Source organism: Oryx dammah, unplaced genomic scaffold (genome assembly GCF_014754425.2).
Source record: "Oryx dammah isolate SB20612 unplaced genomic scaffold, SCBI_Odam_1.1 HiC_scaffold_26, whole genome shotgun sequence".
NCBI lineage: Eukaryota > Metazoa > Chordata > Mammalia > Artiodactyla > Bovidae > Oryx > Oryx dammah.
Window position 1 is genome coordinate 30,910,233 of NW_024070210.1, and position 267,710 is coordinate 31,177,942.

At 40.4% G+C, this 267,710-nt stretch overlaps 5 protein-coding genes, 1 long non-coding RNA gene and 2 pseudogenes across 11 annotated transcripts in view; 6 read left to right on the forward strand and 2 right to left on the reverse strand.

Moving 5' to 3' along the window:
- Positions 1–110,881, forward strand: part of RTN1 (reticulon 1) — a 257,808-nt gene extending 146,927 nt beyond the window's left edge. The window contains exons 1-7 of one of the 2 annotated variants that reach the window (XM_040226345.1): positions 73,526–73,845; positions 96,151–96,358; positions 98,887–99,025; positions 100,449–100,518; positions 101,247–101,293; positions 101,378–101,436; positions 110,082–110,881. In XM_040226345.1, coding sequence (XP_040082279.1) covers positions 73,785–73,845; positions 96,151–96,358; positions 98,887–99,025; positions 100,449–100,518; positions 101,247–101,293; positions 101,378–101,436; positions 110,082–110,124 — 627 coding nt within the window. In that variant the 5' untranslated portion in view covers positions 73,526–73,784 and the 3' untranslated portion in view covers positions 110,125–110,881. Of the gene's footprint in view, positions 1–73,525; positions 73,846–96,150; positions 96,359–98,886; positions 99,026–100,448; positions 100,519–101,246; positions 101,294–101,377; positions 101,437–110,081 lie in introns of those variants that run through there. The other variant, XM_040226343.1, reaches the window with a different exon arrangement.
- LOC120852879 lies at positions 1,776–2,527 on the reverse strand (annotated as a pseudogene).
- LOC120852883 lies at positions 49,143–63,371 on the forward strand. The gene is made up of 2 exons (XR_005718675.1): positions 49,143–49,177; positions 63,087–63,371. It is a non-coding gene; the product is annotated as an uncharacterized LOC120852883 (long non-coding RNA).
- Positions 110,882–121,112: 10,231 nt separating the features above from the next.
- CCDC175 (coiled-coil domain containing 175) lies at positions 121,113–200,570 on the forward strand. The gene is made up of 20 exons (XM_040226356.1): positions 121,113–121,290; positions 123,221–123,306; positions 125,100–125,211; positions 129,746–129,881; positions 133,435–133,663; positions 147,323–147,445; positions 150,971–151,080; positions 157,214–157,295; positions 164,499–164,635; positions 167,031–167,141; positions 168,226–168,297; positions 169,346–169,481; positions 170,014–170,145; positions 175,471–175,609; positions 178,691–178,770; positions 184,287–184,439; positions 187,427–187,529; positions 190,656–190,699; positions 192,139–192,301; positions 200,286–200,570. Exons 1-20 carry the CDS (start codon positions 121,113–121,115, stop codon positions 200,369–200,371), a joined length of 2,412 nt encoding a protein of 803 aa, XP_040082290.1. The 3' UTR covers positions 200,372–200,570.
- Positions 153,443–154,875, forward strand: LOC120852875 (annotated as a pseudogene).
- A 458-nt stretch (positions 200,571–201,028) lies between the features above and the next one.
- Positions 201,029–220,430, reverse strand: LOC120852877 (JNK1/MAPK8 associated membrane protein). Of its 5 annotated transcripts, none has more exons than XM_040226348.1 (7): positions 220,308–220,430; positions 217,868–217,959; positions 217,176–217,330; positions 210,916–211,122; positions 208,640–208,821; positions 202,993–203,069; positions 201,029–202,038 (listed from the first exon to the last, which is right to left on the reverse strand). In XM_040226348.1, exons 1-7 carry the CDS (start codon positions 220,309–220,311, stop codon positions 201,820–201,822), a joined length of 936 nt encoding a protein of 311 aa, XP_040082282.1. In that variant the 5' UTR covers positions 220,312–220,430; the 3' UTR covers positions 201,029–201,819. The 5 variants fall into 5 exon arrangements, with proteins under 5 accessions (XP_040082282.1, XP_040082283.1, XP_040082284.1 ...); XM_040226349.1 differs by having other exon boundaries at positions 217,868–217,941; positions 220,308–220,391; XM_040226350.1 differs by having other exon boundaries at positions 220,160–220,384.
- A 21-nt stretch (positions 220,431–220,451) lies between these two features.
- Positions 220,452–234,805, forward strand: L3HYPDH (trans-L-3-hydroxyproline dehydratase). Its single transcript, XM_040226347.1, has 5 exons — positions 220,452–221,098; positions 224,818–224,987; positions 227,420–227,542; positions 227,629–227,766; positions 230,434–234,805. The coding sequence occupies exons 1-5, from the start codon at positions 220,591–220,593 to the stop codon at positions 230,557–230,559; spliced, it is 1,065 nt and encodes a 354-aa protein (XP_040082281.1). The 5' UTR covers positions 220,452–220,590; the 3' UTR covers positions 230,560–234,805.
- Positions 234,806–236,906: 2,101 nt separating this feature from the next.
- On the forward strand, positions 236,907–240,045 carry GPR135 (G protein-coupled receptor 135). Its single transcript, XM_040226346.1, has one exon. It carries the CDS (start codon positions 236,907–236,909, stop codon positions 238,407–238,409), a length of 1,503 nt encoding a protein of 500 aa, XP_040082280.1. The 3' UTR covers positions 238,410–240,045.
- Positions 240,046–267,710: the final 27,665 nt, after the last annotated feature.

Here is a 267,710-nt window from a genome sequence, read left to right on the forward strand (position 1 = left end):
GAGAGAGTGAGGGGCACTCGGCTGTTTCCATCCCTTCCTGTGCCCTGGGAGGCAGGCCTCTGCACCTTCTCTCTGCAGGCACCAGCTGCAGCAGCTGGAGCTTGCAGGGCTTAGCCCTCTGTAGCAGGGAAAAGCTTATCTCCTTAGGGGAGTGATTTGCAAGAAGACTCCCAGATGGAGGTCTTCTCAAAAAGACCTAGCATTTATGATGCTTATTATTACTTTTCATTATTATTAATATACTAGATATTGCTTCTGTCCTAAAATATTTTGGAGAGAACCAGAATAAGTGTGACCCATTTACTTTTCTTCCTGTAATTATTTTTTTTTTAAAGTTAGTATACTTTAGTCCCATATTTATTTGCTTCCATGAAACTGAGTTAGTAAAATATGCCATAAAGATTCTTGGACAGGATCTTTCTTTCACAATGCAGGTTTCATAATTGGCCCAAAGACTTATGTCCCTAATATTACAGCCGCTTCCCCCATGCCAGCTTTCAACAAGATGGACCAGAAACTGCTGGATAAAGTCTGGCTTCTGTGAGGATGTATGCAGTGTAAATATTTAGATGGAGACATTGAACCTTCCATTTTAGGAAGGTCTATTCAAAGCTATTAAGTTACTTTTATGAGATGCTGCCCAGTGATAGAAGGTATTCTCCTGGTTTAGCAGCACAGAATGAGGCTGCCAATAGGCAGTTCACGTTATTGTTTTTTCCTTCTGAAACAGTCACAAGGTTAGCATTGTCCCAGATTGCATATTGATTTGCTTTTTAAATAGTGGCTTCAGGACCCTGGGAAGGTTTCCTTCTCAATCTTGAAGAGATTTGCTCCAAATCTTGGTGACCCAGCACTTAAACTATTTCTAGGGACAAGATATTTTTGACACTTCACCTACAGGATGTATATATAGATCCAAAATTGTTGTTGTAATATTTTGATGCCAAGTCCTTCGGGCACAATGAACCCAACTCCCTAGTAAATTTTGCCTGGGTACAGAGTGGGGCATCATTTCAGTTCAGTCATTCAGTCATGTCCAGCTCTTTGCGACCCCATGGACTGCAGCACACCAGGCCTCCCTGTCCATCATGAACTCCCGGAGTTTACACAGACCCATGTTCATTGAGTTGGTGATGCCATCCAACCATCTCATCCTCTGTCATCCCCTTCTCCTCCTGCCTTCCGTCTTTCCCAGCATCAGGGTCTTTTCAAATGAGTCAATTCTTTGCATCAGGTGGCCAAAGTATTGGAGCTTCAGCTTCAGCATCAGTCCTTCCAGTGAAGATTCAGGACTGATTTCCAACCAGGATGGACTGCTTGGATCTCATTGCAGTCCAAGGGACTCTCAAGAGTTTCCTCTAAAACCAGAGTTCAAATGCATCAGTTCTTCGATGCTCAGCTTTCTTTATAGTCCAACTCACATCCATACATGACTACTAGAAAAACCACAACTTTGACTATACGGACCTTTGTTGGCAAAATAATGTCTCGCTTTTTTTTTTAGATATTTGAAATACAACTTTATTCTGATTCTAAACGAAAAGGAATGGGAATGACAGTAACAAACAAGACCCCACCTCTCAATATTGTCATGTGACTGTAGCAGTCTTATATTTGAAACTCAAGGAGGAAACAACTGTGTTCCAAACCACCTAAATATGCAGGTCCAAAATATGAAAGTAATTTTTTTTAACTGCCACATTCACTCCAAACCCCATCCATCTCCTTCAGCACCCAAAGATTAAGCACATGCCCTGCTTAGCTGTATAATAAAGTGGCAAACACGCTGTACCACTGACATCACAGGACAGTTGCCTATAAAACTAGACTTCTGCCGCTGGGCCCCAGCTTCACTTTCTCACAGGTCATCATCTTTATCTGGGAGAGCAGTTGTCTGAGCAACCTCTCAATCGTGCTCATACTGTGCTGCCAAGTCTGGGTCCATGACCACCTCTGGCGGGGCAAGAGCAGGCATGGTGACAAACTCCAAGTTAGAGTCTCCAATCCATTTTCTAGCAAGCCAGAGGAAGGGCTTTTCAGAGCTGCAGTTACTTTTGGCAGAAATGTCATAGTTCTGAAGATTCTTTCGGTGGAAGACAATTGACTTTGCCTTAACCTTTCTGTCCTTAATATCCACTTTGTTGCCACACAACACAATTGGGATGTTCTCACACACTCATACCAATTCCCTATGCTGGTTAGGCACATTCTTGTAAGTAACTCTCAGTGTTACATCAAACATAATAATAACACACTGAGTTTGTATATAATAGCCATCTCTCAGTCCACCAAATTTCTCCTGACCAGCTGTATCCCATACATTGAACTTAATAGGTCCTCTGTTGGTATGGAACACAAGAGGATGGACCTCAACACCCAAAGTAACTACATACTTCTCAAATTCACCAGTCAGATGATGCTTCATCAGTCAGATTATTTTTCCATTACCACCATCACCAACCAATAAAAGTTTGAACTGAACTTGGGGTTCTCCTTGGGCAGCCATCAACATGTTACTTCCAGAAGCATCTCTGCACCCGTCTGACTGAGCTGTCTCTGCTTTTTAATATGCTGTCGAGGTTGGTCTTAACTTTTCTTCCAAAGAGCAAGTGTCTTTAATTTCACGGCTGCAATCACCATCTGCAGTGATTTTGGAGCCCCCCAAAATAAAGTCTGTCACTGAGTGGGGCATAGATAAGCCCTTAAGATGCATCCAAGTCCAGCTTGCCTGTAGAGATAAGAGTTCACAGATGGCATATGTTCTGGTGCCTCTGAGAAATAATGACCCTATTTAGATGGTGATCCTGATTCTCTATCTAGTCCCTTTATCTTTCACATAAATCATCTTTGCTTACCGATGCAGTCATGGAGATTGGAGACTAAAATCCATGTACCTCTAATTCTCAGCATCAAGACTCCAGAGGATTCTCTACTCCTTTCAAATGCTAACTTCACTTTCCTCTAAATCTGGGTGGGGCACTCACAGTTACGGTCTCTGCTTCTGAATCCTGCCTTTGTAACCTCACAAAACATTGCTGTAATACAGATAACATAAATTTTACCCAAGGTTATGCCAGCGCCACCAGAGGAAGACCTTATCAATTCAGTTCTTTCTTCCTTCCTTTGCTTCAGTCAATATGGTGTACTGCCTGTCTGACCCAGGCAATATAGTGATGACCAAGGCAGATATGACTCCACCAATTGGCAGGGCTTCATTTGGGTGGGTGAGGGGTGACATTAAATAGAAATCAACAGAATGATGTGTTCTCGTGAGAGAGTACTTGGTGGTAGTGGAACTTGCATCAGAAGGTCAGAGTGGAGGAAACTAAGCAATCAACTATGGCAAGACATCATTTTGAAACATTCTGGACAATAGACAGTGCAAAAGCTACAGGCAAGAAAGTTCTGGGAGCATTCTAGAAACTGAAAAAAAAATGTCTCCATAGTTAGAGTTGTTTTGTTGTTGTCGCTGGTTTCCCTGGTGGGTCAGTGGTAAAGAATCTGCCTGCAGTGCGGCAATATAGGTTCAGTCCCTAGGTTGGGAAGGTCCGTGGAGAAGGAGATGGCAACCCACTCCGGTATTCTTGCCTGGGAAATCCAATGAACAAAGGAGCCTGGAGGATATAGCCCATGGGGTCTCAAAAGAGTTGGACTTGATTTAGTGACTAAACAACAGCAACAAGATTGGCAGTGCCATTTCATGCCCAGACCACAGTGCAGAGTTTGGTCTTTATCACAATATGACAGGGAGAGGGAGGTAGCAATGAAAATGAAGAGGAATGGCTGAATTTGAAGTTTATTTTGAAGATTGGCTTAATTGGACTTACTGATACAGTGGATTGGTATTTGGGGTGACTTTATTCCCACATCTCTCAAATTATATTTCAGTTTTTGTCACCATAATGATTATAAATAGATGCAAAAATATTTATAATAGGAAAAATACCCCAAACCTCAATGCAGTTTCTTTACTCACTGAAGCCAATTTTGTTATGTCTACTATGGGAAAATCATCCATTTGGGTAGTGCTGGCTCTGAAATATTCTCTCCCAGGTTGAGCTGTATATCAAGTATATTTTTATGGCCAAGCATTGGGGGGTATAATAGTTATTAACGTGTTTTGGTGACAGTGATGTTTGAGTGGCTGAGACCGGAGCTGGAATAAGGGTCAAATATGGTACCTATGGAAGTTAAATAGGACATAGAGTGAGGTAGGCAGGGATAGGGGACAGCAAGTTGGTTCTTTAAAAAGAGTTAGATATAATTTTGGCGAGGGCCAGGAACTCACAAAAGCTTCAGAAAGTCTAATGTGAAATTCTAAATATGGATCAAAATTATACTAATAAGCAAAGATGGTAGCCTGCCAGAGAGCAGAGGATAAAGTCAGAGAAAAGGTAGTTTAAGACAAACACTCAAACTGGGGTCTGAAGTGGGAACAAGTGTATCACTGGCCTTAGTTAACTTCAGCTCAAGCCTGCAATTGATTATTGTTATTTGTGATTACTCGGTGCTTCCTGAGTCAACCTTATCTCTTTAATGGTCCTTTTGGGTTTTAAATGACCTAGGGGTCCTCTTCTGCTAGGGAAAGCCTTGGTCCAGGACTCTTTCTCTCTTCTCGTGGAAACTGAGGGCATGTGGCAGGGAGAGTGTATTAGGGACTCAGTGGAGACATTTGTTTTTCTAGACAGTGTTTCTCAAAGTGCAGTTGGGGACCATTGACATCATAAACTGTTTGATAAAATACAGATTCCTAGGCTCACCTCCAGGATCTCCTAAGAATGGGCTGAGGAATCTGCTTCATTAAGTGGCTCCCCAGTAAATCCTAGGCACACTGGAATTTGAGAACTATTGTTCCAGGGACTGTGTTGAGGCTGATCTCTCAAAGCCCTCAGAGTTATCTTTGTCAGGTTTTTTTCTCTAAGTGTCCCATCTTTTTCAGGGCCTGGGCCAGAATCCTGCCAGGCAGGTTTTCTGATTGAGCTTGCTGCTGCTGCTGCTGCTGCTGCTAAGTCGCTTCAGTTGTGTCCGACTCTGTGCGACCCCATAGACGGCACCCCACCAGGTTCCTCCATCCCTGAGATTCTCCAGGCAAGAACACTGGAGTGGGTTGCCATTTCCTTCTCCAATGCATGAAAATGAAAAGTGAAAGTGAAGTCTCTCAGTCGTGTCCAACTCTTCGCAACCCCATGGACTGCAGCCTACCAGGCTCCTCTGCCCATGGGATTTTCCAGGCAAGAGTACTGGAGTAGGGTGCCATTGCCTTCTCTTGACTGAGCTTAGGTGTTTTTAAATGGTTTTTATGTAGGATTTAGAATGAAATTTGTACTGTTAACTCTGAGACTTCCACCTCCTTATAGGAGAAGCGGAGGGGGGATAGTGTGAGCACAACCTGGACTTACAGGCTTATTCTGGAGGTGCTACTGCTATCTCTCCACCCCACAGAGACTCCAGAACAAAGACCTGCAAAGGGTGGGCAGGGACACAGCTAGCTAACCATTCATGTTCCCAGTAGTTTGGGGCCTTCTGGTGATTTTGGAGGGAGAGCAATGAGCAGTCCTGAGAAGAGATCTTAGTTCCCTCCCCAGGAATTAAACCTGGGTGGCCTGGATGAAAACCAACAGTCCTAACCACTAGACCACCAGGGATCAGAGGCTGGAAGCAAAGTGGCCCTGGCTCTTGCCACTATTTGAAAGCAAGAATGTTTCAAGGAGGCAAACACTAAACGCGGGTACAACGTTTATTATTAGAGACACAGCACAGTGTATGAAAAAGCACTCGGGAAAACAGTTTATCCAATTCAGATGCAGGGCAGAGATACACACCCAGAGAGAAAGAGTACGGACACTGAGGAGCTCAGGAAGTCAGACACTAGGCAGAGACCCACACCTGGAGAGGAATGTGGATGTCCTGAGTGAGGAGAACCGCAGGACAGAGGAACGTAAATCACTTATACAGGAAAGCCCTTCCACGTCTTTGTTTCCCTTTGGCCCATTATCTTGTTTCTTCACACTGCTGGTCCATGGACCCTCCCCAAGATGCGTGTGCAACTTTTTGCTAAGATGGATCCCACCGCAGAGGCCTATGAGCGCATGTCCACGTTTATTATGGGGTGGGATCCCCTCCCTTTTCAACCCCCCAAGAAGCCTTCTGCACTTGTGCAGACAGGGAAGTCTTCCTTGACCTCAGGAGTGGGTACCTTTTCTCTTTGCTTTAGCAGAGTTCAGCTTTTATCACTAGCTTTGTCCTTGGAGGGTCTGGGTGAGAACAAAGCTTGAATTTTACTCCACTTGACAGATACCAGGTGTCCAGCCCAGAGGCCCACTGTCTCCTACCTCACTGGGCCAGAGGAGTCCTCCAAATGGCCTCTGTCCATAGCTTAGAAAATTCATGGGAGAGGGAGAAAGCCTGAGGCAGGTTGAACTGTATGCTTCCAGTGACAAATGAAGTAGCAAGCTTAATCTTCTTACACAAGATCAAAAATTTCACTATCACTGATAAATAATTCAGCTCAAACCTGCATACTCTGGTAAATAGAGCATTCTGATTTAACTCTTCCCTTCTGGCTGGTACCTCTTTTACAACTCAGCTGAACACTGAAATCTTGGGAGATTTCTCTAAAAGCAAAGCACTTACAAAAGCAGAATATGTGTTCCAAAGCTATCTTTTTTTATTTTTATTTTTTGCTTTCAAATTCACTTTTGTTTACCTCCCCCTAACATCTGTAGGAAATTCGATGCTATATCTAAAAACGCAGGAAAAAAAAACAAGTAAAGCAGAGAAGAGTGGCTTTCATATTGATTTTCCCCACTCACTGTTAATGTCTGTTGCCATCCAGTGGTTGTGATGAAAATATCCAACCTCTACTTTTTAATCTCATCTGAAGCCACTAGGATTTGAAATTATACATTTCAAATTTATAAAGTTTCTGGGTTAGGATGTAAGAAAATGTATCTTTCAGTGATTCTACAGTGTCCATGTGACTGCACCGTTTGTATAGGGATTGATCATTTAAATTGTCATCCATATTTTCCTTGAAATAAGCACAAGGACAGAGGTCCAGAAAAATTCCTAAAAGGGTAACCTGGTTTGTACCAGAATTAATTTTAAGTTAGCCATTTTGCCTGTGCCAAAAAATATAATATCATATAGGATTCATGAATCAAAGTTTCATATTAACTGGAGTTTTTTGATCAACACCCTCCTTTTATATTGAAGTCAGGATTTGAGGTACAATCAGTTGTTCTTGGTAATATTGCAGGGGTAAAAGAACCAAAATTTGAGATAAGGTCTCCTGACTCTGATCCAGTGCCCTTTTCCAACTAAATTGATTTCCAGGTAGTTGACTTGTTTGTAAGTAAACCTAAATGCTCCTCTATGTGAAGTGGCTTTATAATTTGGAGATTAAGATTTAATATCTTAAACATATAGTGCTATAAATAGTCTTATAATGGTGCATGAAGCACAGTTAGATCAAGTGGTAGTATGGTCAATGATGTGGAAATTCAGTCCAATCACCTGGAGAGGATTTAATTTTTTTTTTTTAATTTTTAAATTTTAGGTTAGCCAAGTGATGGTCAAATCACTTTACATAGAGTCACAGTTTTCTCAAATGTTAGACATAAATAAAATCATAAATAACTTGGTTCTAAATAATTTTGATATAAGTAGAATGGCCTCGTTGTTGATGTGTCCTTTTTATTTTCTCTCTCTTCCCTTTGTTGGGGTCCACATTTTAAAGCCCTATCTTATTCTGAAACCAGAATCTTAAAATTTTGAGATTTTATTTATCCCACAAATCTGTGCTCTACTTACAAAGCCAAAAGTCCTGGCTTTCATTTTGACTTCTAAACCCCTAGTTCCTGTGTAGACCACATCTTTCCCTCAGATCCTGTTCAGTTCAGTTCAGTCGCTCAGTCATGTCTGACTCTTTGCAACCCCATGGACTGCAGCATGTCAGACCTTCCTGTCCATCACCAGCTCCCAGAGTTTACTCAAACTCATATCCATTGAGTCGGTGATGCCATCCAACCATCTCATCCTCTGTCATCCCCTTCTCCTCACGCCTTCAGGATCAGGGTCTTTTCCAAAAAGTTAATTCTTCGCATCAGGTGGCCAAAGTATTGGAGTTTCAGCTTCAGCATCAGTACAGGAAAGACTAATGCCCTGGAGACTGATGGCAATGTCCTTTTTGAAAAAGATACTTTCAGATTTCAGCTATACTGTTCATCTGTCAAATCTGGAAATTTGCCTCTAAGATGAGGCATAAGATCGTTCACTTGAACTGTAAGTTTTATCTCCCTTTTGTATATTTGTTCTTGTGATTTATATAATGCTCATTTTGTAATGGGTAAAGATGGATCACTTTCCACCAAATTGATACTTCCTCTTCAATAGTTTGCTTTCCTGGAGGCTCAGCTGGTAAAGAATCCACCTACAATACAGGAGACACTGGTTCCATTCCTGGGTTGGGATGATTCCCTGGAGAAGGGAACAACTACCCACTCCAGTATTCTGGCTTGGAAAATTACATGGAATGTATAGTCCATGGGGTCTCAAAGAGTCAGACCCGACTAAGTGACCTTCACTTTCACTTCACTTCCATAGTGTAGCGTCATTGCTGGGTAAGACTGTTTAGTCAGCCACTGCATTTTCTAGCCCTCTTTGCATGTAGATGAAGCTAAACACCTGATTGTTATCAGTGGAATGTGAGATGTGGGTCACATCTGGGGCAAGGTGGCTAAGATGTAGTTGTGCCTTTTCTTCCTTCAGGCTGTGAGGGATGACAAAAGGGAAGGAGCCTGGGCCTCTGAATGACTGCTTGGAGGGAAGCTGCCTGCTAATGAACACACATATTGCTGTATTAAGTTAGCCCCAAAACAGATTTCTCCCATGGTAAGGGTTATTTGTTACCATAGCCTGCCTCATCTTGACTAGTATGGTAACTCATGATGTAAAGGTGAGGTTAAGAAAGAAGATCTACAGTTAGAATATATGTTGGACCATATGTTCCACAGTTGTATAATTTTTATGTTTTGCCTCCCCTTCTCTCTACCTTTCTCCTTTGTACTCTCCTTTGCTGATGCTAGTTGATCCTACTGTTAGAAATGCTGGTGAGGTAACTCTGAGCAAATTAGAAAATGACACTCTTGTCCTCAAGATGTTCTGTTGCTACTTATCTAAATATTGTCATAAAAACTGGACAAATCTTTAATAACCACAAGGTGAATAGTTCATGTTCTCTGGAGTTCTGAAAAGCAAGAAGCAGCCCTGCTGGTGACCCTCAGGTCCACTAGAACCGAAGCATAGAGAGTTTCTGTGAGATAGAACACTGGGAGAACTGAAGAAGTCCCACTGATAGGGCTAGCCCAAGGCAGGATCTTGGGGCCCTCTACCTCCCACATCTGCTGTATCCCTGACCTGTAGCTGCTCGAGACCCCCACTTTGGAACCCAGTGCTCCTGACATCACCTGCTTCCCTTTCAGAAATGCATTTTCTGTATCCTACTTCCCTGGGGTCCCTGATACTCTCCATTTCCTAGAGTGCACTATATAGAAGTAATTTAACAAACCAATTCTTTTTTGTGCGTGTGTTAGCAAGCTACTGTGTGATCCCTTCTATGTAACAGATCTGAAGGAATGAACCACCCGAGGGTAGAGCTGGTCCACTCTAGAGAGTAGTTTTCTCACTCCAAGACTCTGTTCTCAGTTTACTAAGTGTTCTGAAACACAAATGTATCTGAATCTGATATAAACCGGAATGCCCATTTCCAGTTTACCTGGAGATCAGGAGAATTCCACCCCAACGTGGAGATAAGCTCATTGTTGCCTGGTGAGCATAGAATTGGGGCAAGAAGAGTAGATTGTTTCATTGAAAATTTCCACCATGCTTTGGCAGCCTGTGAACTGTTCTGTTCTCTAAGCACCTGGGTCCTTAACTAGAATCGGAGCAACTATTCCCTGAGCCCATGCCTAAAGTGTTTCCCGTCTGGTGGCCCCTTATCTAGAGTACCTTTCTCCAAACTCTGTATTGTTTTGACTGCATATCATGAACCAGCTGGGTTTGGATCCTAGTTCTACCATTTGTTACTAGCTGTGTGATTTTCGGCAGTTACCCTGTCTGCACTTAGATTTTTTCACTTGTTCTAAGTGGAGAATAGTACCAGCATCACAGGATTCTTGTGATAATTAATTTAGATGATTTAAGTTATTACCCTCTCATTTTATTACTATTTAAATATTTATGTTAATAATAACCATACAGTGAGTGGAACTTTGGAAGAATCTAGTCCATCAGCACAAAAATTCTTTCATAATATTTCAAATATCTTACAGGTTATCTCTATATGCTGCAGTTTGATTGGCTGTTTTCCAGTGATTAATATGAAGTTGACTTGATCTCACGAATAAGCTCGTTCCTAAGCATACTGTTGGATGGGTTGTCCATAGGGAGGTTTCTTAAAGCCAATAGACCCAATTGATCATCTTTTTGAGTAGTTTTTTTCCCCAAGATACATATGCTTAGGCCCTTCTCTAAATATCCCAGAGTATAACCTTTGAGTGTTACATATGTAGATGAGTACTTTCAATATCCCTTGGGTGATGTAAGATGTCTATCCAGGGTTCACTGCCACTGAGTTAACTCTATCCATGGTGTATGGGCTCCCAATAGTCTCATTTGTTGTCTCTCCCTAGGCTCCAGTGTTCTCTAGTTTGTTTGAGTTAGGCCATACTTCAGTAAGGAACTCTCAAATCTCAATGGCTTATCTCAACAGATGTTTATTTCTAGCTCATATAAAATTTATGCTCATTGATGGGAGCTCTTTTTTTATCCAGTTACAAAGGGATCCAAGCTGCCTCCCTCCCATGCCACTGAATATCAACATACAGCTTCCCAGGTTTCCACGCCAGGGGAAGAGAGAGCTGGAGGGGCACATTAGCTCTTCCAAGCTTCCTCCTGGAAATGAAACATGTCACTTTTGCTTATGGTCCCTTGGCCAGAATTAGTCATGTGACTCTCCCCTGATACATGGGACACTGTGGAAACTGGATGAGCATCAGTCTTTATCACAGACCTCTAGTATAATTCTCTCTTACTATAGATCTTCATAGTACTTACCATTACCCAGTATATTAAATATGCATTTTTATTGTTTATTCCTTGTTCTTACCAAATAGATCTTAAACTCTTTGAGATTACATACTTTCTTTCAGTGCTCTATTTCCAGTGCCTACAATGGCACCTGATAAGTTTATAGAGACTCAATAAATATTTGGTGACTAAATGAGCAGTGACTCTAGACACACAGATGAAGCCCCAGAAGTGTATTATGGGATTTTATTGTATGTCAGTATGTTTTATAGATTGTGCTCTTTTCTAAGAGCTCATTTAAATGTTATTGAATCCAGCGAAAGATTAAAGAATAATAGGCTAATTGAGAAGAGAACATTGCTTGTGAATCCCCACTGTTACTCATAAAGGGCGTCTACCTCTTGGCTGCGCTCTCCTAGAGTGATCAGCCCAGGAAAGGGCAAATGGAGTCAGCAAAGAAAGACACTTTCTGAGGTTCCGCTGACAAAGCCAATAATAGATTTGAGTTGACAAAGCAGAAGATGACATCACTGTAGGTCACTGTTCAGCTTTTCTTTGCTGAGCCTATGGAATTTGTGCAAGACTAGTCTATTGAAACTTTATAACCCTCATAAAATAGAAAAACTTTCTGCAGTAAATGCTTCTTGTTGTTTTGAATACAGCACAACCCAATTAAAAATAAGGTTTGTTATTAAAGTTGTATTACATAGTGATTAAGGCATGAGCTCTGGAATCAGACAGCTTTGGGTTTGAACCCTAGTCTACCACTTGCTGGCTTAAAACTTCTGAGGCTTCATCTGTAAAATATGGCTAGTAATTCCTACTCTCTTGAATTGTAATGAAATGTAACTTGAATACATTGAAACTGTTTTTAAGGAGCTTAGGCTAGTAGAAGACCTGGCACATTGTAAATGGAAGCAATTATCATCACATTTCATGATTTGATCACGTTTTCTGTACAGGCAGGCTGCCATCGTAATGGTGGTTATGAAGGGTAAGGCAGCACAGATGGGCTCCCCTTGGTAGATCACCCCTGGCCTTCCGTGGCTGGCTGTATGGCAGGCCTCCAGATCATAGCCACAGTAGCCTGGCCATGCACCTGAGCTCCATCAGCATCTTGCCCTCCTTCTGTGCACTCAGCGTTTCTGTTATCCAGAACGGGGAAGATCCAAGTGGACTGCTTCACTACCATTCGATGCTCTCCTGTCACACCTCACCTCATCAATATTTAGCTTAAGCTCCCAGCTCTGGTCCAATCAGATTTCTCTCAACACAGAATGACCAGGGCAGTAGCAGCTTAAACAGAAATAACTGTTAAGACTATTTTCCATTATAGGGCTTCCCTATAGCTCAAATGGTAGAGAATCTGCCTGCAATGCAAGAGACCAGGGTTCAATCCCTGGGTTGGGAAGTTCCTCTGGAGAAAGGAATGGCAATCCACTCCAGTATTCTTGCCTGGAGAATTCCATGGACAGACAAGCCTGACAGGTTGCAGTCCATGGGGTTGCAGAGTTGGACACGACTGAGCAACTAGCACACGCACACAATGAATACACGTACCCCTGAATTCATGGCAGACTTGGAATATTGCAGATGCCTCTTCCTCCTTTCTCAAAGCATGACTCTAAAGATTCACCCCTCTGATTTGTTTTTATGGGAAACTACCTTCTGAACAATCAGATTCTTTAGGAATATTTGAAGTAACATTGGGGGCAAGGTTTAGCCGCCTTCTCACAATTATAAATGTGAAATCTCCCCTTTAGAGTTAGACAGACAAATCCTTGAGGGTTTCTTATATAAAATGCTCCAGATGATGGCCATTTCTCTCAAAACTCACTTCTATTTTTTTGTTACATGCTTTCAGTTATCCTCAGTGGGGAGGAAACTTTGACATTCTTCGACTCCAGGGCAGTCTTTTGTCTGCCTGGTCCCCTAGAAGCAGGCAGACTGGCATCAGGCAGGGGCAGGATTTGTGCAGTATTTCTGTCCCCATCTAGGGAGGGTTCTTACAACATCTTGCTTACTTGGTAAATTTTGCTTCATCTTCTTTGTCCAACATTTTCATGCTTTTAAAAATAATTGTTCATTAGCCCATTCCAGAAATCCACACAGGGTATTTCAGTGTGGATTTAATAATATTTAAGCACTGACAAAGTGTTTAAAATAGTATGTATTTTAATCATTCTTTAAAGGAGACAAGATTAGGGTTGACCCTTCAAATACTTAATTCTTACCTATGATTTGAATGAGCACTCATGCTTCTATTTTTTTCAAGATATTTAAAATAGATTATTATAGAAAACTTCATAGATACATTGGAGAGAATAGTATAATGAATTTCCAAATATAGAGCTACAAAATTTAACAGTACCATTTTTATCATGTTTCACATAATTTTGGGGGGAGCATTTGGAAATTAAGTCACAGCCACCAATAAGTTTCCTCTCCTAAATACTTCAGTGTACTCTCTAAAACTAGGAACGTTTCTTATGTAACCACAGGACCACTGTTACATCTAATGCCCAGTTCATATTTAAATTTCTTTAAGAATGCTCTACATTGTTTCAGTTGGTCACTTTTAATTAGCCAATGAACAAATATCCCTCTTCTATTTTTCAACTCTACTAACTGTAATAAGAAGATGAAACGGTGGAAACTTCCCTTGGTTAGTGTTTTATATGATGATTAGATATATTTTCTTTTTTCCCAATATTTAATATGAAAATTTTCAAGCATACAGATTAATAATACAGAACAATTGAAAGACTTCTTCAGCGCATACCTGTTTACATGGTCCTATTTTAAATTCTTTCCCTACCTTTTTATTGGGACTTGGTAGTCTTTATACCTCAGATTCAGTGAGAAAGTGAGTATTCTGTGGCTCCCTTTTAGGGGGAAGCCTTACATAATATTTGTAAAGCAGATGAATAATATGCTGATTACTTTGCATGGTTTATAAATCTTGAGGGTATCTTCTTCTCCAACTGGGTAGCCCATGCCAACCTATAAATATCCTTAAGCCTGGCTTTCAGTTGGCAGCATTTTTCTGGGGCATCCCCAGAGAGCCAGGTGCTGTGCTGTTGACAGCGGCATCACCGTTGTGGGTTAAGTGAGGAAAGAACAAGCCGCCCCATCTAGTAATGAAGCCATTGGAACAGGCAGCGTGTTTATACCTTACGCAGGGTCAGTTGTACTTCAACAGTATCCAAAAATATCACGGAAAGGTACTTAGAAAAGAGGGAAACAAATCTGGTTTTCTAAGCGTCTCTCTGCGTTGCTGCGGTTGCTATGGAGATCAGAGAAGCAGATTTTCACGGCTTTACCACACTGAGCTTGCTTTTGAACAGATTCATGAGACTTGTGAGCTTTTTTCTCTCCTATTCTAGGTGGTTTTGTTAGACATAACCTTGCCGGAATAATATTAACATACCGCTTGTGTGAAAGCACATTAGATGCTAATGCTTGGAGTTGTTTTTAGCAGAACAGTTTAACAATACCAGATTCATTTTTCATCTGCATGTTTTTAAATAGACTCATTCTCCTAATCAGCGTTAACATAGAGCTCAGCTTGGAGCATAAGGAAATGTTAGTTTAATATTTTAGTGCCATCTGCTGTAAGTTTCATGGCATTCTACCCCATCTGGTTTATTTGCAGCTATTCCTTCCCTCCTTTTTTTTAGTCTTAGTAGAACGCAGCAAATCTTTTTCCAAATCTTTTGTAATATTTGGCCCTGTTCCTTCCTACTGATCACTGGCTGAGGCTTTCGTCAGAGGAATATGTTCCCTTGGCTCTGGGTGTTCATTTCCTGAAGACTTCAGTTTCGATTTAGTGGGATATGTACATGCATGCTTTCAAATATGTGTGATAATTATCAAGCAGTTAACATTCCTAGACCTCTTTGCTTTATCTCAAATGATAGTCTGACTGTTGATGAGTGAATATTTGTAAATTCAGCAGCATCACTAGGTAAATAATTAATGAAAGCCTATTAACATGCCAGGCTTTTTCCTAGGCACAGTGGGGGTCAGGGGGAGAGTGGCAGACAAAGCAGATGCCCTGCTCCCGTGGAGTTCACTTAGTGGGGGAGTCTAACAATATACAAGGAAACACATATTATGGTATCACATATTATAGTATAGTGGCAAGTGCTGTGAATTAAAAAATAAAGCAGGCTAAGGGAAGCTGCTTTAAATAGGATGGTCAAAGATAGATGACAGAATTAAAATATTGCAATGAACACCTCTAACCTTAAGGTCACTAACAAGGACAACAAATGTGCCCTTCAACCCTGTGCCTTGAGGCTCTTGTTAAAGTCAACTTATTGTTAATCAGTTATCTTTTAACATTAAGCAGAAACATTACACAGATGAAAAATCTGTCCTTTAAGAGCTAGACAGTTAGACAGTCCTGTTAGACAGTTAAACTGTCCTGTTAGACAGTTTGTGCTGTTGCTCTGGAACTTGGTGGACCTAGGATTTGATTTAGGTGAGCTGTAATTCAGCATGTGATTAGAGCTCCCATATGTGTCTAATTCTCTGCAAGGTTCTGTGGGGGGACACCTGAGGACTTTAAGTCAGAACCTACTCTCCAGAAGTTGCTTTTAAGTGAATATTCCACTAACCCTCAACCCATCCAGGGGTTAGAATAAATACAAATGGAAACGTAAATAATAGCACCAGGTACCATTATGATTAATTCTCACTACAAATGCTGTCAGTTTTAAGTTCAATCATATTGGGTGTCAGAGGAGGGGAAAGTGTGAAGATGTCCAGTGCATTTCTCTGTACGTACCCTCTTTAAAGATCAGTTTGCACCAAAACATTGAGCACATGGAGATTGCTAATATTCCTGTCATTAGAAACGAAGGGTTTTCTGAATTATGTAATTAGAGCTATGAACAACCAATGTGGATTCCGGTGTATGTATTCTATGTGTTTGGTCACATATGTTAATCTACTAACACGTTCAAGTGCACATTCATTCATTCAAGAATCAAATCTCTGGCACCTACTGCATAGTTGCGATGAGGCTGTGTCTGGACAAAGATAATAAGATAACAGTCTTTGCCCTTGAGGCATTTGTGAGGACAGACAAATACACAAATTAATGCAATAGTGTTATAGGTGTAATAAAAGCCATACCTTTCCTAGCTCTCTCTATGTTACTGATTTACACTGCCATGATTGAGATGTTGTATGAGTACTCTGACCTTACTGGCCTGATTTTCCAACATCTTAAAAAATCTGGGGCACAGAAAAGTATTAGTAGAATAATGATTCCTATCCCTTTCTTACCTTGAGGAGAAAGATTAAATTGTCCTAAAGTGATGACATATTTGTTTTGGCTTACTGTGAAATGTGCCACATAAATAGAATCATTGATTCAATAGCTTGAATACCATCACTAGATGCTATAGTGATAGTATACCAGTGGGAGTTGAACAAATGGTAAAAATGTATTTTCTCTCTGTTTTTCTGTTTATACAGTGTACTTGAAGTCACTGGATAACTTCAGAGACTCATTAGCCTTCTGTATAATTAGATAAAAATGCTTACCACAGTAGAGGCTGATCCCAGGGTAGCTGCAAAGTGAGGTGGGCTGGTGCTGTGTTCATTCCTAAGGATGCACAGCTCCTCCGCCCTGTGCCTGGGAGCTTGTGGTAGGCTGCATGAAAGCAAAAGTAAAATTGATTTTGGGAACAGGGGGAAGCTGTTGAATGTCTAATTTATCCTCCACTCTTTGGGATGCTTTTAATAAGCTTTTTTCTGTGTATAAAGGAGAATTTAAAGTCCATTCTATTACCCTTACCGTATATAAAATTTTCATCCAGTTGAGTACTACTTTTCAAAGCCAAGAAAGTGTTTGTTGGACTAACTGAAAACTATAAATGCTGCTTTTTGCTGAGTGTTTATATTGATGGTCCAGCTTTCTGATTACTCACTTCTCCTCCCCTACCCCAATCCAATATGCTCAGTTGGCATCAAAATAGTATTTTTATGGTCTTTGGTGCAACCTTTGTGAGAGGTGGATTTTCCTCCTGGTCTTTGTGTCAGGGAAAGTCAGTAGTAGCAGCAACTGCAGAAGGTCAAACTCCAGGAATAACACTGGCTCTTTCCAGATGCTTTTCTCTTCTCTCTTCCCTCTCACTAATTGGCAGCTTGATTTTTTCTATAAGTTCCTTTAAGCTTCCCAGGTGGTGTGGTGATACAAAGAATTCGCCTGTTAATGCAGGAGATGTGGAGACCCAATCCCTGGGTCTAGAAGATTGCCTGGAGTAGGAAATGGCAACCCTCTCCCGTATTCTTGCCTGGAAAATTCCATGGGGTTGCAAAAAGTAGCACACAACTCAGCACACACACATAATTTCCTTTACTTCTGTGCTGTCTACATAGGACAATTCTGAATTTAAAAAAGAAAAACCTGGCCATCACTTTATTCTGTTGTAGGGCCATCCTGTCAATGGAAACAGGACTAGTGTGTAGATGCTATTGACTCGAGGCCTTTGGAGTTCTAAAAGCTGACTTTTAGGTGCCAGCAGGTTTTCAAAGGTCTGACTATTTCTTCCCCTGATGGCAGACCATATTGTGCTCACTGCTTTTTCATTCCATCTTCACAAAGGCATAAGGAGTAGTTTGCTGAGTGGGAACACTGTTAAATATTGGATGGGATTTTTGAGCAATGTTGTTTAAGCTCAATAGATCTCTGAACCTCACAGAAACTTAACTATTTGAGGGTTGTTCATAAAAGGATTAGAATTCTTGAATTTTTATGATGGGACCATGATATGGTCTGAATATTTGTGTTCCTCTCCAAAATAAATTCCTATGTTGAAATACCAATTCCCAAAGATTATGAGGTGAAGTTTTTGAGAAATGCTTATGAAACCATTGCCTATCCAAAGTCAGGAAGATTTACTCTTGTGGTTTCTTCTAAGAGTTTTATATTTTTGGCTCTTACATTTAAGTCTTTGATGCATTTTGAGTTAATTTTTCATTTAGTGTGAGATAGGAGTCTGACTTCATTCTTTTGTATGTGGATATCCAGTGGAGGTGATGAAATTCCAACTGAACTATTTCAAATCCTAAAAGATTATGTGTGAAAGTACTTCACTCAATATGCAAGCAAATTTGGAAAACTCACTAGTGGCCACAGGACTGGAGAAGGTCAGATTTTGTTCCAATCCGAAAGAGAGACCAAAGAATGTTCAAACTGCCATACAGTTGTGCTCATTTCACATGCTAGCAAGGTCGTGCTCAAAATCCTTCAAGCTAGACTTAATAGTACATGAACCGAGAACTTCCAGATATACAAGCTAGATTTAGAAAAGGCAGAGGAACCAGAGATCAAATTGACAGAATTCACTGAATCACAGAAAAAACAAGGGAATTTTTTTTAAAAAAACTACTTTTGCTTCATTGACTATGCTAAAGCCTTTTACTATGTGGATCACAGCAAACTGTGGAAAATTCTTCAAGAGATGGGAATACCAGACCACGTTACCTGCCTCCTGAGAAACCTATATACAGGACAAGAAGCAACAGAACTGGACATAGAACAACAGGCTGGTTCAAGATAGGGAAAGGAGTACGTCAAGGCTGTACTGTATGTTTTCACCCTGCTTATTTAACTTGTATACAAAGTACATCATGCGAAATGCTGGGCTAGATGACTCAGAAGCTGGAATCAAGGTTGCTGGGAGAAATATTAACAACCTCAGATATGCAGATGATACCACTCTAATGGCAGAAAGTGAAGAAAAACTAAAGAGCCTCTTGATGATGGTGAAAGAGGAGAGTGAAAAAGCTGTCTTAAAGCTCAACATTTAAAAAATGAAAATCATGTCATCCGGTCCCATTACTTCATGACAAATAGACGGGGGAAAAGTGGAAACAGTGATAGATTTTCTTTTGGAGGGTTCCAAAATCACTGTGGATGGTGACTGCAGCCATGAAATTAAAAGACACTTGCTCCTTGTAAGAAAAACTATGACCAACCTAGACAGCATATTAAAAAGCAGAGACATTACTTTGCCAACAAAGATCCTTCTGGTCAAAGCTATGGTTTTTCCAGTAGTCATGTACGGTTGTGAGAGTTGGACCATAAAGAAGGCTGAGTGCCGAAGAATTGATGTTTTCAAATTGTGCTGGAGAAGACTCTTGAGAGTCCCTTGGACAGCAAGGAGATCAAACTAGTCAATCTTAAAGGAAATCAACTCTGAATATTCATTGGAAGGACTGATGCTGAAGTGGAAGCTACAATACTTTGGCCACTTGATGCAAAGAGCCAACTCATTGGAAAAGACCCTAATGCTGGGAAAGATTGAGGACAGGAGGAGAAGTGGACAGCAGAGGATTAAAAAGTTGGGTAGCATCACTGACTTAATCAATAGACATGAGTTTGGGCAAACTCTGGGATATAGTGAAGGAGAGGGAAGCCTGGCTTGCTGCTGTTCATAGGGTTGCAAAGAGTCGGACACAACTTACTGACTGAACAACAGCATCCAGTTGTTCAGGAATCATTTGTTAAAAAGATAGTTTTTCTTTGAAACGTCTTATCCTTGTCAGAAAACAATTGAAAACTTCCCTGGTGGTACAGTGGGTAAGAATCTGCCTGCCAATGCAGAGGACATGGGTTTAATTCCTGGCCCAGGAAAATTCCGTATACCACGGAACAACCAAGTCCATGCACCGCAACTACTGAGGTTGCATGCTATAACTACTGAAGACCATGTACCTAGAGCCTGGGCTCCTCAGCAAGAGATGCCACCGCAGTGAAAAGCCCAAGGACTGCAACTAAGACTAGCCCCTACTCACCTCACTAGGCAGAGCCTGCTTACAGCAACGAAGATCCAGTGCAACTAAAAATAAATTAAAAAATTATTTAAAAAGAACAATTGACCATAAATGTGGGATTTTATTTCTAGATTATCAGTTATATCCCATTGATCTATATTTCTAGCCTTATGCTAGTACCATACTATTTTGATTAATGTAGCTCTGTATAGGGCTTCCCTGGTGGCTCAGATGGTAAAAAATCTGCCTGCAAAGTAGGAGACCTGGATTTGATCCCTGGGTTGGGAAGATCTCTGGGAGGAGAGCATGGCAACCCACTCCAGTATTCTTGCCTGGAGAATCTCCATGAACAGAGGAGGCTGGTGGGCTACAGTCCATGGGGTCTCAAAGAGTTGGATATGACTGAGCCACAAGGCATTACACAGCTCTGTATAAGTGAAATCTAGAAGTGTAAGCCCTCTAACCTTTTCTTTTTCAATATTGGTTAGCTGTTCTGGGTCCTTTGCATTTCCATATGAGTTTTAGAGTCAACTGAAAAGCAGAAATTGATAAAGGTTGCTTGGATTTTGATAGGGATCCCTTGATAGGGATTGTGTTGAATTTGTAGTTTGGGGAATATTGCCATGTTAACAGTATTAAGACTTTTAATTCATGAACATGGGCTATCTTTCCATTTAATTATAATGGAAAATAATTGTTAACAATTTAAGAATTTAATTTCAACAATCATCAATAATTTAACAATTTAGTTTCAACAATTAAATTGTTTTGTAATTATCTTTGCATAAATCTTGCACTTATTTTATTAATTTTATCCTTAATTACTTTATTCTTTTGATGCTTAGTATAGCACCACTCATTAGTTTTTAAATATAATTTTCTTGAAACACAGCATACTGAATTGCTTACATATTGTCTTTGGCTTTTTTGCTACAAGGGCAGAGAGGAGAGGTTGCCACTGAGACCTTGTGACCCACAAAGTCTGAAGTATGTACTCTTTGGTCCTTTACAGAAGAAGTTTGCTAATCTTTGTCTTAGAATATAATTCAGTTTTGGAAAATGCCACTTCTCTTCTTTTTCTCCCTCAGAGATGCTATGTGGTAAAATGGAAGAAAACTCAGAGTTATTTTATTTAATGTTATATGTGTGTGCGTGTGCTCAGTCGCTCATACAAATTATATTAGATGGGATGAGCTGTGGAGTTAGTGAGAGCTGGGTCCAGTACTGAGCCATCACTTTCTATTTGGTCTCTCTGAAATTCTGTCTCTCCTTCTTGAAATTTTAGTATGCTTTTCTTAAGAGGGCAGAAAGTGACTTACTGATGTCATATGTTATAGCATATGTCAAGCGCTGGGCCCAGAACCCTATAAACCGCTACCCTTTTGTCCGTTTTCATTTCCAGTGATTGGAAGTTAAATTCTTGTGTGTGTGTCTGTGTGTGTACTCAGGTCGCCCAGTTGTGTCTGACTCTTTGCAATCCCATGAACTGTAGCCTGCCAGGCTCCTCTGTCCACAGGATTATCCAGGCAAGTATACTGGGAGAGGTTGCCATTTCCTCCTCTAAGCAGTCTTCCCAACCCTGGAATTGAACCTGCCTCTCTTGCATCTCCTGCATTGGCAGACAGATTCTTTACCACTGTGCCACCTGGGAAGCCCATTAAATTCTTACCAGGAGATATAAGCTAAAAGTTGCTTTCTCCTTATTTCCCTCACTAAGTTCTTAATATCAACTTGCTGGATGCACCTTTATTACTTATTAAGCCATTTTATTCTTTTTCATAAAAACTTAAGTGCAGAAAAATATGCTGCTTACTCAATATTTAGGTGATTTTGGAACAAGTTTTGTTTTCCACTTAAGAAAAAGATGTTACCTCCATTTCTTAGGTAATGACATTCTAACCGGGTTCATACACATATAGAACACTTTTATATTAGCCACAGTGAGATTGAAAACATAGCTCTTTCAGACGTATCGCCTGTGGTGTCTATTTTGTTGATATCAATGACAACAGGCTTCCAGCTGGAGACGATTCAAATGGGTTTCCACTTGCTCCTTTATTTGTATCGACTCTAGAAAAACACTGACTGTACCAAAACGGATAAAAATATTACTCAGCAACTCTGGTTGTACAGGTATTAATAAAATAGACTACCACTCAACACTAAAAGTTTCAGAATGCTCCAGAAGCAAGGTTATCTGGAAACAATGTTTATCTGAGAAACACATCTTAAATCTAGTGCTTACAGAAAGATAGAGGACTTTCTTGGTCACAATATATTTTTAGCTTGATTCTTAATGCTTTACAAAAAGTAGGTGTTGTAATCTATAAATAAAATGACAGACTATTATGACTCCTCATTCTTTCAGTGGGATGTAATACTAGAAATTATCACTGTTGAGATGACGTTATCTTTTTCTGGAACCTCCATTTTTTTAAACTCGAATGATCAAAGATCTCAGAATCAGAGAATTTCTGGGTTGGAGGGATCTAAAAGTTTATGATTCTTAGTGACAGGAAACTCACTGCTTCCAAGCTTACTTTCCATCTTTAGTCAGTTCTTATTAATATATTTACCTCATATGTTGATGATATTTATTGTGGTTGGAACTTTGGGTAGAAGTACTAGGCCTTACGTTTTATTCCTGCTAAACATGATCTTGTTAGGTTAACCCCATTTTTTCAGTCTGTCAAGATTTGAGAATATTGTCTCACTCAGTGCCGAAGAATTGATGCTTTTGAACTGTGGTGTTGGAGAAGACTCTTGAGAGTCCCTTGGACTGCAAGGAGATCCAACCAGTCCATCCTAAAGGAAATCAGTCCTGAATATTCATTGGAGGGACTGATACTGAAGCTGAAACTCCAATGCTTTGGCCACATGATCCGAAGAACTGTCTCATTGGAAAAGACCCTGATGCTGGGAAAGATTGAAGGTGAAAGGAGAAGGGGATGACAGAGAACTAGATGGTTGGATGGCATCACCGACTCAATGGACATGAGTTTGAATAAACTCCAGGAGTTGGTGATAGACAGGGAGCCTGGCAAGCTGCAGGCCATGGGGTCGCAAACAGTCAGACATGACTGAGCGACTGAACTGAACTGAACTGAACTGAGCTTTCACTCAGTGCATCTGCCATCTCTGCCAATTTTTACATTATCTGTAGGTATGATCCCTCGCTTCCTACTTAACATGGATGGAAGGTTTGGGAGCCCAAATTCTATGATGGGCTATTAGAATATTTTTCAGATTTAAGTTCAGTTCTGTAGGCATTTATTCAGCATTTGCTTGGTAATAAACAGTACTCTCAGTTGAGAACTCAATGATAAGCAAGATAGGATGGTTCATGCGTGTGTACTCTGGCACTCAGTCATGTCTGACTCTGCGACCCAGTCAACTGCAGCCCACCAGGCTCTTTTGTCCATGGAATTTTCTAGGCAAGAATACTGGAATGGGCTGCCATTTCCTTCTCCAGGAAATCTTCCCAATCCAGGGATCAAATCCACGTCTCCTGCATTGGCAGGCAGATTCTTTACCTCTGAGCCACCTGGGAAGCCTGATAGGATGGTAGTCTCAAGAAAATCATCACTCTATACAGAGGGAAAGACATCTATACAGATAACCACAGTGTACAGTAATGAATAGAATAAAAAAAGATATGAACATGGAACACAGAGGAGAAGCCAGTAATTACATGGGGAAATTAATGACATGTGCCAAGATGAGATGATATTTGAGCCAGTCTTGAAAGAGGATGAGGTGTTTTTGAGAGGAAGGAAAGAGGAGAGTCTGATTGCTGTTCATTAGTGAGGATTTATTCACAGCAAAACAAAATGTTGTTTTTCTGAGAACTCTTCCCCTGGGGAACAAGTAGAGCAGAAAAAATGAGATTCTACCACGTAACCTAACGTAACCAACGTAACCTAAACTCAAGATTATCCAGTGGTTACTTCATAGCATTACAGCAGTCATATTCTTTGAGAATAAGCAGTTTCATTTAAAAAGTTTCTAGGTCGTGTATTTCCTGCTCTTTGCCTATTGAGGTTGATGAAGAAGGTCTTACTGATGTAATGTTTCTTAGACTTAGGATCTAGGAGCCTGGAATAGGAAATCCTGAAAAATTGTTTCTTCATCATCTATCCTTATTGATCTGAATCTCTGCTTTGTGACAGACCCATTCATCTTGGAGGAATGACTCTTGTCTAGATTACATCCTTTGACTGTTAGGTTATAGTAGCTTCCAGCTTCTTCAGTGAGTATTTAGGACCCCTGAGAATCACAGGGAGGTTTCATACCTTTGTAGAAATTCAGAAATTTGTTGCTGAGAGCATGTGAATTTGTCACTAGCCCTTCTGGCCCTGATCCCAGGATCAGTTCATGTAGCTGAGGTCAACTGCATTTTCCATTAATTCAGCAAGAGATTTTCTCCTTTAAAAAAATGAAACAGAATTACAATAGCCTTTCTTCTTTCACAGCAAGACCTAAGAATACACATACACACACAACTTGTCCTTTTATTAAGTTATGCTATTGACCTTTTAAGTGATATCTTGGCCCTGGGAATGAGCCATCTGAAGACACCACAGTAATTCTGCTGTGGGCCAAGTCATTCATTTATTTGGAAGTGACCATGCATTTAGCAATGCTCCTGAAGCTTTAAAAGCAAAGTCATTCTACCTGCGGCCTCAGCATAAAGGCACATGACCTTGTCCTCTGCCAGGCAGGTAAATGCAGGTATTAAATTGCTGTTGACAGTGGAAAAGTTGAGAAGTTTAAAACTTAGCTAAATTGTTGGAAACTTCGCTGAATACCTGCTCTGACATCAACTTCATCGGCTAAATCTGCCTATACCTCCAGGTAAACCAAGAATAAAACGAGAGCCCTAAGAAGTAAAATTTTTAAACTGCATTAAATTTCTAGTAGCTTGCTATTCTTTGTAGCTTTTATCATCATTTTAAATTGCAGATTTATTCCTGTATTCATTCATTAATGAGTATATCCCTGATAGAGTGTAAGCTCTAGAAGGGCGTAAACAATGTTTTGTTTGTCATTGTTTATATGTTTACCACCTAGCACAATGTCTTCCTTGACCGGAAGGAACTTGAGATCCAGTAGAAGAAAAGTCACAGTACCTAGTTGCTTCTTCTGCCTTTGCCTTCTGAATCCATAATCTGGTATCCTTGTTGGTTCTGCATACATCAGCCTGGAGCTGAATGTTCCTGGAGAGTAAGTAGTACCCCTAGTGAAGGTTGTTAAGACAAAGTAAAAGCTGAGAAGACTCTTCCTTGGTGATCCCTTTCCTCCTTGTCATCTCCTACTCAAAGGCAAAAGGGAAGAACATTTATAGACAACATGTCTAGGATGAGAAATAGTGGACGTAACTCACATGTATTTTCAATCAAACTCTTCTTTGTCAGTTAAACAATTAATAGGGAATTGCACTGTGCGTACAATCATTCTTTTTACTCATTCAATAAACATTATTAAATGTCTATTATTTACAAGCCTTGCACTAGGTTCCAAATGAAAATAATGAGTAAATAAAATTATGAAAAACATATTATCATTTCCTTTCAGGGGGTTCCTTCCTAGGCCGGGGGATAGTGTATTGGTGGCTATCAAACTGGAAGGTTGACCAGGGTGGCTCAAAGAATTTATCTGCTTGAAGGAAGTGTCAATGGTAGCAACTGAGAGTGCCTCTGGGTTCCATTTCACCACTATTTGGTCACCCTTTGGTTCTTCCACATAAAGAAAGCTTAAGATTACCACTCCCCCACCACCACCCCCATGTCATCATTCTAATGTGTGGCCAATACATATAAGATTTTGGGCCAAGTCAACAGATCATTTGAATATTTTTATAGGCTCAATCTGTAAAGTGTTAGAATTTTTCTGTCATTGATAGGTAAGTGGATAGATAGATTCTATACAGTTAAATAGAACCTGTGCTGAAATAATGAAATGTAGGAATCAATAAAGTCAGAAAAGTAAAAGATCATTCTTAATTTATGCGGACAAAGCAGATGGTAAATTCTTTTGTCACTCCCTAAATCCATGAATTCTCTAACTTCCTCTAGTTTATAACAAATAAATCCCAGAGCTCAGTGGTTTACAACAAGAAATAGTTTTTCTTCTGCACGTTATATCACGATTTGGCTCTGCTTCAAGGCTATGGTTTCTCCAGTAGTCATGTATGGATGTGAGAGTTGGACTGTATAGAAAGCTGAGTGCCAAAGAATTGATACTTTTGAACTGTGATGTTGAGAAGACTCTTGAGAGTCCCTTGGACTGCAAGGAGATCCAGCCAGTCCATCCCAAAAGAGATCAGTCCTGGGTGTTCATTGGAAGGACTGATGTTGAAGCTGAAACTCAAATACTTTGGCCACCTGATGCGAAGAGCTGACTCGCTTGAAAAGACCCTGATGCTGGGAAAGACTGAGGGCAGGAGGAGAAGGGGATGACAGAGGATGAGATGGGTAGATGGCATCACCGACTCAATGAACATGGGTTTGGGTGAACTCTGGGAGTTGGTGATGGACAGGAAGGCCTGGTGTGCTGCGGTTCATGGGGTCGCAAAGAGTCGGACATGACTGAGCGACTGAACTGAACTGAACTGAAACTTTGGTGGGCTCAGCTCCATGGGCTTTTCCATTTTGGAACCCAGGTGAAAGGAGACATGCTGTTCTCCTGGTGCAAGGATGAGTGAAGCAAGAGGGCCCCGGCCCAGCCACACTCCACATGAAGCTTCTGCTCAGATGTGGAAGATGAACGTTCTCTCACACACCATTAGCTGAAGTATGCCATATCACCAAGTCTGAAGTCAGTGGTTGGATAAGCAAGACGAAAGAAAGGAGAAACAAATAATGTACTGAACAAATAATTACAGACTATGAATCAGCATTAAAACTGTAGTCAGACTCCTTAGACTTTCTGGCATTCAGCTACATTGCTATAAAAAATAATGTTCTGTTTTTAAAATAACTGAAATTAAAAACCTTTTAGTTCAATGTATACTGGGAGATTTGTGAGGCTTTAACTTATATATAGTGCTAAACATGAAACCTTAAAAGAAACAACATTACTGTATCAGATCCTTTTGATGCACATGGCAAAACTTTTGGGTTAAGTTCTTTCATAGTTACTTGGACTGATCATTTTTTAACAAAGCAGAACCCTTCTGATGGGCCTTTGGGAAAAAACTAGGATGACCACCAAAGAACCCTCCCAAGATATAATATGCAATTTAAGTGGATACATAAGCTGGCTAGTGTCACTGTTGCCCTAAATGAGTAAAAATGGAAGGATCTAAGAAACTATTTGTGTTTTAAGCATTATATGAATAATGTTAACATCAGTGACCATTGTTGACATTAGAAAAAAATACTTTCTTGAAATGTATAATTAAGGAATTTAATAAGTTTAAGTTAACATCAATCAAATTTCTGACTATGATGAATATTATCTAAAAAATGCAAAAATGTCCCATTTCAAACTAAACGTTACAGAGGTCATCTGTAGGTCATTTCAACCAATGCGGCAATATTAATAATACAGTCATTTCAAATGAAGGATTTAATTCAAGGTCTAAGAAAATATATTGCTTCTAATAGTTTAATTAGACTATTCCATATTATTTAAGGTATTTTTAATATACTGTTGCTGTGTCAGAATGACCAAATTAATCCGATCAGGCCTGAAGACATAAGATCCTTTCTAATAAACAATGATAAATGTTGACTGAGTCTACGACTTTCAAAGAGCATACAAATGGATTTAATATGTCTGTGAGAGTGAACAAGCTAAATCTTTTTTTAATCTGGTAACCTCAGTTTCTGCTTAGGCACATAAAATGATTGGCTATTGGTATATTGCAGTGGTTTTCTATTCATGATAAATGTAGGGAACGCACTCCTCAAATGCAGAAATACAGATTAATCATGTTCTTTAATATGATCATATGGATACTTATCAATCAGTGACAGACCCCTCTCTGAGTCTGTGTTTTTTGATTTTGCCTCTTCTTTCTGCTGACTCACTCCCATTCCCTTGTCCTTCTCATCATCCATTCTAAAGGGACTAATATATATCCTTGGGTTTGTGTGTATAAACTAGATGTCTGGTATAAGTGTTTTGAAATTTTAAAAGTGATACTGTGCTACAATTCTCATTTTGTTTCTTATATATTCTATTTTAACTATGTTACATGTGCAACTAGTTAATTTCTTCCAGCTATTGCATCATACCTCATTGTGTACTTCCATCAGAGTTCACTTCTGCATTCATTCCTTACTCCCTGATGATGGACTCCTAGGTGGCTTCTAATCCCCCACTGCCATTCATACACGGCACTAATGTAAGTATCCCGCCTGTGTCTTCTTGTAGACCTATGGCAGAATTTCTACAGTCTATATGTACTATGAAGGGATTGCTACTTCATTCAGTATTTGCATATCTCAGTTTATACTGTTCCTGGGGTTCTCAAGGCAAGAATACTGAAATGGTTTGCCATTCCCTTCTACAGAAGAACTAAAGAAGCCTCTTGGTGAAAGTGCAAGAGGAGAGTGAAAAAGTTGGCTTAAAACTCAGCATTCAAAAAACTAAGATCATGGCATCCAGTCCCATCACTTCGTGGCAAATAGATGGGGAAACAATGGAAACAGTGACAGGCTATTTTCCTTATGCTCCAAAACCACTGCAGATGGTGATTGCAGCCATGAAATTCAGCTCAGTTAAGGTATCATTTGGAGAAGGAAATGGCAACCCACTCCAGTGTTCTTGCCTGGAGAATCCCAGGGACGGGGGAGCCTAGTGGGCTGCTGTCTATGGAGTTGCACAGAGTCGGACACGACTGAAGTGACTTAGCAGCAAGGTATCATTGAACTGAAACTCATTGAATTTCATTGAATTCATTCAATTGAATTCCTTGAATTCATTCAGTTGAATTCAATGAGTATCACTGAACTGAAATTCAATTCAGTTCAGATATCAGCCATGATACCTCAGTTCAGTTCAATTCAGTTCAGTCACTCAGTCACGTCCAACTCTTTGTGACCCAATGGATTGCAGCACACCAGGCTTCCCTGTCCATCACCAACTCCCAGAGCTTGTTCAGACTCATGTCCATTGAGTCAGTGATGCCATCCAACCATCTCATCCTCTGTCATCCCCTTCTCCTCCTGCCTTCAATCTTTCCCAGCATCAGGGTCTTTCCAAATGAGTTGGCTATCACTTCAGGTGGCCAAAGTATTGGAGGCTCAGCTTCATCATCAGTCCTTCCAGATGTTCAGGACTGATTTCCTTTAGGATGGACTGGTTTGATCTCCTTGCAGTCCAAGGGACTCTTAAGAGTCTTCTCCAACACCACAATTCAAAAGCATCAATTGTTTGGCACTCAGTCTTTTTTTGTGGTCCAATTCTCACATCCATACATGACTACTAGAAAACCATATCTTTGACTACTCAGGCATGGAAGGTTTTATTTCCTCTTCATCTCCCCTCTATTCTTGCTAACATTTGGTATTATCTGAATTTCTAATTCTGATGAATCTGGCAGAAATAAAAGGCTCTTTCTTTTTCTTAATTACAAGTGTGGTTGAGCATCTCTTTATGTACTTGTTAGCTGTTCAGGCTTCCTTATATGTGAATTGGCTAGTTATATTTGATTTTCCATCTTTTTCTTATTTATTCTCTTATTGGTTTAGACCTTCCTCTAGTTTATCACCTATTCGTTAACTCTATTGTGTAGTTTGTTGAGCAAAAGTTCTTATTTTAATGTAGTCAAATTTTCAGATTTTTCACCTTGTGGTTTCTGCTTTTTGGTTAAAACACATTTTCAAGGCATGAAGTTATTTTATTGCAGTATCTTTTACTATCTAGATTTACATTTAATTACTTAATCCGTTTGTAGTTTACCTTTGAAGATACTATGAGTTAAGAATCTAGCATTCTGTACTTCATGTGTAATGAGTTGGTTTTCTCAGCAGAATTTATTGGACAGTTTATCCTGCTTCTCAGAGCCCATGCTACTACCTTTATCATATATCAAGTTTAAATCTGTGGTTCTGTTCATGAACTCTTGATTCTCTTCCATTGGTTTAATTTTCCATTCTTGTGTCAAAGCATTTGTTTTATGGCTATTATAGTTGACTTAGTTTTGATGGTTCTTTATGCTTACATATAAGTTTTATAATAAATTTTTTAGGTTGTTCTAAAATCATACTGGAATTTTTAGTAGAATTGAATTGAACTCATGTATTCAACTAGGAGAAAATTGACACTTTATAATCTTAAGTTTTTCATTCATGCACAGAATATGTACCTCCACTTACTTGAGTCTTTTGTTTATTTATTGGATTTTCAATGGAGTCTAAGATTTTTCTACATAATTATCTTGTACCTTTTAGGCTAATTCCAGTATTTTCCATTGCTGTTGTAAATTCAACAGTGTATTTTATGTTGGCTATTGTTGGTATAGAGGAATGCTCTGTGTGTATACCTGTGTGTGTGTGTATGTGCACGCGTGTGTGTGTGTGTTGGTTACTCAGTCATGTCCGACTCTTTGCCACCCCATGGACAGCCCACCTGGCTCCTCTGTCCTTGGGGTGCTTCAGGCAAGAATACTGGAGTGGGTTGCCATATATACATATATATTTTATGTCTGCCACATTTGCCAAACTCACATGCTAGTTCCATATCAAGTCTGTTGAATCTTTTGGAATTTCTATATAGATGACCAAAATTGTCTTATGCTTAATCATACAAGGAATACATTTAAACTTTCTCTATTAAGTATGATATTTGTAATTTGTTTTCTACATACAGTTATAATCAAGGAAATTTCCTTTGATTCCTACTTCTTCAATATTTTTTAGTCATAAATAGGAATTTAACTTTAAATTTTTTATCCACATCTACTAAGATAGTCGTGATATTTCTCTTTCGGTCAATTAATGTAGTACATTTAAATTGATAGATTTTCTAAAGTTAAACAGTCTTACATTCCTAAAATAAACTCTGGTTTGATTACTCTTTTATATAGCATTTTAATATCTGTTGGTTAGCTAATATTTATAAATTTGATATTCATGTCAATATTAGCAATTGCTAACACTTGCAGGGGTCCCCAATCTCCAGGTTGTGGACTGGTACCTCCTATAAGATCAGTGGTGGCATTAGATTAGAAATAAAATACACTATAAATGCAATGTCCTTGAATCATCCTGAAAACACTGTCCCCACACACAGCCATGGTCCACGAAAAACTCCTCTTCCTTGAAACCAGTCCCTAGTGCCAAAAACATTAGGATCTCTGACTTATAGAATATTTACTGTAGGATATTTATAGCATATTTACTTATAGGATTTTTATAGGATATTTATTATATATAGGATATTTACTTATTTATAGTATATTTCATACCAGGCACTGACCAAGGACTTTGACACACTCACAGCTTACAACATATATACTAATTCTCGTCATTCTCATTTTACTGATGGAGGGACTAAGACACGAGGAAGTCAAGTAACATTTCCGAGGCCACACAGCTAGTCAATGGTGAAGCTGCAGTTGGAACTCAGAGAGCCTGACCCTGGAATCCCTGTACCTCCATGCGGTGCTTTACCGCCTCTCATAAGTGACTGGAGCCTGCAGTCGTTTTTCTTGTACTGCCCTCACTCATCCCATTTTGGAATCAAGATTATACTTGCAACATAAAATTATGTGGATAGTTTTCCCTCTTTGCTTCTGGAACAACTTGCATGAAATAAGCATCATCTAATCTTTGAAAGTATGATAGAAATGAAATGTAAAGCCACCTGGAATCTATGAGTTTCTTTTATGGAGGAAGTCTTTGATTACTATTTCAGTTTCTTTGAAGACTATTGTTTAGTGTGAAATTTTGTCTCCTTTTTGTACTAATTTTTACTGTATTTCCCCCAAATATATGCATTTTATTCTAGTTTCCATATAATTGATACATAGTTTCCCATAGTATTATTTTGTAATCTCTGTTTGTAGCTATTTCTTCTTTGTCATGTTACATTTTATTTATTTTCTTCTTTCTCCTTTTCTTGATCAATCCAGTCTGTTTTACTAATCTTTTCAAATAAGCAGATTTTGGTTTTTCATCTTTCCCATTTTTGTTATTTTCTTCTCTATTTATTGATTTATTTTCATATTGTTTCCTTCTCACGTAATTTCTTTGGATTTCTTTCTATTGCTCTTCTAACACTTGAGTTGAAAAATACAACTCATTTATTTTTAGTGTCTTATTTTCTGATTAATATATTTAAAACTCTCACAAATTTTGACATGTTTTTCACTGTCATTCAGATATAATTTTTTATAGTTTCCCTATGATTTTTAATGTTATTACATTTGGTTAATCTTGAATGTCTATAATGTTGATTTTTTGAGATTTATTAAGGTTTTCATTGTGCCCTGGCAGGTAGTTTATTTTTGCAAATGTTTCATGTATGCTTAAAGAAAACAAAATATCTATTCTGTGTCTCATATAAAGTTCTCTATTAGTTTGAGCTAAATTGTGATATTTAAATCTTGTAAAATTTTGTTAATATTTTGTGTGCTTGATCTATGACCTTCTGTTCAGGGTTCATTATTCTATGCAGCTTTGATTTTCCATTAATCGTTTTACCCCATAGTTTGATGTTATGTTTCATTTCTTTGGAGATTCTAGCTTGGGCCCCTCATGGTATTCCTAGAGAGTGGCAAAGAGAGTGTTCTTCAGAGTAGAAGGTCTCTGGTGTTATGGTCTGGGCTTGGTGTTCCCTCCTGCCCCACCAGCTCACCACTGACCGCCTCTACCCATCATTCAACCAAAGCACCGCCAAATACCTTACCTTTCTGGGAGCCTCTCTGTCTCTTCACCCTAGAGGGTGGGGGAATGCTCCAGCAGCCACCCTGAGAGTGGGTGTTGCTGTTTTTCTGCCTCCAGTGATCTACCCCAGGGCAGGAAGGGCAGAAGAAAACTAGGAAGCTCTGTTCCAGTCTTTCCCCTGTGGTCGCCTGTCCTCTCACTCTGGACTGCTATCTGCTGTGCACACTGGGACCCAAACACTACTCTCCTTGAAAGGATTCCTCAGTCTGTATATGAGTTTCCAAGATCCATTACTCCTTTTTCTTTCTGTGGCATCTCCAGCATTGGGTTTGGGAGAGAGAAAAGGAGCTAGTATAAGTTCACAATCTTGTTAGCCTTTGTGTTATGTAACCAGTAATTTGCATATCTAACTATAATTTGGTTCATAATGTTGAGAACTTGGCAGTGAATACTGAATATTGTAGAAGGTAGAAGAATATAACAGATTTTTCTTTTCAACCTGAAGTTTTGAGACTCTAAGTCACCATATGGCAAATTCTCAGTTTTGTAATTGATGTACTTTAATATTTTTGCACCATGCAAATCTTCAGAATTATTTTCAGAAGCTTGCAAATAATGTTTCTTGAAAAAGATATTTAGTTATCCTTTGTCATATGAAGTATCTTGTGATTCAATTCCAACTCTCAAGTGTGCTGTATATAAGTTAGTACACACACAGTCACATATGTTATTTTTCCTTCCGTTCTTATGGTGTTTGCTAATCTTTTATGTCCACTGAGGGTGATTTTTCCCTCCTTCCCACTTGAGCTACGGCTCTCCCTGTTTCCAGATAGGTAATTTAATTGTCGTTCTAGCATTACCTTTGTTGAGAGTTGACTATGATCAATAATTTATTGAAATAAAAAATAAATCCTGATTTAAAAAACAAAATAGTGACTGGCCAACTGAGGAATAAGAGCTGAATAACAAGACACCTGAATGAAGAATGCAAATGCAGGTGAAGGCCCTATGCTGAAAGATGGTATTTAGAATGAAAGTAAGATTTTGTAACCAAATGGACCATTTGCTTTGAGATGCATCTCCTTTAAACTAAACTGAGATGTGCACAAAAGTGAAGGAACTAAAAAGTCAGTCTGGTTCTGAGCATCTTCTGAATGCATCAGAAATCATCTTTGGGTGTGTATTGTGAAGCAAACTGATTTCCTTTTTTAGCAGAACTTGCCTATTGTAGTACAGACTAGCCTTCCTTGGATTTGCAGGGATCTTTTATTCCATGCATTTTTCTATTGTAGCATTGTCTGAATGCATTATTAGCAAAAGTAAGGCACAGGGAGAAAATAGCTTTGGGCAGCAGCATCCGTATCAAATTGGGCTACTAGAGTTAAAGCATACTTTGTGCAAAAAGAGTTAAAACCAGGATCCATAGTCAATTAAATGAACATAGAAATGTGCATTAATAGTCTAGTAAATGGGTATTGTACTAACTGTTCTCTTTACCTAGCATTTTCCTCTATTCCTGATTTTTCTATGACTGTTTCTATCTTTTTATTCTGTTCTCAGCCTATATGACATCTCCTCAGAGAGGACTGCTGTGACCATTAAATCTAAAGTAGCCACTGGGTTAGTTGCTTGTACATTATTCTATTTTACTTCTTCCTCTAAAGTAGATTTACTAAACTCTGGGGGAGCCAGAGTGTCCTAGTTATGTAATACACGAAGGTCCTGCCTCTCTACGTTAAAAAAGACATTTTACAAAGGACACCCTGATTTTCAGATAGTGGCAGAATCCTAGTCTAAAGACAATTTTATAATCCTTAAATATTAATGATGGGAAGAAATTTAGAAAATCCCTATTAGCCCTCTTCTATTTAAAAATGAGGAGAACCAATACAAAGATGTTAAGTGAGTTTCCAAATAACTCCAACTGAGTTATAGCAAAGGCAGGAACAGTTATGTATTAATAAAATAGTGGTTACATTTTCTGAGGAAAGTTTGGTGATGGGGTTAAACTTTTACCAGGCTTTAGAAGACATCCCGGAAAAGGCAATGGCATCCCACTCAGGTACTCTTGCCTGGCAAATCCCATGGACAGAGGAGCCTGGTAGGCTGCAGTCCATGGGGTCGCTAAGAGTCGGACACAACTGAGCGACTTCACTTTGACTTTTCACTTTTATGCATTGGAGAAGGAAATGGCAGCCCACTCCAGTGTTCTTGCCTGGAGAATCTCAGGGACAGGGGAGCCTGGTGGGCTGCCGTCTCTGGGGTCGCACAGAGTTGGACACGACTGAAGTGACTTAGCAGCAGCAGAAGAAGACATCCAGAATGATTTGAGGGACTCTCAGTCTAAGACAACAGAGCAAGCAATTGTGTCCACCTTCTTCCCATTTTTCCACTGAGATGACAGAAAATATTTTTAAAATTATACATTTATATAAAGCATTGGAAAATATGAACTAGAACTCAGTGGACAAGAAGTTTTAAAGAATTTCTGAAAAACAGAAAGCAGATCAGATTGGATTGGCAAAGAAATTGCAGAGGAAACCATAATCCAGACACCAGCTCTTGGTGCAGTTCATCCCAAGAAAACTCAGAAAGGCCCCCAGCTTAACAGATAGCGCAGTGATGGGGGCTGGGGAACCTTTCCGTGTGTGTAAGCATGAGTGAGACAGCAGGGCTCCCAACTGTAGGACTGGGAGGGCTTGAGACCTTTGGCTAAAGCTAGAGAACACTTTCTGATTTTTTATTGGGAGAATGGCATTAAAATTAATTTATTTCTTTTAATTGGAGGGTAATTACTTTACAATATCATGGTGGTTTTGGCTATACACTTTCTAAGGAAAGCACTCCTTCCTGCTAGGGAAGGCACCTTAAAAGAGAACTCTGGTTTCTGGGAGAAGAAACTCCAGACCTCCACAAAAGATATAGAGGCAGAAGAAAAGAGAGGATAGGCATTTCTTTCCAGAAACACAAAACACTTCCTTTCCCAAATGGTAGCCCTCTTGCTCTGGTAATTGAGAGCTCTGGGTGTATGAGCTTGTTTTCCTGCACACATACCTAACAGCAGTGCTTCTTAACCAGACTGCACATTAAAATACCTGAGGAGCTTTAAAAAAATACTAATGCCTAAGCCCCACTGCTAATTTAATTGGCCTGAGACAGGGCCTGGATATCTGCATTGTTAAAAATATCTTTTATGATGCTAAGATGTACTTAAGGTTGAGAATTATTTCCTTACTGGAGAATCTTACCTATTATCAATGGGAAAACGTGTCTATCAGTAGTGTATAAGTTATCTTATCAATTGTGTCCTTCATTCATAGGTAAGAATCACAATCAAGATCACCAGATTTTAGTGAATTTAAAATTTCACATGTGACACCTCAATAAAGCTGTTTTTAAAAAGATAAAAAGGGAAAGAAGTCACTAATGAGAATGTTCAGGACACACCACCCTAACGTATGGTATCATGGCATGCTGAATATTTCAAACTGAAAGGATTTGAGAAATGGCATGTATAGGAAGGACTTTCTGACTTTCCCCTGAAGCCAGTCATAAGACCCTAATGTGAGAGGTACCTTATCCATACCTAGAGGTGAGGAGCATCTTTATCTTCAGAGACAAAGGGACACAGAGAGAAATCTGAATGAATAGGCCTTGCTAAGTGACCCTCAGTTTATACTTACTTCGTACTCTTTTCCATATCATATCTTTCCATGACTTTCCACTCTTTATCAAACCTAATATAAAAATAATCAGGTTTAACCATTTCTTTGAGTCTTCATTTCCTTATGAAGACTTCCTGTAATGTATAACTTAGATTAAATAAGTTTGTATGCTTTTCTCCTGTCTTTGTTTAATTTTCAAGCCCAGCCAGACACTTTAAAAAGGTTGAAGAAATCTTTTTCCTCCCCTCCACCAGATTTTGAGAAAAACCAACAACATAAAAGGAAACCAAGACTGGAAACAAATTTTTAAAAGACAGTTACTCATTTTAAAAAGACAAATGAGTAACTGGCCAAAAGGAAATAGAGATAAAGAAAATGGGTGGAAGGGGTGAAAGACTCTTTTAAAAACTCTAATTAGTATCCTTACAGGGATTAGAGAAAAGTACTTTAACCACAAAATGAAAACAATCTCTGTGAGTGAAGGACAAAGGAGAATGTGTTCCTTGAAATTATGAATATGATGTTTAAAAATCCAGTGGATTAACTTGAACAGTAGAATGATAGATAAGGCTAAAGACCAACCAGATGATCTGAATTTGAGATCAAAGAACTCTCCCAGAGAGTAAAACAAAACACTTAAAATCACCAACAGTGTAAAAGACCTGGAGCCTACGTAAGGAAGCCCATCATCTAATCAGAGTTTCAGAACAATGGAAAGGAGGAAGTAATAATAACCAAAATACTAATAATAACAGAAAAAGAACATTTCCTTGAGCTTTAGAAAGATATGAATCTTCAAGCTGAAAATCTCTACCTAGTATGGGGAGAATGGAAGGAGATGCATAGCTAGACATAATCTGATGAAATTTCAGAACTGTAAGGATAAAGATACTTTTTAATATTCCAGAGTGGGGAGATTGAAGGAACAATAGAGAATGAAGAATAAAGAATGAAGGAATGAAAATCAGTCAGATATTCTGTTTCTTATCAGCAGCACTGTACACGAGAAGACAGGAACGGTAATTTCAGATTTGTGTGGAGGAATGATATTGAGTCTAGACTTCTACACTCACTCACCCAAACTATTATTCATGTAAAACAGCAAAATCAAGATATTTTCTGGCTTGCAGACTTTGAAGGTTTTTCCGTTCAAATAACTCAGATGACCATTATATCTACTCCTGTGGGCAAGAATCCCTTAGAGGAAATGGAGTAGCCATCATAGTTAAACTAAAGAGTTGAAAATGCACACTTGGATGTGATCTCAAAAGAGACACAGATGTATAGAACAGTCTTTTGGACCCTGTGGGAAAAGGCGAGGGTAGGATGATTTGAAAGAATAGCATTGAAACATGTATATTATCATATGTGAAACAGATCACCAGTCCAGGTTTGATGCATGAGACAGGGTGCTCAGGGCTGGTGCACTGGGATGATCCAGAGGGATGGGATGGAGAGGGAGGTGGGAGGGGGGTTCAGGATGGAGAACACATGTACACCCATGGCTGATTCATATCAATGTACGACAAAAACACTACAATATTGTAAAGTAATTAGCCTCCAATGAAATAAAATTTAAAAAAAGGAATGATCTCTGTTTCCAAGACAAACTATTCAATATCACAGTAATCCAAGTCTGTGCCCCGATCAGTAATGCTGAAAAAGCTGAAGTTGAATGGTTCTACAAGACCTTTTAGAACTAACACCCAAAAAGATGTCCTTTTCATTATAGGGGACTGGAAAGCAAAAGTAGGAAGTCAAGAGATACCTGGAGTAACAGGCAAATTTGGCCTTGGAATACAGAATGAAGCAGAGCAAAGGCTAACAGAGTTTGGCCAAGAGAATTCACTGGTCATAGCAAACACCCTCTTCCAACAACACAAGAGAAGACTACAAATGAACATCACCAGATGGTCAACACTGAAATCAGATTGATTATATTCTTTGCAGCCAAAGATGGAGAAGCTCTATAGTGTCAGCAAAAACAAGAGAGGGAGCTGACTGTGGCTCAGATCATGAACTCCTTATTGCCAAATTCAGACTGAAATTGAAAAACGTAGGGAAAACCACTAGACCATTCAGGTATGGCCTAAATCAAATCCCTTACAACTATACAGTGAAAGTGACAAGTGGATTCAAGGGATTAGATCTGAGAGACAGAGGTCCTGAAGAACTATGGTTGGAGGTTTGTGACACTGTATAGAAGGCAGTGATCAAGACCATCCCCAAGAAAAAGAAATGCAAAAAGGCAACATGGTTGTCTGAGGAGGCCTTACAAGTAGCTGAGAAAAGAAGAGAGCAAAAGGAAAAGGAGAACAGGAAAGATATACCCATTTCAATGCAGAGTTCCAAAGAACGGCAAGGAGAGATAAGAAAGCCTTCCTCAGTGATCACTGCAAAGAAATAGAGGAAAACAATAGAATGGGAAAAACTAGAGATCTCTTCAAGAAAATTAGAGATACCAAGGGAACTCTCAGTGCAAAGATGGCACAGTAAAGGACAGGAATGGTATGGATCTAACAGAAGCAGAAGATATTAAGAAGAGGTGGGAAGAATACATAGAATAACTATATAAAAAAGATCTTCACGACCCAGATAGTCATGATGGTGTGATCACTCACTCTAGAGCCAGACATCCTGGAATGTGAAGTCAAGTGGGCCTTAGGAAGCATCACTACGAACAAAGCTAGTGGAGGTGATGGAATCCCAGTTGAGCTATTTCAAATCCTAAAAGATGATTCTTTGAAAGTGCAGCACTCAATATGTCAGCAAATTTGGAACACTCAGCAGTGGCCACAGGACTGGAAAAGGTCACTTTTCATTCCAATCCCAAAGAAAGAAAATGCCAAAGAATGCTCAAACTGCCACACAATTGCAGTCATCTCACGTGCTAGCAAAGTAATGCTCAAAGTTCTTCAAGCCAGGCTTCAACAGTACATGAACTGTGAACTTCCAAATGTTCAAGCTGGATTTAGAAAAGGCAGAGTAACCAGAGATCAAATTGCCAATATCCACTGAATCATTGAAAAAGCAAGAGTTCCAGAAAAGCATCTACTTCTTCTTTACTGACTGTGCCAAAGCCTTTGACTGTTGAATCACACAAACTGTGAAAAATTCTTCAAGAGATGGGAATACCAGACCACCTGACCTGCCTTCTGAGAAATCTATATGCAGGTCAAGAAGCAATAGTTAGAACTGGACATGGAACAACAGACTGGTTCCAAGTCAGGTAAGGAGTACATCAAGGCTATATATTGTCACCCTGCTTATTTAACTTATATGCAGAGTACCTCATGAGAAATGCTGGACTGAATGAAGCACAAGCTGGAATCAAGATTGCTGGGAGAAATATCAATAACCTCAGATATGCAGATGACACCACCCTTATGGCAGAAAGCAAATAACTAAAGAGCCTCTTTATGCAAGTGAAAGAGAGTGAAGAAGTTGGCTTAAGACTCAACATTCAGAAAACTATGATCATGGCATCTGGTTCCATCATTTCATGGCAAATACATGGGGAAACAGTGGAAACAGTGAGAGACTTTATTTTGGGGGGCTCCAAAATCACTGCAGATGGTGACTGTAGCCATGAAATTAAAAGATGCTTGCTCCTAGGAAGAAAAGTTATGACCAACCTAGACAGCATATTAAAAAGTGGAGACATTACTTTGCCAACAAAGGTCCATCTAGTCAAAGCTATGGTTTTTCCAGTAGTCATGTATGGATGTGAGAAATAAAGCTGAACGCTTGAAGAATTGATGCTTTTGAATTGTGGTGTTGGAGAAGACTCTTGAGAGTCTCTTCTTGGACTGCAAGGAGATCCAATCAGTCCATCCTGAAGGAGATCAGTCCTGAATATTCACTGGAAGGACTGATGCTGAAGCTGAAACTCCAATACTTTGGCCACCTGGTGTGAAGAACTGACTCATTTGAAAAGACCCTGATGCTGGGAAAGATTGAAGGCAGGAGGAGAAGGGGATAACAGAGGATGAGATGGTTGGATAGCATCACTGACTCAATGAACATGCTGCTGCTGCTGCTAAGTCGCTTCAGTCGTTGTTCGACTCTGTACAACCCCATAGCAGCCCACCAGACTCTCCCATCCCTGGGATTCTCCAGGTAAGAACACTGAAGTGGGTTGCCATTTCCTTCTCCAATGCATGAAAGTGAAAAGTGAAAATGAAGATGCTCAGTCGTGCCTGACTCTTAGCGACCCCATGGACCAAAGCCTACCAGGCTCCTCTGTCCATGGAATTTTCCAGGCAAGAGTACTGGAGTGGGTTGCCATTGCCTTCTCACCAGTGGACATGAGTCTGAGTAAATTCCAGGAGTTGGTAGTGTGCAGGGAGGCCTGGTGTGCTGCAGTCCATGTGGTCACAAAGAGTCGGACAGGACTGAGTGACTGAACTGAACTGATCTGAACTGAACCCCATGTTAAAAAAACATTCTCAAAGAGAAAACCTTGATAAAGTAAAAGTAAATTCAAGGAAGTGGATGGTGCAAAATATAGGGAAGAGTGGTAGCTGAATATGAACTATAAAAGCAAAGAAAGTTGAAAAGTTAGTAGAAAATGTACTGAATTCTTAACAATTAAAGCTTTTTCCTGTTGAGCAGTGGGAAGTTTCGTGACATGGATCACATGCCCTTTCTTTGAATCTAAATACATCACTTACTTCTATATAAATATTATTTAAATTGTTTTAAAACAATAACTATATATATATACCATAAATTTTGTTATCTACTCCATGGATAAGGCAGAGAAATTCCTAATTATAGCTCTTTAAAAGAATGTACATTTTATAAACCTTGGTATCTGAAATAAGTGAAAAATCTGTAACTGGAAAGGAAATGAGTAGTAATGAAAGTACATCAAGTTTTTAAACTTTTTGTAACAGATACCACCTTTAATTAATAAATCAAGAAATAGTTGCAAAAAAGTTAATTTAAATAAATCATGGTAATGACTATAAGTAAAAAAGCCAGAAACTAAGTAAGAAGAACTGGTTGGAATGAGGAAGACTTTAAATTGTTAAAAAAAATAAAGCTTTGTTATAATTAAAACTCAAAGTCTTTCTCAGTTGTATAATTATACAATTGCAAACTAAATATTCATGCTATGTATCTTAGTTGATTCATTACAAAGCTTTAAATTCAGAAGTTTTCTGATTCTGTGAAGGTCAATTACTAAAATTATTACTTTTGAGAAACTAGCTCAAAGCACAGCACTTGATAATAAGGATTACACAAAGGCTATCAAAGCCCTAGGGTACTATTCATAGTAAAAGAGTTGGCTTTGAGAAGAATTGAAAATCAAAAAAGAACAAATTAGATGGGTCATCTGTTCTCTTTCATGGCATACAAAAGCCAAAAACACTTTTCTTACTATTAAGGTCAACTACCTGAAACCAAAGAGATTAAGGAAATAAAGAGTAATTCTAAAGCAAGAGAAAGGAGCCCTTCAAGGAACCAGTTATTGAGCTAGAGTATCTAATCTTTCAGGAAGTAGAAATGAATAAACAGATTTGAAACTTGGCTCACCTGGTTTGAGGAACAAAAGAAGTTTTCACAAGTTGTGGTTAGACCCATCATTTGCAACATTCATTCCTACAGTGAATGGGTCTTAGGAGAATATATCAGTACATCATAGTGTTTGGGACCTGACCAAAGACATCCTCTAACCATGCTTCTTTCAATTTCCAAAAGAAAGTTAAGAAAGAGGGAGAGAAGTCCTAGTCTTAAATGCTTAATAAATTGACAGATAAAGATTTATATTGAATCTGAAAAAAAAAAAGTGTTAGTCACTCAGTCATGTTTGACTCTGTGACGCCGGACTGTAACCTGTCAGTCTCTTCTGTCCATGGAATTCTCCAGGCAAGAATACTGGAATGGGTAGCCATTGCCTTCTCCAGGGAAACTTCCTGACCCAAGGATCAAACCCAGGTCTCCTGCACTGCAGGCAGATTCTTTACCATCTGAGCCATCAAGGAAGCCCTATATTGAATCTACATAATTTGAAATCTGAAAGATATATTTTCTATCTCAACCATATTATAACTGTGCAGTTTTTCACTTCCCCTATCCAAGGATAATTTGGAAACACTTAGATTTTAAAAAGTTATAGTGTTAACTTATGAAAATTAATACCATCTTGTACATTTTAAAACTGATTAATGTATTTATTCAGTGAAAGAAAGCAAAAGATGGATGCCAATTAGCAATTTTTAATAGAAATAGAACATAGAATTGAGTTTGGAATAAGCCTCAGTGTAAAACCCAGAGAATGCCTTTGTAAGAGAGAATGGAGTTGACAGATTCATACATCAACCACAGAGTGAATGTCAGATATTTTGTTTGACTTTTTAAATATTAATCAAGAACCAAAATGTTACTTCTCTAGCTATAAAGCTATAAATCAAATTTCTACTCTTTTCTCTTGCCTGTATCTCTAAATGCTGAATAAAACCACAAGATTTCTATCAGGCAAATTAGTGCAGCATGGATTAGAAATCACAGTTTCTAGAAGTGGGCTTCAGTAGAACTAAATGTGCCCTCCTATGTCACTTTAATTATGGATTATTAACTCAGAAATTATCCACTCATATCTCAAAGCATCTTTAAAGACTCTTGAGCTGTGTACTGTCTGAATGCAGTTGACTTTGCTCCATGGAAACATAGAGTTGTGTTTTTCTCTAATGTAGAGTATCAAGCACTACTCATTGGAAACTATGAGTTACTTTAACAATTGTAAAATTTCATCATTCAAAACACTGTAGTCAAAACAGTGCTGTTTCAGTTGGTTTAAAAGTGAAAATGAAAAGTGAAGTCGCTCAGTCATGTCCGACTCTTTGCGACCCATGGACTGTAACCCACCAAGCTTCTCCGTCCTTGGGATTCTCCAGGCAAGAATACTGGAGTGGGTTGCCATTATACATACTTATTAAGTACCTACCTTTGCCAAGTTCTGAGAATACAAAGATGATTATGATCCACTCCATACCCTCCAGCAGTTCAGGGCAGAGGAGGTACAAATAAGCAAGGCAATAAAAATGTTGGGATTCCCTCTATAGAAATATCTATACATGTCTGTACGTCAGCAACAGAACAGTGAATGGCATAATATTGGATGCATAGTAGATTTTGGTTGAATAAATAAAATATCATGACAATATACAAAGAAATTGTGATGCCTCAGAAGGGAAATAAGAAGCACTGAACCGTAAACTGAGTTTTGGAAAATGTGTAACTTGCATAGAGATGAAATAGATGAAAGGATCCTAGTTGAAGAGAAGAGTATGTGGAAAGTCCCAAAGGGAGAAAATAGCATGTGGGTTCAAAGAACCAGATTAGCAGTTTTGCTGGATTGCTGGATGTCATTGGTGAAGGCATGAGAGATGAAGTTGGGCAGGTGGGAATGTGCCTGAAAAGATAGGGCATGCTAAGCAGACTTCTCTCTTCTTAAAGAGAAGTGCCATGATCCAGTTTACATTTTAGAAAGATTTCTCCATGAGGATAGATTGGTAACCAAGAGCATAGTTAGATCATAACAAAAATCCCAGAGGGATGAGGGTTTAAAACAAGCGGATGGACTTGAGAGATTTGGAAAGTAGAAATAAAGGTGTGAGAGTGGACACAAAGAGGAAAAGAACAAGGAATCTGAGGCGATCCTTGTGTTCTGATTTGATTGATTGTGTGAACAGGAGTGCTGGTTACCAGAACTCCTACCAGAGGAGAAGGTGATACAGGAAGGATGGGTTCATAGATACTTATGAGACCCTCATATGTACAAATTAAGAATTGTTCCTTGCCCATAGTTAGTATTTGATGAATGGGTACATGTAGAATTCAGCAAAATGATTCATGTGTGTGTGTGTGTTCTTTTTCAGATTCTTTTCCATTATAAGTTATTACAAGATACTGAATATAGTTCCCTGTGTTATATAGTAGGTCCTTATTATTTGTCTGTTGTATGCTGAGTAGTGTTTATCTGTTAATCCCAAACTTCTAATTTATCCTTTATTGTCCCTTTTCTTGGGCTTCCCTGGTGGCTCAGAACCTGCTTGCAATGCAGGAGACCCAAGTTCTATCCCTGGGTGGAGAAGATCCCTGGAGAAGGGAATGGCAGCCCACTCCGGTATTGTTGCCTGGAGAATTCCATGGACTGAGAAGCCTGGCAGGCTACAATCCATGAGGTCACAAAGAATCAGACACAACTGAGCTACTAACACAACAACAATATCCCTTTTCTTAACCTTTATGCAAAAGAATCTTAAAATGCAGTTCAAAGCACAAAACAGTCTGTATGTTTTGCTTGGTCTTGAAGCTTGGAAATGTTTCTCTAAATGAAAAAAAAAAAGAAAGAAATGTTTCTCTAACGGGTATGGAGGGGTAGAGGGTTTATTTTTATGAAATTACTAAGTATTTAGCAAGAGTTAATTTGTTTTAGAGGGGTTTATGGCTTCTTTTGAAAAAGAGAAAAAAACAAAATGGGAAGTCTCCCATTTATTTATTCAGGAGCAAAGCTTTTAGGATGCAGTAGCCAAAAGCTATATTACTAACTTGATTGTTCCAAGAGGAGTGCTGCTCAGCTGCCATGGTGATAGGTACCATGGAAATAGACACACTTTGTCAGATGTATTGTAAATGCTTTGGGGTATGAGGGCAGCGGTTGCAGCAAACATGTTATTGTGTTACATTTTGGAGGTTGTACAATGTAAGAGGCTTATGTAGAGTCTGCTGGTAAGTGTGACCTGGATTTAAAAGAAGCATTCTTTAAAAAAAAAAAAAAAAATAATGAACAAATACAAATTGCAACCTATTAGACCTAAAATGAAATGAGAGCAATTTGCAAGGCTCACAGCCATCTTTTATGAGAAAAGGCAGGTCGGTGTGGAAGCTTCAGAAAATTACATGATATTCCAAAGAGCTGTAAACTTTGAAGTGTCTGTGGCAGTAAGTGATAGGCAGCATGTGGATAATTTAAATCCATAAATATTCCTCAGACTTTAGCTAAGCAGTTCAGCTTTTCTTCATTGGCCATGGAGCATTAGTTTTCATTAACAATAATGTGAAGTTATTAACAGTGATTACTAGTATTAATATCCATTTTGTGTCCTGCTTTTTTTTTTTTTTTTTGCTTTTCAGCCTCCTTTAACAACCCTAAAGGTACAAGTGACTGGTACCATAAGCACGTCCATCCCGTAATGGGGGAAATTAAGGCATAGAGAAGAAATAAAGACCTCCTAGTCTCAAGTGACAGACAGAGTTGGAGTTTGAACTGAGGAAAGCTAGAGTCCCAACCATCAACTTATTTACAAACATCTCAAGAGTGGAAAACAAAACCTAAGTCAAAGGGTGTGTGGGCTATCATCATGGCCGTTTAATAGGTAATGTGGCTTAGCAGTGAGCACTGTACTGCTGTTTCATTTTGGAGCAGCTACACAACCCTCACACTTAAGAAGGAAATCCAGGATACTTCCCCGATTCATACCCAGGCCACACTTACAATTATACTAGCTTGTGTTACTCGATACAGTTGAGTGAGGGATGCTGTTGGCCTTTTTCTACTAGGTTCTTCCCTGTCCTCAGTCCTTCCCAAATACATTATAACTCACAATCCAGTCTTTCACTTTCCAAATCCTAGGACACAGGATCCAAATGCTGTTCTTTACTTTTCAAATACATTATTAGACTCAAGAACAAATAGATTTAGAAATTAAAACTTTAGATCCATGGTTATCGTTCTTAAACCTATACATTCAGAAGAAGAACCTGGGGAGCACGTTAAAAAAAGTGCAGATTCCCTGACCCCCATTCTGACTCAGGAGGCCATGTTTTAACAAGCTCTTGTGATGCTTCTGAAACAGGTGGTTTGCATATTGCCCTTTGAGACACCAAGAAGCAGCTTGTCAGTCTGGTAGAGCCTCATCCATACCTGTGGTCCTAAGCCTAATGGAAGCAGTGGGAAGGTTATGGAGGTGGCGGTAGTGAGAAGGGATTTCTGGGCCTCTGCGCCTGGGAGCCCAGCAAGGAGTCTTCTGCCCTTGAGGTCCCAGCATACGCGGTAGCCCAGACTGGATTCGTCTATGTATGAGAAAAAACACAACAAACTTTGGGTCTTCACAGAGGAAGAAGCATGGGAAAGAAAAACAGATGCCACATGGTGATCTATAATCTGAGTAATTGGTTCCTGAGTCGGTGAGAGGATAAGAGTTGAAATCAATTTTCTTCTCTCAGATATTGAACACCCGAAGATAAATTAAACAAAGACCAGGCCCCAGCCTTTTAGAGAAATGAAACGTTTTTTAACGTGTTGGTGCTTCTTTCTTACTGTTAGGAAGGCCTGGCCAGGGTAGCTGAAATAATGGAGCTGGGCAACTTGAACATTAAAATGCAGTCCTTGAATAAAACTTTGGAGAAAAGACCCCTTTTCTCATTCCCTGTGTACCTCCACCACAGTCCTTAAGCTTTGGCAGCCTTTCAAATCCTCTCTGAGCCCACAGCAGGACTTGTAGCCTTGGCTTGTTTTCTGGGACTTATATGATACCCTTGTTTTCTTCTTGGGAATTCAAGCAAAGCTCTCTATCTCGGGCTGAAGCAGTGGTAGTCATTGTTGTAAATAGCTTGGACTAATTTATCTTTCTAAAATGCTTAGAATAGCATTCAGATGCCAAGATATTTGGATTGGGGAAAAGAATGTTATTTTTATAAGAAATACTATTTTAGGGAATTGTTCTAACATTAAAAGACAGGAGTGGGCCATATGGTTTGTCAGGAAATATCCTTGCAAAGCTAAAATCCGTGTTACTGCCCACATGAGTAGGGTAGTTAGCCATTTTCCCACTTTCTCTTAAATCAGATCATGATTCCTGAGTTATAGCCATCTTTCAAAACTAGAAGGATGTATGAACTTGGCCAAGTGCTTTGAACTGAGTCAAGGGAAAGCTAACACAGGCCTCATTGGTTTCCATCTACCTATGGAAGCCAAGTCTATATCTTCCTTGGGCTGAGTAATTATGACCATTTGTATCTCCTTCCACAGGGCCAGATTGTTTGATAGTTTCATTTTAGTGATTAAAAACTCCAGTGATAATGTCAGCCAATTGTTTCATTTTCTTTCACATCATGCTCTAGCCACTTAATGAAGTATTTGACCCCTTGAGCTACATTTCAAACTATAAATCTCTCCTCATGCCTCCTAAAAAAAAAATGAGTTTTTTTTAAGTTTATTTATTTACTGTTTTTATCCCCAAATGATAACCACCATTTCCTCCATGACCAGAGTGATGAGGTACTACCAACCCTGGAAAAAGATATCTTGAATAACCTTCAAGGAAAATCAAATGAAGAGAGCCTTTGGCTCTTTAGATGTTCAAAATATGAGAAAAATCAACCTGATGTTTTTTAAATTCAGAACGTGGCAACTATGAGTACATCAAATCAGCATAACTTAAATATTGGCATCTCTAGGTGTGTTCTTTATAGAAGGACTCAAAAGACTGGGACTCTGGGGAAAGGGGCCAGGAAGCACAACAGAAGGAAGAAAGACCAAGACCTAAAGACAAGCTGGAGGTATCAGCCAGCCCCTACTCTCAGAGACACACAGATGAGGGCAGTGGGGTAAGGAACATGTGTAGATTGGTGGGGTCTGCCTTCCTAAATAAGGTACGGTGAATATGGTGAGTCTGTTCCTGTCATCTGAATTCATAATGCCTTTTCAGTGTTCATCTTACTTCTTAGAGAATAAGCGTTTCTGAACTGCATTGCTTTTTAGCCTATGTTTCATGCATTTAAGAGCTTGCAGTCCACTGGGTATTTTTAGTGCTTAAGAATGACCTGAGAAACCTGTTAAACTGCAAATTTGTGGGTTCCATCCCTATCAGTTCTGATTTGGTTAATCAGGGATGGATCCAGAAATTTTCCATTTTAGTGAACATACTAGTTGATTTTAAAGCTAGTCAACAGGGCTACACTGCCATACCATTTGCTACTTTTTATCTTCCTCTTTCACAGTCCTGCCTCCTTTCTTACCTTCTTCCAACACACACCACACTTGTGCATGTGTCCTTTGCCCTCAGAATTCTTTTTCAGTCATCGATTATCTAGATACTCACTTAAGCTTCGGCTCCTCTCTTGGGTTTCTCACAGAATCTCATTGTTTCTTTGCGTCAAACTGTGACTTCTTTATCAGGCCATAAACCTACTGATCATTGATTGAAGTTGTTTCCTTATTGCTGCCACTGCAATTATAAATGACGATGATATTCTCAAGGTCATTTATATACCACAAAAAAATAAACAGTGTTTGCTTTATGCACAGAACCTTCTGAGGACCTGGTGTATAATGCATTGACTCATTAATCTGTACAGTCCATGTGCAAAAACTAGATAGAACTACTCCTTCCACTTTCCAGTTGAACGCAACAGGTCAGAAGTACACATTCCAGTGTCATTTTTTTCTATTACTCTTGACTTAGAAAATTCATGTAGTGGATATTTATAGACTACCATAGTCAAGCATTATGCTAGGTGCTAATGATACAGTGATGATCCTGCCCTCATGAATCTTACAGTCTAGTTGAGAAGCAGAGAGGAAGACAAAGGGAATTATGAGCACATATATGGTGGTACCTAATGCAGTATTAAGGGCTTCCCAGAAGAAAGCGATGGCACCCCACTCCAGTGTTCTTGCCTGGGGAATCCCAGGGATGGGGGAGCCTGGTAGGCTGCTGTCTCTGGGGTCGCACAGAGTCAGGCACGACTGAAGCGACTCAGCAGCAGCAGCAGCAGCAGCAGGTGGTGCTATTGGTACAGAACCCACTTGCCTGTGCAGGAGATGTAAGACACACGGGTTCGATCCCTGAATCAGGAAGATATCCTGGAGAGGGGCTTGGCAACCCAGGTGTGTGTATCTGGAGAGTGCTATGGACAGAGGAACCTGGAGGGCTACAAGTCCATAGGGTCACAAAGAGTAGGACATGACTGAAGCAACTTAGTATGCATGCTTGGAACCCAATATTGAATAGAGGGGCAGGGCTATCAAGGAGACTGAAAGTTAAATTGGACTAAAGGTTGAATATGTTGACACTAGATCATGTCCTTGATGGTTGGTTTCATTTAAAACAAAATTCTAAAATTTATTTTCTTGTGGTTTTATCTTAATTATAAAATTTCAATAGAAAATAGGTTATAAAAATAAACCAGGATGTTGGAATTGGACCCTTCTGACTTTAAATCTGAGCTCCACCCCTTAAATGTTGTATGACTCTGGACAAATTAGTTTATCTTTTCAAATCTTAGAGTTCTAATGTATGAAGTAGAATTAATGATCCCTAAACCACTGGTGGCACAGAGGTTAAAGTGTCTGCCTGCAATGTGGGAGACCTGGGTTCGATCCCTGGGTCGGGAAGATCCCCTGGAGAAGGAAATGGCAACCCACTCCAGTATTCTTGCCTGGAGAATCCCATGGATGGAGGAGCTTGGTGGGCTACAGTCCACGGGTAGCAAAGAGTCGGACACGACTGAGCGACTTCACTTTCACTTTCAAACCACACGCTAGCAAAGTAATGCTCAAAATTCTCCAAGGCAGGCTTCAACAATAAATGAACCAAGAAATTCCAGATGTTCAAGCTGGATTTAGAAAAGGCAGAGGAACCAGAGATCAAATTGCCAACATCATTGAACCATAGAAACAGCAAGAGAGTTCCAGCAAAACATCTACTTCTGCTTTATTGACTACGCCAAAGCCTTTGACTGTGTGGATCACAACAAACTGTGGAAAATTCTTAAAGAGATGGGAATACCAGACCACCTGACCTGCCTTCTGAGAAATCTGTATGCAGGTCAAGAAGCAACAGTTACGACTGCACATGGAACAACAGACTGGTTCCAAATCAGAAAAGGAGTAAGTCAAGGCTGCATATTGTCACCCTGCTTATTTAACTTCTATGCAGAGTACATCATGCAAAATGCCTGGCTGGATGAAGCACAAGCTGGAATCAGAATTGCCAGGAGAAGTATCAATAACCTCAGATATGCAGATGACACCACCCTTATGGCAGAAAGTGAAGAAGAACTAAAGAGCCTCTTGATGAAAGTGAGTGAGGAGAGTGAGAGAGTTGGCTTAAAACTCAACATTCAGAAAACTAAGATCATGGCATCTGGTTCCATCACTTCATGGCAAATAGATGGGGAAACAATGAAAACAGTGAGAGACTTAGTTTGGGGGGGCTCCAAAATCACTGCAGATGGTGACTGCAGCCATGAAATTAAAAGACATTTGTTCCTTGGAAGAAAAGCTATGACCAACCTAGACAGAATATTAAAAAGCAGAGATATTACTTTGCCAACAAAGGTCCATCTAGTCAAAGCTATGGTTTTCCCAGTAGTCATATATGGATGTGAGAGTTGGACTATAAAGAAAGCTGAGCACTGAAGAACTGATGCTTTTGAAGGGTGGTGTTGGAGAAGACTCTTGAGAGTCCCTTGAACTGCAGGGAGATCAAACCAGTCAATCCTAAATGAAATCAGTCCTGAATGTTCATTGGAAGGACTGATGCTGAAGCTGAAACTCCAATACTTTGGCCACCTGATGTGAAGAACTGACTCATTTGAAAAGACCCTGATGCTGGAAAGGATTGAAGGCAGGAGAAGAAGGGGACAACAGAGGATGAAATGGCTGGATGGCATTACTGATTCAATGAACATGAGTTTCAGCAAGCTCTAGGAGTTCGTTATAGACAGGAAAGCCTAGTATGCTGCAGTCCATGGGGTCACAAAGAGTTAGACATGACTGAGCAACTGAACTGAACTGAACTGATAGACTTCTTTCAGCATGGAAAGAACGTTTTTCAGTATGAAAGATGAAAATCTTTCAATATGTTGAATACTACACAAACATATGTACATACTCTCACACACTCCCTATATGCTTGGGTTTTCTTTGATGTGGTTTGTTAAATCATTTGGTAGTAATCCCCCTGTAAAAAGAATTTTTTAGGGACTGGCAATTTTTAGCTGTCATTAAAGTATCTCTTCATCTCTCCTGGTCTATGCTCCTTAGTCTATAACTAGAAACCAAGCATTTGAAAGAAACTGTGATCTCATCTGCGTTGCAATTACTTCATCATTACATTTCTGTCTTCTAAGTTTTGATGACCCATCTGTGCCTTACTCATCGTCATTTTCCAGCATTTGTACATGACTGGAACACTGAGCACTCAAAATCTATGGCTCAGACAGTAAAGAATCTGCCTGCAACGCAGGAGATCTGGGTTCGATCCCGGGTTCAGATAGATCCCCTAGAGAAGCGAATGGCTACTCACTTCAGTATTCTTGCCTGGAGAATTCCTTGGACAGAGGAGCCTGGTGGGCTACAGTCCATGGGGTCACAAAGAGTGAGACATAACTGAGCGAGTAACTCTTTCACTTTGGCTTTGAACTTCCTGGTTGGACAAAAAAGTCAAAGCAAAAAGACACTCTTTGTATTAATTCATTCAGCAAATTATCTGTTAGATAATTATCACTACCTAATATAATATAATTTATTTGAGAAGTGTTACACACACCATGATATTAATTTGGAAAATAATTTGTCACATAGTGTGTCCTCTTTGTGGATTATATGAAGCTCAAAACATCATAGCAGGAAGAAAATAATTTTTGGAGTACAGCATTGTTTTAAAGTAACATCCTTTAAGGTCCTGCCCTTGGTTTATTCAAAATTGCATTTTGCTTTCCTCTAAGGAATGACTTTGTGTTAAGGTGCTCTGAAAGTGAAAGTGTTAGTTGCTCAGTCATGTCCAACTCTTTGCAACTCCATGGACTCAGGTGTTCTAATTTCACCCTCTTCCGAATTCCCCCTATCTGCTGGCAGTTGACCGTAAGCACTGGCCTATTTACATATGTGTGGCGAGAAGTGGTATCCTCCTTCTGCTGATGAAGCTGAGCTCAGGGAAGTCAAACAGGCTGAAGTAGTCAGACTAGTAAATGGCAGAGACAGAACTCTTTCCACTGCCATTGCTGCATCTTGACCAGAGTAGATTCATATCTGAAGCCCAGGGAGAAAATGAGCCTGACTTTAGAGACTGTGAAAGTCGGTCAGTCGTGTTCGACTCTTCGTGACCCCACAGAGTATACAGTCCTTGAAATTCTCCAGGCCAGTGTTCTGGAATGGGTAGCCTTTCTCTTCTCCAGGGGATCTTCCCAATCCAGGGATCAAACCCAGGTCTCCCGCATTGCAGGTGGATTCTTTACCAGCTGAGCCACAAAATTAGAGGTTGCCAAGATTCATGCCTCCAGCTAATCCCTGCAGCATCAGGCTGTGTGGTATCTGCTTCAGGAAGAAGAAAGGCAGGAGCTAGATGTCAATATCTGAGCTTTCTTGGTTTCATTTTGTGGGCAGAACAAAATGTTAAACACATATTATCCTCCCCTTTCACTGAATTCTAAGCCAAAGTCCAGCTCCAGACACACTGGGGAAGCTCAAAACTGCCCCTTACCTTGAGATTGGCCTTTTCAGCTTCAGAAACTTTAGACCCATTGTTTTACCCAGCCCCTGGCCTCTCCGGTGCAGACAGTATGTGGCTATTAGGAAATGTCAGTATGTAGTACAGTATCCTGACATGGCTGGCATTCTGAAGCCAGGCAGACCTGGGTCTGTACCTGACTGCTGTGTATGGCTTCTGGGGATGGAGTCAAGTTCCCTAATCTGAGTCATACTTCCCCTCTGGTGGAATGGATGTATTAGCAGCCCTTCTTCATAAATCTGTGGTGAGGATCAAATGAGAGAATCCGTGTGAAACACTTAGCCCCAGTGTCTATCACTTGTATATGTTAATAAATGTGTGCTCTGATATGGCTTTTATTCTTGTAAGTGTGGAGTGTTTTTCTCTACTTTTTGGTTCATGTCTGAGTCACATATAATCTTCATTCCATGTTATCTGACAATTGCAAATGAAGGAATAAGGAGGACTTTTTTCATAAATTCCTGGTGGTTTATCTTAAACTAATGGAATTTTAAATGGGAAGTTAAGAATTCTTCTCCACAAATCTGGTAATACTGTATGAAGAAGGATGTTTAAATAGGGAAGACTTGGACATTTTCTCCTTTCCTTCTCACAAGTTTGATTCTACGACATGTATCTTTGCAAGACAAACATTTCTTTAAAAACTTAAATAACAACCTTACCTCCTCCCACGTACTCTTCTGTCAACTCCCAAACAGCCATCATACACTTCTGTAGAGTCCACCACCTTGAAGACGATAGGATGGAGTGGTGTGTGCTCATTGTCATAGTAATGAAGGCACTGCTATTCACTCTGTTTTGTGGTCTAGGTTAGAAAGTACTCAAGGAATGGTGTGCAAGCATAACCTGCTCAGTTTGTCTTTATTTTCATGGTAATTGCTTAAGAAGACTTGATTAATAATCACATTAATAGGAACATTCTAAGGAAACCACTACTTGATTATATAGCAAAACATCTTCTGAAATGTCTTCAAATACACATCCAAAATGTGCTAGACATTTATGATAATGGGATGTTGTTTACCTTTTTTGTGTATGATAGCTTAGTATGTAAACACTTGTTTAGGATATTGTTACTGTTTAGTTGCTAGATTGTGTCTAACTCTTTTGTGACCCCATGAACTGTAGGCTCCTCTGACCACAGGATTTTTGAGGCTAGAATACTGGAGTGGGTTGCTATTTCCTCCTCCAGGGGATCTTCCTGACCCAGGGATCAAACCCACATCTCTTTCATTGGCAGGTGAGCCACCCAGGAAGCATACACTAGCACATATCTTTTTTATCTTCTAGCAAATGAACAGGCTGAAAGATGGCTGTACGCCTACTCTTACAGAGGTATTGAAACACATTGCTGAAGGAGATTGGGCCAAACACGCCAGAGTTCTTTTCACTTCAAGTTTAACATCAGATGTCAGTTTTGCTGAATTATCTTTAAGTAACTATCTCTAACCTTTAAGACTTTTAAAAACCATCCATACCTGGAACACTAGAGTAAAAGAAAAATAAGAATATAATTTGAGCACAGCTCTATCATTATTTTATACCCAAAGAGTAAGTCTGTGCTAAGAACACTGAAGTTGAATCAAGAAGTGGCCCTAACTCTGTTGCTGAGACCAGGAGTCCTGTGAGCAGACACATCCGTCTAGATCTCCAGTTAACCAACTTCAAAAGCATTCCTACAGGGTCAATGGACAACAACTGGGTTGTTCTAAGTGTCTTTTAATACTCACCTCACGTGAGTTTTTAGCCTGGGACTTGCTGTCACCATTATTATGAAGGAATGAATGTCTTCCTGGCCTCTGAGACTTCTAGAGTCACTGCAACACAGACAATATCTTACACATTAAGAAAAAAAAAAAAGAGGTTACTCTCTCCATTTGTCTCACCCGCTCCTTCCCTCACCTGTGTCCACAGTCTGTTCCCTATGTCAGCATCTCCACCGCTGCCCTCTCACTACCATCATAACCAGGAATGTTCTAATTCATTCTCTTTATTGTGCATGATAAGTTGCTTCAGTTATGTCCAACTCTTTGTGGCCTTATGGACTGTAGCCCGCCAGGCTCCTGTCTATGGGATTCTCCAGGCAAGAATCCTGGAGTAGGTTGCCATGTCCTCCTCCAGGGGATCTTCTCAACCCAGGGATCAAACCCTCGTATCTACATCTCCTGCATTGCCAGGCAGGTTCTTTATCACTAGCACCGCCTGGGAAGCCCATTCTCTTTATTCCTGTTGATTAATTCGATACAGGCTGGTGCTGAGGTTTAGTTGGGGCATGTGGAATTTGAATCTGTGCTGAGACATGAACTGGCAATCTTACATACACAGGGAAAGAAATGGCTGAGGTGAAAGATCTAACATAACAACATCTTTGCTTTATTTTGTTTTTGTAAAGGAACATTCTGATTTTTCCAGGCAAATACTGATGCCCAAATTTACTCTAAGGAAACGGTCAAGGCCTGAAAGGGAAATCTGGAGCATGCTAGATGAGGTTGTGACAGAGAAGAGTGCATGTACTGAACACACTAAAATGTGGTTGGCCCGCTGTGGTAGATGCCAGTCATTTTAAACCCTCTTCTCTCATGTTCTCCTACTACTATGGAGCCTATAAAAACATCTAGTGGCATATAGCTATATGACACGCACATATAATTTTTCCAGAATGCCTTGCACTTAGGGGAAAATATACAAGCTGTTTGAGTGCCTGGCTCTTTTTTTTTTTTTTTGGTCAATATAGCTATTACTACCTTCCTGCTATTTTATCTCCCCCTCTTAGACTTAATAGCATGAACTAAATGCAGCTGATTTCACAAAGCAATTGAAGGGATGAAGAGAAATACAAATTATTAAAAATGTACCAGACATGGGGTGGGAGGTGGGAGGGAGGTTCAAGGGTAGAGGACCTGTGTATACCTATGACTGATTCATGTTGATGTATGGCAGAAGGCAACACAATATTGTAAAGCAATTATCCTTTAATTAAAAATAAATTTTAAAAAGAAGTTAAATAATTACTTAATTACTAAGTTAGCTAAGAGTGGAGAGGTGTTCATATTCTAAGAAGCATATTCTTCCAGTCTTAGTGTTTTTATTCCTTTGAGTTCCTATGGTTGTGAGCCTTAGAATTTTGCTGTTTCTGTCCTAACACATTTCTCCACAAGAGCTGACTATTTTTCTCCTTTGTGTGCTTACTTTTTTCCTAATACAAGGCCTCCTCTGAAATTCCAAACCTAAATAGTGAGACTGGTTTTGTGAATTCAGTTTGCTTCTTGCTGAGGAAAAAAATTTAGTGCTGCTTCAGCAGCTTCCTTCAACACACTTTCAGATTAGTATTTATTTTTATTTTTTTCTAGGTATGTTAGGAGTGGTTTACAAAATTGCAACCGTTTGCACAAATTTAGTCCTGTGCTGTAAATGTTTAATGAGATCATTATTTTGAATCCAATTTCTGGTCCTTGTTCACTATTGCATGTTCAGCAGAGGAATTTTTTTTTTTTTAATCTACCTGCAATGCAGGAGGCACAGTAGAGCTGGGTTCGATCCCTGGGTCAGGAAGCTCCCCCAAAGAAGGAAATGGCAACCCACTCCAGTATTCTGGCTTGGAAAATCCCATGGACAAAGAGCCTAATGGGCTATAGTCCATAGGGTCACAAAGAGTCAAATATGACAGCATGCACGGGGGACTTTATGTTGCTGCTGCTGCTGCTAAGTCGCTTCAGTCGTGTCCGACTCTGTGTGACCCCATAGACGGCAGCCCACCAGGCTCCCCCATCCCTGGGATCCTCCAGGCAAGAGTACTGGAGTGGGTTGCCATTTCCTTCTCCAATGCATGACAGTGAAAAGTGAAAGTGAAATCGCTCAGTCGTCTGACTCTTTGCGACCCCATGGACTGCAGCCTAGCAGGCTCCTCCGCCCATGGGATCTTCCAGGCAAGAGTACTGGAGTGGGGTGCTACTGCCTTCTCTGAGACTTTATGTTAATAAGGCACTATTGCAGAATCAGCAGTAGGTCCCTTTGTGATGATTTATTGAGAATGTTTCTTTTTACCTTGAATGTATAAGGCAGATTTTTGCAATACCAAACCATTCATTTAGTTATTCTATTTGCTGTGGCTTTCTGTCAAAGTGGTCAATAATGACCTTCAAAGAAAATATCTAAGTCATTAATGGTGAGAGGAATAAGTAGAAAATGGAAACATAATGTAGTGTTGCTCTTCACTGATAAAAAGAATCTGTAAAATGAAGAAGGGAACCAGGAAAATGTACAACAGCACTAACTCTGTCAGTGAGTGTATCCATAGGAATGCTTTGGGCTGCAGTGACAGAAAATCCAACTAGCATCAGTGTGAACTGTAAGGACATTGACTGCTTACTTAATAGAAGGTTTAGAAGTAGGAGATTCCAGAGACACAAGTGGCTCAACGGCCTACAATGTCAGGGCACCGGGCTCGCTACAGTTATCATGGCCTTCTCATGACCTCAGGATGGCTTCAGTAGTTCCAAGCTTCGTGGCCTCACAGTAAGTGGGGGCAATCAGAGTTACAAAAGAGTTTACTCTGCTTTTCATCAAGGGAAAAAACCTTTCAGAGGAGCCCTCCAATAGACTTCTCTTTATATCTCATTGGCTAAAACCTGACTATATTGCCACCCCTATGGTTAAGGCAATCTGGAAAGAGTATATGTGCGTGTCATATAGTTATATGCCACTAGATGTTTTTATAGGCTCCATAGTAATAGGAGAACATGAGAGAGGAGGGTTTAAAATGACTGGCATCTACCAGGGTGGGCCAACCGCATTTTAGTGTGTTCAGTACATGCACTCTTCTCTGTCACAATCTCATCTAGCATGCTCCAGATTTCCCTTTCAGGCCTTGTCCGTTTCCTTAGAGTAAATTTGGGCATCAGTATTTGCCTGGAAAAATCAGAATATTCTTTTACAAAAACAAAATAAAGCAAAGATGCTATTATATTAGATATTTCACCTCAGCCATTTCTTTCCCTGTATATGCAAGATTACCAGTTCATGTCTCAGCACAGATTCAAAGTCCACAGGCCAAAACTAAATCTCAGCATCAGCCTGTATTGATTAATCAGCAGAATAAAAGGGAATGGGCTTCCCAAGTGGTGCTAGTGGTAAAGAACCCACCTGGCAGTGCAGGAGATATAGAAACTAGGGTTCAGTCCCTAAGTGGAGGGGATCCCCTGGAGGAGGACATGGCAACCTACTCCAGGATTCTTGCCTGGAGAATCCCATAGACAGAGGAGCCTGGTGGGCTACAGTCCATACGGTTGCAAAGATTAGGACATGACTGAAGCAACTTATCATGCACAGTAAAGAGAATAAATTAGGACACTCCTGGTTATGATGGTAGTGAGAAGAAGGAGGTTCTGGAAGACCCTAATGTCTGTGATTGGCAGTTTTATTTTAAAAGTAATTAATGGAACTTCTGGCATAGATCTGTTTCTGCCCACTCACTTCCTCTAAGCACAATTAAAAACGCTGGAAATAATGCAAGAGACAACCAAAGGAGAATTCTAAAGGGTGGTAAGGAGGCAAACTAGTTTGGAACCCTAGGACTGGAAGAACAATGCAGAGCCAGAGCATCTTATATTCCCCTCTCAACAGAAGACCACTCATACGTAGTGTTATCTGATCCTCAACTTGGCAATAGAAGGAAGCACAGGTAGGTTCATTTCTCCCTCAGATCCAGTGGGACTTTTTCTGAAAACACCAGGCTAGTCTAGCAAAGCTGGCAAAGTAAGGTCAATCAGCTCTGCCAATAATAAGCATCTAGGGGAAACACTCTCCTTCCCTTCCAAGCCAGAAGCTCCCCATCTCTACCAAGAGAAACTGAGGCAGGTAGGCAGAGCTAGCAAGAGGTGTCCAGCTGCAGCAAGCGGCCTAGTTCTGGAAGCCTCATTGCAGTGTAGGATTGAGATTTTTCTCCCATGCCAGCAGATACCAGGGCAGCTGGGAGGCACCATTTGGGGGATCCCATCAGACCACTTCCCTACTGAGAGACACTGGTTGGCACAGTCTGGTAAAACCTCCTCTGCTGTCTTTGGCAGGACCAGCAGATACCAATGGGAGACCCAGTGGCAGCAGAAAAACAAAATAGACCGAAACAGTCTGCACAGGTTCTAAAAGTTAGACTGACTTTAGAGCTATAGTTAACAAAACTTGATCAAGGCTCAAGACCCACATGCTGAACCTAAACAAGAGTACCTGCCTACTAAAATAAAAGACTTAAATAGGAAACAAAGTCTCCTGATAAATACACCAAATGCCTAGGATACAACAGAATATCATCCATCATACCAAGAATGAAGATAATCACAGTTTAAGAAAAAACAACTAACTGATGCCAATGCCAATATAAATCATATGCTGGAATTGTCTGGGAAGGATTTTAAAGCAAACATCATAAAAATGCTTCAACAAGCAATTACAAATGCTCTTGAAACAAAACGAAAATAGAAAATCTTAGCAAAGAAATAGAATTCATAAAATAACCAAACAGAAGTGCTAGTACTAAAAAAATTATAGAAAAATTTCAAAAATTAGTGGATAGCTCAATGCTAGAGTGGAGGTGACCTAGAATAGAATCAGTGACTCTGAAGACAGAACAGTTAGAGTTCACCTTGTCTGAACAATGAAAAGAAAATATACTGGAATAAATCATATGAACAGAGCCTTAGGGACCAGCTGAGAAATAACAAAAGATCCATGGTTTGTATTATCAGAGTCCCAAAAAGAGAGGAAAAGGAGGGAGGCTGAAAGAACATTTGAAAAACTCATGGCTGAAAACTAACCGTACTTAACAAAATACCAGCCTCGAGATTCAAGAAGCTGAGCAAACTTCCAAAAGGATAAACCCTCCAAATATATGTCAACACATCATAATTAAACTTTTGAAAACTGAATACAAAACCTTGAAAACAATTAGAGCAAAATGGCATATCAATATGGGAACAGCAATTCAAATGACAGCAAATTTCTCACCTAAAATCATGGAAGTCATAAGTGGTACAATAATTTTATTTTAAACTGCTGCAAGAAAATTGTCAACTATAAATTCTGTATCCAGTTAAACTATGCTTCAGAAATAAAGGGAAAATAAAGACATTCCACCCTGGAGAAGGGAATGGCAACTGACTCTAATATTCTTGCATGGAGAGTTCCTTGGACAGAGGAGCCTGGCAGGCTACGTGGTCCATGGGGTTGCAAAGAGTCTGACACAATTGACCGAGACACACACACACACACACACAGGCATTCCAGATAAAGAAGAAAGCCCTAAATCCTCTGTGCTCTGCAGATTCATCTCTCTTACCTCACCCCTGGCAACCACATTGTCTCCACGGTTTTGCTTTTTCCAGAATGTCATAGGTGTGCATGCATGCTAAGTCATTTCAGTTGTGTCTGACTCCTTGCAACCCTATGGATTGTAGCCCACCAGGCTCCTCTGTTCATGGGGATTCTCCAGGCAAGAATACTGGAGTGGGTTGCCATGCCCTCCTCCAGGAGATCTTGCTGATCCAGGGATCAAACCCACATCTCTTATGTCTCCTACTTTGGCAGGCAGGTTCTTTACCGTTAGCGCCACTTGGGAAGTCCAGAATGTCATATTCTTGGACTCATATAGCATGCAGCCTTTTCAGATCACCTTCTTTCCCTTAGTGGTGTGCATTCAAGTCTCCCCTTCGTCTTTTCGTGGCTTGATAGCTTTTTAGTACTGAATAATATTTTGTTTTCTGAATGTACCACAGTTTATATTTATCCATTCACCTATTGAAGGTCATCTTGGTTACTTTCAAGTTTTGGCAACTTGCTACAAACATCTGTGTGCTGGTTTTTGTATGGAGACAAGTTTTAAATTCCTTTGGGTAAATACCAAGAAGCACAATTGCTGTATCATATGAAAAGAATGTGTTTCATTTTGTAAGAAACTGCCAAACTGTCTTAAAAGTAGCTGCAGCATTTTGTATTCCCACCAGCAGTGAACAAGAGTTCCATGGTTTCACATCCTTCCCAGCATTTGATATTGTCACTGTTCTGGATTTTGGCTATTCTATTAGGTATACAGTGATGACATAAAAGTTTAATATTCTATGTTACTGGTTTCTTAATCAGGTTATTATTTCTCAAGTTACAATCAACATAAAAGTGAATGTCAGTCTCCTCAGCTGCATTTAATTTTATTGTTGGGGGTTGATTTTGTGACTTTCATGTGTTTGTTATTTAAAAACTTCCCTCTTTCAAATTACATGTGTTCTTTCACTGATGCTTTCTTCTAGTTTGTGGCTTTTCTTTTTACTTTGTTTACATGTGGATTAGGTGTCTTGTTTTGCTCTAAGCATAAAATGTCTTATATGTGCTAAGAAAAAATAAAACTGAGAATCATGCTAATTCTTGTGAGTCAGCCATTGACTGACCTTCATCTTTGGCAAATTTGTTCAGTTTCATAATTGGTTTTGGGAAAGATAATTTGCCAGCTTCTTTACTCCACAGTTGCCAGAAATTATGTGGTATATATCCTTTTTCAATTTGCATTTTTTAACTCAGTATTCTATTTTCAGAGTTATGTGTGCTAATTCATGAAATCCTCATTCATTAGTTGTATGAATAAAGCACAGTTCATACAGTGAAATTCAGTCAGTTGCACTGCTAGTATTACAGGCATCACTGTAGTAAACAACATTTTTCATATCTTCTTGTGCCCAAGTTTGAGATTTTTTTTCCAGAGTAGGTACCTAGAAGTGGAATTGTTAGATCATAAGGAATGGATATCAACTTTACTAAAAGTAGCCAAATTGTTCTAATGATCTAGCATTATATGTGTTGCTTCTTCTACATCTTTACCAACACTTAATAATATCAAACATTTAATTTTTTTCTAGTTTCATAAATGTAAATATTTCACAGTGGTCTTTTAGTTCCCTAACTAGTAGAAATCCACACTGTTACTGTGTTTGTTGACTCAAAAGTATTTCCAGTTATACAAATTGCTTGTTGTACTTTTTCCTATTTTCCTGTTAAATTTCTCTAAGCATGAATTTGGAGAAGTTCTTTCACTGATGCCTTCTTCTAGTTTGTGGTTTTTCTTTTCACTTTATTTATATTTTCAGCTGTCATACTTGAGGGCTTTAAAGGTGATCACAATTTTCCTTTTAAATTTGTAACATTTCTACCTTACACTGATATGGTAAAGCTATATTCTTTTATTTTTTCTTAAAAATATTTTCAAAGTAAGTCTTTAAATCATGTTTTTTACATATATAGTGAGTTAGGAATTTTGTTTTGTCTTTTTCCAGATGGCTAGCCAGTTAGTCCACTACCTTTTATTGAATAACTATTCCTTTACCCCTGAATTAAATCACCATATAAAATGAATTAATACCTATAGAGTACTGAAAAAATTTTCAAACTATTTTATAGGTAGCAGTGACAACAGTAGTAATACTTATACTGCTTTATCAAAATTTTACATATAATGTGTACACTTCTAGGTTTTCTAGTTAGTTCCATGGGTCTATTTAACTATTGCTTACCAATATTTTTAATTATAATATTTATACAAGTCTTGATACCTAGAAGAGGATAATTTTTTTTCCTTTTTGTCTTCTTTCTCTTCCCCTTTTTCCTTTATCCTTTTCTCTTCAAAATTGTGCTGTTTCAAGCCTTTCCTTCTTCCACATGCATTTTAGGATTTGTGTGTTCAGCACTATAAAAAAATTTATTGGAGTTTTGATTGAAATTGTTTTGAATTTACAAAATCATTTTAAGAAGTTCTATCTCTGCAACAGTGGGTCTTCCTAGCATGGAATATCTTTGTATTTAAGATTCCTTTATATCCTTAAAATTTTTTTTAATTATTTTTCTTTGTATGTTTCTACAGAACTATATGTATACCTAATAACCTTTTACATCTGTTACTTTTATGATAGGTAACCTAAATATGTTATTTTCCAAGTGACTGCTATTTTACAGGGACACAGTTTTTGTATATTGAACTTTTGTTCAGCAGTACACCATGACAGCTCACTTCCTGATTGAAATGATGTGATAAACCTAGCTTCTTAACAAAGACGATAATGCCTTTTTATGGGAAAGCAACATAAGCTGTCAGTCTTTATGGTTCGTGTGTACACAGTGTCCATTATACTATAAAAAATTGCTAGACGTGTAAGAACTAAGAATATGTAACTGATAAACAAAAAAGAAGATAATAGAAGCAGACCCTCTGGTGATCTGGATATTGGAATTAAAGTTTTTAATGACTATTATGAATATATGAAACAAGATGGAGACTTTAAATAGAGAAATGGAATTTATAAAAACAAAATCAAGTAAATTTCCTAAAACTAGAAATTAAAATTCTGAAATTAAAACTTAATTGGCTACATTTTATAGGTCTTTGGATGTAGAAGAAGACAATTAGTGAACTCAGAGAGCTCAATAAGAAATATTCAAAATGTATCACAACAAACTGTGGAAAATTCTTCAAGAGACAGGAATACCAGACCACCTGACCTGCCTCCTGAGAAATCTGTATGGAGGTCAAGAAGCAACAGTTAAAACTGGACATGGAACAACAGACTGGTTCCAAATCAGGAAAGGAGTACGTCAAGGTTCCATATTGTCACCCTGTTTATTTAACTTATATGCAGATTACATCATGTGAAATGCCAGGCTGGATAAAGCACAAGCTGGAATCAAGATTGCCAGGAGAAATAAGAGTAACCTCAGATATGCAGATGATACCACCCTTGTGGTAGAAAGCGAAGAAGAGCCTCTTGATGAAAGTGAAAGAGGAAAGTGAAAAAGCTGACTTAAAACTCAGCATTCAGAAAACTAAGATCATAGCATCTGGTCCCATCACTTCATGGCAAATAAATGGGGAAACAATGGAAAGAGTGAGAGACTTTATTTTGGGGGGCTCCAATATCACTGCAGATGGTGACTGCATCCATGAAATTTAAAAGATGCTTGCTCCTTGGTAGAAAAGCTGTGACCAACCTAGACAACATATTAAAAAGCAGAGACATTGCTGACAAAGGTCCATCTAGTCAAAGCTATGGTTTTTCCATTAGTCATGTATGGATGTAAGAGTTGGAGCATAAAAAAGTTGAGTGCTGAAGAACTGATGCTTTTGAAGTGTGGTGTTGGAGAAGACTCTAGAGAGTCCCTTGGACTGCAAAATCAAACCAGTCAATCCTAAAGGAAATCAGTCCTGAATGTTCATTGGAAGCTGAAACTGAAACTCCAGTACTTTGGCCACCTGATGCGAAGAACTAACTCATTGGCAAAGACTCTAATGCTGGGAAAGATTAAAGGCAAGAGGAGAAGGGGTCGACAGAGGATAAGATGGTTGGATGGCATCACTGACTTGATGGACGTGAGTTTGAGCAAGCTCCAGGAGTTAGTGATGGACAGGGAATCCTGGTGTGCTGCCGTCCATGGGGTTGCAGAGTTGGACACGACTGAGTGACTGAACTGAACTGAACACAACTATCAATGTGAAAATAAACAATAAGGATAGTTAGAACAATCCTCAAAATCCTCAAAATTACAATAATTACAATCAGTGGACCAAAGAAAAAACTCTCAATCCCAATTGGAAAACATTTTGAACAATAATATTGACACAATGTATCAAAACTTGCAGGATGCAACTGTAGTGTTTAGAGGGTATTTAATACTTTTCAATGAAGTATTAGAAAAGAAGAAAGACTGACAATAATCTAAGCTTTCATTTTAAGGAGCTAATAAAGGAAGTCAAAGCTATGGTTTTTCCAGTAGTCCCATACAGATGTAGGGGTTGAACCATAAAGAAGACTGATTGCCAAAGAATTAATGCTTTCAAACTCTGGTCTGAAGAAGACTCTTGAGAGTCCCTTAGACAGCAAAGAGATCAAACCAGTCAATCCTAAAGGAAATCAACCCTGAATATTCATCAGAAGGACTGATGCTGAAGCTGAGGATACAATCCTTTGGCCACCTGATGAGAAGAACCAGCTCACTGGAAAAGACTCTGTTGTTGGAAACGATTGAAGGCAAAAGGAGAAGGAGATGACAGAGGATTAGATGGTTGGATGGCATTACTGACTCAGTGGACATGAGTTGAGCAAACTCTAGGAGATAGTAAAAGACCAGGATGCTTGGCATGCTGCAGTCCATGGGGTTGGTCGCAAAGTTGGACATAGTTTAGCGAATGAACAACAATAAATGAAGAGCAAGTGAAAGTAAAGTAAGATAATGATTATAATAAGAGAATAAAAGAGAGTATATATACAACAGAGAAAAGGCAATAGAGTAAAATTTTATTCTTTAAAACTAATTCATTATATTGAAAAATCTCCCACAAAATGATCAAGAGAGAAAAAGCTTAAAATATCATAAATGAGAAAGGAAACATGACTATGACTCCTCCAGATTATTAAAAAATTTAAAAATGATATTATGAGTAACATGCCAATAAATTTGACAATATATTTTAAATGGATAAATTAATCTGACCAAAAAACTGACCAAAATTGTTATAAGCAGAAATTTAAAAATCCGAATAATCCTACACTATTAAAGAAATCTGTAATTAAAGATCATCTCACAAATAAAACTCCAGGTCCAAATGGGTTCCCTGGTGAATTCTTACAAACATTCCAAAATGAAATAATGCCATCTTACATAAACTCCTTTGGAAAATATTAGAGGATTAACACTTTCCAACTCTTTCGTGTCGCCAGTTTAACCCTGATGCAAAAACTTAAGAAAATATTATAAGAGAAGAAAGAAGAGGACAATATCCCTCATGAATATAGATAATAAAATTCTGCACAAAATATTAACAAATTGAATCCAAATTAGAGCAACAATATATAAAAAGAATGTCACATCAGGGCTACATGAAGTTTATTCTAGGAATGCAAGTTTGCTCTAACACTCAAAATTCAATCCATGTAATGTATATATTAATAAAATTAAGGGAAAGCCCATGTGATCATCTCACTAGGCTCAGTAAAAGCATTTGATAAAATTCAGTATCTATGCATGACAAAAATTCTCAGAAAATTGGTACCAGAGGGAATTTTCTTATTCTGATAATGGATAGCTAAAAAGTTCACAGCTTGCATCATGTTTAATGGTGGAATTTTGAGCACATTTTCCCCCTTAATTCAAAAAAACAGACAGGATAGTCCTTGTTAACCACCTCTACTAAACATTATTCTAGAAGTCCTAGCCAATGCAGTAAGTTAAGGTAAAGAAATGAAATGTAAAGATTGGAAAGGAAGAGATAAAGCCATCTTTATTCAGAGAAGATATTCTTATGTATGAATAAAATTCAAAAGAATCTACAAATCAAATTAATAAGTAAATCTAGCAAGGTCACTATTATAAAAATTAATTAATCTGGTATAGCTCTTCCTCTTCCTACTTAGAACATTTCTGTGTCAGTATGTTTTAGGACTTTTTTTTGAAAACATCCTTTGGCTAGATCTTTTTCATCCATCATGAGAGCTTTCATCTTTTTTTATTTGGCATTATTTAGATATATTTAGAAGCATTTTAATACTTTATTTTGTGCTTTCAATTTGCTAGTTATTTTCTTTGCTTCTCATTTTTCCTTTGCCTAATTTCTGTTTGATTGAATTAATTACCTTGCTTGTAAATTTTATTCTTGTAGAAGTTATGTATTTAATTATTTTCTTTTAGTGGAGACCATTAAATATTTAGCATATAAATATGACATTTCATAGTCTAAATACCTCTATCCTCCTCCTGAACAATACTAGGATCTTAGAATGCACTTGCTCTTATCACTGCTTTCTACCTATGTTCTATTTTGTCCACTGTTTTACTTTCATCTTTCATTTATAACCCTTTCATTAAGTTAGCCATTACTGATCTTTATGCTCAGCATTCTTTCATGCATGTCACTTTTACCTTTTAACTGAATTTAGATTCAGTTTTATTCTTTCTGGAGTACTGTTTTTGGTATATTTTTCTGCAGAGTCTGCCATTAGGAAATTCTCTCATTTCTTATTTTTTGAAAATGCCTGTATTAGTCTTTCTTTGTATATAATTCTAGATGATGGTTATTCTCCTTCACCACTTTGAGAATATTATTTCATTGTCTATTCTAGCTTCTATTAATGAAAAGATTGCTGTTCATCTCATTTGTCTTTTATTTCTATCTGCTTTTAAAATTTCTCCTTTGTTTTGATGCCCTGTGATTTCACTGTGATGTGAGTCAAGGTATGGATTTCTTGCTTGTCTTGCTTAGGGCTAGAATTTATGTCTTTTGTCAATTCTGGATAACTGGATAACCATGAGGGTGTGGCCACTCATCTAGAGCCAGACATCCTGGGCTGTGAAGTCAAGTGGGCCTTAGGAAACACTACTATGAACAAAGCTAGTGGAGATGATGGAATTCCAGCTGAGCTATTTCAGATCCCAAAACATGATGCTGTTAAAGTGCTGCACTCAATGTGCCAGCAAATTTGGAAAACTCAGTAAATAGCCAAAGGACTGGAAAAGGTCAGTTTTCATTCCAATCCCAAAGAAGGGCAATGCCAAAGAATGTTCTAACTACCACACAATTGTGGTCATTTCATATGCTAGCTAGATTATCAGAGAGGGCAGTGTCAACCCACTCTAGTATTCCTGCCTGGCAAATCCCGTGGACGGAGGAGCCTGGTAGGCTGCAGTCCATGGGGTCGCGAAGAGTCAGATATGACTGAGCAACTTCCCTTTTACTTTTCACTTTCATGCGTTGGAGAAGGAAATGGCAACCCACTTCAGTGTTCTTGCCTGGAGAATCCCAGGGATGGGGCAGCCTGGTGTGCTGCTGTCTATGGGGTTGCACAGAGTCGGACATGACTGAAGCGATTTACCAGCAGCAAGATTTTACTAAAAATCCTTCAAGCTAGGCTTCAGCAATATGTGAACCAAGAACTTCCAGATGTACAAGCTAGATTTAGAAAAGGAAGAGGAACCATAGTTCAAATTGCCAACATCCATTGGATCATAGAAAAAGCAAGAGAATTTCAGAAAAACATCTGCTTTGATGACTATGCTAAAGCCTGTGACTGTGTGAATCAACAAACTGTGGACAAAAGAGATGGGAATAACAGGTCACTTTACCTGCCTCCTGAAAACCTATATGCAGGTCAAGAAGTAACAGAACTGGACATGGAACAATGGACTGGTTCAAAATTGGGAAGGGAGTATGACAAGGCTATATATTGTCACCCTGCTTATTAAACTGCTGTGCAGAGTACATCTTGTGAAATGCCAGGCTGGATGAATCACAAGCTGAAATCAAGATTGCTGAAAGAAATATCAACAACCTCAGATATGCAGATGATACCTCCCTAATGGCAGAGGTGAAAAGGAACTTAAGAGCCTCTTAAAGAGAGTGAAAGAAGAGAGTGAGAAGTCTGGCTTGAAAATCAACATTTGAAAAACTAAGATCATGGCATCTGGTCCCATCACTTCATGGCAAATAGGACAGGAAAAAGTGGAAACAGTGACAGACTTTATTTTCTTGGGCTCCAAAATCACTGCAGACAGTGACTGCAGCCATTAAATTAAAAGACACTTGCTCCTTGGAAGGAAAGCTATGACAAACCTGAGCAGGATATTTAAACACAAAGACATCACATTGCCAACAAAGGTCCATATAGTCAAAGGTATGATTTTTCTAGTAGTCATGTATGGATGTGAGAATTGGACCATAAAAAAAGTTGAGTGCCGAACAATTGATGCTTTTGAATTGTGGTGTTGGAGACTCTTGAGAGTCCCTTGGATTACAAGGAGATCAAACCAATTCTAAAGGAAACCAACCCTGAATACCCTAAATATTCATTGGAAGGACTGATGCTGACATTAAAGCTCCAGTACGGTGGCCACCTAATGAGAAGGGCTGACTCATTGGAAAAGATCTTGATGCTGGAAATGATTGAAGGCAAAAGGAGCAGGAGGCAACAGAGAATAAGATGGTTAGATAGCATCACCGATTCAATGGACATGAATTTGAGCAAACTCCAGGAGATAGTAAAGGACAAGGAAGTCTAGTGTGCTGCAGTTTATGATGTTGCAAAGAGTCAGACATGACTTAGTGACTGCACAGCAACAGTCGATTCTGGAAACTTCTCAGCCAAATTTGGATAAATTATGCCACTTCCCATGTTACTCCTCTGCTTAAAATCCTGCTGGGTCTCCCTCATCTATTGACAGTATTACTACTCAGGGCTGTCACAGTCTGGCCTCTACACATTTCTGAAATTAAGTTTCCACTTCTGTCTTCCAGGAAAGCCTATCACTCAAACTGCTGATACATTTCTTACTCATAACTTAGCTTAATTGTCACCTATTCTCTGAAGCCTTTCCTGAAACCTCTGCTCCTAAGAACTCTGCGTACCCCTGGTTTCCTGTTCACACAATCCACTGATTGCATTTATCTATTTATATGTAAATTTCCCCCCCCAATAAACTCAAGTCCCAGTGGGCAGTTCCCTTTGTATTTACAGAGACAGGCACTTAGTGTGGGCTTGATAAACAGTTGTAGATTGAATGAATGAATGAATAAAGAAAATGAAAGTAAATACTGTCTACCTCATAGGGATCTTGTAACAACTAAATATCAGTGCATACCACAAGATAAAGCACCTGGAAAATAACAACTGCTAATCTCTTGTTTGAATTGAAGACAATTCATGCAGTGTTTTGGTACAGTGGGTTATGTACCAAATTGGTTTTTCCTTTAAATTTCCTTATTCCATATGGCATAGAACAGAGTTCTCAGTGTTCTTTGATTATAATCAAGTATTTTTTTGGTTTTGTGCCTTTTCTTCCAATTGCTGTACTTCTGAGCCTAAAAAAACCAGGGAGTTCTATGAGAATGCTTGATATAGTTTACTAGCTGTTACATTCTGTTCTGAAAATTGAGTTCATCTGTGAATACTCTTCTCCCATACATGTTAGTGGCTTTCTCCTTCCTTCCATTAGGTGTCTACTCTAATTTTACCACGAGTTAGGCCTTCACAGAGTCTCATTATAAAATAGCAAATGTCCACCCACATCCTTTTCTATCCTCTTTTACCTGCTTTATTTTCCCCAGTACACTCCTCCACAAGTGAAATATATACAGTATCTACCTCTTTTATTATTTTCTGCTCCTCCCATACACACTGGCGTATAACTCCTTAAGGGCAGGAACTTTGCTTTATGCTTAGAGCAGTATCTAGAATATAGTAGGTGCTTGGTATGTATTCCTTAAATAAGTGTATCAATGCAGGTGCCGTTGAGTCTCATCAGTATAAATCCTGATGCTATAGTAGACAAACACCATACGACCACTCTGGACATGGTAGCCTTCAACATTCATCTAAATCTGGGATGAGATTACAAAACTTGGCTCCTTTGCTTTTCCCTATAACAGACTAATGCACGATTTCATCCTGAAAACTAAAGAAATCACTTCCCTTCCTGGCAGTACCTAAAGCGAGCTCTAAGCTGGCTGCATACAAAGCCCGTCTGTTCTCTCCTGGTTTAAAGACAGAGGCAGTTCCTGCCCACTTTCAGCAAGCTTTATTTTGCTTTCTGTTTTCTTTCACTGCTAAAGGACAATTTACATATCTTTTCTACCCATTATATCGTTTTGACCTTGCCAAGAGCTTTCAATTAATACTTTGTGAGCACTTGTGCAAAGAAAGCACCCATTTGCGATGTCTATGGGAAACAAATTTCTTATTACTTCATAGAAACAAACGTCTAAATGTGTAATTCATCTGTATATTATGCGAGAGGTTCAGAGATGATAAATGACTGGTTGAAAGCCACAGAACTGAAGTTTGTAACACAAGTAGATCTAACACCCACATCCCTTGTCAAGTTTGTGCTCTTCTGCCTGATTTTCCTTTAATACGATTATTTATGCTTCTCCTAAGCACCTGGGCATTAATAGAAAACCCTCAATTCTTACTAGTGTGTATCTCTCTCTGTGACATCAGACATCTTACCTCCTCAATCTTCAGCTGTCAAACTGTTGTATTGATTTTTCGGGTGCCATCAAGCTTCTCTTTCCAGATTTAGCATGATTGAAAAGAATGTGGTCTTTCAGCTAAGCTGACATTCCAAGGTCAGCTTTGTGGCCAGTGAAAACTCATGGCCTAAGGATTCTGACACAGCTACCTGACACCTGAGGGAGAGCTTGCCTCTGCCTACTCGTCCTTGCTAGGGACATGCTGCCCCCACCTTGCTGCTCAGTACTGACTGTCAGAGCCCACACTGGCTCCAGTAATGTGACTGTGAACACTCACTGCTCAAGATACCTGGGGCACCTTCTGTGTTAAGGCTAATGCCTGGGACGATCACTGGACAGGCAGTGCCTCCTAGTGGCCAAGGCTCCAAAGGTTTCCAGCTGAAAAGCGGCCAGGACAGCAACAACCCACCTAGCGACCCTTTCTCTCTCCTTCTGAGTCTTGTCCCTACCTTTTTTCAGTGTGTCCAGATCCACATCATGCAATGAGAATTCATCATCAGGTCCCAGTCTTTTCAGTATTTTGCTGACTGAATTCCCAATCATGACCATGATGGTGAAAAAATTGTGGGAGGACAGTAGGAAGTATAAATATAACAAAGTCACTAACACCTGCAGAGCAAGTCAGTTTGAAAAGTGCTTTGTAATCATGTGGTCACTGTTCCTCCTTCTCATCAGCCAAATGGGAGCTCTGACAACCCCACTCTTATAGGAGACTTACAATGCCCAGAAGTGCCGAATCATCCTGCTGAAGTCATTCTTCTTAAACTTCCTTAAGAATAATTCCAGATGTGTTACAGAGATATGCAGAGGCTTAGCTGGTCTCTCTGGAAGCTTTTATTCTAAAAGGAACATGCATGATTCTAAGGATCATATTTTAAAGTGTATATGCTTCATAAAATGAAAGGTAAATCATTTCCAGAAGCGTAACCTTGAGATTAGGTCCTTAGGCTCTTGCTGGCACAGCATGTACAGATGCATATTTGGGTCTGGGAAGGAATGTATCTGAGAGCTGCAGAGGAGTTATGGAGGCTCCACTTCTCCATGAGGGAGAGAAATTCTATACAATGGATAAGGCCATGCTACAACAAATGGAAGTGGGAACTCTTCCTTCTATAACCCCTTTGGTCTCCAAGGCATCTTTGTCCTCATGCTATGTCTTGTCTCCTCGAGGGTCCCTTCTACCAGGACTTCCCCCAGAAAATGCCTAAATTCCAGTCATTTCTCTGTGCTATTTCTACCTTTTCCTTATCAAAACATACCTATCCCCTGTCCATTCTCTCAACTGCCTTGGAAAGTAATCTGATAAAGCATTTCATGCTAAAATTTGAATAGTAGGTCACCACCCATTGCTGACAAAAGTCTGTATGGTCAAAGCTATGGTTTTTCCAGTATTCATGAACAGATGTGAGAGTTGGACCATGAAGAAGGCTGAGCAAAAACAATTCATGCTTTTGAACTGTGGAGTTGGAGAAGACTCTTGAGAGTCTCTTGGACAGCAAGGAGATCAAAGCAGTCAATCCTAAAGGAAATCAGTCCTGAATATTCATTGGAAGGACTGGTGCTGAAGCTGAAGCTCCAATACTTTGGCCACCTGATGCGAAGAGCTGACTCATTGGAAAAGATCCTGATGCTGGGAAAGATTGAAGGCAGGAGGAGAAGGGGGTAACAGAAGATGAGATCGTTGAATGGCATCACTGATTCATTGGCATAAGTTTGAGCAAACACTGGGAGATAGTGAAGGACAGGGAAGCCTGGTGTGCAGCAGTGCATGGGGTCACAAAGAGTCAGACAAAACTGAGTAACTGAACAACGACACATTGTTCTGCTCCTCCCACTGACATTCACATTTTAAGTGGGGACACCTGAAGCCCTTGAATCACTGGGCTTGGAAATCAACTTTATCTCCTGAATTAAACACACCACTCACATCCATCATCCCCTAACACTCAATCCCAAATATGATGTTGTTGAGGAACAGGCCCTTTGCTTCCTGAGCTCTCTTTGGATGTCCCCACAACTGACCACTCTTGGTGTGTCTCTATAGTGACTAATTACTCCGTGTGCCAGAGTCCAGAGGCTTTGATCCCGACCTACTGGCACCACATTCAGATATTGTCGAAAATTCATTCAACCCACAAACAGAGCTGAGAAGAGACACTAAACCTTCAGGGTTTCTTTGCAATGATTGCGGCTTGCCAGGGAAGGTTTCGGAGAGCCATGGGTTTTCCAAAAGAGGGAAAGAATCTGGCAATTGTCTGGAAGATGTCAAGCAATTAGTGTGGCCAGAATGTAAAGAACTGGAGGCTGGGTGGGGGGAGGTGAATGAGCGTTGGACACTAAGGGGATATGATGCTGATAGCCTGAGGTTTGTACTGCCATCATCAAGTTCTTCGGTTTTTAAGACATTTCTAGAAAATGCACCATGCCAGTAAGACCCAGAAACAGCCCGCGTGTTCTGCTGTCATTCCTACCCTTGGCTCTTTCTCCTCCTTCTCTCAAACCTCCCACCCCTGGTCAGCTTTTCCGCCTCCCGGGTGCGACTGGTTTTAAACATCTCCAGGGCAGCGAGCCTCTGCTCTGAAGTCTAGCGGCACCCGCATCTTCCGCATCACCGGGCGCGCAGGCTGATCCGCACCGCGCGGCGCTGATTCGCTGCCGCGGAGACTGCAGCGCCCGCGACGCGCCCGCCCCTCGCGGTGCACGCCGGCTGGTGCAGCCTCAGTCTGTCTGCAGCCGCGGCCACCGGGAGCAGCGCTGCAGCCGGGGCACCGACGCCTGAGTGCCCGCTCAGCGCCCCCGAGGATAGCAACGGCGAGCCCTCAAAGCGCGCACGATGCAGGCCACCGCCGATTCCACCAAGATGGATTGTGTTTGGAGCAACTGGAAAAGTCAGGGTATTCTCTTTATTTCAGTAGTGCATGCCTGCGGCGCTCACGGGAACCCGGGACCCGGAATCAGCCATTGTGCATCATTTCACCTGTGGGACCTATGCATGCTTTATACCCAAGAGCTTTCTGTTGGGGGGAGTAAACTTGTTATGTCAAAAATCAGAGTGAACGGTGTTTGGTTTTTTGTTTTTGTTTTTTACTTTTCCCATCTTAAAAAAAAAAAAAATCCCCCACCCCCACCCCTTTGTTTTCTTGTTGTCAGGCTACTGTTTTAAATGCATCTTTTGCCTCCTCCTGGAGCTCTTTTGAGTTCCGCTCAACGTCAAGTACTTGTTTAATCTCTTCTTATTCCCGGAGTTAAAATGCTTTCTTATTGTTCCATGTATCCCAGTGCATTTAATTTGTGCCTAAAGATTGAAATCTAGTAGAACCGTTAACTGAGTGGGTTCTAGTGCATCCTTTTAAGAGGGACACACCCATTTTAGGGTTATTATTTGTGGTCACACAAAGGAAACTGGAAATGCAGAATAGCTCTCAAAATCCTGAAAATATTATGGCGTAGACACATATTAGGATGATTCAGTTTGAAATATTTCGGGTTTTTTGTCTGTCATTGGGGTAACTTGTAACTACTGTTCATTAATAATGGGTATATCTGGAACAAATGGAGGGAAATTAAAAAACAGTGCCAGTTGCTCTCTGATATAACAGATTTATTTTGAAACAGTCCATATTAGCACTGGGTGTGGCCACCCTCTAGCCTCGCTTGGATTGCTTTTCAGCCATTTTTATTCAGCCTCATACTTCACACATCTCCATCTCGCCTTTGTTACATTAAGATTCTCTCTTTCACCTTGCTCAGTTTGAGATTACTAGGAGAAAGGGAGACTTTGCAAGAATGAATTATGTGTTGTAAACTTGGGTGTTTGTTATATGAAGTGTCTTTTAATGTTTAACAAATGGTTCTGAAGAAGGTGCGTTTGACTTAACCTGCAGGGTTGCAGCATCCCTCAGGGGACCAAGAATACTCTGGAGCAGAAACTGATTTTTTTTAAAAAGGCACCTTTCTCTTGTCATATTGTATCACAAAAAGAATGGGATGTCTTAATACCCCATAGAGTTTTTCTTTGGTAAATTTTTTAAGCAAAGAAAAAGTAAACATGAACCTCAGAATTAAGAGCATATTTTCTCTGCCTCTTATTTGTTAGTTGGGTGGCAGAGACATAAAATGCAACAGTCTAGTTCAAATTATTTGGATCTATTGGAAATACAACTGTCAAAAGTGAATAAATGGACCTAATAAATTTAAAAGCCAGGAAATAAATGTATGGCCATCCAGGGGCATCATTTTAGAGAATGATGATAACTACATGACCTGGCATATGTCTTATACAGAAGACAGCTGTGAAAATTCTTGGTAACATTTCATTCTTGCTACATGTTTAGACTCATCCAGTTTATTCCAAATACACACTCAATGGATAACTATGGCTTGATAGAATACCAAGTTTAGTTGGATATAAAGTTGGTTTTTAAGATTATTCTTACGGATTTCCTCTATTCTTACCAAAAGTAGGTAGCAGAAGTGTCAAATTTTCTAATATGTGTAAGATCTAAGACACTGTTTCATCATAATCCTATGTGTTTGCCTCTGTTGACATTTTCACTGGGGGGTTAAAAATATGGACATTTATAATCAGAAAACAACACAAAATGCTTTAATTTGTCCATTAAAGACTGTCATTTTCATTTGCAGTGTACAGCTGTTTATGAAGATTAATGCAGGATCGTTGAGGGTCTTTTATACTCTGTGACCTTTGGTAATCTTCAGTACCATTGATTTCCTTTTGTCAGATAGAACAAAGCCATTATCCTGAAAATTGACTGATAACTGGGTGGGTGGGTTTATAGGCATAAAGGAGAAATTATAAGTAAATTATTCCTGTTTCTCCCCACTAGGAGAACTTTCATCTAAATTAAAATCTACAATAAGATTCTTGTTTAGTATTTTAAGTATATCTTTTAGTTCTCTAATTATAAAAAAAATGCTGTTCTTAACACCGGCTGCATATTAATATCACCTGGGAAGCTTTAAAAAACACAAAGGATGCCTGTACCCCACCCCTAAAGGTTCCGATTCCATTAAGCCAAGCATCAGTATTTTTCAAAAGCTCTCAAATGAGTTTAACACATAATCGGGGTTGAAACCACTCAGGTGCAATAATTCTTAGCCTAATCCATAGCCCAGCAGAGCAAGGTCTAGTATACAAATGATGAAATGGGTATGATACAAGAGCAGCTGTGAATGTAGTTAAAAGAAGTCAGTATAACATTGGGGATAATGTCCTCCAGAAATAGTGAGAAGTGAAGGTTTTGCTTGGAAAAGGGAATAAAGGGAGCCCCCAGGCTTCCTCCATATTATTAAACAATTCCACAAAGAAATTGTAGTTCCTTAGGTATGTCAGAAAGACTCTACTGAAACTAATATAATGTGTCCTAAAAACTATAGTATACATGCAAAAGGAAGCTTATGTTTATTTTATTAATATATATGATTTTAGCTGTAGACAAGAATGTTTAAAGAGAGACTAAAGTCCACATTATACTACATTACACAGATTCTGCTTCCATTAAGAAAATGATACTCATACCCAATTTGTTGATAAACCAAAGCCCAATCTGCTCAGTGAAGATGAAATAAGAAAATAACCTAATAAAACTTGGCAATATACCTGGGATTCTTCAGATTACTAGTTATTACTGTTAAATATTAACATTTACTGGGCACTTTTACTACTTTACTTGTATCATTGCAGTTAATCTTCATGAATCCTATGATGTGTGAGTTTTATTATTATCCCATTTTAGAAGTGATGAACTGAGGCTTCTTGCCAACGCACACAGCTGGTAATGCCAGAGGCCAGATTCAAGCCGAGGCTGTCTGACTCCAAAGCCCTTTGATTCTTCTACTCTACCATCTGCCTCCAAAGTAGATGGCTTCTTCCTGAATGGCTTTTCTAAAAATGTTAAGAATTATCTAGGTAGTAGGGGGGTGTTAAAAACCCCTCCCGTTTACATACCTTTCATTTTGCCAAACGTCTTCTCATTTGAGCTTTTCAGTTTACTCTTGAACTACATGAGGCTCAAAGAGGTTATGTGACTTGCCCAAAGTTTTTCATTAAGTGGCAAGTGGGGTAGTGAAAAGGTGACTGTAGCCGAAAATCCTGAACTCTTCCCATCTCACATACTGCCTCTTTCACTAATGCTGAGTTTCAGAAACTGAACTCTCCTTTACCCCTTCCAAGATATTTTCACACAGCTTATCTCTTTAAAGACAAAGCAATATTGAGCAGTTGATTTTGCTCAATTTACACCATTGTTGTCATTATCATCATCATGAGCTCATCATTAAAAATTCTCCATCATTATTATCCATGTGTTGGTCATTGTCCTAAACTCTTGTTACAGATCTTAATCCCATATCTTTCTGAGATTATTGTTTTACTCTCACTTCCCTGGTGGCTCAAACAGTAAAGAATCTGCCTGCAATGCAGGAAACCCGGGTTTGATCCCTGGGTCGGGAAGATCCTCTGGAGAAAGGAATGGCTACCCACTCCAGTATTCTTGCCTGGAGAATTCCATGGACAAAAGAGCCTGGCAGGCTACAGTCCGTGGGGTCTCAAAGAGTCGGACACAACTGAGCAACTAACACAATAACATTTTATAGAGGAGGAAATGGGATTTTAAGATTGAGATGGCTAGTAATTTGTCCTAGGACTTAATGAGTCCCAAATGCAGAGCAGTCTGCTCTTTGACCACTCTACTATACTACCTGAATCCAACTGATACTGTGGCGGGGGACCACTCATTCATATCATTTCACTTGTACTCTAAAGATTGCCTTTTTTTGTTTCCCAAGTATCACTGCTTTTGACAGTTTCATGGGCAGGACACTTGGCAATGTGGGAAGTTGAGACTAATAGCTCCCACTTACTGTAGGTGGCAGCATTTTGTACTTACTGATCTCCCTAAAATATTGTAAAATATTGAAGGGTGAAATACCTTCCAGAGAATATAATCTCACATATTTCTCATTTTGTTAGACAATAAAGTATTTTGAAAACTATATGCTGACCTTTAGTTCTCTGTGAAAACAGTGTTGAGTGTAGTCTGTTCTCAAGGGTGCTAGTTCAGAATGACCACGCCTCCCCAAATACAGAAAAAATGTCTGTTTTAGCCATAGGAATTGAATTGTATGCTTGTATTTTGAAAATGGCATTTAATAAAGCCAATTTTACATATAGATATAAAGATAGACCAGTCCCATCATTCAGCATTTTACTTAGGTTCGGTATTATTAGAACACTTGTGCAAACCTTACAGCATAAATAATTTCATCTACAAACTCCCTCTCTCAGATTCTAAAGAGATCTAATGGGAAAACTTTCTTAGCTGATGATCTAGGGATTTGTTTTTAATGAAAAAAAACTCATTATACAGATAATATACCAAACATAGGTAGTTATTACTTCACTGAAAAATAAAATTCTCCTTTTTCACAATGTATTATCATTTTCAAGAGAATTTTTTAAAGGAATATTTCAAAATTTGGGGAGAAAATAGTGGCTTTTTTGGTTTTCTAAAAATAATACATGTGCATTATGAAAATTTCCATTTCAACAAAGAGAGTTTCAAATGAAAGCCACAAATCACCCAAAGTCCTTCCATCTAGAGTTGATTAATGTTAATATTTGTTGAATATCTTCCAATATCTATATACCATATAAAATGAATCTAGAGGTAGAGAACAAAAGCAGTTTTTATTAAACAAGATTGTACATATCTTAAAAAGAATCTGAAATAATTTAATGGAAGAAACCAACATGAAAGAATTGCTCAACTTCAAATACGTGTTTCTTTGTGTTATGAGCTATTCCTTACTAAAATTAAGAAAAAAACTATGATAAGCATCAATGGCGTAGACTCATTTTTTAATTACATGTTTTGGCTTTAGACTGTATAGATGGACTCTGCAGTGATTTTTTTTTTAAAAGGAAGATCCACCCTGGGTAAGAAAGGTTGACAAAAATTCCAGTCTAAATCTACATCTTTAAATCTATGGTTTTTCTCATATTTCCATGAATTAATATTTCTTTCATTAAAAAATAATAATATTCCTGATACTTCATCACTAAAGCATTATGATTAGTATACATCAATAGGGGTTGTGGATGAAATCTTCTGTCATCATCAGCAGGCCCTTCCTTCATTTTTAAAAAGTTTCTCTCCTTGCCTCCTTCCCTCCTACTATTTTCTTATAGTATTTGAAATGATGTTCTTTACTCAGTTCTTTTTCATCTTTAGAAAAATTAATACATTCAGGAACAGAAATCTGTGAAGTAATTGACCTATTTTAAGTTCACTTAAAATAGAATTCTAAAATCCACAGAAAGCTAATTAAATTTGCATCACCACTAAATTTCCCATCCTTCTCAACCTGTTCTCTAAGTTGTGTGCATACTTGACCATGTGTTAATATTTACATTTGTCACTTTTCCAGTTCCATGACTACCTTATAATTAAGCTCACAATTTGAAAACTAAGAACTTGACATTAATAATTTTAAAAAACCCATCTTCTGCCTATATTATGGATAATAACAATACCTATATTAAAACATGACATTGTATTGTATTCTAACTTCATAGAATATATTTCAAATAAAATAAGATTGTTAGGAGTTTTAGAACATAGAAGTATAGAGTTCTATTTCCCCCAAATGTTTGAGCTATGAAGTTAAATCTGAGCAATTATCTTATTGTTTCACAAGAGAAAATCCTCAAGTTCTTCCTTATTTCTTATATTGACAAAGGCAGAAAATAATTCAAGCCTTACTTACAGGTTCTTTGACCAAACTGGTGTTTAATGTTTAGAATGTATTACATGCATGTTTAGTTGCTCAGTCGTATCCAGCTCTGCTTCCCTGTGGACTGTAGGCTGCTAGGGTACTCTGCCCATGGAATTTCCAGGTAAGAATACTGGAATGAGTTACCATTTCCCCCTCCAGGAGACCTTCCCAACCCAGGGACTGAACCCGGGTCCCTGCATGTCCTATGCAGGCAGGTGGATTCTTTACCACTGAGCCACCTGGGAAGCCCCAGAACTTATTACAGTTAGACCCATTTCACAGTGGGCATAGTTCAAGTGTAGTCATATCTTAAGTTCGGCCTTCAGAATCATTTCACCAAACTGCAGACCAAATCTAGTGGTAATGGGGGTCAGGAATGCATAATGTTTTATTGAATAGAACAAAAGTACAGTGAGAGATTATTCCTTTCCCTTGTCATATCTTTTCAGTTCAAGAAGTATTTTAGCCATTATAGTCTTTGTCAAGTTTTTAAAATATATTCTTTTTTTTTAAAAAAGAACCAACAGCAGTCTTCCTCCATGGTTCTCTTCTATTCTGATACAATGATGGATTTTAATAAAGGTATGGCTCAGACTAAAGATTTTGTGACTAATTATGACTGATGACAAACCAACCAATGAACCGTTTTGTATTTTGATCAAGTCAGAAAGCTTATTAAAGAAAGAAAAAGCACACAAAGACATTCATTATTCAATCTCCTGAAAATTTTTCTGTGTGCCTCCCTCTACTACCATGTCCCCAAGGCCTATCTTTCTCTCCACGTGACCATAAATCTTCCTTTCATCCCAAATGAGCCCATTAGCTGGAGGTTTAGCAGGAGGGGCTGACCCCCTCATCTTAAATACTGGCCCTACTGTTTCATTTCCTGGACAGGCCTACTCTACCAGGGTGACAGTGGCCTGAGCAGCACTGTGTTAACTTTACAGCGTGGAATGCGACCCTCGTGGCTAGAACTCGCAAACAGGAGCCACATTCAGCCGCTAAGTCCAGGAAAATGGTAAATCTTACGTGAACATCAGAGTAGTTTACATTATCAGTCTAATCTGAAGGGTAGTTGTTAGAAGAATGTGTTTGCTTTTGTGTCGCATAGAAGAAAAGTCCCAGAGATTGTTGCTAGCTGTGCCTTTGGCAGTAAAATCCTTCACTTCCCATTGTTCTGCCAAAGCTGATTAGAGTATATCACCTGTGTGGGTTAAATGCTGTGCTCTTTTACTGTCTGTATGGAGCACCAGGCTTAATGTATCCTTCCTTTCAAAACATCCACTGAATTACTTAACTGTCTACGGATAATGTTGGCATTTTTCTCCTGACAGTCATTTTGACTGCATTTAAAAGATGTGAAGGAAGAACCTAGAAAATGAAATCACTGCAGGAATCTTATCTGCAAAAATCTTTTAGCAATTTCCCCTCTGAATGCAGGGCTCCTGTATTACCTTTTTAAATTTTACCTTATGTAGAAGACTGTTTCATGGCAAATGGAACTCACAGACTAGTTGACCAGACAGTGTCATCTTTGAGGCTCTCTGTGTATGTTTAAAGTATTTTCTTACATCTATTTCCATTATGTTTCTCTAGTTTAATGGCAAAATTAGGGAATAAAGTAGGAAAAGTTATTAATGTTTCTTCTTGTTAACAAAAATCAGAGTAATGGGCTTTTTAAAAGATATTTTTATTTTTATCATTAGGTTTTTTTGGGTCACTCCATATGGCCTTCAGGATCTTAGTTCCCCAACAAAGGTTCAAACATCATGCCCGCTGCAGTGGATGTGTGGAGTCCCAACCACAGGACCACCAAGGAAGTCCCATAATCGCTGCTTTAGACACTGAGTTGTAAAGAACTGAGATTTTTTTTAGCCTTGTAATCCTTTCCACAAGGTGGTCAATTATTGGAAGCTTGCTAAAAAGTAAATATAAAAGTCAGGTGAAAGTGAAAGTTAGTCGCATAGTTGTATCCAACTCTGTGATCCAGTAGACTGTAGCCTGCCCAGCTCCTCTGTCAGTGGGATTCTCCAGGCAAGAGTACTGGAGTGGGTTGCGATTGCCTTCTCGAGGGGATCTTCCTGACCCAGGGATCGAACCTGGGTCTCCTGCATTGCAGGCAGATTCTTTACCAACTGAGCCACTATATCATTTTTCAACAGTTCTTTTCTTGAAATGCTGATGTCATTTGTGAACAGGAATCTCACACATTTTCTGACCTTGCCTTTTAAAAAGTAGCACTAACTTGTTACATAGCAAGTGGTGCAGTGCTACCTGAAATCTTTTCTAGACCAAGATGAAATATAAATAAATACATTTAAGAATATGGTGCAATAATGCAGATAATTGTGCACAATTTATTGCCATTTATATTATCTACATTTTGCCTTATAAATAGAATATGAATAGCTGCACCACCGTCTTTTCAGTTCATACATTTTTAATATACTTTCTGAATACTGGCATCACTATTAGATCATTTAATTTTACATTTAAATGTTTTACATTTAAAATAAGGTGCCAGTCCAAAAAACTGCCGCAAAAAGGCTTTCTCCCTAGAAATTCGACATTGAATTTTATTTCCATTTAGCTATTCATTCAAACCTTGGATCACTTCTGTTTTTTTGTTCTTTTCTTGCCCAGATTATGGAAATAAGGGTAGCACTGATTTCAGCATTTGAGATTAGGATTCTTCAAATCCTCCAGTACACCCCTGACTGAATTAGTTCTAAGTCAGCTTCAGGCAGGCTGCAGTGTGAGCTCCCACCTGTGGTTTGGGGACCAAGATGAATTCACTGAGCCCTGTCTGTTTATTAGATTGATAGAAGGCACTGATCTCCCATTTCATTTCATTGCTCCTTGGTATTTAGCAAAGTGATTTTTATAATTGGCAAAGCAGTACAATAATTTACCTGTCTTAGTGAATGTACACTTAGCTATTTAAACTCTCATCTAGCCTTCTTGTATTAGGAGGATATTGAAGGAAGAGACAAGCTATTTATTACGGTATCCAAAGGCTACGTGTGATCATTTGCTGCAATTACAGAGATGCTTATTTTTTTCTTACTTGGACTCTAAGGAAACTTTATTCAAATACTGATTTTTCTGGACCAGGTACTATAAAGCTTCCTACACAAGTTTGCATAACTCTAAGCAAAATTAAAATGTGAAAAATTGGCATTTGTACAGCAACTTTGGAACATAAAAATTCTCTTCTGTGATCACACTTCATCACTTCCTACCCTTCCCACTGAATCCTCAGAACTTCAGGCTATTTGCTGGCTTTCCCGACACACACAGCCCTTGTTGCTCTCCCAGCCCAGAAGTTCCCAAAGATCTTCACTGCTCGTCATTCCCAGCCTGAGCCCAAGGTGGTTCATTTCACTTCTGTCCTCTTGGATCTTTGACTCCTCCAGCCATGCCCCTGTGCCAGCTCACAAATCTGGTCCAGCCCCATCATCCACAGATCAGAGTGCTCAGCCTCTAACCCTGTTGACTGGATCCACAGAGATCCTTGACTCTAACCAAACCCTCTTACTTCCTGGAAGTTCTTTATTAATTTGTTTTTGAGTCCTTACTGTATTTTTCTAGGTCAGTTCTGTCCGATAGAAATATAATGTGAGCCACACATGTTATTAAAATTTTTCTAGTAGTCACATTAAAAAGCAAAAAGGAACAGGAAAAATCAATTTTGATAATACACTGTATTTACCCTGGCATACCTAGAATATAAACTTTTCAACAACAAAAGATCACTATAAAAATGATTAATGAGATATTTTTTATGTCTTTTTTTATACTGTCTGAAATCTGACATGTACTTTACACTTGCAATGTACTTTAATTGAGACTAGCCACATAAAGTATTCAGTAACTACTATGGCTCATCACTGCTGTATTGAACAGTGCAGGTCTGGACCTCTCCCAATCTCTTTAAGCCCTGCTTCTGTCCTCCTCAGTCTCAAGAGGACCTCAGGACTCATTTTCCAGAGAAGAGCTGAGTAAATCCACCGTGAGCCACTTGATGATGCTCTCTCTCCTCCTCAGTATATCTGTAGCCACGCCCGTCCTTTAACGAAATGTCCCTCCATCTCTATCCAGCCTTTCATGCTTCTTCCTTCTTTGAGAAGAAAATGCAGTGACAGAGTCCATCCTTTCCCTGCCTTTTCTTTCACTTTGCTCGAACAAATATCTCCTCGTTCCAGGATCTCATCTCTCCCCTTTCCGCTAACATTCCCAAGTTTACTTACCCTTGAAATTTGCTTATTGCTGCTCCCTGAACTACCATTCTCTTTACCATCTTCTCTACCACTTTGAACTTCCCTCCACTGACTCAACCCTTTGTGACAGAGCTTCCATCCTCACTCTGTGCCAGTTATGGGTGACTTCCTAGGCTCCAAAACCAGGGGTCCTTTCTCATTTCCTTCATTGCACTTATAACATCCCACACTGTAGCCTACCCCTTTCTTCTGGAAGTTTCCTTCTTCTCGACTGCCATAACCAACACTCTTGAGGGACCCTTTCTAATACCTAGACAGGACTTCTTTTTTTTTTTTTTTTAATTTATTTAAGTGGAGGCTAATTGCTTTACAATATTGAGGTGGCTCTTGCCATACACTGACATGAATCAGCCATGTGTGCACGTGTTCCCCATCCTGAACCCCCCTCCCACCGCCCTCCCCATCCCATCCCTCAAGGTCGTCCCAGTGCACCAGCCCTGAGCACCCTAGACAGGACTTCTTTCACAGCTTTATTCAATCCTTTGAGTAAAGAATGAATTATAGGTCATCGTCTATTGTACCCCTTATTCTCTCCTTTCTTGGAGGCTTCCTCTACTCTCATGGCTTGAATCATCATTTCCACTCAGAATACATCCAAATGTAAATATTCAGCCTTCTTATCTAAGAAGGACTTTCCTGGGGGCTCAGACGGCAAAGCATCTGCCTACAATGCAGGAGAACCAGGTTCAAGCACTGGGTCAGGGAGATCCCCTGGAGAAGAACATGGCAACCCATTCCAGTACTCTTGCCTGGAAAATCCCATGGCTGGAGGAGCCTGGCAGACTACAGTCCATGGAGTCGCAAAGAGTTGGACACGACTGAGCAACTTCACTTTCTTTCTTCTTTCTTATCTAAATGTCAGCCCAGCACTTCCACTTGTCTGCTCTGCATATCCATCTGAATATCACATGGATATTAATGTCCATTTTAGCTCAGGGCTACTGTGACAAACTTATAAAAAGAAATCATTTTATTTCCAAGCCTCTAAAAAATTACTGTGTTGTATGTGATTGTCAGCATCATCTCATTTGTGATCCCTGTCCCATCTCTGCCCCAGGCTGTGTCAAAATGCCCTGCTTGATGTCATTACAGCGGAACCTGGAGATATGAAGACAAGTGTCAGCTTTTTGCCAAACCAGTTTCCCCTAAGATTTCCTATTTTTGTCACTGATACTAATCATTCTATCACCCAGCTTTGAAATGTTGCTTTCCCCCTTAATTAGTTCTTCCTCCTTTCTCCCACAGCTAATCAGTCACCATTCTTGTCAACTAATCCTTCATAATATTTCCCTTTATTCACCCCATCTCCTTAACAAACTGTTCACCATGTTCCAAACCATCCCCCATCCTCTTTCATCAATCCCAGTACTGTCCCTCTCTTGAACTCGGCTTTTGCCACTGCTGACAACACAGGATATATTGGCACTGAGGCAGCATTTTTAAAAAAATGTTCAGTCTTCCCAGCTAGATCTTAAGTTCCTTAAAAGCAGGAACAGAATGTTATGGTCTCTTCATGCCTGTGCTTACTAAATAACAGATGGGAGTAACTGTATACTGTTGACAATGACTTTATTTCCCTTAAAGAGAAAAATCACTATAAATATCTAGTGCTGGAAGCAGATTTAAATATAATCAAGTGGTCTCAAATTAATTTAGCATACTTTGGGGGACAGTTAACTTCCAACCACATAACAGAACAGAGGCAACTGTTCTGAGAAACACATCAAACTTAGGGTTTGATCTTGCTTCTCCTATTAACTAGTTAGTACGTGGTTGTTGTTTAGTTACTAAGTCGTGTCCTCTTCTTTGTGATTCAGTGGTCTGTAATCTGCCAGGTCCCTCTGTCCATGGGATTTCCCAGGCGAGAATACTGCAGTGGGTTGCTATTTCCTGTTGTGCCCAGAGTCCGAGTCCCCAAAACTGAGAGAATAAGATGTCCACAGCAATGCAAAAGCATAAAGGGGTTTATTACAAGCTCGAGCCCGGGCCTAGGTTTCATCCAGCACAGTGGAATCTGACAAAGGCCCTGAGCTCTGAATCACATATACTTTTATACAGACGGTTCTTTGTTTCTGTAACAGCATAGCTGATTGGTTAAACCATACGCGCGCGGGGGACTTTTAAACCTCGCATCCCTATCTGGATTGGCTCGGGTCTGGCGCAGGCCAGGGCTATGGGGATTTTTTCTGATTGGTCGAGCTACACTGCCTGCGGGAGTTCCCAGAGCCTCAGCTTTTCTCCGGCCTAGCCTCCCCCTGAGTCTGTCCCGTTTGGTCCTAACATTCCCCCCTGTCTTTTTATCCTTGAGAGGAATCTTCCTCTCTATTCTGAGGCACTGCCTGCTATTGTTGCCTCAGTGCCATTACCTGAACGGTATTGACATGGTCTTTTACAAAGGCAACAAGCTTAGTTATTATGCATGGACCAAAAGTAAGTATTAATAGCAGCACTATTAGAGGGCCCATCAGGGTGGAAATTAGCGTTATTAACCACAGGGACTATTGGAACCAGGACTCAAATTAATCTTGAGACAATTTTTTTTTTTTTTTTAAACACAGCACATAGGCTCCCTGAGAGACTTCATACTCAAGATATTTTTTGGGAATTGGGGCGGAGGTCTCTTTCTTCTGTAATTTCTTTTTGCTGTGCATGGGCGTAGGCCTGCCTAGCAGAGCAGAAGTCTCTCTACCTGATCTAAGTTGGGGTTTTTACATCTGAAACCAGCTTTTACCCTTATAGTTGCAGCAATTTAGTTGGCCCCTCTCAGAGATGAAATAGACAAGGGCCAAACATGAAACCTAACAGGATGGTCATCTCTGGTCCCCGGAAACAGAAGGCAACATTTGGGGTGAGGGTTACAGGGTTTGTGACCCCTTCTGATGGGTTGGTGGTGAGGCAACAGAGCAGTGCTCCAAGAATCCTGTGTTTAGTCTGAAGTTACCATCTTTTACCTGGGTCGGGGCTCAAAGACATGGTTATGCATATTTCTTTGAGTAGGAACCAGGACTCTGTCTGGAGGCTGTACCAACCTTTGATAGTTTTTGTTTTTGTATCCCCTCCCTTCCCTGATTAGCAATTGTTTGAATCTATGCTTTGGAATTCAGGGAAGGCCAAGGAGGCTGAACAAAGTTTATATCCTACAGATAAGAAATGGAGAACACAGAGCAGATCTGTATTCCAGAACCCCACAGAGTCCCGCTCAGTTTTAATTTTAGGGAACTAGGCAACAATGACTATGATAACTTTCTGTCAAAATGGGGCATAGGACTGCCCCAGCTTGGAGTATAGGCACTGAATCGGAAGTATTCTGAGTTTCAAGTTGTAGATCTGAGTCTTGTATGATTAAAATCCTAATCTCATTTCTTTTAATAGCCAAAGCAGATTTTACCATTAATGACGTCTGTGTTTTTCTAGATATGAGAAGATGCAAGAATTGGGACTCATAAAATCTTTTTCTGAAAAAAATTTAACTATCTGATGGCCTGTTTTGCCAGTTTTTCGCAGAGCACAGAGTGCCTCATTTCTGATTTTTACCCTGAACTCCTTTCAGGGGCGTTGAAAGTCAGCAGTTGCAGCGGCCATGATTTAATCTTTATAGATGCAGATGGCGAGTGTCAGTCTTCAGTTGGCAGAGCCCTTTTTGCTCATAAACTTGACCACGATTATGAGAGGGGCACTGCATGACCATTTTATCCCACGGTGTTGAGAGTGTCCATTTTCAGGTAAACAGGCCACTCAATGTGCTGTTACTGGACTAGGCCATGAAACAGTATCTAAAATTCTCTGGACCACCTGTCTTACTAGCTTTTTGGTCCAGGAAAATATTCCTTTTTGTTGCTTCTTGCCATATCTAGAGTTACACTGTTACCATCATCGATCTCATATGGGACTATATATTATTATTAGAGGCCTCACACACACATTTGACAGTGTAAGAAACAGCAATTTTGTAAAACAGGGGAAATACAAATAACATAGCCAGCAGTATTAGTAAAGTCACAAGTAAGACTTATGTTAAGAACTTCCATTAGATGTAGCCCAGTATATCTTCAGGTCATCTGACTTAGTCTGCCCTGTAGAATCTTTATCTTCCAGGGAAATTACATGTTGGCACCATCTATAAGGCACATAGCCCAGTTTTTTTAGTGTTATTAGACTGATTATCTTTAGTATGATTTAATTTTTTTTTTAAAGTAAATTTTCTCAGGGCCAACCAGTTAAAGTCTGGTAATAGAGAAATTTACCAAGGTAACCCAGAACTAGACATGGGTAATTGGTCACAAACCCAACAATTGGATTGATTTTTAAAACTAGCATAGGATCAGGCCTATGATAGAAAAGCATTTGACTTATATGCAAAGGTCTAAGAAGTCAAGAAAACATAAAATTACGTCTTTTTCCAGTCCTGGTTGCAGGTCATGAGGCATCTGATCTTCATCCAAAGATAGATTATTGAGATAAGCTTCAGAAACAAACTTAGGGTGTTCTTTAAGAATTTAATTAAATTTTACATTAACATCACATAACAGCAAAGAACTATCTAAGAGATGAGTCTTACTAGATGCAGACCTCCATTAACAAACTGGTATTTAACATTTTGAAATATCTTTTTCTCCTTAAAGTTACCCTTATTTTTATTAAATATAACCAAATTAAGGCTAGTTTGTTAGCGAAATAAGTCTGTTCTCCCTGATTTTGGTCTGATGATTTTTATAACCATAATTGATTATAGGCTTTTATTTTGCTGAAACATTTATAGAGTCTCAGACTGAACTTTTAAAATAAAACAGGGCTGGGAAACTCACACCAAAGGCTTACCACAGATTTTGCCTAACAAATCTAGGTGAATTTTTCCCTTTTTAAGGTCTCAAAAATTTTTTTGAGACTTTTGTATCTGTGAGATAACCTTCCTAACTCATTTGATAAACTTACTTGAAACCTAAGAACTTCCAATTTTTAGAGGAGTCAGAAAATATAATTGTTTTGTTTATAACATTTAATTTTACCAAAGTATTGTCATAATTAGTTTGAGAGGAAGATTTTCTCTACTTTCTGAAAACATACGATTTAAACCCATGATGTTCCAGATAGAAACCATAAAAGTTATAAGCATATTCACTGGTTCATTTAGTCTCTTTGCTAATTTTTGTGAAGTCATCAGGTTTTCTATTAAAATACCAGGACATATCAGAATGTTAAAAACTCCATAATTTTTAGGATAACTGTATTAGTAACTTTACCTTACATTATAATATGAGCAGATTTATTACTCATTTGATAATCTTTTTATGTAATTTAACCAACCAAATAAACACAGTTTAATATCTCTCTTTGGGATGCTTCAGGGGCCCTCTGAAGCACCCCAAGGTTAGCTAGAAGCCAAAAGTGCTTCATAGAATGATTTAGGAAGTTTTGTCAACAAATATCAGAAAGCTTTTGAGCACTCAGTCAGATGGGACTATAGGTCACTGTGAAACAACAGCTATTCACTCAGCCAAAGTAACAATATGGGATTTCAGAGGCAAATACAGAACAGACCATTTAAGAGGCAAATGAACTTAGATCTATTGTCAAATGCAGTTTAACATCTGAAGAAAGTGTGTCTTTTTAACAAAGAGAAAAGCCAAATTCAAGTTTTTGCGCCAGCTTATTTTTAGTCATTAACAGTCCCAAATTTCTTTAGCTTTTTTTGTAAGAGGAAACTAATGTTTAGTAATAAATGTTTTAAAATTTTACTCTATTTGGAAGTGAGCTAGCTAGTCAGTGAACTTCTATCACTTAGTTTAGCACAACCCAATTTAAGTTACCCCAATTTGGACAGACTATTTTAGACAGACATTTTTAAAGCATAATTATTCTTAATAGAGTTTATCTAAAAGCTCATATCTCATTTATATATATATATATATTTTTTTTTTTTCCAGTGTCAGGAGTTAGAGATGGTCTAGATAAGTGTTTTTAAGAGCCCTGGTCTCAAGGCACAGTGAAAGACAATAAAGTTCTAACAAATGGCGGCAGGTCTAAACCACATGGTGGCCAGACAAAGCAAAATGGCCATCAAAAATCACTACACAGAGCACAGAGTTAAAACACACATATATAAACCCGGCAGTCCTCATCAAAGTGAAAGTGAAGTCGCTCAGTCATATCATACTGTTTGTGACCTGCGGACTGTAGCCCACCAAGCCTTTCCATAACATCAAAGATTTTAAGGGAGGAAAGGAAGCCAGGTTGAAAGAAGAAGGGGGAGGAGGCGGGAGAGGGGGCAAAAAGGGGTGGCCTTACAGACGTCTCCTGCCACCTACAGATACCCAGGCCTTACGCGACTTTTCCCTGGGCTTTCAGAGAAGGGAGGACTGGAACTCGGCCCTACCAGAAATCAGAACCAGAATTTGAGTTCTCTGCCAAGAGGAAGTGATAAGTCTCCAATCCTCAACTCAGGCTGAGGGCCCTTCGACCAGATTTTTGCGTCTAGGACCAGGGAACTAGAAAAAAAAGAGAAGGATAGGAAGGGTTAAGGAGAGGAGACAGAGAGGGAAGGGGAGGGAGATCAATAAAGTCTCTTGTTTCTTACCGGTCGGGGCACTCTGGCCAGTTGTCCGCGTCAGGAAGAGACCAGGGACAAAAGGGTCCCAGTTGCGGCCGCTGGGTCTGGTCCATTGGCAGGCAAGCTGGCCCCTGAGTACCCGGAGTGGTCAGGATGTCAGTCTCGGTGAAGAAGAATCCCACCAGAGTCCCCATTTGTTGCAGGAAGAGGGACCCCTTCCAGGGCCCGAAACTGGGCTCTTGCCTAACACTCGGAAATGAATTGTCCGAGGAGACATATGTGCTGACAAAGCAAGAGATTTTATTGGGAAAGGGCACCCGGGTGGAGAGCAGCAGGGTAAGGAAACCCAGGAGAACTGCTCTGCCGCGTGGCTCGCAATGTACAGGCGGTGTCTCCTTTAAACCTTTCCCGAACTCTTCCGGTTGGTGGAGGCTTAAAACAACTCATGCAAATAGTTACTATGGTGCCTGGCCAGGGTGGGGCGGTTTCAATCAGTGTGCTTCTCCTAACAATTTCCCTTATAAGATGGGGTATATAGCGGCGCCGTTGGTTCAGGCTCCTTGAGATTCTTGGGGTTTTTTTTCTTACATGTGTCGCCAACACCTGAGGGGTAGAAAATCCCTGTTGAGGCAAAAAGGTTTTACCCAAGGAGGGGGGGCTTGGTCAGGGTGTCCGATCCGCGGTCGGAAGACGATATCTCGGACTTGGTGTACAGTTCCCAAGTCAAAGGTGCCTTCTGAGGGCCAGCCTACATGGAAGGTCAGCCATTCTGTGCTGCAAAAAAGTTATTAGTTTGTTCTTCTTCACCAGCACCGATAGATCCTGTGCTCTAGACTTAAAATCAGAAAAATGGTCAGTCATAAGGGACAACGGAGTGGAAGTCTCTTGCCCCATGATTACAGGATAGAACACAGGAGACAAAACGAACACACAGAGAGCAGTGACAACGCCGGCACACACAAAGATGCGACAAACAGAGGAGAGACAAACCTCGGCCGAGAGCAGTACTAGGTCTTCCTGGGCCCCCTGAACCCTCCTATCCCTCTAGGTTATCTTACCAACAAGGCGTTCACAGAGCCAGCCGCCTTCCCAGCACGATGCCGGGCCTCGGCCTTACGCTGGCTAAGACGACTAATTTGCCCCTGATTAAGCCTGACAAGAGCTCTCTTCTCACCAGAGCCAGCTGCCTTCCAGCGCGTAAGCTGGGCCTCGGTCTTACACTGGCTAACCAGACTTAACACCGGTGTTCAGATAGCTTTCCTCCAAGTGAGGAAACCCCTTCTACCGGGAGAGTGCTATTCTTCCCAGTTAAAGGGATCCCGGACGAGCCCCCAAATGTTGTGCCCAGAGTCCGAGTCCCCAAAACTGAGAGAATAAGATGTCCACAGCAATGCAAAAGCATAAAGGGGTTTATTACAAGCTCGAGCCCGGGCCTAGGTTTCATCCAGCACAGTGGAATCTGACAAAGGCCCTGAGCTCTGAATCACATATACTTTTATACAGACGGTTCTTTGTTTCTGTAACAGCATAGCTGATTGGTTAAACCATACGCGCGCGGGGGACTTTTAAACCTCGCATCCCTATCTGGATTGGCTCGGGTCTGGCGCAGGCCGGGGCTATGGGGATTTTTTCTGATTGGTCGAGCTACACTGCCTGCGGGAGTTCCCAGAGCCTCAGCTTTTCTCCGGCCTAGCCTCCCCCTGAGTCTGTCCCGTTTGGTCCTAACATTTCCTTCCCCAGGGGATCTTCCCCACTCAGGGATTGAACCTGAGTCTCCTGTACCAGCAGGCAGACTCTACTGCCGAGACACCAGGGAAGCCCCAACTAGTCAGTATATGAGTTTCTTTAGTTCCCTCACCTATTCTACGCCTGTTTAATGGAGTTTATCGTGAGGTTTAAATGAAGTAATATGTGAAAGTGCTTTGAATATTTCAGAATCTGTGTAAATAGAGAATCATGTCATAAAGTACCCAGAATCAACTTCCCACGGATGTTTTAAGAGAAACTTTTGTTAACCTCCCAGTTAGAAACCTCCAGCAATTTTAAAAGTTGGTTGAAGGACCTGTTGTGTAATTACCCTACACCAAACTAATGTTACTTCATGCCAAGTCACTTCAGTAGTGTCCGACTCTGCGACCCTATGGACTGTAGCCTGCTGGGCTCCTCTGTCCATGGGATTCTCCAAGCAAGAATACTGAAATGGGTTGCCATTTATTCCTCCAGGGATCTTCCCCACTCAGGGATCAAACCGGGTCTCTTATGTCTCCTGCACTGGCCCGCGGATTCTTTATCCGTAGCGCCACCTGGGAAGCCCAGTTACTTAGTTAACAGTTGGTGTTCTCTGCCACGGCTGCTTCTAGTAGTCCCTACCTGGTGCCTGCCATTCTCAGGCTGTTTGAACAGGGGTCCAGAGAGTCGGAAGGCTTTTCTAGAGGCCACCATCATTTTTAGCAGGTGTTATGCAGTTCATTAAGTGGAAATTCACTTGAAAAAGCAAATTCTATCTCCTCTTTGCCCGAAAACTACCTGCAGGGTCCCCAGTGCCCCTTCACATCACCTCAGGGGGGGGGCGAGCCCACCACCCCTAGCACTGTGTGCTCCCGTAGCACAGATCATGCTGTCTTATAATGTGTTTGCCTCTAAATCTGTCTGCCATGGAAATCGGTGGGCATCGTAAAACAGAAGATTACCATTTATTTATTTACATGTAAGTTTTCTTTTTTTAAACAGTTTATTTATTTTGATACCCCTGTACCTATCACAAAGCATGGCACTTAGTTCTTGCTCAATAAATACTGAATAAAAACAAATGTGGAAGCGGTAACACTGCTGGTAATGGTGATGTGTTAGTCTCCTTTTTGGTCTCCTTCCCCTTTCCTGAACTTAGCATGTAAACAATAGGAGCTCCTAGCTCCCTGGGGGCTAGACTTAGACTCCTAGGCTTATCTCAGCCACTCAAACTGGGGGAGCTGGGCTTCTTTGGAGATTTCCTTCTTCTCCCATTTTTGTCATCCACCCTCAGGGGCGCAGGGGTTTCCTGTGTCATATCTTCAAAAAGATCCTTCTTCTCTGCCCAAAAAGGATTATAATTTCGGTGCTCTGTTCTCAACAGCTGTTCTGAAATGTAAATCATTCAGTGAACTCATTCAGGTTTTTTGTTAATGACATATCCCCTTCTAGGTCTTTGCATTAAAAAAAAATAAAGACAACAAATACTTTGAAGATTAAAAGGATTACTCCAAATAAATGAATTTCTAATAGTGAAATGTCAGTGTGACTGGGGCTGGGGATTGGGGCTGGGGAAAGAGAGAGAGACTTTGGAGCAGCAGTGCTTCCACTTTGTCCAAGAAACTGATCTGTAGAGCTGGCACCACTCAAAATGGGGGGGGGGAATCTTTGTTTCACCCCAAAACATGCTCGTGATCTTCTCTCCTTCCTACACTGCAGAAGTGTTCTAGGAGGAAGGGAACATATTTTTTTCCCTAACAATATGGCTGAATATTGTAATCTTTGTGAGTTAATGTCATTGGTAGACCAAGCAGTGATGAGTGGGGGATAGATAGGGGTGAGTGACAGATCAGTTCAGGAGTAAATTCTCTCTCCAGCTTCAGGCTACTGGAGTGTCCTCAGCCTGTTATAAAAGATCCCCCCTCCCACTTTAAGCCCTTGATCTGATGTACTCTCCATCCAGCCTGAGTTAGTCTGGTGCAAGGGTTGACACTTTGCAACATTCCTTGTATCCTCTCCACAGCGTGGGGTTGTCACTAGGCTGTGTGACCTTTCCAGTACTGTCTCTCAGCTAGCTATGTACCAGAGTATGATGGGAGCAGTTCCCTGCTTTCTTCAATCTAGTCACCTTCGTTTTCCGTTGAGCTGATGACTAGTGCCTTAAACCTGGTGCCTCCACTTACGCTGCAAATGAAACTGGTAGTGTAAGCAATGGCCACTTTCATTTCGTTGTAGGGTGGGAATTTCATGTCTTATTTTCTTTTTCTGAGAATTTGTGTAATATTCTATAAAAACTATTTTTGTGTGTGTGTGACAACATGGATAGACCTTGAGGGCCTTATGCTAAAAGAGATAAGTCACACAGAGACAAGCACTGTAGGATCCCACTTACATGTGGAATCTGAAGAAGCTGAATTCATAGAAACAGAATAGAATGGTGGTTACTGGAGTCAGGGGGAAGGGGAATTAGGGAGATGTTGATCAAAGGGTATAAACCTGCAACTAGTAGATAAAGGAGTCTGATGGATCTAATGCACAACAAAGTAAATATAGTCAACAATACTGCATTACATAATTCAAAGATGCTGGGTCTTACATGTTCTTACCAGAAAAAAAGAAATAACTAGGTGATGTGACAGAGGTGTTAACTGATGCTATGTCATTGTTGTTCAGTTGCTCAGTCGTGACTCTTTGCTACCTCATGGACTGTGGCACGCCAGGCTTCCCTACCCTTCACTATCTCTCAGAGTTTGCTCAAACTCATGTTCATTGAGTCAATGATGCCATCCAACCATCTCATCCTCTGTTGTCCCCTTCTCCTCCTGCCTTCAGTTGCTATACTGCAATATATAAATATATCCCATCAGTATGTTGTACACCTTAAACTCACAAAATGTTATGTCAATTGTATCTCCCCCAAAAAAGAAACCATATGTTACTTGCCTAATTGGAGGACAAATTTGCATACATTCTTGAGCAAGTCTTCTATGCTTTTTTCATAATCTAGTGACTGAAATATTCAAAATATTTCCATTTTGCATCATATTTGAAGCACCATGGCTTTATTCTTTTGAATTAATTTTTTGTTTCTAAGTTGAAAGAGAGAAATAACTGAATGATAGGTACAATGTAGATTTTAAAATTTATATTCCAGGTTTTTAAGTCACAAGAATCTAAGTGAACAAATCATACGAAACAAAACCGTTTGACCCAAATGTCAGCTCCGGGGATTCTTGAGATAGCTACTAACTACTAATGTTTAGTTTTACTCATTTTAGAGGTAGACCATATCTCTATTCAGAAGCCTTTGGCATTGCCTGGAGTCTCCCAGACCAGCTGACAGGCTTCTGAGGCTCCACTTCTGTTTTCATTCTTAGTGCCTCCTCTCATCAGCAGGAACATGTCTATGACTGACATGCTCGTCTCCGGGCCACTATTGAGACATTGAGTTGTAAGCAGGGCATCAAGATGCATGCCATCAATGCCATCCAAAGAAAGAGAACAGATACTTCAGAGTGCTCTGAATTTTCAGTCTTGTTTCAGAGGCACATAACTGATGCCCACAGTTGTAACCCACTGAGATTTGCTCATGGAGATACTGTCACTGGAGGTTCAACAGCCTTTTCTTATCTGTGAATTTACTAACTGACCTCAGGGATGGAAAGATGCTTCCAAAGCCAAACAGGAGGATGGGAAGTGCTCTAGGAGTGGTGCTCTGTGTGCTCACCTGTGTTTAGGAATCCAGGACAACCTGTAGCGCCCGCGGCTTTGTGGAACGAGCCGGCAGCTCCCTGAAGGCGCTGCTGCTGTTGGGTGCTCTGTGTGAATGTACGTGTCTCCTCCCACAGCTATTGACCTGCTATACTGGAGGGACATCAAGCAGACGGGGATAGTGTTTGGGAGCTTCCTGCTGCTGCTCTTCTCCCTGACACAGTTCAGCGTTGTGAGCGTCGTGGCCTACCTGGCCCTCGCTGCGCTCTCAGCCACCATCAGTTTCCGCATCTACAAGTCTGTTTTACAAGCTGTGCAGAAAACCGACGAGGGTCACCCTTTCAAGTGAGTGCCCAACCCGACCAGCCCTTGCCCCACCTCTCACGTGGCTCTTTCCTCGGCCTCTATTTCACCGCCTGTGCACTTTGGGTCCTGCTTCTTTTGACCTTTAACAGGCCTCTTAGAGTCTCCTTTAACGCTGTCTTTTAATATCAAATATTTCTGTTAAATTTCTAAAGCAGACTCGTCCCTAGTCTAATGCTTACTGCTTTATTGAGCTTTTTAAAACTTTAATCACTTCTAATTAAATGTTAAATATTTATCTTCAATATACCTTTCTATAATTTATATAATATAAATCCTTGTGGGCGAATTTATGAAATGTGAAAACATTTAATTTATATTTGATATTATTTTTGTATTTAATTACTTCTCATAGTAATCATAATTCACTTATATGCAAACAGTGTTTTATGATTTAAAGTGTTTCAACAATTATTCTCCCAACTCTGTGATGAAGGCAGAACATTGTAATCCCTTTTCACAGATGGAAAAACAGAGGTTCTAAAAAGTAAAGTAAACCTTGCTCAAAGTAAATAGCACAGAACCAGGACCAAAGTGTTCAGATTTTTATTTCTGTGCTCTTTTCAGAAGTTTAATGTCAAAGGGCCAAGTTCTGTGGGATGTAAAGTTCATCCCTCAGAATCTGTATAGTATTATGTACTCACAATTGAATAGTATTATGTACCCTCTTCTGTATTTTAATACAGGGGAAATCTGACTCGAATGAGCACTGAGGAGGAGGATTTCTTTAAGGCAGTGTATTAAGTGGATATATGAAATGTGGCAGAGGGAGATATTAGCACTGCCAGCTGCATGCTCCCCAACTCCACCCCAGTTTACTCGAGATTCTAGCTTGTAAGCCCTGGGCATTTTAGCACTGACCGTCAGAGTCATACCCTCACCTGCTGCAGGCCCCGCTGCAGCTGTCCTCACCTCCTATAACCGAGGGATATTTCTGCATCCTGGAGATATAGATACTGCTGCATAATGGCTTCTGAGCCAACCTCAGTGATTCCCTGGGGATGCCTCTGAATCCTCCCTGGCTCAGCCTCATCAGCCAGCTGAATCAAGGTCTCAGGGCACCAGGCTCTTAAAAGAAGGAAAAGATGCCAGGGCCGTGCTGACAAAAGGCAAAATGCCGTGTTTCACACGTCACTTTCTAGCCTCGGGTTCCTGTGCTCATTGTCAAACACAGTTACAGTCTGATCATCCTCACCCTTGGGATGTATTTGGCCTTCTTCTAATGCAGAGTTAATGGGTCTCTGAGCTATAACTTGGTTGCCTTCCCAAAGGTGGGAAGAATAGAAAAGTGGAGTGTCATCTTACCGGGGTGAATACTATGCCTACTTCAGTGACCCTCGCCTGTGACCAGTATCCACACCTTTAGAGTCCTGTCCTGCTCCAGCCTCTACCCTAAGCCGTACAAGAGAGGTTGGCTTCTCCCACGTTCTTGGATCCAGGACTGTCAAGTTACACTGGGGATTTACCTCTCACTTGACTTATTTCTTCTGTAACTACCCAGTTGTAGGACCAAGAGTCAAACTGTTATTAGCTCAACTACTTTATCTTCCATTAGGAGACACATTTAAAACCTAAACGTTCCTTTGGCTTAATTGTTTCTATCAATAAAAGGAATATCTAACTCAGAGTACATTTTGAATCAAAACATATCAGCTAGACAAATCCGCTTTTCTGATTATTTTTCTAAAAAGCCAAACATAAAAATTCTCAATCCTCAGAGTTAGGTGAGCACTGTTAGAACTCTAGAAGTAGACAACATGGCAGAGAGAAGGAAGGAGAAAGAGAGGATAGGTCTCGTTGGTGGCCGGGGCGGGGGGGCGGGGGCGGGTGGGGAGCATGGTGGGTATGGTCAAAGCAGGAGGATCAATCGATTTTTATAGATTTGTAGAGCCTGGTTTATCTACCCAAGAGTTCAAATTAACCCTTTGAACAAATGGAAAATGCAGTTATTAAAAATACCACTCTTACTAGAACCAGTGAGCATTTTAATATGTCCCAGGTCACTTGTGTTTTCAGAGCTCTCTAGAATAAAACCTAAAAGTACTTTCCAGAATCTAAATATGAAATCTTAGAGATTTGATGAGAAATAATAATTGGCAGCTAAGATTTTGAGATCTCTCAATTATTTAAAAAGACAATTCATCTTCATGCAGCCGAGAAGAAATAAGAACTTTTCACAATTGCCCAGTGAGCTAGATATACCGAGAATTCAGCAAGTGAACTAATTTGGGACTGACTTTTCTCTGCTCCTAGCCTCTGAATTATCAGCTCACACTATCGTGTTGCCTATGAGAGACAGAAGCAGCCACATTACCCCACTGAGTGCCGTGACTCCTGTGTTCCCCAGTGTACTAACTGTGGGTGTGGGTGTGGGTGTGTTGCCCTGCAGCCTTCTGACTGGTGTAAATCCTTCAGGATGACCTGAATGTGGTCCTCAGGGTTGGAGAAGGGAAACAGCTGTTTCAAGATTCCCTCTGATGGAGTCCTCTGTGGGGATGCTCTGTTGACAGGGCCTACTTGGAGCTTGAGATCACCCTGTCTCAGGAGCAGATTCAGAAGTACACAGACTGCCTGCAATTCTACGTGAACAACACACTCAAAGAACTGAGGAGGCTCTTCCTTGTCCAGGACCTGGTGGATTCCTTAAAAGTATGAGTGCTTAAGCCATTTCATTTGACAGTCTTGATTTTTGTTTTCCCTAAAGGTACACATAATGTTATAAACTTCCACATGATGGAGAATAAAATAAGTGCGAATTATATTCTAGGGAATGTCCAGCTGTACAGTACCAGGGAGCTCATCCAGTCTAATGTCATCGTTTTACAGATGCTGAAACTATGGTTCAAAGAGGTTAAGACACTTGCCTGAGGTTGCCCAGTGAGTCACTGACAGAGCTGAGATCAAATCCAGGTTACATAGCTTCTAGTTTTGTACTACTTACAGTACCCCAGGCTACTTCTTGTTCCCATTTTCAATTCCTCAATTTCCTAAAATTATTTTAAAAATAAACATCTAGTTTAGGGAATGTGAAAAATACACATGCTTTTTCTTAGAAAGAAACACTGTACTCTGCTAATAATAAGACCTATGGGCTGTGAGAATGAGCCCCTGAAGTGTAGAGGAGGGGTACCTGGGTGTTATTCCTGGTTCCATCATTGAACTCACTGGGCTTCTTGGAACAAACTGCTAGGACCACCACATGGCTTATAGGGAAAACCAAAGTCAATCAGTCATACTCAACAGGGCCATAAGCAGAAGGGTGGGAACCCAGGCAAGGATTCTGCCAGTTCTCCATTCTCCCAGGGCACCGGGAGGGATCTGTACCTTGGGCTGCTCCTTAATGAGGAAGAAAGAGCAGAAGGAAAGTGAGTGATGAGTCCTTGATGCTCAAGGTGCTTTACTGGAATAACATCTTGGCAAATATTAACTTAAAAAAGAGAGCAGGGAGATTAAAATTACTTAACCTTAGCGGTGTTAAGGTAACGTGTCTACTTAAATGTGTAATGTGAAAACTGTGGGCTAGAATAGGGATCAGCAAACCTTATCTATTATATAAAGGGCCACGTGATAAATATTTTAGGCTTTGTGGGCTACAGTCTTTGTTGTAGCTACTCAACTTTGTCACTATAGTAGAAGAGCAGCCGAAGACAATATATAAATGAATAACTGTGGCTGTGTGCTAACATTGTTTATGAATACTGAGCACTGAATTTTGTATCATTTTCACGTTATACAAAATGTTATTTTTGTTTTAACTTTATTCGACCGTGCAAAATTCATTCTTCACTTGTGGGCCTATACGAAAACAGGTCGAGGCCAGTTTGCTGACCCCTGCCCTAGTTTATTATTTCACTGAGTCCCTCAGATCTTACAAGGAGATCCACAGGGTTCTGAGACAAGTAAAGACTGGATCCTCTTTCAGTAATTCTATGACAAGCTTTAACTGCTCTTATACTTCCTGTTGAAACCATGATGTCCTTTGCCTCAAATTTTAATCTAAACAAATCAATGAAATGAGACTCTTTTCTGTCATAATGGGTTTAGAAGCTCTGAACATCATGTCATTTGTTAGTTTGCAGTCCTGATGTGGCTCCTGACTTATGTTGGCGCTCTCTTCAATGGCCTGACTCTGCTGCTCATGGGTAAGGACAGACAAGTGTGTTCTGCCTCCCCTCACATACTCCGTGTGAGCATCTCCCTAGGCTGTGAGCTTGCTTAGATGGGTTCCTAGCAACAAATTCCAGATTTTCTGAGTGCAGAGCATTTCCCTGACCATCATAGTTCAATTAAAGAGCACAATATATCAATATATTACACAGTAAAAATGAATTTCTTAAAGTTTTTTCTTTTTCTTCAACCATAACTGGTTTTATCTGGCTTCAAATATATATCTGCTTCAATGGTGTTATGTATAGCAGATCATTTTTATCTTAGGAGGTCATTCTCTCATTCCAGAATTAATGACTTAATATTTGTGAAGGTCTCAGCATTTTTTGGTTTTCCTTATGAACTAGCCCTGCAATCCTTTAGCTAGAATGCTGGCTACTGCAAATAATGTCATTATATCACATAAAGTGAAAGTGAAGTCACTCAGTCGTGTCCGACTCTTTGCGACCCCGTGGACGTAACCCACCAGGCTCCTCTGTCCATGGGATTCTCCAGGCAAGAATACTGGAGTGGGTTGCCATTGCCTTCTCCAGGGGATCTTCCCAACCCAGGGATCGAACCCAGGTCTCCTGTATTGCAGGCAGACGCTTTAACCTCTGAGCCACCAGGGAAGCATTATATCACATAACTATAAAAATGTATCTATGAGATTGTTCCTACTTATAACTCTCAATTTTAATACTATATTTGTTTTTCATCCCAGCTGTGGTTTCAATGTTTACTCTACCTGTAGTGTATGTTAAGCACCAGGTAAGTTCTATGTGATGTCAAACATTCACGTTAAGTTTTGACCTTGTGAGCTGTGGATGCGCTGATGATTTCTTCTCTTTGTAGGCACAGATTGACCAATATCTGGGACTTGTGAGGACTCACATAAATGCTGTTGTGGCAAAGTAAGTTGCACAGTGCAATTTATAAAAAGGAGAGACTGCCTTAGGCAGGCACTTGACTGGATTAGATAGGAGTAATAAAAGGATAATAAAGTAATAGACTGATTTTTGATCATTCACTTCTTTGAGTCATATACCCCTACCAAATATATTATTTCAGAAATAAAGTATAAATTTTAAAACTTCCAGTTAAATAAAACTTTCAGTGGTTTATTTCAGGTATCATGAAATGAATTTTAATAAATGAATGATATTAATGTCTGTCTGGGGACTGGCTCATGTCCAAGAATAAGATGGACTGGAGCAAGGAAAGAAGCCTGATTCAGAAAAGTAAAATTAAATTTTAGTAGATTAATCAAAATAAAAATGTTAGCATTTTCAATTTTTAAATAATAAATATCACTAAGTTTTAAACCATTGAAATTATTTTTAAAACAAAACATTTTTTAATCTTGAGAACTTTTATTACCTTTTAGATTACAACATTTAAATTCAATAAGTGTGTGTGTTTGCCTATTTTATTAATGCCATTGCTTTTTAAACCTAAGTCTTAAATAGACTCTACTTTATGGCTACTTTATATATTAGGAGATAATGATTCCAGTTATAAAAGTATTTACAGTTAATATAGTCATTAACTTAGTAGTTTTCCCTAATTCTTAAATTAGTGTTTTTAGATATATCTTCATCTAAAATGAAGTTTTTCTGTTGTTATTATTACTCAAGATTTTGTTTTAATCAAAAGCTGACCTCAGCTTTGACTACAAATACACATCCAAAAAATACTAGAGTTTCTCTCTAGGAATCCTAGAATCATGTGGCTAGACCTAGATGATAGTAAGAATTAAATGCAAGTATTTTAGAGTGTCAAAGATATACAGAGCAAAACAAATAAGAAAAAAGCAAGCACTTTAAAGTTCCTCTGCTATTTGATTTGTGTCATCAGTTACAGTTCTCTCCTGAAGTTTATAAAGATTTTTGTTTTTATTATGTATTGTTTATATTCTTCCTCTTCAGTTCGTGGTGAATTTGGATTCAGACATTTCAAAATGCCTGAAATTATCAGCTTAACACATATGCAATGAATACCTAGTAAAAATCAGCATATTGAAGACAAATATTTATTACTTTGTATTAGGAAATGACAGCATGGTATAACATGAGATTTGGTATTTGCAAACCTGGGGAACCTGTTAAAAATATGAATTCCCAGATTCTACAACAAACTTATGGAAATAAAATTCCTGGGATAAGGGACCCATAATCTATATTTTAATGAACTTCCTAGGTGTATTTAACTTCTGGCAGTTAGAACTATGTTCAGGAATGACAGCAAAGAACACCAGAATAGGAGCTTAGAAACTGGAAGACAGAAGTTCTAGGCCTCAGCTGTTTAGCACTTAATTTGAAGATCTTGAACAAACCGCATCTCTTAATTTTTTATTGATTAGTTGCTTGCTTAAAAAAGACATTATTTTCGAGGCATTTCATTAACAGATACAGAGAGTATAAAGATGAATAAGATGATCCCACTAGCAGAGCTCTTAGCCTATGGGTACAGACAAAACTGTAAAGAAATAACCATAAGACGATATAAGAATGACAGTAGAATTTTGTAAAATATTACGGTGAGAGAGATACAGAAACTACTGTTCTTACCTGGGAGATAATGGAAAGCCACTAAAAAAAGGGCTCTCGCTAGCATGGCTGGGTTCTATGGAGGACTTCTGTCTGTGTCCTCACATGGCAGAAGTAGATGGAAACTCTCTGGGTTCTCTTTTATAGGGCACTAATCCCATTCATGAAGGCTCCATTCTCATGACCTAATCACCTTCCGAAAGCCCCGCCTCCTAATACTAACATATTGGGGGTTAGGTTTCAGTATATAAATTTGGTGGTGTTGGGTGATGGGGTGCAGCAGGATATAAACATTCAGTCTATAGCAGCCCTGAAGGATGGTAAACACTCATCAGGGGGATGCTGAGGTTTGGAAAGACACTGCAAGAAGAAATAACACAGGTAGAGGCAGAAGTATGAAAATGTAGGTCAGGGTCAGGGAGCAGTGAGTCAACCAGTGTGTCTAAAGCTTAAATGAATGAAAAGATGAGCTAGAAAGGGCCTAGAAAGAGAAGCTGGGGCCAAGTATAGAATACTCTAAGGAGTTAGGACTCAACAGGACATAGCCTGCCCTTGATGTTCCTATGCAGGAGATTTGTGTTTTGCACAGATTACTATGGCAGTCTAGTGGGAGCAGAATTGGAAAGTGAGATGTGGTAATTAGCAAGGAAGCTGTTTGAATTCAAACAAAAGTGGTAGGGATGTAAGCCTGTTAAAATAGAAGCAAAGGAGAGATGGCAGAAACTAAAATGTATGAACATATGTATACAATATGGTTGGCTAAATTAAAATTGGAAATCAACGCTCTGAACAGGAATAGAAAGGAAGCTAAGGACAAAAAGAGAAACTGAGTGGGGCTTCCCTGGTGGTCCAGTAGCTAAGGCTTCATGCTTGCAGTGCAGGGGTCTAGGTTCAATTCCTGGTCAGGGAACTAGATCCCACGTGCTACAACTAAAGATCCCCTGTGCTGTAATGAAGATTGAAGATCATGCATGCCACAACCAAGAACCTAGTGCAGCCAAATAAATAAATATGAATAAAATATTTTTAAAAAATTAAAAAAGAGAGAAACTGGATAAGTTATGTAGTTAAACAGCAGTTCTCCAAGAGAATCTGTTTGGCTTGACACTAAATTTTGAAGGATATTTCTTAATGGAGTCTTACCTCTAAGATTTCTTCAACCTCTGAAATTCTGATTACATGTTAGAATAATTCCACCAAAAGAACTCACACCATTTTAGTGAAACCGTTAAAAACAGGAACTTTGGAATCAGATAGACTAACTTGAGTCCATTTCTGGCATTTTTTAGCTATATGAATTAATTATAAATGTTATTTGACTCCCTGAGTTTGTTTCCTTATCTATACATTGGAAAGATAATGTCTGTAAAGTATTCTTGGACATAGGGAGGACTCAATAAATATTCAACGATCATAATCATGATCATCCTACTCCCACTGCTTAGAGATCAGTTCATGGTGAGTGTGGAGGACTGTCCCAGACTAGGCAGGAAACCTTGGTGCCCCTCCCACGCCTATACTGAATGAATGATACCAGGTCATTTAACCTCCCTGTGTCTCAGTTTTCCAGCTCTAAAATGGGGGTACGTGCATGCTAAGTCGCTTCATTCGTGTCCAGTTCCTTGCAACCCCATGGACTATATAGCCCACCAGGCTCCTCTGTCCATGGGATTCTCTTGGCAACGATACTGGAATGGGTTGCCATGCCCTCCTCCAGGGGATCTGCCCGACCCAGGCATCAAACCCGAGTCTCTTGCATCTTCTGCCTTGGCAAGTGGGTTCTTTACCACTAGTGCCACCTGGGGAGCCCCTAACTGGGGATAATAACACCTAACAACACTTTCTTAGTATTTCATTGAGGTACTTGAAAAGTCTTCTTGGTGTCCTTGAGGAGAAAATGGAGATGTACAGTCCAGATTATAGCACAATTGGTAGAGTTCCAGAATGTTGAAATAGTAGACCCTATGGATGTTCATTAGTCCACCGAAAATCCATCCAGGGCGAGGTGTAGTAATGTGACACAGGCCTCTGCCCTCGACTCCATGACTTTCCATACCAGTGCTTCACATGACTTTGTGAAGACAAATCAGATATGCTCATCAGAGTTCTAGGTGACACATAGCTTGGAGCAAAAGCCCATTCAGAAGACAGTAAGCTCAAGATTCAGAATGAATTAAGTGATCTTGAGTAATGTAGAATGTGGAACTGAAGTTAATAAAATGAAATTGACAGGGAAAGCAAAGTCCTATATTTAGATTTTTTTAAGTCAACTTTTGCAAATATCGGATGGGAAGAGGGGCAGATGTGATAGAGTACAACAGTAGTGTGTGTAAAAAATACCTGGGGGGTGAGTGATAAATAGATTAATTGATCATAGCCAAATATGAATCAGTAATGTACTGAGGCATATTTTTTTTAATCTATGCAAGTTTAGATGTTATTAATAGAAGTATATGTCAAAATCAAAAGAGGCTATAGTTGTTTCATATCCCATATTGGCATTCCATAGATGTGTTAAATTTCAGAGTTGAACACTTTAAGAGTTGCAATTATACACTGAAGTCATGTCCGTAAGATGACTGGGTATTGAAGTATTGGAAATATGACAGTAATGTGAGTGACAACCAAACTTTACTGGAGATGATTATTCTGGAAAAGAGATAACTTTAAAAGAACACATTGGAGGTCTAACATTGTAAGAGAAGTAATCATTCTCTTTTTCTCTAAAGAGCCGTGAATGGAAAGGCCAGAAGTTCTGAGATTTGAATGAAACATGAGGGGAAACAGTACCAATTAGAGTTGTTCAACAATGAAGCCATTTGCCCTGTGAAACAGTAAACTCACTGACACCCATTCAAGTATTCACATAAAAGTTAGTTGACCACTGTCACAGATATGGTTTAAAGGACTTCTGCAATGGGAGAAAAGTAGAATTAGTTAACACTTAGTCCACTGTGATATTCTAAAAGCATTTCAAAACTAATACATATATGTTATACTTTGGAGACGACCAGACCTAAGGTGTCTCTATTGAAATGTTTCACATTCTCTGCTGCGTTATCAGTTTCTGCCTCCTCTGGCTCATTTCCACAATCATAATCTCTCCAGTCTTTCTGTCCTTGCTGTCTCTGTTGCTTCTCTCCCCACCTCACTGCAGGCAGGCCTGCACCCTGAGCACTTAAGTTGCTCTTTGTCAGGGTCCTAGTGACCTTCGTATTGCTAAATCCTGCAGTCTTCACTCCATCCTCAACCTTTTCAACCTCTCAGACACTCTTTATGATTACTGCCATCTTTGTTGAGCACTCTCCTTGACTCTTGGCACTGCTTGAGTCTCAGCTGCTTTCTCACAGTGTCTTCTCTTGGCTCTTCCTTCTCTGGTTCACCCTTCATCCCTAGTGGCCTCAAAGATTATCTCTATGTCAAGGACTCCAAAATGTGTGTCTCCACAAGCTTGGGTTTTTTAAAATTCCACTTTACAAATATAGAATATGAGGAGGAGGAGGTGCAGATGAGATAGGATACAACAGTAGTATGTATAAAAAATACTTGGAGGTTTTCATTGGTTAATTTGTCACAGCCAAATATGAGTCAGTTATGTGCTTGAGACATTTTTTTAAAAAATCGATGCAAGTCACAGTCAGTTCAGTCGCTCAGTTGTGTCTGACTCTTTGCGACCCCATGAACCACAGCATGCCAGGCCTCCCTGTCCATCACCAACTGCCAGAGTCTACCCAAACCCATGTCCATTGAGTCAGTGATGCCATGCAACCATCTCATCCTCTATCATCCCCTTCTCCTCCTGCCCTCAATCTTTCCCAGCATCAGGGTCTTTTCAAATGAGTCAGCTCTTCGTATCAGGTGGCCAAAGTATTAGAGTTTCAGCTTCAACATCAGTCCTTTCAATAAATATTCAGGACTGATTTCCTTTAGGATGGACTGGTTGGATCTCCTTGAAGTCCAAGGGACTCTCAAGAGTCTTCTCTGATACCACAGTTCAAAAGCATCAGTTCTTCAGTGCTCAGCCTTTATGGTCCCAACTCTCACATCCATACATGACTACTGGAAAAACCATAGCTTTGACTAGATGGACCTTTGTTGGCAAAATAATATCTCTGCTTTTTAATATGCTGTCTAGGTTTGTCATAGCTTTTCTTCCAAGGAGCAAGCGTCTTTTATTTTCATGGCTGCAGTCACCATCTGCAGTGATTTTGGAGCCCCCCAAAATAAAGTCTCTCACTGTTTCCATTGTTTCCCCATCTATTTGCCATGAAGTGATGGGACCAGATGCCATAATCTTAGTTTTCTGAATGTTGAGTTTTAAGCCAGCTTTTTCACTCTCCTCTTTCATGTTCATCAAGCTCCTTAATTCCTCTTTGCATTCTGTCATAAGGTGGTGAGGTTATTGATATTTCTCCTGGAAATCTTGATTCCAGTTTGTGCTTCATCCAGCCTGGCATTTTGCATGATGTACTCTGCATATAAGTTAAATAAGCAGAGTGACAATATACAGCCTTCACGTACTCCCTTCCCAATTTGGAACCAGTCCATTGTTCCATGTCCGGTTCTAATTGTTGCTTCTTGACCTGCATATAGATTTCTCAGGAGGCAGGTCAGGTGGTCTGGTATTCCCATCTCATGAAGAATTTTCCACAGTTTGTTGTGATCCACATAGTCAAAGTCTTTGGTATAGTCAATAAAGCAGAAGTAGATGTTTTTCTGGAACTCTCTTGCTTTTTCAATGATCCAGAGAATTTTGGCAATTTAATCTCTGGTTCCTCTGCATTTTCTGAATCCAGCTTGAACATTTGGAATTTCTTGGTACATGTACCGTTGAAGCCTCACTTGGAGAATTTTGAGCATTACCTTGCTAATGTGTGAGATGAGTGTAACTGTGCAGTAGTTTGAACATTCTTTGGCATTGCCTTTCTTTGGGATTGAAATGAAAACTGACCTTTTCCAGTCCTGTGGCCACTGCTGAGTTTTCCAAATTTGCTGGCTGACTGAGGGCAGCATTTTAACAGCATCATCTTTTAGGATTTGAAATAACTCAACTGGAATTCCATTACCTCCATTAGCTTTGTTCATAGTTATGCTTCCTAAGGCCCAGTTAACTTCACATTCATCTGCTTACCTGATGTTATCTCTCGAATGTCCCATAGGCATTTCAGATTCAGCATGGCCAAACAGATCTTGCAGTTTCAGCCTAGAATTTATTTTTACTTCAGTTGTCATAACATCTTTGTAAATGGCATTATTATTCACCTGGTTGCTCAGGCCCCAAACCAAAGCATCTTCCTTGATTACTGTCAACCTTTCCCCTGCCCACACATTCAACCCATCAGCTTGGAAGGTGGGTCCTGTCTGCTCCATCCCCTCACTGGATACCCAGAGTGTGCACTTTACTCCACTGGCAAGGCTTCATTCCATATAACCCAGGCCATTGCCATTCAGCCCCTAGACTGCTACAGTTGTCCTCCATCCATTATTGCTCTGTTTCCCCACTTTTTTTTTCACATAACCACCATCATGATCTTCTTTGATCACATCATTCCTTTGCCTACAATTCATCAGTGGCTTCCCAGCCACAGAATAGAATCTAAATTCCTTTTACCACCTGCAAGTTTCAACACCATCTGGTTACCTCCTGCCTCTCAGACCTTCCTGCCTCACTCCCCAAGCACACTGGTCTCATCCTTGCCTCCTAAGCTTGTCCTCACTTTTTGGCCTCTGTACTCCCTGCTTCCTCTTCCTGAAACACTTCAACCCAGTGACCCCTTCTTATCCTGCAGACATCTGTTTCTCACATTAGGGGACTTAAAGTAAGCGTCTCCCACCTAATGGAAATCAACCCTGAATATTCATTGGAAGGACTGATGCTGAAGCTGAAGCTCCAATAGTTTGGCCCTCTGACGTGAAGAACCGACTCATTGGAAAAGACCCTGATGCTGGGAAAGATTGAAGGCAGCCGGAGAAGAGGGCAACAGAGGATGAGATGGTTGGATGGCATCACCAACTCAATGGTCATGAGTTTAAGCAAACTCTGGGAAATGGTGAAACAGAGGGAAGCCTGGTGTCCTGCAGTCCATGGGGTTGCAGAGTCAGACATGACTGAGTGACTGAACAACATCTCTCAGCTATCACCACTGCCCCCTCATTGCCTATCATTCCATCTTGTTTGGGCTTTTTTTAATAGCATTTGTCACAACATGTACTTCTCTTATTTGTCTACTTGTTTATTTCTGGCTCCTCAGCCCCTAGGAGAGTGAAAGCTCCATGAGAGCAGAGCCTTCTCCCTTCTGTTCACTGAATTCCAGTATCTGGAAGGGTGCCTGGCACAGAGGAAGGTCTCAGTCAAACTCTGCATGGGGAGTTCATTAAACTTTGATTTAATGACACAAAATGCTTCCAGTATAAACCTACCTAAAATAATACTGCCATTCTGCGAGAATCACAGAATTTTAGGGGCATTAGAAATATCTAATTTGCACCCGGTCAATGCTCTAGGACCAGGAAGGCTCATTAGCTGCCAGATGGCACACAGCTAATTAGTAGAGAGCTGAAACTAGGACTCAGTTTTCTTCATTCCAGTTCTAGCAGTTTATGCTGAGGGTGACCATATGTTTCTTCACCTGGAACCCTCCCTGTTCATGCGTGTTGTCCTGGTATAGTTAATAACAGCACTGTCTTTCTCTTTCAGAAGTGTCCCAGACTGATAAATGGTCACCTACGTATATCACAGCTTCTATAATTCTGAAATAAATCAGCATCTTTGTCTACCTAAAAAGTTATAATTTAAGAAATATGGCTTCCTGGGGTCATTCATTATCTAATTATACTTCCTTATTGCATAGAAATGCATTTATAGATACTCATAAATAAAAATTATGCTTTTTTTGAATATTAAGCTATTTGGTCACTTAGCTAATTAAAGCAACAACACATAGTGATGTCATAAGATTATTTCATTAATAATACTTGTGATTTACCACCATCTGATATTGTCTTTTTAGGATTCAGGCTAAAATCCCAGGCGCTAAAAGGCACACTGAGTAAGTGGATGCCCCACCGGGGACTGAACACCAAGAGGAATGTCTGAAGTGGTAACAGCTCTGTCTTACATGTTACTGCAAATTGATTGTTTCTCCCCCCCAGTACCATAATCTTAGAGACAAACTTTAAAACAGCTGTTTTTAGGCTGTTTCTGTACCCTTAGGATATTTGAGTCACTTGTGTCAAGCACTAAAGTATAGCGAAAAGTGTATTTAGATGTGGTTTTTAATTTTGTGTTGCTAAAAAAAAAAAAGCGCATGATGGTGAGAACCCAAGTTATCTTTCCCTTCGTCGGTGTTCTTCTCTCTGCAATGCTTCTGTAGCTTCTCATGTTCCCTGTGGCTAGGCCTTCCTGCCCAGTGCACTGATGCAATAGTGGAAATCGCTTCTATGTCCTTGGGTTGTTGGTTGGATTAATCTTTAATAACAATATATAGACTTGTAAACCGATGTTTAAGTGTTTTTCCAACACACACACAACATAAAAATAAAAACAAGTCGACCGCACTTAGAGTAATCAGTTTTGTAGAACTTAAAATAATTAAATAAATGAATAAACCCAAAACAAACACGCAGTACTTTTGTTGTGTGAGACTGATGGGCTGATTTACATGTATGGTAACTAAAAAGTACCAGCATGTTAACTTTATTACAATTTGTATTACTTTCTCTGTAGTTCCTAATGGACTTAACTATGGATTCTGGATATTTGCACTTATGTACTTGATACTGAATGCATAAATAAATGTTACTAAATGTAGAAACTTCTCCCTCTCTTCTCGTGATCGCACCAGAAAACTCAGTGCTCTAAGAAATAGCATCTGTGGATGTGCCGGACAGGCTGAGACCAAGTACTCGCTTTGCTCCTATTTCCAGAATCCACATAGTCCAACTCCAGCCTAGTATATGGCTCATTTGGGTTATTGATAGAAATCACTGGAGACTGGTAAAACTGGAAAACATTCTTCATATTGTACTTGGTGGGACTTATGTAGATAATTTAAAATAGTTTTTTTAAAAACTTGAATGTGATATAAATCCTCCCATAAACTTCTTATAATAACATGTAACACAATACTGGCATAAAACAATTATAATTGCTATGAACTCACTGTTTTGGTAATTGTTTATTGAGCATCTACTGTACTTGCTACTGAGTGCCTAGCGCTCAGAACAGGGTGGTGAGTAAGAGAGACAATGAGTCCTGCCCTCACCAAGCTGAGTCTTTGGGGTTATTTACTACTCTTTACAGAAGTCCATTCGCCTGTGTTATGTCACCGTTAAAGTCAAAGTCAAAGATGCTGGAGGGTAGAAGGAAGGATGAAAGTAGTAGTAGTGGGAGAAATAAAAATGGGAGAAAAAAGGATCGTTACTTACAAAAAGCTGCCTTTAAGCAGTTTTGGACTTGCATTCAATAAGCACTCATGGAGTTACACTTCTGTGCAAAATATTGTGACGACCACACAGTCAATTAACTGGACCCTGCCAGCAGCCAAGACTGGGGGAGATGGGAGGAGGTTATATGGAAATGCTCACTAAGTAAAAAGCAGCTGAAATAACAGCTGCAATATAAAACTAGAGCAAACAGAGAAGGATTCTCAGAGATGGACTTTGGGGCTGGGTTCTGATCTGGCTTTTTCCAGAGGGAGACGGTTGGTTCATCACAGTACGAAGAAAGAACATGGACTAAGGTGCTGAGACATGGGGGGGGGGGCACATGCAAAGAACAGTGAGTAATACGCTGTAAGGTGCTTGAGTGGGCATGTAGTGCCAGGTAAGGCTGAAAGGGTGGGCTGAACCCATGCTAAAAAGAAACTTGAATGTTAAGGAGTTTGTGTTCTGTTTCTTAGATCTCAGAGAGTCAGATAGACACAGTGAGGGTGCATGATACTGGAGATTAGAAGAATATAGGAGATAATTGTGATATAACTGACAGGTGATGAATGGCAAAGCTTCTACTAAGGCAATGACAATAACAATAGAAAGGATATATTCACCTGTCTCTGATCCTCTGTATCAGCCCAACATGCCTGGCACCCACTGTGCACAGAGGAGCCACTCAGAGAGATGATATGGAGGGGGATGGGACTGGAGATGGTGACTGATTACATGTGGAAGTTCAAGACCAAGGCTAACCCTGAAAGTAAGTGCCTCCTTAAATTCTGCACCCTAGGCAGCTTGCCTGCATTACCCTAGCCCCAGCTCTGTTAAAGACTAGCTGATCAGGAGAGTGGAATACCATTTATCAGGTTAGAAAGCCCAGAAGAGCTCATCTGGGGAAGGAAAATAATAAACTTGGTTTGAGGCCTGCTTTTTTATGGTTACTAGATATAGGAGAGGAGTGTGTGTGTGTGTGTGTGTGTGTGTGTGTGTGTGTGTGTGTGTGTTTCAGTGTCCAACCTCTGGGATAAAGTTTCTTCTAAACAGCTTTATTGTGTCAAATTAACCTTCAGAGTCTGCATTTGCAGTATTCTCCTGCCTCCTGAGAGCCCAGAATTCCTTTCATAAGCAGCTGCTTATTCAGAGGATCGAATGAGGAATTCTGTTTGCTAGCAGTGGTGAAGAACGTTTCCTGAGGAAACTCCAGGCTGACAAAATGATAGGTATGGACGTAGGATTTAACAGATGGACAACACAGGACACAATGATCCTGCTTTATGAATATCAATACCAAATGATATTGGAGATAATGGAAATAATGTGAGGACCCAACGACCAGGTAACAAGCAGACCAAGAATAGAGCCCTCAGGGGCCCAGAGTGAGTGAGGTTATCCTGAAAGCTGTGAACAATAGAAAATTCCTAGAGCCTAAACACAAGTTAAGCAAGAATTAGGTGAGTAGGGGAAGAAGCCATGGTGTTTTATAGATCATTTCAGGAAAAAAGGAAGTAGGATAGCTCATATTTTTTCTGCTCTTTCCCCATCTATATCAGTTTCCTAGTATTACCCTAACAAAGTACCAACACCTGGGTGGCTTAAAATGACAGAAATGTATTGTGTCACAGTTCTGAAGGCTACAGGTCCGAAACCACGATGCTGGCAGGGCCGCACTCTTCTCTGATGGCTCTAGGAGAGGATTCTCCCTTGCCTCTCTAGCTTCTGGTGGTTGCCAACAGTCCACGGTATTCCCTGGCTTGTAGATGCACTACCCCAGACCCAAGGCCATCTTCTCACTGAGTATCTTCACATCACCTTCCCTCTGTGCCCAAATCTCCCCTTTCTATTAGGATACCCAGTCACATGGATTAGGGGCCCCTCGTGACCTCATTTTAACTTCATTGCTCTGTAAAGATCCTATTTGCAAATAAGCTAACATTTTGAGATATTGGGGTTTGGTACTTCAACATAGGTTTTGTTGGGGACACAATTCAACTCATAGGCCTCCCTGAGCATGATAGTGGCCCTTAGAACACTGTGAAGGCTTTTCCTTCTGGGCAGAGCCCAGACCTGTTTCCCCAGTTGATTCTCACTATAGGGCATTACTACTGAGAAGTAGTAGAACAGCTCCTCCCTTACCTGGGTGTCCCTGAGTGTAGCTGGGTGCTGAGCCTTACTTCACTACCATGGAGTTCCAGCAGCTGTCCCATTGTCACTGACTAGGGCAACTTCAGGCACCCGAACTTTAGCACTCTCTTCTGGAGAAGGGAATGGCTACCCACTCCAATATTCCTGCCTGGAAAATTCCATGGACAGAGGAGCCTGGCGGGCTATAGACCACAGGGTTGCAAATAGTCAGACATGACCAAGCAACTAACACTTTCACTAATTTTTTTTTTTCTTTTCTAAGTATGGGAAGTAGGTGGGGGATACAGGAGCTCCCACAGCAGTTTGGTATCAGCTAGTGTGGTTGTGGTTAAGGTGCAATAAACAAGTTCTGTAGATCTGGGCAAAGAGTCAGTTTGCCTTCACACTCCAGCCTTCTTATCTAGTGCTTTATATTGGCAGCAATCTCAAGCTCCTCACTATGAATTTTTCTTTAGTTCAGTACATTCGACATTACAGAATTAATTTGGTGGGCCACATTTTCTTTGGTGAGTAAATTGAGATGAATTATTTTGTATCCTGTGTGTACCAGTTACCTTTTAAAAGAATTCTTCTGGAATTAGTTCTCTCTGGTTGCTCCCCAATATGCTGAAGGGAGTTTTTCAAGTAGAAATGCAAGGACACTCTAAGACAACATGAGAAAAGTATATAAAAATCTAAGTAAGCATGAGCAATCCTCTGCTGCTACCTTTCTAAAAGAGGATACCACCTGAAACATCAGTGACTTAGGTTAATAATAGTAATTTTAAAAATAAGACATTCTTGTTAAATATGGCATTGGTTGTTTCTGGCCCAATTTAATTTCTGACTACTCTGCAGATGCTCACTTGAAAAACTCCGAGTGCCATAATTGATAATGATATTCTGCTGCTGCTGCTGCTGCTAAGTCACTCAGTCATGTCAAACTCTCTGTGACCCCATGGACTGTAGCCCACCAGGCTCCTTTGTCCATGGGATTCCTGGGGCAAGAATACTGGAGTGGGTTGCCATTTCCTTCTCCACAGAATCTTCCCAACCTAGGGATCGAACCTGCGTATCCTGCTTGGCAAGCATGTTCTTTACCAGTGAGTCACCTGGGAAGCCCTTACCCTAGCCCCAGCCCCCTGCCCTGGTTACAGAGCCACAGCACAACTCTAGCACAACAAATACTGCCCTAGTTCTGGAGTCAGAAGGACGGCTTTGCTATTGTCCAACTTTAAGGGCCTAACCCAAGGTTATCTCCAAGGTCACTGAAGCTTTCATCTTAGTGTGATTTCCTGAAAAATAGGGTAATCATTATAATCACCCCAAAGAGTTATGATAAAGATTAAATAAGGCACAGAAACAGTTACAAAATATTTAGTTTCTCAAACTACATACTGCTTTGCAGGTGTGCTTCAAAACCTACTCTTCTTTCTCTACCTTCAAGGCCATTTTCTTAAAAACAGGGGCCATATCTTGTGCATGAAAGTGAAAAAGTGAAAGTTGCTCAGTTGTGTCTGACTCTTGGCAACCCCATGGACTATACATCTATGGAATTCTCCAGGCCAAAATACTGGAGTGGGTAGCCCTTCCCTTCTCCAGGGGATCTTCCCAACCCAGGGATCGAACCCAGGTCTCCTGCATTGCAGGCAGATTGCGTACCAGCTGAGCCACAAAGGAAGCCCAAGAATCCTGGAGTGGGTAGCCTGTCCCTTCTACAGCCGCTCTTCCCGACCCAGGAATTGAACTGGGGTCTCCTGCATTGCAGGTGAATTCTTTACCAATTTAGTCAAAGCACTAACTAGAGTGTGTGGTATAAACGCTCATTACTTGCTGGCCGGAGTCATCAGAGAAACTGAACTTATAGGGAAAACAGAGAAAAAGGAAGATCTCAGGAGAGTAGACAGCTGACTTCTCTGGATTCTTACCCCTCTCTCTCCCCTTCCTCCTTTTATTTCTCTTCCCTCTTTTGCCTTGTCTCTCTCTGACCTCTTTTTTCTTCCACTAAGAGACTAATTAGAGAAGCCTGGCTCCTTCTCACCACTCGTGTCTCCCTTCCCCAAAGAGGCCTTCCCTGGTGCCACCTATGGGTTTCTTTATATAAGTTCATTGCCCCCCTCGATGCCCAGAACACAGCATGCACATCCCAAACATGTAAACCAATGAGTCCGATGCCAACAAGTGCAGCCACACCTTTCTCTGGTAACCTGACAGGCATCTTTCTCTGCAGAGCCTTAGAATCCTCCCTAACTGAGCACTCCAGGCAGTCACTCATATCAAGCAGAAATAACATGGATATAAAGCCAATTCCCCATCTCTGGGACAGCAATTGTTGATTTAATTGCAGTAATTGTCACTAAGGGTTGAATGACCAAGAGGTTTAAGGAAGGCAAGGGTTGTGAAAGGACATTAACATTTGTATTTCAGAAGAAATGTTTCTTATCTTCCATTTAGTAGAAATAAAAGATGGGAAATAGCATGTACTTTGTGCTAAGCGCATTGTTATTTACTTAAGCTTCATAATCCCAGGATGTAAAATTCAATTTTACAGATGAAGAATGGAGATTAAGAGGTAAACTACCTAAACCAATCTAAAACCACCAGCAAATGATGCAATGAGTATTTGACTCAAATCTATTTAGCCCCAAGAAATTGCTGATGATGGATAAAAACAAGTATTCAAGAGACAAACTTGAAAAGGAGGGCCCTTATAAAGTGTTGTTACAAACAGTGACATGGTCTGCCCTTCCTTGGAGGTGCTCTGCTATCCTTGTTTGGCATAACTTCATCAGGGACACTAATCCCATCTGTTTGCTTCTCTAACCATCTGGCATTACCTAGGGGACACGGTCTTCCTGCCATTTCACCACAAATGACTGTGTGATAGAATTGCTATAGCTGAGAATTGCAGCCTGACCACAAGACAGGTACTTTAGAAGCTGTGCAAAGCCCAAGGGTTATGGAATCTTTGCCTAACGTGCAAGCGTCTTGCAGACTAGGCATAAAGCCAATACAAAGCCAATATGAAGGCTTAAATGGGGGAAATCTTACTGGTACCAATGAGCAAAGATCAAGCCCCACTTTCTATTCAATGCTAAAAGCTTCACTGGTTCCTTTACCAGCCCTAGGAAAGGCCCACCCAGCCAGCTGTTTGGACCTAATGTTGGGGTTAGTTTGGAGAATGTACGTGTGTCTGACCTTCCTTGGGTAACTGTCCAGCTGTTCTGAAGCCTCTTCTCTCCTGCCACCTCCACAGAAGCTAGAAATTCAGATACCCCTTGTCCTAACCTCCCTTTGATGGGCAGCCTTGTGATCTAGTGTTGGCCATTGAGACATAAAAGGAAGTGTGTAGGACTCTGGCCAGATTTCCTTCCCCGATGGAAGAGGGGGGCTTCCACAGGTGGACCCTTTCCACTCCTTCCCACTTTGTACAAGGGCATGACGTCTGGGGTTGCAGTAGCCATCTGTGACCATAACGCAATAAGCCTGAAGGTGAAACACAACATGCAAAAAGGTGGCAGGGCATTAAGATAAATCCTACTGATCAACCATGATGGGCAGACAGGGCCGTGTGCCTATATTGTTGTTATTCAGTCGCTAAGTTGTGTCCAGCTCTTTGCAACCCCATGGACTGCAGCATGCCAGGCTTCCCTGACCTTCTCATCTCCTGGAGCTTGCTCAAACTCATGTCCATCGAGTTGGTGATGCCATCCAATCATCTCATCCTCTGTTGTCCCTTTCTCCTGCCTTCAATCTTTGCCAGCATCAGGCTTTTTTCATTGAGTTAGTTCTTCACATCAGGTAGCCAAAGTATTGGGGTTTCAGCTTCAGCATCAGTCCTTTCAATGAATATTCAGGACTGATTTCCTTTAGGAGTGACTGGTTTGATCTCCTTGATGTCCAAGGGACTCTCAAGAGTCTTCTGCAACACCACAGATCAAAAGCATCAATTCTTTGGCACTGAGCCTTCTTTATGGCCCAACTCTCACAACTGTCCATGACTACTGGGAAAACCATAACTTTGACTATATGGACCTAATATGGGCACACCCCCTTTCATGGATCACAGCCTTATCGTGGCAAAGGGCTTGCATAATTCAGTGAAGCTATGAGCCATGCTGTACAGGGCCATCCAAAATGGACAGGTCATCGTGAAGAGTTCTGACAAAACATGGCCCACTGGAGGAGGGACTGCAAACCACTCCAGTATTCTTGCCACAAGAACCCCATGGACTGTATGTACCCACATTAGTCCCTGTATTTGTTATCATTAGGGTCAGAGTGAGGAAGACAGACTCTATTTTCTTGAATTTTTACTCCTCAAGAGGATTTGAGCATAGTCCAGTATTGAACCATCGGAGATCCTTAAATTCTGAGCAGAGCAAAGCATTGAAACATGCAACCCCTTCCTATACATGAGATGGTTAACCAAGACTGGGACCTTGACCTGGTTTAACCCAGGGTCTAGAAACACAACCAAGAAGTTGAGGTTTTCCCTAGAGGTACCAGATTTATGCAGAGGCAGGAACAAGAGCGTGTCATCATCAAATACCATATAAACCTCAAATTCTGTAGGAACTGCAAATATACCTGAATACAGGATCATCAACACTCCTGTGCAAATTAGGGGTCAAACTCATGCAGCAGTTGGATTCTCCTCCTGACCCTGTCAGCAACAGGGGAAGCAGAAGCAAACCTGCTTAACATAACTAAAAAAATAAATGTCAGCATGGGACTGGGGTATTCTAATATGCTGTTCTGCTCCTGAGTTAAAGTCTGCCTGAAAAATATTGACTGGAAGAGAGAAGTGTCTGTTTATGTCAACAGAGAAAAACAGGAGAGAAGTAGGGCCTGACTTCTGGCCCGGTGAACACCATCTGTGGCTACTGAAGGATAAGAATGCTTCTTTATGCTCTCAACTATTTTAAGCTCATGTATTTTCTTTTTTTTTTTAATTTTTATTTTTACTTTATTTTACTTTACAATACTGTATTGGTTTTGCCATACATTGACATGAATCCGCCACAAGTGTACATGAGTTCCCAAACATGAACCCCCCTCCCACCTCCCACCCTGTATCATCTCTCTGGATCATCCCTGTGCACCAGCCCCAAGCATCCTGTATCCTGCATTGAACATAGACTGGCGATTCGTTACTTACATGATAGTATACATGTTTCAATGCCATTCTCCCAAATCATCCCACCCTCTCCCTCTCCCTCAGAGTCCAAAAGTCCACTCTACACATCTGTGTCTCTTTTGCTGTCTCACATACAGGGTCATCATTACCATCTTTCTAAATTCCATATATATGTGTTAGTATACTATATTGGTGTTTTTCTTTCTGGCTTAGTTCACTCTGTATAATCGGCTCCAGTTTCGTCCATCTCATTAAAACTGATTCAAATGTATTCTTTTTCATGGCTGAGTAATACTCCGTTGTGTATATGTACCACAGCTTTCTTATCCATTCATCTGCTGATGGACATCTAGGTTGTTTCCATGTCCTGGCTATTATAAACAGTGCTGTGATGAACATTGGGGTACACGTGTCTCTTTCAATTCTGGTTTCCTTGGTGTGTATGCCCAGTGGAAGAAATGGACAAATTCTTAGAAAAGTACAACTTTCCAAAACTGAACCAGGAAGAAATAGAAAATCTTAACAGACCCATCACAAGCATGGAAATTGAAACTGTAATCAGAAATCTTCCAGCAAACAAAAGCCCAGGTCCAGATGGCTTCACAGCTGAATTCTACCAAAAATTTCAAGACAAGCTAACACCTGTCCTACTCAAACTCTTCCAGAAAATTGCAGAGGAAGGTAAACTTCCAAACTCATTCTATGAGGCCACCATCACCCTAATACCAAAACCTGACAAAGATGTATTTTCTTTTTTAAAAAGTTTAAAAAAAAAAAAAAACACTTTACTGTCTTTTGTAATTACAAAACTATGCAATGCCCCCCCTCAGGGATTGGCCTCACTCACAGACAGTGGAGAACAATGTGATCCAAAAGAAGCGATGAGTAGGAAGAATATTCTGGTGACAGCAAAATGTTGGCTTAGGGTGGTCCGGTCAGGATAATTCAAGCAGAGGAATTTACCACAGGAAATTTGCTACAAGGGCTATAGAAACCAAAGGGAAGGAACATAAAGGAGATCCCAGAGACCAGAAAGCTGCCACGAATCTGGTCCACGCCCACATGCTTGCACTGACTGATAAGCAGCTGGAGACTGCTAGAGGCACTGATCCCACTCCTGCCGCCTCGGGAGCCACCTAGGCTGCTGGGACACAGTCGACTGCGGTGGCCTGAAACTGCCACTCCAGGGGATGAGTAGAGTGGCTTCTCTGCCAGCTAATCTCCCAGCAGTGTCTGCAAGCAGCCAACAAGTGTGTTTGAGGAATGTGGTTTCTAGACATCCTCCCCCTGACATGCAGAGAAAAACACAGAAGGGCAGGGATAGATCTGAATGTCAAATCTTGCAGAAGGGACCCAGAAGGGAGGCCAGGATGTGGCTCTCCATGGAGGAAGGAGGCCTGGATTCTGGAGCTAGCTCTGCTGTTGATGTGCTGTGCCCTCTCCAAGGCAGTATAGCACAATGATCCAGGACATACATGTACTCTGTGACCTCATATGCAAAGTGGGGAAAAACACCCACCCCAAAGGATGGTTATGAGGGTTAAGTAGGATACTGTAAGTAAAGTAGGACAAGGCCTGCAAGATAGTTCCATTCTTTCACTATGATTTCAATTTCAATCTGTAAAGAAAAGTGAAGAAGGAGGGGGTTAAATCATCTTTGCTACTCTCTAACCAGCCAGAGGAAAGAGGAACCAACAGTTACTCTCTCTCTGAGCCTGATGCAGGGCTGGATTTTAGAGACACAGAGAAAAATTAATAATATCCCTGCTCACAGTTTGATGAGAAAGCAGAAGAAATTCACTGATTCAAGGTAAAATGTGCTCAGGGTAGAAGGGTCTCCAGGGAAGGGTCTTGAAGACCCTACAGTGATGGGTTTTGTAGCATAACAGAAAGATTTACACAGGCTCCACTTTAAACTCAAAATGATTCTCTTGTGACCCTGGGCAATTCACTTAGTCATCCCTGCCTCAGTTTCTTTGTCTGTTTAAGTGGAGATTATAAAAGAACTCTTCTTACATAGCCGTTGTGAACATTAAGGGAGCTGTACATAAAGCTCCTCCCTTGAGTACCTAGCACTGAAATGCGCTCAAACGTGATCAGATTCCCCCCGGTCTGTGAGAAGGGCACAAGTGTTCAGCTACAAGGCCTAAACTAGAGAAATGGAAATGCAAAGAGGAAATGACGGCTAAAGAGGGTCTCATAGCTACGAGATCCCTTAATTATTGTGGATAAAGTTAGAGAAATTGGCTAGGCACCCACCCTAGGTGAGAGCCACGAGCTGGCGCACTGCCTCAGCGTCCTCGTTGCCCGTGGCAACCGGCAGTCCTTGCCTCCGGCCTGGTCGAAAATGCGCAAGAGCAGTAAGATGGCTCTGAGCTCCTGGTCCCTGGAGCTGGGGTTAGGCAGCCAGAAGGCGCTGCCGGTGGCCGCCGTCTCCACTGGCCCCTCCCTGGAATTATGCACCTTCCCCTCCACGCTGGGCTCCTCGGTCGCGACCGACGCTCTTGAGCAGCTCCTTGTTGTGGGTGAGCGGCCCGTGGGCTCCCGGAGGGACATCTTCTCGGAAGTGGTGCTTAGAAAGCATGAAGCGGAAACCCTAGAGGGAACCTTCTCCAGCTTGTTGTGGGAGAGATGGGCGACAGAGTGGGACCCAAGGCTCAGTTCACACTAGTAGCTGGTGAAAATCCCAGACAAATCCTGAACTCCCAGGCTATTGCCATTTCCTTGTAACTAGAATGCCCAACTGCATTTAGGCTATGTATTTAATTTCAGTTTGTCTCTTTCTTGCTTTTTCTTGACAAGTTAACTTTCTCCAACACTTAGTCATGGCAAACTGGAAAATTTAACAGGTAAATCAGAAAGCGAGTGTTCAAGAAGCCCCTGTTGCCTTAGGCAAGGAACTGTGCATTAGGCACAAATACTTCTTCTGCTAACAATTTCTGGACCGTCAGAAAATTTGTCATAGGAGAAAGCTTCATTATGCTTTCTTGCCCTAAGTGTGAGTTATAAAATATGTAGCTATCCAGTCCATTTACAAGTGGGAACATGCTTGTACTCATTCATCCCATAGAAGAATTGAAAGGAGATAATGAAGCACAGGAAGTCTGGTGGGCTGCAGTCCATGGGATCACAAAGATTCAGACATGACTTAGCAACTGAACAACAGCAAGCCAAGCATGCCTGTCCCTCCCTAACACACACTTGCTTGGAACCTCAGGAACTGATTTTCACTCAGTTTGAGAACTTAGTCCATTAAGAGAATCCAAGTTCCCTGGAACGGAGGGCAGAAAATAGCATTTCTTCTGGGGGGTGAGGATGGCCACTCAGGGCATGGACTCTGGAGTCACACCCTTTGTGTCTGAATCCAGACTCAATCAGTGATAGGCTCTGTCACCTAAAGCACATCACATAACCTCAAGTCTTAGATCTCTCACTTGTGAAATGGGAAGCATCACGGAGTTATAACAATCAATTTAGATTATACAAACGTGAAAAATTAAGCTTATTAAACTCATGCTGCACATGAGGATGCAGCCCTGGAATCTGTTTAGACAGAATTTGTATAATGCAATGGTGACAGAACCAAGGTGAGTGGAGTTTCCTCTGTTGTCTCTCTTCTTCCTTTTTTTCTTTTCCTTCTTCTCTGTCTGCATGTATCTTGTCTTCCTTACTTTTGCAAACATTTTCCAAACCTCTCTTCTCGTGTGTTTTCATCTTACAGTATGTGAGAGAAAGGTGGTATCTTTTATATGGCAATGAATGAAAGGGGTTAAAAACTCTTATCTAACTCACACCTACCAGTTTCACAAATATTTACTCTCACCCCATGATCAAAATACTGGCACAGAAGTGAAAATGACATGATGGATTTTTAAAGAATAAAGTGTTTTTTTGTAAAATATTACATTTAGGATATATGTGTACTTGTATGTCTATATATATATACACACATGAGGAGAGCATGCAACCCACTCCAGTACTCTTGCCTGGAGAATCCCCATGGATGGAGGAGCCTGGCGGGCTACAGTCCATGGAGTCACAAAGAGTGACTGAAGCGACTCAGTAGCAGCAGCAGCATATATATACATACAAATATATATATGAAGACTTTCTTAAGCCCACATTATGGGCATGTTATATTTATCCCTTTTGTAAAATATTTATTGAATTATTGAATTTTTTGTCCTATACTATACAGATTCCTTCTTTCTACCATGAATTATACAAAGGTGGAAACTTAAGAGGAGGTTGGCCTCAAGAAACATGAAGTATATCCCTAAATTTGTACACTGTAAAATAAGAAATAAGTACAAAAGAGATTCATATTATTTACTATAAAAATTAAGAGTTAGAAGATGTAATTTTCAACTGATTAAGCATTTGAGCTAGACCTTTAAGGGTTAAATAGCATTTGGATAGATAAGTAAGAGATCTTAATTTTCTGATTTTTTTTAGAGCAATCACTGCAAAGTGACTATTTTAAATGCAATGAAGAAGCTAAGAACTTTCTTAAGGACGTTGCTATCGCTGTTAAGAAATTGGTATTGTATTACCTATAAGAGCTACTTTTTCAGTCTTCCATTTATTTCTTCATCAAACTTTAATTTAGCACCAACTCTGTTCAACGTACTTCAGTAGATGAATAAGGAAAATATTTGCCCTGAATGAAAATTTCTCTCAGTTTACTAACATTTGCAGCAGTGTGGATCAGCCGTGGATTGCTGCCAGGTTTCCCAGGCAGAGCACTGAGTTAAGGACCTGTGCTATGCAGGAGGGCAAGACTGCTCAAGAGAAGAGACCCTGGTGATAACAGAGCTCAGTTAAGAGTGAGTCACGTGCCATCAATATGGGAACATTGCTTAAAACCAGCAAACAACCTCTGGGATAAACTGCATGCATAGTGCCAATTTTCCCAAGTCTCTATAAGCAATTCCTCACAAAACTGGTGAAAGATTATTCCGGACTTACTCCATTAACATAGACAGTGCTTTTCAATGAAAGTAAACAGGTTCTCTTTCAGTTATGCTAACTGGGCCCCATCAAAGTAATATTTAAAGACTTTTCTTTTGAAGTATCACAACCATGTCTCTCTATTGGCTCTGGCCCTGAATGATATTTCAGAAAGGCGACATCCCATTTGATTTAAAAATATTGAGTAAGAATCTCCTACATATCAAATATCTTAAAATGTAGAATTATGGCTGTAAAATAAATGAGTCGAGTCTACAGATTGCTGAAAAGAGTTAATCTCGTTACTTTGTATTTTTATGAAATTATATGTAGTTGTACATGTATACTACAGAATTAGATTTTATAATCCCAGTAAATTAAGTACATATATGTAAACACTGAGAGTTTGTGTGGTACTGCGTTGTGATCGTGTGGAAATCTTTTCCTCATTTTGTTCTTTTATTAAAAAGTTATGTCTTTCCCCAGGATTTGAAAGGTTCAAAGTATTTATTTTGGCTTATTAAAGTATTTAGCATGTCTCCATATACCATATGAGCTGTGAAATCCCTTAAATAGAGATAAATCCTCTCATTTTTTACGGTAACATTTTCACTATTATAAAAGCATTGTGTGTTTACTCTGGAAAAGTTAGGGAAAAATAGACAAGCAAAAGGAAGAAAGTATAATAAAACATCATGATCCCACCCTAAAATAATCATAATTAACTCTTTGATGGATGTCTTTCCTACTTTCAGGATATAGGTGATGCCTGTATTGAATTTTATTTTTTACCAGAAAAATGATCATACTAAATATACAGTTAGGCAACCTGCTTTTTATTATTTATAAAATATAATGGCAATTTTTCAGATCATAAAGAACTATATCCACTACTACCATTTATTTGAAAGTTTATCTTTTTTTCACTATCAGATTATCAGTTTTTTTTTTTAATGTTTTTCCTTTTTTAAAAATAGTCCCACATATATATCCCCACCTGACTATTTGTTTGGATTTTTAGGTAGATATAAGAAAACTATCATTCTTTTATATCTAAGCATGCTTTTATAGTCATGTTCCAGTTTATTAAGGAGAATTTTCTCAATGTCACTCTTTTTTAGGAGTCTTTCCTAAAAAAGAACACACACATAGCAAAAAAATAATTTCTGAGTAGAAGAAATTAAAAGATAAATGAAGAAAGATACCTTAAAATCTGATTGGAGAACAATTATTTCCCACTTTCTACTCCAAATAAAAATGACAGCAAAAGATGTTTACTGAAAAGCAAATTTTGATGTCTGAAAACATTTGTGGGCATTGTTTAGGAAATCAATCTCATTATTTTAATATCTTAACTTTTTAAATATGTAATTTACATTTTCAGGAAGAAATGAGAAAGTCCACAATAGATCTTCTGGAAATTGAAAGCATGGAACTCAGCAGATTATATTTTGTATTGGAAACTCTTCCCACTAGTGTTAGCAGAGAACTGGAAGGTACTTTGAGTTTATTAACTATAGAAATTTAGTTTATCTTGTACTTATAACAAGATGAGTTGAATAGTTATTCCATATCAAAAAATAGCCAGAAATAGTATACAAGACACATACAGTGAGATCTATAATATGTTTCCCCTTTAAGTGAAATAACATATATGACTTGAATTTATATAATTATTATAAATAGACTAAAGACAATATTTGTCCTTTTGTGACTGGCTTATTTCACTTGGCATATCTTTAAGGGTAATTCATGTTGTAGCATATGCCAGAGTTTCTTTTACAGATGAACAATATTCCATTGTATGTATATACCATGGTTTGTTTATCCATTCATCCATCAATAGACCCTTGCATTATTTCCATTTTTTAGCTATTGAAAATTATGTAGTTACAAAATAATAACAATTATAATAGTAAATAACAGTGCTGTTACAAATGGGTGTTTGTTTATATCCATTGTATCAGGTGTGCAAATATCTATTCAAGTCTCTCCTTCCAACTCTTTGGGTAGAAATGTAGAGGGAAATTGCTGGATTGTATGGTAATACAGTAATTTTGTGTTTAGTTTTCCAAGAAGCTGTCATATTGTTTTCCACAATGACTGCACCATTTTACCTTCATTTGCACAATGCAAAAGCATTCCAATTTTTCTACATTCTTGTCAGCACTTGCTATTTTCTGTTTTTGTTTTGTTTTAAATAACAGCCACCCTACTGGATAAGAATTGCTGTCTCTTGTGGTCTTGATTTGCACTTCCCTAATGATTAGTGTGAAGAAGGCAGTGGCACCCCACTCCAGTACTCTTGCCTGGAAAATCCCATGGACGGAGGAGCCTGGTAGGCTGCAGTCCATGGGGTCGCTGAGAGTCGGACACGGCTGAGCGGCTTCAATTTCACTCTTCACTTTCATGCATTGGAGAAGGAAATGGCAACCCACTCCATTGTTCTTGCCTTGAGAATCCCAGGGACGGGGGAGCCTGTTGGGCTGTTGTCTATGGGGTCGCACAGAGTCGGACACGACTGAAGCGACTTAGCAGAAGCAATGATTAGTGATGCTGAGCATCTTTTCATGGTCTTATTGGCCATTGGTATATCTTCTCTGGAAAAATGTCTGTTCATTTCCTTTGCCCATTTCTTAATTAGGTTATTTGCTTCATTATTGTTGAGCTGTGGGAATTCTTTATACATTCAGGATGTTAACCCCTTTTCAGATGTATAATTTGCAAGGATTTTGTCCCATTCAATGGACTACTTTATCACTATTTTGATAATGACTTTTGATACACAAAGGTTTTTAATTTTGACATAGTCCAGTTTATATTTTCCCGTGTTACCTGTGCTTTTGGTGTCATATCCAAGAAATCATGGCTAAATCCAATGTTATGAGGATTTTACCTATGTTTTCTTCTAAGCGTTTTATAGTTTTACCTCTTATATTTAGGCCTTTAATCCATAGTGAGTTAAATTTTGTATTTGTTGTAAGATCAGACTCTAATTTTATTGTTCCAGCTGCCAGGAGTGTTGGCTGAAGCTCATAGCTCAGTTCCTCTGCAGGAATTGTCCTTGACAAAAGAGAAAGGCTTCACTCCAGTTACCGCCCTCCCCTAGGGCTGCCCACATTCAGTGACTGGTCACCAGGGGAGCACAAAGGTCTGCCTCCCTCCATCACTGTAGAATAACTCTGAAGTGTCACTGCAGCTTTAAAACTCCTAATCATTTAAACCCCCCACCCTTCTGCAACTCTTATCTCCTCAGAGGAGATGTTCCCCAGCTCTATACAAATTTAAAAATTTATTTCCTAGGGAGCCCAACCTAAAACAGTAGTCTAAATAAACTGAAAAAAAAAAAAAAAAAAGATTTTTAAAGTAGCTGTTCCATTTGTTGCCTTGCAGCTCTGAATCTACCTTCATTGTCTGCCCTGTCATAAGAGAGTTGGGTCCTGTAAGTTTCTCCCTTTGCCAGCAGGCCCAGTGTTAAGCTTTGTTAGTACAGGGCACTGGAGGGACACTGGAGGAAGAAGGGGTTCTCTTCGTGTTCCAGTGTGCTCAGCTTGGCCAGCTCTTGCAGTGTAGGTAACTTCTCCCAGCAGCGTGCAGCAGCCCTCAGTGCCCGGAAGCTCCCACCCATAGGCCTCGGGCAGCTTCATGGTGGATTGCTACCAGTGCAGCACCTCCCTGTGAAGCTTCTCTGGCACTGTTTGCAGTGAGTTCTGAAGTATAGCAATTCCCTGTGGATAGGTCTCCCCAGTTCCCCCAGAAGCCATATTTCTAGTAAGTTCTGCCAACCCAGCATTTCATGAAGTTCTTTGCCATCCAATGATTCACAGCCCTTTTTAGTGGGGTTTGGATCTTGGGACTGGAGGTGCTGCTTCCTAGAAGGCAGCAGCCTTCTAGGCCTTTGGGATAGTGCTGCTTCTTGTGCTGGGTATTGCTGAATTCTTTAGAGTCCTCTGTGCGTGCTGTGCTAAATTGCTTCAGTCGTGTCTGACTCTTTGCGACCCTGTGGACTGTAGCCCGCTCGGCTACCCTGTCCATGGGATTCTCCAGGCAAGAATACTGGAGTGGGTTGCCATGCCCTACTTCAGGAGGTCTTGCTGATCCAGGGATCGAACCTACACTCTACACTGGCAGATGGGTTCTTTACCACTAGCGCCCTTACTATTCATTCTCTCATTACTCTAATTCTCTGAAGTGAAGAGAAGTGAAAGTCACTCAGTAGTGTCCTACTCTTCGCGACCCCATGGAATTCTCTAGGCCATAATACTGGAGTGGGTAGCCTTTCCCTTCTCCAGGGGATCTTCCCAACCCCGGGATCAAACCCAGGTCTCCTGGATTGCAGGCAGATTCTTTACCAACTGAGCTAATTCTCTGATACAGTTAATAATTCCTGATGTTAAAACTTCCCTATTCAATGTAAGATTTCTATCTCCCAATTAGACTCTGAAAGATATAGTCAGTTATGAAACAATATGCTCAGGTAGTTGACAGGGAAAATCCAGCGAACTCCTGCATGCAGATAAAAAATAAAACTTAAAAGAATCTGTGCTCAAGACAGAATTAAGAATGTTTCTGTTTTATTTTCTTTGGTTGCTTTTTTCTTTTTTTTTTACTATCCAGTTACTTTTATGAGCAAGACAAATATTTTAGAAGGGAAAAGAAATACTGTGCTAGTTTATTAGTTCTTTGATACACATAAAATACTTAACCAAATAAATTTAATTGGCCTTGTATTATAAAGCTTTTCAACTCAAAGTATGGTCCTTGGATCAGTAGCATCAACCTCACGTGGGAGCTTGTTACAAAATACAGAATCTCTAGGTCCTCCTCAGACCTACTATATCAAATTCTGTATTTCAACAATACCCCCCAGGTGATGTATATGCATATTCAAGACATAAAGTTTGAAAAGCCCTGCTACAATGGCAATTTAACTTATAACCTATGAAAGAAATAATTTTGTTCTCTCAGGGGAGCTACCAGTTTCCAGGGAATTTGTTGCATAGAAATGGATAGCCCAATACTCATTTGTAAACAACAGTTCAAAAATTCATGCATTTTCACCATCTATCTCTCAAGCACAGAGGTGATCCTTTGAAATCTTCTGTGATTTAAGCCTTATGTGATTACACAGATATGTTATTTATCGATGGATAATTTAGTTTTTTAACACACTGGCTTCCCCAGAAAGCAGAGCCGAAAGCAGTGGCTTTTGCACTATTATTTATTTATTTTTAACTTCAATACTCTATTTATTTGGCTGCTCCAGGTCTTAGTTGTGGCACTCAGGATCTTCAATCTTCATTGCAGCATTGAGGATCTTTTTTACTTTCTGCACGCAGGATCTAGTTCCCTGCCCATGATGGAACTCAGGCCCCCTGCATTGGGAGCATGGAGTCTTAGCCACTAGACCACCAGGGAAGTCCCAGCACTATTATTTTATTGGGACATACAGTCCAGGTGGATGAGAGTGGACATACAGTCCAGGTGGATGAGAGTGGGATAAGGAACCAAAGCAGGAAGAAGGGAGAGCTAATATGGAGGCAATATGATACTGACTACTGGTGACAGCAACTAGTTAAGTATGAGAATATGCCCCCAGGACACAGTGATACCCCCTTCTCGGGAATATCCAGGCAGTCCACTGGTGCATGCTTGCCACATCTCCCAAATTTTGCATTACACGTACACAGTGGGTGTGAGTATCTGAAGATGTCCCATAGTAGAGGTGACAGGGAAGTCCTAGATAGCTGAGAAGTGGATAGGACAGGCAGGAATCAGGAGCTGTCAGACTGCACCAGTCTAAAGTTGTGCAGAGCTCATAGAAAGCTGGTTACTGACCATAGCAGCAGCTGAAATTAGGGATATAATTGATAGGTGAGATTGAGAGGGTCCAAAGGGGTGAGGGAGAGGTTTCTGATCCAGAACATACTTAGAAGAATATTTCAAAGAAACACATACTTGAGAGGTCAGTATCTACAATTGTGCAGTTTCTCAAATAAATGAGTAACATTTCTTCCACTTACTTTTAAGAATGTGTCAGGGATGCTCGCAGAGTGAATCTTGTTGAGATAACTGAACTACACACAAAAATTACAAAGATAAATGATGAAATGGAGTTTCTGAAGAAGAAAATACTCCATCTGCAAACAGATAATACAGCTCTAGGGTAGGTATTTTTGTTTGTTTGTTTGAAGGAGTCAGGGTCTGGGGATAAAGTGGGAAATTTTTCCTAAGGGATTTGTCCTCTGGTCTGATCTTCCCTGTAGCTCAGTCGATAAAGAATCTGCCTGCAAGACAGGAGACTTGGATTCAATTCCTGGATCAGGAGGAAACAGCAACCCACTCTAGTATTCTTGCCTTGGAAAATCAAGGAGCCTGGCAGGCTAGAGTCCATGGGGTCACACAGAATCGGACATGAATTATTGACTGAACCACCTCTGAACTGGTGCAGGGCAAATTAAGAGGCGGAGATAACTTGTAGAAGATGACTGGGCTGATAAGGGATGTGTGATAGCTTCAGAGAGCTGGGAAGAGAGCATAAAATCTTCTACCACCATAGCCAGGAGACTGTAGGATTTCAGAAGGAATTCAGCTTCCCACAGCAACTACACACAACTTACTGTGTGTAAGTCACACACTGCCTCGCACCCACCTCCAAAGGTAGAAACACAGTGACTTTCATTTCATTTTTAGTAAAAGTAAGTTTACAAACCTCAACCACCAAAGCAAGAAATCTTGCTGGGTATTGTGTTGCAAGTATAATATCAAACCAGGTATACTGTAGCTAGATTAGTTCTTTAAAGACATTCAGGTATAGTCTACTGGAGGGCTGAGGATGGGCTTGGTCCTAGATATTTATTACCTGCAATTAAATGGAAGCTGACCCCGTTAGTTTCGTTTGTTTATTCTTCAGCTGTGTTATTAGCACTTCCCCCTCTCTGGGCTTCATCTTTTCCATCTGTAAAATGGAGATTACAAATCTTGACTTACCCAGTCCATGAAGGAAGAGATATTCTGAAAGAAAAAACAATAAAATCCTGAAGAATATCTCAGCTCTATGAGTAAATTTGCAAGAGCAATGTATAAATGTCAGACTTCCTGTTTGTGAGAGTGAAAAATACTCAAAGAGCCCTCATTATAGTGAAAAAATCTTCTTCGGAAGGTAAAATATTCAGAAGGTTGCTTTGGTGCAAAAGATATCAAAGCCTCAGGAATTAGGCAGGAGCTCAAGGCCCAGGGACAGTTTTCTCGGAACACCTGTTTTGGAAGATGCTCCATGAAAAAGAAAGGGCATGACCACAACTCTGAGAAGGACTGCAGACACTAGCCCCTCTTGGAGATTCACAATGCACATTTATGCATGGTGCATGCTAGCCACAATCACCGGAGACCACAGACTATCAATTTCTAAACTACTAACAAGGAAGCTAATGCCCAGGCTGGAATACTCATATCAATTGTCCAGCACCATCACACCCCTATGGACCAATGACTCTCAAACTTGAGTGTACATTAGCATCACCTGGAGTGCTGGTTAAAACACAAATTACTGGGACCTCCACTGCAGATTTCTGATTCAGTAGGTCTAGGGAATGAGGGCAAGAATTTCCATTTTTAACAAGTTCCTAGATGCTGCTGGTGGTCCTGACCACATTTTGAGAATCACTGCCCTAGAGAAATCTTCATGGAAAGCCAAATTACAAGTGAACATACCGTGGGTTGCCTGATGAGCCAGCATCACCAAGCTACAGTCAATTATTGCATCCATTTTGGGAAGAAAGAGGTACATCAAGGTGCCCGCACTCTCTGACAGGCTGGCCCTCCCCTGGACAGTTCTCAAAAACTGGGCACATGCAAGCTCTTCAGGGGTGGGGGAGGGGGATTTCCTCAGGTCCTGAGAATTTGGGAGACCAACCCATCTCAATATACCTAGTCAGGTGTATTGATTTGATATGTTTTGCTTTGCTTCCTTAAGGCTACTCAATCCTTAGTTTGCTTCATTCTTAGCAGGCTTCCTCTACTAAACCTACAAAATACCCATTATTTGACACCATCTAGCCTGGGATTCTTTCAATTGCCTTTCTGTGGTGGAGTTAACTTCTCGAAAATAAACTTACCAACAACCTGTTTCCATTTTCCTGAGCTTTTGCACACAATCCCCCTGAACTTAAGTGTTTAGCTTTGGAGATTAGAAGAAAGTCTTTACATTGCAGGAGATTTGAAAAAGGGAAAATAGAGAAATGGCATCACTGTTCTTCCTCCAAATCTTTGATTGTCATTCCTGAGGCAGATGTTTCTCACAATCTTAGGGTCTTCTTCAGGTGGGAGTGACCAGCAATGAATATGTAAGGTTAACCTCTCCTCTTAAACTCAGATTTGGCTATGGCTATGAGAAGATAGGGCTTCCCAGGTGACTAAGTGGTAAAGAATTTGTCTGAGATGCAGAAGACACAAGAGATGCCTTCCTTGGGTCAGGAAGGATTGCCTTCCTGGAGGAGGGCATGGCAACCCACTCCAGTGTTCTTGCCTTGGAGAATCCCCTGGACAGAGGAGCCTGGCAGGCTACAGTCCATAGGGTCACACAGAGTCGGACACGACTGAAGCGACTGAGTACACACAAATGTGAGGAGTTAAGATAGTTTAAATTAGATTTTAAGCTCCCTCTGAACCGTGAAGACAGATTCAGATCCCTCTTCCCCAATTCCTGTCCTTAGAGGAGGATTAGGTTTCTCCTGAACATTCTATGCAGGGCAATGGCGTCAGAAGGTGCCTGGAAGAGCGGTGGGATGTTTATCTATCTTTGGCTTAACTATGTATCTCACGGTGATAAAGTAGTTACGGCAAAGTTACATATCAAACCTTTTGTCCAGCGAGATTCCACTTGCCTGTTCAAAAGTGTTTTTGAATCATACTCCAGTACTTTGGCCACCTCATGCGAAGAGCTGACTCATTGGAAAAGACTCTGATGCTGGGAGGGATTAGGGGCAGGAAGAGAAGGGGACGACAGAGGATGAGATGGCTGGATGGCATCACGGACTCGATGGACGTGAGTCTGAGTGAACTCCGGGAGTTGACGATGGACGGGGAGGCCTGGCGTGCTGTGACATGGGATTGCAAAGAGTTGGACACAACTGAGCGACTGAACTGAACTGAACTGAAGCTTTAAACCAAAATATCCCATAGTAACTACCTGGTATATGAAGATGGCTGGGGTGAGGCAGGACCTGAAGACACTTTGGCAGTGATAAACAGTTGCAAGATGGATACTGTGTCTCCTTCTGCCCTTCATCTCAACCAAGTTTGCTGCTTCTGCTGCTGCTGCTAAGTCGCTCCAGTCGTGTCCGACTCTGTGTGACCCCATAGACGGCAGCCCACCAGGCTCCCCCGTCCCTGGGATTCTCCAGGGAAGAACACTGGAGTGGGTTGCCATTTCCTTCTCCAATGCATGAAAGTGAAAAGTGAAAGTGAAGTTGCTCAGTCGTGTCAGACTCTTAGCGACCCCATGGACTGTAGCCCACCAGGCTCCTCCATCCATGGGATTTTCCAGGCAAGAGTACAGGAGTGGGGTGCTATTAAGTTTAGGCCATTACAAATACAACTCTAAAATAAGTGTCCCTTAAGTTTCCCTCTCTATGGTGGTTCACCTCATCCAACGGACTTTAAATTTCCTTCTGGAAAAAGCCATTCTTTTTATGTCAAGAAAGATTCTTTTTCTCTAGTGAAAGGCAAGAGGAGCTAGTGAAGCTTTATGGAAAGATTATCCTGTCACTCAACCATGCAATGAAAGAAAAAGCCACTATCACTATTTACATCAATGAGACTTATACCAAAATTAACTCGGAGAAGAAAGAACTCGAATTGCAAAAAACATATATTCAAGAAATAGAGGAGCAAATAGAAAGAGAAAGAGCAGAATATTTGAAGAAAAAAGAAAAACTGAATCAAGAGGTAAGTGGTATTATTTTTTTTTTTAAAAATAGAGAATTGTACAGAATTGAAGCAGGATATGAGAAATAACGTATTTGCTCTTGAAGATAGCAAGCGTTCCCATGGTGTCTTCTGCAGGAGTAGAGCAGAGGCTCCAGGACACTGGAGCCCGTGGGGGAGATGTTTGATTTGTACCACCATCTCAGTTCATGGGAAAGAACACGAGTGATAATGATGGCAACACTGGGGTGGCCCCTTGCTTATATGCAGCCCTATAGGAAGTAGGAATTTGGTTCTGTGTCAAATGGTTGTCTTTGACAGTTCTGAGGCCCTGTTTCTGTAGATAGGATCAGTGAGTTCAGCTCTGCTGGAACTGATGCCAAAACCTGGCCTCTATGCACTGTCACCAGATTGAATCTTGGAAACAGTTTTGGGTGAAGTAGAAAACAATAGCTTTATTGCTTTGCCAACAAAAGGTAACCACAGTGGGCTAATACCCTCAAAATTATGTATCCTAAGCCAGTGAGGGGGGAGTCTTATAGTCAAAGGAAGGATTGCAGACAAGGATCAGGCTGCACACGGGGGTCTGCATGCCTTCAGTCCAGAGGTCATCTGGCCTGGCATCAGGTGATCTTGTGATGGCTTCTGTGATTCTCAAGGTTATTGAGCTGTGACCTTCTCTCTGAAAGGAAAAATGCTTCAACAAGTAGTTAATTAACATCTTTACTTGATGAGGACTCCAGTTCCGTGTAAGAGCTCAAAGATATTGTTATGTTTATCCCTTGAGGAGGAATCCCATCCTTGCCTCAAGGCTGCACTATTGTTTCCTGACTGCTCCTCCCTTGTCCCTGCATCTCCTCCCTTCCTTGATACAGCAACCCTTTCAACTGCCCTTTGGAACCCAGGGAAGGTCACAGAAGTTGTTGAGTTGAGTTCAGTTCAGTCACTCAGTCCTGTCCAACTCTTTGTGACCCCATGGACTGCAGCACGCCAGGCCTCCCTGTCTGTCACCAACTCCCGGAGTTTACTCAAACTCATGTCGATTGAGCCAGTGATGCCATCCAACCATCTCATTCCCTGTCCTTCCCTTTTCCTCCCACCTTTGATCTTTCTCAGCATCAAGGTCTTTTCAAATAAGTCAGTTCTTCACATCAGGTGGCCAAAATATTGGAGTTTCAGCTTCAGCATCAGTCCTTCCAATGAATGTTCAGGACAGAGTTCCTTTAGGATGCACTGGATGGATCTCTTTACAGTCCAAGGGACTCTCAAGAGTCTTCTCCAACACCACAGTCCAAAAGCATCAATTCTTCATTGCTCAGCTTTCTTTATAGTCCAACTCTCATATCCGTACATGACTACTGGAAAAACCATAGCTTTGACTAGACAGACCTTTGTTGGCAAAGTGATGTCTCTGCTTTTTAATATGCTGTCTAGGTTGGTCATAACTTTCCTTCCAAGGAGTAAGTGTCTTTTAATTTCACGGCTGCAGTCACCATCTGCAGTGATTTTGGAGCCCCCAAAAATAAAATCTCTCACTGTTTTCACTGTTTCACCATCTATTTGCCATGAAGTGATGGGACTGGATGCCATGATCTTAGATTTCTGAATGTTGCATCTTAAGCCAACTTTTTCACTCTCCTCTTTCACTTTCATCAAGAGGCTCTTTAGTTCTTCTTCACTTTCTGCCACAAGGGTGGTGGCATCTGCGTATCTGAGGTTATTGACATTTCTCCTGGCAATCTTGATTCCCGCTTGTGCTTCATCCAGCCCAGCGTTTCTGATGATGTACTCTGCATATAAGTTAAACAAGCAGGGTGACAATATACAGCCTTGACGCACTCCTTTCCCAATCTGGAACCAGCCCCTTGTTCCATATTTGGTTCTGTCAGGCGAGTGTATGCTCCTTGGTTCTTTGTCTCATCACAACAATGATTTGGAGCGAGGGACATTAAGGCCCTCAGCGCGTCACAGCTCTCAGGTCTTGAACAAACCATGACGTAGCTTTTAGATAAATTAGTGTTACAGCTCTATTTTATTTAGAAGATAGCAGGAGAACTCATTCTCGAAGAAGAGAAGAGAGTGGAGGAGCACGCCAGCGGGCGCAGGGGTGGAGGTTGGGGGCATGGTGGAGAGAGACAGAGAGAGAGAGAGAAAGCACTTTGGCTCCTCCTTTTATATGTTTTTTCCCTCCCCCTGGGCCTGCCCTGTGCAAATTGGGCTTAGCCAGGAGTGCTGTTTGTTCTTCCTGAGGTCTTCACTCCAGTCCTCAGACCTTCCTTTGACCTTCCTTTGTTCTGTTTTCCCGGGCTTTTCCCTTCCTTGTCTTTTAGCCACCGCCATTTTGGATTCCTTTTCTCTATTCTAACTACCTAACAGTTCTAACTGTTGCTTCTTGACCTGCATACAGATTTCTCAGGAGGCAGGTCAGGTGGCCTGGTATTCTCATCTCTTTAAGAATTTTCCACGGTTTATTGTGATCCACACAGTCAAAGGCTTTGGCATAGTCAATAAAGAAGAAATAGATGTTTTTCTAGAACTCTCTTATGAGAGTTCTGTGATCCAACAGATGTTGGATCAGTATGAAACGGCAAAAAGATAGGACACTGAAAGATGAACTCCCCAGGTCCATAGGTGCCAAATGTGCTACTGGAAATCAGTGGAGAAATAACTCCAGAAAGAATGAAGAGATGGAGCCAAAGTAAAAAACACCCAGTTGTGGATGTGACTGGTGATAGAAGTAAAGTCTGATGCTGTAAAGAGCAATATTGCATAGGAACCTGGAATGTTAGGTCCGTGAATAAAAAATAAAGGCACAACCTAGAAGCTGTGAGTTATATTTTATTTGAGGACTTTACTGGAGAATGCAGGCTGGAAAGGTGGCCTCTCAAGTAGTTCTGAGGAAGTGTCCCAAAGAGGTAATAGAGGAGCCAGGATATATAGAGCTGAGAAAAACCACATAGTCCAAATTGAAACATTGTTGCTAATCACACACAAAAAACAGATATCTCACGTTAATGATTTTAGTGCTTTTCTCTATATGGGAAGATGCAAGAGTATGGGCTCATTGAAATAATTCCTTTTGGAACAGGAGGGAAATGGTAGGGCACAACTTTTGAAAGAATGACATAGCCCAAGGACACAACATAAACAGATGAGAATCAAATGGATCCAAGATGGCAGACAAGTTGACTTTGACTAGACCTTGATCCTCAATCAGCAAGCTAAATGACACACCAGAGGTGCCATGACAGTTGCAAGCCTCTATCAAAAGACCAAGGAGTGGATGGTGGCCCAATTCCTGGAAATCTCCACACCTTCCCCTAAATAGTTAGAATAATCCTCCCACTTATTAGCATATGAAATTACCCAGTCCATAAAAACTAACCACATCACATTTCACAGCCACACTCAGCCTCTCCCATGGCCTACACTCTGTCTGGGGAGTGTGCTTCTCTCTGAATCTGAATAAATCCATTTCTTGCCTCTTTGTCAATCACTGAATTCTTTCTGTGATGAGACATCAGGAACCTGAGCTTCATTAGGTCTTGAAACCGAGTACCTTGCATTTAGGCTGGGCTCAAGTCCCAGCCATGTGGATTAGCATCCCAATCTGAGGTAAACAGTTTCATTTTGTTATGAATCTTAACTCTAGGGCCAGTATCTTGTTTCACTCCATCCTGAATTCCCTCAGGGCACACCATCCAGGCTGAGGCTGCACAGTAGCTGATACTTGACTGTGAGCAACATTCATTGTTTACTGAAATGGCAGGCCACATGTTTTTTGTGCACAGCCCCAAAGCTGGTATTTTGAGACCAGCAATTTTATGAGGCTCAGCAGAGATAACTACTGCCTCCTGAATTGTTAAGAATTCATCCTCAGAATGGCTTCTGATCGGTTCCTCTTTGTTCTTCTTCAGGTTGCCCCAGGAAAAGCAGGTTTATCTCCATTTTAGGTGTTCCCAGCAGCAACCTTCTTTTCCTCCATGTAGTGAGGGTCCAGCCCAGGATGACAATTGCTGTTGAGCCCCTGGTGCTTCCCTCTCCATCATGAGAATATTTATAGTTATGAACTGGCATAACTAGAATGCAGAAAATGAGACCTGGGCTTGCAACCTGCTATATTAAATACACATATACATGTATATGTATAAAGAAAGAAAGAAAAAAACATTTATTATATTGCATTTCTTGTGTCTTAATTAAAATTTAGTGGAATACAGTCTCTCTCAGTGATCAATATTTTGATGCACAAAAGAAAAATATCACTTCCGGGAAGGAGTGAACCTCTGGGACAGACTGCCAAGTGAACATCCTTGGTTTGATAAAGAAAGAATTCAAGAGTGAGCCAAAATAAAGCGAAAGCAAGTTTATTTATAGACACACATATTCCACAAGCAGAATTTGGGCCTGTCTTGGAAAGTGAGAGTGGCCTCAGGATATGGAGGTTATTATGGTTTGGGTAATTTCATATAACTGGTGAGAGAAATATTCTGTTTTGGGTAGTCAAGTCAGTCAGTTCAGTAGCTCAGTCACTTCTGACTCTTTGTGACCCCATTGACTGCAGCATGCCAGGCCTCCCTGTCCATCACCAATTCTCGAGGCTTACTCAAACTCATGTCCATCGAGTCCGTGATGCCATGCAACCATCTCATCCTCTGTTGTCAACTTCTCCTCCCACCTTCAATCTTTCCCAGCATCAGGGTCTTTTCAAATGAGTCAGCTCTTCACATCAGGTGGCTAAGAAGTATTAGAGTTTCAGCTTCAGCATCAGTCCTTCCAATGAATATTCAGGACAGAGTTCCTTTAGGATGGACTGGTTGGATCTCTTTACAGTCCAAAGGACTCTCAAGAGTCTTCTCCAACACCACAGTCCAAAAGCATCAATTCTTGAGAGCTCAGCTTTCTTTATAGTCCAACTCTCATATCCGTACATGACTCCTGGAAAAACCATAGTTTTGACTAGATGGACCTTTGTTGGCAAAGTAATGTCTCTGCTTTTGAATATGCTGTCTAGGTTGGTCATAACTTTCCTTCCAAGGAGTAAGCATCTTTTAATGTCATGGCTGCAGTCACCATCTTAAGTGATTTTGGAGCCCCCCAAGATAAAGTCTCTCACTGTTTTCACTGTTTCACCATCTATTTGCCATGAAGTGATGGGACCGGATGCCATGATCTTCGTTTTCTGAATGTTGAGCTTTAAGCCAACTTTTTCACTCTCCTCTTTCACTTTCAGCAACAGGCTCTTTAGTTCTTCTTCACTTTCTGCCATGAGGGTGGTGTCATCTGCATATCTGAGGTTATTGATATTTCTCCCAGCAATCTTGATTCCCGCTTGTGCTTCATCCAGCCCAGCGTTTCTCATGATGTACTCTGCATAGAAGTTAAATAAGCAGGGTGACAACATACAGCCTTGACATACCCTTTTCCTATTTGGAACCAGTCTTTTGTTCCTTGTCTAGTTCTGACTCTTGCTTCCTGACCTGCATACAGATTTCTCAAGAGACAGGTCAGGTGGTCTGGTATTTTCATCTCTTTAAGAATTTTCCACAGTTTGTTGTGATCCACACAGTCAAAGGTTTTGGCATAGTCAATAAAGCAGAAATAGATGTTTTTCTGGAACTCTCTTGCTTTTTTGATGATCCAATGGATGTTGTCAAGTTGATCTCTGTTTCCTCTGCTTTTTCTAAATCCACCTTGAACATCTGGAAATTCAGAGTTTACATACTGTTGAAACCTGCCTTGGAGAATTTTCAGCATTACTTTACTAGCGTGTGAGATGAGTGCAATTGTATGCTACTTTGAGAATTCTTTGGTGTTGCCTTTCTTTGGGATTGGAATGAAAACTAACCTTTTCCAGTCCTGTGGCCATTGCTGAGTTTTCCAAATTTGCTGGCATATTGAGCGCAGCACTTTCATAGCATCATCTTTTAGAATTTGAAATAATTCAACTAAAATTTCATCACCTCCACTAGTTTTGTTCATAGTGATGCTTCCTAAGACCCACTTGACTTTGCATTCCAGAGTGTCTGGCTCTAGGTGAGTGATCATACCATCGTGATTATCTGTGTCATGAAGATCTTTTTTGTATAGTTCTCTGTGTATTCTTGCCACCTCTTCTTAATATCTTCTGCTTCTGTTAGGTCCATACCATTTCTGTCCTCTCTTGTGCCCATCTTTGCATGAAATGTTCCCTTGGTATCTCTAATTTTCTTGAAGAAATCTCTAGTCTTTCCCAATCTATTGTTTTCCTCTATTCTTTGCATTGATCCTTGAGGAAGTCTTTCTTACCTCTCCGTTCTGTTCTTTTGAACTCTGCATTCAAATGGGTATATCCTTCCTTTTCTCCTTTGCCTTTCACTTCTCTTCATTTCTCAGCCTCCTCAGACAACCATTTTGCCTTTTGCATTTCTTTTTCTTGGGGATGGTCTTGATCATTGCCTCCTGTACAATGTCATGAACCTCCATCCACTGTTCTTCTGGTACTCTGTTTATCAGATCTAATCCCTTGAATCTATTTGTTACCTCCACTGTATAATTGTAAGTGATTTGATTTAGGTCATACCTGAAAATGGTCTAGTGGTTTTCCCTACTTTCTTCAATTTAAGTCTGAACTAGGCAATAACGAGTTCATGATCTGAGCCACAGTCAGCTCCCAGTCTTGTTTTTGCTGACTGTATAGAGTGTCTTCATCTTTGGCTGCAAATAATATGATCAACCTGATTTCAGTATTGACCATCTGGTGATGTCCATGTGTAGAGTTTTATCTTGTGTTGTTGAAAGAGGGTGTTTGCTATGACCAGTGCATTGTCTTGGCAAAACTCTTTTAGCCTTTGACCTGATTCATTCTGTACTCCAAGGCCAAGTTTGCCTCATTACTCCAGGTATTTCTTGACTTCCTACTTTTGCATTCCAGTCCCCTATAATGAAAAGGACATCTTTTGGGGGTGTTAGTTCTAGAAGGTCATGTAGGTCTTCATAGAACCATTCAGCTTCAGCTTCTTCAACATTACTGGTCAGGGCATAGACTTGGATTACTGTGATATTGATTGGTTTGCCTTGGAAATGAACAGAAATCATTCTGTCATTTTTGAGATTGCATCCAAGTACTGCATTTCAGACTCTGGTTGAATATGATGGCTACTCCAATTCTTCTAAGGGATTCTTGCCTACAATAGTAGATATAATGGTCATCTTAGTGAAATTCACCCATTCCAGTGCATTTTAGTTTGCTGATTCCTAAAATGTCAGTGTTCACTCTTGCCATCTCCTGTTTGACCACCTTCAATTTGCCTTGATTCATGGACCTAACATTCCAAGTTCCTATGCAATATTGCTCTTTACAGCATCGGACTTTACTTCTATCACCAGTCACATCCACAACTGGGTGGTGTTGTTGCTTTGGCTCTGTCTCTTCATTCTTTCTGGGCTTATTTCTCCACTGTTCTCCAGTAGCACATTGGGCACCTACCAACCTGGGTAGTTCATCTTTCAGTGTCCTATCTTTTTGCCTTTTCATACTGTTCATGGGGTTCTCAAGGCAAGAATACTGAAGTGGTTTGCCATTCCCTTCTCCAGTGAACCACGTTTTGTCAGAACTCTTCACCATGACCCGTCTGTCTTGGGTGGCCCTACAGGGCATGGCTCCTAGTTTCATTGAGTTAGACAAAGCTGTGGTCCATGTGATCAGATTGGTTAGTTTTCTGTGATTGTGGTTTTCAGTCTGTCTGCCCTCTGATGGAGAAGGATAAGAGGCTTATGGAAGCTTCCTGATGGAAGAGACTGACTGAGGGGGAAACTAGGTCTTGTTCTCATGGGCGGGGCCATGCTCAGTAAATCTTTAATCCAATTTTCTGTTGATGGGTGGAGCTGTGTTCCCTCCCTGTTATTTACCTGGGTCCAAACTATTGTGCCATTAGTGAAGACAATGGCCTTCAAAAGGTCCCATGCACACACTGGTACACTCAGTGCCCCCAACCCTGCAGCAGGCAACCGCTGACCCACGCCTCCATGGGAGACTCCTGGACACTCCCAGGCAAGTCTCAGTCAGTCTCTTGTGGGGTCTCTGCTCCTTTCTCCTGGGTAGTGGTGCACACAAGGTTCTGTTTGTGCCCTCCAAGAGTCTATTTCCTCAGTCTTGTGTAAGTTCTGGCAGCTCTATGGGGGGTTAATAAGCGACCTCCTTCAAGAGGGTTTATGCCATACTCAAGTCTGCTGCACCCAGAGCCTCGGCCCCTGCAGCAGGCCACTGCTGACCCGTACCTCCATAGGAGACACTCAAACACAGTTCTGTCTCAGTCTCCATGGGGTCTCTGGATCCTGGTGCACACAAGGTTTGTTTGAGCCCTCTGAGTGTCTCTGGTGGGTATGTAGTTTGATTCTAAATGTGATTTCGCCCCTCCTACTGTCTTGCTGGGGCTTCTCCTATGCCCTTGGATGTGGGATATCTCCTCAAAGTCACTCCAGAGCTGCACGGCTGTTTTGGGTAAGGGGTGGGGATTTTCAGAAATTTGGTCACTGCCCACTTTCTGGCTTTTTATGGTCAGCTTTCAAATTGTCATGGCACTTGTGGGTGTGTCATTTAGCATAGGCTAATATATTACAATGAGCATATAAAGAGGCTCGAGGTCAACTGAAAGTCAAATTTTCTGCCATCCTGGGCCTATCTATGGTTTAACCAGTTTTCGTAGTATCCTGTTTTTCTCCATGGCTTTGTCCCCTGCCCTCTTTGTTCTTGTCTCAATTTGGTTCTTGTGATTGTTTCCATGATGTGTGCAAAGTTGTTTCAGTTGTGTCTGACTCTTTGTGACCCTATGGACCATTGCCCACCAGGCTCCTCTGTCCATGGGATACTCTAGTTATGAGTACTGGAGTGGGTTGCCATGCCCGCCTCCAGGGTATCTTCCTAACTCAGGGACTGAACCCACAACTTTACACTTCCTGCATTAGCAGGCCAGTTCTTTACCCCTAGCACCACCTGTTTTCATGATAAGACTATTCATAAGTTCCAGTTAGGTCTGAGAGTTTTTATCCTTTAAAGCACCCATGTCTTCATAAACAGTTTTACACTAAAACCATGGATTTTTTTTTTTAAGTGTAAATAGCTCAGCCTTAGTCATCCTCAGAACAGGTGCTTTGTGAAGTCATTGACAAGGGGTCCTTTGGGCAGTCTGCAAGCACCAACCGGAATTTGTAAAAGTCGAGCTCCATGGACCTTTTCAGGGGACGAAACCATTGTTACCCTGCACTGCAGTTCTGGAGTCAACTGAAATCCGTGGCTCCTGTCACTGGGCTAGACCTTGCTTGGATTTATTGTTATTTCAGTGAAATGGTATCAGAATAATAAGAACCAAAATGGGTTTTTCCTCTTTTCTTTCTCTACCCGCAACAATGCTGAGAGGTCTTAATTTCACCCACTGTTTCCAGCCCTCTGCTTGACTTTCTCTCTGAGCAGTCCAGAACTCCCACACTGGAGGGGCTCACAGAAGTTACAGGGGTAAAAAGTGGGATGTGTCTGCATGGGCACAGCTTGAGGGATGATGTGCAGGACAGTGTAGGTGGGGAGTGGGGAGAACCTAGTCTCTTTTTTTTTTACTTCTGCTGGGGCTGAAACAATGGTCACTGGTGGCCTGAGTATTACTGACATTTGCCCACCAGAAGGAAGACTCCACCAGGCAGGGATTTTGTCTGTCTTTTTGTTGCTGAATTCTAGCACCATGATGGGTGCCTGGCATACCTTGTGTGTATAATATTACTGTATTGAGAGATTGAGTTTCTAACTTCATTTTAAGCCCTAGAGAGAAGTTTCCACCCTCTCCCATCCCTTCCTATTCTTTAATATAAAGAATATAATATATATATAATTTATATTATATAAGATATAATATATATTTTATATAAAATTTTTAAAAGGAAGCCCAGAGGGACTTCAGATTGAGAATTTGAGAACATGATAGGTTCTCCTTCCTTTTGTGGATAGTGTTTCTCAGTCAAAAGCACTAATTCAATGAATAAGTGTGGCTTTACAAAAACAGGTAGTGGCTGGATTTGGCCAATAGGTAGTAGTTTGCCTACCCTTGGTCTAGTGCCCTGGGAGAAAAGGAAAAGCATTAGAGTACTCAAATGCGAACAGCAAAAGCCTTGACTCAAACTTGCTTAAATAGTAAGGGCATTTATCATCTTACACAGTAGGAATTCCCAAGGTAGGGCAAACTCTAGGACTAGCTAATTCAGTGGCTTATCCCTCTTCCATCTTCATTTTAAGGCTGGTTTCCCTCATCATCGCAAGATGCCTGCCAGTGACAACTGGACTATATGCTTCCATGTTCACATAGAAGAAAACCTTTCCCAACCAGGGCCATAAGTCTTCTTGCCAGGTTAAGATAGCGCCCACCCCAGAATACTAATGGATCCTAAGGGGATGCATGTACTAGTGGGCTATACCAGCTAGGGTGGATATTAAGGAGTCAACCATTGATGCTCACTAAATGCACGCCATATGCCATGGTGTTAAGCTTGTTAATTCCCTTTATTTCAAATGAGAAAGGAAAACCTGTTTATAGCTGTCAGAGTCTTCAAACACACAGTCTCCTCTAACACAAAACAGAATTGTTTTTGCTAATATTATTTCTATAATTACAAGACTTTGGGAGAAGTTTTAAGCCAAAGAATGAGGACAGAATATCAATTTTCAATAAAATTTATTATCACCAAGTTTTGTTTTAATGCATCTGTGCCCTAGTGCAGAGATAATTGATAATGATTACATTCATTCAGAGAAGCCACTTTGAGTGAATTGGCTGATGACTGATGAAAAACCACATCACTATATATTTTCATTAATTCTTTAATATAAAGTTAAATATGCTTTCTTAGGCCTTACTACTCACTTGCCTTGCTCTTGATAATTCACCTTGCCAACAAATCCATGATGTGTTTGATTTTGATAAGAAGGTGACTCATTTAAGTAGGATCTGACAGGTAATCACAATATGTTTGATCTTAGTAAAATTGTTATTTATCCTGTTAATGAAAATAGTTGATAAACAATCTATAATAAGAACAGAAAAGAGTTTTATTTGAATCAAACTAAGAACTAGTTCAGAAGCCATTTTCCCAGATTACTCCAAGGAGCTGTTCTGGAAAAGCAGGGTTTTCAGCACAGTTTTATATCTTGTCAGAACAAAGACTAATGAACAAGTCAGAGTTACATTTCTTCAACATTCTGAAAAAGAAAAAGAAAAAAAGAACAGACCAGCACCTGGGAAGGGAGTCTTATCATCAAAGGAGTAACAACATACTTAGCATCCCAGGAAGAGGGATGTTTAATCTTTATTTTTAACACGAATTTTCTTTACTTAATGTTTCCTTTTCTTAAATAGTTACAGCTGATGTAGAATGCAGGTGTGATAGACCACGAAAAGGCTATTTTAGTTAGCATAAAATTCAGGTTAGCTGATGTATAAGCCAGAGTGACTTCCTTATATCTCAATGTGTGAAAATTTATCAGTCCCCAACAGGTTGGTGACTCCCCTCTATGGGTCCTTTGCCCAATGTCGCAAATGCCAGCCAAACGAAACAGGGTTCGGTATAGCAAATCAGGAACTCAATTCATTGATTAAGGAACAGAGAAGAGAGAGCTTCTGCTCTAAACACACCATCTTCCTGAAGGAAGGAGAGTAAACGAATTCTCAGGAGTAGGAGGCGACAGTCATCAGGGCTCTAGGAAAGGGGCGGAGATTTATAGAACCAGGGCAGCTGGAGCATGCGCGGTCTTTCATGCTTCCTTGCACAGGGCATGAGTTGCTCCTCCTACTGCTGCCGCTGCTGCTGCTAAATCGCGTCAGTCGTGTCCGACTCTGCGACCCTATAGACGGCAGCCCACCAGGCTCCCCAGTCCCTGGGATTCACCAAGCAAGAACACTGGAGTGGTTTGCCTAGTAGAGTACAAATACCCTGTTTGGGCAGAGATCTTAACATGGTAAAGAAGCAAAGTTAACTTTCCAGCACCTCAGGTCTTATGTGCACAGGAAGGGCATTCCTGTGGTCAATGCACACAGCCAGTTCAGGGCATTTGACCACCTAATATCTCTTAAGGCATAGCCACAAAGCATTTCTGCCAAATACCGGGTGCTTTTGAAACAGAGATAACTCAAAGGAAGGATCCTTTAGTTCTCGGAGCTGGTATGGGTGACACAATGGTAAGTTGTTCAAGGCTGTGAGCTGCCCTACCTTCAATAATTTTGGTTTTGGTCTGTTTTATTCCTCATTAACTAATATGAATTTAAATTTTTGAACAATTCTTAATTCCTTCCTTTGACTCTCCTCAGTTCAGTTCAGTTCAGTCACTCAGTTGTGTTGGACTCTTAGTGACCCCATGAATCGCAGCACGCCAGGCCTCCCTGTCCACCACCAACTCCTGGAGTTCACTCAGACTCACATCCATCCAGTCCATTTCATCCTCTGTCGTCCCCTTCTCCTCCCGCCCCCAATCCCTCCCAGCATCAGTCTTTTCCAATGAGTCAACTCTTCGCATGAGGTGGCCAAAGTACTGGAGTTTCAGCTTTAGCATCATTCCTTCCAAAGAAATCCCAGGGCGGATCTCCTTCAGAATGGACTGGTTGGATCTCCTTGTAGTCCAAGGGACTCTCAAGAGTCTTCTCCAACACCACAGTTCAAAAGCATCAATTCTTCAGCGCTCAGCCTTCTTCACAGTCCAACTCTCACATCCATACATGACCACAGGAAAAACCATAGCCTTGACTAGATGGACCTTAGTCGGCAAAGTAATGTCTCTGCTTTTGAATATACTATCTAGGTTGGTCATAACTTTTCTTCCAAGGAGTAAGGGTCTTTTAATTTCATAGCTGCAGTCACCATCTGCAGTGATTTTGGAGCCCCCAAAAATAAAGTCTGACACTGTTTCCACTGTTTCCCCATTTATTTCCCATGAAGTGATGGGACTGGATGCCATGATCTTAGGTATTTGAATGTTGAGCTTTAAGCCAACTTTTTCACTCTCCTCCTTCACTTTCATCAAGAGGTTTTTTAGCTCCTCTTCACTTTCTGCCATAAGGGTGGTGTCATCTGCATATCTGAGGTTATTGATATTTCTCCTGGCAATCTTGATTCCAGCTTGTGTTTCTTCTAGTCCAGCGTTTCTCATGATGTACCCTGCATAGAAGTTAAATAAGCAGGGTGACAATATACAGCCTTGACGTACTCCTTTTCCTATTTGGAACCAGTCTGTTGTTCCATGTCCAGTTCTAACTGTTGCTTCCTGACCTGCATACAGATTTCTCAAGAGGCTCCTAATGTGCTGTAAATTTGTTTTTTTAATTTTATATATTGTTGTATTTTACCAGTATTTTTTTTTATGTTTTACTAGTAAATTTTAGAACAAAAGCTACTTTTATAATTTGCTTGTAACGATCATTGTTTTATTGTGACTCTAAATTTACTAGTTCAACATTTCATAATTACAGTTCAGTCTTTGTGATTTATTATTTTTCCTTTGATGCCTCAAAATAAGCCCAAACCCGGTTGTTTTAATTTGATAAAATACTTAGGTTAAATATGGTATACGTAAATATGAACTAGGTTTGCAAAAATTTTTTAAAGGCTTTCCTCAGCTTTGTTGTCATCTTAAGCTTTCTGTTTGGTTTATTATGTTTATTAATACAGATTGAAGAATGTAAAAAACTCTGTGAACTTAAGAGAACAGAAACTTGCACAAAGAAGAAAGAATTGGATAAATTAAGGCTTACAATGACAAAAATGAAAGAAACTGTTACTACAAGCACAGTGGTAAGAAAAAAAAAAAACTGATTTTCATGTCTGACCCCAGGCTTCTCAATATACACTGCCTTAAACATAGCAGGAGGTTTTTTAAAAAAGGAGTTGATTTTAATTCATCTTCATGCCATTCTGGGGAGAATTTTTTGAGCATGTTTACATTTTCTGACATATTATTTAAAGTGTCATAATGCAGTTATGTTTTCTTCAGGAATATGACAAAAAGAAGTAAGTTTGGGATGCCTTAGGTATAAATTGCATTTAATGGACTGCCCAACCAAGAAATTGAACCCAGGCCTCCCTCAGTGCAGGCAGATGCTTTACTGACTCAGCTACACATGAAGTCCCTTTAATGGGCCAAAGTACTATAAAACTGGTTTTAAAAAACACATATAGAACTGACCAAATGCATACAGAACCTTATGTAATGTTTCTGTGAGATTGCTTTATTCTGTATAACAAAGTGAATAACCATGGACAGGTTCATTATTTCTGAATATGTGATAACCAAACAGAATTTGGGCTCTCCACTTATACTGAGTATAAGAACATTAATATGCACTTTTACTTTTAAAAATTGATAACATTGATTGAAAAAGCCAGTGCTGTGATAGTCAGTACTTTAAAATGAGGGTTATCCTCATTTTAAAGATGAGAAAACTGAGCTTATGGAGATGACTATAGTTGAAGAGGTCAATGTTAATACTACTTCTATGTTAATTAAAATAGAAACACCTGTAATCTATCATAATTAGTTGAATTAATGAGTCTTTAGTGATTTCTTCTATCTGTTTTGAATTGTTGTTGTTTAGTCACTAAGTCATGTCTGATTCTTTGTGACCTCATGGACTGTGGCCCACCTGGTTCCTCTGTCCATGGGACTTTCCAGGCAAGAATACTGGAGTGGGTTGCCATTTACTGCTCTCGGGGATCTTTCCCATCCAGGGATCGAACCCACCTCTCCTGCATTGACAGGTGGATCCTTACTGCTGTGCCACCAGGGAAGTCCTCCATCTGTATTGAGAATTACGTGTAAAACTATGTGGGGTAATAGTAATACTAATATATATTTAACATTTCTTATTAGAATGTTCAGTTAATTCCGTTTATAGGGTAGTTCTGACCATTATGGGCTTTCCTGGTGGCTCAATGGTAAAGAATCCACCTGCCAATGCAGGAGACGTGGGTTTGATCCCTGGGTTGGGAAGATCCCCTGAAGGAGGAAATGGCGACCCATTCCCAATATTCCTGCCTGGAGAATACCTTGGACAGAGGAGCCTGGTGGGCTTCAGTCCATGGGGTCATGAAGAGTCGGACACAACTGAGAACCCACACTTTTTTCCTTGACCATTATAATTACAATGCATCTATTATGACATCCAATTACAAAACACTAGTAAAACAAAAAAATTTATCTGCATACAAGATCATTATCTGTTTTTTTCAAATATCAATGCAGTAAGGAAGCATAAATCTAGCTAGGTTCAAAGAAGAAGATGGGTTGGATAAAACAGATTTTATCTGCATGCCTAAGCATAAATTTAGGGCCTCATAAATTATGTCACACTTACCAGTTAGCTTGGAAAAATGAAGTATATGTTCCTTAACCTATACTCCAGAGATCTCTAAGGCCAGATAAGACAAGGCTTGAGGTATCAGGGATACTCACCTCAAGTGTCTCTCTCTCTTTGGTTGCTAAGTCATATCCGACTCTTGCGACCTCATGGACTATAGCCCACCAGACTCCTCTGTCCATTGGATCCTCCAAGCAAGAATCCTTGAGTGGGTTGCCATTTCCTTCTCCAGGGGATCTTCCCGACCGAGGGATTGAACCCGGGTCTCCTTCTCTGCAGGCAGATTCTTTACCGACTGAGCTATGAGGAAACCCCAGTGTCTCTCTCTCTCCCCCAATCCAACCCTCCACCCCACCTTACTGGTGGGGAATAGTGTTTAAAGCACGACGGCATTATCACAGAGGCTTCCCAGGTGGCTCAGTGGGAAAGAACCAGCTTGCTAATCCAGGATAGGCAGGCTCGATCCCAGGCTCAGTTAGATCCCCTGGAGCAGAAAATGTCAACCCCCTCCAGTATTCATGCCTGGAAAATTCCACGGAGAGAGGAGCTTGGAAGGCTACTGTTCATGGCGTCTTGAAAGAGTCAGACATGACTGAGCATGAGCTTCACATACATATCAGAGAAACCTGCATCTGAATCTCAGCTTTACTAAGCCAGAATTTCCTTGTCTATAGTATGGAGGTCATAGGACTGCCTACTTCAAAGGACTTTTGTGGAGAAGGAATGAGGTCATGCCTATAAGGCTTTTAGCTGAGTGCTTTGTGTTTGGTAAAGTTTGTTGTGGTTGATGTTGTTACTTCCTGAGATTAGAAAACAACCCTTTGACCATGAACTTGAGACTACTGGGAGTTTCAGGTTCACCTTCATGTGGCACTTTTAGTTTAGAAAACTTTGCAACCAGGTCAAGCTAAAGTGATTCTGGCAGAAAAGAACAGTGTATGATTGACTCTCAAGGTGCCCTACAGTCCAGGGCGGGGAGGTTAGAGGGCTAGAGGCAACGAATATCAGGCTGGACGGGCCTTGAGCATATAGTCACTAATCTTGATGATCAGAGTCCCTTGGGCAGTCTACTGACTTTTGATGGCAGTTCTAGGATTTCAAACTCCTGTTAACTCTGGAACTATGGTCCACAAGTTCAGTCATATGAGTGCTTTAGAGAAAAAAAGTAGTTTGGGGAGCTTTCACTCACCTGTCTCACCTGACGTGACTGAGAGTGCCTCTATACCCCTGACACATGTTCTCTGACCCCACAGTGGTGTGCAGGATTGGGGGAAGTTAAATAATCTGCCCAGGGTAACTCTGCAGAGAGCAAAGGAATCTGTTTGATTAGCTTTCCTCTCAGCTCCACTTTCCCTCACAAGTGGAAATGTAGATCTAAGCTCCAATAAATTTGCCTTCCCTTTTCTTTTACTAAAACTGTGTTATAAAAATATCTGTTTCACTATGAATTTTCTTCATTCATAGTTCTTTCTTTTAATTATGATAACATTTTTTCATCATACCCAATTTTTCCATTTCCAAAATGCTGATTAAGTATTAAGAAAAAATCTTCAGCGTGAACATAGCTATCAAATAAGGCAAAAGACCTGATTTGTTCTGACTTTTAAAATAATACTCATTCCAGTATCCTGGAACAACATTTTGAAAATAATTATTAAAATGTATATTTAATTTTTAAAATGGTATTCAAGATGAATTCATGTCTTTAAAGTTTTTTTATATAGTTTTAACATTCCTATTGCTGTAATTCATTTCTCTTCCTCCCAAATTTTGTTTTCTTTTCTGATGATTTCAGGATTACTTCTGTCTCAGTTTGTTTTATAAAGAAACAAGTAATATAATGATTGATTTTTATTTTAACTAAAGGCACCCCCAGTATAAAAGATGAATGGATGATACATGAATATTTAATGAATTGAACTGCTGTCATGAGTCATTTGATGATTTATTGAATTTTCAACAGGTTCTTAGTGATCACAATTTAGAACTAGCACGACTACAGGAATCAATAAGAGAGTGGGAACAAAAGATTGAAGACCTGAAGAAATCTTGTAAGATCCTGGAGGATAAAATGTAAGGATAATACTTTCTTTTCACTGAAGCATTTCTAGACGTGATGTTACTTTCATTAGAAAATTTTTTCTAATATTAGATGAAAATTATATTCTCTTAGTTTACTAAAGTTTCTGTGATTTTCAGCTTTATAGAACCACATCTTCATTTTGAAATTAACCAGTTTTTCAAATGATTAGGAGAAATGATTGAGGATGATGTGTTTAATTTAGGAAGAGGGATGGATTTGGGGGTATGGATTATCCTCATTTCAGTTCCTTACTCCCTGTAAACAAATATGCCCCTGGAGGAAGGCATTGCCGTAATGCTACAAACTCACCTAACCATGCTGTTACAATTGTTGTTCATAGTCAAAGAGGACTTGCAGAACTTGAGAAAATACAGGGAAGCCGCAAGGCAAAAACTTTTACCCAAGGAACGGAAACCAGAAACATAAGAAAATATTCCTTCCATTTCAAAGGTCATAGTCTTTGCTTCCTTTTATGATTCTCTTTATCTACATGCTGTGTTGTCTTCTTGGTGAGCCCGTGGCTAAGCATGGCTATTCTAAACACTCTGAGTTTACCTGGCACAGGTTCATCTACTTTAGAGACTGACTAACAGATTCTCCAGGAGAATTCCCAGATTTCCCAACAAATACTGTTTAGCTCAGCTCTGGTCAGGAAGGTGGGGTCTTTCAATATAAATATGGCTTCTGGGCTTACCCCTAGGGTTTGCCGACAGTTTAAAAGACAAACTGTGGTCTGAACAGTTTCCAAAAAAGACATGTAATTTCACATATAGAATCCTATTATAACATGATTCTTTTCTACATAGATTTGAATGTATTGCACTTAAAGTTATATCTCTAACAATTGCACCACAGTGCTACTCTACCATCAACTGTCCATAAAATATGCAATAATCTCTATACTCAGTACTAGATTTAAAAACAGAAAGCTCAAGTAACACAACAATTAAAAATCAGAATAAAAAAATCTTTTTCTTTGACAAAGTTAGTTTTAGTTGATATCTATTTCTTAAATACCAGGCAGAGAATCATCATGGAATTTACAGATTAACTCTTGAAATTATTTCTAGGGGTTATCATTAAAAGTCTTGCTGTTACACTGATGAAAAATTTTAAATTTATAAGCAGTCTTCATGTTAGCTGATACTGATAAGTCGCTTCAGTCATGTCTGACTCTGTGCAACCCCATAGATGGCAGCCCACCAGGCTCTTCCATCCCTGGGATTCTCCAGGCAAGAATACTGAAGTGGGTTGCCATTTCCTCCTCCAACGCATGCATGCATGCTAAGTCACTTCAGTCATGTCTGATTCTATGTGACCCTATGGACAGCAGCCCACCAGGCTCCTCTGTCCACAGGATTCTCTAGGCAAGAATACTGGAGTGCGTTGCCATTTCCTTCTCCATGTTAGCTAACTAGTTTTAAAAGCGTGTTCCAGAAGGAAATGGGGAGCTTCCCTGGTTGGCTCAATGGTAAAGAATCCACCTGCCAGTGCAAGAGACACAGGTTCGATCTCTGGTCTGGGAAGATCCCACAGGCCGTGGAGTAGCTAAGCCCATGCACCACAGCTGTTGAGCCTGTGGTCTAGAGCTGGGGATCTGTAACTACTGAGCTCAGATGCTGCAGTTACTGAAGTATGTGTGTCCGGGATTCCATGTTCTGAAGCAGAAGAAGCCAGCACGGTGAGAAGCCTGCGTATCACAGCCAGAGGGGCCCCTGCTCCCTGTAACTGGGGAAAAGCCCATGCAGCAAAGACCCAGCTTGGTCAAAAATAAATAAATAAAATAAACAAAAATTTTTTTAAAAAGAAGGAAATGGGGATTCATTGATCTTTCATTTTGAATGGCTCACCTTTTTTTTTTAATTCCAGTTTTTTAAGAGTTTTCATGTAGAATCTCACTGAGAAAAAGTGCTTTTGACTAATTTGGTGATTGAGGATATTTACCTCCCCCCTTTTTATTAATAAAACTTTACTTTTTCCTCTTTATTACTTGGCAAATTAAAAGAAAATTCTCTGTATTTTTATTTTCTCACTTAGTTCCTTTTTTCTAACTTTGGTGGTAGAGAGAAGCAGCTCAGTTCTTGTTTGGTGAATTTAAAGAATCAAAATGTTATTTTTATAATATCTATAAGATTCTTTAAATTAAACAAGAAACTAAATAATTTGCATAGGTTATCTTCTTAATGATCTATAAGTCTTAATTCCCCATGTCCCCCCCACCATGAATTCTTTACCTTGCAAGCTCATCATCTATTTTGAGGTCAAAATATTGAGAGAAAACAAAAATTACTCAATTCCAAGTTTAAATTAAATATGTAGAAATTCAATTAAATTTAAATTAATTTAGGAACTTTCCAGAACGCTCGGTGAAAGGCGGAGGAGCAGCTGGCTGCCCAAGCTGCGCACAGCAACGCGCTCCTTCCCGCTCCCCGACACCGGCATCGGCCCGCTCACAGGCTATAGAAAATGGTGAAAGAAACCACTTACTATGATGTTTTGGGGGTCAAACCCAATGCCACCCAAGAATTGAAAACGGCTTACAGGAAACTGGCCTTGAAGTACCACCCTGATAAGAATCCAAATGAAGGCGAGAAATTTAAACAGATTTCTCAAGCTTACGAAGTGCTCTCTGATGCAAAGAAAAGGGAATTATATGACAAAGGAGGAGAACAGGCAATTAAAGAAGGTGGAGCAGGTGGTGGTTTTGGCTCCCCCATGGACATCTTTGATATGTTTTTCGGAGGAGGAGGCAGGATGCAGAGAGAGAGGAGAGGTAAAAACGTTGTGCATCAACTTACAGTAACTTTAGAAGATTTATATAATGGTGCAACAAGAAAACTAGCTCTGCAAAAGAATGTGATTTGTGACAAATGTGAAGGCCGAGGTGGTAAGAAAGGAGCAGTAGAATGCTGTCCCAATTGTCGAGGTACTGGAATGCAAATAAGAATTCATCAGATAGGACCTGGAATGGTTCAGCAAATTCAGTCTGTCTGCATGGAGTGCCAGGGCCATGGGGCTGCAACGGAAGGAAGATAGTTCGAGAAAAGAAAATTCTAGAAGTTCATATTGACAAAGGCATGAAAGATGGCCAGAAGATAACATTCCATGGTGAAGGAGACCAAGAACCAGGACTGGAGCCAGGAGATATTATCATTGTTTTAGATCAGAAGGACCATGCTGTTTTTACTCGACGAGGAGAAGACCTTTTCATGTGTATGGACATACAGCTGGTTGAGGCATTGTGTGGCTTCCAGAAGCCAATATCTACTCTTGACAACCGAACCATAGTCATCACTTCTCATCCAGGTCAGATTGTCAAGCATGGAGATATCAAGTGTGTGCTAAATGAAGGCATGCCAATTTACCGTAGGCCATATGAAAAGGGTCGCCTAATCATTGAATTTAAGGTAAACTTTCCTGAGAATGGCTTTCTCTCTCCTGATAAACTCTCTTTGATGGAAAAACTTCTGCCTGAGAGGAAGGAAGTAGAAGAGACTGATGAAATGGACCAGGTAGAATTAGTGGACTTTGATCCAAATCAGGAAAGACGGCGCTATTACAATGGAGAAGCATATGAGGATGATGAACATCATCCTCGGGGTGGTGTTCAGTGTCAGACCTCTTAGTAGGGCCTGTGAATAACACTCACTGCTGGTGTTTTATTTTCAGTAGTGATTGAGTGAAGGACTATAATCATAATATGCTCACTACTTGCTTTTGTTTTAATATTCAACTATAGTAGTGTTTAAAAGTTAAATGAAGAATAAACTCGAATATAAAAGCTCAAAAAAAAATTAAATTAATTTAAATTATGTGGACAGTTAAGAGTACCTAAAATTTACTACAAGTCCATGGGAGGCACTGCTAGTTTAATCTTTCTTCTTTGTTATTATTAATATCCATAATGATGTATTTGCATAATAAAAGGCAAATCAGTACCTATCTTTCTAAATTGTTATGACCTTTCTTTGTCATTGAGCTGGTTATCAGCATATGGGAACTGAGAGATTAGAAACTAAATATTGTATGTAAATGACATCCAATTTGTGACCCAAGTATAGACTCGCCATTATAGTACAGGAGGCTGTAACAATTATAGATGCTTTTTTTTCTTTAAAGTCCTGAAGGGTCTTGAGAACAAGGGATTGTCAAGGTTACCAATGACTTTCATCCTGCCAGATTTCAGTGATCTGGTCTAAAGTTTTTGAATTCTTAATAAAATTTGACACAGATGCTTACTTTCATCTTCTTGAAATGGTTTCTTCATTTGGCTTCCCAAACATCACCTTCTCTTATTTCACTGACCACACTGCTCCTTCTCAGGACCCTATACTTGATCCATTTCTTCTTTCTGTCTCTAAATTTTGGACTTCTCAGCCATTCACTATCCTCTATTCTATACTCATACTCCCCATACATGTCTTCATTCAGTCTCATTCTTTCTGTACCCCCAGTGACTTCCATATTTATATATTCAGCCCTGACCTCTAAATGCATACAGTCTGCAGCTTATTTGACCTTAGCACTTGGAGAATTGCAGTGATAGTTTCTCAGTTGTGTCTGACTTTTTGCAATCTCATGGACTACAGCCCATCAGGATCCTCTGTCCATGGAATTCTCCAGGGAAGCATACTGGAGTGGGTTGCCATTTCTACTCCAGGGATCAAACCCAGTTCTCCCACATTGAGGGCAGATTCTTTACCATCTGAGCCACCACACTTAAAGGATATCTCAAATATACATGTCCTAAACAGAATTCTTAATTTCCCATCTCCTTGAAATAGCTCTTCCTTTAGTCTTCCATATCACTGTTTACCTAATTACTCCAGCCAAAAAACTAGAAGTCATCCACCATTCCAGTTTTCCTCACTACCTAACCCTAACCCAACTAGGTAACTAACCTAACCTAACCCTAATCCAACTCTGCTGCTGCTGCTGCTGCTAAGTCACTTCAGCCATGTCCGACTCTGTGTGACCCCACAGATGGCAGCCCACCAGGCTCTCCCATCCCTGGGATTCTTCAGGCAAGAACACTGGAGTGGGTTGCCATTTCCTTCTCCAATGCATGAAAGTGAAAAGTCAAGTGAAGTCACTCAGTCGTGTCCGATTCTTTGCAACCCCATGGACTACAGCCTACCAGGCTCCTCCATCCCTGGGATTTTCCAGGCAAGAGTACTGGAGTGGGGTGCCATTGCCTTCTCCGAATCCAACTCTAACTCAAGCCAAATCCAAAAGCTTGTCCTATTGCCTTCATCTTCAAAATATGTCCTGAGTCCAGCTACTTCTCACCAGCTCCACCACTACAGCCTCAGTCTGAGCCACCATTATCTCTTCTAGACCCTTGCCATAGACTTCTACATAGTCTGTCTTCCTGTGCTATTGTCTTTCTCTGCTAAGTAGCCAGTCATTTTTACAAGATGTGAATCAGTTCCTGTCATTCCTTTCCTTAAAAAGTCTTCCCCTGATTTCCTTCAAAATAAAATCTGAACTTCTACCTTGTTCTCAAGACCCTGTGTGATCTGGGCTGTGTCTGTCTCTTCGGCCTTTTCAAACTCCTGTCTTCATCTAATACACCAAGCATGTTCCTGTCCAGGTTATTATTCCTGCTGTTCTTTCTATATGACAAGCTCTTCCCCAAGGTCTTCACGTATCTGGGCTCCTTCTCATACTTCAGGTCTTTCACAAATTATTCCAAGAGATGTTCCCCAATCACCTGTCTACACTACCATCATCATTCTCAGGACTTCACTATACTTTACCCTACTTTGCAGTCTTTGGATCATTTAACATTATCTGAAATATATATTTTTTGATAACTTGCTTCTATTCTGCCTACTTCACTAGAGTATAATTTCCATGATGGTAGAGACTTTGCCTGGGCTGTATCTCCAGTATCTATATCATGTTCAGAGTGTAGGTATTCAAAAATTGCTTCTTAAATTAATGTATAAATAAATATTAATGCATCATATCAAAAGAGTAAAATTTTTGTTTATTTTAATGAATAGTAAATAAATATGTTGCATAGGGAGATGGACTGGAAGTTTCTGATATCATAAGTAAATGTGGTTTTTCTGGAAAACATGTCCTAATAGGAATTTATTTGGTTTCCTTTGTTCATAGGCTTTTTTTTAAGAATAACAAGGAAAAACTGGATGATTCATCACATTTTCAAAAAAATGAATTACTGCTGAAGATAAAACAGGTAGGAAGATAGAAATGATGGCTTTAAGAGTATAATTAATTTTTAGTTCACATTTTAAATATGTGTAAAAATGTGAAATTTTCTCAAGATAGTATTGTTTTCATTAACTAATAATAATTATGATCATGATCATTCACAGTAACTGATTTAAAGATCTGATCAGAAAGCTGGAAGAAAATAGTGAAAATCACCTGAGCATAAAAAAAAGTTGTTTTTTTTTTTTTTAATGAGGATAGTTTAAGAGACCTCTGGGACAGCATCAGTGTGCTCTAATATTCAGATTATAGGGGTCCCAGAAAGAGGAGAGAGAGAAAGGGGCAGAGAACATAATTGAATAAATAATAGCTGAAAATTGAGAAAGAAAATAGATATCTAAGTCCAGGAAGCACAAAAATTCCCAAACAAGATGAACCCAAAGAGGACTACACCAAGACATATTGTAATGAAAATGGCAAAAAAATAAAGATAAAGAGAGACTCTTAAAAGCAGCAAAAGAAAAACAACTGGCTGTATACAAGGGAACTCTGAGAAAACTATCAGCTGATGTTTTAGCAGAAGCTTTCTAGGCCAGAAAAAAAGTGGCATGATAAATTTAAAGTGATGAAAGGATAAAACATACACCCAGTTCTCTACTTGGCAAGGCTGTCATTCAGATTTTAATGAAAGATGAAGAGTTTTATAGGTAAGCGAAAGCTGAAAGAGTTCAGCAGTACTAAACCTACTTTACAAGAGATGTTAAAGGGACCTCTCTAAATGGAAAAGACCATAGCTAGAAATATGAAAATTACGAAAGGAAAAATTTCACTGGTAAAGGCAAGCATAAAGTAAAGGTCAACCACTTATAAAGCTAGTGGGAAGGTCAAAATATAAATGCAGTAAAATCATCTATCCACAATAAGTAGTTAAGTTATACAAAAAACAAAAAGATGGACAATATGACATCAAACATATTAAATGTGTAGGGGTAGTAAAAATGCAGAGTTGTTAGAATGTGTTCAAACATAAGGTCATTAACTTCAGTTCAGTTCAGTTCAGTTCAGTCGCTCAGTCGTGTCTGACTCTTTGTGACCCCAGGAATTGCAGCATGCCAGGCCTCCCTGTCCATCACCAACTCCTGGAGCCTACTCAAACTCATGTCCATTGAGTCGGTGATGCCATCCAACCATCTCATCCTCTGTCGTCACCTTCTCCTCCTGCCCTCAATCTTTCCCAGCACAAGGGTCTTTTCAAATGAGTCAGTTCTTTGCATCAGGTGGCCAAATTATTGGAGTTTCAGCTTTAGCATCAGTCCTTCCAATGAATATTCAGGAGTGATTTCCTTTAGGATGGACTGGTTGGATCTCCTTGCAGCCCAAGGAACGCTCAAGAGTCTTCTCCAACTTCACAGTTCAAAAAGCATCAATTTTTCAGCACTCAGCTTTCTTTATAGTCCAACTCTCACATCCATACATGACTAGTGGAAAAACCATAGCCTTGACTAGACGGACCTTAGTCGGCAAAGTATCTCTGCTTTTGAATATGATATCTAGGTTGGTCATAACTTTCCTTCCAAGGAGTAAGCGTCTTTTAATTTCATGGCTGCAGTCACCATCTGCAATGATTTTGGAGCCCCCCAAAATAAAGTCTGACACTGTTTCCACTCTTTCCCCATCTATTTGCCATGGAGTGATGGAACCAGATGCCATGGTCTTAGTTTTCTGAATGTTGAGCTTTAAGCCAACTTTTTCACTCTTCACTTTCACTTTCATTAAGAGGCTCTTTAGTTCTTCTTCACTTTCTGCCATAAGGGTGGTGTCATCTGCATATCTGAGGTTATTGATCTTTCTCCTGGCAATCTTGATTTCAGCTTGTGCTTCATCCAGCCCAGAGTTTCTCATGATGTACCCTGCATATAAGTTAAATAAGCAAGGTGAAAATATATGCCTTGACGTACTCCTTTTCCTATTTGAAACCAGTCTGTTGTTCCATGTCCCATTCTAACTGTTGCTTACTAACCTGCATTCAGGTTTCTCAAGAGGCAGGTCAGGTGGTCTGGTATTCCCATCTCTTTCAGAATTTTCCACAGTTTATTGTGATCCACACAGTCAAAGGCTTTGGCATAGTCAATAAAGCAGAAATAGATGTTTTTCTGGAACTCTCTTGCTTTTTCGATGATCCAGCAGATGCTGGCAATTTGATCTGTGCTTCCTCTGCCTTTTCTAAAACCAGCTTGAACATCTGGAAGTTCATGGCTCACGTATTGCTGAAGCCTGGCTTGGAGAATTTTGAGCGTTACTTTACTAGTGTGTGCTGCTGCTGCTGCTGCTAAGTCGTTTCAGTCATGTCCGACTCTGTGCAATGCCATAGATGGCAGCCCACCAGGCTCCCCTGTCCCTGGGATTCTCCAGGCAAGAACACTGGAATGGGTTGCCATTTCCTTCTCCAATACTAGCGTGTGAGATGAATGCAATTGTGCGGTAGTTTGAGCATTCTTTGGCATTTCCTTTCTCTGGGATTGGAATGAAAACTGACCTTTTTCAGTCCTGTGGCCACTGCTGAGTTAACTTAATCACACGTATATAAACGTTGTTATGTGTATGAAGTGAAAGTGCTAGTTGCTTCATCATGTCTGACTCTTTATGACCCATGGACTATATATAGCCTGCCAGGCTCCTCTGTCCACTGGAGTGGGAACCATTCCCTTCTCCAGGGGGTCTTCCTGACCCAGGGACTGAACTCCTGCATTGCAGGCAGATTCTTGAACCATCTGAGCCACCAGAGCAGCCCTGCTATGTGTATATGTCATGGTAACCATAGACAGAAAATTTGTAATAGACGCACACAGAAAAAGAGAGAAAGGAATCTAAACATAACACTAAAGATAGTAATCACATCACAAGGGGAGAGAACAAAAGATGAAGAATGAACAAAAACTACCAGAAAATAAACAACAAAATGTTGATAAGTACATGTTGTTGTTTTAGCTGCAAAGCTGTGTCTGATTCTTTTGCAGCTCCACGGACTGTAGCCCACCAAACTTCTCTGTCCATGGGATTTCCCAGACTGGAGTGGGTTGCCATTTCCTTCTCCAGGGGATCTTCCCGACCTAGACCCAGGGATTGAACTGCATCTCCTGCATTGGCAGGAAGATTCTTTACCACTGAGCCACCGAGGAAGCATCAATAAATACATATCTATCAGTAATTGCTTTAAAGGTAAATGGGAAAATACTCCAATTAAAGATATGGAGTGGCTGATGGATTTTTTTCTTAATGTCTATATATGCTGCTTACAGGAGACTAGCTTCATATCCAGAGAAGGCAATGGCAACTCACTCAAGTACTCTTGCCTGGAAAATCCCATGGACGGAAGGGCCTGGTGGGCTGCAGTTCATGGGGACACGAAGAGTCAGACGACTGAGTGACTTCACTTTCACTTTTCACTTTCATGCACTGAAGAAGGAAATGGCAACCCACTCCAGTGTTCTTGCCTGGAGAATCCCAGGGACAAGGAGCTTGGTAAGCTGCTGTCTACGGGGTCGCACAGAGTTGGACACGACTGAATCGACTTAGCAGCAGCAGCAGCAGCAGCTTCATATCTAAAGACACACTGAGACTGAAAGTGAGGGTGTGGAATAATGTGTTCAGTACAAATGGAAGCAAAAAGAATGCTGCCCAAAAGACCTGTTTGGATTTTGATTGGGGTTGAATGAAATCTGGAGATCAATTTGGGGAGGATTTTGCACTTTTACAATACTAAAGTTTCTAGTCCACGAATACAGCATATCTTTCATTTATCTTAGGTGTTTTTTTGTTCTCTTTGATTTAATTATTTAATTTCACTATGATATGTCCAAGTTTTTCTTTTTGTTTATCCTGCTTGGGATTTATTGGATATCTTAAAATCTGTGAATTGTTGTACTTTATAAGTTCTGCAAAATTTTCAGCTGTTATCTGTTCATGTATTTCTTTTATCCCATGCTTTTTCCACTACTCCAATTCTGTGTACACAATTATGTGTACTAATAAAATATCCTCTCTGTTTCTTACTTGCTCTTCTTTGTTTTCTAATTTTTGTCTCCCTTAGCTGCATTCTGGGGATAATGGTCTCATTTCAATTCTTAATTTGGTTTTAGTATTTTTGAGTTGGTAAATTTTCAGCTCTGCTTTGTCACTCTTCCTTGTTTCTGAATCCTTGCCATATTTTTCAAGCATGTCTAGGATTTCTTTGATCATAATCAGTACAGTACTTCTGTATTTCAGTGTCTATTTCCAATGTCTGGTATTTTTGTAGGACTATTTCTTTTTATCTATAGTTTCTGCTAGTTTTTGTTCATGCCGTCTTGTTTCCTTCTGTTTCTGGTAGGAAACTGGATAGTGTTCTTCAAAAAAGGTGTTTGTAGAAACAATTTGAGGTTTAGGATGACAGTATATTTCTCAGAAACAGATTTCATTCACTTTTGTCAGATTCCTGGGATGTTACCAGTTCCAAACTTTCTTAATCCACCTTTAGGTTCCCTGGTGACTGAAGTCACGCTTAACCATGCTTCAGTCCAGTTCCATTCAGTCACTCAGTCCATAGACTGCATCATGCCAGGCTTCCCTGTCCATCACCAACTCCTGCAGCTTGCTCAAACTTATGTCCAAGTCAGTGATACCATCCAACCACCTCATCCTCCATCGTCCCCTTCTCCTCCTGCCTTCAGCCTTTCCCCTAGTCTTTTCCAATGAGTCAGTTCTTCACATCACGTGGCCAAAGTATTGGAGTTTCAGCTTCAGCATCAGTCCTTCCAATGAATATTCAGGACTGAGTTCCTTTAAGATGGACTAGTTTGATCTCCTGGCAGTCCAAGGGACTCTCAAGAGTCTTCTCCAGCACTACAGTTCAAAAGCATCAATTCTTCAGCATTCAGCTTTCTTTATAGTCCAACTCTCACATACATACATGACTACTGGAAAAAGGGAATGGTTACCCACTTCAGTATTCTTGCCTGGAGAATTCCATGGATGAGGAACTTAGAAGGCTACAATCCATTGCATGAGTGAGTGACTAACCATGCTTGTTAGCTTTTAATTCACTTTTTTTCAGAGAGTGAAGCTCTTTGGGATCCCAGACTAAAGTGGTGGAAGGTTTTATCAGGCTTAACACCTGAATGAGCTCTAAGTGTTTACTTTTGTCCCCTGTGTCAAGTAAGAGAACCAAACCTCAGTTTCCAAATGATTTTTTCTATATTAATAAATGTCCTCAGAGTAAAAGGACTTTCCTGCTGGCTCAGTCATAAAGAATCTGCCTGAATGCTGGAGACCACCTGCAGTTCAGGAGATGTGAGTTCAATCCCTGGGTCAGGAAGATCCCCTGGAGAAGGAAATAGTAACCCACTCCAGTATTCTTGCCTGGGAAGTCCAATGGACAGAGGAGCCTGGTGGCCTGCAGGCCGTGGGGTCACAAAAGGTGGACATGACTTAGTGACTAAACTACAACCACCAATATCAGAATAAAAGTTTTCAGTGCTAGGTTTACCAGTCTGGACTTTTGCTTTTTTATAGAATTAGGCCTACTAACCTCATGACTATGCCAAAGCCTTTGACTGTGTGGATCACAACAAACTGTGGAAAATTCTGAGAGAGATGGGCATACCAGACCACCTGACCTGCCTCTTGAGAAATTGGTATGCAGGTCAGGAAGCAGCAGTTAGAACTGAACATGGAACAACAGACTGGTTCCAAATAGGAAAAGGGTATGTCAAGGCTGTATATTGTCACCCTGCTTATTTAACTTCTATGCAGAGTACATCATGAGAAACGCTGGACTAGAAGAAACACAAGCTGGAATCAAGATTGCCAGGAGAAATATCAATAACCTCAGATATGCAGATGACACAACCCTTATGGCAGAAAGTGAAGAGGAACTAAAAAGCCTCTTGATGAAAGTAAAAGTGGAGAGTGAAAAAGCTGCCTTAAAGCTCAACATTCAGAAAACGAAGATCATGGCATCCGGTCCCATCACTTCATGGGAAATAGATGGGGAAACAGTGGAAACAGTGTCAGACTTTATTTTGAGGGGCTCCAAAATCACTGCAGATGGTGACTGCAGCCATGAAATTAAAAGACACTTACTCCTTGGAAGAAAAGTTATGATCAACCTAGACAGCATATTCAAAAGCAGAGACATTACTTTGCTGACTAAGGTCCGTCTAGTCAAGGCTATGGTTTTTCCTGTGGTCATGTATGGATGTGAGAGTTGGACTGTAAAGAAGGCTGAGTGCCAAAGAATTGATGCTTTTGAACTGTGGTGTTGGAGAAGACTCTTGAGAATCCCTTGGACTACAAGGAGATCCAACCAGTCCATTCTGAAGGAGATCAGCCCTGGGATTTCTTTGGAAGGAATGATGCTAAAGCTGAAACTCCAGTACTTTGGCCACCTCATGCGAAGAGTTGACTCATTGGAAAAGACTTTGATGCTGGGAGGGATTGGGGGCAGGAGAAGAAGCGGACGACAGAGGATGAGATGGCTGGATGGCATCACTGACTCGATGGACCTGAGTCTGAGTGAACTCCGGGAGTTGGTGATGGACAGGGAGGCCTGGCGTGCTGCGATTCATGGGGTTGCAAAGAGTCGGACATGACTGAGCGACTGAACTGAACTGAACTGAACCTCATTATCTTATTCTGCAACACGTTTAAGATCCCTTTTCATCCTGCTATTTCAGCGATCCTTAGCCCACCATTCCTTTCTAACTTTTTAACCTCATTTGAAGCCATTCAGTAGAGACATCCAAGCACCAAGTTTTTACCTCATTCAGAAAACTAATGTTTACTGTCTTTTGTCCTTGAATAGAAATATTTAAGAAAGGGTAAGCATAATATCTAATCAAAGACGTTTTGAGCAAGAGTTCCTACTGATGTTATTTTTTCCCCCCTGGTATAGTTTATCTTCTGGGAAAAGGACATACATATCTTGCTGAATGATCCTACTTTATTAATTCTTATTTCAATATGAATTATTACTTTATGGTTTCTTATCAGTGTTTATTACCTTTCTACACATTTGTCATATTTGAGGCCCCAAGTGTACAATTAATATCTGATGTAGAATTAAATCACTCAACATTTAAGGCATAGTCTTATATGAGTGTTAAGTAATATGCCCAGTGCTCTAGTGAGTTGCCCATCAAAGAAACCATGACACAAATCCTCTACTTCAATTCCTTTTTTTTTTCCCTAGATGACTGAAAAGTTACACAAATGTCGTTTAGAGAACAAAGCTCTACGAGAGAAATTGCAAACAGTTTCCAGACAATATAAGATTGTCTTAAATGAAGAGGATAAAGTTTTCATGCAGAAACGGAAAATTTATTCTGAGTATGTTTCTATCCATGAGCTATACATGACTCAACATCCTATAGTTATGGGTTGCATCTCCATTTAAGCTTATCCTAGTTTTAAAATCTATTGACAGCAGTGAAATATTCTTTATCCAGTCATAAATATGCCTCAAATTTGCCTCTATACATACTGAATAATGCTTTCCTCATATGGGTCAGATCAAATCCATAAACAGCAAACCTATTATTTTTACTTCTACATCAGATTCTTGAAAGAATAACCATGTTTTTACTCCATAGACGGCCTAGAGAAACTGAGATCTACTGTCATCAGAAACTGGCTCTGCACTTAAATTTCCTATCTCAGAAAAAGGTCTGGTCATTGACATAATCCCCTAACCCAGAGACTGGGAAATTATTCAAGGAAACTCCTGTATTTTAGCAGGAAGCACCAATGTTTGTCAGTTCCACCTCCCAAATATTTCTCAAATATATCCTGTCCTCCTATCCAGCTCCACTGTTTTCACCCCCTTTTAGCCTCTTTGCTTTGGCTTGCCTCTCAGAAGTTCTTCCCACTTTCTGTTTTACCACCCCTAACTTATCTGTCTCCTTCTCACCAGAATGATCCCTATGAAACATCCCTCTGAGGTCACTCCTTTTCATTAGTCATTGCATTGTTATCACCTGCGCACACATCACTTTGTCCCACTGAGCTATGACAGATCAGCGCAGTTGCTCCATCTTAGCACTATATCCTCAGGATCTTGTCCATTGCTTAGCAGGTAATGGGCATTCACCAGTGTTTTCCTAATGAATTATATAAGTAATAATCTGGAGAAGGCAATGGCAACCCACTCCAGTACTCTTGCCTGGAGAGTCCCATGGACAGAGGAGCCTGGTAGGCTGCAGTCCATGGGGTCCCGAAGAGTCGGAAACGACTGAGTGACTTCACTTTCACTTTTCACTTTCATGCATTGGAGAAGGAAACAGCAACCCACTCCAGTGTTCTTGACTGGTGAATCCCAGGGATGGAGGAGTCTGGTGGGCTGCCGTCTATGGGGTCGCAGTGAGTCGGACACGACTCAAGCGACTTAGCAGCAGCAGCACACTTAAAATTAAGACACATGGAAGTGTAATTATGGTGTCCAGGCCCACTTATGTGAAGCTGAATTTATGGTCATTGTTGTAGCATTTACAATACAGAGAGTTACTACAATCATCATTTCTCATCCAATTGAATAGCCTACTAAGAATGATACAGTTAGTATTCTTCAGACAATAACTTCCTTAGATCGATACGAAGTTATCAGTTTGAATCATAAAATGTTCTGGTGACAAATAATTGTAGCCCTGAAACATTTACTACTGTTATTGGTATTTATCCTCTTCAGCTTGGGCTGCCATAAAAATTACCATAGACGGAGAGATTTAAATGACAGAAATTTATTTCTCATAGTTCTGGAGGCTGGACATCTGACATCTGGGTGCCAGCATGGCCAGATTCTGGTGAGAACTCTCTTCCTAACTTGCATAAAGAAGATGGTCAACCATCTTCTCACAGAAGGGAGATAGAGAGACAGAGCTGTCTGGTATCTCTGCTTATGAGGGCACTAATCTCACCACGAGGACTTTACCCTCATGACCTCATATAGATCTAATCTCTTCCCAAAGGCCCCATCTTCAAATACCATTTCACTGGGGCCTAGGGCTTCAACATATGAATTTGCAGGATAACACAATTCAGTCCACAGACGTTTTGAAGAAGATGAGATGCTTAGATAAAGTACTTCCTGTTATAGGCATGTGCCTCCTATCAATGTCTGGAAATTTGAACAAAATCATAAACTTTCCATAATTCACTCTGTAAGTTAGGGACAAAAAATAATCAGTTTTCATAGAATTTCTCATGGGTGCTGCTCACTGGCTTCAGCACTTTACATTTCATTTAAATTCTTATAACCAGTGAGATAGGTATTATGGTCCCCATTTTATGGATGGCAAAACTGAGGCTCATCCATAGGTGAAATCTCTTTTCAAGATCGCACTGCTAGGAAAAGGTAGACCACTATCTAAAGTTAGTCTGATTGATTCCTTCACATTTTCCAAAATAAAATACCAGAATTGATAAATTCATTAAAAGAGACACACTCACTCAGCAAGGCAAAGTGCTATTGAACCATTCTCATGGTTTTATGGTTCCTTTTACAATTAATGTTCTTTTCATGGCTTGAAGATTTTCATAAATTTAGAGTTAGCCACTAATAGGAAAAAACTTTGTTTCTATTTTTTACTAATTTATCTGGTAAATAGTTCCTGAACTGAAATTTTCAAACTACTTTTTGAATCCTTGTTTGTTATTGCATATTTTCTTATGCTAAGGAGTTAAAAATGATTTCAACGTTCAACATATGATAACTATTTTTTCATGGTAGAAATCAAAAACAACTGGCATTTATAGCTCAGAAAGAAAACTTCCTATCCAAAAGAAAAGTCGACATCAAAAATATGGAAGAAGGACTTATTACTCTCAGCGAGCTTCATCGGTATGTTTATTGCCTTTGAACATTTTAATCTTCATTCCTCTGCATTTATTTCTTAATAAATGGTAACCAACCTATAAAGTTTGGAATATACTATAGAAAAGGAGGTTCATAATTGGCTATCTCTGTTTTACAGTCCAGAAAGGTCATTATCATTGAATCTTTCAATGAAAGGATAGACAGGTGCTGAGTTCTACATAAGCTGCTTCTAATACCTACTTCAGAGTCTCCACATTCCCTCTACCCCAGATCCACAAGCACATCTTCCATTCTTAACTACTACTTATCCCTAATTCCAGAATCTATATTGGCTTTCTAAGTTATGGGAGAAAGTGAAATTTGTAGCTCAGTCATGTCCGACCCTTTTGAGATCCCATGGACTGTAGCCCACCAGGCTCCTCTGTCCATGGGATTTCCCAGTCAAGAATACTGGAGTGGGTTGCCATTTCCTTCTCCAGGGGATCTTCCCCAACCCAGGGATTGAACCTGAGTCTCCGCATTACAGGCAGGTTCTTTACCATCTGAGCTACGAGGGAAGGCCCCTATACCCATGTATAATGTCTAAATTATACATTGCAGCAAATCAGAACTCAGTCTAAAATCCAGAGTTCCTCAACAATTTGTTGACCTAAACCCTTCCTATGTCACAGGGTTATTTCCCTTCATGTCCTCTGTGTGCAATGTTTGTCTTAGTCCCAAGTGTCCTGACTAGCTGCTCCTTTCCTCTGTGTGTTTGCAAATGATGATGTCTTTTCCTTGGTGAGATATCACCTCCATGTTCCTCCCTCTATTAAATATTATTCTTTAATAACCTGTCCTCAACTGCCTCGCCAAAATCTGTTCTTCCTTATTCTTGGCTTCAAAACTTGCAAAATCAGTTTGCATTGGCCAAAAAGTTGTAATTGTCTTTCCATTAGTCTGGCACTAAAAGCTTTAGTTGTGCAGGTTTGTTTTGTCTCCCAATTAGATGGTAGCCTTATTGTGCTACCACAATAAGTTTGCATTATTATGAAGAATTATACATTGTCTATTATACATTTAACAGCTCCCATAAATGCAAAATCCAATATGTTTTTCTTATTTTTAGAGCAACAAAGGAAGTATATCGGAAACAAATAAAAATCTTGAATGAGAACATGGAAAGAGAAACTCAGAGATGGTAAAAAAAAAAAAGCTTATTTATATCATAAGTACTGTATGTTATCTTAATTAATAGTGCCCCAAAGTTGGAAAAAATAAGAGTGCTTGTTGGTTGCTAGAGTCCATGGAAGTTATTTCCCACAAAATTAAATTGTGTTAGTTCTCTTGGCTCTAGATGTGTTTGTTAGTTTGATATTTTGTTCATTGAATAGAAACAAAGTTTTTCATTCCAATCATGTGAAGTCACCAGAGTATAATTGTCAAGATTTGTGACAATGAGTCTTACTCAGCCAGGTGCCTATGTGGACCAGTAAGGAAGGTGATGTGAAGGGACAGAGGAGAGTGGTTAAGCACACAGTCTCAGCAGATGGACTACTTTGGTTGTTTTGCCTCTTGTTAGCTCTATGACCAGGGCTGAGTTATTTAATATCTCTCTGCTCCCATCCCTATAAAGTGAGGAATGATAGTAGTACCCACCTTGTAAGATTGCATGAATGATAAATGAGATGATCTATGTGAAGTATATAGCCCAGTGCCCAGCACCTAGAAAACACCTGCAGAAACTTAGACATATTTTATTGTTGTTGTCATTGTTGTTAAACTATTTATAAGACTCCAGTTGCACATTTTTACTCTTCTCTAGTTATCTTTTTTATGTTGTGGTGGAGAGAAAAATTTGAGAATTCGGAAGCTTGAGACTTCTTACTAGCACTTTGAGTAATTTAGGTAATTCCTTTACCATTTCTGTCTGGGACTCCTCTTTTTTCACCAACCCCTGAGCCTTCCCCATTTCTCTCCTTTTCTAGAGGAGGTAAGCTATCAAGTGTGGTTTGCCCACCGTCCTGCTGGATGCACAGACACAGCTTCAAGTGAAGCAGCTTGCAGAGATGCCATTTGGCCAGTTAACGTTTTGTCTTATTTTTTCAGCTAATGTGCCTCGTCTGCATCATCAATAGCACAGATAATTTTGTACGATCATAATACAATTTGTTTTGTTTTGAATTTTTCATCTTTTCAATGAACTGTGATGTCAATTTGATGATAATTCTTTTTGTTCTCATCTCCAGTATTATAAATCAGTGGAAAATAGCTTGTTTGCGAAAAAAACATGCACGTTGGGTCAAAAATATAAGAAATGAAATAAAAGAACTTATAGATAAAATTCAAGAAGCTGAAAATAGGCGCAGTGAATTAATGGAAGAGGTAAAGGAACCCAAGGAGCTTGTGTTTGCTCCCTATATTGATTGCATATCAGTAATTCTTCAGTATTTCATTACACTTTACCTTATTGCTGATTTCATGTCTAGAGTAAATTATGTAACTTTCTTAAGAAATGTATCCATTTGCTATGTATTAACTGTAGGAATTTAGCAAAGTAGCAATTCTCTCCAGAATATGATTTTGAAGTATGTAACTAAAACTTGAGGACAGTGTTTAGGGCAACTATCTCTAAAAATAAAGGGACTAAACATCATTTACTTAGCTCCTATATTTATCCTCTGCCTACCCTCCAGCCCCTACTAGTTCCATGCCTAATTTCCTAATGTCATTTACACATGTTGTTTGGTGACGAAATTAATCTCTGAAGGGAAAAAATATCCCTCCCTCTCCAGTAGTTACTGAGACAAATTAGCCAAATGTCATGCAGAAAGCTATTAATTTATCTGACGATTTGAAAATATTAATACTGACTGCTACAAGACATTTGATAAATTCTCATTTTTCCCCTAATTAGACCAGTATTAGAGAAAACGCTATCAAAGAATTTTTGGCACAGATTGAACAACTTACATTAGAATTAAAACAAGAGGAAGATGCATTTGTTATCAAAGAACAAAAGTTAATTCAAGAATTAAGCAAGTTTGAAGTAAGTTTTGTTTTATATCTAAGAACAATTTTATGTGGCTGTATGAAGGGGAGGGTATATTTCATGCCATTCAGTTAGTGAAAGTGAAAGTTACTCAGTCGTGTCCGACTCTTTGCAGCCCTATGGACTATACAGTCCATGGAATTCTCCAGGCCAGAATACTGGAGTGGGTAGCCTTTCCCTTCTCCAAGGGATCTCCTCAACTATTCAGTTAAATGTAAAGTAAATCTTCTAGTTTGAACAAGACTACAATTAAATTCTGAATATTTCTTCTTTTCCTAAAAAAGAAATAGAGCAATAAGAAATAATTTTTTAGTTAAAAAAATATCACACACTCCAGGTTATGTAGAAGTGCTGGCATAAATCCATGGAGATACGGTGGAGCGTTGGAGAAAACCATGCAGAGCTTTAAGAGGAGACAGTGGGGGAGAGGAATGAAGGGTGAGGGAGACCAAGAAGGGCAATCTCAGAGGTTCTCCTTAAAGAGGGGCCATGGTATTGACCTGGAAACTGCCAGGGGCTGCCCTTGGATAGAATAGAACATGGATGCTGGAGAGGAAGACTCACAGGGCAGAGAGTGGAAACACAACAGAAAACAGAAACCTTTTCAAGGTGCTGGTGTTACCTTGACAGGCAAGGGCATGTTTCTTGGAGACCACTGTAAATAAAGTAGCTGAGAAGTAAAGAGATGGTAATAGAAGGCTTCCTGAACTTAATTCAGTTTGAAGAGAGGGCAAAAGGCCTGGCTCCCCCAAAGAGGAGCTTTATTTGAAGGCAGCAGTGCCTTGCTGTAGCAAGGGAACAGGCAGTCCTTACATTTCAAAGTTTAGATCTTCCCCTGATCCAAGCCCACTCTCCGCCCTCCACCACAGGCACACACACTCTGCCATGTCCTGTAGAAACCCTCTGCAGACAGCTGGTCCCAGAAAAAGTCAATTCTAGAAGCAGATAAATCTTCTGCACAAAAATACTATAAGAAAAACAGGTGAAGGGGGAATGAAACTTTCATAAAATCGTTCTGGAACAGTTGAAAACTATGATGATTCAACATTCGTCTGTGAATTCAGAAAAAAGTTCATAGAGGTGCCAAGGAAGATTAGCAGTATGGAAATACAGGAACTCAGGGAAGAGACGTCAGAAGGGGATGGCCAGAAATAGCAAGAGGGGAAATGGAAACTGGCACAGCTCAGGGAACAAACAAGGGAAAAAAAGCGTTGCACAAACGTGTACAAAATTAGAAGGGACAGAAGGAAGAAGCCGTAAGGTGGAGGGCATTTCTCCATTGGTCGCAGCATGTCGAGGTGCTCAGTATCCTTCTAAATCTTGAAAAACAGAAATTTGCAAAAGAGAGGGGTGGGAAACAGATAAAGAGCTTTGTCCTTATGAAACGTTCCACTGGGGTGGGGGCTGACTGAAAATAAACAATAGAACATGTGATATTTTCAATGGCAATAAATGCTATGGAGAAAATAAAAATAGGAAAGTACACTGGGGTGAGTGTATATAACGCAGTCTATGTGCCCTTTTAAACAGGGAGTCAGAGAAGCCCTGAAGGATATGAGGAAGTGTGATGTGCAGACATCTGGAGAAGGTGGCTCCAGGCAGAGGACGTGCTGAGCCTGAAGGTTCTGAGACAAGACTTTCTATTTGAGGGCTGACAGGGAGGCAGCGTGGCTGCAGCAGAATAGGGGAGAGTGCCAGCTGGGCAGGGACTCATCTTCCAGAAGCAGATGCTGACATGGAGTTAGGAGTTCAAAGGTTTATTAGGGTGTGATGCCTATGAAAGGACTAGGGGCCACTATGTAGGCTGCAAACTCTCTAGGGAGCTCCAAAGCCAGGACTGTCCATAGGAAGAGGCCCACCTTGGGCAGAAATGGCCTCACCCTTGTTCCATCTCCTTGCTCACACAATTAGTTGGAGGCCACTGAAGAGCATGGTCTTGGCTAGATAGCCAAGGTCACTCTGAAGGAGCCAACCACCCTGGAGGCTGTCAGCTAGCCACTTTCCTTGTCACAGGCCAGTGGATTCTTCCTCGAGGGGAGATCTAAAAGGGGCAACTCCAGGCCTGCCCCTCATTATAGGTCCTCGTGAATACACTGTCTTTTGCTCTGCATGCGCTGGGAAGCCATTGGAAGGTTCTGAGTGAAGATTATTTATTCTGAAATAATATGGCTTTCACTTAAATAGGATCACTCTAGTTGCTCAACAGAATTTAGGAAAGCAGTGGTGGATACAGGAAGACCAATTAGGAAGTGAGATCAATATGCCAAGTAGTTTGACTTAGAATGGTAACTGAGGGGTGGTCAGAGGTAGTCATCATCTCAGATGATTTTTGAAACAGAGATGACAGAGTTTACCCATCACACTTAATGATAAACCAATGAAGACAGTCAGGAGTAAGACGAGGACACCATTTAACATTGCATTCAAGCTTATACAATGAAATAAGGCAAAATAAGTAAATTAGAAGTGTAAGACTGCAGATAAGAAAATTTATGCAGATAGTCTGTTTGCCAGGCTATGTGCCCCCTGCAGGGCTGTGGCCACCTGTGCCTCATTTACACAAAGACATGGACAGATGGCAGCCTGGGTGCTACTATTATAAATCCCTTTTCCTCTTGAAAATCATCATCAATAACCCCAGGCATATTGGAATCCCATTCCTGCCTTTAGTTCAATTGGCATGAGGGCCCAAAATTGAGAGGCAGTAACCTCAGATTTCAGAGAAGGCAATGGGACCCCACTCCAGTACTCTTTTGCCTGGAGAATCCCATGGACGGAGGAGTCTGGAAGGCTGCAGTCCATGCGGTAGCTAAGAGTCGGACACGACTGAGCGACTTCACTTTCACTCTTCACTTTCATGCATTGGAGAAGGAAATGGAAACCCACTCCAGTGTTCTTGCCTGGAGAATCCCAGGGACGGGGGAGCCTGTTGGGCTGGCGTCTATGGGGTCTCACAGAGTCGGACACGACTGAAGCGACTTAGCAGCAGCAGCAGTAGCAACCTCAGATTTTGGTTTATGGGAGTATTATTGTACCCTTGGTGGGATCATTCTCACCAGTAGTAAGACTTCTGGATGGACAGAGCCCAAATTCACAGGGAGGGAAGGCGAAATCAGTAGGTTTCATAGTGAGTCTTTCATCACTGGGCTATGTACGTACATGGCTCAGGACACAGGGAGGCTGAGGGAGGATTTGAATGATCTGAAGAAGCTGCCCACCTCCAAGAAGCCGAGCCAGCAGGCAAACACCCCCTTGCCTGAGCGGCAGCAGCACCTGGTTCCCAGTCCTCTCTCCAAGCATAAAACAAGAGCGTGGTTTCTTGTTAGGGTGGTGCTGGCAGCCTCACCCTTGTGCAGGCATGGGAATGAATTAAAGTATGCGCATACTTCCTTATGTGAGGAAGGCAGCCATTGTTAGGCCATTCTTTTTTTAGAGAGCATAGTATAGGTAATACATGATTGAGTTTCTGAACAGTGCAGTATGGAGAAATTTACTCCTAATTCTACATTGTAATAATTTTATATTATGGTGTTTTATGTTGTTTTTGTCTTTCTGTGTTATTCATAAGAATTCGAATGACAATATGGAAGGGGACCTATCAGTCCATTAAATCGCTGTATTATTGTAATTAGGGCAAGCAAGGTGCTCTATCAAAAAGAGGCCAAAATACAGTGAACATAAGCAAGATGTGCACTGAAGGGTTAACAATCCTCTGTCTCTTATTGGGAAATTGATTTTGGCTTAACTTTCTGGCTCCTTCCCCTGGTAACCTGATAAAGATGGATTCTCAGTGATATCAGGCAACATTGCTTGTGCAGAACAACACTTTATTGGTGTGCTGCATCTTGACCAGGAGAATAACTAATGGGAAACCAGAGCATTGGGCTTTCCTGGATTCGGTGCCTCTTTTAAAAGGGCATGTCCCTGGTATGGACCTGGAAGGTATGCCCAAGAGATGTTGGCTCCAATTTGAACATGAGGCTTCTAAGCCAGGGAGGACTTCACATCCACCCCTGTGGGACTCTTTCTCTTGGGCTGAGTTATCACCTTGGTGGGGTCAATGGACATTAGCCTCAGGTTGGCTGTGTTGAAAGGGCACCTCCTGTTGGGGAGACAGGCCTGATATTGCTGGCATTTAGGTTTCTTTTAAATTATATGTGTGTTCGGCTTAGATAAAAATAAAAGTAAACTGGATCAGGTGTGGCCTGTTTAAATCTTAAGAGTCTTAGTATCTAGTTAAGAAGCCCCTGACATGGTCATTACAGAAGAGAGATTTTTATTTCTCTTCCCTGGTACAGGCTGAAGGGAGGGGGTTGAGGGCTGGAAAGGCAGCTCTGCCATCCTCAGCATGAGGCTAACATCTGCGGGTCCAAGTGTCAGCTTCCATTCTCATCCTCTTCCAGCAAGGGGAAAGAGGAAGGACCCAAGAGGCATATACTTCTTCCTGTTTTAGGGGCAGGACCCAGAAATGGCATACCCCACTTCTGCTCACAGACTCACTGGTCACACCCGCCTGGTGGGAAAGCTGAGAAATCACTCTCGTTGGCAGCCATCTGCTTAGCTAAAACTCAGGGGTCCTGACAGGACAGGAGAGTGGATAGCACATGTCAGTTGGCTGATTTTGCCTTAGTCGCTAGATTAAGTCCACCCTGACTTTCTAGGAGAGAGTCAACTATATTCCACTTGAAACTAAATAAGACCTGAGTTTGAATAAGTAAGCAGGCATGTTCATGTTTTGCTTTGGGCCCTTTTAACCCATTTATTGAAGTATTATATCCATTTATTTCTACCCCCTCCCCATTTCTTACTTACATCCACATTTCTTAGAGCTGGCATGTATTTTGTTTTACTGTGCTTGTGCTTAGTCACTCAGTTGTGTCTGACTCTTTGCGACCCCGTGGATTGTAGCACCCCAGGCTTCTCTGTCCATGGGATTCTCCAGGCAAGAATACTGGAGTGGGTTGCCATGCCCTCCTCCAGGTTTCATAATGTATGATCAATCAAAAGAAAGTTTCTCAAATATGTTTTAGGGCAAATATAAGGTAACAGCAATAGAACCATAGCAGTCAAGCTATAGAACTGAAAGGATCTTTGGAGAGCCCAGCGAATTTATCTCCTAATGTTATAGATTGCCAGAGAGTCAGTGAGTCAGCCAACAAATATTTATTAAATATCTAGCGTGTGCCAGATATCTTTCTATGCAACTTAGGATAAGAAGTGTCCAAGACAGAAGTTTCCACATCAATGAACTTACCTTCTACTCTAGAATATTGTGTGAATTCTCCATAATCATACCTCACAATCAGCTTTCTGTCTTTCAAGCAAAGATTCGCTGAAGAAGAGCAAATTAGCAAAGAAAAGGAAATTGAGTTAGACGAGTGTCTTCCACAGCTTCATGTGGCAGAAGAGGAATTCACAGATAAAAACAGAAAATTTCACAATCTCATTGAAACTGTTACAGGTAGATATGAAGTACTTAGTAACTGACTTCAAGCTCAGGTACGGATTTCACTGTTGTCTGCTAACACAAGGTGGGCCATTCATCACAAGCCAATAGTGAAATTCTCTCAAGCTTTTTCCATTATCTTTAATTCTCCATTCTCTAGTTTTTGCCTCTTTTAGTTTCTTCTTCTCCACACCACAATCTTACTGTTAACTCTCGTCAAATTTTTCTTCTCTTTTAAAGACTATTTAAAACTAAGAGTTAGTAACAACTATATTATATAGTTTCTGTCTGTCCTTGGTAAAGGTAGAACCAATTTCTTTACCTTCTTTTTTGTTTCTTAACATGAGTTTACAAATTGTATCTTTTCCAGCTGTGACTTTAACCATTTATCGAGTAGGTATTCCTTAGATTTTTTTTTTGCTAATCTAGCCCTAAGGCAGAGATAGATAAGAACTTGTCTCAGATTTGCGGGCTTCGAACAGGATATGAAATGTGTCTGAACACATGTTTTGTGTTTTAGTGCATGGCACAACCATGTGTGTGTTTAATATAAAAAAAAATTATTCTCCCCAAAAAGTTGTCTGTGGTCATCTAAACCTGAACCCCAAAGTTCAGATCTAAAACCATCCTAGAGGTGTGACTCTTGTCTTGAATCTGGGGAGTGAAGGGTCATTATCCAAGAATTTAGGTTCTTAAGCAGGACAACTTTCAGCATTTCTATCTTCTAGATGATAGCAGAAATGCCGTTGGAATCAGGAGGCCAGGACCAAAATTACAGAAAGTACTGGAATGGGAGTAAAAAATGTGCACTCTGGTGCGACTGACCAGCTGGCAAAGATGACTATGGGGATAGCAATTGAAACAGTGTGTCAAAACAGGGCAGTCACATGGAAGCCCATATGCTGAAATGTGAAACAGATATCCAAAGTGAATAGTGATAATTGTCAAAGAGTGTGGAGTTTTAAGAATATAAGAATAAGAATAAATGTCTAGGTAACTGGTCTGGTTCCCAGTCCTCAGGTGGCTTCCACTTTTGCCAGGTTTTCATTTGGTTAACCCAGTTAAGTTTTCTTCATCTTTTACCACTTTTAGCAAGACATACAATGTGTATATATTCTGTTGCCAGATATCTACTTCTCCAACTTTCCTCCATCCCTTCTTGCACTGGGTGGGGGATATAAGAAACACTATGAGTATAAAAGTAAGCAATATATTGCCGTCTACTGCAAGGAATGATTCTCTTAAGGCAAAACAAAGGGGTAAAACACTGAAGAAAGTGGAAAGGAAGGCAGGAGGAAAGAAGGGAAGGGGACATGAGAGCAATGTGCTTCAGATAGGAACTAAACCTTTTAGTCCCTTACTCATAAATAGGATTAGATAGTCAAAAATCACCAGACATCTCAGGAAAAAACTCCAACGTGAATGACAGAAACTAAAGCAGACAGAAAAAGAGAATATGCTAGAAACATGGACAACACAAAGAACATAATAGGGATTCTCAGGGAGTACATATTCTCTCTATATTATTATATATAATGCATATATATTCTCCATTTATTGCAGAGAATATGTATTCTTTCTATTATAGAGAATATATCTTAAAGGTGTATTCTTAGAGAAATAAAATAAGATATTGTGTTTATGAAAAAACAAAATGCTTAAAAGAACAGAGAACATGAAAGAGTTGGTAGAAATAAAAAATGTAACAACGAAAATTTTAGAATTCAATGAGGATTATAAAAAAGTTAAGAAGATTTCTCCAAAAATAGAAAAAGAAAACAAGGAGATAACAGGATAAAGGGTAAGGAAATTATAAAACTATTCTGAGATGTCAAATATCTAACAGGAAAGACAGAGAAAAATGGAAAGTATAAAGTTATCAATAAAATATTACAAAAATATTTCTCAGAATTGGACAATATGAATTTCCTATTTGAAAGGGCCTATCAGATTCCCAGTACAATATATGAAAGAAAAGACACTAACTAAGCCACATCACTGGATTTCAGGAGGAAAAAAAAAAAAAAAGATTATAAAGGCTTCTAGAGAGGAAAAGAAGATTTTACACAAAAGATTAGGTACCAGAATGGTTTCAGACTTCTTAGCATCAATATAACAGTAGAATTTAGAAGACATTGCCTTCAAAATTTTGAGAGAAAAAAATTTCCTATGTTAGATACCCATCTGAACTATCAGTCAACTAGAGATGTAGAATAGAGATATATTTAGATATATAAGACCTCATCTACTGTGTCTCAGGAAGCTGCACAAAATTTGCTTCAACAAATAGAAGAAATAAATTAAGAGAAAGAAGAGGGTATGAGTTTCAAAAAGCAGGAGGTCTAACATGAGAGAGTTGCAAGGGGAAGTCTCAGGAGGTGTCAGCTTTGCAGTAGGACTAAAGAAAAATGCACAGAAGACAGTGGGGGAGGGCAGAAGAATGGAACTGATAGACTACTTAACGTGTTTGACCACATGGGAAGTAATTTTCAGAAAGATTTTACAATTCTATTATAGATTTTGGTGTGAATCAATGATATATACATGGAAAACTAAGCATTTTTTTTTAAGTGAGGTCATTTTTAACTCCAGGAAAAACAAACAAACAAAAACTATACAAGAAAAGAAACATAGTCATACTGTACCATTTGTCTCATCAGTGAATAAACTTTGCATTATCATAATGACCCGAACAGTTGGAATTCATTTAAACAAAATCTGTAATTAATGAGGAGGTTAGAGGAAGCAAACATGGAGGCTGTGAGTGTTCACAGGAGATGTGAGTGTCTATGTCCTCCTCTACTATATCAGGAAGTAAGTAGGAAAAAATTTAAGAAAGAAAAGGAAAAAATTTTTATAAAGAAAAGGTTTTTCAGAAAGAAAGTTTTAAAGGAAGAGGAAAAAGTAAAAATGAGTTAAAAATGGTTGATTCTGAAGAGTCAAACACAGGGGTGGAAGCAGCATTGGAGAGCACCTGACTTCTGATTTTGATCATAAGCTTTAAAATAGTATTTGGCTTTTAAAACCAGGTATATGTCTTATTTTCTTTTATTTAATAACATTGTGAGTAGTTATTTTTTCTCTCCTTCATTATAGCACAAAAAAATGAACAAACTTTACTGAATAATAATATTTCTCAACTTACAAGAGACTTTATAAGATACATTAACAACACGGTAAAGTATCAATATATTCATTCTTTTTCCTTTCATTAGGATATTGGTATATATAGGCAATAGTACTTACCTAGCACCACTAGAGTTTTCAAGAAAGTCGCATTGTTTAAAGTTACCCTATATAAACCAATGTTTTGAAATTTTTAGTCACAGCATATACACGTGTGTATATATATGTGTGTGTGTATATATATATATATATATATGTTCAGTTCAGTTCAGTAGCTCCGTGGAGTCTGACTGTTTGTGACCCCATGGACTGCAGCACGCCAGGCTTCCCTGTCCATCACCAACTCCTGAAGCCTGCTAAAACTCATGTCCATTGAGTCGGTGATGCCAATGAATGATCTCACCCTCTGTCATCCTCTTCTCCTCCTGCCTTCAATCTCTCCCAGCATCAGGATATTTTCCAATGAGTCAGTTCTTCACATCATGTGGCCAAAGTATTGGAGTTTCAGCTTCAGCATCAGTCCTTCCAATGAATATTCAGGACTGATTTCCTTTAGGATTGACTTGTTTTGATCTCCTTGCAGTCCAAGGGACTCTCAAGAGTCTTCTCCAACACCACAGTTCAAAATAATCAATTCTTCGGCACTCAACTTTCTTTATAGTCCAACTCTCACATCCATACATGACTACTGGAAAAACCATAGCTTTGACTAGATGGAGCTTTGTTGGCAAAGTAATGTCTCTGCTTTTTAATATGCTGTCTAGGTTGGTCATAGCTTTTCTTACAAGGAGCAAATGTCCTTTAATTTCATGGCCGCAGTCACCATCTGCAGTGATTTTGGAGCCCCTCAAAATTAAGTCTCTCACTATTTCCATTGTTTCCCCATCTATTTGCCATGAAGTGATGGGACTGGATGCCATGATCTTAGTTTTCTGAATGTTGAGTTTTAAGCCAATTTTTTCACTCTCCTCTTTCACTTTCATCAAAAGGCTCTTTAGTTCTTCTTCGCTTTCTGCCATAAGGGTGGTGTCTTCTGCATATCTGAGGTTATTGATATTTCTCCCAGCAATCTTGATTCCAGCTTGCTTCATCCAGCCCAGTATATTGCATGATGTACTCTGCATATAAATTAAATAAGCAGGGTGACAATGTACAGCCTTTACGTACTCCTTTCCCAATTTGGAACCAGCCCCTTGTTCCATGTCCAGTTCTAACTTCTGCTTCTTGACCTGCATACATATTTCTCAGGAGGCATTTAAGGTGGTCTGATATTACCATCTCTTTAAGAATTTTCCAGTTTGTTGTGATCCACACAAAGGCTTAGCGTAATCAATAGAGCAGAAGTAGATGTTTTTCTGGAACTCTCTTCCTTTTTCTATGATCCAATGGTTGATCTCTGGTCCCACTGCCTTTTCTAAATCCAACCTGAACATCTGGAAACTTACGGTTCATGTACTGTTGAAGCCTGGCTTGGAGAATTTTGAGCATTACTTTGCTAGTGTGTGAGATGAGTTCAATTGTGTGGTAATTTGAACATTCTTTGGCATTGTCTTTCTTAGGGATTGGAATGAAAACTGACCTTTTCCAGTCCTGTGGCCACTGCTGAGTTTTCCAAATTTGCTGGCATATTGAGTGCAGCACTTTCACAGCATCCTCTTTGAGGATTTGAAATAGCTCAACTGGAATTGCATCACCTCCACTAGCTTTGTTCATAGTGATGCTTCCTAAGGCCCACTTGACTTCACATTCCAAAATGTCTGGCTCTAGGTGAGTGATCATACCATCGTGGTCATCTGGGTCATGACGATCTGTTTTGTATAGTTCTTCTGTGTATTCTTGCCACCTTTTCTTAATATCTTCTGCTTCTATTAGGTTCATACCATTTCTGTCCTTTATTGTGCCCATCTTTGCATGAAATGTTCCCTTGATATCTCTAATTTTCTTGAAGAAATCTCTTGTCTTTCCCATTCTATTGTTTTCCTCTATTTTTTTGCATTGATTGCTGAGGAAGGCTTTCTTATCTCTCCTTGCTATTCTTTGGAACTCTGCATTCAAATGGATATATCTTTCCTTTTCTCCTTTGCCTTTCATTTTCTCTTCTTTTCTCAGCTATTTGTAAGGCCTCCTCAGACAACCATTTTGCCTTTTTGCATTTCTTTTTCTTGGGGATGGTCTTGATCACTGCCTCCTGTACAATGTCATGAACCTCCATCCATAGTTCATCAGGCACTCTGTCTATCAGATCTAATCCCTTGAATTTGTTATTACCACTGTATAATCATAAGGGATTTGATTTAGGTCATACCTGAATGGTCTAGTGGTTTTCCCTACTTTCTTCAATTGAAGTCTGAATTTGGCAATAAGGAGTTCATGATCTGAGCCACAGTCAGCTCCTCATCTTGTTTTTGCTGACTGTATTGAACTTCTCCATCTTTGGCTGTAAAGAATATAATCAACCTGATTTCAGTATTGACCACCTGGTGATGTCCATGTATAAAGTCATCTCTTGTGCTGTTGGAAGAGGGTGTGTGCTATGACCAGTGTTCTCTTGGCCAAACTCTGTTAGCCTTTGCCCTCTTCATTTTGTACTGCAAGGCCAAATTTGCCTGTTCCTCCAGGTATCTCTTGACTTCCTACTTTTGCTTTCCAGTCCCCTATGATGAAAAAGACATCCTTTTTGGCTGTTAATTCTAGAAGATCTTATAGGTCTTCAAAAAATGGTTCAGCTTTGGCTTCTTCAGCATTACTGGTTGGGGCATAGACTTGGATTACTGTGATATTGAATGGTATGCCTTGGAAACAGAGATCATTCTGTTGTTTTTGAGAATGCACCCAGGTACTGCATTTCAGACTTTTTGTTGACTACGATGGCTACTCCATTTCTTCTAAGGGATTCTTGCCCACAGTATTAGATACAGTGGTCATCTGAATTAAATTCACCCATTCCGGTCCATTTTAGTTCAGTTCCGTTCAGTTCAGTCACTCAGTCATGTCCGTCTCTTTGCAGCCCCTTGGACTGCAGCATGCCAGGCTTCCCTATCAATCACCAACTCTCGGAGCCGTCTCAAACTCATGTCCATCAAGTTGGTGATGCCATTCAACCATCTCATTCTCTGTCATCCCCTTCTCCTCTTGCCTTCAATCTTTCCCAACATCAGGGTCTTTTCCAATGAGCCAGTTCACTGATTCCTAAAATGTCTCTGTTCACTCTTGCCATCTCCTGTTTGACCACTTCCAATTTACCTTGATTCATGGACCTAACATTCCAGGTTCCTATGCAATATTGTTCTTTACAACTTTGGACTTTACTGCCATCACCAGTCACATCCACAACTGGGCATTTTCACTTTGGCTCCATCTCTTCATTCTTTCTGGAGTTATTTCTCCACTCTTCTACAGTAGCATATTGGGCACCTACCGACCTGGGGAGTTCATCTTTCAGCGTCATATCTTTTTGCCTTTTCATACTGTTCCTGGAGTTGTCAGAGCAAGAATACTGAAGTGGTTTGCCATTGCCTTCTCCAGTGGACCACGTTTTGTCGGTACTCTCCACCATGACCTGTCCATCTTGGGTGGCCCTATACGGCATGACTCATAGTTTCATTGAGTTAGACAAGGCTGTGGTCCATGTGATCAGTTTGATTAGCTTTCTGTGATTGTGGTTTTCATTCTGTCTGTCCTCTGAAGGATAAGGATAAGAGGCTTCCTGATGGGAGAGACTGACTGTGGGGGAAACTGGGTCTTATTCTGATGGGTAGGGCCATGCTCAGTACAACTTTAATTCAATTTTCTGTTGATGGGCGGGACTGTGTTCCCTCCTTGACCTGGAACCAAACAATGGCGGTGGTAGTGAAGATAATGGCGACATCCTTCAAAAGGTCCTGTGCCCACACTGCCACACTCAGTGCCCCCGACCCTGAAGCAGACCATAGCCTATCCACGCCTCTGCTGGAGACATTTATATATACATATATATATATGTATACATATATACGCATGTGTGTGTGTGTGTAGAGGGAGAGAGATCAGCTTTAGAAGCGATTAACATGTAATCTGTTACCACTGGAAAATCACTCACTGGGGGAGGGTTCGTTTTCCTTACTTAAAAGGTGCCATGCATGCTAAATTGCAATAGTTGTGTCCAACAATTTTGTGACCCGAAGATTGTAGCCCACCAGGCTCCTCTGTCCATGGAGATTCTCCAGAAAGAATACTGGAGTGGGTTGCCATGCCCTTCTCCAGGGGATCTTCCTGACCCAGGGATTGAACCCACATCTCCTGTGCCTCCTGTTGAAGGCAGATTCTTTGCCACTGAGCACCTGGGAAGCCCTATTTAAAAAATAGAGATTGGATTGTGTTTTATAAGCTTCTTTTCATATCTGTTATTCTGGTAAATTCCTATGAAGACAAGGATAATGGGCAAAGGTTGTAGGGGTTAGGAGAGTAAATGAAACAGGAGCAGGTAAATGGATGTTTACTACCTTTTAACATTTTATAATCAATAGTTAGTGATAAACTTATGTATGTGCAGTTGATTAAACATAAAATGTGTTCTTTGAGATTCACTGATATCAAAGTAACTTGTAATGTGTTATGGAAATAGAAAAATATGAAGGGGAAAATTGCAAGTATACTATATATATGAGCTTCTCCATTGGCTCAGCGGTAAAGAATCTGCCTGCCAGTGCAGGAGACACAGGAGATTCAGGTTCAGTCCCTGGGTTGGGAAGATCCCCTGCAGAAGGAAATGGCAACCTACTCCAGTAGATGGTGTGGGAAATTTCATGGACAGAGGAGCCTGGTGGGCTACAGTCCATGGGATTGCAAAAAAGTCAGACACCACTTAGTGACTAAACAACCAACAGAACAACATATTATATATATAATTCTATTTTCCTAATAGGATGCTGCTAGGGGCAATTATACAATATACAAAGATTATGTGATTTATAACAGTATAATAATTTAAAACTGACTAGAGAATTCAGAAAAATCCATAAAGTAATATTCTTTGAGAAATAGCAAATATCAAATCCTCCCTGAAAAAACCTCAATAAATTCTACTCCCTTCTTCCTCATTTTGACAGGCAATTGTTTATATATCAAGATATATTCTATTTTGTGAAGTTGTCTCAATAGCTTGACTTTGGCTCTTAACTTGGGATCCGTAGACTTGCTTCCCAGAGTCCATTAGCTTTGGAGTTAAAAGTTCTTCAAGGGAAGATGTTCATAGCCTCTGCTGATGGTCATGGAATTACAGTTGGCCCTTTAGCAATATAGGTTTGAATTGCGTGTGTCCATATATTTGTGAATTATTTTTTTCAGTGAATGCACTACACGGTCTGTGGTTGCTTCAATCGGGAGATGTGAAACTGGTAATAGAGTACCAATTTTAAAGTTATACCCAGATTTTTGACTGGGCGGGGGTTGGTGTCCCTCACTCCCGCATTGTTCAAGGGTCAGCTCTAATTAGAACCCTTCTCTGAATGTGGTACAGGCAGCTTAATACACTGGCGCCCTGCTAGTTGAACTCTATAAGGTAATTGTGGATTTTATGTTTGAGCAGAAGAAAGTGAAGGAGGAGTTGAAACAGTTAAGAGAGCATGAAAGCTATAAAACCAAAGCTCATTTTGAAATTTTAAAAAGCTTAGAAAATGAAGTCTATTTTCATGACCTAAAAACAGATGCTTTGATCCTGGAAAATAAAAGATTAAAAGAGGTAAGTTCAAGAGCACTTTACTTTGTACGATGGTCATGGTTGATTTCCATATCTGTACTAGTTATGAGAGAAAAGGAGAGAATAACTCTTGAAACTTTCTAAGTGAAACTTAAAGTACACAGAGAGAAGCGCCCACATCATACACAGTTTAATGAACACACTGAATAACCAACACCTAGATCAAGAAACAAAGCACCCATCGACAGAATCCAGATACTGTCTTCTATGTCTTCTATGGGCTTCCTGTCATTGACCTTCCCACAATATACTATATCATATACTATACTCTCCCACAATATGCTATACTGACTTAACACTGTATACGAGTTCTGCCTGTTTTTGAACATTATATGTATGGAATGATACAATACATATTCTTTTGCCCAAAATTATGCTTCCCAGGTTTCTTATTATTATTGAGTGAAGTTACGGTTCATTCATTCTCAGTTCTATATTGTATTTTACTGTTTGTATGTATTGTATTCCGTTGTATGGCTATACTATAGTTTATACACTCTGCTCTTGATGGGGGTTTGGAGAGTTTCTAATTTGGACTACTACTATGAAAAGTCTATTGCGTGTATTTTGATGAATGTAGTTACATATTGCTTTTGGGTAAACAGCTCAAGTGGCATTCTAGAGCCATAGAGGGTCATATGGTCCACCTTAGTGCACAGGGGCAGTCTCCCAAGGACATGGCACTACCTGCCACTCCTGTCTGCAGTGTAAGAGAGCATAGTTATTCCTGATTCTAGGCAAAATTCAGCCGTGTTCAATTTAATCATTCTGGAGGGTGTGTAGAGGCGATCCATTGTGGTTTTAATTTGCATTTTCCTGATGAGTCAGGAAATGATTTGTATGTTGTTCGCTACTTGGAGACCCTCTTTGTGAAGTATCTGTTCAGTCTTGTGCCCGTTTTAAAAGTTAGATTGTTTCAGATTGATGGTAGTTCTTTTTATAGCAAAGGAATTTGTTCATCCAACCCCTAAAATGAAAGTCTCAATCTCAAAAGATTAAGTTTTGCTTATTAATACTTAAGATTTACTTATTTGAGTCTGTCACTCAGTAGTAACCCTGTAGTGTGACTTTGGGCAGTCCTGCAGCACTAAGACTCTAAATGGCAACAATTATCTGTCTAATATCATGTGTTTTTCGGTATAATTAAATGACATAAGAGATATGAGTCTACTTTGAAAAGGCAGATGTGCTCCACAGAGCCCAGGTGCCACTGGTAGTAACCCACACACATCCAACATCTTCACCCTTCTAGCCTTGAAACAACCTTGTAAGGAATTTCATCCACCTATGAAACATTCCACAAGACTGTCTTCCTATCAAGATGATGTAGATTATTTATTGAGTTAGTTGGAATTTTCATTGCTATTTTGGTAATGGGTGAGCAAGTGGATGATTATGTGAAACATTGATTCTAAAAGTTCTGTTTTGGACTCGAGATCCCTGGATGACCCTATGCTTATATCTTATTCATTCATCACTCTTTGTTTTGACGATCTCATCCCTTCATTCAACAAACATTTTAAGCATCACTGAGTCCCAAGTTCTAGGGAAGAAACAGTGAATACAAAGATGGGTAAGACACTGTCCCAAACCCTTAAAAAGTTCACAGTCTGGCTGGGGAGACAGGTATACAAATGTATAATTACAATTTGGTTAAGTGTGACAATCCACCCAGGACACATATACATAGTCACCCAGAGCATGAGCATTTAGTCACACCAGGTGAGGAGCTCCAGGAAAAAATCTGACCTGGTGCTGTTAGCATTTAACACCTGGGAGATAGTGAGATTCCTTGAGGATAGTTAATGAGAACAGTGAGGTGTGAACAGAGTTCGGAAGAAAGATTGTTTTGAAAGAAGAAACAGTAGAAGTGGAGACCAAAAGGGGACTAAAAGACTGAAAAGGGGACTAATAGAGAGTTACAGGAAGCCACCTGAACTAGACCAGTCTATAAACAGTGATCCATGTTCAAAGAGAGCAAGAATGATGAGTTGGATTTGGCTTATGATAGCTTTCACTTAGATTTACTATAAAACCTGCCAGCAAGCTGTGCAAAGACTGACACAGGGTAAGGCTGCAGGAGAGCCCCTCTGGTACATCCTCATGAACAGTCCTATGGAACAGGTCCATGTCTTCTCCTAGGGCACTGGGACCACTTCTAAGATTTTTATCAGTAGTTTCTAGTGTTTGACAATTTCTCTCTTGAAACTGAGCAGGTGCCTACTTTATAATGCCCACATTTTCAGAGTTCCCAGACTTTAGAGTTCCTGAGCACTGGGTAGTTAGAACAGAAAGCCATGTCGCTGATATCCAAATCACTGCTGTCACTGCAGCCAACCCAATGAAACATCCAACTAGAGTGAGCAATTCCGTAGGGTCTCCTAAGCGTCTGTCTACAATGCGGTAGACCTGGGTTTGATCCCTTGGTCGGGAAGATCCCCTGGAGAAGGAAATGGCAATCCACTCCAGTACCATTACCTGGAAAATCCCATGGACAGAGGATAGGCCACAGTCCATGGGGTTGCAAAGAGTCGGACACAACTGAGTGACTTTCCTTCCTTCCTTCCTGACTTGATAATTCATCTCTCTGAGGTCCTATGAATACCTCCAGTGAGGCAACATTGCTGCCTTGTAGCATATACTGAACACACATTTTGCCAAAAGGAAAATTTTTTTTCCTGTGGACACAGTGCATTTAGGCAGCATACCTTATTTAGTTCATTTTTTGTGGAAATTCAGAATATCACTTTATTTGGGTGAAGTTGAAATGCTTACTAGGAAACAAGGTCCCTTATTTCCCTCACCAGAACGTTAACTTAGCAAGGGCTGTGCTTACCACTGTCACCTCGGCAGCTAGAATGACAGGACACACAGAGGAGGGATCAATAAATGTTTGCTAAGTGACTACACAGATAATTAACCTACTATAATTCAACAGCTTAAAGCAACCATCCACCTTTAATTTCCAGTATATTGCATACCTAAAGGACAACATAGAGCAATATGAAAGGGGAGAAGAAGACCTCATGTGCTCCTCAAGTGACCTGCCTTGTCAGCTGACAAAATTTCAGAGTAAGTAATGTGTCGTGAGCGACCTTTTACATATAAAAAAATAAAGTTCTCTTTTGTTGAAATCAGTGTTACTGGTTTGATATAATAAAATGCACCCATCTTAAGTTCAATGAGTTTTGACAGGTGTACATACCACCAGAAAGATACAGAACATGTTCGTCATTGAAAAGCATCCCTTGTGTCTCTTTATGGTTGATTTCCCAGTCTGCTGCCAGTTCCTAGAAACCACTGAAGGACAGGGCCTTCTGTCCTTAAGGATTGGATATAACGGGCTGATAGAACATGTACTGATTTGTACCTGGCTCCTTTTACTCAGAAGACTTTTTAAAGATCCATCTATGTTGCTGCATATATCCTAATTTGCTTTTTTATAGCTGTATAGTGAAAGTGTGTTAGTCGCTCAGTCATGACTCTTTGTGACCCCAGGGACTGTAGCCTGCCAGGCTCCTCTATCCATGGAATTCTCCATGCAAGAATATTGGAGTGGGTTGCCATTCCCTTCACCAAGGGATCTACCTGACTCAGAGATCAAACCTGGGTCTCCTACATTGCAAGGCAGATTCTTTACTGTCTGAGCCACCGGGGAAGTAGCTGTATGGTAGTGGTCCTTTAAAGGGATGTACCATATTTTGTTTATCCCTTCACTAGCTGAGGAACATTTGGATTGTTTCCATTTGGGGGTTACTATTTGTGTTTTTGAGAATATTTATCTTAGTTTCTCTTGGGTAAATACAAAGGAGGGGAATCACTGGATTTATAAGAAATAGCCTGTTTGCCAAAGTAGTTGTACAGACTTATTATCCTAATAGCAATGGGATACTCCACATCCTCTCCAGCACTTAAAATTGTCAAAGCACTTAAAATTGTTGTCATTTTAACCATTTAGTAGCTATGAAATGACATTTCCTCTTGATTAAGATTTTCTATCGACTAAGGTTGTTAAGTGTCTTCTACTGTTTTTTGGCCACTTACATATCATTTTTTATGTTGTATTGTTGACAAATTATCTGTTACAACATAACAAGCATTACAGATTACTTTGCTTACAAATTGTCAGTTTGGTTAGAACTTAGTGGCGGCAACTTCTGCCTGAGCTATTGCACATCAGCTGGGGCAACTTGATGGCTGAGGGGTAATTCGGCAGCTGGGGACCGGAGTCATCTGAAGACCCGCTCACTCGTGTCTGGTGTCGATGCTGGCTCTCAGCTGAACTCAGGGGAGACTGTTAACCAGAACACCTCTATGTGGCCTCTCCATATGTGTAGTTGCTTGACCTGCTGTGTTTCAAAAGCTAACATTCCAAGAAAACAAAGCAGGAGTTCATGGCATTGTGACTTGACCTGAAAAGTCAGTGCCACATGTCTTTCCAAATCTTTGCCCATTGCTTTGTGTTATTTGTGTTTCTTATTGAGTTAAAATATTTATCTAGTCTGGAAATTAGTCCTTCTTCAGTCTAAGGCTTGATTTTTCATTTTCTTAATGGTGCCCTAGAAAAAAGTTTAAAATTTTCTTTTGAACAAAGTCTGCTTTATCTAGTTTGTCTTTTTAGCATTAGTATGTTTTGTGTCCTTTTTTGCCTAAGCCTAGTTCTCAGAGTTTTTCCTATGTTTTCTCTATTAGTTTTTCAGTTCAGTTTAGTTCAGTCGCTCAGGCGTGTCCAGCTCTTTGCGACCCCATGGACTGCAGCACGTCAGGCTTCCCTACCCTTCACCAACTAGTTTTTTAGCTTTAATGTCTAGATCCCTGGTTCAAGTTAACTCTTTCATATGGTATGAGGTAAGGGTTGAAATATAACGGTTTTGTTTTATGCATATTCAGTTGTTCCAGCACCATCTTTGAAAAGACTTTCCTTTTAGCATTGTATTACTCAATGACTTTAAAAAAAGTCAGTTTTATGAATCTGTTCCTTTATTCTAAGTATCTGAATTTATACCAACATCACACTGTCCTGATTGCTATAGTTTCATATTCAATCTGGAAATCATGTAATGCAAGTTCTTCTCATTTGTGCTTCTCTATTAGAATCATTTTGGTTATTTTAGATATTTTGATTTCCATATAAGCTTTAGAATTAGCTTATTAATCTACACATACACATACCTCTGCTGGGATCTTAATTGAGTCTGTGTTGAATCTATAAATCAATCTGAGGAGAATATACATCTTAACAAAGTGAAGACTTCCAATCCAAGAATACAGTATATACCTCCATTTATTTAGAACTTACTTAATTTTTCTCAGCAAGATTTCACAGCTGTTAGTAAAGTTTCAGAGGTCCTCAAGAACATCCTCAGTCCCAGTGATTAGCTGGAAGGATTCACAGGACTCAGACATTGTTATGCTTGACGGTTATTGTCTGTTACAGTGAAGGATACCAAGTAAAATCAGGGAAGGGAAAAGGGCTTGGTGGAAAGTAGGTGCAAGCCTGCAGGTGGCCTCTCCCAGTGGAGTTCCGGTGGAGTTGCACCCCAGTGCATGCATTTGATTCCCCCAGCAGTGGTGTGTGACACATGCCAACTGGTGCCAGGTAGGGGAGCTTACAGGGTTGGGTGTCCAGGGTATTAGGAGGGGGTCCGTCACATGGGCAAGCAGTGCCATTGTGAATGACCTCAGCGACTCAAGCAGCTACTGAAACGCTCAGGTGGTGTTTCTCCTTTACAAGGCTAGTGCGGAAAATGGCACTGATTGATTTTGGAATGTCAAACCAATCTTTCACTCCTGCGATAAGATCCACTTATTCAAAAGCTGTTACTGTTTTCATATATTGCTGGATTTGATTGGTTAATCTTTGAACAGATTTCTGTGTCTGTGTGCAAGCCTGCCTTGCTCAGCTTGCATCCCTCCAGGAGAGCCCAATGACCGGAGGAGGGCTCCCTTCTTTTAGGTGTCACCGTTCTGGGTTGCCCATCCTCCAGTATCTGAAAACTGGATATTGCAGCAAATTTATTTGTTTTATATATTTAGTCCCATTTTCTCCTTTTTTACAGTGGGAGGGCAAGTGTTAGTCTGACATTTCAGAAGTAGAAACTTATAGATAAAAATGGTTTTTGAGAAACAAATAGCATTACTTTAATAAAATGTTCAAATTATTTCAGTAACCTTTGCATTTAAAAATCTTTAATTTAGCACAATATTCGGATCTGTGGGCTGAATTTTGGACTACACTTAAGGTGAGCTTTTTTATGTTGCCTTCATAAGTATCATATTTTTAAGATATCTACCTACTTAATAAGTGTGTGTGTAAGGAAGGAAGACAGAGCTCATGTGATCATCACATCCTAAAATGTGTTCTTTGTGTTGTTACAAAACAAATGTCAACTGAATCAGTTTTAAAGATTTTTATTGGCTTTGTGCAACACCTCACAAATCAGGCAGCATTTTAGCTAGCAGACAGGAAGAAGCTCTGGGGATCTGTACAAAATGAAAGACTTTTATAGGCAGAGGGAGCAAGAACAAGGAAGTCATTCCAGGAAAAAATGGCAGGTTCCATATTGTAAGGCCACTTCCCTTTCAGGGATGGCAGGGATCAACCAGGCAGATTACCTATTTTGTGCTGATCAGGTAATTCCTGATGGACTGGTTAAGATTCCATTTCTAAGAGAACTGAAACTAATTAAGTCTCTCAGTTTGGTGACGTGGGATTTAGTGTAAGTGACTCCATTTTGGGCCTGTTGTCTTATTCTTAAGAATATAAAATGTCATTATGAAATCTTAATCCTTTGGGAAGCTATCTTCCCACTCTACCACTTCAGCTAAAGTGGGAATGACATTTTTATTTCCAAGCATAAACGGAAGACAGATTATTTTAGGACAAATTTGTCAGTTCTGAACTCTCTCTTTCCTCCACATTTTACCAGCTATGCACCATCTCCATCTCTCCCTGCTTTAGAAGCAGGTAGACTAGAATATAGATCCTGGTTCTGCTACTTTCTAAGTAACTAAGGTTTACCTGTGATCCTTGTTTAACCCTTAAACAGAGGCTAAGAGAAGTGCTAGTAATGCCTTTTTTTAGATGAAGCTACTGAGTGAGATTCAGACAATTGAAATGATTTGCCCAAGACCAGACTATAGCCCTCCAGGCTCCTCTGTCCATGGAATTCTCCAGGCAAGAATACAGAGTGGGTGGCCATTCCCTTCCCCAGGAGATCTTCCCAACACGTGGACTGAACTCAGGTCTTCTGCATTGCAGGACCATGTGAGCCACCAGGGAAGCCCACTGATGAACTTTCGGGGATTTAAAGCTCAGATCTCCCTGACTGCAAAGTTCCTTCTCTTAAGCTGCAAGCCGCACTGAGTCTCCTCTGCAGTTCTGTGGTGCTCCTAAGATGAGCTGGCTTTTTTATGCCACTGCCGCCCACCACCACTACTACCCTACCCAGTTAAAATTTTGAGTTTAGTGAGCATTCTATTAAATCTCATTTGTTAATCCACTTTTCTAACATCCTTTACAGAACTTTGTGAATTTTCTGTGTATAAACACTTACTTTAGACAACTAGTACCAATATTGTGTATGTATTTTTGTCTTGTGCACGACTCACTTGTACAAGATATTTTTATTTATTTTGTTGCTATTTACATTCACATACCCCCAAATGCTATTTTTTTAAGGAACTGATAGAAAGTGGTAATGAGATCTTGAGAGAAATAAAAAATCTGATAGACAAGCTGTGTGAAAGAGATGAAAAAATCGAGCAGATCAGTATTTGGCTTCAATCAGACCTTGAAGAGATGCGTAGTCTCATGGAACAGGAATCGGAGACAGACTTTCTCAGTAAGTAACATCTCAAGAATTTTCTGCTATTTTACTGTCAGTGGTGACATCAAAAATAGCCCCCCAAAAGAATGCCAACCAATAATTTAGTTATCTGCAATAATCTATTCCCAATAATGTCACATATGTTCACTGAATGTTGATTCTCATTTGTGGGATTGAATATGGCAATGTAGCAGTGTTGCGCAAACCTCCCTTTTATCTTGGTGAGTCTCCTAAATAACTGAATCTCAACTTCTTTATGATTTTTAAAAATATTCCCCCCCCCAAACTTTTTAAACTATTTTACATGCTTCCTTGTCTTCTTAAAAGAAAATATTGAACATCATTTTGCCCTTTCTTCCTGAGCTGAGTTTAGCATTAGAGACAGGAACTGTTGCCTTCTCTGAAAGTCTAACGATGCTTTCTGGGTCTTCTGAGATGTTAACACATCAATTATAACACAACTGACTCAAGAGCAAACAACCCAGTCTTTTCAGAGGAAGATCAACCTTCATCCTCAGTCCCTCCTCTAGAGTCGTGTTAGACACCAGGGCCACAGAACTGTCCATACCAGGACTGCAGTGAGAAGCAGAGGTCAATCCTTGGCCAGTACAGCCCAGGGATCCCAGGGCTGGAATCCCTTGAAAAGGTGGGATGGTGGAGGTAGAGGGCGCTGTCAGAAGGAAGGAGCATAGAGGTGAGACGGATCATCTGACAAGTGTACAGATCTATTAGAGGTTGTTAAGATTTAAGAGCATCCTCATTAGATAAGCCATACTGAAGGTGAGCTGTGAAAAATAAGTGAAATGAAAGAAAGTGGCACAATTAAAAACATCTAGATATTTGGTGGAGAAGGCAATGGCAACCCACTCCAGTACTCTTGCCTGGAAACTCTCAAGGATGAAGGAGCCTGGTAGGCTGCAGTCCGTGGGGTCGCTAAGAGTCGGGCATGACTGAGCGACTTCCCTTTCACTTTTCACTTTCATGCACTGGAGAAGGACATGGCAACCCACTCCAGTGTTCTTGCCTGGAGAATCCCAGGCACGGGGGAGCCTGGTGGGCTGCCGTCTATGGGGTCGCACAGAGTCGGACACGACTGAAGCGACTTAGCAGCAGATATTTGGTAAAAAAACAAAACAAAACAAAACAAAACAAGCAGTGTTCTGAGGGTGTTGCTTGATAAAAGAAATAATGTTTTAGCAGCCACTAAGGAACTTTGTGGGTGAATCTTCTTATCAAGCAAAAAGCTGTGTTTGTCATCATGTTCCACCTTGATGATACTTATTATGTGTGCATGCTCAGTGGCTTCAGTTAAGTCAGATTCTTTGTGATCCAATAGACTGAAGCCCACCAGGCTGCTCTGTCTGTGGGAGTTCTCAGGCAAGAATACTGGTGCGGGTTGCCATTTCCTCCTCCAGGGGATCTTCATGACCCAGGGACTGAACCCAAGTCTCCTGCACTGCAGGCAGATTCTTTACCCCTGAGCCACCAGGGAAGCCCCTATACTTATGATATCTTATTGCATAAAGAGTCTTTGTGCATCTTGCTTAACTCTGAGTTTTCTTTATTAGGTCAGGCCATCCCTAGTAACTGTAGATCAAGTAGACATTTAAGAGCTAAACAGTTTCTTCAATTGCGCTGTTTTCACAAGGGAAAATCTTCCTTTTTTGTCTGAAACCTGATGGAATCTTTACATTGGAGCAAATGTACTATATTGAAAAGCTAAACCCACTGAAAAACTAATACCGTATTCCCCTTTTCTTGTACTTTGAGAAATGATAACCTATTGAAAGTGATTGCAGCATGGAAATAATGGAAGGCCCCCCAAAGGAGAACAAGCTGAGGCAAAAAGCTTGGTAGACCAAAGGAGTCAGTGTCACCATCACTTGTTTTGGGCAGAGATTCAGAGGCAGGCAGGGGAGTGGGAGAGGTTTAGTGTTGGGGGTGGGGAAAAGGAAAGCTTCAGGTGTGTTCTGACTGGAGGTTGTTGGCATTGCTGGCAACAGGCTGACTAGAAGCTGGATAGCCTATGTGATAGATTAGTGAGCACATTTGGCTCTTCTCTGGTTGGGCCTGAGTTAGAAGAAGAGTCATAAAGGAGGGAAGTTGGCAGTCATCGATCAAGTTACGACTATTCTGGGCTAACTGTGTATATGGTCAGTTCATCGGTCCATCGTCATGTATGGTCTGGCCATTGTGAGTTTGTATATTCCATTTTTCAGCATGGATTTTAATTTTTACTTCCATTTCAATTTAAGATATAGTGTCCAGAAGAGAGTAATATTAATAGTTGCTTTGTGTGAAAACCAACCCAAATAAAATATAAATAATGGGCTTCCCTGGTGGCTTAGCTGGTAAAGACCCTGCCTGCCAGTGCAGGAGATGCGAGAGACATGGGTTCAATCCCTGGGTGGAAAGATCCCCTGGAGAAGGAAGTGACAACCCACTCCAGTAATCTTGCCTGGAAAATTCCCTAGCCAGAAGAGCTTGGCAGGCTACAGTCCATGGGCTCACCGAGTCGGACGCAACTGCACGACATGCACAATGGGTCAATCCAGTATGTGGCATTCATTTTTATATCATCCAAATGGTACAATCATTTAATTAAAATTTAAGTTCATTTGATAGGCAATCAGTATATATGACTCTTAAGCTGTGCTTATTCTAGGCAACTGGAACAAGTTCCAGTTAATATTAATTATGAAACATCACAAGTATGAAAGATGTAAAAGTCACACACACACATATACACACCATCAGGCAAAAATTTTAACATTTTTGGCATCTGATGATATTCCCGCCAGACAGAACAAGAACATAATTGTCGTTGTTGTTCAGTTGCTCAGTCGTGTCTGACTCTGCGACCCCAGGGAATGCAGCATGCCAGGCTTCCCTGTCCACCACCACCAGAGCTCGCCCAAACTCATGTCTATCAAGTTGGCAATGCCATGCAATGATCTCATCCTCTTTTGTCCCCTTCTTCTTCTGCCTCCAACCTTTCCCAGCATCAGGGTCTTTTCCAATGAGTCAGTTCTTCGTATCAGGTGGCCAAAGTATTAGAGTCTCAACTTCAACATCAGTCCTTCCAATGAATATTCAGGACTGATCTCCTTTAGGGTGGACTGGTTTGATCTCCTTGCAGTCCAAGGGACTCTCAAGAGTCTTCTCCAGCACCATAGTTCAAAATCATCAATTCTTCAGCGCTCAACTTTCTTTATGGTCCAACTCTCAGATCCATACATGACTACCGGAAAAATTTAGTTACATGTTAAAATTTCTGTCTGATATTATACACATCATTATATATATTTATATTGTATAAATAAACTGGGGCACATGATACAAACTCAAGAGAATTTGGAGAGCACTCACCTCGGTTTCCGATGATCACAGTTTTTGCTCAGGTTGTGATTATAACCAAACCACAAACTGTAAGGAAAGTTTGTTTCAGTCTGATGAAAACTTTTGAGAAATCGAAGCTTGGAGGCTGTTAGTTTTAAACTCCTCCCCTATTCTCAGTTGCTGCCTGTGTTCCTAGATATCAACAATGTTGTGGAGATTCCTGAGTAAGTCTTATTGTCTACAACAAGGGTCACTAAACTACAACCAAGGGGCCAAACCTGCTTCCCTCCTATATTTGTAGGGCTCAGAGCTAAGAATGGTTTTTGTATTTTCAAATGGTTAGAAAAAATCAAAAGGATAATATTGGCCAGTACCAGATTCAATAACCTTAGATATGTAGATGACACCACCCCTTGGCAGAAAGCAAAGAAGAACTAAAGAACCTCTTGATGAAGGTGAAAGAGGAGAGTGAAAAACCTGGGTTGAAATTCAACATTCAAAAAACTAAGATCATACCATCTGATCCCATCACTTCCTGCCATATAGATGAGGAAACAGTGGAAACAGTGACAAACTTTACTTTCTTGGGTTCCAAAATCACTGCAGATGGTGACTGAAGCCATGAAATTAAAAGACGCTTGCTCCTTGGAAGAAAAGTTATGACCAACCTAGACAGCATATTAAAAAGCAGAGACATTGCTTTGCCAACAAAGGTCCATCTAGTCAAAGCTGTGGTTTCCCCAGTAGTCATGTATGGATGTAAGAGTTGGACCATGGCTGATTCATGTCAATGTATGGCAAAAACCATTTCAATATTGTAAAGTAATTAGCCTCCAATTAAAATAAATTAATTAAAAAAAGAAGAAGGCTGAGCACCTAAGAACTGATGCTTTCAAATTGTGATGCTGGTGAAGGCTCTTGAGAGCCCCTTGGACAGCAAGGAGATCAAACCTGTCAATCCTATAGGAAAGCAACCCCTAAATATTCATTGAAAGGAATGAAGCTGAAGCTGAAGCTGCAATACTTTGGCCACCTGATACAAAGAGCCGACTCATTGGAAAAGACTCTGATGCTTGAAAAGATAGAAGGTAGGAGGAGAAGGAGATTACAGAGAATGAGATGGTTGGATGGCATCACTAACTTGATGGACATGAGTTTAAGCAAGCTCCGAGAATTGGTGATGGACAGGGAAGCCTGGCGTGCTGCAGTCCAGGAGGTTGCAAGAGTCAGACATGACTGAATGACTGAACACCACCACCAACTAGAAAATTATATGAAATTCAAATTTCTATATGCAGAGATAAAGTTTTATTTAATCCCAACCATGCTCATACATTCACACATTACATTTGGCTGCATTTGTGCCACGACGACAGACACTGTGACAGGGACCCCATAACTCACCCCACCTAAAGTATTTACTGTTTAGGCAAACAGTAGATAAACAGTAGATGTTTGCCAAACTCTGTAAGGTAACTTCTCCTTTGATCACTCATGGAGTGCGTGCGTTTTCTTGGCAACATGGCAAACCCTAAGGATCATATCCACTGAGACAAATAAGAGAATAAGGGAAGTGATGATTTCTTTGTTTTAGACCATTCAGTGATGAACAAGCTCTATTATGTGATGCCTATTCTGGAAAAATTAAAATGTTCTCCTTTTGTGGTTGGAAATGAAAAGAATATCACTAAATTTTATGAGAAAAAAACATATTTCTACTGAATATATTTTCAGTCAATAGATTTTTTTTTCAGTCAATAGATTTTTGAATGGAGGAATTTCAATGTAAAAAGCCGGTTTGCAGCCACTGAAATGTTCCTAATTAGGCATACTGATACTTGAAATTCCTCCTGTTTTTAGGGTAGCATCCACATTTCACTATTAACTCTACACTGAATTCCAGAAGTATTTCCTGAAGCCTATTTTGTGCCAAGTACCATGTTAGGCTCTAGGGTTATAGTGGTCAATGAAAACAGATATAATCCCCACCAAATGGAACTCATAATCTAGCACAAAAGTCTGCAAATATTAAAGGGCCATAGTATTTTTTTGGCTTTGTCACGCATGAGGTCTCTGTAGCATCTACTCAGGTCCGCCATCATTAACAGAGTCGTGCCTGCAGTTTGCCAACCCCTGACACAGTGGGAGAACCAAGAACTTATTAAGCAAATGTGTGTAAAGTCTCATGTCATATGGATTTTACAGGTGTGGCATAGAACCATGAGAGAACCTGAGAGGGAGAGGGGTCTCTAGAGAACTGGAAATGGAGATAAGCTGTGAAGGAGGATCTCTGGATTCTCCGACTCCACTTGTTTCTGCTCCTGGAGGGCTGGTACCACGTGGGCTTTGGAGGAAGGGGGACCTGGGATCGAATTTCTACTCTGCTTCTTAACACATTATTTAACCTCCATCCTTTAGTTGCATCAAGTGGCTCAGTGGTCAAAAGAATCCGCCTGCAATGCAGGAGACACAGGTTCAATTTCTAGGGAAGGGAGGTCTGGAGAAGGAAATGGCAACCCACTTCAGTATTCTTGCCTGGGAAATCCCATGCACAGAGGAGCCTGGCAGGCTACAGTCCATGGGATCTGAAAGAGTTGGACACAGCTTAGTGACTAAACAATGCAACAGGAGTAATAAATGATGCCTCAGACACAAATTAGGCACTAATATTTCTGAAGTCTTCTTACCTCCTGAGGCGATAATAGGCCCCTTGAATTACTCTGAGCTACCAGCGCTTGGATATTTCGTATCGAATGGCTTCTGTCACTGGTGGACTTCTAGAGAAGCCCTTGATCTCTTCCAGTTTAACAGCCCTCTCGTGCACCCTCTTCTGGACACAGTGTATCACTGCAGCCCTCCAGGTCTGGTGTGCTCCTAGTCACAGCACTAGCTGTATTAGCATACCGAGTACCTTTGAGCCGGGCACTAGACCACGCCTGCAAGCTTAGTCGCTCAGTTATGTCCCACTCTTTGCGACCCTATGGACTGTAGCCTGTCCTCTGTCCATGGGATTCTCCAGGCAAGAATACTGGTGTGGGTTGCCATGCCCTCCTCCAGAAGATCTTCCCAACCCAGGGATGGAACCCCTGTCTCCTGCGTTGGCAGGTAGATTCTTTTACCACTGAGCCACCTGGGAAACCCACTAGAGCATGTGGCTAGTTACTAACTTGAACACGACTCAGTCCCTGAACCTCAAAGCATATACATTGTGAGAAACAGACAAGTGAAGAGATGATTAGACTGGAGTGGATTCTTTCAAGTCAGTAGCAGTGGAGGGTGAAGAGGCACCTCTGTTCTTTGGGGTGTTGAGAGTACATGGGATGTCTTCCTGAAGGAGCAGCAGACGTAGACTGGCCAGGGAACAGTACTGATGTGGCTGAGTAGAGATCTGCGGGCGGTCCTGGTTGGCAAGCATGAGGGATAGGCTTGGCACTATGTGAAATGCCAGACTTCATCCTGAAAATTAAAATCATTACTTTTTGCTTTAACAGTCTTTCTTATAAATTAAATAATTTTCGGTGTATAGCAAACCTAATTAACTTGCAAAGATTACTTTTAAAGAAGTATTAAAAATAATTTTCTTTTAAAATTCAAAAAATCCCTATTATACCATAGTATAATTTAGATAACAGATAAACAATTTGTATACTAATCAAATATCTTAACTTGATATGTGCTCTATAGAAGACTTTTTTAGGCCAAGAGATTTTTAGAGAAAGATTTAAAAATTTGTGCTGTTAAAGTTATCTTTTTGTGATTGTGATCAAAAGGACTTGATATATTTATCTATATTTTGATCTCTTAGTTCTGGAAAAGAACCTGGTTATTGAAGCAGAATCAAATTTTCAGTAAGAAATACTTAAAAATGTAATTCACTCAGAAATTTTCTAAGGGTCTCTTGGAAAAATTAAGATCTGAGCTAAGAAGAGTTTAGATCTTAGTTTTCAAACAGTAGCGTCACCTAGAGGAAGTTTTAAAATTTCCTCTGCTCAGCCAGACCAATTCACCACGAGTCTCTGGGATGAGATCCACGAGTATTTTTAGAATTCTCTCTAGCTGGCTCCATTGTGTAGCCAAGTATGGAAAATCATGTTTTAGACAAATATATTAACAGTGTAATTGTTAAATTTATCAACTGACCCAAATTAAGAAAATTTTAGCTTTTAAATTACCTGCCCGGTGATGAGCAAAGTAACTACCATACACGGCAGCAGCGAGGTCTAAGACAAAACTGTGTATTTTCAATGACTTATAACAAATTTAGTAACCTGAGCAACCATAGCTGCTATAAATTACCCTAGTCTTGTTCTTAAGGAAGCAAATTAAAAATGCAAATATGTATTAAGTATTTCTGAAATTCTTTGCATTTGAGGACTTGTATCACTTGCATGATTTCTCCTTTTGCATGCACATTTTTCTGCTAGAAGAGGACATTGGAGGGGAAGATAATTATTTAAATGACTCCAAATGTAGTGAGACAAAAAGATAGCCCTGGTAATCAGTTACATGATCTCCTAGCACCATGCCCACCCCTCCACACCCCACCCTTTGCTCATTATACAGCTGTCCAATTGAGGATTCTTGGGGCAATTTAAAGTAGTAACTACCTAAACTGACGTAAGATACACGCAGAATTTTCACATTTGATTTATTCCTACAGAAAAGAAGAAACAGAGTCCTATTAAAGTAATCCGCTTCCCAGCAGTTGAATGTACTATGAAAAAAACATCAATGAAGAAAAGCTAAAAATACTGGATACAACTGCGGTGAATTCAAAAGGTACAAAACTATAGAAAAAGTGAGTGCCTGTTCTTTCATATTTTACAACTGTCAATGGGAGTCTTGAGATTTAACAACTCTCATCAAGGAGGAGAATCAGGAAATAACCTTCTAAATAATATAAATGGATAAACTAGGTCAGATTATTAAATGCAAAAATCTTATTTTGCTTCCATGGTTGCAACCACAAGTCTCCTGAGGGCTTTAGAGCATACACATCACAGCACACATCAACCACCAACCACAGGAAGACCACTGGCTTCCGAGGTGGCGCTGGTGGCAAAGAGCCTGCCTGCCAGTGCGGTGGACTAAGAGACACGGATCCCACCCTTGGGTTGGGAAGATCCCCTGGAGAAGGAAATGGAAGCTCATTCCAGTACTCTTGCCTGGAGAATCCCATGGACAGAGGAGCCTGGCAGGGTATAGTCCATAGCGTTACACCAAGGGGGACATGACTGAAGTGCCTTAGCACAGGAAAACTACGTACTGTATATACTCCTCTGTATTTTGTGAAACCATCAACTGAGATGTCGCAGTGTGACAAAAATTATGTCTTGAGATTTATAAAATATGGTATGTGTATTTATCCTTGAAAAATGAGAAAAATGAGATATAATCTTCAAATATGAGGAAGTATATAAACGTTCATGTTTATTCATTTAGGAAAGAGACACAACATTTTGAATTATTTCCACAACTAGTGTGGCAAATACAATTAGATGCCAGACATTTGAGATTTTTTTGTAATTAAGCTTTTTATTATTGTTTTTCTTTACAGGAACAGGAATAACCTGAGGATATCTTCAACCAAACTACCTAAAAACAAAAGACATGTTATATAAATTATGCTCTATTTTTGTAATAGATCAAAATACTGTATTGGTGAAAATAAATAGATAGCAAACATAGAAATAAAGTATGTTGTTTTTGTTATCCAACCCCACAAATACGCTTGACTTTATAATTCAGTATATTTGAAAAACAAAGTGAAACACAACAGGCATGCACAATTATGCCAATGTTAAGGACTTCAGATTATACTTGTTAATAGATTTTCTTAATAAAAATAGAAACATCACACATTGCTAGGTACACAGAAACATGATTTTGCTCTAATTCTTTAGAGCTAAATTGTTGCAAGAGGTAAGTGCTTCCTAATAGGCCTCCAGTGGAATATAACGGAGTGCTGTAAGTATAGTGTGTTATACTACATAATGGAGAATTATGGTATTTTGCATTTTCCTTGAAACCATAAATTCTGTTAAATTGAAAAAAGAAAACAGAAAACAAACTCCCCAAAACATCAGATGCACTGACAATCATATTCCCTTGTATGACAGAAGAGTACTAATACATTTTTTTACTTTTTTTTTTTAAATTAAGAACACTTCTTAGGGTTTTTTGGCATTTTACATTCAGTGTCCGTTAGCTCCTTCTGAGAGTATCCGTGAAGGCTCGGTAAATTTTGCAGTGAACAAGTAAAAAAGGGCTGGTGTGGGTACCAATGCCAAAAGGGGTAAATCTTGCTCGAGTTTATCCACTCTGGAAATGGAGATGATCCCATAGGCATGGAGTAGCCAGTGGCTGAACAGAACAATGAGTCTTTTCTTTCTGACCAGAAGATCATAGCAGTTCTATAAAATTTTGTAAAAGAAAGAAGAGAGAGATACAGATTATTGGGCTGAATCAACTAGATAATTTATTAGTTTTAATTTGAAACATATTATTTTCACATAAAATCATAACCTCAGAATCACAGGGACATAGGAAATCACCCAGTCTTGCTACTATAGTTTACACATGAGGAAACTCAGGCCTCCTACGTTCAGCACGCCAGTGGCCACGACAAGACAGGAGCCCACATTTCTAGGTTCTGGTCTACAACCCCATTCGACCCTGGAAACACTACGGCTGCTTTTGAAAAATCTGAACTGGAAGGGAACTCCACATTTCGTGCCTTCTTCCTGCTCTGGTCCACAGCATCTGAGTCTACAGATGGGAAGCAGGCGGTATATACACCCAATCTCCAGCATTCCTAGAGTCAGCTGCCTGGATACTTAGAAGGGAGCAGAAATGACAGGTGACTACTCTGACTTCCCTTTAACCTTTAATATCACTCTATAATATACAGAAATTGGAAGGACCAAATTATTATAAAAGTAATATCTAAATGTGCTAATAAACACACTAAAATACAATTTGCAACTGGCTAGTCAACTTTCCCTCATTAAATGGCTCATCAGCTTGATTCTATGTAAAATAAAGAATTTATGTTTCCCTTAAAATACTGTTAATAAGGTTCAACATTTCAATAATCAAATATTTTCTATGTAGATAAATGAGATGAAATGATTTTTTTCTCTAACATGCTGGAGAGTTAAGCCTGATTAATTTCCCAAGCAAATACAGTCTAGGATAAAACTTTACAAACTGCTGAGCCAAAAGCTACTGAGTGACCCTGTTTAGCCAAGGATTACTAAAGCAATCAGCTGTAACATGTCATATCATATATGCCGTCCTATTCAATAGTCAAATTATTAAAAACAAAACAAAAAAACCTCTTTAACAAAAGAAAAAAGACATCCTACCTCTATTTCAGAAGCCGACATGTACACAGCCAGAGTAACCAGAGATAATACTAATATAATGTATGGGAAGGCATAGTCTGAAAGACAAACATTGGTATTATGCTGAAAATTAACATTTCTGAATAAACCATCAAAAAATTCAAACAGTGTAATTCTTTTCCTAGACAAAAACCTCAACCAATCCTGGGAGAGATGGAAGCCCTACTGCTCTAAGACAGGGGTCTGCAAACTTTTTCTGTAAAGGGCCAGACAGTGGCTTTGTGGGTCATACAGTCTCCGTCTCAGTCACCTAACTCCATAGTTGCAGTGGGAAACCAGCCAGGTCATACGTAATGAACAGACGTGTCTGGGTTCAGTAAAATTAACTTTATAAGTTTGAAAGTTATGACATATGAGTTATTCAGACAAGAAAATTCAAATTTTATCTAATTATCATATGTCAAGAAATACTACTACTCTTTTGATCTCTCCCCCCCAACAATTAAAAGATGTAAAACTATCCTTGGCCTACCTTTGAAGACTCCTGCCTTAAGGCTTCCACTGATGTAAAAAATTAACCTCTCTCCTATGCATACTAGCTATGTATCAAACTTGGGAGAATTGGGAAATTAATCACTCAATTTTTGATGTTTTGTGGTCCAGATTAGGGAACTTCAGTTGAGAAAGGCTATTATATATAAGGGTAATTTGGCTTTAATTAAAAGGTCATATGCCAATGAGCCTCAAAGGCTAAATGGATCATTCAGTGCTCTTAATGACAAACTTCTAAACATTTTTACTTCAAATATAGTACAGTAAAATAATACTTTAAGTAAAATTTTTACTTTAAAATGCCACTTTTCTTTTAAAATGTTTTAAACATATACAGCTCACTAAAACAAATGAACAAATTGAAAAAAATCTTGAATTATTTTTATGCAATTATTTAAAAACAATTCAGTTACTGTTAGGTTGGTGCAAAAGTAATTGCAGTTTTGCATTGTTGAACTTTGTTGATATTAGAATACCTTCTTAAATAAATGTAGTTATGTCATACATCATTTTAATGTGCATTTCTCACTTTTTCTTGTGAATAACTTATTACTTGCTGTGTATTTTGTATTTATGACAAAAGCTTATGGAAATGATGTCAGACAAAAAGCAAATTCGAGTGATTTTCTTATTTGAGTTCAAAATGGGTCATAAAGCAGTGGAGACAACTCGCAACATCAACAATGCATCTGGCCCAGGAACTGCTAACAAACGTTCAGTACAGTGGTCAGTTCAAGGTTTGCAAAGGAGACGAGAGTCTTGAAGAGGAGGAGCATAGTGGCCAGCCATCGGAAGTTGACAACAACAATTGAGAGCCATCTTCAAAGCTGATCCTCTTACAACTACATGAGAAGTTGCCTAAGAACTCAGTGTCAACCATTCTATGGTTGTTTCACATTTGAAACAAACTGGAAAGGTGAAAAAGCTTGATAAGTGGGTGCCTCGAGGGCTGACTGCAAATCAAAAAAAATCATCATTTTGAAGTGTCGTCTTCTCTTATTCTACACAACGACAACAAACCATTTCTCGATCAGATTGTGACATGCAATGGAAAGTGGATTTTATACAACAGCCTGCGACAATCAGGTCAGTGGCTGGACCGAGAAGCAGCTCCAAAGCACTTCCCAAAGCCAAACTTGCACCAAAAAAAGGTCATAGTCACTCTTTGGTGGTCTGCTGCCCATCTGATCCACTACAGCTTTCTGAATCCTGGTGAAACCATCACATCCGAGAAGCATGCTCAGCAAAACTGATGAGATGCACCAAAACCTGCAACGCCTGCAGCCAGTGTTGGTCAATATAATGGGCCCAGTTCTTTGTGACAATGCCTGACCACAGGTCTGACAAACAGTGCTTCAAAAGTTTAATGAGTTGGGCTACAAAGTTTTGCCTCATCTACCATATTCACCTGACCTCTCACCAACCACCTACCACTTCAAGCATCTCAAGAACTTTTTGCAGAGAAAATGCTTACACAGCCAGGAAGCAGAAAATGCTTTCCAAGAGTTCATTGAGTCCTGAAGCATGGATTTTTACGCTACAGAAATAAACAAACCTATTTCTTCTTGGAAAAAATGTGTTGGGTGTAATGGTTCCTATTTTGATTAATAAAGATGTATCTGAGCCTAGTTATAATAATTTAAAATTCATGGTCCAAAACTGTAATTACTTTTGTACCAAACTAATAAAACTATTCATTTCTCTGTAACGCAACAGAACTCATTTGGAACACTGTCAGAAACTCTGAATTATCTATACAAGCCTGATTCCAACTTTACTAAATAAATGAATGACTTGTTTGACATTTAGAACCTTTTACTGCCTGAACAGGTTAGGTCCTAACCAACCATTCAAAAAAATCCCAATTAACTTATAAATAGCTAAACAATGTTACTGATGATACAAATTTAAGACCTAGTAGTAAAAAGGATAAAGAGGAAATTTCCAACATGGCCCAAACTTTTGGGGAGCAGAGGGAGGTTCTGGGCTCAAAGTAGGAATTAGAATTGTTCTTATTCTAGGGTTGAAGACAATATAAGATTTTAAGCAACTAGGTCTGAGGGTAGTGCCTAAAAATCTGCATTTTAGTTCTGCAGGTGGTTCAGAGGCAGATCACACTTCAAAATGGGCTTCAATAATACTTCCAATCAAGTAAAAGTTTGTCACTGACATCTTCCTAATTACTCCCAGTGTCTCTTTCCCTAGACCCTGGTATCCTCAGCTACCAGAAGCCTCTTGCTGCTCTACTTTGAAAAAGCTTGCTATATTCTCTTGTCATGGACTAAATGTCTGTGTCCCCCCCAAATTCTTATGTTGAAATCCTAACCCTCAAAGTGATGGTATAAGTAGGTAGAGGGCCTTTGGGATGATTGGGTCATGTGGGTGAAGCTCTCAAGAATGAGACTAGTGCTCTTATAAAAAAGACCTCAGAGAACTCTCCCCTTTTCTGCCATGTGAGGACTCTGAAAGAAGACAGCCACTGATGAACCAAGAGACAAGTCCTCATCAGACTCCAAATCTGCTGGTGCCTTGCTCTTGGACCTCACAGTCTCCAGAACTGCAAGAAGTCAGTCACTGTTGTTTGTAAGCCAACCAGTCTATGGTATTCTTTTATAGCAGCCTGAACTAGGACACCCCTACAAACCTCAGCAGACTGCGTAAGTTTATAGTTAGTACAAATAAACAATAACTCCTTGATCCCCACCTTGATGAATGTGCTCTGGGTGAAGGCTTGTTAACAAAATTATCTAAAGACATTCAGTGTGGGAAAAGGCATTTTTCAATATAGGCAGCTACAACATAGGAAGCAATCCTATCTGGCCGTCTCCTTAGGTTAACTTCCCAACCTTTCCCTGCTTTCCACAACTTTCCTCTCTCCCCCATTTCACAACCAAGAAGTTCTCTACAGTAGAAGCAGCTGCTGTCCAGGACACAGGGATCTGAGGGCTGACAATTCTTAAATCTTTACAGCCTAGTCAGCTCCCCTGGGTTTGTCCAGTATAAATAACTACCTGTGCTCTTTTGGATATTCCATGAATACCAACCTATTTGCTTCTTCTAACATTCATGATTCATGCAATCACTAGTTACTAAGTTAGAAATTTCCTTTATTGTATTCTCCTCCCAATCCCTCAACCCCTGTACTAGATTCCTAGCTTAGTTAACTCTGTCTTTGAAACTGTTCTTCATTCCTGGTGTTTCTCTGCTAGGTCACACAGTCAGGCTTGGTTTACGGCAGTAATCTCTTTACTGATGCCCCAGGGTCTCTTCCCAGCCAATCCATCTTCCACACTGCTACCAAGTTATCTTTCTTCAATGCAAATCTAGTTATGTCACTCTTCCTCCAGAAATCCTTTTAAGAGCAGGTCCCAAGAACAGCAACTTCAAATGCTTACAGAGGTCAGTTAGGAGAATAAAATTATAGGTTTTCAAGCACCATGCAGGCCAAAGGAAACAATCTATCTGTCAAATCAGAATATGAGGGTTCAGTTCAGTTCAGTTCAGTCGCTCAGTCGTGTCTGACTCTTTGCGACCCCATGAATCGCAGCACGCCAGGCCTCCCTGTCCATCACCAACTCCCGGAGTTCACTCAGATTCACGTCCATCGAGTCAGTGATGCCATCCAGCCATCTCATCCTCTGTCGTCTCCTTCTCCTCCTGCCCCCAATCCCTCCCAGCATCAAAGTCTTTTCCAACAAGTCAACTCTTCACATGAGGTGGCCAAAGTACTGGAGTTCCAGCTCTATCATCTTTCCTTCCAAAGAAATCCCAGGGCGGATCTCCTTCAGAATGGACTGGTTGGACCTCCTTGCAGTCCAAGGGACTCTCAAGAGTCTTCTCCAACACCACAGTTCAAAAGCATCAGTTCTTCGGCGCTCAGCCTTCTTCATAGTCCAACTCTCACATCCATACATGACCACAGGAAAAACCATAGCCTTGACTGGTGGTGAAGTCGCTCAGTCGTGTCCGACTCTTTGCGACCCTGTGGACTGTAGCCTACCAGGCTCCTCCATCCATGGGATTCTCCAGGCAAGAATACTGGAGTGGGTTGCCATTTCCTTCTCTGGGGGATCTTCCCAACCCAGGGATCGAACCCAGGTCTCCTGCATTGGAGGCAGACGCTTTAACCTCTGAGCCACCAGGGGGCCTTACTAGATGGACCTTAGTCGGCAAAGTAATGTCTCTGCTTTTGAATATGCTATCTAGGTTGATCATAACTTTTCTTCCAAGGAGTTAAGAGTCTTTTAATTTCATGGCTGCAGTCACCATCTGCAGTGATTTTGGAGCCCCAAAAAATAAAGTCTGACACTGTTTCCACTGTTTCCCCATCTATTTCCCATGAAGTGATGGGAGGGTTAAAGACCACTAACTAGCCTCCAATTTCCTCTTCCCTTGGCCTTACTCTCAGCTCCACCCTCACTTTGAACCAGATGCATTACTAAGCTATAGTACTTGCACAGTGATGTCATCTTGCCCAGTTCCTTCAGGTCAGAAGCTTGTCCTCCGCACCCTGGCAAGCTCCATATACAGATGGTATCCAACATCCTTGTAATGTTCAATGTCACACGTTCAAAAAGTACCACTCGATGTTCTCAGCTACTTAGTATAGCTTTCCTAGTAGTATGTGAGCTCTTTAACACCAACTTTCATTCTTCTTCTGAGTCACAGATCAGTCTAAATGGTTGCTGAATAAATGAATGAATGAATACATTAAAATAAAAAAATATACTGAGGATTATTTTTACTGTTTCTGAAGGTTTTTTGATAAAAAAAACTTAGAAAACTAAGACCTAACTTGATGGTAAACATTATATGATATCAAGAGTTATTTCCATTTGTTATATGTAAAAACCAGTTTTTGTGTCATTTACACTCAGATTTTAAAAAAACCTTCCTATGAGGTTGTGAGCTTCAAATACAAAGTATTTTCTAAACAAGTTAGTTTTGACTAAGAATGATGATGTGTTTTAGCAAAAACATATAGTATGGCTTATTTTCAAGGATAAAAACAAAAACAAAACTACTTTAAAGAACACAGTCCAATATTATACTCAGAGAAAATATTGTTTATCACATATAATAAATATATTTCATTGATGTTACCCATCAAACTTACATAAAAGGCCTCCACCAACTGCCTGAAGCACGGTTAAAATTGGGAAGAAGTAAAGTGCAGCATAAATACTTTTAAATCGATCTGACTTCCCTAACCCACAGGCAATCTTTTTTACCAGAAGAGGTCGGAGCAGCATCATTAATACCAAGCAGAATGCATAATAGATAAATACAATGGTGTATCTGGAAAATAAAATAGAAAATTGTTCCATCACAAACATGTTTTAAAATGTCCTTTTATCACTGATCATTTTAAAATCAAAGATCCTGAAAAACATTTAAAAAGTCTACCGGTCAAATATGCAGACTGGTAAAGGGTTGGCCAGAAAGACTCTCATATATTGCTGTAAAGAGCATGCTGGTTCCCTTCTGGTAGGCAGTTTGGAAATGTGTGTCAAAAATCGTAAAATGTTTATATCTTTAATCCAGAAAGTTTACTTATAGAAATTAATCAAAGGGAAACAATCAGATATACACAAAGACCCAAGGAACAAGCATTTTTACTGAATCGCATGATAAAGAAAACCCAGGAAGAAAATATTCAACAATAGGAAAGTGGTTAAATTTTAGAATATATTTTTGCTGGACTACTATGCAGATATTAAAAATCCAATTATGAAAGAAACGTTAACAACAAAACTGTGCCTCATACATTAAATGACAACAGATTATAAATGGCATGTGAATAATATAACTTTAACACTTTAAAAAAAATACATACATACATACAGAAATGCAGCTGTAAAGATATTTTTAGCAGTGATCATCTTAAGAAATGGAATTATAGATTTTTTTATCTGGGGTATGCTTTTTCTGTTTTCCAAATGTCCTATAATGTAATTTTCACAAAATTACAAAAAAATCACAAAATCACAAAAAAAGTTGTAAAAAGATACTCTCTCTGTATTAGCAGATTATAGTTTCCAGCTCTTTATGTTGAATAAAGGTATTTCTGTACATATATTTCTAACTTCCTTTTCATGAGGATTTAAAATTATTTTTACTAACTTACACTCAAACCCTCTCCTGTGCAGAGGAAAGTTGAGGGAAGCACAAGAGTTGTCCCAAATTACTGACCACATGCCTGTTCACACAGCTCAATGATCCAGGATTCCTGTGCTCTCATGATGCTTTCAGGTCCAGCCCTGTACTGCACTGCATTATTTCAAGCCTGACCTCCTGGAGAATGAGTTTTTTTCTCTTGTTAGGCCTCCTTCTACCAACATCAAAACAAAGTAAAATCTGTCTATTCTTGTCTGTTCCTTAAGAGCTCCAAAAAGACTATTATTTTAATCAGTTTATATGTATAAATTATATGTCTGGCTGTCTCTCTATATATATAATTTTATATATATAAGGAATAAATAATTTACAGGACTTAAAAGGTAGGCAGGCAGTTAGAAAAGGTTCTCATATCTCTATATCTGGATCTTATTTTTAGATCTAATTTTTTGAAAATACGTACATTTTTTACATACGTACATTTTTTTGGACATTTAGTACTACTAAGACTTGCACAAAAAGATCTGTTTTGTTTAGCATATTACATAATGGTAAATTTCTCTAAGTATGAGAATATAAATACCAGACTCTTCTATTGTACCTTTACTGAGAAAAATACATCAAAATGAACACCAACAATTCACAGGAATTCTACAAATGTAGTCTGGGATGGTATTATACAAAATCTGATTAATTTGATATTTTTAAAACAAAACCCACTGGTGAAAGTTACATTTATTTGGGGGGTGGGGAGAAAGAACATTAACCCAAGTACTCTAATAGTAATGCCAGCTACTTGGAAGTGCTTCCAATATGTAAGGTGCACTTATTTAATCCTCACAGTCACCTTACAGGGTATCGTTTTTCCCATTTTTACCAATGGGAAGGTCAAGGTTACAAGAGGTTCTTAACATGTTCAAATTAACAGCTAACAGGCTTGGGATTCAAACTCCACAGCCCATATTATTTCCTATAAGTCAGATATTGCTTCTCTGTTGTATATCAAAAAGGTTTTCCTTATAATTCCCTTTTTAAGAAACATATAGTTTATTTTAGAAGTGCTTAGATCCTTCAACATCAACACTAAAATACTTTCACTTCTATTATACTAAGATGTACTTCTATTTCCTCTTATCAGACTATCACTTTAGAAAAGAAAATAATTTATGTTTATCTTCCCTAGTGCCTAGGAGCCACTTCACAAGGCTCAGTCTGCTGAAATGAATGAAATCTACAATCACAATTTTTTAAAAAATGATCTTAATAAATACTTACAATGGGTAGACAGCTTCATGAGTGCAGTGCACTGTGGTCACGTAATCTGGACTTGGGTTGTAAAGCATGGTGTACCAATCAGAAAGCATCAATACTCGACAGGAACGGATATAAAGCACACCAACTGGCTCGCTCACAAGTAAGGTGATGATAGCTGCCATAGTGCATTCAAACAATGCAGTAATGTGCTGGAAAAGGGCACTGGAACTGAGAAAGCAAAGGACAGACAACAACCAGAGAATTCTCAGCATGTAACTGGCTTTTAATAAAACCTGTATACACTTCAAAATATGGATTCTAAAAAGAAGTTGTAACTGATCAATCCTGAACCAAAAAAATCTTCTACATAGGTAAGAAGAGCAAAGAATATACAAAAACTACATGGGAAGAATTTAACCTTGGTTACTAAAAAGGGATAAATACTTATCCCAGATAGCAATGTGCCTGTATTGTCTAAATATGTAGAAGAGCAGAAATTGGATCTACTTTTATATTCAATATCTCTCCAAACTATTAAAAATGTCTTAAAAGTTTATCTATGCATCATTTTAAATTATTTTAAACATTACAAGTATATAAAAGATTATATGTAATATACATTAATTAAAAATATAATAAACATTGTAAGCTCACCACCTAACCCTCTGTTCCTCTCCATTCCATATTCCTGTCTCTCCCCTAGAAATAACCATTATATTAAATTGCCTTTATTGGTTTTGCTAAACAGTTTTTATTCCATCTGTATTTATACTTCAAAATTACTATTTAGTTTTGCTTATTTTTCAACATGATGAAGAGATATAACCTTTCTCAGATTTTTTTCCCACTCAGACAGAATTACATTTCTAAGATTCATTTATAGCCCTGCTTATAGCTGAAGTTCAGTCATGTTCGTTGCTTTATAATATTCTACTTGTGATCTATTATTTATCTATCCTGCTTTGTTAGCAAAGTATGTTGCAAATGTCTTCCTATCAGTTTATGGGCTGAACTGTCATTTTTCTTTGTGATGTCTTTTTATGAACAAATGTTCTGAATTTTAATATAGTTGGCTTTATCAAATTTTAAATTTCTGGTTAACAGATTCTCACCCTAAGAAAAATATTATTTTGTATTTTCTTCTAAAAGTTTTAAGGTTTTGCTTTTCATGTTTCGATCTTTAATACATTTAGAAGAGATTTCTGTGTATAAGTTAAAAGAGATTTCTGTGTTTAAGTCAGAATATAACTTTAGCTTTTCCCATTTGAATATCCAACTGTGCAGGAGCAGCCTTCTACTGAAGAGTTAACTCCTTCCCCTCACTAAGCTGCCATGCCACCCCTGCCATAAAAAGTTCCCTGTATAACTAGGCTGCTTTTAGGTTCTCGGTTTCATTCCCGGGGTTCATTTATCTATGCCTATTTCCTGATATTACATATATTCTTCTACTTTTTCAGTGGTTTTGGTCACTCTTGGGTCACTCTTGCTTGCTGGAATGAATGTGCTAATTTATCATTACTTGGGTATTCATTGATTACTATTAAAATGGGAGGTGGGTACAGAAGTGGAGAATGTGACTCAGGAGTCTAGATGGGCCTTTGAACTTCCATATAAATTATAGAACTAGCTTGTCAAGTTCCACTATATAAATCCAATGTAGCTTAGCTACCTTGGTCTTGGCTACCTCTCAGAACTGTGATTCTATAAATGAAGGAAGGAAGGAACTGATTTTGTATACTTATAGCCAGCCTCTTAAACTCTCATCATTTATAATATCTAGTCTACAGATGCTTTTGAGTTTTCTCCTTGAACAATGTTTCAGTTATCTACCACTGCATAGCAAACTACCCTAAAACTTAATGGCTTAAAGCAACCACCACTGATTATATCTCACTATTCTGTGGTTCGACTGGGCTCAACTGAAATAATGAAGAGCAAGTTCACAGAATTCTTCCTAGGAATCAAAACACATTCCAAGCAGAATAAATAAAAAGAAATTCACACCAATACACATTATACTCAAGCTTCAGAACACCAAAGACAAAAGAGCTGCTGGTGAGCAGCACCTGTGTGCTGACAGCCAGCACCTATTCCACACGAGTTACTCACTTTGCACACCATAGCCAAGTCCAGCCACGAGATGAGTGCATCCCAACTCAACATCATGTGGAACAGAAAAAAAGGACTACCCAGCTGCTGTTGGCAATCAGCCTTAGGCAACCCAAACCTACTGCCAGCTGTGGCTCCAGCTCAGGGTGGGTTTGCTTGTTTCTGAAAGAGAAGAGTTCTCAAAGATCCACCTCACCCCACCCCATTCCTGTGAGACCAGCGATGTCTTCCATAGCATGTCTCTTCCAGACTTTAGGTATTCCACGCAAGAAGATCACCGAAGCTCCTAATGAGCCCAAGGTGCTGGAAGCAGAACTCCTAAGCCATTTTATACAGATGGAGATCGAGTATGTAAGTAAATGTGTACCCTTTCATATTATAGAACCCCATCTTTTGCTTCTTTATAGAATTCATATTTTTGGAGGCAAAATCCGAAACTTATCGATTCTTGACATGACTTTAGTAACGTTCTTACTGGCTTTGTACTCATCGTACTCTCTTTCAATCCATCTTCAGTCAACTGTCTAATCTTTTACAAAATGGAATCTGCTTCTAAAACTCCCCTTATTAATCTACTTCAGTGAGTCCCATCTGCCTTTCAGGAGAAATACTTTCTGCCAGCCTTATCTCCCATACTACCTGGCCTTGCAAAACTGCTTGCTTCCTCACTGCTTCACTCATCTCAGCATGTGCCACGCTCCACCTCAAAACACATGTCGCCCACCTGCAAATGGTGTATGCTTTAAGATCAGATCTGGGGTTATTCCCAGGTCCTAGGAATATTTCCTAAGACTCTCCCAGCCCCAGATCTCTTTATATCTTGCTCTTATTCAGTTCCTATTTCTCACAGCACCCTCAGCTCTCATTTCTTAGTTACATTGTGCTCTCCCTTTGCTCTAGATTTTTGCACGTTTTTCCTGCTGATAAACTCTCCCTTCAGTTTCTCTCAAAAACAACTCATTTTTTCAAAGTTCAGCTTAAAATCAGTTTTTTCTCCTGTGACATCACCCTATTCCCTCTCTAAGCTAGCCTTAAAACTATGTCCATACCTCTACCAGAGACCCTCACATACTCCGTGACGGTTTGTTTACCTTATCCACTGGACTGTGAGCATCCACACTTTAGTCATTTCTGAATCCCACAACCTAGTATAGCACCTGGCACACTGCAAATATCCCTAAAGATTGTTGCATGAATACATTTGGAAAACAAATTACAAAAGAAGCACAACTTCTGGCTTCATTACATAAAATATGCATTTTCTGCCTATCTCTGCTCTGGCCTCAAAGAAAAACAAATACTAAACTCTGGGAAAAGCAAACAGGCCAGAAAGGGAAGTTTTGATTAGTGTCTAGCCTATGTTTTTGAACTGTGGTGCTGGAAAAGACTCTTCAGAGTCCCTTGGACAGCAAGGAGATCAAACTAGTCCATCCTAAAGGAAATCAGTCCTGAATATTCATTGGAAGGACTGATGCTGAAGCTGAAGCTCCAATACTTTGGCCACCTGATGCAAAGAATTGACTCACTGGAAAAGATTCTGATGCTGGGAAAGACTGAAGGCAGGAGAAGTGGATGACAAACGATGAGATGGTTGGATGGCATCACCAAGTCAATGGACATGAGTCTGAGCAAGCTGTGGGAGTTGGTGATGGACAGGGAAGCCTGGCGTGCTGCAATCTATGGGGTCGCAAAAGAATTCAGACACAACTGAGCAACTGAACTGAACTATGCATTCTCAGTGGGCACTAAGACTCCCAAGGAGATAAGAATTGATCCTTGAGTATAAAATAATATTACACTTCTGATATATAAAATCCATATATACATACATTATATAAATCAATAAACAGTATATCTGTGATATTAAAATTTCATGGGGTAGTTGACTCATTGGAAAAAGACCCTGATGCTGGGAGGGATTGGGGGCAGGAGGAGAAGGGGACAACAGAGGATGAGATGGCTGGATGGCATCACCGACTTGTACATGAGTCTGGGTGAACTCTGGGAGTTGGCGATGGACAGGGAGGCCTAGCATGCTGCAATTCATGGGGTTGCAAAAAGTCGGACACGACTGAGCAACTGAACTGAACTGAAGTGAAATTAGGGGGAAAAAGTATTTTAAAAGCTTTTTATGGAGGAAAGAATGAAAAAGTTTGAGAAACTTGAGTCTAGCCTGCTTCCTTGATTCTAAGTACAATGTCTCAGGAAAACAAGAGATGGGCCTTGTATTTCTTGCTACCAACTTCTTAAGTAAAACATAGTTATGCAAACTCCTTTTCAAGCCCACCTCCTTTCCTGTTTAAGCACTGATCATATCTCAGCTTTATCCCCAAGCCAAGGCTCTACCTTCTGCTCTAACATTCTCTCAAACCATATCTGATGTTTTAGTTCAAATGTATTTGGTGAGGTACATTCATTAACCCCACCTCTTCTCCATTCCAAGCTATAAAGTTCCAAATGAGCAATTATTTTACTTGAGCTCGGTTAATCACATTTCTTTCCTCACCTTCATCTCTCATCATTCTACAACAGAAACTAAAAGCAGGATGAGAGCTGCTTTAAAAAAAAATTTAATGGCTTCTTTTCTGAGAAATAATGAATGTTTTTCCAATGTAAATAATCAATGTGGACTTATCTGGTAGGTCCAGAAAAGTACTGATTCTACTTCCATCTGACCATCCTCTCCACTTCTGTTCCTATCACTGGAGTCTAGCCATCACTACTTTTTGGACAACAGCTTTCTAGTATGTCTCACCTCTAATCTGCCCTCCACAGAAGGGCAGATTAGAATTGTATTGTCTTCTTAAAACATATACCCAAGATACTCTTTTTCCAAACAAAAATCTTCACCAATAAATCATTCATTGGCAAATACCTAGTATCTAACATGTGCCAGCAACTGTGCTGGTCTCTGGAGAGTCCACAGATAACAATAGTGACAACCACTGCCCTCATGGAGCCTATAATCAGGGGTGGGAGAGAACATGAAATGAGGAGACAGACATGACTACAAATTGTGTTGAGTGCTAACTACAAAGCAACAACAACAAAATAACAGTGCTTCTAAAAAAGAAAAATAATGAGGACAGGCCTACTTTAGATTGGGTCAGTGAAGTCCTCTCTAAGCAGGCGTAATTTAAACTGAGATTGGAAGGGGAAAAGCTGCTAGGTAAAAAGGTGCAGGGAGAAGAGAGTATTTCAGGCAGAGAAGAGTCTGGGGAAAGGGACAAGACCTAAAGCAGGAAAGATGCTGAGATGTTAAGAGGAAGCAACAGTTAGGATGGCTGAAATGTACTACAGTAGAATTCGGTTCCTCACTCCCAGTGGAATAAGGTTCACATCATTACCAAGAACTTTCACATTCTGGCCTCGGCCCCTTTCTCACTCTCTTTTTTATTACCTTTCTCTCATATGCTATCCACACTTTGAACACCCAACTACTCCCATTCCCACCCATAAGAGATCACATGTTTTATACTTCTATGCCAGTGTTCACACTGTTGCCTCTGCCTGAAATGTTCCTTTTTTGATGTGTTTCAGGCGACACCAGGCACGATTTCATCTCTTCCATTCTCTGTGACTCCAGACCATTTAGTTTATAAAGCTTTTATACACTTTTTGATTCTATACTTTCAAAACTGATATGTATTATAATTAGTTGTCTATTTGTCTTCTCTATAAGATTAGGGCTATCAACCACATCAATTATTTTTGTATCTCTTCTCCTGATCTTCTTAACATCAAACACAATGCTCAGTAAGTTTTTGTGGATTTTAGTATAGGTTCTCATAATTAGGTTGCAGCCATAACACTTAAACTACATTATACTCGATTACTAGTATTAAACTGCAAAGATTTTTGTTTCAGAACAATAAACAGTTTGTAATCACAGCCAATTCTTTGCAAAAAAACAATAAAGATAATTAAGAAATAAAAATTAAGTAAAATATTCCTCCAGTTTCACTCAGAGTAAAACAAAGGACATTTCCCTTAATATTTACTGAGGCATCCTCTAGCAGTTTTCTGGCCACAGTCAAAAGTAATCAGAAGATAAAAGAAAAACAAGCCTGCCACTTGTAAAATAACAGAGGTATAATTACTTGATAAGGTCTTCTAAATGACAACTATTCCAACATCAGTGCATTCAGATATATTTAGAGAACAGTGCTAACCTCTTTTTCCCTGAGTACCATTCAATGAAGAACCAATGTAAAACAAGAGGAAGCATAGCCATAAAGCCAAGATAGAGCCAATCATAAAGTTCTGGAGACTCTGTGCAAGGCTGACAGTATTTCTGTGCATTTGTTCTCTGCCCTCTTGGACATACCTACAATATATAAGAACAGCATTTTATGTACAGATGTTATTTTAGAACATTAACACCCTCCCACCCTGTTCACTAAGATGTCACATTTCAGTTTAAACATCTGTTTACATGTGCATCTTTTAAAGATAAAAGAGAAAACATAAATTTAAAAAGTCTAAATTGTATTTGTTATACCTGCATAATAGTTATTAAAAATAGTTGACTAAGTTACATGAAAATCTAGTCATTAACACCATATAAAAACTGCAGAGAAATGCTCTGGAGTTGTAATGTTAAATTTTTGTCCAAGTTACTTTTCTATATTAATAAAAAGTAATTAGAAATTATTAACTTATCCATTAAAAAATACTTAGTAACTGTGACTGTCACAAAGATGTATTCTAGATAATATGACGACACAAATGAGAATTTTATTAATGCCTCCATATTCTTTTTTGGGTTGAAGTACACTGAAGAAAAAAGTTATTCTACATGTCCCAATATTTCAGAAGCAAACAGATTTTACAAATGAAATAAACATACAAAGTTAAGACTTACCCCACATTCTCCATATATTTCAGTTGAGCCATTTTTAAATAACAGGGTCTTCCCACAATAAAGTCCAAGGCATGCTGGTTGAATATCGACAGCTTTTTAAAAACAAATGCCAGTATAGTAACATCTTTTGTGATTACAAAAAATTAGGTAATAACAGCTGAAACAGTTGGCAGAAATTATCTCAACACAGTTTCAAGGAAAAAAATATGTAATAGACAAAAGTCTTGATGCATGTATTTAGTTTTCCTTTTATACTGTGACTATTGAGGGTTACATGGCACCTTGTTGCTAATACTGTTCCTTAAGATCAAGGTCTTCAGCCAGCAAGACAGACTCTGCCCAGGACTCAAAGCCCAGCCTGGAATGTCTCCAATGGTTCCAGCCAGTCACTCACCTTGACTGGATGGTCTAGACTTTTGAATTTCCTTTTAAAAAATAAAAACTAGAGGATTAATAGAGGATTTTTGCCCCGAAAGAACATTAAGTCATGCCTTAAAACACATGAAAATTATTATCACCTCCCTTCATGACAGAACACCATTTTAATACCAGAAAAGCAGAAAGGACGAAATTTCAGAATAAAAGGACTTTAAGGTAAATAAATTCACTTTATAAGAAGCCTAGTAAGTTATCCTAACTTTTGTCATTTTTGTAGAGGACAGGTGAAAATTTCATCAAGGCTGTCACTGGGCCTCTGACCAGTACTTAGGAAGCACTGCCTTAGAATCAACCCTCTGATCTCAAGCCTTAGACAACATACAAAGCAGTTCTTTTTAACCAAAAAACTCAGGGCCTACAGATTGTCTTTGACCTCACCTACAGGGAAAAGTTATCATCAAAGGAATTTTTTCATCAGTGACATCTGATTCCCTTCAATCATTGATTTGTTCACTCAGTAGACATGCATTAAGTGTGATTCCACTGGTGAGAGACCCAGACAGATCCACAGGGGAACATAACAGAGGCCGTACCCTCAAAGAACCTACACCCTACTGTGGAATAAGTCCTGGTCAAATGGGAATTTGAGAAATTAAGCTTTTCCTGAAAAATCATTTCCCAAATTCTTCATGAATTCACAATCTAGAGACTGCCTGATCCACAATACTTTCTCCTTTCAAATTGGAGTAGACTCTTTTCTTTCTCCTTGTGCTGTTAAGAAAAATAGAAATAGCACAGACTAAAATGTCTCAAGTTTAATATGTTCACCTTTGTCAAATTTCTGACTTAAAAAAAAAAAAAACATAGGCTTCTTTACCTTGGCATTTAAAATTTTTTTTCACTATCGCAGTTGCTTCTTTTCATTTATTATTTATGTTTTTATATTTATTATTTTTGGCTGCCCTGGGTCTTCGCTGCTACTCTCTGGCTTGCAGCAAGCTTCTTCCTTGTTGCGGCCTTCCCTTGCCAAGCACTGGGCTCTAGAGCCCTGGCTCAGTAGTTGTGGTGCTGGGGCTTAGTTGCTCTGGGGCATGCAGGATATTCTCAGACCAGGGACTGAACCCCTGTGCCCTGAATTGGCCGGCAGATTCTTAACCACTGGACCACTAGGAAAGTTCAGCACTTAATTTTAAATCAACTGTAATCACAAACTAATAGACCAAAGCGAGTTGTTTCAGATTTTTCGAGAACGCATAAGTTAAAAACTGGAAACTTCTTCTATACCAATTTTGCATCTAACAGCTGCTTAATAAATACATCTGATTGTAAATAATCTACAATTTCTCAAAACCAAAGACCTGAAAATCAGCAATGATAAATTGAAAGCAAAAGCTTATTGTTTAGTCGCTCAGTCGTGTCCGACTGTCTTGCGACCCCAAAGACTAGTCGTAACCTTCCAGGATCCTCTGTTCATGGGATTGCCCAGACAAGAATACTGGAGTGGGTTGCCATTTCCTTCTCCAATAAGCAAAAGCTTGTTGTCCACTAAAACAACAACAACCCTAGCTCCCACTGTCCGCTCACCCGTTCCCCTTGGAGATATGAATTTTTAATTGTTTTGAAACCGTCATGGTCCTTTGGGAACGGCCCCCAAAACTTAAGTTTGATGCTGAAGCAAGACACAACAGTAAAGCATTAATTTCTGCTTTCTTTACTGTTTTCCTGCACTTAACGCCTGCGCTTTCAATTGTCAAGTTAACCCTCCGGAATATTAAAGGGACTGAAAAAAGGTATTGAGGTTACATTCTGAATAAACAACAAAGGCCTGGCCTTTCCCGCGTACGCAGCCGGCCTTCTCTTTGCAGTCAGTTCCCCAGTTCGCTTTGCCTGGGGCAGAGACTATCCCCATCCCACCTCGGTCCGGCCAAAAACGCGTGGGAACAAAGGACAGGGGCTCGCCGCTATCCGGAGGCCACCCGCTGGAGCCAAGGGCAGAGATGGCAGCGTAGGGTAGAAGCAGGGATTAAGATAAACGCTTCCCAGGACCTTGACGACCACTCACCCATCAGTGGCTTGTAGGTTTCCTTGGAGAGGCTCGCGCATTAGCAGACCAAGCCACTTCGCCCGGACATCCGGGCCAAAGTGCCCTCGACGGCTCCGCCTCCTGGTAACCCGGGCGACCGCTTCGAAGCCCCGCCCCTCCTCTCGCTTCCGGGTCTCGGCTCGGAGGCCCCGCCCCCTGAGCCGGCGACGCGGCCTGCCTCTCTAGCGCGGAGGGAGCGGGTGGGTTCGCAGCGTGAAGCGCGTGTCTGCGTGGCGGTAGAGTTCTCTCCCGAAGGCAGACTATGGCGGGGCCGCTGACTGTGCCCTGGATGCCTCCACATGACCCGGGGACGCCGGCGCTGTCGGTGGTGGACATGCACACAGGCGGCGAGCCCCTGCGCATTGTGCTGGCGGGGTGTCCGGAGGTGGTCGGCCCCACGCTGCTGGCCAAGCGGCGCTACATGCGCCAGCACCTTGACCATGTGCGGCGACGGCTCATGTTCGAACCCCGGGGGCACCGGGACATGTACGGAGCTGTGCTGGTGCCGAGCGAGCTGCCCGACGCGCACCTGGGCGTCCTGTTCCTGAACAACGAGGGCTACAGTTCTATGTGCGGCCACGCTGTGCTGGCGCTGGGCCGCTTTGCGCTCGACTTCGGGCTGGTGCCGGCGCCTCCGTCCGACGCCCAAGAGGCACTGGTCAACATCCATTGCCCGTGCGGGCTGGTGGCCGCCTTCGTGGAGTGCGAGGGCGGCCGCAGTCGTGGCCCGGTGCGTTTCCACAGTGTCCCGGCCTTCGTGCTGGCCACAGGTAACCTGCGGGACCCTTCCGGCCCTGCAGCCGGGGACCCAACTAATTACACTAACTGTCTCTGTGGCCTGGAGCCCACGAGCGCAACTAACCCACCCCACAAGCTTTTACAGTCAAACAGAAGGTAATTGTAAATGCCTGCAAGTGTATGTCAACATCTTAGCCTTGTGAATTTGTGTGGTGCATGCAATTTGATTGGGGCTTCTCTAGTGGCTCAGCAGCAGAGAATCCACCTGCCAGTGCGGAAGACAGGAAGTGAGGTTGAGAAGATCCCCTGGAGAAGGTAACTGCAGCTCACGCCGGTATTCTTGTCTGGGAAATCCCATGAACAGAGAAGCCTGGCAGGCTGCAGTCCATGGAGTCGCAAAGAGTGGGGCACGACTTAGCCATTCAACAACAATACTCGTATTGATTATCTCGCAGACATGTCCATCTGTGATTAAGGAAGAGCCTCGAGGAGTACAGAATTACCTGTTTCCCTTACTCAACGCTTCGTTCCCCTCTCTCAGGCATTCCAGAAGATTTTGCAGTTGGATAAACCAGGGTCCACTAGGGTCAAGGAAAGTGCAAAGAGCAACCACGTACTGGGCTCCAGGATGGCTCAGAATATGCTTGCTGAGCACGTTATTGACCCCTGACAAGTTAGTAAACACAGGTTGCTGGAGCTCATCTGTAAAAAGTGTCTTCCCCACTTCTTGGAGGAAGAATTAAATCTTTTCAAGAATATACAGCTGTTGCTGCTCTTGGCTTTTTAATAACAGGAAAAAGTGTCTGGGTCCAAATCCTGACTCCTCTTTAAAGCTATGCAGCCTCATTTGCTTTCCATTCCTACTGTGTCTTCATTTTTATCTCCATTGAGTTTTTTTTGAGGATTTTGTATACGTGAATGCCAGGTACCTAGAAGTTTAAAAAATGACTTAGCAGCAGTAGCAGCAGAGATACAAAGACTGCAGAATATATCAAGTTGCTAGTTCTTTAGAAGTGCATAGCCTTGAAAAGGTTTTGGTGGGTTCTCTAGTACAGAGCCTGTATGTGATGCTAAACAATGTAATTATAATCCTTACAAAGAGGGAGATCCTTAAAAATCCTATTAGTGAAGGCTGAATTCTATCAGAGGAGGCTTTAGTAGTCTGACTAGAACTGAGCTGGGTGCTAATTTAGTCAGTACAGGGATAGGGTTATCACTCCTTTTCTTCAAAGACTTCAAGCCATGCAAATCATTCTGTTAATTTAATCTTGAGCCTCCGGATGGATTGGGGTTCCCAATTAACCTGTTTATGAATGTTATGAACGATGCAGTAATAGCCCAGGTGTTTGAGAGTCTTAGAACAGCCTCAGGCAGCTGAAACACACAAGTTATTAAAACCTGATACCATTTGCCCAGAAGAAATGGTGTCACATCGAATTGGGAGGGCACATAAGGGAGATGAGAATTTATGTTAGGGTTGCATCTCAAAAAACCTCAACTGTTAACTGGCTTGGTTACCTGACTCCCCGCCCCACCGTCCCCACCAACCGCCAGGCCACCCCAGCAGCAGATTAGAAGCACTCTAGATTTTGTGGGAAATGACAGCTGGCAGCAGGATCACCAGCTGTGTACATCAGTTTGGAGCAGCCAATACGACAAGCACAGTAGTACCTGAAAGCATCCTTGTGTGACCGTAAAATAATCAGTGGGCATTTATGGTCACTTTGAGTCATTAAGAAAAGGAAATCCTTAAATTCTCTACTTTGAAAGTTGCTTAAAAGGCAGACTGATAGTGTTAAAGATCGTTGCTCTGCCCCTTCCCATCTCTGTAACCTTGTGGAAGGGATTCCATGCCTTCGTGTCATCTATAAGGAGAGGATAACAATAGTCCCCACCTCAGAGTTGCTGAGTTCATTGCTATGCCACCCAGCTAAAGTGAAAACTAATTTTCATCACTGTATTTAAGTACTAGAACAGTATGCATTCAGTGAATATTTTTGAGTAAATAAATGAAACTCAGAGCAGAATATGTTCTTTGGTCCTTGTAAGAGCCCTATTCCTGCTGGAAGTTAAACTTTGGGCTTTCATATTAATATTTATTGTATTCCTAATCTGCCAAGCATTCCCCACACATTATCACATGAAATTCTCTAAACAATCCTCTTCGGAAGGAAACAATTCCATTTTTTACGTGAGGACTCCAAGGCCACACTTAGCTTTCCCCATCTGGCAGTCCCTCATCTCCATGTATTTTCTCAGTCTCCTCTAATTAAACCTGCTTTGCATGTTGCATCAACATCAAGATAAAACGTTTTTCTCTTTTGCTGTTAAATTCCACTGGCATATTTTACTCTTGATTATAAATTTGCTCTGACACAGTATGTGTTAAAAGGATTCTGTGATTCTGCTCTGAAACTGATAGCTCCCTAAATGTCTTTGTATGACTCACTGTGCAAACCAAGGAGTATAAGAACTATTTTACTTTTCACAACTTAATTTCTAAATTGAGACCCCTTTACCCTGTTGGTTGACTTTGCCTCATCCTTCCATGGGCCCTTTTCTGATATATGTGTGAGCAAAGGTTTCTTAAAAGTTCCATCTTGGAGACAAGGGCCTTAACCACTTGCATAGTTAACCAGGGAAACATCATCTACCCCATCCAGTGGACCCTGCCGCTGTCTCCTCCTCCCTCTTCCTGTTGCTATCTCTGCCACATCCCTTAGCCTCCTCACTGTGCTGTGGGAAAGACCACACAGGTCTGCAGTCAGAACCTTCAGTCTCTTTTCTTGGCCTAGAGGAAATTTCTTTACTGACCAGGAGGACTATTCTCCCTTTGGGACGCTCCTTTGCCAACAAACCTTCCCCTGATAACTTAGGTCTCCATGAACCAAAAATAGAAAGACCTGCTTTCTGACCTGCTGTATGCCTCCCCAAGAGGCAGTGATCATTAAGCCTATTTGACTTAGGGAGGAGAAAGAGAAGAAAATGCAAAGAAAGGTCAACAGTTTTAATGTCCCCAAATATCACCAGCCCCATTCCTTTGGAAATACAAATTCAGGATTTCAAACAACTGCAGTTCAGGTGAAATTTGGGGTATATCAGGGACTTAAAATACCCAAATAAAAACCCTGATGCAAAATGATACTGTAAAGGCCAGTGATTCTATAATGGCTTTATTCTGGATATTTGCCTGCAGGATACTTCCTTGAGATGAAAATTTCTAGATAAATAAGTATCTGAAACTTGGATAGAAAAAAAAAAATTTTTTTTTTCATTTTGTTTTGACGTTATAGCTGAAGAAAACTAGTTTGTGAATAGGATCTCAAATCCTCACTGTTTTAAACCATTCCCAATAGTATGAGAGGGACCTGCATTTTCCTTCATAGTTTTCACACATTCATAGCCCAGAGTTTCCTCTCTCTCTCTGCTTCAATGATGTTTTCTAGAAAAGATCCTCAGAATAGTTAACAAAATATGTAACTATGATTTAGGAAAAACATTTAGAACATTCAGACGTTCTAAAACTTACATGAACCTCATTGAAGTTAAAAATAGATGTACTTAGCTAACGGTCTGTTATTATTTACTTGATGCACATTCATTTTCAAAATTAATTTTTGCTGCATTCCTAAGATAGGAAAAAGTACCCTTCGCCTCCCCCACCCCCCCAAAATACACATGAATTTAAAATGATGTGAACTTTATTGCTGAAATACTAAAAAAAACTTATTTTCAAACACATCTCTTTTAGATTTCCTGGTGGATGTTCCTGGTCATGGAAAGGTGGTGGTGGACGTCGCGTATGGTGGCGCATTTTACGCATTTGTTAGAGCTGAAAAGTTAGGACTCGATGTCTGTTCTGCAAAGACAAGGGACCTCGTGGCTGCAGCAAGTGCAGTGACGGAAGCAGTGAAAGCTCAGGTCAGTACCGCTGCTACTGCCATAGCTGAGAGCCTCCTCTGTGAAGGAAATATACATGACGTCTACAGAAGTTAAATATCTCTACATTTAGATTACTAGTCGTACTAAGAATAGGGTGCTGGCTGTAATCTTAAACTCTAGAGCAAGACTACCTGGGTGTTGTAGATCTGCCATTTGTTGCTTTTGTAACCTTGAACCAGTTACATTGCCTCCATGTGCCTCAGTTTTCCTGTCTGTAAATGGAAATTATGAAATTGGTGCTTCATAGGGAGTTGTAAGAGTAAGTCAGTATGTGTAAAGGACTTAGAATAGTGCCTCCGCCATAGTAAATGTTCAACAAATGACAACTGTTAACTTTAAGAATAAGTAATAATGTAATTTGTGGTCATTTAAACAAATAGAAAATAGATAATATTACACTTTGAAATGCTTTTGATATATGTAGTCATTCTGCAAAACTTGAAAATAATGAATGTCAAATATAGCTTACAAAATAAATTTCATTAAATCTGATCAAAATTTCTCTTATTTCGCAAGAATATTAATTCCTAGTTAGTGAATTTTTTTCTATATTGCTGAGAAGTAATAACTCCAAGTAATAACTCAAGTAACTCCAGTTTGACTTGGGAAAACTGTTGTTATAAAATCAGTTTAGATAATAAGTAATTCTAGAATATTCTTTCACTTCTAGCACAAGTCTGACATTTTACCTAATTGGGTCCAATATATAAAACTCATATACATACTTGAATGTTTTAGCATATGAAAATTTAATTGTCATTCTAAGTAAAAAATAACTTAGGAAAGACAGAATCTAGAATACTTCTACTAATAATTATTTAAGGCCTATTTAACATATCTGAGGCTTTAATTTAACATAATAACCTATAACTTTATAACCTAAATAGCAAAATGAAAATATATACTGTAACCCTGTTCTAAATTATCATTTTTCCAGGACTTCCAATACAAATATGTAGAATCATTTTATCATGAAAACTTCTAAAACTCTGGACTTACATCTGTTTTCTGTTCCAGTTAGAAGCCAGCTAATAGTTTGAGTTAACAATTTGATGCAAAATAATTTGACCTTATTTTTTAATAAAATCAAGAGGAAAAGGCATTGTTTTCTTAATAGAAGGAGGAAGTTTGAACTTCTCATTAAAGCTGGAACGTCCCACTAGGGTGGTGAGGGGTGGACTTTGAGGGAGGAAGGGTTCTGAGGAAAATATGAGAAGTTCTGTCAGTGATGAAGCAGCCAGTAGTTCTACTTTGTGAATTGCTGACTACTCATGCTGCTTATGCAGATGTAGGCAAAGGCCATTTGGGAGGAAAGGGGGCTAAAGTGGATGTAATATAAATTTGTCCCTATCCTTGTAACAAACGTTTACCAAGGACTTATTGTATGTCAGATACTATGTTAGATGCTGGAGACCAGAGGAAGAACAAAGCCCAGCACCTTCAAGGAGCTCAGTCTAGTGGGGGCAGCATCCCTGTGTGCATTGTGACGTACTGGAGCCGGGCATGGGGGCTTTAAGGGGATGGAGAACAAAGGTCCAATATACAGGCTTCTTTAACTGGGTTATAGATGGACTCCTTGGATTTTAAGACTCCAGTCTCTTCAACTGCTTTAAATGATAGGTAAGTGGTAGGGGAATGTACTAACCATCGGGATACAATAGAAGTAAGATTATAGTCATTTTGGCCAGGCTAATAGACATTACAGAAATCCAGAAGTTAAACCACCAGATCTCCCAAGAATAGGAAGCATTGCACATTTGAGCCTGACCAAGCTTTACTGCTCATGTGACTTAGCTTCCCTGCCATTGCCTGCTTCTGTGTGTACCTGCTGCTTTTTAATGATACTGACTTCACCAATTGCTTCTCTTAACCTAATAGCTTCTGCAACCTTATACTTTTTACTTGCTCATGGCCTGTTACAGTTCTTGTGTTTATCTGTGTTTTTAATTTCAGCTCTAGATACTTATTGCTTGACTTTTCTGCATTATTCTCTTCAAGTTCCTTAGGGTGAGATAAGGATTGCCTTTCTCTTCTTGTTTGATCAGCCATGGCTGGCCTGTGAATTGACTGTCCTGGGGTCAATGCTGAGGTCAGTGCTTCAAAGAGTGCATATGTTTGGGGCTTAAGTGTATAAAATATGGCTATTCCTTTAGTAGAGGATATGTGCAGGATGACTTCCTTAGAAAGAGCTCAGAGTGTAAGAATCATAACTTCCAGCAAAAGTATCTTTATTCATCTAGAAAAATGTGTAATTTCTAATATGAATATTTAGTGTTGTGACCAAAAAATATTTTTTAAAATGATAAAGATGGAAAAATTATATCTAAGAGTACCCCATATCTGTTATTTAAAAGATAAATTTGAATGAAAATATTTGTTTTACATGTGGTTGTTAATTATTTTATTTACAGTTTAAAATTAATCATCCTGACAGTGAAGACCTTGCTTTTCTATATGGAACTATATTAACAGATGGAAAAGACACTTACAGTGAGGAACCAACCACCAATATCTGTGTGTTTGCAGATGAACAGGTATTAGAGCTGGGATTTTTAGGCACTCAGCCAGGTAATATGGAACTAGAACACTGTGAACACTATCTTCATTTATTCTGAAACAGGTTGACAGAAGTCCAACCGGCTCAGGAGTGACAGCCCGAATTGCCCTTCAGTATCACAAAGGGCTTCTAGAACTGAACCAGAACAGAGCCTTTAAAAGCAGTGCAACTGGCTCAGTATTCACAGGGAAGGCTGTGAGGGTGAGTGGTACTGTAGCTTCTTGTCTGTAAATGTCTTACTTTTGATTCTGGAGACCTGAGTTGGATGTTAGATAAGTTTCTTCATTAAGCTCTTAGAAGAGGACTGAAAAAGGACTGACAAAGGACGTAAGACTGAAAAAACTTCTGTTCAACTAGGATATTGGTTTTCAAAGTATGGAAAGGACCTTGGGGTCCTATCCATGGGTCCACAAGGTCAAAGCTATATTCATAATAATATTGAGATGCTGCTTGCTCTTCACTTTCATCATTTCACAAATGTACAGTGGGATTTTCCAGGAGCTACATGGTATGTGATATCTTAACTGACTGAATGCAGAAGCAAAAATGAGAATCTAGCTGCCTTTAGTTAAGCCAGACATTAAAGAGGTTTGTTAAAATGTAAAAAATGCCGTTTCTCATTACATTTTTTTTGTTGGAAGATGTAGCTATTTTCAGAAAATTTGTTTATTACAACATGCAACAGATTTATTATTTATAAATGAATTAATGAACAAATATGTTTAATTTCCAATATAGAAAATATTAATTGATATAACCTAAAAAACTCTTTGAGGTCCACATTCATTTTAGGATTGTTTGTTCTGGTTCTGTAAAAAATGGCCTAGTATTTTGATAGAGATTGCATTAAATCTGTACATTGCTTTGGGTAGTATGGCCATTTTAATAATATTATGTTTTCCAGTCCAAGAACATGGAATATCTTTTTGTTTCTTTACATCATCTTCAGTTTCTTTAATCCATGTGTTATAGTTTTCAGTATATTGGTCTTTCGCCTCCTTGGTTAAATTTATTTCTAGGTATTTTTTGACCCAGTTTTAAATGAGATTTTTTTTTAACTTTTTCTGATATTTCATTATTAGTGTATAGAAATGTGACAGATTTCTGTATATTAATCTTATATCCTGCAACTTAGAACTTTATTAGTACCAATAGTTTTAGAGTGGAGACTTTAGGGTTCTCTATATAGAGTATCATGTCATCTGCAAATAGTGACAGCTTACCTCTTCCTTCCCAATTTGGATATATTTTTTTTCATATCTGATTGCTATGGCTAGGATTTCTGATACTAGGCTAAACAGAAGTAGCATAAATGGGCAACCTTGTCTTGTTTCTGAATTTACCGGGAAGGCTTTCAGCTTTTCACCATTGAGTATTATATTGGCTGCAGGTTTGTCATAAATGGTCCTTATTATGCTGAGATATGTTCTCACTATACCCACTTTGATGAACATTTTTAATTATGAATGGATGTTTAATATTCTGAGATGCTTTTTCTGCATCTATTGAGATGATTATGTGGTTTTTGTCTTTCCTTTTGTTAACATAGTGTATCACATTGATTGATGTGTGTATGTTGAACCACCCTTGTGACCCTGGTATAAATCCAGCATTATCATGGTATATGATCTTTTTTTCTGTATATGATCTTTATTTTTTTGTATTGTTGGGTTGGTTTGTTGAGGTTTTTGGCCACTATATTCATCAAAGATACTGACCCAAATTTTCTACTTTTTTAGTGTCTTTGTCTGGTTTTTGTATTAAGGTAATGGCCGGTGATGTCCTCAAATCTTAGGGTATAAAGGGATCCTGAGACCAAAATGTTTGAGAACCATTAAACTAGGTTTAACTTCCCTGGTGGCTCAGAGGTTAAAGCATCTGCCTGCAATGCAGGAGACCTGGGTTGGATCCCTGGGTTGGGAAGATCCCCTGGAGAAGGAAATGGCAACCCACTCCAGTACTCTTGCCTGGAGAATCCCATGGGCAGAGGAGCCTAGTGGGCTACAGTCCACGGGGTCGCAAAGAGTCAGACACGACTTTGTTTTTATTCTATAGGAATATTCCATTTTATATAGTAAGATGTGAAAGTGCTGAAAAGTTGTGGAAACTAGAGTTCTTACTAACATAGTGCTAAGTATCTTAAGTCATGTCCAACCCTTTGAGACCCCATGGACTTTAGCCCACCAGAGTTAAAAAGTTCTTCCTTCCTAAATATGTTCTTTCCTATCTCATTCCCCATCTTGGTGGTGTAGCTGCACTTCCAGGCTAGACACTGTGGTCATATTTAACTCATCTCTATTCTCACCACCTGTGTACATCAGCCCCCAGGTCTATCAGTTCTGCCTCCAAAGTATCTCTATATTTTGTTCTGCATTCTCACTAAAAACTGTCCTCCTGTCTCTAGATTTAACTGATGAATTAAAGTTGCCTCTTAACAGGTTGCTGGGTTTCTAGTCTCTCTTTTCCCCAATTAGTTCCCCACTTTACAGCTAAACTTAATCTAAAAACCTGAATACAGTCACTTACCTTAAAAGCCTCCCAGTTGCCTATATGATCACTGTACTCAGTTGCATCCAACTCTTTTTTGACCCTATGAACTATAGCCCACCAGGCTCCTCTGTTCATGGGATGCTCCAGGCAAGAATACTGGAGTGGGTTGCCATGCCCTCCTCCAGGGGGTCTTCCTGACCCGGAGATCAAACCCACGTCTCCTGTACTGTGGATGGGTTCTTTACCACTGAGCCACTGCGGAGGCCCACTTAACTCTGGGATTTTCTTTAAAATGATAAAATTTGAGAATACAACTTTTAGGCTAGGTAAACTATGCAGGCAATACCTTGATATTCTCCTTTAATCATCTTTTTTCAGGAAGCAAAATGTGGTGATTTTAAAGCTGTCATAGTGGAAGTATCGGGACAAGCGCATTACACAGGTACCGCAAGTTTTATAGTAGAAGATGATGACCCACTGAGGGATGGATTTCTTCTCAAATAACTTCTATGGCTTGTAAGGGCTTTCTTTTCCTAGAAATTGTTATCATTAGTTATTTTTCTCTGAATTATGTGGAAAACTATATCCAAATTGTACATGTAAACCAACATAAAGTCATTATTCCTCAGTTTGTACATGTATATTGGTATAACTATCACTTACAGAATATAAAGTATCCAAAATGCAGAATACTTTTCTAATTATTAACACATCAGGTAAAATTAAAACCTTAGTTCTTCTTACTTACTTAGTTCTTATTACTCTGTGGTAGTCACTGTGATATTTTGTTTTAAATGCTCTAAGCTTGAATTGTAGCCCTCACAACAATGGGTCTTACAAGTTCATTATTTTAGTCTTTCAGTTTTTGAGTATAATCATGCCCTCTCTCTGGAGAAGGAAATGGCAATCCACTCCAGTATGCTTGCCTGGAAAATTCCATCGACAGGGAGGCCTGGTGGGCTTCAGACAACAGGGTCGCAAAGAGTCAGACATGACTGAGCACACAGTACCTGCCCTTTCTCTAAGCACGATGTAAAGGAAATATATTATTATAAAGTCCACAACACTTAGCAGTCATAAACTGGGAAGGAGGGAGGTAGTCAGCTTCTTTGGGTGGAAGTTGTTGTAGCTGCTGCTGGGATGTCCTCTAAGCTGCAAAGACCAGCTCCTATCCCCAAGAACTTGAGAGAAGACCAAGAATTAGGCTTCTGATATATCATTAAGGCTCTTATAAAAGGGTTGTTTATTGCATTATTTAAGTATAGGTATACAGTCGGAGTCAATCAGTGAATCTCTATAGTGGGGCAAATCTCATACTCTACCAACTACATGCTGCTGCTGCTGCTAAGTCGCTTCAATCGTGTCCGACTCTGTGCGACCCCATAGACGGCAGCCCAACAGGCTCCCACGTCCCTGGGATCTCCAGGTAAGAACACTGGAGTGGGTTGCCATTTCCTTCTCCAATGCATGAAAGTGAAAAGTGAAACTGAAGTCGCTCAGTTGTGTCCGACTCTTTGCAATCCCATGGACTGCAGCCTTCCAGGCTCCTCTGTCCATGGGATTTTCCAGGCAAGAGTACTGGAGTGGGGTGCCATTGCCTTCTCCAAACAACATGCTAGGTAATTTAAAACATGAAAGAAATGTTAACTGTTAGCATTCTGGCTAGTTAATTATCTGTGAGTCTGTTAAAAAATTAAAGTTTGATTATTATAAAATGAAATACTAAAAATTAATCAATGTGATTCTCTTAATATTCAGTAAACTTTTATAAAATGAAATAACAATGAAATTTTTATTATAAAATGAAGTACTTTATAAAATGAAATACTAAAAATTAATCAACATGTGATTCTCTTAATATTCAGTAAACTTTTTTTGAGGTAATATTTCTCTTTCTTAGCATACAGTGAAGTAATTAATTCATTTCAACTGGCTCTGTCATCCAGCAAGTCTGTACACACCCTGTTATTAGGTTTGTGATTGAATTACCTGTCCAAAATGAAGACTATAAAGTTAATGTTCTTGATTTCCTTGTTAAATACACAAAACTAATGTTTTCCACTAATTATCTCTTAAAATTTGTAGTAAAGAATTCATTTACCTCCCCAAAAACACTAAATATGACCAAGAAATTTTCTACAGATTAAAGAGATTTTCTTTACTTTTTTTTTTTTTTTGGCCAGAGAAACATTTTTTTCTTTTTTAAAAAGTATTTATTTTTTAATGGAAGAATGATTGCTTTACAGAATTGTGTTGGTTTCTGCCAAACATAAGTATGAATCAGCCAAAGGCATATGTGTGTCCCCTCCCTCGCCCGTTACGCTTTTGAAAAATAGAAACAGAACTACTGTTTTCTCTCTAAATTTCACAAGTCACGTTAATTTTTTAAAAAATGCAGACTGACATTTAGTAGGTTTTACTATTGTTTCAAAATTCTCTACAGACAGTGCACCTTCTGATCAACTGCACCCTGGCTAGCACCCCTTCTGCCCGCCCCTGGTACGCCACTGTGTTTATCTCATTTATGGATATGAGAGAAATGGTAGTCAGATATGTTAAATTACTCTCCTAAGGTCACATTTGGGGCTTCCCTGGTGGCTCCCTAGTAAAGAACCCACCTTCCAATGCAGGAGACACGGGTTCAATCCCTGGGTCAGGAAGATCCCCTGGAGAGCGAAATGGCAACCCACTCCAGTATTCTTGCCTGGGTGGCAAAAGAGTCAGGCATGACTTAGCAACTAAACAACAACAGGTCACATTCGGGGCTGTCATTCTAGCTCTGCTGGCTCCAGGTCCAGTATTTTCCTGCTATACTTACTCCATTTCTGAGACAGTCAGAACTTGTTTTACGATATAGTACTTTAAACAAAAATATTCTGTTACCTAAACATTGAAAAATAAATACTGCCTAAGTATTCCTAAATTCTAATCCAAACCAGAGCCACACGCTTGCAATAATATTCATTCCTTCTGTATTTCACCATGCCTTCCACAGAGTCAAAAGCACTAGGGAAATCAACAGCTATTCCTCTTGCTTCCACATGTCTAATCAGTCATGAAGCCTTATTGATTCTGCCTTCTAAATACTGTTCACTTCTCTCCCTTCCCATCCTTGCTAAGGGGCCTGCCTCATCACTAAGCTCTTTCAAGCAACCTCCTTCCTGTCACTGGTTCCTTCCTCTAAGCTATTACTAAGTATCATCATGACAAAATGAAACAAACACCCCTTGTCCGCCTTCTCTCTTCAGCCTGCTGTCACCCTTTTCAAGCTTCTAGATTCCTTACCCTCTGATCATTAGTATATTTTTTCATCTTCCATTTGCTACTCAACTATTACAGTCTGGTTTTGACTTGATTACTCATTGGAAGCTATGCTTGATCTAACCTAGATTTAATGGTCACCCACAGGTTTATATGTTAAAAAGCAGATTCATTACTTTGCCTACAAAGGCCCATGTAGTCAAAGCTATGGTTTTTCCAGTAATCATATACAGATGTGAGAGCTGGACAATAAAAAAGGCTGAGCACCAAAGAATTGATACTTTTGAACTGTGATTCTGGAGAAGACTCCTGAGAGTCCCTTGGACAGCAAGGAGATCAAACTAGTCTATCCTAAAGGAAATTGTCCTGAATATTCATTGGAAAGACTGATGCTGAAGCTGAAGCTCCAATATTTTGGCCACATGATGCAAACAGCCGACTCATTGGTAAAGACCCTGATACTGGGGAAGATTGAAGGCAGAAGGAGAAAGGGATGACAGAAGATGAAATGGTTGGATGGACCACTGACTTAATGGACATGATTTTGAACAAACGCGGGGAGATGGTGAAGGACGGGGAAGCCTGCTGTCCTATAGTCCATGGGGTCGCAAAGAGTCAGACACGACTGGGCGACTGAACAACAACAGGGGTTTACTTAATCCATGGTGGATGCTGGCGCTTGCTTCCGGCAGGCAAGTGTGGTACATTTTGGAGCAGGAACCTCTATACCGTTGGTCCAGAGCTCCAGGGAATAGGAGCCAGGAACTTGGGTTCTATCCTCGGCTTCTTGTTTGTGCTCTTTCGACCTGTCTGCTGATGCTCTGAGGTGGATGTCTGTGGATTTGGTCAGCACCATTCCTTTCCCCTTCTTTTATCAACAACACTCTCCTTTTCCTTTGGGAAACTATCCATCCCCCACATGTAGCCTTGCTGAGGCCGCCAGGTAAGGGTACTCCAGTCAGACTCTCCCCACCAAGACCTGGGATCTTATGAGAAATGACATAAGGTCTGAAAAATGGTTGTAGCAGACTTATTCCTGTAGATCCCTAAAGAGATCGCTCTCAGTTCCTCTACCTGTGGAGTTGCCCTGACTTCTCTTGCTCTTGGGGTTAGCTATTAATTAAGACTATCCTTTTGAACTCCCTCTATCCTTCTAGCCAATTCTATTTTTGCTTAAATGAGACAGTAATTGTATTGCTTATACCCAAAGACCTCAATCCAGACACTAATCCTTAAAATCTCTTCCCCTCCTTTACTGTAAATGCTTAGTTCAGACTCTTGTCATTTCTCTCCTGGGCTATTACAATGCCTTTTCCTAACTGGTCTCCCAGTTGCCAGACTCTTCCTATAGTCATTATATGCTTAAACATCTATGACATTGTAATATACTTGTGTTTGCCTAAAACTGTAAGGTTCTTTGGGCTGGGATCCTTGTTTCTGAAAACCTAGTACAGAGAAGGTTTTCAAAAGAAAACGAAAGTAATCTATTATATGTTTTTGTCTTAGTGGTTTTCAGCTGAGGTTGGCCCCCCTCTCACCCTCTTTCCCAACATTTTGCAATGTCTGAAGACATTTTTAGTTATCACTACTGCCATCTCATGGGTAGCGACTAGGGATACTGTTAAACATCCTACAATCCATAGGGTAGCCTCCAAAAGAAAGATTTATCTGGCTTAAAATGTCAGTAATGCTGAGACCAAGAAAGCGAGTCTTATTTTACCACCCTGCTGTGCTGTGTTTAGTTGCTCAGTTGTGTCTGATTCTTTGCAATCCCATGGGCTGTAGCCTGTCAGGCCTCTCTGTCTGTGGGGATTCTCCAGGCAAGAATACTGGAGTGGGTTGCCATGTCCTCCTCCAGAGGATCTTCCCAACTCAGGGATCAAACCCAAGTCTACTGCATTGCAGGCAGGTTCTTTAATATCGGAGGCACCAGGGAAGCCCTTTTACCACCTTAAATGAACTTTATACTGTAAATTTCTAGTAGGATATTTTTCCCCACCCAAATGAGCACCCAAAACACTAATATTGTTGATACTGAGACCTGAAAGTATACTAATCATTCTTTAGATCAGTGTTTCTCAAACTTGCATCAGAATCACTTGCAGGGCAGAGTCTCAGATTCAGTAGATTTGTGGTAGGGCCTGAGAATCTGCATTTCTAACAAGTTCCCAGGTCATGCCAATGCTGCTGGTCCAGGGTCCACACTTTGCAGACCACTGCTTTAGAGAACCTAAGGGTTTATTAATTACACTTTCCCCCGTACGATGCCATGCCCAGAAACTTGAGACGCAAGCTTCCCTGAGCAGGCAGACCCTTCCTGTTCCTGAAATCTTTCTGCCAGATACCTGGAGCTGCATCTGTGGGGACTCCAGCACCTTAAACTCAAAACATACCACCTTCCAGAGAACTGGCAAAGACTGAAAGCAGGGCACGGAAGCAGTGACTCTCCCCTCTTCCTTGACACATGTGAGACAGTAACGGTCCTGAGGGCCAGGCCCTTGAAAACAAGGTGACATCCCTTCTCCAGGATCCGTATCCTAGCTCCTCAGAGCACCTGTATCAGAATCACATTGAGAATTTAGATTCCTGGGCCCATCCTCAGTAATCCTGGGAGTCAGCCAGTGACTGCATTTTAATAAGCTTACTACATCAGTGGTTCTCAAAGCCTGGTCCTTGGACCAGCAATATCATACACCCAGTAACTTGTTAGAAATGCAGATTTTCAGACAGGACCCCATACTTACTGAATCTGAACCCCTGAAGTTGGACTCAGTCACTTGTGTTTTAACAAGCCTTCCAAGTCAGCAGTCCCCAACCTTTTTGGCACCAGGGACCGGTTTCCTGGAAGACAATTTTCTCACAGAGCTGGGTGAGGCAATGGTTTAGGTTTCACCCGATTCTCACCTCCTGCTGTGCAGTCTGGTTCGAACAGGCCAGGGACCTCTACCGGTCTGTGGCCCAAGGGTTGGAAACCCCCTGCTGTAGGTGACTCTTGCCTGCTCAAGTTTGAGAATACCTGGTTTAAGTCTTTCTGCTCCCTCATGTTTTCATGCTCCCTCCTAAGATCTCCGAATTTAGACTTTTCCACTTCAGGTTCTAGATCCCTTTCCTACTTGTAGACGTCAGAAGCACCCACAGGAAGCAATCACCCCCTCTCCCCTCCCTACCTCTCTGTAGAACATGCATATGGAACCAGAGAGTGTGAGAGTGAACCCCTACTGAATTCGGCCATCTATATGAGGGCCACTCCCGTTTTAATCTGGCCGGCAGTGGTCCCCAGGAGCTCCACCTGGCACTCTCTGAAGCCTACCCGCCCTGGCCGCGAAACCTTAGGGAGAAGGGATGTCCTGGACACGCTTTTTCAAGGGTTCTCGGCCCACGGCCCGCCCCGCGCTCCTGCGTAAACACGCGGTTCCCTTGACAACGCCTGGAACGCACGTCAAAGGCTCCGAGAGTCTCGGGGGACGGTCACCCCTCCGGCCGAGCGCGACCCCCGGCAGAGGCCTCTCGGCCCGGCCCCAAGCCACCTCGGGCTTGCGGCCTCCTCCCCTGGTGCGGGATGAGCAGACCTGCGGCCGCCGCGGGGCCCCATGGAGGAGCAGCCGCCGCCGCCGCCGGTCCGCCCGCCAGTGAGCACGGCCTTATCGGGCAGCCCACACCCCGGCGCCCCCTCCCCGGCCGGCACGCCTGGCGGGACTTCCTCCGCGGCGACGGCGGCGGCCGTGCTTTCCTTCAGCAGCGCGGCGGCCGCGGCGCTGGGGAACCGGAGCGACGTGAGCGGGGCCGACAGCACTGGCGCCGCGGCTGGCGGCGGCCTCGGCGGGCGCGGGGCGGCGGGGGCGGCGGGGAGGCCGCCGCTGAGCCCCGAGGCGGCGCCGCTGCTGTCGCACGGGGCGGCGGTGGCGGCCCAGGCCCTGGTCCTCCTGCTCATCTTCCTGCTGTCTAGCCTGGGCAACTGCGCGGTGATGGGGGCCATCGTGAAGCACCGGCAGCTCCGCACTGTCACCAACGCCTTCATCCTGTCCTTGTCCCTGTCGGATCTGCTCACGGCGCTGCTCTGCCTGCCCGCCGCCTTCCTGGACCTCTTCACGCCGCCGGGGGCCCCGGCGCCCGCCGCCGCCGCCTCCGCCGCTGCCGCCGCTGGGCCCTGGAGCGGCTTCTGCGCGGCCAGCCGCTTCTTCAGCTCGTGCTTCGGCATCGTGTCCACGCTCAGCGTGGCCCTCATCTCTCTGGACCGCTACTGCGCCATCGTGCGGCCGCCGCGGGAGAAGCTCGGGCGCCGCCGCGCGCTGCAGCTGCTGGCGGGCGCCTGGCTGGCGGCTCTGGGCTTCTCCTTGCCCTGGGAGCTGCTCCTCGCGCCCCGGGAGGCCCCGGCGGCGGCGCAGAGCTTCCACCGCTGCCTTTACCGGACGTCTCCGGACCCCGCGCAGCTGGGCGCGGCCTACAGCGTGGGGTTGGTGGTGGCCTGTTACCTGCTGCCCTTCCTACTCATGTGCTTCTGCCACTACCACATCTGCAAGACCGTGCGCCTGTCGGACGTGCGCGTGCGACCCCTGACCACCTACGCGCGCGTGCTGCGCTTCTTCAGCGACGTGCGCACGGCCACCACCGTGCTCATCATGATCGTCTCCGTCATCTGCTGCTGGGGACCCTACTGCTTCTTGGTGCTGCTGGCCGCCGCCGGGCGGGCCCAGGCCGCGCAGTCTCCCTCCCTCCTCAACGTGGTGGCCGTCTGGCTGACCTGGGCCAACGGGGCCATCAACCCTGTCATCTATGCCGTTCGCAACCCCAACATTTCGATGCTCCTAGGGCGCAACCGGGAAGAGGGTTATAGGACTAGGAATGTGGACGCTCTCCTGCCCAACCAGGGACGGGCTCTGCAGGCTGGAAGCTTCAATCCCCTTCGAAACCGCTATACCAACCGCCTGGGGGCCTGGAGCACGATGTCCTCTTCCAACCCGACCAGCGGGGTGGCAGGGGATATGGCCATGTGGGCGCGCAAAAATCCAGTTGTGCTTTTCTGCCGAGAGGGACCACCAGATCCTGTGACAGCAGCGGCTAAACAATCTGAATCCGGGGATACCAGCCTCTAAGGAGGGTTGGGATGCACAGCTTATGAAGGCAGATTTCCACCCACTTCAATTAACTAACGGGTCGAATCGTGCATTTCATAAAGCCAAACGTTTAAAAAAGAGACAGAGGGGAAGGCTTACCCCTTCCCTCCAAACAACATAACAAGACAATGTCCTTCAGAAGTGCCAAAAAGAATGTAAAATGCAAAAATTAAAACGATCTTACACCACACAACCAAGCATTGTGAACTGTCAGTGCCCAAAATGACAAAAATAAAATTCACAATTACTGAAAAGCTCATATTACAGGAATCATACTGTGAAACAAACCAACAAACTCATTGAATGCGACTGGTATTCATATACATAGAGTTCCAGGAAAGAATGAAGACCTTAGGAACTGCTTGAAGGCCCCTCTAAATCACCAGCATTCAACAGAACTTCAGATTTCTAGAACCTGCACCTCTGACACATGCCTAGGGTGCTTAGCTTAGGAGTTACACAATTTGGTGCATTTCCTTCCCACCCCCACCCCATAATTTTTGTAGGAAATTTTAAATTCATGTCCCATTTAAAACCATTTTAGGATTTTGAAGGTGGTTTATTACTATAAAGTTCAACCATTTCAGGGGCAAACAGTATGAACATAAAGAAATGTGGCTAATTTTTAAAGTATTTTGAGATTATATTTAGAAATTAGTGTGCAGCATCAACTCTCCTCCCCCAAAATATTTGCCTTGGAAGCCTTGAGACTTTGACCTTACTCTAACCTGCTACTTTTGTTTCTAATGATTTAGAGGTGCCACTCTCAGAAAGATTTCACATTCTTAAATGATTTTCATAGTAGAAAGTCTTTGCATTTGAAGTAAATTTGATTTTTGTATGGAGCCAAAAGTGTAATTTGAAGTCAAGTTGATTGAATCATGTGAATAATGCATATATACATAATAGGAGAACTCTAAAGTTACCGGCTTAGCTATCCTACGTAGCTTTCAACTAATTGAAAATGATTCCAAAGAGGAATTCAAAAAATATTTTGAGAAGTGGATGCATTCTTGGAATGAGCATAAGGCTCTCCAAGAAGATCGACATGTTCTCCTACATTTGGAAGCTTGGGTATGTTTGTTTTTTTAAAAAAGTTTCTTTATAGACATGACATCTAAAATAATGTGATCTTTATTTGAAAGGAGAATGGCTATGAGATTATTATATGTAATAGAGTATTCATAACTTAAGCATAAAGTCAGAGAGGTAATTTAATCACACTGGAAATACCTTCAGAAAGGTGCAAAATGAACATGCTTTTTTTAAAAAAATTCAAAGCACGATTCAGAATTTGTATGGGTGAAATTTCTTATTAAATGCCACTGTACATAGAATCATTTGCTCAGAATTTTGAAAGATGTTTTTTGTGTTTTCACCCTTTCTTCCATCTTACTCCTCTTTTCTTCAGTGTTTCACAGCCTTAATTGAATAAGTACTTTAAACTAGATATGAAACGTCAGCTTTCCTATAAAGATTTTAATGTGAAATGGCCATCTTTTTTTCCTTGTAAAGTCTTTAAACATCTTTGTTAGTATTTAATTTTGTGTGTGTGACAGATGGGTATATGTCATTATTTTGTAATCAAAGATGGAAATATATGATTCTTGTCAGAACTAAAGATGTTTTAATGTTTTTCCCTTTCTCAAGGCATAACGCAACCAGAAGTTTATGAATTATCTGTATATATCTTCCTATACTAAATGTAGTACAGAGTAGATGAGATCACCTCTCCTCTTTAGCACTTAACTATAACACTCAGTGCAGCTGAACTCACATTTAACAGGTCTATCCTGTTAAAGGCAGAAAAAAAAAAAAAACAGTCATGTATTTTTCACACTGAGCAAATGGAAGTCATGTCTGGTATTTAGAGGAAAAAGATAAAGTCTTCCAATGAGGAAACTGAAATTCAACAACTGTGAATAGTAGCAGAAAAAGAGAAATCTTAGGGGAAGGAGCAAACATGTTGCAAAATAAGGTATTGCCTGGGAAGAAGAATCGGAGAAGGCAATGGCACCCCACTCCAGTACTCTTGCCTGGAAAATCCATGGATGGAGGAGCCTGGTAGGCTGCAGTCCATGGATCGCGAAGAGTCAGACACGACTGAGCGACTTCAGTTTCACTTTTCACTTTCATGCATTGGAGAAGGCAGTGGCAACCCACTCCAGTGTTCTTGCCTGGAGAATCCCAGGGGAGCCTGGTGGGCTGCCATCTCTGGGGTCACACACAGTCGGACACAACTGAAGCGACTTAGCAGCAGCAGCAGCAGGAAGAATTGAAGGAAGGCATTTAAAAATAAACATAACATGAGGTAAACCTGCTTCATGAATGAGGCGGGGAAATCCATGAGACTGGGCAATCTAGGGTGGTGGCATGAAGGACTGTAAGCAGAGAAGGAATTCTCACCCTAACTCTTGGTAGGCAGGCGTGGGAAGTTTTAGGAAGGGGATGGCTTGGGAAGGAGATTGTTCTGTTAGTGGTTCTAAGAGGAATGGTGGGTAAGAATGGAGAGAGAAAATTGCTAATATGTTCCTGAACTATTTACAGTGTTATGTTTGTTTTTAAATTTGAGGTTATTCAACTTGTCAGTGATAGAACTAGGACCTGAACCTCAGAGCTCCATATTCCCTTCTCTATTCTCTATTGCCCCCACAAGATCCATGAATGGAACCACTGAGGAAGAGAAGTTGTGGTACTGTCATCATCACAAACACCATGATCAGCATCACCATCTACTGGTTTTATTTTGTATGTCGTGTAGAACAACTTCCTGGAGTGCTAAGGAAACTAAAGGGTAGAAATCACATTACCTGCCTTAAGAAGGCATACAGCCTAATTGAGGACTTTGTGCCTTATAAAAATTGCCCATAATCAGTACTCTTTAGTTTATCTGTGAGAAAGAAAGGGTGCAGCATTTTCAGAAGTGGTTATCAAAGAGAGGAGATGGATTTGGAAGCAAAAGACATGTCGATAAAGTCCAAGAGTCATCTGGTCCAGTCGTAAATACTTGGAGACAAAAATTAGTGCCTTGAATAAAAGATGTGAAAGAATGACCTGAATATTTAAGACTTAGACCTTTCCTCATGACTCTGTGGAAAAAGGAGAAAGAGAAGCTTTGCAATATTGGCATGTATTAAATATTGCTTAGACATAAGGCCAGAATATAATTCTTCATATCTCAATCTGCTCCCAGCTCAAGTATTTCATTTAAATTGCAATAACAAGTCATACTTAGCATAGTACATGCATTAGCTCATTTAATCCTCAAAACAACCTTCTAAGTGGGGCAGGGGTGTTGTTATTATCACACAACCCATTTTACAGATGAAAATGCTGAGGCACACACAGGCTTTGTCTAAGATCACACAGGAAGTAAGTGCTAGATTTGTCCCTAGCAGACAGGTGCCAGAAGTCTCATCTTAACCACTAAACAGTACTGCTTCTCTAATTTGTAAAAGATAACGGGAAACCTGGGAAAGAGCCCAGGAAGATAAAAACAGGACTTCCCAGATGGCGCTAGTGGTTAAGAATCTGCCTGTCAATGTAGGAGACATAAGAGACTTGGGTTCGATCCCTGAGTTGGGAAAGTCCCCTGGAAGAGAGTATGGCAACCCACTCCAGTATTCTTGCCTGGAGACTTCCACAGACACTGGAGCCTGGTGGGCTCCAAAGGGCTTCATAGGGCTGCAAAGAATTGTACCCAACTGAGGAGACTTAGCACAGTACAGATAAAAACAATTTTCAAAGCAATGGGAAATAGATATCATAAAATTTAAAAGAAAGTATTTGTTTAATTTGGGGAATGGCTGTATAAGATGTGTGTTTTAAAAATATATGGAGAGAATTTGAGCACTTATTTTCTCATATAAACCCCAGTCCTGGATGTCTCTAATCATTGGCCTTCTCTATTCCTGCGCCAGGGTGACTGAGCACAGCTGGAGAAAATTAAGAGTCAGATCAGTTAGTGCCCTCTGCACCTAGAACCCATAGTCTTGCCTGACCCTTCTACCCTACCCAGCAATATGAATTTCTTCTCATCAGCACTCTTTCTGCCTACTTTAGTGACCCTTCAAACTTTCTCTACTCAAACTTTTCACTAGTTCTTTCTTTTTGGAAGATCAGTTTTGCTCCTACTTCTTGAAGGAAATAGAAGCCATCAGATACAGATACCTTCATATTTTAGCCATCAAAGGAAACACACTAAACTGAATTGGCACCAGTTCTCAGCTCTGTCTTTCTAAAAGTAAATAGTCTGTTCTCCTCACCAGCTTCAGGAACCTCATGCTGCTAATTGGCTCCTTTTTGTGGTAGCCTTTTGTAGTAGCCTTTCCTGCTGAACCAAATCCTTCCCATGAGTTCTTAAGCATTCTCACTTAAAAGAAAAAACAAAACCTCTCCAGTTTATCCATCCCATTTCTCTCGCTCCACTCCTGCCCTTCAACTAAACTTGTCAAAAGAATTGCCTACACTTCTACAGATCTTGATCCTAGTCCATAATGTTCATGGTGCAAGAAAGTGAGTTTTATGCAACTCAATTTTCCCAAATCCCCTATTCTGCCAGGTGGCAGAAACTTAAGATGGGTTTAAATAAGCCCAGGCCCTATGGAATTTTCTAGCACCAAGGCCCAGTGAATGTCAGTCTTCAGTGGCCATCTGTATTGCATCCGCTGAAGTACCCATCTATGTGTCTCTGATCACATCCATGGTTGTGTGAATTATCCCTGCTCAATCTGAGAGATTAACAAAGGTCTGTCTAGTCAAAGCTATGGTTTTTCCAGTGGTCATGTATGGATGTGAAAGTTGGACTATAAAGAAAGCTGAGCGCCGAAGAATCGATGCTTTTGAACTGTGGTTTTGGAGAAGACTCTTGAGAGTCCCTTGGACTGCAACAAAGATCCAACCAGTCCATCCTAAAGGAAATCAGTCCTGAATATTCATTGGAAGGACTGATGCTGAAGCTGAAACTCCAATACTTTGGCCACCTGATGTGAAGAACTGACTCATTGGAAAAGACTCTGATGCTGGGAAAGATTGAGGGCAGGAGAAGAAGGGATGACAGAGGATGATTTGGTTGGATGGCATTACCAACTCAGTGGACATGAGTCTGAGTAAACTCCAGGAGTTGGTGATGGACAGGGAGGCCTGGCATGCTGCAGTCCAGGGAGTCGCAAAGAGTCAAACACGACTGAGCGACTGAACTGAACTGAATATGAGAGAACACAACTCTCAACTTAGCCAAATTTAGAGCCCTTCTTTGGACACAAAGATTATTACTCCATCTCAGCACCAACAGAGGGCTGTGACAACCCCTATAATGCTATCTCAGGCTAGTTTTTTTAAATTGATTTTTAATATTTTTGAGGAGCACTGTGACTCAAAACTTTTTAGTATCATTGGGTCAATAAATCAAAATGATAAATAAAGTATATGTTGGAGGTTCTACTTATGAAATGGCAGTGAGGAGTCCTGTGACCTGCTCATCAGTGAAACAAGTGTAGCTGGTGAAAATTATTTAAAAAGCAACCATTTGAAGTCTTTGGATTGTCATAAGAGCAAAACAATGGGTAACGGTTAGTCAGATTCGTTTCATCTGCCTTCACTAATTAAATTCATTTTAAGACTTGTATGTCCTCCAAGCAGCATATGGCCTAAGATGTTGGCCCAGGTTATTTTCCAGGAACTTGGAATCAGATGCATCTAGTTTGAGCTGAGCTGATTAAGACTGGATAGGACCCCCAGGCCTCCAACTGGGCATGCTCCAGTGTCCTCTCTGTAACCTTTTGATGTCAGATGGCTGAAAACTCCACCCTCAGGTGATGCTAAGCACCTACACGTTTGAACTACAGATGCCTGTAGCTTAGTTACACCTGTCTTAGTTACAGACAGTTACTGCGCCTTTTCCCAATGACCTTTCCCACTCTCCCCACACCTCAAACTGCCCAGCTTCTTTATTCCTTATCCCATGAGCACCCGCGCCCTTGCCTTTGGGGAAGCGGATTTGAGATTCCTTCATTCATCTCACTTGAAGGCCATGCGAATAAACCTTCTCTTTGCTACACAACTCAGTGTCTCAGCATTTCACTTGCTGTAAGTTGGGCAAGATGAACCTGGTTCAGTAACAAGAGCATGTAGCAAATGAAGAAACATTTATGCAAGAAAGTCCACTATAACTCAGTAAGAACAGCAACAGTGGGTAGAACTTGAATTATAACCCACTCCTTCTCCCAGCTCACTGCAACAGAAACTCCATTTCAGGTGAGTACAGCCAAGACCCCCGGGCTCCTGCTTTCCCCAGTTCCCAGTCCAGCACTGCGGTAGCTTCTTGGGAGGAGCAGGTGACAAGAACTTCTCATCTTTCCAGCTAAATGTTGCAGAGACTAAATCCCAAGTGCTGCAGCCATAGTGATTGGGAGTTCTCTTCCAGCTGGTCCCCATTCACAGGGTGGTGCTTAGCCTCGGGACAGCGTGCTAGGAATATTGGTGCATGATTGTCCTCACCCAGCTTGTTGGTAGAGCAGAGGCTCTGTGCTGGAAAAAACTAGGAAGCTGAGAAGATTAAAGGCTACTGTCTCCACAGCTGCCCTGCTCCTATAGTGGGGTATAACTCAAAAAGAGGCAGGTACCCCCAAAGAAGTAACCCACTCTTTTCCCCAGCTTCAGACCAGTGGTCAGTGTTCTGATCAGTGGTATGGACAGGGCTGTAAGCAGAGAGTCCTGAAGCTCTCGCTAAGGAACTAACAGTACTTGAAACAGAGTGTGAGGAAGTTCAAGTTTAAGAGCATTCTCAGAAACAGTGCATTTTTGTGTAAACAAAATTTGGGGGCCTGGTATCTTCTTGAGCATTACAAACTAAGCCTTAGGTCAGCTAGTTTGCCAGAGAGAATCAGGGAAAGATATGTAAAAAATGTGTCATTTGAGCAATTCCACTGCTCAATTTATAAAAATATTCACAAATATGGCCAGAGATTTTTTTCACTGTTATAACTGAGAATAACCAAAACACCCAATGATAACTGGTTAATAAATGATATGTTTATAGAAAGAAATATAGTCATGAATTATTTCATGCACATTTAATAAGTTGGGAAAATCCTCATAATTTTAACCGAAGCAAAATTCAGAACTGAATGCTCCGTGTAACCCTACATTTTCAATGAATGCACACATAGGAAAAGACTACATGTAAATATATTGCAGTGTTAACGGTGGTGATATTACTGTTCCAAGGGCTTCCCAGGTGGTGCTAGTGGTAAAGAACCCACCTGCTAATGCAGGAGACTTAAGAGATGTGGGGTTTGATTCCTGGGTCGGGAAGATCCCCTGGAGTAGGGCATGGCAACCCACCCCAGTATTCTTGCCTGGAGAATCCCAGGGACAGAAGACCCTGTCAGGATGAGTCCACAGAGTTGCAGAGAGTCAGCCACAACTGAAGTGACTTAGCATACATGGACTGTAGCCACCAGGCTCCTCCATCCGGAGGGTTTCCCAGGCAAGGATATTGCAGTATGGTATCATATCCTTTTCCAGGGGACCTTCCCAACCCAGGGATTGAACCCATGCCTCTTGGTCTCCTGCATTGGCAAGTGGATTCTTTACTGCTGAGCCACCAGGGAAGCACATGTGCTCCAGTTATCCCCTTCTTAAAAGAAGAACAATCGTATTGCATTAGGGTCCACAGAAATGGGAGGGACCTAACAGAAGCAGAAGATATTAAGAAGAGGTGGGAAGAATACACAGAAGAACTGTACAAAAAAGATCGTCATGACCCAGATAATCACGATGACGTGATCATTCACCTAGAGCCAGACATCCTGGAATGTGAAGTCAAGTGGGCCTTAGAAAGCATCACTATGAACAAAGCTAGTGGAGGTGATGGAATTCCAGTGGAGCTATTTCAAATCCTGAAAGATGGTGCTGTGAAAGTGCTGCACTCAATATGCCAGCAAATTTGGAAAACTCAGCAGTGGCCACAGGACTGGAAAAGGTCAGTTTTCATTCCAATCCCAAAGAAAGGCAATGCCAAAGAATGCTCAAACTACCGCACAATTACACTCATCTCACACACTAGTAAACTAATGCTTAAAATTCTCCAAGCCAGGCTTCAGCAATACATGAACTGTGAACTTCCAGATGTTCAAGCTGGTTTTAGAAAAGGCAGAGGAACCAGAGATCAAATTGCCAACATCCGCTGGATCATCGAAAAAGCAAGAGTTCCAGAAAAACATCTATTTCTGCTTTATTGGCTATGCCAAAGCCTTTGACTGTGTGGATCACAATAAAGTGTGGAAAATTCTGAAAGAGATGGGAATACCAGACCACCTGACCTGCCTCTTGAGAAACCTATATGCAGGTCAGGAAGCAACAGTTAGAACTGGACATCCAACCATCTCATCCTCTGTCATCCCCTTCTCCTCCTGCTCTCAATCTTTCCTAGCATCAGGTCTTTTCAAATGAGTCAGTTCTTCCATCAGGTGGCCAAAGTATTGGAGTTTCAGCTTCAGCATCAGTCCTTCCAATGAATATTCAGGACTGATTTCCTTTAGGATGGACTGGTTGGATCTCCTTGTAGCCCAAGGAACTCTCAAGAGTCTTCTCCAACACCACAGTTCAAAAGCATCAGTTCTTCAGTGCTCAGCTTTCTTTATAGTCCAACTCTCATATCCATCCATGACTACTGGAAAAACCATAGCCTTGACTAGACGGACCTTTGTTGGCAAAGTAATGTCTCTGCTTTTTAATGTGCTGTCTAGGTTGGTCATAACTTTTCTTCCAAGGAGCAAGCATTTTAATTTCATGGCTACTGTCACCATCTGCAGTGATTTTGGAGCCCCCAAAATAAAGTCTGCTACTGTTTCCACTGTTTCCCCATCTATTTGCCATGAAGTGGTGGGACCGGATGCTGTGATCTTCGTTTTCTGAATGTTGAGCTTTAAGCCAACTTTTTCACTCTCCTCTTTCACTTTCATCAAGAGGCTCTTTAGTTCTTCTTCACTTTCTGCCATAAGCATGATGTTATCTGCATATCTGAGGTTATTGATATTTTTCCCAGCAATCTTTATTCCAGATTGTGCTTCATCCAGCCTGGCATTTTGCATGATGTACTCTGCATATAAGTTAAATAAGCAGGGTGACAATGTACAGCCTTGATGTACTCCCTTCCCAATTTGGAACCAGTTTGTTGTTCCATGTCCAGTTCTAACTATTGCTTCTTGACCTATACACAGATTTCTCAGAAGGCAGGTAAGGTGGTCTGGTAGTCCCATCCCTTTAAGAATTTTCCACAATTTGTTGTGATCCACATAGTCACAGGCTTTGGTGTAGTCAATAAGGCAGAAGTAGATTTTTTTTTTCTGGAATTGTTTTGCTTTTTCTATGATCCAGCAGATGTTGGCAGTTTGATCTCTGGTTCCTCTGCCTTTTCTAAATTCAGCTTGAACATTTGGAAGTTCATGGTTCACGTACTGTTGAAGCCTGGCTTGGAGAATTTTGAGCATTACTTTGCTAGCATGTGAGATGAGTGCAATTGTGTGGTAGTTTGAACATTCTTTGGCATTGCCTTTCTTTGCAATTGGAATGCAAACTGACATTATTTTGTCCTGTGGCCGCTGAATTTTCCAAATTTGCTGACATATTGAGTGCAGCACTTTAACAGTGTCATCTTTTAGGATTTGAAATAGCTCAACTGTAATTCCATCACCTCCACTAGCTTTGTTCATAGTGATATTTCCTAAGGCCCACTTGACTTCGAATTCCAGGATGTCTGGCTCTAGGTGAGTGATCCCGCCATAATGAATAAAGCTACTCGAATCATCCATGAGGAATTTTTTTATGTGCACATATGTTTCCAACTTATTTGGGTAAATACTAAGGAGCATGGATCCTGAATTGTACGATGAGAGTATGTTTAGTAAGAGCCTGTCAAACTCTCTTCCAAAAAGGCTCTATCATTTTGCATTCCCACCAGCAATGGATGAGCGTTCCTGTTGCTCCGCAGCCTCGCCGGAGTTTGGTGGTGTCACCCTTCTCACAGGTATGTGCTTATCTCATTGTCTTAGCTTGCTTTTTCCTGATGACCAGTGATGAATAGTGTCTTCTCGTGCTAATTTGCCATCTGGATATCTTCTTTGTGTCTGTTCAGATCTTTGGTCCAGTTTTTAAAAAGTTAGTTATCCATTTTTCTTATTGACTTTTAAGTCCTTTGTGTTTGGATAATAGTCCTTAATCATGTCTTTTGCAAATATTTTCTCATTTATGGTTCGTCTTTTACCTTGGTCTTTTCAACATTTTAGAGAAGTGTGTTAATCTGATGGTTTTAAGACTATGGTGAAAAGATAGAATAGCTGTTATTATTAGGAATATTACCCATTTCTAAGGGGACATTTTGGAAATTGGGTGGGGGGATTTTGGGTGTCACAATGTCAGTAACACTTATTGAGCGGTGTCCAGGAATGCTAACTGTCCCACAAAACATAAGAATACTGCCTTGAGAAGAGTTACCCCACATCCCACATAATTATCAAATATTCCATCAAACATTGAAATAGCTGACAAATCTATGAATCATTGTGTAATTGTATAACTTTAATCCACTCTTCATAGAAATAGTTTTTAAACATGGTTTCACGTATTCTAAAAAGCTTAACTACAACTATTTTATGTATAAAAGTGTATTTTTTTTAGATTTTTATTGAGCAGTATTCACCAATTTTAAAAGTTTCATCACAATTTGCTATACTTCTTGAGGTAATGAGTTGTGAAGAAAACACTAGCGTATCTGTCTACACCTGTCACTAGGATAGTTCCTGATTCTGCATTTGGCTGTAAGCATGTAACTACTTCACTGCTTAGTTTTCAATAAACTACTTGCCACACAATAACATAGATGAATGCTTGACATTTTGCCAAAAGAAAAAATCTGATACCAAAGAGTACACACTAGAGGACTCCATATAAAGTTCTAAAATAGAAACAATAAATTGTAGCAATAAATAGAATTTTTAGTTCTTAGAGTCTCCACATGTTCATCCACTATGTCCACCTTTTAAGTCCTGAATCATATTTATAATAGGTGCTTTTTAAAGTTCTTATCTGCTGTTTCAAACAGCTAGGCTATACAAAGGTCTGTGTAGTTTGGTTTAATTTGTCCTGAATTATGGTTGGTATTTCTCTCTCTCTCTCTTTTTTTTCTCTTGTCTAGTTATCTTAAATTATATGTCTGACATTGAGATAGTACATTGTAAACAATGAAAACTTTGTTTTCCTTTGAAGGACATTTTACTTAAATTGTCTGTGGTCCTTTAGATGCTTTCAGACTTGGTTTTTAATGTTTGGGCTAGTCTTCTTTAGTTGTGGCCTTAGTCCTAGGATATGACTCTTATTTGGGGACCTGATTTTCGTTGGCAAGTTATAGTCTCTCTGTTGTCTTAAATGAATGCCCGATATGCTCCATGAAATCTCTCCATCTCTGGTTTGCCTATAGCTCCAACATCATCCAGTCTAGCGTGATTTCAAATATCTGCATTCATTCGTCTCCAGTTTTATCATAGTCACCCTCTCCTAGGGCTCATGGCAATTTTTTTCTACATATTTACACCCCAGTTCTATAACAAAGATCTATGGACGAATCCCTGTGCTGACTTCTGTCTCCTTATATCACGTCCTTTTTCTCTATACTCTGGCTTGCTAATTCCAGTTATTCCACCTGTTTTTCACTGCAGTGGACCCTTGGGTGTCAGGGACTGTCAGTTGAAGGTACTTTCTTTTCTGCCCTGGTACCTCTGAGTGAGGTCTGGGCTACTGGCCTGGGCCCCTGAAAATATAACACCATAGGAGGAATTCTAAGTTGTGTGTCTGAGTAGTTCAATTGAATTTTCCTCAGTTATTGTTTTTTAAAGTGTATGTCAGTCTTACCTTTTAATCATACTGTTATATTAGCATTTGCTCTCTTGGATTCAGATAATTTTTATATCCTTATCTGTTTATCCTCTCCACATGAGTGAAGGAGTAGAGGATAATTCTACATCATAACACTCTTGTCCCTGAATATTCCTCCTTCAGCTAAGTCTCCCTGTATACTGGTAAAGAAAGCACAAGCCACCAGAATCTAACAGCTGTTAATCATGTTTGTTTACGAAGTTGAGCTGGCTGATCCGGATGGCTCGAACCTCTCCCTCAAAGCATGTGTGTTTGCTAAGTCGCTTCAGTTGTGTCAGACTCTTTGCAACCCTATGGACTTGTAGCCCTCTAGGCTCCTCTGTCCATGGGATTCTCCAGGCAAGAATACTGGAGTGGGTTGCCATGCCTGCCTCCAGGGGGTCTTCCCACCCCAGGGGCTGAACCCAGGTCTCATGTTTCCTGCCTTAGCAGGGTTCCCACTAAGTGGTCCAGTTTAAGAGTCAACAGTTGTCAGTCACCTTGTTTTCTTACCAAAGAATCTGTCAGTTTAACTTAAAAAAAAAAAATGCTGTTAACCCTTGTTAACTCTGCTTTACCTTTAGCTACAAGGACTATAGACAAGCCAAAGTAGAGATAGCAGAGGTCGCCATTCCCTGTTAGTCGTTCAGTGCCTGCTGACCTCCGCATGTCAGGGCTTCACCAGAAATACATATATTCTTGCAAGCACTACTATAGGTGCTCCCACCGTGAATGAGGAAAAAATTAAGACAACATTTTACCTGTGATTTGAATGACTGAAGTACTATTAACTCCCCACAAGGAGGCTCCGTTATCAAGTACAATTCTCAAAGAGGGAAAGGATCAACCATTTTAAAAGTGTCACAACATGGTACATTTAAGTGCTTTAACATTCTTGTTCACAATTTGGTTCTCATAAAAATACAGTAGCATCTTAGTGCTATTTAAGTTAAGTTAGCAGCAGCAGCTGCAGCAGCAGTACAAAGTTAAGGCAAATGGATCATGTGTTAGTTAATGTTAGTTAGTTCCAACTCTTTGCAACCCCATGGACTGTAGCCTGCCAGGATCCTCTGGCATGGAATTCTCCAGGCAAGAATACTGGAGTGAGGAGCCATTCCCTTCTCCAGATCTTCCCAACCCAGGGATCAAACTCAGGTCTTTTGTATTGCAGGCAGATTCTTTACTGTCTGAGCCACCAGAAAAGCCCTGGTTATGTTAATGTATATTAAGCTGAGGGCATAGAGTAAAACTGAGTGTTTGTGGGATAGAGAAGGTTAAAGGGTAGTAATTATTTTTTAAAACTATGTAAAAATTTAAAACAATTTCCTTATGCTTCAGCTATTACATTTTCTCCAGCAGTTGTCACACAGGTTCAACTTTGGCTTTCTAAGTCAAGTAAGAAAGATTATTAATCTTTGGCTAAAATTCTTTCCCTTTATAAGGCAACACTATTACCTGTTTGGTAGCACACGGGGGTGTGGCATTATATTACTCTTTAAAACTGAAGCAGTGAATACTTCTTATTGGATGATGTAATCTCTTAAAATATTGATAATAATATTTCTAAATGGCCAAAAAGTTAGTTGACGTACTTAATCAGAAATGCAGACTAAATGACTATTTATACAATTAATATCTGTGTCAACACAGGATGTTAAAACTAGATGTATGGTTTAACATTATTCAGTGCTGCAACATTTTTTGCCTCCTAATTCTCTGAAAAAAGAACTTATAATAAGACTAATGCTATGCATGTTCAAATCATTCATTTAATAAATTATTAATCATTTATTTCATAACATGTGTTGATAAAATGTCAGGGCAACTGAGAGACAGGTTTTTTTATGTGGAATATAGAATGAGGCTTCTAATTTGGGACTTCTAGTCTTTTAAGACTTTATCCTTTAGAGTGAGATTTTGGATTTAGTTAGAATTTACCAGAGCCTCTGCTGGGTCCTCTGCTTACATCACTTATTTCATATCTGTGGGCCAGATATTGCTATTCCCATTCCACAGATGAAGAGACTGAGATTCAAGGAAACAACTTATTCAGGATCACATAGGCAGCTAAACAACAACTAGAATTGGAAGTACTGGAACCCCCAGCAGGAGTGGGGGTGGGTAGGGATGAGGTGTGGGAGGCAGGATGATGTGAAATGAGCATACTCTCTCATCTGAGAGCTCTGAAAGCTGTGATTTATCTGGTAGCATGTCTCCCTCGTCTTCATCAGGCTCTCTGCTGCCAGATGGAGCTTGACCTTTTTTTTTTTTTCCAGTTTGAATTTCAGCATCAATATTATATTTGAAATTTAGGAGTAAAATTGACATCTGTGATAACTTGTTAAACGATGACTGGGTGCCCAGGCAACCAGCTCTTGAACATCCGTCCTCTCTTCCTAAGGGTCAGGACTGTGAGTGGCCCCTCTGATGATAGAGTTAACCTCGTGGCCATGTCTCAGGGCAGCCTGAGCCAGGTGGTCAGGGACTGACAGACTCACACGTGTCTCTGTGCTCCTGGAGGAACCTGGTTTCCTTGGAGATGCTCAGGCTGCCTGATGAACTCCACCCCTTCCCTCGTTGAGCACACCCAGCCTGACTAGAATGGAGTAAACCTGCGTGGCTGGGGAGCCCCTCCAGTTGTCCCAGAAGGAAGGATAGGAGACTGCATTAAAGCTTGCTTCTATTGCTTTTACCTTGTAGGCAGACCCACCTCTTGAGAGGAAAGCAATTCTCTTAGTTCTTTGGAAATGGAAAGGGAATCTTACAGTCTGAAGGTTAAAACAGATTGACCTCAGATTATCCATACAGACTGCCTCTGGGAACTGGGATTGGTCAGTTTCTCTTACAAGTAATGCACAATCAGACAAGGGCTGGATGGGAATTTTTCTCAGTTGTGGATTCTTTCTCTTAATTTTGTGAGACCTACAACAGAACAACAGACATTAATCCCCCACCCCCAGACATTAATAAATATTTAAATTGGGTCAATTCAGGGCTTCCTGACTAAAAATATAAAACATGGGAGGTGGAATAGCAAATGTGGTCATGTGTAAAGGTTCTGTTGTCTTTTACTGAAATTCTCTGAGTATCTCCTAAACTTCTTCCTGTGACATACTTTGAAGGGAGAAGGGAAGGCGGGGGGGGGGGCGGGTAGAAATCTCTTCCTAAAGGAAGATAAAGGGAAGAAAGAAGAGGGGCCTGACAAGGGAGGGAAGGGGATAACAAGTTCTTCAAAAAAAGAAAAAGAGAAAGAAGTTGGCTGCAATTATAGGGTGTCAGATGAGCAACAAAAATATTAGCCTGAAATATTTACTGAGCATCTACTATGTCCCACGCTCTCAGTTAGACTCCAGGTGAAAGCAGGGGAACAAACAATTGTTTTGTCTTACAGAGCATGTAGATTGAGAGAAGCACAAAATCTGTTTAAAGTAGGTTGCTAATAAATCCTTAGTTTATTCTCTTTTACTCTATTACTCTCATCCCCCGTAGCTTTATCCATGTTGTACATTTTGCTCAGTTGTGTCTGACTCTTTGCAACCCCATGGACTGTAGCCATGACAGACTCCTCTGTCCTCCACTGTTTGCTGGAGTTTGCTCAAATTCATGTCCACTGAGTCAGTGATGCCATCTAACCATCTCATCCTCTACCACCCCCTTCTCCTGTTATCTTTAATCTTTCCCAGCATCAGGGTCTTTTTCATAAACCTAAGTAAATAGAAAGGAATTTACTCTGGACTATTAGGACATAACATTGCATATTTTTTTCCAATTTAACTTTCTTTTTGCTTTCCTAATTGATGTAATGTTTTTGTATTCCTGTATGTCTACCTATTTTAAAAGAGCTGATAAAAAATGTATTTGTTTCCAGTTAAGCTAGTTAATCAGCCTATTTGCAAAAATTTTCCTGAGCAACATGTAAAGTGAAAAAAGTCAGTCAGGAGTGGATTTTGTTTTATATCAGTAACTGGAATAGATGTCAGACAAACCTGAAATTAAACATAGTGTTGGATTTAGCATGAAGCAGATAACAGTCTATCAAAAAAATAAGAAGAAATCAAGTGCTTGTGTACCAAAGTGTTTAAGTCAATAACAGAGGTAAACTTGAGGTCAGTGCTGTCATAAGTTTTATATTATAGATTCCAGATTGTTCTTTGCTTTGGAGCCAAAAACACTGATGAACTTTGTATCCACAACTTACCTTTTAAATGATCAAACTGCATGTGCGATAGACAAATATTTAACAACCAGTATGGTTTTCCTGGTAGCTCAGGTGGTAAAGGATCAGCCTGTAATGGAGGAGACCCCAGTTCAATTCCTGGGTCAGGAAGATCCCCTGGAGAAGGGATAGGCTACCCACTCTTGCATTCTTGGGCTTCCCTGGTGGTTCAGATGGTAAAGAATCCGCCTGCAATGTGGGAAACTTGGGTTTGATCCCTGGGTTGGAAAGATCCCCTGGAGAAGGACATGGCAACCCACTCCAGTATTCTTGCCTGGAGAAGCCCCATAGACAGAGGATCCTGGCCGGCTACGGTCCATGGGGTCTCGGAGTCAGACACGACTGAGGGACTAGGCACGTGGCATGGACACAGATGCCATGCTGGCTTCCTTAAATGCATTTTTGGATGCCTCTTGCTTATGTAACTTCTATGCAGAGCACATCATGTGAAATGCTGGGCTGGATGAAGCACAAGCTGGAAGCAAGATTGCCAGGAGAAATATCAGTAACCTCAGATATGCAGATGACACCACCCTTATGGAAGAAAGTGAAGAAAAACTAAAGAGCCTCTGATGAAAGTGAAAGAGGAGGGTGAAAAGTTGTCTTAAAATTTCAGCATTCACAAAACTAAGATCTTGGCATCCAGTCCCGCCACTTCATGGCAAATAGATGGGGAAACAATGGAAAGAGTGAGAGACTTTATTCTGGGAGGCTCCAAAATCACTGCAGGTGTTGACTGCAGCCATGATATCAAAAGATGCTTGCTCCTTGGAAGAAAAGCTATGACCAACCTAGATAGCATATTAAAAAGCAGAGACATTACCAACAAAGGTCCATCTAGTCAAAGCTATGGTTTTCCCAGTAGTCATGTATAGATGTGAGAGTTGGACTATAAAGAAAGCTGAGCCCCGAAGAATTGATGCTTTAGAACTGTGGTGTTGGAGAAGACTCTTGAGAGTCCCTTGGACTGCAAGGAGATCCAACCAGTCCATCCTAAAGGAAATCAGTCCTGAATATTCATTGGAAGGCCTGATGCTGAAGCTGAAACTCCAATACTTTGGCCACCTGATGTGAAGAACTGACTCATTAGAAAAGACCCTGATGCTGGGAAAGATTGAAGGTCGGGGGAGAAGGGGACAACAGAGGATGAGATGGTTGGATGGCATCACTGATGCAATAGACCTGAGTTTGAGTAAGCTCTGGGAATTGGTGATGGACAGGGAAGCCTGGCATGCTGCAGTCCATGGGGTCGGAAAGAGTTAGACACGACTGACTGACTGAACTGAACTGAACCTGGCTGAATAAATATCCATCCTAATTATGCGGAAACTGATAGATAGTTCACATGGAATGAAATTCCCTCCTTGGCCCGTTTAAAAAGGAAGCTACTCCTTTGGAAGAAAGTTAATGTGACTGACTTGCTCCTCAAACAGCATAGCTGACATGAAAAGAGAGGATGTTACTCCTGAAGAGATTCTCTGTTTTGGAGAACTTTTAACATATGTTGCCCTTCTGATTGTCAACACTATGTAGAAAAGATGTGGAGACTGCAATTTGAAAGCACCTGTCTGCTTAGTGTACCTTGAAACACCAACAGCCATACATGAGACTCATGGAGAAAGTCCGGAGACTTTTTGAGTGCTGGCTTCCCTGACTGATGAACTTAGCTATGCTTTTCAACTGTATTGCAGACGCCACCAGTCCAGCAGGAGGCAGCGTGGCTGTTACACAGTAGAGAGGGAAAGAATAAACTTTGTTTCACCCGGTCCCCTGGGCATCTTTTAGTATTCTCCCGCCTAACTTGGCAGTAAAGAGTAAGTGCTGTGAGGAAAGCATGGTGAGCAGGGATTTCGCTTACACCGTAATGAAAGTCTGGGTCACCTGAGTAGGTAAGCCATCTGGATTAGCAGAAGTTCTAGCCAGGGGAGAGGGGGATTTGAGATGTGTGAGAGGAAGAAGATGCAGCTCTGAGATCAACTGCTATAGTGGGGTCATCCCACTAACTTTTATCCCATAAGTTTCCCAAGGGAAAGAGGCCAACCAGAATCGCACGGAAGCTGTACCCCTATGGAACAAATGCTTTATACAAACCAGCTGATTCCACTCCGTGGTGGGGGTGAACTGTGGTGGAAGCTGCGACACCATGTCCAGATACTCACTTCTAGACCAAATCACTCACTCCTTTAGCTGGCAGCTGTGTTACCTGTTGATGGTTCATAACTAATCCCTCCCCAAGATGAAAGGAATTGCTTTACCCAGAATACGCCCACTCCCAGGGGTAGCCTATATCCAATGCCTGGTCAGTTTTGTTGTTCAGTGCTAAGTCGTGCCTGACTGTGACCTGGTGGGCTAGAGCACGCCAGGCTCCTCCATCCTTCACTGTCCCCTGGCAGTGTCTATTGAGTCGGTGATGCTATCATGTCTCAAATTCATACCTGTTGAGTTGGTGATGCTGTCTAACCATCTCATCCTCTGACACCCCTTTCTTGTTTTGCCTTCAGTCTTTCCCAGCATCTGGTCAATATAAGGGTACAAAAATCCAGGCTTCTTACCTTAATTTGGGGCAGCTCTGAAGGACCATCCCAGCTCTCAAGCTTCTGTGGGTTCTGCTGAGGCCATTCCTGAAATTTCATCACAGTTCAACTTCTTTATCCATCCTGCTTCCTTAATGCCTCACAATTTTTACTTCTGAAAATAAAAATGTACTCATACTATACTATACAATAAACTTCCTACATAACGAATTTCTTTCCTGGGAAATATGATGTAAGCTTTCCCTAAGAACTATTTATTTTTCTTATTTTGGACTTCTTTTCCATTGTGAGTTTTTCCTTATTGGAATAGACACTTATGGATTTGACTTCTCTGCTTGTCATGTTTTGCCGAGAACGCCATCTGCTCATTTACTGAATGTCCAGTTATCATCAAGTTAAACCAAACAATATTACTTCTAAGAAAATTCAACTTACAATGAAAGAAGTAAGACAGTTGATTAATATTCATGGAATTTTCTAGTCTTGTGACCACCCCAAACAATTGGCTTTATGAAATATTGGAGATATTTTTTTTGCTGTTCATTTGTTATTGAAGTGTAAATGGTTTGCAATGTTGTGTTAATTTAAGGTGTTCAACAAAGTGATTCAATTATATATATGTGTATATACATAATATATTTCAAATTCTTTTTCCTTATAGGCTATTAAAAATATTGAGTATAGTTCCCTGGGTTATATGATAGGTCCTTGTTAATTATCTATCTTATATATAGCAGTGAGTATATGTTAATCCAAACTGCTAACTTATCCCCCTTACTTTCCTCTTTGGTAACAATAAGTTTGGTTCTATGTTTGTGGGTCTAATTATGCCTTGTAAATGTTTGTTTGTATCACTTTTTTTAGATTCCACATAAAAGCAATATCATATTTGTCTTTGTCTGACTTACTTCACTTAGTATGATCTCTAGGTCTATCCATGTTGCTACAAATGGCATCATCTTATACTTTTTGTGACTGAGTCATATTCCATTGTATGAATTGTACCACATCTTCTTTCTTCAACTGTCAATGGATATTTAGGTTGTTTCCATGTCTTGGCTGTTGTAAAGAGTGCTGCAATGACCCTAATAACTATTTTAAACATTTGTGGAAAAGTGTATGTTTGTGACAGATTTTTATCAAAAATATGCTAGAAATATGCTATGGTTGAGTTTAACTAGTTTAGCAAACCTTAGTAAAACAAATGTTAGGATTTAACGAAAGAACAATATTTGGTAATTAGTTCTAAATCACTAGGAACGCATTCTAAACATTGCTATTTTACAGTTATATTTTGATAAGTATTAATATATGTTCAGTCAAATCAAATAAACTGCTTTAGTTCTTTTCACAACATTTGAAACTAATAAACACCAATATGATAATAATCTCACTTTTCAAAATGTCTAATTTATCAAAAATTGTAGCTAAGCTTTGTAGTCATGAAACACATTTTTAGGCCTAAGGTTATACTTTTCAACCTCCTACTTTCAGTCTGTGTGCTGGGCTAAGCTGCTTCAGTCCTGTCCAACTCTTTGCAACCCTGTGGACTATAGCCCGCAAGGCTCCTCCGTCCATGGGATTCTCCAGGCAGGAATACTGGAGTGGGTTGCCATGCCCTCCTCCAGGGGATCTTCCCAACCCAGGGTAGAACCAGGGTCTCACATCTCCCGTGTTGTCAGGCAGGTTCTTTACTACTAGCACCACCTGGCTTCCCTGGTGGCTCAGATGCTTTCAGTAATTGGTTTAATTTGTCCAATTTTGAAACTTGTTTCAAAATTCCTTAAAAATGTTGTTGAAACTTTATTTCTCTAAATGAAAGATTTTATGTTAGATGACTTAAGCATTTCACAACCACTTTGAAATTAACTTATAGTAATAATAGTAAATAATAAAGTAACATTGTAAAAGCTTTACAGCATCTTTGTTTTAATAGCTTTGATATATTGTTTATACACCATATGATTCACTCTTTAAAGTATACAATTTAGCAGGTTATGGTATATTCACAAACTTGTGCAACCATTATCACTAGCTGACTTTAGAACTTTTCATCACCTTAAAAAGAAACCCCACACCCATTAGCAGTCACACCTTGCGTCTCTCTCTTTCAACTTTTGGCAACCACTAACCTCCTTTGTCTGTGGATTGGCCTATCATGGATATTCCATTTTTATGCAGTCATACAACATGAGTTTTGTTGTTTTTATTTGGTGATTGGGTTTTTCACTTAGCATATCTTCAAAAAAATTATTTTATTGAAGTATAGTTGATTTACTGTGATTTTCTCCTATATAGCAAGGTGATTCAGTTATACATATATAAACATTCTTTTTCATATTCTTTTCCATTATGATTTATCACAGGATGTTGAACCTAGTTCCCCGTACTATATGGTAGGACCTTGTTGTTGATCCATTCTATATGTAATAACTTGCATCTGCTGATCCCCAGCTCCCTGTCCATCCCTCCCCTACCACCCTCTTCCTTGGCCACCACAAGCCTGTTCTCTATGACTGTGAGTCTGTTTCTGTTTCATAGATAAGTTCATTCGTGTCAGATTTTAATATTTGTCTTTAGTGTTTGTCTTTCTCTTTCTGACTTCACTTAATCTGATAATCTCTAGGTCCATCCAGGTTGATGCAAAAGACATTATTTCACTCTTTTTTATGGCTGAGTTGTATTCCACTGTACACATGTGTGATACCTTCTTTTTTTGTGTGTGTGTGTGTGATACCTTCTTTATTCATTCATCTGTCTATAGACATTTAGGTTCTTTCCATGTCTTGGCTGTTGTAAATAGTGCTGCAGTGAATATTGGGGTGAATGCATCTTTTTGAATTTGAATGACAGTTTTGTCTGGATATAGGCCCAGGAGTGGGTGTGCAGGATCATATGAAAGCTCTCCTTTTAGTTTTTTGAGGAACCTCCATACTGTTTTCCATAGTGCCTGCACCAATTTACATTCCCACAATGGTATGGGAGGGTTCCCTTTTCTCTACACCCTCTCCAGAATTTGTTCTTTGTAGTTGTTTTTTTTAATGATGGTTATTTTGACTGGTGTGAGGTGGTACCTCTTTGTAGTTCTGATTTACATTTTTCTAATGATTAGCAATGTTGAACATCTTTTTATATGCTTGTTGGCCATCTGTATGTCTTCTTTGGAGAAACATATATTTAGGTCGCCTGCCTGTTTTCTTTTTTCATTTGGGTTGTTTGCTTTTTTCTTGAGTTCTATGAACTGTCTGTTTATTTTAGAAACTGAGCCCTTGTTGGTCCCATCATTTGCAAATATTTTCTCCCAGTCTGAAGGTTGTCTTTCGATTTTACCTGTGTTTTCCTTTGTTGTTCAAAACCTTGTATTTCACTTAGCATTTGTTGTTCAGTTGCTAAGCTGTGTCCAACCCTTTGTGACCCCATGGGCTGTAGCACACCAGGCTTCCCTGTCATCCACTATCTCCGAGAGTCTGTCCATTGAGTTGGTGATGCTATCTAACTGTCTCTGCCACTCCCTTCTCCTTTTGCCTTCAATCTTTCCCAGCATCAGGGTCTTTTCCAATGAATTGGCTTTTTGCATCAGGTGGCGGAAGTATCAGAACTTCACCTCATTTTCAAGCTTTATCCATGTTATAATGTGTCAGTACTTCATTCTTTTTATTGCTTTCCCCTTTTATTGCTGAATAACATTCCATTGTATGGATATTCCATGTTTTGTTCATCCATCAGCTAATGAATGGGTTGTGTTGTTTTGTTCCCACGTTTTAGCTATTATGAACAATGCTATTATTAATGTTATGAGTTTTATGTGGATATATGTTTTAGTTTCTCTTAAGTATATACCTTGGAGTGAAATGTTGGGTTATACAGTAACTCTTGTTTAGTATTTTGAAGAACTGCTAAATTTTTCCAAAGTGGCTGCACCATTTTCTATTTTCATCGGCAGTGTGTGAGGGTTTTGATTTCTCCATGTTCTCCCCTACACTTGTTATGGATTATTTTTTTGAATATCAGCCACCTACTCAGCATGAAGTGGTATCTCAGTGTGGTTTTGATTTGCATTTCCCTGGTGGCTAATAACAGTCCTGTGAAGGATAATGAAGGGAAAAAAATGGATGTTTAACTTGGAAAAAGGAAGATTTTGGCAGGAGAGCCTAATATTAGCTGTCTTTAAGTGTTGGACTAGAGAGGCAGAATTTTATTTATTTACAGATGTACAGAGAGGTGATGTAAAATAGTGAAATTTAGCTCTGTGTAAATGCAAAGTCTAATGAACAGATTGAACAGGGAAACAGTAGGTCCCCATTCCCTAGGGATGTTCAAGCAAACGGTGTAGAAGGATTCTGTAAGGGCTACTCGAATATGCTATGGTTTGTAAACCTGTGTGGCAGATTTACAAAGTGTATTGTGGGGTTTTTTTAAACCATACATAGATAATCTTGGCAAGAACATTGTTTCGAGTCAAGTTGTTGTTGTTCAGTTGCCCGGTCGTGTCTGGCTCTTTGCAACCCCATGGACTGCAGCACACCAGGCCTCCCTGCCCCTCACCAACTCCTGAAGTTTGCCCAAATTCATGTCCATTGCATCAGTGATGCCATCCAGCCACCTCATCCTCTGTCGCCCTCTTCTTCTTTCCTCCATCTTTCCCAGCATCAGGGACTTTCCCAATGAGTCGGTTATTTGCACCAGATGACCAAAATACTGGAGCTTCAGCTTCAGCATCAGTCCTTCCAGTGAGTATTCAGGGTTGATTTCTCTAAAGATTGACTGGCTTGATCTCCTTAGTGTCCAAGGGACTTTCAGGAGTCTTCTCCAGCACCACAGTTTGAAGGCATCAATTCTTTGGTGCTCTGCCTTCTTTCAGTACAGCTGTCACAACTATACATGACTACTGGGAAAACAATAGTGCTGACTATGCAAACATTTGTTGGCAAAGTGATATCTTTGCTTTTTAACACACTGTCTAGGCTTGTCATAGCTTTCCTTTCAAGGAGCAAGGATCTTTTGATTTCGTGGCTGCAGTCACTGTCCACAATGATTTTGGAGCCAAAGAAAACAGAATCTGTCATTGCTTCTATTTTTTTTCCCCAACTATTTACTGTGAAGTGATAGGACTATATGCCATGGTCTTAGATTTTTGAATGTTGAATTTTAAGCCAGCTTTTTCACTCTCCTCTTTCACCCTCATGAAGAGGCTCTTCAGTTCCTCTTCCCTTTTTGCCATTAGAGTGGTATGATCTTCATAGCTGAAATTGTTAATGTTTCTCCTGGCAGTCTCAATTCCAGCTTGTGCTTCATACAGCCTGGCATTTTGCATGATGTATTCTGCATATTAAGTTAAATAAGCAGGATGATGATATACAGCCTTGAAGTACTCCTTTCCCAATTTTGAACCAGTCCATTGTTCCATGTCAGGTTCTAACTACTGCTTGTTGACCTCATACAAGTTTTGCAGGAGGCAGGTAAGGTGGTCTGGTATTCCCATCTCTTGAAGAATTTTCCACAGTTTATTGTGATCCACACAGTCAAAGGCTTTGGCATAGTATATGAAGCCAAAGTATATGTTTTTCTGGAATTCCCTTGTTTTTTTCTGTAATCCAATGAATGTTGGCAATTTGATCTTTGGTTCCTCTGCCTTTTCTAAATCCAGTTTATACATCTGGAAGTTCTTGGTTCATGTACTGTTGAAGCCTAGCTTGAAGGATTTTGAGCATCACCCTACTAGCATGGAAAGTGAGGACAACTGTCTGATAGTTTGAACATTCTTCAGCACTGCCTTTCTTTGGAATTGAGATGAAAACTGACATTTTCCTGTCCTGTGGTCATTGTTTTCCAAATTTGCTGATATATTGAGTGCAACACTTTGATAGTATTACCTGTTTGAAATAGTTCAGCTGAAATTCCATCACCTCCACTAGCCTTGTTTATAGTAATGCTTCCTAAGGCCCACTTGACTTCAGACTCCAGGATGTCAGATTCTAGGTGAGTGACCACACCATCATGGTATCTGGGTCACTGAGACTTTTTTGTATAGTTCTTCTGTGTATCCTTGGCCACCTCTTTTTAATCTCTTCTGCTTCTGTTAGGTCCTTACTGTTTCTGTCCTTTATCGTGCCCTTCCTTGCATGAAGTGTTCCCTTGATATCTCCAATTCTCTTGAAATCTCTAGTCTTTCCCATCCTATTGTTTTCCTCTACTTCTTTGCACTGTTCATTTAAGGCCTTCTTATCTCTCCTTGCTTTTCTCTGGAACTCTCTGTTCAGTTGGGTCTATCTTTGCCTTTGTCCCTTCCTTTTTGCTTTTCTTTTTTCTTTAGCTATGTGTAAAGCCTTCTCAGACAACCATTTTGCCCTATTGCATTTATTTTTCTTTGGGGATAGTTTTGTCACTGACTCCTGAATAATGTTATGAACCTCTGTCCATAGTTCTTCAGGCACTCTGTTTACCAGATCTAATCCCTGAATCTACTCATCACCTCCATTGTATAATCATAAGGAATTTGATTTAGGTCATACCTGAATAGCCTAGTGGTTTTCCCTACTTTCATCGATTTAATCCTGAATTTTGCAATAAGAAGCTCATGATCTGAGCCACAGTCAGCTCGAAGTCTTGTTTTTGCTGACTGTATAGTTTCTTCATCTTTGGCTGCAAAGAATGTAATCAATCTAATTACAGTATTGAACATTTGGTGTATTCCATGTGTAGATGTCTCTTATGTTGTTGGAAAATGGTATTTGCTATGACCAGTATGTTCTTTTGAAGTGGTATGTGGTATGCGTACTTGTGTGTGTGTGTATACATGTGTGTATGTATATATCTCAGTAACTACTTGTTATTGAAGCTCCAGTACTTTGGCCAACTGATGTGACGAGCTGACTGGAAAAGCCTCTGATGCTGGGAAAGACTGAAGCAAGAGGAGAAGGGGACGACAGAGGATGAGATGGTTGCATGGCCTCACTGACTCAATGGACATGAGTCTGAGCAAACTCTGGGAGATGGTGGACAAGGAAGCCCGGCGTGCAGTAGTCCATGGGGTCACAAAGAGTCAGACTTGAATGCTGCTGCTGCTAAGTCACTTCAGTCATGTCCGACTCTGTGTGACCCCATAGACGGCAGCCCACCAGGCTCCCCCGTCCCTGGGCTTCTCCAGGCAAGAACACTGGAGTGGGTTGCCATTTCCTTCTCCGATGCATGAAAGTGAAAAGTGAAAGTGAAGTCACTCAGTCGTGTCCGACTCTTCGTGACCCCATGGACTGCAGTGCACCAGGCTCCTCCATCCATGGGATTTTTCCAGGCAAGAGTACTGGAGTGGGGTGCCATTGCCTTCTCCTATCCCTCTTGCTAAGTACAGCCAAAAACTCTGGATGTTATATATGTAGGATAAATGTAAAAAGACTCTGTAGTGAAAGTAGCATTCTTGTAAGATATTAACCTAGATGAAAACCTGTCTGTACTAGAGCAAGAGAGAGAAGCTGGGTAAGTGGGATGGTAGCTGAATCTTGGAATGACAGAACTTGAGAATGCAGAGGACCCTCAGCTAAAATAAACACTTAAAAAGTGAAGATTTGACAGGGATAATTATAAAATCTTGTGGTAGGATTCTTTAACTATTTGAATAGAATAGGAGGGTCATGGTAAAATTGCAACACATATGAATTAAAAATAGAGGAGCTTTATTTAACCATACATTAACTCTCAGTTAGCAGGGCAAGCCAGCTTCCCCCCAGGTAAAGAACTGTTATTCCTGTTAACTCAAGGTTTACCCAGAGCCAGGAGCTGAGAGTTGACCATAGCTGGGGCTGGGCAGAGTCCTGAATGTACTGAGAGCTCCAGAGCAGAGATGGTGGCAGAAACCTGGACTCTGGTTGAAAGAACTGAGGATTTGCAGTCTGCACAAGAGAAGATAGGATGGGTTATGATAGCTGTCTAAAAATACATTAAGAGCTGTCAAGTGGCGTAGGGACTGGGTATGTTCTATATGACTCTGGAGGATGGAGCTGTGGTCAACCAGAAGTTAGGTGTGAAAAATGAAAATAGCCTGGATTGCCTCATATGGTGGCGAGTTTCCTATCCCTGGAGGTGTGTAAGCAAAGTTGGGCTGATCATTTATATAGCAGAGGAGGTATAGGAGACAGTATACATTAGATTATTAATTTTGTATCTTCTCAGAATCACTGATCCCTGTTGGAGAATCTGATAAAAACTTTGGAATCTCTGCTCAGGAAAATGCACTTACAAATACCATTTAGTGCACAAATTCTGGGATTTTTCTGGAGACCTTTTATGGATGGAGGAATTAAATAACTTCCTACTCTTAAAAAATCAGTAATTTCAGATACTCTCATGTAGATCACTGTTTATACAGCAGCAATAGTTTCATGGTGTAATAAAATCTTATTTAATCATCTATTTATTCAAAAAATATTTATTAAGCATTTACTACGTGTGTGTGTTTGGATACACACACACACACAAATACACACACAAAGTATGTAGCTGAATGAAAGTGAAAGTATTAGTCGCTCAGTTGCATCCCACTCTTTGAGACTTCATGGACCAGAGCCCTCCAGGCTCCTCTGTCCATGGAATACTCCAGGCAAGAATACTGGAGTGGGTAGCCATTTCCTTCTCTAGGAGATCTTCTCAACCCAGGGATCAAACCCTGGTCTCCTGATTTGCGGGGAAGATTCTTTACCATCTGAGCCACCAGGAAAGCTCATGTAGTTGAATAGTGATACCTATGTACGTAACCAGAATATAAAAATTAATGCAATAATTACAGCATAGTCTATTATGAAGAGTCTAAATTAAGAAGTCTGCATTCCATAAACTCTGTTTTGTTAGTTTCAGAAATGTGCTGTAACTGAATTTGTGACTCTCAAAGGGTTACTGAGCCATGCTCTTTCCACCTGGCCCTGGTGAAGTTGGAGAGAGTGTGGACTTGGAGACACCAAGCTGGATACCCATCTCAGCTCTTCCAATGGCCTATGATAGCTACGTCTCAACCTCTATGGGAAGGGCTAAATGGTGGGTCTCTATGATTCTACAGCATCCAGATAGTGATGTATCATTTGTCTATTCACTGTTTCTATGTACATGGTGCACATCTGTGTATACTCTAGTCATTACTAAAGTTTTTAGAACCAGCTGTTACTTTAGATAACATTCCTTTACTGATTATAGGAGGTCCTTGGGGTTGGGGTAGAGAAAGGTGTTAATTCTCTCTCTGATAATCTCCATCAGCCATCTAAACAAACAAACAAAATTTTCTCAATTTGATATAAAATGTACATATATATTTTAAAAAATCTACTTTTGTTATTTACAAATAAACACATCATCAAAGTGAAAACAAGGTGCTCCCTGTACAAATGGAGCTTCAAAATACTGTCAACTGACTTCTACTCCAGCCAGACTGTAGCCCCTAAGCATCATCATATATAGAAATTCTGGAGATACTACTATGGATCACACTATTAATTTGTTTCAGTTCAGTTCAGTCACTCAGTTGTGTCCGACTCTTTGCAATCCCATGAATCACAGCACACCAGGCTTCCCTGTCCATCACCATCTCCTGGAGTTCACTAAAACTCACGTCCATTGAGTCAGTGATGCCATCCAGCCATCTCATCCTCTGTCGTCCTCTTCTCCTCCTGCCCCCAATCCCTCCCAGCATCAGAGTCTTTTCCAATGAGTCAACTCTTTGCATGAGGTGGCCAAAGTACTGGAGTTTCAGCTTTAGCATCATTCCTTCCAAAGAAATCCCAGGGCTGATATCCTTTAGAATGGACTGGTTGGATCTCCTTGCAGTCCAAGGGACTCTCAAGAGTCTTCTCCAACACCACGGTTCAAAAGCATCAATTCTTCAGCACTCAGCCTTCTTCACAGTCCAACTCTCACATCCATACATGACCACTGGAAAAACCATAGCCTTGCCTAGATGGACCTTAGTCAGCAAAGTAATGTCTCTGCTTTTTAATGTGCTGTCTAGGTTGGTCATAACTTTTCTTCCAAGGAGTAAGGGTCTTTTAATTTCATAGCTGCAGTCACCATCTGCAGTGATTTTGGAGCCCAGAAAATAAAGTCTGACACTGTTTCCACTGTTTCCCATCTATTTCCCATGAAGTGATGGGACCAGATGCCATGATCTTCGTTTTCTGAATGTTGAACTTTAAGCCAACTTTTTCACTCTCCTCTTTCACTTTCATCAAGAGGCTTTTTAGTTCCTCTTCACTTTCTGCCTTAAGGGTGGTATCATCTGCATATCTGAGGTTATTGATATTTCTCCCAGCAATCTTGATTCCAGCTTGTGTTTCTTCCAGCCCAGCGTTTCTCATGATGTACTCTGCATAGAAGTTAAATAAGCAGGGTGACAATATACAGCCTTAATGTACTCCTTTACCTATCTGGAACCAGTCTGTTGTTCCATGTCCAGTTCTAACTGTTGCTTCCTGACCTGCATATAGGTTTCTCAAGAGGCAGGTCAGGTGGTCTGGTATTCCCATCTCTTTCAGAATTTTCCACACTTTATTGTGATCCACACAGTCAAAGGCTTTGGCATAGTCAATAAAGCAGAAATAGATGTTTTTCTGGAACTCTCTTGCTTTTTTGTTGATCCAG

What these genes read in the sequence shown, in the direction of transcription:
- CCDC175 (XM_040226356.1), top strand. Translation starts at nt 121,113, where the DNA reads ATGCGCAAGAGCAGTAAGATGGCTCTGAGCTCCTGGTCCCTGGAGCTG. An exon ending in CTGTTACTACAAGCACAGTG is followed by an intron (nt 147,446 to 150,970) that starts GTAAGAAAAAAA and finishes AATTTTCAACAG; the next exon opens with GTTCTTAGTGATCACAATTT. An exon ending in AAGAATTAAGCAAGTTTGAA is followed by an intron (nt 170,146 to 175,470) that starts GTAAGTTTTGTT and finishes CTGTCTTTCAAG; the next exon opens with CAAAGATTCGCTGAAGAAGA.
- LOC120852877 (XM_040226348.1), bottom strand. An exon ending in AAATATATGGAGAATGTGGG is followed by an intron (nt 217,331 to 217,867) that starts GTAAGTCTTAAC and finishes TATATATTGTAG; the next exon opens with GTATGTCCAAGAGGGCAGAG. An exon ending in CATGAAGCTGTCTACCCATT is followed by an intron (nt 208,822 to 210,915) that starts GTAAGTATTTAT and finishes TTTATTTTCCAG; the next exon opens with ATACACCATTGTATTTATCT.
- L3HYPDH (XM_040226347.1), top strand. Translation starts at nt 220,591, where the DNA reads ATGGCGGGGCCGCTGACTGTGCCCTGGATGCCTCCACATGACCCGGGG. An exon ending in GGCCTTCGTGCTGGCCACAG is followed by an intron (nt 221,099 to 224,817) that starts GTAACCTGCGGG and finishes CATCTCTTTTAG; the next exon opens with ATTTCCTGGTGGATGTTCCT. An exon ending in TCACAGGGAAGGCTGTGAGG is followed by an intron (nt 227,767 to 230,433) that starts GTGAGTGGTACT and finishes ATCTTTTTTCAG; the next exon opens with GAAGCAAAATGTGGTGATTT.
- GPR135 (XM_040226346.1), top strand. Translation starts at nt 236,907, where the DNA reads ATGGAGGAGCAGCCGCCGCCGCCGCCGGTCCGCCCGCCAGTGAGCACG.